Source organism: Stegostoma tigrinum, chromosome 4, assembly GCF_030684315.1.
Source record: "Stegostoma tigrinum isolate sSteTig4 chromosome 4, sSteTig4.hap1, whole genome shotgun sequence".
NCBI lineage: Eukaryota > Metazoa > Chordata > Chondrichthyes > Orectolobiformes > Stegostomatidae > Stegostoma > Stegostoma tigrinum.
Window position 1 is genome coordinate 74,946,334 of NC_081357.1, and position 288,358 is coordinate 75,234,691.

The 288,358-nt window shown below is 42.0% G+C and overlaps 1 protein-coding gene across 2 annotated transcripts; it reads left to right on the top strand.

Annotated features, from left to right (window-relative positions):
* The first annotated feature begins 53,262 nt into the window (after nucleotides 1-53,262).
* LOC125452632 (chloride intracellular channel protein 5-like) lies at nucleotides 53,263-208,707 on the top strand. Of its 2 annotated transcripts, none has more exons than XM_059645427.1 (6): nucleotides 53,263-54,009; nucleotides 152,900-153,009; nucleotides 159,454-159,579; nucleotides 168,683-168,789; nucleotides 199,757-199,938; nucleotides 201,053-208,707. In XM_059645427.1, the coding sequence occupies exons 1-6, from the start codon at nucleotides 53,635-53,637 to the stop codon at nucleotides 201,218-201,220; spliced, it is 1,068 nt and encodes a 355-aa protein (XP_059501410.1). In that variant the 5' UTR covers nucleotides 53,263-53,634; the 3' UTR covers nucleotides 201,221-208,707. The 2 variants fall into 2 exon arrangements, with proteins under 2 accessions (XP_059501410.1, XP_059501411.1); XM_059645428.1 differs by lacking the exon at nucleotides 53,263-54,009 and adding an exon at nucleotides 130,461-130,823.
* Nucleotides 208,708-288,358: the final 79,651 nt, after the last annotated feature.

Below are 288,358 nucleotides of genomic sequence, written 5' to 3' on the forward strand. Positions count from 1 at the left end.
CCCTCTTGGCCCTGCACTTGCACTATTTCCTTTCTGAATGATTCCCAATGCTCTGCTGTAGATTTTCCCACAAGTAGCTGCTCCTGTTCCACTTTGACCAGATCCTGATTTATCACAAAAAATTGGCCTGCCCCCAGTTAACAACCTTTATTTCTGACCCATCTTTCTACTTTTCCATAACTACCTTAAATTTTATGGAGAGATGGTCACATTTTTTGAGTTATTTCCCACTGACACTTTGCTTGCCCACCACCACCTTCCATGTCAGTCTACATGTTGGCTTAAAAACTCTTGGATACATTTTAAGAATTTCACCCGCTTCAAGGCTTTCACACTTTGTCAATCCTACTTAACTTTGGAAAAGGTGAAATCCCTTATTATTATTTGTCCAAGATTTACCTACCTTTTTGTCTTTCTATCTCTCATCAACTGTTTGAAGGTCTATGATACACTACCAACAATCTGATTGCCTGCTTGTTGTTTTTATTTTTTCTCCAGATGGCCTCATTTAAGGAACCTTCTGAGATATCATCCCTCCTTACTGCAGTAATTGGCTCCTTGATCAATATTATGACACCACCTCCTCTTTTACACCCTCCCTGTCTCGCCTGAAGATTCTATACCCCAGACTATTGAGATGCCAGTCCTGCCCCTCCATGAACTATATCTCTGTGATAGCAATGATGTCCTATCCCCATGTATTAATCTATACCCTCAACTCATCTGTCCTACTTGCAAGTAAAATAAATGTTACTCAGTCTTTCCATGCAGGTTGTTTGTCCCTCAACTTGACTATACACGCTTTGGTTTCCAGATTGACTTTGCTTTTCGTGTATACTTGTCAAAGCATTACTCCCTAATATACCTCCACTTGACATCTCATTTCTTTGCCAAAATAGTTTAAACCCCTACCCACAGCATGAGCAAACAACATCTCCCCATTCTCTCAAGGATATTGAACCTGTTCCCATTCAGGTGCACTTCACACCTTCCCCAGAAATGGTCCTCGTGATCAACGAATCTAAAACTTTCCATACTGCCTAACTCTTCAGTCACACATTTATCTGTTCTATCCACCACATGCTATACTCAGTAGCATCTGACATCAGGATTAATCCAGACATTACAATCTTTGAAGTCCTGCTCAAAGATTTTCAAGATTACAACAGGAGTAGAGTGACACCTTACAAGCTAGTACTGTAAGGCACATTTGAGCAGGCAGGAAACTGAAACACCCTAAGAATAAGCATCAGCCAAAATGATTGGAGTGGACCATGCATACCCTAAGGCCTGTATCAACCTTGACAGCAGACTGGAGAACATAAACAAATTCCTACAGATAGGATAAGAGAAAGACCTACAATGGAAGATTTCTGTTTATTGCACCAGAATGAAGTGTAAACATATTTGTGATGTTGGGGGTATAAAGATTGATGATTTTCTATATTTATTAGATAGGTATGGGGTAGATTTTCAGACAAAATTCTGTTAAGCTTGTCTAAGATCGATGTTGTTTGAATTAACATTAAGTTAACCTCCATATCTGATCCTCCTGTAGTCCTGTAGTTTATGAGAATAACCACACAGTACCTACATGAATCATGATTTCTGACGTTCCATCATCCCCCTTCAGAATGCCCTCCAACCATGCAGTGATATCCTAGCCCTAGTCATAAGGAGATAACATACCATCTTGGAGTCATGGCTGTGGCTGCAGGAACACATATTGAGTCTCCTACCAGCTTTGCTCTTCATCTCTTTCTCCCCCTCCCTTATGGAAATAGGCTTTGGCTATTCTTCCCAGAGGAACCGTTGCCATCAGTATTTTCCAAATCAGGAAAGCTGTTCTTGAGTGAGATGCACTCTCGGATTTCCATGTCTGCCTCCCTTCTTCTTACTGGTGGCTGCACATTCTTTCTTTGACTACATTTCCTTAAACTGTGAGGTGACCACATCCAAAAATGTGCTATCTATGTAACCCTTAGTCTCCTCCTGGATGTGCTATTGTGCCTTCAGCTGATGCTCAAGCTCCAAAACCTGGCACTCATGCTGATCAAATTGGTGGCATTTCCTGCAGATGTAGACATCCAGACTTGCAGGAGTTTCTAAGGCATACTGGCTCTATTATCTGATGACAATCTCTTGCCTTTCCCCCACATCCCTGCACACCATTACTATCTGCAAAGAAATCCAATGCCTTTGTAAATGCCTCAAGAGTTTTTAAATTACCCCTTGCTTTTTTTACACATTTCTTTAATTCCATGCTCAGTCTTGCTTCTTTCCCAAGCAGAAACAATTTCACCCTATCTAGCCTGTTCAGCCTGCTCATGATTTTGTGTACCTCAATCGGATCCGCTTTCTTCTCTTCAGGCAGTATAGTCCAAACTTCTTCAGTATATTTCCATAGCTGAAGTATGCTGCAGTGTCATAGATTCATTGAGTCATTCAGCACAGACAAGGCCATTTGGCCCATTAGGTCTGCACTGACATATCTACCACTAAACGCGTGCTAATCCCAATTTCCTAAATTTGTCTCATATCCTTGCATGTTATGCTATATCAAGTGTTCATCCAATTTTTTATATTAAAGGTTGTAAAGTTTCAGCTTCACTATGTTCCCAGGCAGTGCATTCCAGAATCCCACCATCCTGTCAAATCGGCTCTGAATCTCCTGCCCCTTACCGTAAAACTATGCCCCCTTGTTATTGATCCCTCAACAAAAGGGAACTGCTGCTCTCAATTCACCCTGTCCATACCCCTCATAATCTTTTACATCTCAATCCAGTCCACCTCGGCCTTCTCTACGCTAAAGAAAACAATCCAATCTTACCTAGTATCTTCTTATAGCTCAATTGTTCCATCCCGGATAACATCTTGGTGAACTTCCTCTGTACCCTCTCCAGTGCTATCAAGTTTCTTCCTGTAGTGAAGTCACCAGAACTACATGCAGTAATCCAGGTATGGCCTAACAAACACCCTGTACAACTCCAACATTAACCCCTTGATCTATGCCATGACTGATGAAAGCAACTTTGGCAGATAGGGCTAGGGAGAATCCAAAGAGAGTCCACAAATACATGAAGGGCAAAAGAGTAATAAGGGAGAGAATAGGGCTTCTTAGAGGTCAACATTAATGTGTGGAACCACAAGAGATGGGGTGAAATACTAAACAAGTATTTTGCTCAGTATTTATTGTGGAAAATGATATGGAAGCTAGAGAACTTGGAGAAGAAAGCAGTGATATCTTGAAGAGTGTCCATATTACAAAAGAGGAGAGGCTGGTCATCTTAAAATGTATAAAGGTAGACAAATCCCTGGGGCCGAATCAGGTAAATTCCAAAACTTTGTGGAAGCTAGGGAAGATTGCTGGGCCCCTTGCCGAAATATTTGTGACAACAATAGCCATGGATCAGGTGCCAGAAGACTGGAGGGTGGCTAACGTGGTGCCCTATTTTAAAAAGGTGGTAAGGAAAGGCCAGGGAATTATAGACCGGTGAGCCTAATGTCTGTGGTGTGTCAATTGTTGGAAGGGCTTCTGACGGAAAGGATTTACATGTATTTTGAAAAGCAAGGACTGATTAGGGATAGTCAGCATAGCTTTTTCTGTAGGAAATCATGTCTCAGTAACTTGATTGAGGTCTTTTGAAAAAGTGACAAAAAAGATTGATGAAGGCAGAGCAGTAGACATTGTCCAAATGGACTTTAGCAAGGTGTTTGACAAAGTTCCACATGGTAGACTGATTAACAAGGTTAGATCACATGGAATCCAAGGAGAGCTAGCCATTTGGATACAAATTTAGCTCAAAGGTAGAAGACAGAGGGTGATGGTGGAGGGTTGCTTTACAGACTGGCACCAAAGGTGTGACACAAGGATTGATGCTGAGTCCACTGCTTTTCATCATTTGTATAAATGATTTGGATGTGAACATAGGAGGCATGATTAGTGAGTTTGCAGATGACACTAAAATTGAAGGTGTTGTGGACAGTGGAGAAGATTACCTCAGAGTACAACAGGATCTTGATCAGATGGGCCAATGGGCTGAGGAATAGCAAATGGAGTTTAACGTAGATAAATGTGTGATGCTGTATTTTGGCAAAGCGAATCAGGGTAGGACTTCGACACTTAATGGTAAGGTTCTGAGGAGTGTTGCTGAACAGAGAGACCTTGGTGTGCAGGTTCATAGTTCTTTGAAAGTGGAATCACAGGTAGATAGGATAGTGAATAAGGAGTTTAATATTTTTGCCTTTATTGGTCTGTACATTGAATACAGGAGTTGGGATGTCATATTGTGGCTGTACAGGACATTAGTTCGGTCACTTTTAGAGTGTGATTCTGGTCTCCCTCCAATAGGAAGGATGTTGTGAAAGTAGAAAATGTTCAGAAAGGATTTATGAGGATGTTGCCAGTGTTGGAGCTGTAGGGAAAGGATGAATAGGTTGGGGCTATTTTCCCTGGAGTGTCAGACGCTGACAGATGATCTTATAGAGGTTTATAAAATCATGAGGGACATGGAATGGGTAAATAGGCAAGGTCTTTTCCCTGGGGTGGGGGAGTCCAGAAACAGTGGGCAATGGTTTAAGATGAGAGGGGAAAGAATTAAAAGGGACCTGAGGGACAACTTTTTTCACGCAGAGGGTGGTAAGTGCATGGAATGAGTTGCCAGAGGAGGTGGTGGAGGCTGGTATGATCACAACATGTAAAAAGCATCTAGATGGATATATGAATAGAGAGGGTTTAGATGGATTTGGTCCAAATGCTGGCAAATGAGACTGGATTTAGATAGGATATCTGGTCAGAATGGACGAGTCGGACTCAAGGGCCCGTTTCTGTGTTGTATATTTCTGAATGTATGAATCTATAACACCAAAATTAATGGTGTAGTGGATAGCGAAGAAGGTTCTGTCAGAGTACAACGGGACCTTGATCAGATGGATCAATGGGCTGAGGAGTGGCAGGTGGTGTATAATGCAGATAAATGTGAAGTGCTGCAGTTTGGTAAGGCAACTCAGAGCAGGAAGTGTCATGGGAAGTGTTGCCGAACAAAGAGACCTTGGGGGACAGGTGCATACTTCTTTGAAGATGGAGTCACAGATAGGCAGGTTAGTGCCTTTATTGGTCAGTGCAATAAGTATAGGAGTTGGGAGATCATGTTGTGGCTGCACAGGACATTTGTTAGGCCATTTTTGGAATACTGCGCTCTATTCTGGTCTCCCTGCCGTAGGAAAGATGTTGTTAAATTTGAAAGGGTACAGAAAGGATTTGTAAGAATGTGGCTGGGTTTGGAGGGCTTAAGCTGCAGGGAAAGCGCTGAATAGACTGGAGCTATTTTCCATGCAGCATTGGAGGCTGTGGAGGTGGAGGGCATGGATAGGGTGAAAAGCCAAAGTGTTCTTCCCAGGGTAAGGGAGTCAAAACTAAAGGGCAGAGGTTTAAGGTGAGAGCAGAAAGATATCAAAGGAACCTAAGGAGCAAATTTTTCATGCAAAGGGTAGCATGTGTATGTATTGAGCTGACACAATTCCCTATGCACAAAGCTATGTTGACTGCTGCTGGAGCCATGACTGCCGTGGCAATGAGGAATGGACTGGATCCACTGCTCAATAACCTCTCTTCACCAGCGCAGCTGCAGAAAGAAGAAAAAATGAATTTGATTCAAAAGTTAAATGAAGAAGAAAAAAGAAAGAAAGATGCAAAAGGGTCCAGATGGGCTCGGAGCCCAAACACCTTCTACCCTGCTGCCTCTGCCATTTTAAGATTACTTCACATATATTTTGTTTTTACATTTATTTTACATTCTTCCCAACTCTCTTCCCCTTCATCTTCTTCAGAGACAAGGTCGATCCTATAGTTGGTGTTAATCCTGTATGATAACCAAATGAGATGGTGTAGATTTACCACAGGGAGTAATGCAATGTCAGATGATCTTGCTCTCTATTGCAGCCTCTTGGTAAGATGAAACTATTTGGAAGATCTTTCTTAAATGAAGTTAATGTTTTCCTTGCCTGAGTAGACTGTAAATATTCTTTAGCAGAAAAAATATTCTAGGTCTTATTCATGGGAGAATGCAATGATGAAGCTGAAAAAAGCTCAGTTGCCTGTGATAAGACTAGAAGAACCTTGTAGATTTGGGAGAATTATTGATCAGGAATAGTTGTGTCTATGTAAGGTAACAGAAGTTCTCACATGCCACTAAGCAATACGTTGCCAACTTTGCTTGTTTGCCATTCCCCTCCCTCAGTACATCCTTTGTGACCTCATGAAGTAATGCATCTCCATTCCTGCTCAGATCCTGCTGATGGCTTTTATGCATGATACATAGATCGTCAGTGGGTAGATGTGTGTGGAGATGTAGAATACTGTTCCAATGAAAGAGATACCAGTCACTGCTTCAATGCTAATTCTCATATTCTTATATTCTAGTCGTCTTGAAATAAATGCTAACACTGCAATTGCCTTCCTTACTGCCAACTGATCATGCATGTTAACCTTAAGGTAATCCATAACTAGGACTCTTATGCCCCTTTATTCTCAGATTTCTGAAGCCTTTCCCCATGTAGAAAATAGTCTATGCCTCTGTTCTACCTACCAACGTGCATAGCCTCACACTTTCTCACACTATTTTTCATTTGCCATTTCTTTGCCCACTCTCTTGCCCATCCAAGTCTCTCTGTATCCTCTCTGCTTCGTCAATAGTACCTATCGCTCCACCTATCTTAGTGTCATCTGCCAGATTAGCAACAATACCCTCAGTTACTTTGTCCAGTGTGTTAATATATAACGTGATGGTCCCAACATAGCCCCCGTGGAGCTCCACTAGTCACCGACTGCCATCCTGAAAACATCCCTTTTATTGCCACGCTCTGACTTCAGCCAATCAGCCAATCATCTATCCATGCCAATACCTTGGGGTCATATCTTATTTAACAGCCTCCAATATGACACTTTGTCAAATGCTTTCTGGAAATCCAAACAGATCTTGCCCACCAACTCTCTGTCTAATTTACTTGTTACCTCCTCAAAAAATTCTAATGGATTTGTTAGGTATGACCTCCCTTGAAACTGTGCTGACTCAACTCTATTTTACTGTGCACCTCTGCAATCTCATCCTTAAGAAGGCCACTTTATTCTTACTAATGACCGAAGTCAGGCTATTTTGCCTTCCTCCTTTCCTAAGCAGCGGTGTTAAATCAGACATTTTCCAGTCCTCTGGGACTCTCCCCTATTTCAGTAATTCCTGAAGGATCACCATCATTGCCTCTACAATCTCTTAAGCTATCTCCTTCAGAACTCTAGAGTGTAGCCCATCTGGTCTGGGTGATCTAGGTTGGATCTTTCAACTTACCCAGCAACTCCTCCTTAGTGACGGCTGCCACACTGACCTCTGCCCTGACTCTCTTGAAGTTCTGGTGTGCTGCTGGTGTCTTCCACTGTGAAAACTGATGAAAAATACCAATTCAGATTCTCCACTGTTTGATCCAATGAACTCGGCACCATGATGATAATTGGTTGAGGGGGGAATGAAGGAGCAGATCTGTAGATATCTGTGCTGTGCCTCTAATTGTTCGTGATAAAGATAAACAATACAAATGAAAAGGTGGGTGGATAATAAGTAAGTTTGTAGATGACACAAGGATTGACCAGGACATGATAGAAGTGTATAAGATTATGAAGTTGAGGTTGGATAGAAAGCAACTGTTTCCCTAATTGCAGGGTCAATAAGGGGGTATAGTTTTAAGGTGAAAGACGGAGGTTTAGAGGGGATTTGAGGAAGATGTTTAAAACTGGAGGGTGGCGGGAATTTGGAATGCACTACTTTAGAGGGTAACTGAGGCAGAAGGATCTCTTCTGCAATGTATGACTCTACGATGTCCCACAAGAACATAGAACATAGAACAATACATCACAGAACAGGCCCTTCAGCCCTCGATGTTGCGCTGACCTGTGAACTAATCCAAGCCCATCCCCCTACACTATCCCATCATTATCCATATGCTTATCCAAGGACTGTTTACATGCCCCTAACGTGGCTGAGTTAACTACATTGGCAGGCAGGGCATTCCACGCCCTTGCCACTCTCTGAGTAAAGAACCTGCCTCTGACATCTGTCTTAAGTCTATCACCCCTCAATTTGCAGCTATGCCACCTCATACAAGCCAACGTCATCATCCTAGGAAAAAGACTCTCACTGTCAACCCTGTCTAATCTTCTGATCATCTTGTATGTCCCTATTAAATCCCCTCTTAGCTTTCTTCTCTCCAATGAGAACAGAACCAAGTCACTCAGCCTTTCCTCATAAGACCTTCGCTCCAGACCAGGCAACATCCTGGTAAATCTCCTTTGCACCTTTTCCAATGCTTCCACATTCTTCCTGTAATGGGGCGACCAGAACTGTACGCAATATTCCAAGTGAGGCTGCACTTGCATTTTGTACTGTTGCAGCATGACATCATGGCTCCAGAGCCCAATCCCTCTACCAGTAAAACCTAACACACTGTATGCCTTCTTAACAGCACTATCAACCTGGGTGGCAACTTTCAGGGATCTATGCCCATGGACACCAAGATCCCTCTGCACATCCATACTATCAAGAATCTTTCCATTGGCCCAATATTCTTACTTCCTATTATTCTTCCCAAAGTGAATCACCTCACATTTATCCACATTGAACTCCATTTGCCACCTTTCAGCCCAATTCTGCAGTTTATCCAAGTCTCCCTGCAACCTGCAACATTTTTCCACACTGTCCATCACTCCACCGACTTTAGTGTTATCTGCAAATTTACTAACCCATCCACCTATGCCTGCATCCAAGTCATTTATGAAAATGACAAGCATCAGTGGTCCCAAAACAGATCCTTGTAGCACACCACTAGTAACCAGACTCCAGGCTGAATATTTTCCGTCAACCACCACTTGTTGCCTTCTTACAGAAAGCCAGTTTCTAATCCAAACTGCTAAATCTCCCTCAATCCCAAGCCTCTGCATTTTCTCCAATAGTCTACCATGTGGAACCTTATCAAAGGCTTTGCTGAAGTCCATGTACACCATGTCAACTGTCCTAACCTCATCCACATGCTTGGTTACCTTCTCAAAAAAACTCAATGTGGTTTGTGAGACACGATCTGCCCTTGATGAATCCATGTTGACAACCTCCAATCAAATTGTTGCTGGCTGGATCATTATAAATACTATCTCTTATAATCCTTTCCAAAACTTTTCCTACAACAGACATAAGGCTCACTGGTCTCTAATTACCTGGGTCATCTCTACTGTCCTTCTTGAACAAGGGCACAACATTTGCAATTCTCCAGTCCTTTGGTACTGAACCTGTAGACAATGACGACTCAAAGATCAAGGCCAAAAGCTCCGCCATCTCCTCCTTAGTGTCCCAGAGAATCCTCAGAAAAATCCCATCCGGCCCAGGGGATTTATCTACCTTCACACCTTCTAGAATTGATAACACCTCCTCCTTACTAACCTCAATCTTCTCAAGTCTAATAGCCCTTATCTCAGTCTTCTCCTCGACAATATTCTCCTTTTCCTGAGTGAAAACAAATGAGAAATATTCATTTAACACCTCTCCGATATCCACAGGGTCCACACACAACTTCCCACTTCTGTCTTTAACTGGCCCTATTCTTACCCTAGTTATCCTTTTATTCCTCATGTACCGATAGAAAGCGTTAGCGTTCTCCTTTATTCTACCTGCTAATGACTGCTCATGTTCCCTCCTTGCTCTTCTTAACTCTCTCTTTAAATCCATCCTAGCTAACCTGTAACTCTCCATCGCCTCATCTGAACCATCTCGTCTCAACCTCACATAAGCCTCCCTCTTCCACTTAACAAGAGATGCAATTTCTTTAGTAAACTGCAGTTCCTTTACCTTATCACTTCCTCCCTGCCTGACAGGGATAAACCTGTCAAGGACACGCAATATCTGTTCCTTAAACCAGCTCCACATTTCAATTGTCCCAATCCCCTGCATTTTGCTATCCCATTCTATGCCTCCTAAGTCTTGCCTATTTGCATAATAATTGTCCTTCCCCCATCTATAACTCTTGCCCTGTGGCATATTCCTATTATTTTCCGTCACTAAACTAAATGTAACCAAATTATGGTCACTCTCTCCAAAGTGCTCACCTACCATTAAATCAAACACCTGGCCTGGTTCATTACCAAGTACCAGATCCAGTGTGGCCTCCCCTCTTGTCAGCCCTTCGACATACTGTGTCAGGAGACCGTCCTGCACACATTGGACAAAAACTGATCTATCCAACTTACTAGAGTTATAGCATTTCCAGTTAGGGAAGTTAAAGTCTCCCAGAATGACCACCCTGTTCCTATCACTCCTGCCCAGAATAGTTTTGCCAATCCTCTCCTCCACATCCCTGAAACTTTGCAGAGGCCTACAAAAAACTCCCAGCAGTGTGACCTCTCCTCTCCTGTTTCTGACCTCAGCCCATACCACCTCAATAGACGAGTCCTTGTCAAAAGTTCTTTCAGCCACCGTTATACTGTCCTTGACTAACAAAGCCATGCCTCCCCCTCCTTTACCACCTTCCCTGATCTTTATGAAAGATCTAAACCCTGGAACCCGCAACATCCATTCCTGAACTTGCTGTATCCATGTCTCTGAAGTGGCCACAACATCAAAGTCCCAGGTACCTATCCATGCTGCAAGCTCACCTACCTTATTCCGGATACTCCTGGCGTTGAAGTAGACACACTTCAAACCAGCTTGCTGTCTGCGAGCACACTCCCATGACGGTGAAATCTTATCCATGTCCTCCCTACTCTCATCCTCCTTTGGAACTACACCACAGGCTCCCATCCATCTGCTGAGCTAGTTTAAATCCACACGAATAGGACTAGCAAATCTCCCACCCAGGATACTAGTACCCTTCTGGTTCAAGTGAAGACCATCCTGTTTGTAGAGGTCCCACCTTCTCCAGAATGAGCCCCAATTATCCATATACCTGAAATCCTCTCTCCTGCACCATCCCCGCAGCCACGTGTTCAGCTGATATCTCTCCCTGTTCTTCGCCTCGCTATCAAGTGACACGGGTAACAAACCAGAGATAACAACTCTGTTTGTTCTAGCTCTCAGCTTCCACCCTAGCTCCCTGAAATACTGCCTTACGTCACTATCCCATTTTGTACCTATGTCATTGGTACCTACGTGGACTACGACTTGTGGCTGGTCACCCCCTCCCTTCAGGATCCCAAAGACACGATCCGAGACATCAAGGACCTTGGCACCTGGGAGACAACACACCAACCGTGAGTCTCTTTTGTTCCCAACAAGCCTTCTATCTGACCCTCTAACTATTGAGTCCCCAATGACTAACACTCTCCTCCTTTCCCCCCTTCCCTTCCGTGCAAGAGGGACAGACTCTGTGCCAGAGATCTGCACCCCAGTGCATGCGCCTGGTAAGTCGTTCCCCCCAACAGTATTCAAAACAGTATACTTGTTTTTCAGGGGAACAACCACAGGGGATCCCTGCACTAACTTTTTTTCCCCCTTCTAACAGTTACCCAGCTTTCTTTGTGCCTAGGAGTAACTACTTCCCTGTAAGTCTTATTTCAGCAAGGCGTTCGATAAGGTTCCCCACAATAGGCTATTGTACAAAATGCGGAGGAATGGAATTGTGGGAGATATAGCAGTTTGGATCGGAAATTGGCTTGCTGAAAGAAGACAGAGGGTGGTAGTTGATGGGAAATGTTCATCCTGGAGACCAGTTACTAGTCGTGTACTGCAAGGGTCGCTGTTGGGTCCACTGCTGTTTGTCATTTTTATAAATGACCTGGATGAGGGCGTAGAAGGATGGGTTAGTAAATTTGCAGACGACACTAAGGTCGGTGGAGTTGTGGATAGTGACGAAGGATGCTGTAGGTTGCAGAGAGACATAGATAAGCTGCAGAGCTGGGCTGAGAGGTGGCAAATGGATTTTAACGCAGACAAGTGTGAGGTGATGCACTTTGGTAGGAGTAACCAGAAGGCAAAGTACTGGGCTAATGGTAAGATTCTTAGTAGTGTAGATGAGCAGAGAGAGCTCGGTGTGCATGTACACAGATCCTTGAAAGTTGCCACCCAGGTTGACAGGGCTGTTAAAAAGGCATACAGTGTTTTAGCTTTTATTAATAGAGGGATTGAGTTCCGGAACCAAGAGGTTATGGTGAAGCTGTACAAAACTCTGGTGCGGCCGCACTTGGAGTATTGAGTACAGTTCTGGTCACCGCATTATAAGAAGGATGTGGAAGCTTTGGAAAGGGTGCAGAGGAGATTTACTAGGATGTTGCCTGGTATGGAGGGAAGCTCTTACGAGGAAAGGCTGAGGGACATGAGGCTGTTTTCATTAGAGAGAAGAAGGCTGAGAGGTGACTTAATTGAAACATATAAAATAATCAGAGGGTTAGATAGGGTAGATAGGGAGAGCCTTTTTCCTAGGATGGTGATGGCGAACACGAGGGGGCATAGCTTTAAATTGAGGGGTGAAATATAATGGACAGATGTCAGAGGTAGTTTCTTTACTCAGAGAGTAGTAAGGGAATGGAACGCTTTGCCTGCAATGGTAGTAGATTCGCCAACTTTAGGTACATTTAAGTCGTCATTGGATAAGCATATGGACGTACATGGAATAGTGTAGGTTAGATGGGCTTGAGATTGGTATGACAGGTCGGCACAACATTGAGGGCCGAAGGGCCTGTACTGTGCTGTAATGTTCTATGTTCTATGTTCTTATATATTTCAGACTCTGCCTCCTGAATGATCCGAAGTTCATCCAGCTCCCGCTCCAGTTCCCTAACGCGGTCTTGGAGGAGCAAGAGTTGGGTGCACTTCCTGCAGATGTACTTGGATGGGACACTAATGGCACCTCTCACCTCAAACATCATGCAGGAGGAATATTCCCCTCCCTGCACAGCCATCCCTGCTGGTCCCCTTATCAGAAAGTAAAAAGAAAGAAGAGACGCTTACCTGATTTGTCCCTGGTGTGTAAGGTTAGAGGAGGTGGATGGGTGGGAGGCCCTACAAGGGTAGGGTCTCGGGTTTAGAAAACACTCAGTTATATAGCTGAGGGGAAAAAAAAGTCCCTCCCTTCCCAGAAACCTCTGCCACACCAATTACACAATGCTACTGTAATTCCCATAGGCTATGGCTCAACACTCCCATGGTCTGCAGAAAGATGCATATTGAAAGCACCATCAGTATGGCCCACCAGTCTTTCTAAGAGAGAATTTTATGTTTCAATGGCAGCTGCCCGAGCTTCTAGCAAAGGTGCAAAAGCTGGTGACATAAATCAAGAATTTACCGGATGGCCAATGAATTCTGTCAGATCCCCACTGGATGAATAGGATCAACGTGCCACCCCGACAATCCCCCCTCCCTCCATATGTATTGAATGAGCAAGTCGAAACAAAGCCTTAATGTTTCTTCACCAATAAATCCCTGAGATGAAGTGTTTGTGATTTGCTGAGTGCAGGCTGATGTTAGGAAAGAATTAAATTCTTTATATTATAATATAGCCTGTATATATTGTTCCTGCATGGTATGTTTCTGTTAGCAAACTGAAAATATGAGTTTAATTTCCAGTAAATGTTGTGGAAAGGTCAGTGGTTTTTTTACTGACTTGAAGCACCATTGGATAACCCCTGAAAATGTGGGCAGTATTGCTGTGTGTGATTAACCCACATCTGTCACTGGAATGCGCACCAGCTTCATGTTGCTTGATTTCAGCGTCCAGCTGTTGACCAGGTAGACAGATCTCAAGCAGAAAATATTCTGAATGGCTAGCACCAGTTATAGCTAACCTGCATTACTAAAATGAGTAGATGCATTGTGGCTGGAGCTGTACTGTGAATCTGATCTGTTAATCACAAAAGAATAATACAACATAGAGGAACAGGGGCACAGTATTTGAATAAACACAAAGTTGCTGGGAAAGCTCCGTGGCTCTGGCAGCATTTGTGAAGGAGAAAACAGAGTTAACGTTTCAGGTTGGTGACCCTTCCTCAGAACTGATGGTGGCTGGGAAGGCGTCAGTTTATATGCAGAAAATGGGGAGACAGGTGGGGTAGGGAGTAAACGATAGGATAGAGCCCAAAGAGAGAGAAAGACAGTTCGACAGACAAAGTAGTTGCTAATGATCAGGCTGCGAGGGTGAATAGTTGTTAATGGGGGCTGTTAGTGACTAACAACAGAGGGTGTGTAATGGCAGGCAATGTGGTAACAAGTCTTGGTGTGTGGGTTGGGGGACTGCAACATGGGAGAGTTTAGGCTCTAAAATTATTGAACTCAATATTGAGTCCGGAGGGCTGAAGGGTCCCCAAGCGGAAAATGAGGTGTTGTTCCTCTAGCTTGCGTTGGGCTTTGCTGGAACACTGCAGCAAGCCAGAGACAGAGATATTGGCCATGGAGCAGGGTGGTGTGTTAAAGTGGCAGGCAAACGGTAAGCTCAGGATTTTTTTTGCAAGGAGAATGTGGATGTTCTGCAAAGCGGTCAAAAAGCCTACGCTTCATTTCCCCAGTGCTGAGGAGACCACATTGTGAGCAGGGAATGAAGTAGAGTAGATTCTTGGAAGTGCAGATGAAGTGTTGCTTCACCTGGAAGGAACGTTTTGGCCTTTGGATACTGGGGAGGAAGGAGATAAATGGGCAGGTGTTGCACCTTTGCCGGTTACAGGGGAAGGTGCCGTAGGGCTGTGGGGAGGTGGTAGGGGTGAAGGAAGTGTGGACCAGGGTGTCCTGGAGGGAACGGTCCGTGTGGAAGGTGGTCAAGGGAGGGGACGGGGATATGTGTCTGGTGGTAGCATCTCGTTGGAGGTGGCAGAAATGGCATCTGATGATCTTCTGGATGTGGGTGCTGATGGGATGGTAGGTGAGGACAAGGGGAACCCTATCACTGTTCCAGGAAGCAAGAGGAGGGGTGAGGGCAGAAGGGCAAGAGATGGGTTGGACCTGGTTGAGGGCTCTGTTGACAAATGAGCTGGGAAATCCTTGGTTGAGGAAGAAGGTGGACATTTTGGAGGCTCCCTTTCTGAATTTGGCCTCATCTGAACATGTGCATGGATTTGTGAGGGTTAGATCATGCCTCACAAACCTTATTGAATTCTTTAAAGAGGTGACCAAACATGTGGATGAAGGTGGAGCTGTGGATGTGGTATACAAGGATTTAAGTAAGGCATTTGATAAGGTTCCCCATGGTAGGCTCATGCAGAAGATAAGGAGGCATGGGGTAGGGGGAAATATGGTGGATTGGATTCAGTATTGGCTGGCCCTTAGAAAACAAAGGGTGGTAGTGGACCGAAAATATTCAACATGGTGCTCAGTTACGAGTGGTATACCACAAGGATCTGTCTGGGTCCTTTTCTATTTATAATTTTTGTAAATTCTTTGGATGAACGAGTGGAAGGGTGGATTAGTAAGTTCGCGGACGACACGAAGGTGAGTCAAATTGTGGATAGTGCAGAGGGCTGTTCTAGGTTACAAAGAGACATTGATAGGATGCAGAGCTGGGCTGAGAAGTGTCAGATGGAATTTAACCGTGAAAAGTGTGAGGTGATTCATTTTGGAGGGACAAACTTGAAAGCAGAATACAGTGTTAATGCAAAGATTCTTGGCAGTGTGAAGGAGCAGAGGGATCTTGGGGTTTGTGTCCACAGTTCTCTGAAAGCTACACCCTGGTGTGTTAGCTGTCATTAATAGAGGGATTGAGTTCAAAAGCCATGAAGTTGTGCTGCAGTTATACAAAAGCCTGGTTCAGCCGCATCTGGTGCATTGCGTCCAGTTCTGGTCACCTTGTTAGAGGAAAGATGCAGAAACATTGGAAAAGGTACAAAGGAGATTTACCAGAATGTTGCCTGGAAGGGAGGGCAAGTCTTATGAGGAGGCACGATAGGGCAATGGTTAGCACTGCAGCCTCACAGTACCAGGGACCTGGGTTCAATTCCAGCCTCAGGCAACTATCTGTGCAGAGTTTGCACATTCTCCCCGTGTCTGTTTGGGTTTTCTCTAGGTGCGCTGGTTTCCTCCCACAGTCCAAAGATGTGCAGGCTAGGTGGATCAGCTGGGCTAAATTGCCCATAGCGTTCAGATGGTTGTGGGTTATAGGGGGATGGGTCTGGGTGGGATGCTTCAAGAGGCAGTGTGGACTTGTTGGGCCAAAAGGCTTGTTTCCACACTGTCGGGAATCTAATCTAGACAAGGGGAATATTTCTCTTAAAAAAAAGGTTGGGAGAGCAAGGACTTTTCTCTTTAGAATGATGAAGGATGAGAGGTGACTTGATAGAGGTATACAAAATGATCAGAAGTATAGACAGAGTGGACAGCCAGAGACTTTTTCCTCGGGTGGAGGTAGCTATTGTGAGGGGGCATAGTTTTAAAGTGAATGGAGACAGATATAGGGGAGATGTCAGAGATAAGCTATGGAACATAGAACATAGAAAAGTACAGCACAGTGCAGGCCCTTTGGCCCACGATGTTGTGCCGTGGAATAATCCTAATCCAAAAATAAAAATAAAATAACCTAACCTACATTCCCCTCAATTCACTACTGCCCATGTGCATGTTAGCAGTCGCTTAAATGTCACTAATGACTCCGCTTCCACGACTACTACTTTGGTTAGACCGCACTTGGAATACTGCGTCCAGTTCTGGGCGCCCTATTATAGGAAAGATGTGGATGCTTTGGAGAGGGTTCAGAGGAGGTTTACCAGGATGCTGCCTGGACTGGAGGGCTTATCTTATGAAGAGAGGTTGACTGAGCTCGGTCTCTTTTCATTGGAGAAAAGGAGGAGGAGAGGGGACCTAATTGAGGTATACAAGATAATGAGAGGCATAGATAGAGTCGATAGCCAGAGACTATTTCCCAGGGCAGAAATGGCTAGCACGAGGGGTCATAGTTTTAAGCTGGTTGGTGGAAAGTATAGAGGGGATGTCAGAGGCAGGTTCTTTACGCAGAGAGTTGTGAGAGCATGGAATGCGTTGCCAGCAGCAGTTGTGGAAGCAAGGTCATTGGGGTCATTTAAGAGACTGCTGGACATGCATATGGTCACAGAAATTTGAGGGTGCATCCATGAGGATCAATGGTCGGCACAACATTGTGGGCTGAAGGGCCTGTTCTGTGCTGTACTGTTCTATGTTCTATGTTCTATGTTCTACTACTGGTAAACTATTCCATGCGCTCACAACTCTCTGAGTGAAGAACCTCCCTCTGACGTCTCCTCTATACCTTCCTCCTAACACCTTAAAACTATGACCTCTCGTGGCAGTCAGTCCTGCCCTGGGGAAAAGTCTCTGGCTATCGACTCTATCCATGCCTCTCATTACCTTATACAACTTGATCAGGTCACCTGTCTTCCTCCTTCTCTCCAGAGAGAAAAATCCGAGCTCAGTCAACCTCTCCTCGTAAGACAAGCCCTCCAGTCCAGGCAGCATCCTGGTAAACCTCCATTGCACCCTCTCCAAAGCCTCCACATCTTTCCTATAATAGGGCGACCAGAACTGGACACAATATTCCATGTGCGGTCTCACCAGTGTTTTGTAGAGCTGCAGCATAACCTTGCGGCTCTTAAACTCGATCCCCCTGTTAATGAAAGCCAAAACACCATATGCTTTCTTAACAACCTTATTTCCACCTGGGTGGCAACTTTGAGGGAGCTATGCACTTGAACACCAAGATCCCGCTGTTCCTCCACACTGCCTTTAATCCTGTCTTTAATCATATATTCGGCATATAAGTTCAACCTTCCAAAATGCATCACTTTGCATTTATCCAGGTTGAGCTCCATCTGCCATTTCTCAGTCCAGCTCTGCATTCTGTCAATGTCTCGCTGAAGCCTGCAATAGCCCTCGATACTATCACCGACATCTCCAATCTTTGTGTCATCAGCAAACATACTAGCCCACCCCTCAACCTCCTCATCCAAGTCATTTATAAAAACTACAAAGAGCAGAGGCCCAAGAACAGAGCCCTGCGGGACACCACTCAGCACTGACCTCCAGCCAGAATACTTACCATCTACAACCACTCTCTGCCTCCTGCCAGCCAACCAATTCTGAATCCAGACAGCCAAATTACCCTGCATCCCATACCTCCTGACTTTATGAATGAGGCTGCGGTGGGGAACCTTATCAAATGCCTTGCTGAGGTTCATGTACACCACATCCACTGTTCGACCCTTGTCAACCTGTCTCGTGACTTTGTAAGATTTGTAAGGAATGACCTGCCCCTCACAAAGCCATGCTGACTCCCTTTAATCACGCTACTTTTCCAAATTGTCATAAATCTTATCCCTCAGAATTCTTTCCAAAACCTTGCTGACCACAGACATAAGACTGACTGGTCTATAATTTCCAGGGATTTCCCTATTCCTTTTCTTGAAAAGAGGAACAACATTTCCCTCCCTCCAATCTTCAGGTACGACTCCCATGGAGAGTGAGGAAGCAAAGATCTTTGCCAGTGGCTTAGCAACCTCCTTTCTCACTTCCCAGAGCAACCTAGGATAAATCTGGTCTGGCCCTGGGGACTTATCAATCTTAATGTTTGCCAAAATTTCCAGCACATCAACTTCCTCAATCTTGATCTGTTCAAGACTGTTTTCCTGCTCCTCAAAGTTCTCATTCGCAACAAGGACCATTTACTTCGTGAAAACCGAAGCAAAAAACTCATTTAGGGCTTCCCCTATCTGCTCAGACTCCACGCACAAGTTACCTACGCTATCCCTGATCGGCCCTACCTTCTCCCTGATCATTCTCTTATTCCTCACATATGGGTAAAATGCCTTCAGGCACTCCCTAATCCTTCCTGCCAAGCCTTTCTCGTGCCCCCTCCTGGCTCTCCTCAGTCCACTTTTGAGCTCCTTCCGAGAAAGCCTGTAATCCTCTAAAGCTGTGCTAGACCATTGCTTCCTCCACCTTACGTACGCTGCCTTTTTCTTTTTGACAATAAGCACCTCTGTACCAATCATCCAAGGCTCCTTAATCTTACCCCTTCTTACCTGTCTCAGAGGAGCAAATTTATACATCACTCGCAACAACTGCTCCTTAAACAGCCTCCACATGTCTGCTGTGCTCTTTCTGTCTAACAATTGCTCCCAATCTGTACTTCCCAACTCCTGCCTGATAGCGTCATAGTTTCCTTTACCCCAGTTAAATATCTTCCCCTGGTAACTGCTCCTTTCCCTTTCCATGGCTATGGTAAATGTGAGGCTGTTGTGGTCACTGTCGCCAAAGTGTTCTTCCACCACGAGATCTGATACCTGTCCGGGCTCATTGCCGAGCACCAAATCCAAAATGCCCTCTCCCCTCATCGGCCTGTCCACATACTGAGTAAGGAAACCCTCCTGAACACACCTGACAAAAACCATCTGAACTAAGGAGGTTCCAATCTATATAGGGAAAGTTGAAGTCGCCCATAACAACAACCCTGCTACGTTTGCACTTTTCAACAATCTGCTGGCCTATGAGTTCTTCGATCTCCCTACTGCTATTTGGGGGTCTGTAGAAAACCCCCAGTGAGGTGACTGCTCCCTTGCTGTTCCTGACTTCCACCTATACTGACTCAGTCGATAAATCTTCCTCGGCAACCTCAGCCCATACCACCTCAGTAGACGAGTCTTCATCAAAAGCTTTTTCAGCCACCATTATACTGTCCTTGACCAACAAAGCCACACCTCCCCCTCTTTTGCCACCTTCCCTGACCTTAATGAAAGATCTAAACCCTGGAACCTGCAACATCCATTCCTCACCCTGTTCTATCCATGTCTCCGAGATGGCCACAACATCGAAGTCCCAGGTACCTATCCAAGCTGCAAGCTCACCTACCTTATTCCGGATACTCCTGTCATTAAAGTAGACACACTTCAATCCAGCTTGCTTCACTCAGAGAGTGGTAGGGGCGTGGAATGCATTGCTGGAGAGGGAAGTGAAGTCGGCCTCATTAAGGGCATTTAAGCAGCTCTTAGATAGGCATATGGATGATAGTATAAGGTAGGGGCGGAGGTTAGATAGACCTTAGGATTAGAGTAAAAGTTCGGCACAACATCATGGGCCGAAGGTACTGTGCTTTACTGCTCTATGTTCTATGTTCTATGCAATGGAGACAGAGGAACTGAGAGAATGGAATGGAGTCTTTACAGGAAGTGAGGTGTGAGGATGTATAATCCAGGTAGCAAAGGGAGTCAGTGGGATTGTAGTGGATATTAGTGGCCAGTCTATCCCCAGAAATGGAAACAGAAATGACAAGGAAAGGAAGGGAGGAGCCAGAGATAGACCAGGTGAAAGTAAGGGCAGGATGGAAATTGGAGGTAAAATTGATGAAGTTTTCCAATTCCAGACAAGAGAGGGAAGTAGCACCTATCATATCAATGATATATCAGAGAAGGAGTTGTGGTTCGGGCCCAGAATAGGACTGGAACAAGGGATGTTCCACGTACCCCAAAAAAGACAGGCATAACTAGGTACCATACTGGTACCCATGGCAACACCTCTTACCTGAAGAAAACGAGAGAAGTTGAAAGAGAAGTTGTTGAGAGTGAGGACAAGCTCAGCCAAGCAGGGGGAGGGTGATAGTGGGTGGGGATGGTTCAGGTTTTTCTTCCAGGAAGAAGCGGAGAACCCTAAGACCCTACTGGTGGGGAATGGACATGTAAAGGGATTGCATGTCCATGATGAAGAGGAGGTGGCTGGAGCCGGTAAACTGGAAGTTTTGAAAGCAGAGTAAGGCATCAGATGAATCATGGATGTATGTGGGTAGGGATTGGACCAGAGGGGAGAAGACTGAGACAAGGTAGGAAGAGATGAGTTCTGTGGGGCATGAGCAGGCTGAAACAATCGGTGTGCCCGGACAGTCCTGTTTGTGGATTTTTGGCAGGAGGTAGAAACAAGCTGTGTGGGATTAGTGAACTATTAGCTTGGAAGCAGAGGTGGGAGAGATCACTGGATAAAATGAGATCAGTTACCGGAGTAGATACAATGGCCTGATGTGTCATGATGGGGGTCATGGTCCGGGGAAGGTAGGTGGAGATATCTGAGAGTTAGCGCTCAGCCTCTGCAAGGTAGTGATCAGTATGCCAGACTACAACAGCACCACCCTTGTCGGCAGGCTTAATAACAAAGTCAGGGCTAGATCTGAGTGCATGGAGTGCAGTCAGTTCGGAGGGAGATAGGTTGGATTTGGTGAGAGGGGTAGCGAAATTTCGGTGACTAAAGTCACGTCGATACTTCTCAATGAAAAGATGGAGCTCAGGTAAAAGGCCGGAGGGAGGTATCCAGGTGGAGGGAGAGTGTTGGAGTTGGGCATAGGGGTCTGTGGGATGGGAAGAGGACTCTTGTCCAAAGAAATGAGCACGGAGGCGAAGACGGTGGAAGAACTGTTCAGCGTCATGTCGTGCCCGAAATTCATTAAGGTGCAGTCGCAGAGGAATAAAGTTGAGGTCTTTGCTGAGAACGGGGCATTCAGCATCAGAGAGTGGAAGGTTAGGAGGGATGGTGAATACCCGACAGGGAGGGGTTTTGGGGAAGGGTTAGAGTCAGAGGAAAGGTGAGGAGAGGAAGGTTCCAGAGGGCCATGGGTATCTTTGAGTTGTTGCATCTTGTGGGCCTTGATGCCTGAAAGGAAAAGAAAAAGTTTCTTGTTAGCATGACGAATGACGAATGAGCCGGAGGATGAAATGGAACTGCAGAGTGGTGCAGCCCTGAGCCAGTGTGTTGCAACGCTGTTGGAGAAAAGTGTTGAAAGTGTGCATGTGACACCACATGGCACTGAGTGTGGATCTCAGGATGTGGTGTGAGCAGCTGGCCGTGGAATGTTGAACATCATGGAGATAGCTGATCCTGCAAGGATTCAAAACATGAGGGATGAAGCTTCAGTTGGAATCCACATGGGGTGAGACTGAGCAGGAGGCAGTCACTGAGGAATGTGATGTGGCTGTGAAAGCGAGTTTTAGCAAATATCTGGTCAAACACTAGGAGTGACAGTGAAATTAAAGTCAGTGGGCGAGAAGAGAGATAACAAAGTGTAGAGCTGAATGAACACAGCAGGCCAAGCAGCATCAGAGGAGCAGGAAGGCTGACGTTTCGGGCCTAGACCCTTCTTCAGAGAAGAGAGATTGGATTTGAATGTTGCTCTGGATGTCTTTGGAAAAGATGGAAAGGAGGAAAGATATTGTGTATTTTCAGGAGGGTCTCCAGATACAATAACAATAAAATTCTTCCTAGGGTAAGACAATCAAAAGTATTCCACAGTTGAAGGAAGAAGTTGCAACTCCTGCTCTTAAATCCTCTTGTAATAATTATTAGTATTACCACTAGTCTTCCTAATAGCCTGCTTTATCTGCATGTTAGTCTACAGTGACTTAGTGAAGAGATCGATTTGTACATCTATAATTTCTAACCTTTGTACATCTGTTCTTCCTATTGAAGTGGATAACCTCTCACTTTTTCACATATATTCCATTTTCCATGTTCTTGCTCTTTCAATAAGTCTGTCCAAATCCTTCTGAAGCGACTTTGCATCTTTATTACAGCACACATCCCTATCTAGCTTTGTATCATCTGCAAACTTGGAAATGTTACATTTGGTTCCCACGTTCAAATCATCAGTATGTATTATTGGACCCCAAGCACTGATCCTTGCATTGCCCACTAGCCTCAGTCTGCCACACAGGAATAACCATTTTTTCCTAATTTTTTTGTCCTATCCATTTGACATCCCCAATCCTGGCAAGTATATTACCTCTCATCCTCTGTCCTGTAATTTTTCTAACTAAATTCCTGTGGGGAACTTTATCAAAAGCGTTCTGAAAATCCAAGTGTTCCACATCAACTAACTCCCCTTTAGTAATACTGTTTGAGAAATCTCAAAATCCCCAACAGGTTCATCGGGCATGATTTCACATCACAAATATGCTTCACTGAACCTCACAACTACTTGCTGCTGGAATTCTCATGCTCACATCTCTATAACTCATCTAACCTTTCTCTTAAACTCAGAGACTGAGATTATGATTAACACATTACAGTAAAACCAACACCTTTATTAAGAATTTTAAGTAAAATGGTTTCAATTAAATCATAGTTACCTCTAAGGATAAATTTGAGATGACAGTAAGTTGCTTAGGAGTGATCTATGACCAAACTCGTCCTCCTTGTCCACTGAGACTCTTCCCATGGATTATGTGTAAAGCTTAAGAATATATCATTCAATAACCCTGAGCTAATGAATCTAAGATGATTGAACCTTGCTTAGGATCACTCCTAATTGACTGATTTAGTTCTGTTTGTTAACCAAGACTCTTCCACTTAATACGTATTTCCTGTTATTCTGGATGCTGTCCACTGAGTGCCCCTGTGTCGGACCATTACATAGCTTTACCCAGACATATTTAAAAGAGCTCATACACAATCTTCTTCTGAATGTACATGGGTAACCCAGAGGGGAAAAAAAATTAAAACAAAAACAGCAATCCTCGAAAATGAATGTACTGGTCAAACTAAAGCACCACTGTGACAAAGAGCCTCCAATGATGAGAGGCAGCGGCGGCAGAATTTTCAAGATGGCAGCCCCAGCCAGGCGACACCTTGGAGGAGGGTGACTGGAGCAGGACTCTCGGTGAGATAGTGATGACAGCAAAGCTGGGGACTCCCAATTGCAGTAGGCCCAGAGTGGGGACTCCTGGCACTGGGAAGGCAGCGGCTGAAGGAGCATTAGCGTGGTATGCCTTGGCCCCAGAGTCCTGGCATCAACAAGGTGGCATTGGGGCAGAGGCTTTCTGGTTGCAGGGCAAATGCGGGTTCAACATGGGACTCAGCATCGGTGAGGTGGGACCAACAGCAAAGAGATGGCACCTAAAGAGTGGCAACTCCTATGTTAGTGGGTCTGGCAAAAGCGGTGGTGAGGCAGTGGAGAAGGGATGGCAGTTCAGGTGTCATTGGTGAGCTGGCTCAGGACTCTCTTTGAGTTATATCTTTTATCCTTTTTATTCTTAAACTATGCAAAATGGGTTTGGATTGTGGGACTGTTGAAGTTTTCAATGTATTTTGCTGTATTATTCACTGCAAAATGAAAATGAAAATAAATAAATCATTCACTTTGGATATACAAAATGAGTGTCATTTGTAAGATTAACTGGAGTTTCCTTCTGGATAGATGAGTGTGTGATTAGCTGCTGGTCGACTAATGTGTTCCCAGTTTGCAGCCTCTACATATTTCCTGCTCATGGAATTTAACTAATAAGCATTCAGCTACAAGCTTTCGTAGTTTTTGTGGGTTTTAACTTCACCAAGGGAACAATGAGCGCAACACACAAGATAAATCCAGCAGAATATGTTGTTTGATAATTCAGGCAAAATAAAGCCTTGATAAAGACATGTAGGAAATCTTTTTGTTGAAACTAAAATTCATTAAATTAGAAGAGGTGAGGTAATCCTTTGACAACATAAGAGTCTGAAGAAGAGGAAAGACTATAAAAGTGGAATACTAGAACAGTTTCTTCAGAAATGTAAAAGGCTTGATCAGCTGATTGCCTCGAGCTCAAAACCTGTGACACAGTGACGTCCATGGTACATAGTACTGCATATGTATTAAACATATCTATAATCAATGTTAGTGATGGTTGTAATGGTGTACACGTAATTACTGCTATCAATAGTTTTCTTTGTATGCTTTGTTCCATAAAAACGCACCATTTATCTTGAGATCACAAATTGTGGAGCTGGAGGAACACAGCAGGCCAGGCAGCATCAGAGGAATAGGAAATGGGTCTTTCTGAAGAAGGGTCCTGACCCAAAACATCAGCTTTTCTGTTCCTCTGATGTTAACTGGCCTGTTGTGTTCCTCCAGCTCCACACTTTGTTATTCTGACTCCAGCAAGTGCAGTCCTTGCTATCTCACTATGCATTTTGAACTCTATTGTCTTGTGGAATAATTACAAATTTGTAATGAAGAATATTCGTTCTCTAACAGTAAATCCAGATGAAGAGGACAAATTTGTTGATATTATTCATAAAATAGAAATTTTAGAATCTGCACTATCTGATTTTTGGCACAGCTTTGTTATCTTATTCTACCACAGCATTATCAATCTGGACAAAAGATTACAAAAATTTACTTCATCGAGAAACAGGGATAATAATTTGATAAAACTGAAATACTGTGAATGCTGAATTTGAAATTATAAACAGAAAATACTGGAAAAACTCAGCAGATCTAGCAACAACTATGCAAGGACAAACAGTGTCAACGTTTTAAATCTGATATAACTTCTTCGAAGTTTAAGCACATTTAATGGCTGACAGCCCCTTTGATGAGTATTCTAACACAAAAAAAATCTGATAATTCATGATTATTTATAACCTCTCAGGTCTTGATATGTATACAACATTGTGTAATAAATTTGGTGGGTTGTGTCGACATGATTTGGAAAATGGGATGGTTTCTGATTTGGAAACCATAGTCCAAAGATGTGCAGGTTATGTGGATTGACCATGCTAAGTTGTGTGTAGTGTACAGGGATGTGCAGACTAGCTAGATTAACCATGGGAAACGCAAGGTCACAGGATGGGTCTGGGTGGGTTGCTCTTCAGAGGGTTGGTGTGGACTAGATGAGATGAATAGCCTTCTTCCACACTGAAGAGGTTCAATGATCCAGGTAAACAACTAAAAATTGTTGGCATATAAGTCTACTGTTTAAACTGTAACTTCCTGGAAAGATCCCTGTGTACAAATATACAGATTGATGGGCACAAATAAACTTGATACGGTATATAGAGGATAAAAATTGAGAAAGCGGTTCAATGACCCCTGACAACAATGTTTGTTGGGAAGATACTTTCAGCTTGCCAGGATTTGCTGTTTCTCAATTCCTCTTCTTCGGGTACTTTAACTTGATTGTAGAGCCCCAGGGTGACTGGTTTACAACTTATGAAGTCTCTCACTTATTTATTAAAAGCAACTTTTACAATAATTGGTGAGGGAAAACAAATAGGCTTTCTTTGAACTTTAAGTGCTTTTCTCCTCCGGCAAAGAAAGGATGCCATCTGTCATTTCAGGAAGCATAGGCTTCTGGATATTTCATTCACCCGCACAACTTCAGCTGCATGGCAACCGCTCACAAAGTTATTGACAGGCAGAAGGCTTTTGACATTGACAACTGGTCTTCACTTGATAGACCAATCAGCTACTTGTTAGCAGCCAAATCTCCCTTCATAATCACTATCTGGCTCAGCTCATCGCATACCCTCCTGCCACTGTTTGAATAAACAGCTGTATAAACAGCACTTACAATGAGTATTGGTAGTTTCCGTTTAAAAAGTGGCAGCAATCTTTTACACAATCTTTAGCCTTCAAAACATTCCTTTTCTCATTTCAGTTCATAGTTAAAACTACAGAAAAATAACATAAAAGTGGTCTTTACAACTTCAAATTCATTCTTCTCTGCTGCAGAATGGCTAATGAAAGTGGCCAATGAACAGATCTTAGATATGCAATCATGCTCAACATCAATGCAAGGGATATCTTAAACAGTTTAGGAGGATAAGAAAACGTTTTAATTTGGCTCCTTAGAGAAATTAACTGTTTTAATGAAATATTCAGGATAGGGATAAAAATTAGTGGTTCTAGTTTAATTACCCACCACCAACTTCTTCCCACCTTGCCCTCAGCAATGAAAACATATCCAATTGAAATTAATGTTAGTCTGTAACCTCAAATGAGATAGATTTTAGATGATTAAAAGAATTTAGTCAGCATTGCTAGTTATAGACTAAGTTCTACAATGAAATGTTTTCCACAGTAATAGCTTACAGTCAAGAAAAAGATTCCAATATAGAATATATCTACTAGTATCTTATAGCAAAAGCAAATTGTTTAAGTTAAACCAATATCAACAATGTTGTAAATAATTATCATTTTATTAATGAATTTGGGCATGCCTGAAGATAATAGAGAGCAAATGATGCTCATTGGCACAGATATTAAGGGGTTAGTTTTCAGACAGGCAGACACTGAGGGCTGTGGTGTTTTATCACCTCTTCAACATCCCATTTCAGTTAACGACCTCCCCCTGAATCCCCACTTCAGCTTTTTCCTCATCTTTGGTGGTTTGCATTGCGCTGAATTGGCTGAACACGAAAATTATTCAATTGGAAATATGAGCGTTTTACTGATGGTAAGAGATGAAAAAATTAGCAAGATGATTTGATGATGGGAAAAAACAATTCCATTGTACAAAAGCACTTCCAGATATAATAAAAAAAAGGGCTAGCTTCCAAGCTTTTGCAATGCAGTGGTAGTGTCTCTATCTAGGGCCAGGAGACCTGGGTTCAAATCCCACCAGCTCCAGAGATACGTAATGATATCTCTGAACAGATTGATTAGGAAATATTTAAATAAAGGTGTTAGTTTTCTTTGTCCTTGCCGGACTTTGCACGTAATTTGAAATATGGGTGATTTAGTGGTTGTGGATTATGCATGAAAGGAAACACGGGAAATTTTGTATCAGAGATAATGGGAACTGCAGATGCTGGAGAATCCAAGATAATAAAGTGTGAAGCTGGATGAACACAGCAGGCCAAGCAGCATCTCAGGAGCACAAAACTGACGTTTCGGGCATAGATCCTTCATCAGAGAGGGGGATGGGGTAAGGGTTCTGGAATAAATAGGGAGAGAGGGGGAGGCGGACCGAAGATGGAGAGAACTGAAGATAGGTGGAGAGGAGAGCATAAGTGGGGAGGTAGCCAGGGGATAGGTCAGTCCAGGGAAGACGGACAGGTCAAGGAGGTGGGATGAGGTTAGTAGGTAGGAAATGGAAGTGCGGCTTGGGGTGGGAGGAAGGGATGGGTGAGAGGAAGAACAGGTTAGGGAGGCAGAGATAGGCTGGGCTGGTTTTGGGATGCAGTGGGTGGAGGGGAAGAGCTGGGCTGGTTGTGTGATGCAGTGGGGGGAGGGGACGAACTGGGCTGGTTTTGGGATGTGGTGGGGGAAGGCGAGATTTTGAAGCTGGTGAAGTCCACATTGATATCATTGGGCTGCAGGGTTCTCAAGCGGAATATGAATTGCAGTTCCTGCAACCTTCGGGTGGCCTCATTGTGGCACTGCAGGAGGCCCATGATGGACATTTCATCTAAAGAATGGGAGGGGGAGTTGAAATGATTCGCGACTGGGAGGTGCAGTTGTTTATTGCGAACTGAACGGAGGTGTTCTGCAGAGCGGTCCCCAAGCCTCCGCTTGGTTTCCCCAATGTAGAGGAAGCCACACCGGGTACAATGGCTACCAGTATACCACATTGGCAGATGTGCAGGTGAACCTCTGCTTAATATGGAAAGTCATCTTGGGGCCTGGTTTAGGGGTGAGGGAAGAGGTGTAGGGACAAGTGTAGCACTTCCTGTGGTTGCAGGGGAAGGTGCCTGGTGTGGTGGGGTTGGAGGGCAGTGTGGAGCGAACAAGGGAGTCACAGAGAGAGTAGTCTCTCCAGAAAGCTGACAAGGGTGGGGATGGAAAAATGTCTTGGGTGATGGGGTCGGATTATAGATGGCGGAAGTGTCGGAGGATCATGCATTGTATCCGGAGGTTGGTGGGGTGGTGTGTGAGAATGAGGGGGATCCTCTTTGGGTGGTTGTGGCGGGGGTGGAGTGTGAGGGATGTGTTGCAGGAAATGCGGGACACATGGTCAAGGGCGTTCTCGATCAGTGTGGGGGGAAAGTTGTGGTCCTTGAAGAACTTGGACATCTGGGATGTGCGGGAGTGGAATGCCTCATCCTGGGAGCAGATGCGGCGGAGGCGGAGGATTTGGGAATAGGGGATGGAATTTTTGCAGGAGGGTGGGTGGGCGGGGGTGTATTCTAGGTAGCTGTGGGAGTCGGTGGGCTTGAAATGGGCATCAGTTACAAGCTGGTTGCCTGAGATGGAGACTGAGAGGTCCAGGAAGGCGAGGGATGTGTTGGAGATGGCCCAGGTGAACTGAAGGTTGGGGTGGAAGGTGTTGGTGAAGTGGATGAACAGTTCGAGCTCCTCTGGGGAGCAAGAGGAGGTGCCGATACAGTCATCAATGTAACGAAGGAAGGGGTGGGGTTTGGGACGTGTGTAGCTGCGGAAGAGGGACTGTTCCACGTAACCTTTTGTGGTGGGGGAAAGGCCATTTAGTTGTGTGTAATAACACTTCTAGACATACAGAAAAAGGATTAGTTTTCAAGTGGTGTTGTGTTGCAGTGGTAGAGTCCCTACTTGCAGACAGTTCCACCTGCTCCAGAGGTGTGTAATAACATTTTTGAACAGACAGATCCACGAAAATAAGGTAATAAAGTGTGAAGCTGGATGAACACAGCAGGCCAAGCAACATCTCAGGAGCACAAAAGCTGACATTTCGGGCCTAGACCCTTCACGAAAATTAGGGTTAGCTTTCACCAGTGAGTGGAATTGGTAATTGAAAGAGGTCAGAGTAGGCTGGAGTTTGCATTGAACTAAAAAATATAAAGACATAGTTGTGGAAGATAGACTGACTCCTGCTTCCTACTTCAGTAAATGTATCATCAGCAATGTGACAGGTTCAAGGCTATTCACATCTTCTATTGGCAGTGTCATTTGACAACTTGCTCTTGCTAAAATTTCAAACTGTTTAGATTCTGCTTTAATATTTAACACATTAATTTCTGGACTAATTTGACGATATTCTTTACATAAACACATTGATACCATGGACAGATGTTAATCGAAGTACTGAAGAGTATAATATTGGTAATTCTAATTCAGGATGAGTGCCCAAACCTGAAATTAATATTATTCAACATAGTTAGCGGTAAAAAAAAGTGTGTTTTTATTCAGTGAAATTAATAGCTATATCGAACCACTTGGAGGTAGGAACAGGTTGAAGGCTTTATTGTGTAAAACATCATACTATGTCACGTAAAATAAATATTTGCATGATAGAATGTGATGGCACCCACAATTCTGCAGCTATGTACATTAATAATTTCCTTGACTAAGGAAGGTTGAAAATGTATTGGAAGCATTGGGGTGGGTTGTCGAAAGGTTGGAAAGGCTAGGTTTGTTTTAGCTGGAGTTTAGAAAATAAGAGGTGGCTTAATTATAAAATCCTGAAAGGTTTTGACAGAGCGCATGTAAAGGATGTTTTACCTTGTGGAAGATTCAAGAATGAGAAGTCACTGTTTCAACTTAAGGGTTAACCTATTTGAGACAGATGTGGAGACTTTTTCTTCTCACAGTGGGTAATAAGTCTTTGGAATGCTTTTCCTCAAAAGACAGTGGATGCAGAGTCTTTTGACTATTTTTAAGGCAGAGATAGATGAAGTATTGATAAGCAATGTGGTGAAAGGTTTTTAGTGGTAGGTAAGAATTTGGAGTAAGCTCATCAAGCTGTCATCTTATTGAATGGGGAAGAGTAGCAGACTTGAGGAGCCAAATAGCCTAATTTATATGTACTTACGTACATGACGCAAATAAAATAATGTCTGACAATGGCTATATGTATTATATATGTGTGTATATGTTTATGTTGACTGTAATGGGGATTTGGGGCATGTGGAAAAGTAAGTGACAATGAAACACTTAACTTCTTTACATTAAATTTAGCCTTTGTTTTGTTGGAAGGCTGAAAATATCACTTGTTTCCAATGAAATATCCAGATGAAATGTAAATTTTAATTGCCTTTAAACCTTGTTAAAGCTGAAAATTGCTACGTTTATAATGGGATGAATTATTCCTTCAATAATATTTGAATCTGTACTTGAGGAAAATGTTCTTCCCTCACGGGCGGCACGGTGGGTCAGTGGTTAGCACTGCAGCCTCACAGCGCCAGGGACCCGGGTTCGATTCCCACCTCGGGTGACTGTCTGTGTGGAGTTTGCACATTCTCCCCCTGTCTGTGTGGGTTTCCTCTGGGTGCTCCAGTTTCCTCCCACAGTCCAAAGATGTGCAGGTTAGATGGATTGGCTATGCTAAATTGCCCGTAGTGTTCAGGGGTGTGTGGGTTATTGGGGGATGGGTCTGGGTGGGATGCTTCAAGGGGTGGTGTGGACTTGTTGGGCCGAATGGCCTGTTTCCACACTGTAGGGAATCTAATCTAATCTTATTTGTGGGATGAGGTTGTTACTGGCTAGGCAGCATTTATTGTCCATCCTTAATTGCCCAGAGGACAGTTAAGAGTCAACCACATTGCTGTGGGTCTGGAGTCACATTTAGGCCAGACCAGGTAAGGATGGCAGTTTCCTTCCCTAAAGGACATTAGTGAATCAAATGGGTTCTTTTCCCTGACAATTGACACTGGATTCATGGTCATCATTAGATTCTTAACTTCAGATAGTTATTGAATTCAAGTTTCACCATCTGCTGTGGTGGGATTTGAACTTGGTTTCCCAGAGCATTATTTGGGTCTCTGGATTGACAGTCCAGTGATGATACCACTAGGCCATTACTTCCCCCTGTATTAAGAGGGATGATAATGTTTAGGCAGCTGACTCCCTTGAGTTTGAATTCTGTGATGTGATGATCTCTCTGGTAATTGTTTGACTCTAACCAACCCTGTGTTTGTAGAATTATTGTTAGTAATGACTATTACTTTACATAACTCACTGTTGATGGTAATATTTATCATTTTATATTTAATTCCTGTGAAAGTCACAATTGTCTTTGAACCCTCTGTGGAATTAAATGTAAAGACACCATTTTCCTAATTGAGAGACGGTTAGCTGATAAATTAAACCACTGAGGGTCTCCATATCTCTGCGGACAGGAGATGTCAAGAAGCAGAGTCCTTCTTGGTAACCTCAGCTAGTGCTGGAATAGAACCCATGCTGTTGGCTTCCCTAACCAGCTGTCCAGCCAAATGAGCTAACTGATGCCCAATATATAAGATGGCCTAAATGTATAAGCAAAACGTCCATTCCCTAACAGGTGAAAACAAGTCAGACAGAATGTTTCCATCAGGCTACTTCCGCATAAATGCCAGTGTCAGACTAGACCTGACTCAAAGAATAACAACTCACCTGTCTTCTGGCTTGCATTGCTGAATTGGGAAAGTGAGCTAGTGTATAACCCAAAGGTTTGTCAAGCTGTAGTAAAGCTGCAAATAAGTAAGGCAGAGAGGGCACAGAAATGGAACAGAGTCTCTGAACACTGTAGCACATACTTTCACTGCATTGATCATTTGAATGATACCTTAATCAATAGGACTACTTACAGCATGATAAAAGCTTCCAAGCATCTCTCCCCCAAAGGAAATAAAAGGACATAAATACTGGGATGCAAATAAAGAGAGTTACACAAACAGTCAATGCATTGATTAAGAACATGTCTATCTTCCAGTTAACTGCAAGCAACACACCCCCGGGATAGCATTCGTAATATATGAACAGTAGTTTTGTGTAGTTGATAGTTTGTTGGTCAGTGCATTGAGTATAGGAGTTGGGAGGTTATGTTGCTGCTGACAGGATATTGGTTAGGCCACTACTGGAATACTGCATTAAATTCTAGTCTCCCTGCTATAGGAAGGATGTTGTGAAACTTGAAAGTGTTTGGAAAAGATTTTCAAGGACGTTGCCACGGTTGGAGGGTTTGAGCTATCAGGAGAGGCTGCATTGACTTGGGCTATACTCCCTGGAGTGTCGGAAGCTGAGGGGAGACCTTACAGAGATTTATAAAATCGTGAGGGGCATGGATAGGGTAAAAAGTCAAGATCTTTTCCCTGGGATGGGGGAGTCCAAAGCGTGAGAGGGGAAAGATTTAAAAGGGACCTAAGGGGTGATTTTTTCATACAAGGTGATGCATGTATGAAATGAGCTGCCAGAGGAAGTGGTGGAGGGTGGTAAAATTACAACATTTAAAAGGCATCTCGATGGATATATGAATAGGAAGGGTTTGGAGGGATATCGGCTAAATGCTGGCAAAGGGATTACATTCATTTAGATTATCTAGTCGGCATGTGTGAGTTGGACCAAAGGGTCTATTTCCATGCTGTGTCTATCTCTGATTCTAGTTTGCACTTCTTTTAAGCATCTCACTTGCTTTTCATTAGAGTTCAACATTTTGTCCAAAATCTGAAATGTTAAGAAATTCAGCATTTCTGGCAGCATCTCAAGAAAGGTAAACATTTTGTTTATAGGCTAAATGGGGATTAGGAACAATCAGTAGCAAAACAATAATCATGGGCCAAATAAAAGGTAAGGAAATCAGCTAGTAAAATTAATGATCCCAAGAATATACTGCATTAAATCATTGATATTACAAAAGAGCATATCCTCTGATTCAAAACTAGCAAGACCATTGAAGACCTGCTATAATACAATAACAACAACTGACACTAATGAATGCGTGCAGTCATATGTATCAGTAGCAAGACTGAGTTAAGTTCTTAGGGCAGTCACCAATAACCTTCCAACTGTGTAAGGTCGTGAATGTAGAGCCAGTGAAGGGTTTTGGGTTTAGGATAACTTCATATAGTATATTTATGTTGAAGGCTAAAGACATATATCCATGAGAAGCAGATTCCACCATTTGTCTCATGTAAAGTGGTTCTTTGGCATCGTTGTGAGTAGCTGTTTTTGCCATTGTTAGTTGTTGTCAAGCCGCTGTAGTGACTGATCGTCATGGTAGTATGTTGTTCAAAGGCAATGACACCTCTATCATTAACTAGTGTCTTGGCAAAACAGGAACAGGGGAAGACCATTCCGACTCTTGAGCCTGTTCTGTCATTCATGGCTAATCTGTGGCCTATACCTGCTTTTGGCCCATATACCTTACTACCTTTGATTAATAAAAATTTAGCTATCTCAGATTTAAAATTGTTCTAACATCCATTTTCATTTATGCATGAGCTTTCCAAATACCTACTCCCCCTTTGTGGGTACAAGTACTTTTTAACATCTCTCCCAAATAGTCTGGCCCTAATTAAGCCTTCTAGTTCTGGAAGCCAACCAGTGGAAATCATTTATCTTTATCTATCCTAAATTTTCCTGTTAAATATCTTGAAGTTTCAATCAGATCACCCCTTAACCTACTAAATTCCAGAGAAAATAGGCCAACTTTGTGTAATGTCTCCTCATAACTTAACCACTGAAGTCCATGTATCCTTCTGGTAAATCTACGTTGTACTCCTCCCAGGGTCAATGTATCCTTCCTAGGGTGTGATGACCAGATCTGCTCACAGTATCCCAAGTGGGATCAAACAAGGGTTTTGTATAACAGCAGGATAATTTCTGCATCATTGTACTCCAGTCTTCTAGATATAAAAGCCAGCTTTCCATTAGTTTTCTTGATTACTTCTGCACCTGTTTGTGGCAATTTAAAGAACAATGCACCCAAACCTCAAGTCTGTTTGGACATCCATTGTATTTAACTTCTTAGCATGTAGAAAGAATCCTGGTTTATCTTTTCACAGCCCAAAACGGATACCTCACATTTGCTTACATTTAACTTCATCTGCCACAGTTTTACCCATTCACCTAATGTATCAATATCCCTGACGCTACTATCTACATCGTCTAAATGTCATCTAGACAGATGACTTTCAATGCTATTGTCTGAATTGTTAGTAAATAATGAATAATTGATGCCCTAACACAGATCCTTCTGGGATACAAGGTAATGGGAGCTGCAGATGCTGGAGAATCCAAGATAACAAAGTGTGAAGCTGGATAAACACAGCAGGCCAAGCAGCATCTTAGGAGCACAAAAGCTGACTTTTCGGGCCCAGACCCTTCATCAGAGCTCTCTGATGAAGGGTCTAGGCCCGAAGCATCAGCTTTTGTGCTCCTAAGATGCTGTTTGGCCTGCTGTGTTCATCCAGCTTCACACTTTGTTACCCTTGTGGGAGATCCCTGGTCACATCCTGCCAACTTTGAGTACCTACCAATATCCCTACTTTCTATCATCTGCCACTCAGTTAATTTCCCAGCTATGTCATTAATTTGCTCTCAATTCTGTGGGCTTCTATCTTAATTAACAGTCGCTTATTTGGGACTTTATTGAATGCTTTATGGAAGTCTATTTCACAACATCTGTAGATATTCCCTTGTTCACCACCTTAGACACTGTGCAAAAAAATTTAATGAGAATTTTCGGGAACAATTTATCTGTCATGAATCCCCCTTGGCCATCGTACCATGAGATGTCAAAGGTAGTCAAACTCGATTCACTTCAGAACTTAATCTCACAAGCATGTTTGGACAAAATCTGTCATGATATCCGCTGCTAAGTGATGTTGTTGGAAATCAATCTGAGCATTAGTAAACAGTTTAGTGGTGAGTAATTGCTGCTTGACAACACTGTTGAGAGCTCCTACCATTGCTTTATTGAGCTTGGCTGAATACGACAATGAGAGGAAACATTAAACAAAGATCTACATGTGGAATACTATAAACCATCAACCAAAGATCATGCAAGCAAATGTTTTAATTAATCAAACACTTTGTTATCTTATGTCTAGTTAGAACAACACATTAGAGATGGCATCAAATAAAAGTGATGTTCAGTGCACAATGGAAATATGTGCCTTCTGTCCACATTTTGTGGTCTTACGTAAAATAATATTTCCTTCTTTTCACCTGTGAATATGTGTTTATGACAGCACCATTCAAGTTCATCTTCTGCCTGTTATGTTAGTGATGACTGAAAGCACATGTGGCAGCATGATAGCTCTTTAGACCTAAAAGTGCAACACTATTTTTCAGGGTTATGCACCATAAGGCTGAAACGTTATCCATAAATAGATTAACATGCATAACATATAAATCCTGTTTTGACTATTCTTTTTTCCAATAAGTAACACGGCAAAAAATGAGGTATCAGGTCAGATAATGTCACTGAAAGTACATCTAGTTGACCATGTGGCATTCTGTTCAAGAACTTTCAGGCCAAACATCGCCAATAGCATTTTCTTTGATGAATTTAGCACTTTGCTAAAGGCCTGATATTACAGACACCATCTGTTCGGTTCTGTTCCTTAGTCACGACAACTTGCAATTAGAAAGTAATTGTTGTAAAATGTCCCAAGATGCTTCACAGGAAGGCTACCAAATAAGATTTAATATGGAGCCCTATAGGGAGATATTAGGCCAAATGACACAAGATTAGGCAAAGACATAAGTTTAACAAGAATAAAAAAACAGGCAAAGAGGTGGAATGGTTTTGAGAGAAAATTTCAGAGTTTATGAATTTGGCAGCTGAATGCACAGTGAATTCTGTTTGAACCATTAAAATCAATGATGTATATAGAACCATAACTGAAGCATCTCACAGCCAATTGTAGCGATGGATTTTTACTCAAGTGTGGGGTGTCCATTAATGCATCGCTGGCTGGATGGCATTTATTGCTATCTAGCAGTTATTATATCCTTAGTTGCCCTTAAGAAGGTAATGATGAGCTGCTGCTTTCAAACACTGCAGTACATTTGCTTTAGGTAGGCTAAACTGCTGTTGGGGAAAGACTAGCAGGATTTGGGAAAAACGCACTGAAGGAACAGCAATATATTTCCAAGTCAGCTTAACGAGTCGTTTTGAAGGGAACATGCAAGTTCTTGGCACTTGTTTGGTTTGAGTTTTAATTGCTGCTTGTCACCCAAGCCTAGATATTGTCCACTTCTTGCTATATGTTTACAAGGACTGCTTCAGCAAATAAGGAGTCCACATTGTCCTGAACATTGTTCATTCATCAGCAAATACTTCCAATTCTGACTGTGGTGCAGAGGAGACCATTGCTGTAACAACTGAAGTTGGCTGAGCCCAGGGCACTACGCTGAGGAAATTGGGGCCTTTTGTAGTGTAGTGGGTAGTGCCCCTGCCTCTGGATTAAGAGGCCTAAGGGCAAGTCCCACCTGCTCCAGAGGTGTGTAGTAACATGTTGGAACACGTTAATTGGGAAATATCTATCCTGAGGAATTCCTGCAGAGATGCCATTGGAGCTGAGATGACTGACCTCTAACAAACAGAACCATCTTCCTTAGTGTGAGATATCACTCAAACTGGTGGAGTGCATTTTTCCCCTGATTCTCATTTATCCCGCTTTGCTAGGGCTCCTTGATGCCACACTTGGTCAAATGCAACCTTGACGTCAAGGGCATCCACTGTTACCTCACCTTTGGAATTTAGCTATTTTGTCCATATTTGATACAAGCCTATAATATGGTCAAAAACTGAATGGCCATGGCAGAGCTGAAACCAAGTATCAGTGAATAGCTTATTACTAAAAACATGAAAATAGATAAGTCCCCTGGGCCGGATGGGATTTATCGTAGGATTCTCTGGGAAGCTTGTGAGGAGATTGCGGAGCCTTTGACTTTGATCCTTATGTTGTCATTGTCTACAGGAATAGTGCCAGAAGACTGGAGGATAGCAAATGTTGTCTCTTTGTTCAAGAAGGGGATTAGAGACAACCCTGGTAATTATAGACCAATGAGCCTTACTTCAGTTGTGGGTAAAATGTTGGAAAGGATTATAAGAGATAGGATTTATAATCATGTAGAAAGGAATAATTTGATTAGGGATAGTCAACACGGTTTTGTGAAGGGTAGGCCGTGCCTCACAAACCTTATTGAGTTCTTTGAGAAGGTGACCAAACAGATGGATGAGGGTAAAGCGGTTGATGTGGTGTATATGGATTTCAGTAAAACATTTGATAAGGTTCCCCATGGTAGGTTATTGCAGAAAATACAGAGGCATGGGATTGAGGGTGATTTAGAGGTTTGGATCAGAAATTGGCTAGCTGTAAGAAGACAGAGGGTGGTGGTTGATGGGAAATGTTCATCCTGGAGTTCATTTACTAGTGGTGCACCACAAGGATCTATTTTGGGGCCACTACTGTTTGTCATTTTTATAAATGATCTGGATGAGGGTGTAGAAGGACGGGTTAGTAAATTTGTGGATAACACTAAAGTTGGTGGAGTTGTGAATAGTGTGGAAGGATGTTGCAGGTTACAGAGGGACATAGGTAAGCTGCAGAGCTGGGCTGAGAGGTGGCAAATGGAGTTTAATGTGGAAAAGTTTGAGGTGATTCACTTTGGAAGGAGTAACAGGAATACAGAGTACTGGGCTAATGGCAAGATTCTTGGTAGTGTGGATGAGCAGAGAGATCTCGGTGTCCATGTGCATGGGTCCCTGAAAGTTGCCACCCAGATCGATAGGGTTGTTAGGAAGGCGTATGGTGTGTTAGGTTTTATTGGTTGAGGGATTGAGTTTCAGAGCCATGAGATCATGTTGCAGCTGTGCAAAACTCGGGTGTGGTCACACTTGGAGTATTGCGTACAGTTCTGGTTGCTGCATTATAGGAAGGATGTGGAAGCATTGGAAAGGGTGCAGAGGCAATTTACCAGAATGTTGCCTGGTATGGAGGGAAGGTCTCATGAGGAAAGGCTGAGGGACTTGAGGCTGTTTTCGTTAGAGACAAGAAATTTAACATGCGACTTAATAGAGACATACAAGATGATCAGAGGATTCGACAATGTGGACAGTGAAAGCCTTTTTCCTTGGATGGTGATGGCTAGCATGAGGGAACATAGCTTTAAATTGAGGAGTGATAGATATAGGACAGGTGTCGGAGGTAGGTTCTTTAGTCAGAGAGGAGTAAGGGCATGGAATGCCCTGCCTGCAACAGTAGTAGACTCGCCAACTTTAAGAGCATTTAAATGGTCATTGGATAAAAATATGGATGATAATGGAGTAGTCTAGGTTAGATGGGCTTCAGATTGGTTTCACAGGTTGGCACATCGTGGGCCGAAGGGCATGTACTGTGCTGTAATTTTCTATGTTCTATGTTGATGACAACTTGCATCATTTTACTGATGATTTAGAATTTAGGGAGACTAACGGGGCAATAATTGGCCAGGACATACCTGGGCACTGTTCCTCATTGTCGGTTAGATGCCAGTATTGTAACTGGACTAAAATAGCTTGACTGGGAGCACAGCATGTTCTGGAGCACATGCCTTTAGTATTACCACTGTTGACATAGTCCACAGCCATTATCATATACCGTGCTTCCAGCCTTCCCTTGATATCACGTGGAGTGAATCAAATGGGCTGAAGATTGGTTTATGTGATGCTGGGGATATCTGGAGAAGGTCAAATAGGTCATCCACTTTCTGGGTGAAATAGTGGTTATCAGCAGGTGAATTCCTTCACCAGGTTTAACTTGATGCCATGGAGTTTAGGTTAATGTTGAGGACTCCCAGGCAACTCTCTCCTGACTTTATTCCACTGTGCTGCCAGCAATTCCAATTTTGGAACTAGCCCCCAGAGTTGACATGCCTGTGTTTGCTGTTGTTGTTTCTGGCAGCATAATTGATGCCAGGAGGTCCGTTTCATTCCATTTTTGAGGCTTTTTAGTGATTGATGAAACTGAATGGCTTGCTAGGTCACACTAATGTGAGGCTCAAATCATATGACAGGTAAGAATAGCAGCTTTCATTCATGATAGGGGCACTAGTGAACCAGATGGATTTTTATGAGAATTGACTGTGATTTAATTTTAATTCTGAATTAAAACTATTTTAATTCCACATTTTTATTGAATTCATATTTCCCCCTTCTTTCCTGGGTCACAGGATTATTGGTTCAGTGACAATACCATTACTTCTCCATTTTTGGGTCTGAAGAAGATTACAGAGATAGTGTTCATTAATGATTATGCTGGTGCTGATCTAAATCGTGATTGCTTCCAGTTTTTCTTTCTTGCATGTACATTTTAGAGATTAGGGTGGAGCTAAGTATTCTGAGTCTTCTTCCCAAAGCCTCCTCAATTCATTTCACTATTGATCTAATTCGCCTTTTGTGTATGTGATATATAGTTTTCAATCATTACTTTGACATTGATAATTAACTTAATACACCATCACAAAGATTTTAAATTGTTATAATTCACTCAAAGTTTACATTGACTCTTCATCTGACAACAAAATATTGTTTGCATATTCCCTTCCTCCTCATTACTCTAAACTCTTCCAGCTGCTCCATTATTCTCTGAGATACCTGCACTTTTCATACTTTGGTTGTTTTAGAATTGATCAGTATGCCTAATTCCTAAACTTCAAAATTCACCCCTGAAGCTTTCTGACTCTCATTTCCTTTCAAGTTTATCTTAAAACATGCCTTACTGAATGAGCTTTCAGTCACTGCCTAATTGACATAATGATAATTCTCCCGTGATATTTTTTACAAAATAAAATTACTATATCAATACATGTTGTTACACCCTACCATACATGAATCTGGTATGATTGGTTCAAAGCTGTTCAATAAACAGGGCTAAAAAACATTCACAATTTTGTAAATTTTCGAGGTTTACACGTTGTATAACAAACAGATCTTTCTGGCACATAAAAGTGATCCTTTTGTGTTAAAATGCTTTTTATTTAATTTGTAAACCAGAAATTAAATTTGCCCGTTCTGTAACTTACATATTCATTAGAAAAACCACACAAGTTTAGAGAACATATCAGTGCTAAGATTACACTTTCATTCTTTCATGGAATGTGAATATTGCAAATAATACTAGCATTTGTTGCTCATCCCTAATTGCCCTTGAGAAGATAATGGCAAATCACCCTTTTGAACTGCCAAAGTCCATCTGGCAAGGCTCAGTCCTGTTCGCAAGAGATATGATGAAGAACAATAATTTCATATAAAATCCTCCAGGTGGCATCCAAGCAATGACTTTAGAACACCCTTTATCAATGTTTTACTCTAGCCAAGCTCGCCATTGCTTGTGCACCTACAATTACATCACTCATTATAGCTCTGTCTGAATTTCTGAAATAATTACACATATCACTGTATCCCAGGATATTCTTGAGATCCTTAGAGTGTAAGACTAGGAAATTAATTGGGTCACAAATTTATGAATGAGCAGATCAGATGATCAAACATTTCATATTATTCTTATATACTTTTTCTCATTCCACCGTTGTAGGAAACCACATGTATCAATGTACTAAAATAAAACCAAGAAGTGTGGATGCTAAGTTTCTCCAGCAATTTGTGTTTTTGTTTGCATCAATTATCCCCCATAAGTGTACTCCTCTAGGTTTCATTTGTGCCATTCAAGCCCTGTTATGAACAATATTGCCCTTAAACTTGCCTAACTTGGGGATTATCTTGCCACTATTTATGAGACAAGCATAACAATTTCCAAAATTGCATTGACAGTTGTATAATCATGGGCTCTTGACCCACAAAGAGAACCCAGTTATTTTCAAACAGTAAAGACACTGGGTGATCACTGGATAATTGTTCAGTAAGTATCTGAATCTTCCTAAGGGGCTTGTCATATCACTCATCTGAACTGATTTTGTAGCATATCTTATCATAAATATGAGTGTATTCCCAATATCTTTCAGATCACAGACATTATATCACATATATGGTACAAAATTATACAACAAACGTAATTATTTCTTTTATTCGTTTTTCAATGAGTTTCTCAACGTGCAGTAGTGTACAATTATTGAAAGGGATTCCAGCCAAATAACCCTGAACATTGAATATGGTGATAAATGTGTCATAGAACTATTTGTTTGTTTGTCATATGAAAGGAAATTTGGTGAATTTCCTACCAGAATGTAGCTATGCTTCTGAACAAGAAATGTCAGTCAGAGTATTGCACTGCAATAAAAGAGGAATCTTCTGTGGAAGGAGAAGTTTTCTTGTTGGTTGAAGTTGATTTAATTCATTGTTTCACACAACTTGATTAGGTGACCAATGTACCTTCTTATGCTAGGCCAACATATGGATTCATATACTAATCTCACTTATATGCATATTGACGCAGAAATTGCAGAATTACAACTTGTCTGCTTTTGAATATTACATTCTTGGGGAGTCCTAGTTTATCTTTGAATAACCAGAGCAAAATAGCAAATAGCTCAGGAGCATGGTGGATCCATTCAGTCCACACACTGACAATAAAATTTTTGAGCTATTGCAGCTGGTCATCAGTCAAAGTAGTTGACTTAATTTGCTCAGTTTGCCCATGATTAAAATGTACAGGATTAATGTTGCATTCTGAAATTTCGGTGCTGTAACTGTTGATTTTTTTACCTGGTGGATCATATTGATATTTAAGATAAACAATGCCAACAAGGGATGTTAGACCTATTGTAAGCAATTAGTCGATGGGAATCTCTGATACACTTTACGTAAAGAGAGAAAAGCTACAAACTGGGATGTTTCATAAACTGTCAATGTTTTACACACAAATTATTGGGACACCGGACATTTCATGAAAAACTTGAGGCTGTTTCACGTACGTTGGGGTGTCTGGTCATTGTAGACAAGAGATAATTCTTGAGGAGGATAACTGTTTTTGTTCAAAAGTCATCTGCTACAATTTTTTTGAAAATGAATGTGTGCAGCTACAATACCAGCATGAGCAGAAGTAGTGTATCCCAAGTCTATCTGTCTTCTCAGTCCTTCACTTTAATCAAAAACCACAAGTGTTGTTCAACAGAGCCATGTTCATTATGGAGCAGTATTAGCATACTTGTACAAGTTTCAGCTGATTAGTTCTGATTTATAAAAATTGCTTTTTCTGAAATAAGTCTGTCAGAGATTTTTTAATATTCACTTTTATGTTCTTTTCTGCTGCTCCCCCAGGCAGTGAATAGGTGTTAAGCAGCTGTAATCACACTCAATATGATCTTTATATCACCTACTGTGGAGGCTGCACTGCGGTGATCTTTTAAAATTTCCCAGGGAACAAAAACAAGCTTTGAAATAGGAAATTCTTTTGTTTGCATGAAGAAATCCCTCTCCTGGTTTCTTTCCAACAGTTTGACTTCTGTGGAAAATGGATCAGTTGAGCTCAGCTGTGAACAAATATTTAAACTATCCTGTACACAATAGCATGCAGAGATAAAATGGGTAAAAGTTGAACCATTTATAAATATAAGCAATATATAAATTTAAGGAATATGTTTTCTCTTATTTAAATCGCAGTCTCTTTTATAAACTTAATCTTTCAGCAATTGAAAAGAGCTGGGTCAAAATCCTGGAACTCCTCTCTAACAGCATTGTGGATGTATCTACACTGGTTCAAGAACAAATCTTACCACCTCCTTTTCAAGGACAACAAGGGATGGACAATAAATGCCGACTTAGCCCACAATACCACATCACCTGAATGAATTTTTAAAAATCAAAGAAACTTAAGATGTTGCTGATGTTGTTATCATAATTTAAAGATATGCAAATAACTGAGATTTGCATTTATTCAAAAATAGTTTCTGAATGGCAACAGTGTGAGTAGTTTGTGGTAAAATGTTTTCATCTGGCTGTTCATGAATTTACATTGTGTGTTGTTGTGTCCAGAGGATCCACTGTTCCTGGTAAAAGGGCAATTGTTTCAGTTGCTTCACTTGAAGTTTTTAATAGGTTAAACAACGAAGCTCCAGAAAATGATGAATATATTTAGCCACTGTTAAGACTAATCAAGGTCAACAAAAGAAAAAGTATTTGAGCTTTTCTTCAGAGGAATACAGCTTGGATATAACAAGTCAACAGCATCATCTTGTAATTAAGTCACTTTTTTTGAGTAAGAAAGTAAAATCCTTATTGACTGTGACCATGGTGCCTTAACCTTCTTTATTCTCCTTGAATTTCTTTGTTTTAGTTAATCAGATCATCCTAAAATCAAAGGCAAGCCTTTTGCAACTAGGAATGGGAGCTTCATAGATTTTGAAGCATTTAAAATATTAAACACATTGGATGAAAAAATGAAAATCAGATACATTGTACAAGCACTAAAAATGAAAGTTCACCTCTTGACTATTGCTTTCAAAATGAATGTGTGTCACAAACAACACATAACTAAAGTGACCATATAATTTTAAATTGGGTGCTTTTAAAGGAGCAAAGTGCAAGTACTGTAGGTCGTGCTTTATCATAATATCCAGTAAAAGAAGTACCGCAAACAGAAAGAATAAAATAAAAAAAATTATGATAAGGCAGTGCAGGTCAATTAGCTACTTTGAAAGACAGATTAATGTTTCATGTCAGATTAAAATGTTCACAAAATTGAGAGTACGTTATCCTTTGGATAAGGTTGCCAATTAATCAAAAATATTTTACCTTTGGCCAGTAAGAACTGTGTGGGGATGTTTATTTTTATATTTTGCTGACTTATTTTAATTATAAAAACCGCATTCTTTTAAGCAAACTGATTGACATGTATTAGACTGCGGGATATAATGCATTATACACAAATTGAACTAACTTGTTTATTCCAGACCAACTAAATTGCAAGTGTTATTGTCTGTATCAGTATTGTTTTCAAGGGATAAATATTGAACAGACAACTCAGGGAACTCCCCTTTTTGTTTTCAAATAATGTTGTGGGATCTTTTCTATACACATGAGAGGGCAGATGGTTCCTCAGATTAACATCTCATCCAACAGACAGCAGCATTAAATGTGAGCCTGTAAATACTACTAAGGCCACCTGCTTCACAGAAATAGACGGGCTGAATTTTATGTAGGCAGTAGGGAGAATACCATTTGGTCTGAAAAAGTGGGTGGGGGTGGTGTTTGTCCTTGTTCTAATGAACAGGGGTACTTAGGCTCTGCATTTTGTTGCTGAAAGCCCATTAGGTAGCTGTCACCATAGCTGTAGTCCCTATTAATGACAGCAGTCCACTCCCAAGAGTTGTTGGCACAGTTAGAGGCTTGGCAACTCAGCAATGCCAGAGGCACAATGCTGGGTTGCAACTACAGGATTGTGACACATTGATGGCCAGGTGACCTCAACATCAGGTAAATTGGGTCTGACAGCACCGAGGTCAATCAGGGTTGTGTTTTGAGGAAGAGGCACCGGACCCAAAATGTTAACTCTGATTTGTTCTTCACAGATGCTGCCAGACCTGCTGAGCTTTACTCGCAACTTCTGTTTTTGTTCCTGATTTACAGCATCCGCAGTTCTTTCAGTTTTCACTTAGAGAGGGTTGTGTGTTGGTTCACTGAGGGCAGGTCACACTTACTGTGGGCATTGGTTTTGTCACTAGTTTGGTTCCTATGCATGATAGAATGCTAAAGAAGGGCTTATCCTCTGCAGCCAGTTGACAGGCTGCCAGGTTTTACTCGATGGTCTCCTTTTTTTGGTGGAGGGCCCTTGAATCACCAGTAAAATGCCAGTGTTGGCAAATGCTATGGCACTGGGAAGATAAAAGGCATGCCATGTCCCACTCTCCTGTGCCATTTTACCAAGCTTCCCTCCACTAAGCCTGTTCTCAAAGGAATGCTAAAATTCAACACAGGAATGCTAAAGCTGGCAACTAAATAGGAGTTTTTGTTTTTGCGTGACTGCAGTACAAATGACATTATTAATTGGAGTGGGGGTTGTGGATGAAGCTCAGCAAAGTTTCAAGGTAATTTAGTTTCTGCTTACTTGTGGCGATTTACAAAAATGTAAATCTCCATTAGAAAATTCATCGTACTGGGCTGAGCTCTTTTAAAATGCCAACAGAGAAGCATGGTTCAGGTACTGGTCAGAAGGACAGTGTGGTAAATAATTTAAGAAAGATTGCCATTCACTGCAATTAAAGGAGCCATCTGCATCAACTTAAAATATTACTTTTTCTACAATTTAAACTTGTCACTTGCAACACTGTAAATTCAAAGTAGTTATCTCTAAAAGTACTACACCAAGGATATGAGCGGGTTTGTTTCTGACAGATATCAAACCATCTTTCACATCTTTGCAACCATTCAAGTGTGCTTGGTGACATGATGTTATTTTTTGTGTTGTTTTAATGCTCCCATACCCTTTTTTCACATGGATGAGTGATGACTTAAACTCCCTGTCATTCAGTCTAGACTTTGATCCTTTCCTGATCTCTTCAAATAATTCAGAGTTAGTAAACTGCTTGCAATATCTGTCTTGAAGTGAGCATTCATGCACTAGGGAATTACAAAATTGTAGTGTATCTATCTGTGCTACTACTTGATGCAGTGGCTTGTTATGTGTGCTCCATTAGTGCTTTGGATCCAAGATGGTCCAGGGTATTCTATAAAGAAAACATGTGCACAGCATATTGCTAAAAGCAGCATAGAAGGCAATTGCCATACTTAAAATGTTATATATGCATTGCAAAACATGGAAATCATCCATAAAATAATCAACTACGTATGAAATGGTTTTTGGAATGATTTTAATGGTTTAAATGAGGAAATTAAACATAGAAGCTCCAAGTTTGCTGATGATACATGGCTAGGTGGCATGATGAGCTGTGAGGAGGATGTAGAGAGGCTTCAAGTGTGACTTGGTCAAATTGAGGGAGTGGGAAAATGCATGACAGATGAAGCATAAGACAAAGTTGTCACAGTTCTGCTGGATTATAGGGCTGCCCTCTTAGTAAAGAGAGATGACCGGTACCGGTTTGATCTGATGGTCACCACATCTCAGGTGAGGGGAAAGGTTGAAAGAAGAGTCATTCATGGTAACCTCAGTCAGTTGTGGAAATTGGGCCCACACTGTTGGCATCACAAGCCAGCTTTCAAATCAACTGAAAATACACAATGTGGATAAATAGGAGGTTATTCATGTTAGTTGCAAAAGCTGGTGGCAGATTATTATCTGAAAAGCAACAGATTGGAAACAGTGGGGGGCAATGGGACCTGGGTGTCATTGTACACCAGTTGCTAAAAGTAAGCATACAGGTGCAGCAGCCAGTGAAGAAGGCAAATGGTATGTTAGAGTAGTTGCAAGAGAATTTAAGTACAAGAGCAGGGATGCCTTGCTGAAATTATACAGAGAATTGGGGGAACCACACCTGGAGTATTATGTGCAGTTTTGGTCTCCTTATCTATGGAAGGATATTCTGGATTTGGAGGGATTTACCAGACTCGTTCATGTGATGGCAAGACTGATTAACAGAAAGGCTGGATCAAATAGGACGTGTATTTATTAGAGTTCAGCAGACTTTGGTTGGGGGTTGTGGGGACATGGGAAATCTCATAGAAACTCATAAAAATAAAACTCTAGCAGGACCATACTGGGTAAATGCAGGAAGGATGTTCCTGATGACCAGGGAGTCCAGAATCAAAACGGGAGTGGGTGTTTCACTGTATAAAGACATAGAACAGGTCATTCAGGACTAAATTGTGGAGAAATTTCTTAATCAGCCAGTAGTGGACCTATGGAATTCTCTATCGTGGAATATAGTTGAGGCCAAAACATTGAATTTGTTCGAGGAGTTAGACACAGTCCTTGGGACTAAAGAGGCCAAAGGATATGGAGAGAACAGGGTGCTGAGTTGGATGATCAGTCATGATTGTATTGAATGGTGGAGTAGGTGTGAACAGCTGAATCACCTTCTCCTCCTATTTTCTATGTTTAAATCTCATTGGTCAGCATTTTCTACCAGTATCAATTTGCAGGAGAGGACATTTGTCAGAATCACTGCTTCATATGCCAATTTGAGTATCACCATCTTCAGGGAATTATCGTAACTTGATCAAAACCTACCCACTTGCACAGAGTTAAAACTGGCCCTGCTGTCCAAATGTTCCACAACAAATTGTCTCACAAACCTTTCTGTACCCTGACCATTTAATCTTAGGTCAAGAGGTTTTTTTTTTAAACTTTGTAAGATGCATTCCTGACCTCTATCCAAGTTCTATTGATGGTGGTGATGACTTGATACTACTGTATTTACCTCGACTTGATTCTAATTTCTATATACCTCAGCTGATTATCTCTTTTTCCATGACCTCTTCAATAACACTGGTCAACTCAGTTATTAGTGTTAGTATGATTTTTTTTAGAGATTTTCAGCTATGCTTTTGATGTTTCTAATTAAGAATATTAGGTTGGAAGTCAGTCTGTTTATTGTAATGGCTTAGATATTGAAATGCTACTAAATTATACAAACTGTGGTTTAATTATGATCTGTTAATTCAAATTCATGAGTAGTGAGAGATGTGGAACATCATTATATAATTTTCTAGTTCACACTGAATAAGCAGTTATTTATCTGAAAGCTGTAACAGACAACGTCTGCAGCTTTGTCTTACACGACATGATTTGAGGCATTATGAGTTTAAAGCCTGACAAAAATCTCTTCAAAACGTAGAAAACAGCTCAGGTAAAAATGATGTGTTGTTATGTCATCTGCAAGGTAGATAATAAATATTTAATTGCCACATAATCCTCACAGTAATAATGAAGATGTTGCAGCCACAGGGCTGGGATATATGACAGCCTGAATCTTCTGAGGGCGACAATCACAATTGGGTTGCTGCTCTTCCATCTGCTTTCTTGCCCTGCATCCGTGGTCTACATTTCTGAGGCTAGGTTCCAGTGCTGGAGGCTTCAGAAATGTGCAGTGTAATTGCAAACCAGCTGAAATATTGTAGTGTAGGATCAGCAAGGGCAGCTAAGCTATGCTCCCTTTTTACAGCACTAACAGCCATATTCTTGTAAGGGAAGAGTTCAATTGTCCTTAAGCCTCATTAAAATGCCACAAAGAAATATGTGTGTTAGGTAAGTGAGTGGGGGATTAAAGAGGGACAGGCTTTCAGAGTATGAAAGGGTGAGGGTGGCAGATAGGTGTGGCAGGCAGGATGATATATGAGTGAGTCATTATGATGGAAAGGGCTGGGTGAGAGGTGGTCTGCACATGGGTCAGGTTAGTGGGGAACGACTGTAGTTAGATGAGGGCCTAAGCTGGCAGGTGTGGAGAAGGTGGCCAGTGGGTGAGGAGGTAGAATGGCAGATAGGTGAATGAGGGTGTGGGTTTAAACTTACAGATTCATGCAGCAGAGAAACAGGCCCTTCAGTCCACCATGTCTATGGCCACCACCAAACACCAAACTGCACTGATCCCAAGTTCTGAGGAAGGGTCACCGGACCTGAAACGTTAACTCTGATTTTCTCTTCAGAGATGCTGCCAGACCTTCTGAGCTTTTCCAGCAACTTTTGTTTTTGTTCCTGATTTACAGCATCCGCAGTTCTTTTGGTTTTTATTTTTTGCTGATCCCATTTATGTGTACTTGGTCCATGGTCTACTATGGCCTGGCATTTTAACTACTCATACAAACGCTACCACTACCCGCTCAAGCAGCATGTTACAAATCTCAACCAGTCTCAAGATGAAAAAGTTGTTTCTCCTCTAAACCACTTGTTCCTCACCTTAAACTTATTCCCTCTGGTCTTAAATACATCTGCCATGGGGAAGAGATCCTCACACATTATTCTGTCTATATCTCTCATAATTTTGCATTCCTCAATCAGTCCCCCACAACATTCTCTGTTCCGAGGAAAACAAACCCAGCCTAACCAGTATCCCCGCATAACTGAGATTTTTCACCCTAGGCAATATCCTGGTGAATGCCCTCTGCACTGTTCTTAATGCAATCATGTTCTTCCAATAGTGTGCTGACCAGATCTGCAGTATTCCATCTAAGGCCTAACCAACGTTTTATAAAATTGGATCAAAGACATCCTTGCTCCTATATTCTACACTCTGGTGAATGAAGGCAGGTTTCTGTATGCCCTCTTCACTACCCTGTATATGTTGCTGAACCCGTGTGAATCTATGAACTTGTATATCAAGCTCCTTTGTTACTCAGTACTCTCAAGGAATCTACCAATCACTGTATATGTCCTTCCCTTACTAAACTTCCCAAAATGCATCACCTCACACTTATCAGGATTAAATTCCGTCCACCATGTTCTGCCCAATTTGCCAGCTGAGCAGCATCAGACTGAAACCTGAGACTATCCTCCTTAGTATTAACAACACCACCACCTTTCATGTCAACTTCAAACTTACTAATTCTTCTTTCTTTATTCACATCAAGGCATTAATATAATTAGCAAATGCAAGGGTCCCAGGATCGGTCCCTGTGGTACACCACTGGTCACAGGTTTCCAATTACAGAAGCAACCCTCCACCAATACCCTCTGCCTCCTATTTGTAAGTCAATTTTGGATCCAGTTTGCCAACTTGCCTTGGATTGCATGGGTTCTTACCTTTGGACAAGCGTTCCATGTGTGACCTAATTGAAGGCCTTACTAAAGGCCATGTAAACTACATTAACTGCATTACCCTCATTAATATCTTTGGTCAACTTTTCAAAAAAACTCAACTGAGTTAGTCAGACAGGATCACCCTATTACAAATCCATGCTGATTATCCTTGGTCATCCCTGCCTTTCAAGTATTGGTTAATCCTGTCCCTCAGAATTTTTTTCCATTATTTCCCTGCCATTGATATCAGTCTAACTAGCCTATCCCTGGTATCCTTCTTGAACAAAGGAGCCACATTAGCTTTCCTTCAGTCATCTGGCACTACACCTGTGGCCAGTGAAGTGTTAAATATATCCTAAAGGCCCCAGCAATCTCCTCCCTTGCCTCCCATAGCAATCTGAGATACATCTCATCAGGCTCTAGAAGTTTAGGCACCTGTATGCCTGCTAAAACATGTAACACTTCCTCCTTATAAATCTTAATCTATTCTCGAACCTTACCATCCAAACTGAAATCTCTGACTACAATGTCTTTCTCACCCTATCGCTGGTAATTCTCTTATTCATTATACACTTATAAAAAGCCTTGAAGATTTTCTTGATCCATTCTGGCAAAGATATTTTGTGGTTCTTTTGACCTCCTGATTTTCTTTTTTAAATGACCTCCTGCAAATTTATACTTCCAAAAGGGTCTCCCCTGTTCTTCATGCACTTTACATAACTGGTGCTTTCCTCCTTTTCTCTACTAAACTCTTGATATCCCTTGACATTTGGAGTTCTCTGGACCTGATGCCCTTGCCTTTCACTCCCACCTGCAAGTCATTGCTTCCAATCTGTTTGCCAGATGCTGCCTAATGATAATAAAATGGGTTTTCCCCCAGTTTAGACACTTAACTTCTGCACTATCCCTTCCCCTTTCCATAAACACATGGAAACCTCGAAATTTATAGTCACTATCCCCAAAATGCTCACCCATTGAAACTTAAACCACTTGACTGGCTGCATTCCCTAGGATTCAGTCTAGCACTGTCCTTCTCTAGTAGCTCTAGCTGTGTGCTGGCACAAAGAAAGCTCTCCTGGATGCACTTTCAAATTTCCATCCCATCTGATCTTTTCACAGTAAGGCAATCCTAGTTAATGTGAGGCAAGTTGAATTCCCCCATAACTATAACTCGGTTTCTCTCACATCTTTCTGTGATTTGCTTTCATATCTGCTCCTCTGTCTCACATCGACTGTTGGGAGGCTTATGGTATAATTCCAACAAGGTATTGACCCTTTTTTATGCGTAAGCTCTATCCAGATATCCTCATTTGAAGACCCTTCTACAATGTCCTCCCTCATTCCTGCAGTGATTGTTTCCTTTCTTAATTATGCAATGCCCCCAACCACCTTACTTACCACCTGACCTTATCATGCCAGAAACTTCCATACTCTGGAATGCTGAGCTACTAGTCCTGTCCTACATTCAACCACATCTCAGCGATTATAACATATCATATTTCCATGTGTTGGTCAATGCTCTTAGTTCATCTGCCATACCAGTCAAGCTCATTGCACTTAAAATAGCTTCAATTTAGCTTTCTGGACCTCCTATGTATCTTATCCCGTCCATGCCTTTTCTGCCTACTTTTCTGTCCTAGCATTCCTTCTATAATTGATTCAACCTTGCTCCTGACATATCTAGTCTGTGCCCCATTCCCTCCCAAAATAGTTTGAAATCCCTCAACATCACAACCAACCCTCCCAACAAGATTACCATACCCATTCTGGTGAGATGCAGCTTGTACAGGTCCCACCCACCCAGAAACTGTCCCAATGATCCAAAAATCTAAAGGCCTCCCTCCGACACAAGTCCTTTAGCCATGCATTCATCTGACCTATCTTGCTATTCCTATACTCTGTCGTGCTTGACACTGGAAGTAATTCGGAGATTACAACTTCAGTACTCTTCCTCTTTAATCTATTACCAAATTTTCTAAACTCGTCTTGCAGGATCTCATTTCTTTTTTGCCCATGTTGTTTGTGCTGATATGTACCAACAACGATTGCCGGCTGTTCACCAATCCCCTTCAACAATGCCCTGCAACTGCTCTGAGGCATCCCCAATCTTCTGACACCAGGGAGGCAACCATTCAAGGGTCTTTTACCGTACTATTGTTGCCCATACAATTGAGACCCCTACCACTTAAGCTCTACCACTGTTTTTCCTCGCCTGTTGGGCAGCACAGCCAACCATGGTTCCACAAACTTGGCTGATGCTGCTTTCCCCTGAGAGGCCATTCCACCCCACACTCAACAGTATCCTGCATGGTTTGAGGGGGTTGTTTGAGAAGGGGATTTTTGAGGTGGTGATCACAGCAGATTCCTGCGCTGCCTGCCCACACTTACCAGTACATGTAGGTTGATAAGAATGATGCATCGACTTCAGAGGTGAAATTTGAGCAGAGATTATTTAAATTAGGCCCGTTTTTTCTAGAATTTAGAGGGAAAGTGATCCAATCAAAGTTTTGAAGATATTAACAGGAGAAGACAGGGTAGATAAACTACTACCAGTGTTTGGGGATTCTAGAACCTCAAGGCATAGTTTAAGAACTGGGGTCAGATCATTCAAGAGAGATATTAGGAAGCTCTTCTACACACAACGTGGTAAAGGTATGTAACTCTCCCACAAGTGGCAGTGGATGCGGCATCAGTTGTTAAATTTAAATCTGACAAAGGCAGGTATATGAAGTTAGGCCACAAATCTGCTATAATCTCAGTGAATGGCAGAACAGGCTCGAGGGGTTGAATTCAGCTTTGTACAATGTTTAAAATAGTATCATACAGGAAAGGCGGCCATTCATGCCCATAATGGTTCTCAACAAAAGAAATGAAGCTTATCCCATTCGCCTTTATTGTATTTCTTTTACGTCCGTCTCTTTTCTCCTTATTTTCCACATTTCTTCCTTTAGGAACGTTTCGAATTCGGCCCAGTCCTCATCTGTGTATCAACCCCGATATTTCTCACACGCCCCCTTTTACCTGCTTTCTTTTTATTGCTATTCCATAATTTGTCGTTCTCTTCCTTTTACCCAACACCTCTGGAAGCGCCTTATTACGTTGTTTCACCTTTTAAAATAACTTTGTAACAAGCAGGTAACAAAAGCTTTGTCAAACATCTGTGATTTAGATATGAACACCTTTTAAAAGCCATGTGCATCGGCGGTGAAAACAATTTTTTTTAAAACAAGGGGGTTGCAGGAAAGTTAGCAACGCATTCATTCGTCAGTTATAAGTCACCAGAATAGTTAATGATCCACCCTGGAACATATTTCGCTTATAAATTTCGTTCTGTTTCAGACAAGTTATTTCAACGTGTCGCACCGTTAGACGGTATCTCTTTTTGTTCGATTTTGTGCCGGAATATCGAGCGGACCACTAACTTTTCTGACTTTGTTTTTAGAAAAAGGGCTGCGTATCCAATAACAACCGCGGCGCTCCTTATCTATTCGCACTTGAACCTTTGCAAATATCTAAGTGGGATCTTTCAGGTCATTCGCTGGCCCCGCGGATCTCTGGCGCGGCACAGGTTTCACGTTTACCCTGAGCGACGCCACTCTCCTCCTTCGAAGGAGCCACGCAGATTTTTCGCGCCAATCCAAAATTGTAAAGAGGGTGGGAGAATAAAAAGCCCATGGAGAACGACCTGGAAGAAAACGTCTACGAAACCCCCGACATGGAGCTGGAGCTGACTGACGACCATTCCCTGCAGGGGGATGAAGAGGTGCAGTACGACGAGGTGGCCCGCTCCTCCTCGTCCTGTTCGGCTGTCTCCAGCCCGGAGAGCGCGGGGGAGCTCAGCGATCAGCAGCAGGAGCCCTCCGGTGACAGTGAGCCTCCCGACTGCAGCGTTTACCAAGAGGTCTTCGACGCACCGGAGGAGCTAGAGGAGCTGGAAGAGGTGCAGAGCGACGGCCAGAGCTCCGAGACTTACAGCACGCACCTGAACGGCAGCCCGAGCCGAAGCAGTGACCATGGCCAGCCTTTCGAGATTTCTCTGTACGTTAAGGTAAGGAACCTGCAGCGTTGGTAAAAGTGCTCGACCCCTACCGTACCCTGTCAATAAACTTACAACTCCCAGACACATAGAAGCGTTTGTTTTGAAGTTGCTTTTCCTTTTCGCAACGATTCCTAGGTGAGTAAAGTAGCTGGAATTACAGATCGTTTTCTCTGAACGTTCTCGAGAAACGTAAGATAAAATTTCCGAAATGTTCTGATATTTTACATTTCAAAAAGTAATTTTATACATATTCTAAACAAATACAAGTACGAAACAGTTCAGTACAAACTTTGCAGAAAATGCAGTGGAACTCTAACATTCTTCATGAGAGGTACAATCTAGTTGCAACAATTACATTTTGTACGAGGAGTTCCTTTTGTATGAAGCGTATAGTTCACCTGTTTTTGTTTGTTTCCTTTACATTTTCAGGCGTTGTTTACTACAGGGTTTAGCTGACGCCAAGAATGCATTTCAGTCGCTCTAATGTACACTTCTTTTCAGCATAAAATTATCAAGTCTCAAAAGCATCACTCTTGTGTTTTATCTGTTGGCAAAAATGTGATCATAAACAAAATAAATGGTAATAGGGCAATCCCCATCGATTTTTTAAAAATTGAATCTGTTTATGTTATGGGCCATTTACGTTAGATCACAACACTTTTCAGATTAAAATTAACCTTAGTGATATTCCCTTTTCAAAATATTAATGCACAGTAAATTGTAAACTTTTGTCAAGTTGCCGTCATGTTACAACAACCCAGTTGTCTCTATCTAGATCTGCAGGTAATTGCAGTTACGCCACGCAGAGAAGGGTTGGACTTGTGGTTGAATGGATTGCTTGCTGATGTAGTGCATTTGGTACTGAATTGTTTTAGGAACGACAGAAAGGTGACAGTCAGCAGTTAAAATGATAAGAATGAAATGATATTATAGGTCACTCTAATTCAAATTTGTACATGCTAATCAGGCTATGCTATCGCTACATATGTTGAAATATCTTTAAATTTTTGGCAAAGATCTGTAGCACGGGTTGTGGATGAGGTTATTGAAATATCTTTGCATTGTAAACATAAGCTTTATCTCACTGTGAGAATGTGAAGCTGTGTGCGACTATGTAAAATGAGAAGTTCTATTCAACTATGCACCACCTTTAAGTGCATCCACCCCTCATAAGGGTTGAGTGCAAATTGCCAGAAGAACGATGTATTGAATGTTCAGGAAGTTAATCACCTTCTAAGACTATCAGTTTCTTTTAATATACATTACTTTTGCTGACACGGCAATTGATTTAAATTGAAACTTGTTTTTACTCCTTTTTAAAAAGGAAAGTGTCAATACCTGCCAATCCTACAGTGGTGAGCTCAGATGCGATTACACCAATGATATCACTGACTCAGTTTGAGACAAATAATAACTAAATACTTGCAGCATGGGTTAGTACCTGGATGTTGTGGCCATTTCGGAGACATGGATAGACCAGGGACAGGAATTGTTGTTGCAGGTTCCAGGATTTAGATGTTTCAGTAAGAACAGAGAAGATGGTAAAAGGGGCGGAGGTGTGGCATTGTTGGTCAAGGGCAGTATTACAGTTGCAGAAAGGATGTTTTGGGACTCGTCAACTGAGGTAGTATGGGCTGAGGTTAGAAACAGGAAAGGAGAGGCCACCTTGTTGGGAGTTTTCTATAGGCCTCCGAATAGTTCCAGAGATGTAGAGGAAAGGATAGCAAAGATGATTCTCGATAGGAGTGAGAGAGACAGGGTAGTTGTCATGGGGGACTTCAACTTTCCAAATATTGACTGGGAACACTATAGTTTGAGTACTATAGATGGGTCAGTTTTTGTCCAGTGTGTGCAGGAGGGCTTCCTGACACAGTGTGTAGATAGGCCAACAAGGGGTGAAGCCACATTAGATTTGGTACTGTGTAATGAGCCTGGCCAGGTGTTAGATTTGGAAGTAGGTGAGCACTTTGGTGATAGTGATCGCAATTCTGTTATGTTTACTTTAGTGATGGAAAGGGATAGGTGTATACCACTGGGCAAGAGTTATAGCTAGGGGAAAGGCAATTACGACGAGATTAGGCAAGATTTAGGGAGCATAGGATGGGGAAGGAAACTGCAGGGGATGGGCACATTAGAAATGTGGAGCTTATTCAAGGAAAAGCTCCTGTGTGTCCTAGATAAGTATGTACCTGTCAGGCAGGGAGGAAGCTGTAGAGTGCGGGAGCTGTGGTTTACGAAGGAGGTAGAATCTCTGGTCAAGAGGAAGAAGAAGGCTTATGTTTTGATGAGATGTGAAGGCTCAGTTAGGGCATTTGAGGGCTATGAGGTAGCCAGGAAAGACCTAAAGAGAGAGCTCAGAAGAGCCAGGAGGAGACATGAGAAGTTGTTGGCAGATAGGATCAGGGTAAACCCTAAGGCTTTCTATAGGTATGTAAGGAATAAAAGAATGACGAAAGTAAGATTAGGCCCAATCAAGGATAGCAGTGGTAAGTTGTGTGTGGAGTTAGATGAGATAGGGGAAGCGCTAAATGAATATTTTTCAACAGTATTCACTCTAGAAAATGACAATGTTGTCGAGGAGAATACTGTGATGCAGGCTACTAGACTACGTGGGATTGAGGTTCACAAGGAAGAGGTATTAGAAATCCTTCAGAGGGTGAAGATAGATAAGTCGGATGGGATTTATCCTCAGATCCTCTGGGAAGCCAGGAAGGAGATTGCTGAGCCTTTGGCATTGATCTTTAACTCGTTATTGTCTACAGGAATAGTACCAGATGACTAGAGGATAGCACATGTGGTTCCCCTGTTCAAGAAGGGGAGTAGAGACAACCCTGGTAATTATAAACTAGTGAGCCTTACCTCAGTTGTTGGTAAAGTGTTGGAAAAGGTTATAAGGGATAGGATTTATAATCATCTAGAAAAGAATAAATTGATTAGGATAGCACGGTTTTGTGAAGGGAAGGTCGTGTCTCTCAAACCTTATTGAGTTCTTTGCGAAGGTGACCAAACAGGTAGATGAGAGTAAACCGGTTGATGTGGTGTATATGGATTTCAGCAAGGCGTTCAATAAGGTTCCCCACAGTAGGCTATTGTACAAAATGCGGAGGAATGGAATTGTGGGAGATATAGCAGTTTGGATCGGAAATTGGCTTGCTGAAAGAAGACAGAGGGTGGTAGTTGATGGGAAATGTTCATCCTGGAGACCAGTTACTAGTGGTGTACCGCAAGGGTCGATGTTGGGTCCACTGCTGTTTGTCATTTTTATAAATGGCCTGGATGAGGGCGTAGAAGGATGGGTTAGTAAATTTGCAGACGACACTAAGGTCGGTGGAGTTGTGGATAGTGACGAAGGATGCTGTAGGTTGCAGAGAGACATAGATAAGCTGCAGAGCTGGGCTGAGAGGTGGCAAATGGAGTTTAATGCAAACAAGTGTGAGGTGATGCACTTTGGTAGGAGTAACCGGAAGGCAAAGTACAGGGCTAATGGTAAGATTCTTAGTAGTGTAGATGAGCAGAGAGATCTCGGTGCCCATGTACACAGTTCCTTGAAAGTTGCCACCCAGGTTGACAGGGCTGTTAAGGAGGCATACAGTGTTTTAGCTTTTATTAATAGAAGGATCGAGTTCCGGAACCAAGAGATTATGGTGAAGCTGTACAAAACTCTGGTGCGGCCGCACTTGGAGTATTGCGTACAGTTCTGGTCACCGCATTATAAGAAGGATGTGGAAGCTTTGGAAAGGGTGCAGAGGAGATTTACTCGGATGTTGCCTGGTATGGAGGGAAGGTCTTACGAGGAAAGGCTGAGGGACTTGAGGCTGTTTTCATTAGAGAGAAGGAGGTTGAGTGGTTACTCAGTTGAAACATATAAAATAATCAGAGGGCTAGATAGGGTGGATAGGAAGAGCCTTTTTCCTAGGATGGTGACGGCGAGAACGAGGAGGCGTAGCTTTAAATTGAGGTATGAAAGATATAGGACAGATGTCAGAGGTAGTTTCTTTATTCAGAGAGTAGTAAAGGAATGGAACGCTTTGCCTGCAATGGTAGTAGATTCGCCAACTTTAGATAAATTTAAGTTGTCATTGGATAAGCATATGGACGTACATGGAAAAGTGTAGGTTAGATGGGCTTGAGATCGGTATGACAGGTCGGCACAACATTGAGGGCCGAAGGGCCTGTACTGTGCTGTAATGTTCTATATGTTCTATAAATGTTAAACAAACTCAGAAATTGCTGGAAAAACTCAGCAGGTCTGAAAAAAGCAGAGTTAATATTTCTGATCCAAGTGACCCAATTTCAGAACTGATGGTAGCTAGGAGAAAGTGGCTTTTATGCAGAAAATAGAGTGGGAAGAGAGGTTAAGGAGTAGACGATAAAGAGAGAGAAGAATAGTTGGGCAGACAAAGCAACAGATAATGGTCAGCCTAAGAGAACGAATGGGGACTGTTAATGGCTAACAATAGGTAGTGTATGATAGCAGACCATGTGATAACAAGGCCTTGTGCGTGGGAGTTTGGGTAAGGGCATGGGAGAAGGTACCCCAAGCCCTCAAATTGTTGAACGCCAATATTGAATCCAGAAGGCTGTAAAATTCTGAAGTGGAAAATGAGGTGCTTTTCTTCCAGCTTGCACTCAGCTTCACTGGAGCACTTCAGCAATCTTGAGACCGAGGTTTGCTAGGGAGCAGGGTGATGTGTGGAAATGGCAGGCAACAGGAAGCTCAGGGTCTTTATTTGCGGACAAAATGTAGGTGTTTTGCGAAGTGGTCACCCAGTCTATGCTTTGGTTCCCCAATGTAGAAGAGACCACTTTGTGAGCAATGAATGCAGTAGACTAAATTGACTGAAGTGCGGGTAAAGTGCGGCTTCACCAGGAAGGTTTTGGGCCCTTGGATACTGAGGAGGGTGAAAGCAAACGGACAGGTATTACACATTCTTTGGTTGCAAAGGAAGGTATCGTGGGGCTGTCTGTGGTATTGGGATTGAAGGAAGAGTGAACCAGGGTGTGCCAGAGGGAACGTCCTTGCAGAAGGCTGACAAGGGAGGGAATATGAGTCTAATTATGGCATCCAGCTGGATTGATACCCAACCTTTCAGATTCATATTATGGAAACAGACCAGAAAAGATTGATGATGAGACTCACACATATTGACTTTGCAGAAACTGACAGGTAAAGGTTGATTAATAACCACACGCAGAATCACATACCAAACCGACAGCAACTGAATGATAACTACACTCTCATATCCACAGAGCAGAAACTCGCAATTTCACACAGCATGAAGTGATAGATACAAATTTATAACTGCACTGACATATCCACAGATTTAAAAAATACTGACAGGCCCAGTTTGATAGTCGTACTCAAACATTCACAAAGTAGATTCGCACAGGTACATATTGATAAGTTAACTTGCAAATTGACAGAGAAGAAACTTTCAGATACAAGTTGCTGTACATGCGCATTTCCATATCGAAAAAATTGACAGGGAAAGATAGCAAGAATTGCAGATGCTGGAGCCAGCCTTCCCAGATTCACATGAAAAGGAGAATATTGTAGAGGAGAAGACTGAGTTACGGGCTACTAGAATTGAAAGGATTGAGGTTAGTAAGGAGGAGGTGTTATCAATTCTAGATGTGAAGGTAGATAAATCCCCTGGGCTGGATGGAATTTTTTCGAGGATTGTCTGGGAAGCTAGGGAGGAGGTGGCGGAGCCCTTGGCCTTGATCTTTGAGTCCTCATTGTCTATAGCTTTAGTACCAGAGGACTGGTGGATTGCAAATGTTGTGGCCTTGTTCAAGAAAGGCAGTAGAGTGACCCAGGTAATTATAAACCTGTGAACCTTGCGTCTGTTGTAGGAAAAGTTTTGGAAAGGATTATAAGAGATAGTATTTATAATCATCTAGCAACCAACAATTTGATTGGAGATAGTCAACATGGATTCGTCAAGGACAGGTCGTGTCTCACAAACCACATTGAGTTTTTTGAGAAGGTGACCAAGCATGTGGCTGAAGGTAGGGCAGTTGATGTGGTGTACATGGACTTCATCAAAGCCTTTTGATAAGGTTCCACATGGTAGGCGTTTGAAGAAAATACAGAGGCTTGGGATTGACGGAGATTTATCAGTTTGGATTAGAAACTGGCTTTATGTAAGAAGGCAACAAGTGGTGGCTGATGGAAAATATTCACCCTGGAGTCCGGTTACTGGTGGTGTGCCTCATGGATCTGTTTTGAGACCACTGCTGTTTGTCATTTTCATAAATGACTTGGACGCAGGCATAGGTGGATGGTTAGTAAGTTTGCAGATGACACTAAAGTTGGTGGACTGCTGGACAGTGTGGAAGAATGTTGCAGGTTGCAGGGAAACGTGGATAAACTGCAGAATTGGGCTGAAAGGTGGTAAATGGAGTTCAATGTGGATAAATGTGAGGTGGTTCACTTTGGGAAGAATAATAGGAAGGCAGAATACTGGGTCAATGGAAAGATTCTTGATAGTGTGGATGTACAGAGGGATCTTGGTGTCCATGTACATAGATCCCTGAAAGTTGCCACCCAGGTTGATAGTGCTGTTAAAAAGGCATACAGTGTGTTAGGTTTTATTGGTAGAGAGATTGAGTTCCGGAGCCGTGATGTCATGCTGCAAATGTACAAAACGCTAGTGCAGCCTCATTTGGAATATTGTGTGCAGTTCTGGTCGCCCCATTACAAGAAGGATGTGGAAGCATTAGAAAAGGTGCAGAGGAAATTTACCAGGATGTTGCCTGGTCTGGAGCGAAGGTCTTATGAGGAAAGGCTGAGGGACTTGGGTCTGTTCTCATTGGAGAGAAGAAGGCTAAGAGGGGATTTAATAGAGACATTCAAGATGATCAGAGGATTAGATAGGATGGACAGTGAGAGTCTTTTTCCGAGGATGATGACATCAGCTTGTACGAGAGGCATAGCTACAAATTGAGGGGTGATAGGTATAAGACAGATGTCAGAGGCAGGTCCTTTACTCAGACAGTGGTAATTCCTTGGATTAGCATATGGATGATGATGAGATAGCGTAGGGGGATGGGCTTAGATTAGCTCACAGGTCGGCGCAACTTCGAGGGCCGAAGAGCCTGTTCTGCGCTGTATTGTTCTATGTTCTATATTCTATGTTCTATAAAGGGGCCTCCGAAATGTCCACCTTCTTCTTAGAATATCTATAGTATGGAAGCAGGACATTTGGCCCGTTGAGCCCACCCTGACTCTCCAAAGACCATTTCACCCGGACACCCCTCCAACCTATCCCCGTAACCCTGTATTTCCCGTGGCTAATCCACCTAACCTGCACATGTTTGGACCGTAGGAGGAAACCTACGTAGACACAAGGAGAATGTGCAAACTCCACACAGTTACCCGAGGCTAAAGTCAGAAGTCACAGAACACCAGGTTAAAGTCCAACAGGTTTATTTGAAAACACAAGCTTTCAGAGCCTCAGTACTCCTTCAGATGTTAGTGAGAGAGGTGGTATCAGACGCAGAATTTATAAGTAAAAGATCAAGTTCACACCATTGATGAGGAAGTACTAATCAAATTTAAGATGCTATTAGTGTGACAGTGTCGAGCTGGAGGAACACAGCAAGTCAGGCAGTATCAGATGAGTAGGAAAGTCGATGTTTCGGGTTGGGCCACGACAGGGTTGACGGAGTCCTCAGCTGGGTCCAACCCATCTCCTACATTTTGGCCCTCACCTCCCTCTTCCCTCTGTCAACAGCGATGGGATCCCCCTTCATCCTCACCTACCATCCCACCAGCATCCACATCCAAACAATCATTAGCCACTAGTTCCCTGCCACCTTCAACAGGATGCCACCACCCGACACATTACTCAACCTTCCTTAAAAACCATTACCTCTGGGACACATTGGTCCACTCCTCCTCATTTCCCAATAGCTCCTTACCTCCCCATGGCACATTCCTGTGCACTTGCAGAAGGTGTAATGGCTGTCCATTTGCCTCCCCTCTCCTCACTATCCAAGGCCCCAGATACAGCTTCCAAGTGAAGCAGCTCTTTACCTATGTTTCACTCAATCTAGTCTGTTGTATTTGCTGCTCACAATGTGGTCTTCTTTATATTGGGGAGATGAAGCGCTAACTTGGCAACCACTTTGCAGAACACCTTCATTCTGCCTGCAAAAATGGCCCTGTACTTCTGGTTGCCTGCCATTTCAACAGATCGCCATGTTCCTTGCCAACACCTGTGCTTTTTACATGTACTTCTGAATGCCTTTTTCCATTAAAGGAGCAATATAAAAGGAAGTTGTTGCAGTAAACACCATCTGTTGGATTGGCTCTTTGCGAGCAGAAGTCAATTATCACATTTTAAATCTGTGAACATAAGTTGGTTCTTTTGGCATTAGGGTCATGTGTTTTCCTCCCTTTCATCTTTTCCGAAGGCTGTCACTGAATATGCAATATGCACACAAGACATTTGTACTTTGCTGAAATTACCAATAATCCACATGGGAGCCTTACCAGTGAGCCAATTATTTGAACATAATTTTATTTTTCTCGCCCTTAATCTGAGGGTGCACTTTTCAACATACGCTATTGGAAAGGTAGCAAAAGTAGGAATTAGGGCATGTTTGGTTTCCCTTCCTAGTCTGGAACATTAGATTCCCTTGTTAATTCTTAACTGTATTATGATTCTTATGATTCTGTATTATGATTCTTAACTGTATTATGATGGTGGAAATCAGTACCCAAATCAATGTATTCCACAGCTCTCAACATAACCATTGAGCAATTGTTGCAAAAAGTCTGAATTTCGCATTTCAGATGTTTTAGTTTGTACATTGAAATGTTTTTAAATTGTCTGGTAAATGGAAATCCCTGGTGAAAAGCTGAATAACAGACCGGAAATAATGACAATTCAAAGCGTGACCTGCATTTAGTTTATAATGTAAGAGCTAGAATTGGAAAACGATAATAAATTGATGGCCACTGTGTATTGGCGGAGGCAAGACATCTACGGTAGTTTTGATAAGAAATTTGAATTATTCATACAGTTTCCAAGAAATGGAAAGTTTGGGAATTAGACATAGTTTGTGGAAATCAGTACCCAAATCAATGTATTCCACAGCTCTCAGGGAGTTCTGTTCAGTGTTCCCGATGTTCAACGATGCATGAGATTTCTTGGAGCTCTTCCATCAGCATTTGCTGGACAACCTTCCAACCCACCTTCAGTGCCTCATGATGGTAAACACACTCAAGCATGATCCTTGATGTTTTCTTGCTTAATTATTCCAAAATTAGACATTTGGTGTCTGAGCTCTTTGCTACTTGTCCACACGCTGGCAGGTTTTCTATCTGCTTGCCTCAAAGCTATTTCCAGGCTTCACCTCAACTCCGTTTGATGAGAAATCACACAGACAAACCAACCAAAAAAAAATTCCTGCCATTTGTCTCACAGCAATGTGATATCCCTAAGATATCTCCACTATAAATATACCAAATGTCTAATTTCAATGTACAAACTAAAACAGCTGAAATGTGAAATTCAGACTTTTTGCAACAATTGCTCAATGGTTATGTTGATCTACAGTGGTAATTGAATCTCTGGCTTTCTGCTCTGCATGATTCAGTTGTTGCCGTCACGCTCAGAGTTCTCTGAATGCTACTATTTATGGGACCTCGAATAATTTCCCCATGGTATTTGTTTATATACTCCTGCTTTGCATAAATAAGTGTTTCAGTGGCTTAAGAAGAACAAACTGTTGACTTTGGAGGTGATAGTTTAAGGTAATTTGGTTGAGAAGTAGGAGCTGAAATTTATCCAGCTAACATGGAGATTGTGACTAACCTGGCTCTGCTTTTGTTCCACCAGAATGGGTTGCTGGGAATCAGAGTTTCAGCCGGATAGCTAACAGTAATAATTCAACTGTCCCAGTGTTAGAGAAAAATATTACAATGAACATAAAAATAAAAAATAAAGAACTGCTGGAAATCTGAAACAGAAATTGCTGGAGAACCTCAGCAGGTCTAGCAGCATCAGTAGAGAGAAAAACAGTTAATATTTTGAGTCCAATAAACCTTTGTCAGATGAGTTTTTGCAACACTTTCTATTTTTATTTCTGGATAATGAAGAAGCAGAATGCAACCAAGGCAAAGCTGGGTGGTGGCAGCATACCGGTGGATGCTTTACTGTGTGTTTGAATATGGTGTTGCCAAGGAGAAGCAGGCAGATGAGGAAGCCTTTGAGGGATTCTAGTGATGGTGGAGGTTGCTGGGGGAGAAGTCACTGCTACAGATGCCGTGTTTAGGATTGAATAATTAATTCCGGAATACATCAAGAACAGTCCATGGAGTTGAATTAAGGAGTATATGTGTTAGCAGTGGATCATGTGTAGTTGAAGGCTACAGAGAGGCAGAGGATTAGTAATTAACCATTATTACACTCAGAACTTTGTGTTCTGTAGTCTATTGGAGATGTTTAAAAATGGAGGTGCAGGTGAAATGGGCACATTATTGTGCTCTGGAATCTTTGAATGATAGTAGAGATTTTAGATAGATTGTAGTGTAAGATAGTGATTGAGGAAGATCTTTTTGGGAATGGGTAGAGTATTGATTTTGGACAAGTTCTGTAGAAGCGTCAGGTAGAACCATCGTCTGTTATTAATGCTCCATTGAAGTTATTTTGCCCAAAATGCTGAATATAAATTTCCAACAACAATGTTTTATAGCTGCATTTTATTACCTGGAGGCACAAATATTGACAGTGGGAATAGTTGCTTCCCCAGATCTCTTTCAGCCTGTAGATTATGCGTTTTCATAATAGCTCTATCAATGAAATTAGTATAATTTCGAAATAAACATTGTAGAGCACCACCTGGCTGGACTCTGGACTATGAGTCAATGTTTTTAAAATGAATATATTGAAAATAATGAGGGACAAATGCATTTTTCCCCAAAGTTGGGAGTCTGCACTAGAAGTGCAATTTAATTTTAAAAATCCCCTTGAATGTCATGTGTAAATTGGTGCCAAATCGGGAGGTGGTGACATTGTGGTGATCTTGCTTGACGAGTAATTTAAGCCAATATTCTTGTGACAGGATTTCAGATCCCACCATGGCAGATGCTGACATTCAATAAAACCTGGAACTAAAAGCTCGTTTAAATATAAGCCATTGTTGATTAATATAAGGTTCACGAATGCCATTTTGGGAAGGAAATCTGCCATTCCTACCTGTTCCATCTGATGAGTCACTCCAGGCCCAGAGCATTGTGGTTGACTCTCAACTGCTCTCTGAAACAGCCTAGCCACCACTCAGATGTATCAAACAATGATAAAATTGAAAGAAACCCATGGATCACAAAGTACAACCTGGTCACTGGAAATGTATATGATAAACTCAGCCCTGTTAATCCTGCAAATGATGCATTACTAACATCTGGGATTTATGCAAAAATTGGGAAAGCTATCCTGCCTGATGTGGTCATAAGTCATAATTGTAGAATCACAACTTATAGTGCCCCAGACACTACCAATACCATCACCGTCCAGGATAAGTCCTGACAGATTCACCAGAGGCAGCTAAGTGGTTTACACTTAACAGAGCTGCTCTAGCAGTCCTCAACATTGTTTCTGGATCCCATGAAAGCTCATAGCATCAGGTCAAGCATGGCCAAAGAACCCTCCTGGAATTAGCACTTACCACTGCCCACACCCCGTTACACACCATATACACACAGCTGATGAATTTGCATTCTTCCATGTTGAAGACCACTTGAAAGGAGCACTGAAGGGCACAGAATATACTGTAGGTGTGGAACTTCAGTATTCATTGTGAAGGGTGGCTTGGCAGCATTGTTACTAGCAGCTGGCCAGATTCGAGAGGATATAATTGCTAGACAGAGTCTGCAGTAGGTGTTGAGGGTACAAGGGAAAAACCTACCCAACCTCATCCTCCCTAATCTACCAGTTGTCGATGAATCAGTCCATGATTATATTAGTAAGAATAATTACTGCACAGTTATTGTGGACATCAACACCTGTGTTCATAGAATAGAATCCCTACAATATGGAAGCAGGCCATTCAGCCCATTGAGTCAACACTGACCCTTTGAAGAGCACCCCATCCTGACCATCTCCCCCGACCCTATCGCTGATACCCTACATTTCCCATGGTTAACCCACCTAGCCTGCATATCCCTAGACACGATGAGCAATTTAGCTTGACCAATTCACCTAAACTGCACGCCTTTTAGACTGTAGGAAGAAACCAGATCGCCTAGAGGAAACCCACACAGACACTGGGAGAATGTGTGGAGTTTGAATATTCAATCGTCTGAGGCTGGAAATGAGCCCAGATCCCTCATGCTGTGAGGCAGCAGTGCTAACCACTGAGCCTGAGAATCCCTTGCATTGTGTTGTATGGCACAGTGAGTGGCAGTATCACTGTGCTAAATGAGAGAGACTTTGAACAGATTGAGCAGATCAAAACCGAGCATTCATGAGGCTTTGTGCCCATCAGCAGCAGCAGAAGTGTATTTAACCACAATCTGTAATCTCATGAGGAAGCATTTCCCCAGTCTACCATTAACATCAAGCCGGAGATTGATTCTTGTTGAATAAAGAATGTGGTTGGGCTTGCCAGGAGTGGTACTGTATGAGTAGTTTAAAATGGTATGTCAGTTTACTGAAGCTACAACATGTGGCTTACTTTCATGCCAGGCAATGGAAGCATCATGCAATAGCCTGAGCTAAGTGATCGCTCAACCAACAGATCAGATCAATGTGCCAGAGAAAGAGAAGGTGCCAAAATATCCTCATCTTCAACATTGTGGGGAGACAGCACATCACTATGGAAGATAAGGTTGAAGTATTTGCATCCATCTTCACTTAGAAATACCAAGTAGACAATCCATCTTGCCACGTTCTGTGGTCCACTTCCTCACAGACGTGGACATCAACCAGTTCAATTCACTTCACACAATATCAAAAAATGGTTGAAGGCACTGGTATTCCAGCTCCATGCTACTGTTGTATCCGGCATTTTGGTAAAAACATTCCTCTCTGGCCGGCGGCAATACGAAGGTAAACTCGGAGTCGGAAGGCTGGCTAAAAGACACTACCTCCAGGAGATTTACCAACACCACAAACAGAAAAACTGCACCCCATTCACCAATAATAAAAGGGTATTGACAGTGCTATCAAGTGGCAAGTTTGCAAACAAATAATCTGTTCACTGATACTCAACTTAGATTCTGCCAGGACCATTCAACTCTTCCTTTCATTATAGTGTGGGTGCACACATGCACAAGCCCGGCCCCCACGACCTTGTCTTATTTGCGTCTTGTTCACTTGGTTCTTCGTAGAGAGGAACTCAGTCTCTCTCTCTTTCAGTCCTTTAATTTATACGCAGTTTACAACTTTTTTTCTTTTTCATTACTATTGACAATCCCTTTACCTTTTGCACTGGAGCTTTCCAGCGTCTGTTTCCTACACTACTTCTGCTTCCATAGCATTGTCATAATTCATTTCCCAATATCAATATCCTGCGAGGTTACCACCGACCAGAAACAGAACAAGAACAGTCATATAAATACTCTGGCTACAAGTGCAGGTCCCAGGCTCAGAACTCTGTGGTGAATAACTTGCCTCTTGTCTCACCAATGCCTGCCCAGCAGTTAGAAGACATTAAATAGGAGTATGGTGAAAAACTTCCCACTTGGTTTTGTGCATTTCATACAACATTTGAACCTCAATATTACTCAGGACAAAGCTGCCTGCTTGATTGACACCAAATCCACCTCTTCACCACTCACTCCCTTCATCACAGTACACACTGCTACCATTATGCAGTCTACAAGATGCACTGCAGTTATTTGCAAGTCACCTTTGACTGCAGTTTCCACCTCTCAACCTTCTAGCACCAGGAAGGATAAGGGTGTTAGATGTATGGGAATACCTGTACTTCAAGAGTCCTTCCAACCCGATACTATCCTGACTGTAAATTTTATCATCATCCCTTTTATTGTTACTAGATCAAAGTCCTGGAACTCCCATTCTAACAGTAATACGGGCATCCTGTACCCCGGGGACCTCAGCATTTCAAATGGCAGTTCAGTGCCACCTTTCTTAAGGCAGTTATGGATGGGTAATAAATGCTGGTCATCCACCAATACACACATTTCCTCGCAATATTTTTAACAAAGAGATGGACTGAGTGGCAGAGTTGTTGAGTTCCCTGTATGGATAAATTGTTATGGGACTTGGAACCATTCAAAATAGCTTTCAAACTTGTCACCTGCACAGTTATTTGGGGATCAGTGATGATTGGAAACAAAATCTGGAAAGCCACAGCAGGTTTGACAGTATCTTTAGAAAGCTTCCACAGTTCTTTGGTGTAATGTTTAATGACAATTGGAAATATGCCCGAGTTCATCTAAGTTAGCGGGTCGAAAGCTGAATATTCCACTGTGGGTGGGTGAATTATAACATTAGGCCACCTCAACAAGGCATTTTTGAAAATTACTGTCTATTTTTGGTCCACAAAGTAGACCACAAGAGGAGGATTATTCTGTGCAATGCTAGAACCCTCCTCTGACTCTCTCTGATCATGATGGATGATATATTGCATAAGTCTACAGGTGTTCAGGACAGTCTTATATTTAATACTTTGGGTGACATCCTTCTATCTGTTAGTTTGAAAGAAATGTTTACTGAATTTTGCTTTGTTCCACTGTGATTTCCGCTGCCACCTTTTCTCTCGGGCACCAGAGGACTGTTAATGCAGAGATATGCTACCTTTGTGACAGGAGACTGGACTAGAAAGGAAGGGAGAAAACCAAGTGGAAATTTAACATCAGAACAGAAAAATAGTGGCTCGCATTATATTATGCCATCAATTTTTTTTCTCCGAATTAGACCCATGTGTATTTTAGATTTCCTTGCTCTGAGCTGTAAACTCTGTGTGGCAAGACACAATTAGCTCCAAACAGGCAAAGTTCATTAGCTGTACTTCGTACAGTGCCTAAAGCTGCCTTCAGAACTAACAGTTAAATAGCCTGCAGGAGGTCAGAATTTGAGAAAAATGGATATCAAAGTTCATCTCTAGATTGCAAGCTCAGGACATTCTTTATTCACATATTGCCCAAAGAACTCAGATTGACATGAATTTTAATTCTGCTTGAAACTTGTGCTGATGTAATGAAGACAGGTGGCACTTTGAACATGTTCTTCCTGTTAGAGCGTGCATTTTATAACCTGTGAATTGCCTGTTTACCTTGAAATGTGACTAGTGCAGCTCAAATGGTGCATTTATTGTGGCCTATAACAAGTGTACCCACCCATCAAAACATTGTTATTGTTCATTTTAATTGTTAAAGGACTTAATGTATGTTTACCCCGTGAACAATATATTGTTTTGGTGTTCTCATTCAATTAAGTTATTTTGCAAATTATATCTGATTATTGTAAATGCTACATGGAATAGGACCCCGGTTTAGGATGAAATCTGACTGCTGATATGCTCAGGGACCTTCTATTATGCTGCCATATAACAAACACACTGTTTGCTTGTTTGCTTCAGTAAAATATCAGAGTTGTACACAAAATGTCTCTAATCTCACTGTGTAGTCTCATGGAATTGCCAAGATATTTCATCAGATAAATGGTGCAATATTCCAGTTAATTAAATACGACATTGAACAAAATCTGGGATTGTCATCTGCCAAGTCATGCCAAGATTGGTCTGTGGTGAAGACAGGAAGTAAAATACATGTGTTTCTAAGGGTCTTGACCGGAAACATCAACTTTCCTGCTACACTGATACTGCCTGGCCTGCTGTGTTCCTCCAGCTCCACACTGTTGTCTGCATTTCTAAATAGTGTTTTACCGTCTCATGCAAACATATTGTCCGATACATTTCAAATGTGATTGATTAGTTTGAAATGCATTCTGTTTTTATACAGAGAGTAACTGCATTTTAAACAAAAAATGAATTGTAAAAACCTAGATAACAAAGTGTGGAGCCTGATGAACACAGCAGGTCAAGCAGCATCTTAGGAGCCCAAAAGCTGACGTTTTGGGCCTAGACCCTTCATCAGAAAAGGGGGATGGGGCGAGGGTTCTGAAATAAATAGGGGCAGGGAGGAGGCGGATCAAAGATGAATAGAGGAGAAGATAGGTGGAGAGGAGAGTATAGGTGGGGAGGTAGGAAGGGGATAGGTCAGTCCAGGGAGGATGGACAGGTCAAGGGGGCGGGATGAGGTTAGTAGGTAGGAAATGGAGGTGCGGCTTGAGGTGGGAGTAGGGGATAGGTGAGAGGAAGAACAGGTTAGGGAGGTGGGGACGAGATGGGCTGGTTTTGGGATGCCGTGGTGGGAGGGAAGATTTTGAAGTTTATTAATTGTTCCCCAACCCCGCATGGCCCGTTTCTATCTCCTTCCCAAAACCCACAAACCCGCCTGCCCTGGCCGACCTATTGTCTCCGTCTGATCCTGCCCCACTGAACTCATCTCCACCTATCTGGACTCCATTTTTTTCTCCCCCTTGGTCCAGGAACTCCCTACCTACATCTGTGACAGCATCTACGCCCTCCACCTCCTCCAGAACTTCCAATTCCCAGGTCCCCAACACCTTATTTCCCATGGATGTCCAGCCCCTATACACCTGCATTCCCTATGCAGACGGCCTAAAGGCCCTCCACTTCTTCCTGTCCCGCAGACCCAACCAGTACCCCTCCACCGACACCCTCATCCATCTAGCCAAACTCGTCCTAACCCTCAACAACTTCTGTTTCGATTCCTCCTACTTCCTACAGACAAAGTGGGTGGCCATGGGTACCTGCATGGGCCCACGCTACGCCTGTCTGTTTGTAGGTTACATGGAACAGTCCCTCTTCCATACCTACACTGGCCCTAAACCCCACCTCTTCCTGCGTTACATTGATGACTGTAGCGACGCCACCTCATGCTCCCAAGAGGATCTCGAACATCATCCACTCACCAACACCTTCCACCCCAACCTCAAGTTTACCTGGACTATCTCCAGCACATCCCTCACCTTCCTGGACCTCTCTGTCTCCATCTCAGGCAACCACTTAGAAACCAATATCCATTTCAAGCCCACTGACTCCCACAGCTACCTAGAATACACCTCCTCCCACCCACTTTCCTGCAAAAATTCCATCCCCTATTCCCAGTCCCTCCGCCTCCACCGCATCTGCTCCTAGGATGAGGCATTCCACTCCCGTACATCTTAGATGTCCTCGTTCTTCAAGGACCACAACATCCCCCCCCCGGCAGTGGTTGAGAACGCCCTTGACCGTGTCTCCTGCATTTCCCGCAACTCATCCCTCACACCCCCTCCCCGCAATAACCACCAAAAGAGAATCCCACTTGTCCTCACATACCATCCCACCAACCTCTGGATACAACGCATCATCCTCCGACACTTCTGCCATCTACAATCCGACCCCACCACCAAAGGCATTTTTCCATCCCCACCCTTGTCTGCCTTCCAGAAAGACCACTCTCTCCAGGACTCCCTTGTCCGCTCCACACTCCCCTCCAACCCCACCACACCCAGCACTTGCCCCTGCACCCACAGGAAGTGCTACACTTGCCCCCACACCTCCTCCCTTACCCACAACCCAGGCCTCAAGGTGACTTTCCACATCAAGCAGATGTTCACTTACACATCTGCCAATGTGGTATGCTGCATCCGCTGTACCCGGTGTGGCCTCCTCTACATTGGGGAAACCAAGCGGAGACTTGGGGACTGTTTTGGCGAACATCTGCACTCGGTTCGCGTTAAACAACTGCACCTCCTAGTTGCGAACCATTTCAACTCCCCCTCGCATTCCTTAGACGACTTGTCCATCTTAGGCCTCCTGCAGTGCCATAATGATGCCACCCGAAGGTTGCAGGAACAGCAACTCATATTCCGTTTGGGAACCCTGCAGCCCAATGCTATCAATGTGGATTTCACAAGTTTCAAAATCTCCCCTCCCCCCACTGCATCCCAGAGCCAGCCCAGTTCGTCCCCACCTCCCTAACCTATTCTTCGATCCGCCTCTCCCTATTTATTTCAATACCCTCTCCCCATCCCCCTTTTCTGATGAAGGGCCTAGACCTGAAACATCAGCTTTTGTGCTCCTAGGATGCTGCTTGGCCTGCTATGTTCATCCAACTCCACACTTTGTCATCTTGGATTCTCCAGCATCTGCAGTTCCCATTATCTCTGTTGTAAAAGCCTATCTGGAAAGCACACGTTAATGATTTATTTTTACTGAGATTATTTTGTGTATCCCTTAGCAGTGTAGTGTTCACTTTAATTATGTAGAGAATTATATAGAGATGCTTACTGTGGTTGCACGTGGAGAGGTTGGTGATAAGATGTCAGGATTATTCCCACAAGTTGGATGATGTATTATGTAGATATAGTGGGCCAAACTCCTCCAGGTGGATGTTGTTTTATAGGTTGTAAATTGTGTAATACTATAAGAACCAATTTGTGATCTGGCTTTTGCAAAACTTCTTGATTTATATTTTAAAGAAAAATGAAAACCTGAAGTTGTTTGATACACCATAATCAAGGCTAATTAGTCAATCAGAAATATTCACTTTGATGATATGTATGCTGTGTTGTGGAATAGCCTCCATAAAATTCCCTCTTGCCCTATCCCTCCATGTTCCATTAGAACCCATTTCCTTGATCAACCATCTCAATATTTTCTTAGATGATGAAATGTGAGGCTGGATGAACACAGCAGGCCAAGCAGCATCTCAGGAGCACAAAAGCTGACGTTTCGGGCCTAGACCCTTCATCAGAGAGGGGGATGGGGGGAGGGAACTGGAATAAATAGGGAGAGAGGGGGAGGCGGGCCGAAGATGGAGAGCAAAGAAGATAGGTGGAGAGGGTGTAGGTGGGGAGGTAGGGAGGGGATAGGTCAGTCCAGGAAAGACGGACAGGTCAAGGAGGTGGGATGAGGTTAGTAGGTAGCTGGGGGTGCGGCTGGGGGTGGGAGGAAGGGATGGGTGAGAGGAAGAACCGGTTAGGGAGGCAGAGACAGGTTGGACTGGTTTTGGGATGCAGTGGGTGGGGGGGAAGAGCTGGGCTGGTTGTGTGGTGCAGTGGGGGGAGGGGGTGAACTGGGCTGGTTTAGGGATGCAGTGGGGGAAGGGGAGATTTTGAAACTGGTGAAGTCCACATTGATACCATATGGCTGCAGGGTTCCCAGGCGGAATATGAGTTGCTGTTCCTGCAACCTTCGGGTGGCATCATTGTGGCAGTGCAGGAGGCCCATGATGGACATGTCATCAAGAGAATGGGAGGGGGAGTGGAAATGGTGTGCGACTGGGAGGTGCAGTTGTTTGTTGCGAACTGAGCGGAGGTGTTCTGCAAAGCGGTCCCCAAGCCTCCGCTTGGTTTCCCCAATGTAGAGAAAGCCGCACCGGGTACAGTGGATGCAGTATACCACATTGGCAGATGTGCAGGTGAACCTCTGCTTAATGTGGAATGTCATCTTGGGGCCTGGGATGGGGGTGAGGGAGGAGGTGTGGGGACAAGTGTAGCATTTCCTGCGGTTGCAGGGGAAGGTGCCGGGTGTGGTGGGGTTGGAGGGCAGTGTGGAGCGAACAAGGGAGTCACGGAGAGAGTGGTCTCTCCGGAAAGCAGACAGGGGTGGGTCACACCCGGCACCTTCCCCTGCAACCGCAGGAAATGCTACACTTGTCCCCACACCTCCTCCCTCACCCCCATCCCAGGCCCCAAGATGACATTCCACATTAAGCAGAGGTTCACCTGCACATCTGCCAATGTGGTATACTGCATCCACTGTACCCGGTGCGGCTTTCTCTACATTGGGGAAACCAAGCGGAGGCTTGGGGACCGCTTTGCAGAACACCTCCGCTCAGTTCGCAACAAACAACTGCACCTCCCAGTCGCACACCATTTCCACTCCCCCTCCCATTCTCTTGATGACATGTCCATCATGGGCCTCCTGCACTGCCACAATGATGCCACCCGAAGGTTGCAGGAACAGCAACTCATATTCCGCCTGGGAACCCTGCAGCCATATGGTATCAATGTGGACTTCACCAGTTTCAAAATCTCCCCTTCCCCCACTGCATCCCTAAACCAGCCCAGTTCACCCCCTCCCCCCACTGCACCACACAACCAGCCCAGCTCTTCCCCCCCACCCACTGCATCCCAAAACCAGTCCAACCTGTCTCTGCCTCCCTAACCGGTTCTTCCTCTCACCCATCCCTTCCTCCCACCCCCAGCCGCACCCCCAGCTACCTACTAACCTCATCCCACCTCCTTGACCTGTCCGTCTTCCCTGGACTGACCTATCCCCTCCCTACCTCCCCACCTACACCCTCTCCACCTATCTTCTTTGCTCTCCATCTTCGGCCCGCCTCCCCCTCTCTCCCTATTTATTCCAGTTCCCTCCCCCCATCCCCCTCTCTGATGAAGGGTCTAGGCCCGAAACGTCAGCTTTTGTGCTCCTGAGATGCTGCTTGGCCTGCTGTGTTCATCCAGCCTCACATTTCATCATCTTGGAATCTCCAGCATCTGCAGTTCCCATTATCTCAATATTTTCTTATTTTGGCACAAACTGATTTCTGATTTGATGAAGTTTCACTGAAACAGTTCTTCATATCTTGGCGGTCAAGGACTAATACCCATTTGAAACGTGTTATTATGCGTTTGTGTAAAGCTCCACTTTTAAATATTATGAAGTAAACCATGAAATGTGCACACAACAAAAGCATTATGTTTTGGGAATAAAATCTGAATAATCTTATTGAAGTCTGGGCCTAACTTTTCCAATTAAATCCTTTGATTTAAACATGTTAATAAGAACAGCTCATATTCATGTGTCTTTTTAACATATTGAAATATCCTAAGAAGCTTCACAGAATATTTTTTTGTAAGTATTGCACCAAGACTAATATGATATACTGGGTCAGCTGGTTGGGTTTTGTGGAGTATCTTAAAGGAGGACAGTAACTCTGAGAAAGCAAGTCAAGAAGGTGTAAGGAGGGAACCGTGGATAAACTGTTATAGGATAAAGAATTATAGGAATTGTTAAGGGCTAGTGGGCCAGTACAAAAATATAATTTAAAAAGCTGATGGAAAATCAACTTTCCAGCCCATTGAGTGAAAGATATGTTATAGTGTTGTTTTCTCTGCACTCATCCTGCAATGTTTTATTATTGTACTGCATTTTAGAAAATTAAGGAGAGGACTAAATCACGAGAGAGAGAGAGAAAATTTATTTCACCTGGTGAGTTGGTCCAAAACAAATGAATGATAATAAATTAGAGCTAGGCTGTTCAGAGGTGTTGTCAGAAATGGGCTGGACCAATTCAGTTGTGAAGAGAAACTAGATGGGCTGGGATAGTTTTCCTAAGAGCAAAGAAGGTTGACTGAAGATCAGACTAAGGTGTATAAACTTTGGAGCAGGATGGATAGGCAGAACTTTCTGTCCTAACAAAGGAGTCAGGAACCAGGGGATTACAAGGTGTAGAGCTGGATGAACAAAGCAGGCCAAGCAACGTCAGAGGAGCACGGAAGATGATCTGAAACATGAGCTTTCCTGCTCCTCCTCCGCTGCTTGGCTTGCTGTGTTCATCCAGTTCTACACCTTGTTATCTCAGTTTCTCCAGCATTGGCAGTTCCCACTATCCCAGCAACCAGGGGATACACTTTTGGGAGGTAGAGCAGGAAGTTTAGAGAAGATTTGTGGAAATTTTTTTAACCCAAAGGACTGTAGATATCTGGAATTAAATGCCTGAAAGGGTGGTAGAAGCTTGAAACCTCAAAACATTTGAGAATTATTTAGATGAACAGTTGAAATAGCACAGCATATAAGGCTACAGGTCAAATGCTGGAAAATGGGATGAGAAGAGATGGATAACAAAGTGTGGGGCTGGATGAACACAGCAGGCCAAGCAGCATCTTAGGAGCACAAAAGCTGGTGTTTCCTCTCCCCATCCCCCTTTTCTAATGAAGGGTCTCGGCCCGAAACGTCAGCTTTTGTGCTCCTAAGATGCTACTTGGTCTGCTGTGTTCATCCAGCCCCACACTTTGTTATCTTGGATTCTCCAGCATCTGCAGTTCCCATTATCTCTGAGAATAGATGAATGTTTGATGGATGATGCAGAGTGTTTGGTGGAAGACACTCCTTCCGTGCTGTAAAAACTCTATGATACATAATATGCTGAGTTACATTTTCGTACAAACTGTGGAGGGCTTTCTTTGAAATTGAGATATTTAGGCAGCAGTCCTGTATTGTGAAGTTACTTGGTGCAACATGGTGGGACACTTACTGGGTAGCTTTGAGATTACCACTGCCTAAAAATGTTGTGACCTCTTGAGTGAAGTTTTTGGGAAACTGTTGCATTGCAGTTTGTTAGATAACATAGTTTCAAGTCAAAAGCACAGTTACACTTCTTGTTCTACATCATGTTGATTATCCAAATTTCAAAATGTAATTATAGCTGGCTTCAACTAGCTTTAAGAATCATAAGAAAGCATGACTGAAATTCTGAAATCTTCTAGGTATGGAATGTTCTGTGATCAACATTGAGATGGCATACAATCTAGTTGTACTAATGATGTAGTACAGGAGCACATTGAGAATATAAGGCACAAACTTGCCTCACCTTTGTATTGGGGTGGAGAAGGGATAATTTTTCTTTCTTTTGGGTGTGGGGATCACATTTTTTTCATGTTTGGAGAGTTCACATGAAGCTGCAGTTCTTCCTTTATGAGGAAATCATGAATTTATTGCACAAGGAAAATATAAATGAACGAACAAAACAATAACCAAGCTGTGTATTTACTGCAATTAGGAAGATGTTAAACAAGTGTTAATGCTGTTTCTGATTTAAACAAAACCCAATTGGTGAAAAATGATAAAACTTATTTCTGAACTTAAGTCTTGATCTTCTCAACTAAAATTCTGGTGTCTTCTGAAATTGATTGAAAATAAAACAAGAGGTCCCCAATTTACAACTGTCTGAGTGAGAAACACTCTTACTTAGGAATGCAGTCTCATACAAGTGTGCGGTTTTAAAGATCTGACATATGATTGTTTCCTGTTTTTACCAATGACTCCTTTTATATTGTCGTGAATTGTGCTCTTGTGAGCGAATCAACTTACAAATGGTCTCCAGAACAGAACCCTTTCACAACTGGGTCAGCCTGTAAGGGCTTAATGTGTTTTCACCACCCATTGAAAACCTAAAAGTAGAAACATTTGATTCCTTTAACACACCTCCAAGGGTTCTCCTAAGACCTGAAATGAAGTCGTGTCTTCTTGGACTTGGTACATTTAACACTGTTCCAAAAAGACTTTGACCCTTTTCTTTAAAAAAATTCCTCCACACTAACCCGTATCTGTATGCCTTGCTTTTGAAAGCGATCCAAAGTCTAAAAACAATGATACATTGCACCGTTAGAATGTGCCACAGCAGAGCTAACGAATAAAACATTGCTTCTTAGTCAAAAAGGTTTTTTAAAAAATGCCAGAAAGCAGCAAAGGACAAGGCCAAGAGTCCTGGTCACCTCAAAAGGAGGCGGTGACTGGAGCCCAGCTAAGGTTTAACTAACACTGACCTGACTTGCCTCTGGCCTGGCACATGCCAAGCTGGTATAGGCAAAATTCGTATAAGCGGTGGTCAGAGTGAATTGCTTTCCTGTTTTGATTTTCTTCTTCCTCCGAACCTGTTTTGAGTTGAGGTGAGTGTGACAGCCCTTGACAGCAAGACTGCAGTCAACTGAGTGTGGTATCATATAGTCCTAGCAAAACTGGAACCAATGGGTATCGGGAGCAGACTCACTGCTGGTTGGAGTCAGACCTGGCAAATATGAAGATGGTCATGATTGTTGGAGGTCAATCGTCTCAGCTCAGTTCCAGGACACCTTTGCAGGATTTACTCAGGGTGGAGTCCGAGGAGCAACCATGGTCAGCTGCTTCATCAATGACATACCCTCCATGATCAGGTCAGAAGTCAGGATATCTGCCAATGACTGCACAATATTCAGAACCACTGTCAACTCCTCAGATACTGAATCAGCCCATGTTCAAATGCAACAAGAGATCTGGACAATATCCGGGCTTGGGCTGACAAGTGGCAAGTAACATATATGCCACTCAAATGCCAGGCTATGACCGTAACCAATAAGAGACAATCTAATCACCACCCCTTGACATTCAATGGTGTTACCATCACTAACTCCTCCAAGATCAACATCCTGGGGGTTATCATTGACCAGAAACTCCACTGGACTCACCATGTGAACACAGTTACACATGAACACACAAGAGCAGGTTAGAGGTAAAATTGGATGAAATTACGGTTGTGCTCCTTGAAAGGGGTGCTCTCAGGCCAGTAAATCATAATATCAATAATGCTGTCTCCTCAATCAAAACTAAGTCTCATCCAATCTGCTATCTGGTTGGTGCTGTAACTTGCTGGTCTAAGAAATTATCCTGAAAACATTAAGTGAATGCCTAGTGTGGAAATATCAAAGATGATAATAGAGAGAAAGAGAGAGAGCGCGAGAGACTCATACAGCCCAGAAACAAATCCTTCAGTCCAACTTGTCCATGACAACCAGATATCCTAAATTATTCTAATTCCATTTGCCAGCATTTGGCCCATACACCTCCAAACCCTTCCTATTCATATACTCATCTCGATTCCTTTTAAATGTTGTAATTGCGCCCGCCTCCACCACTTGCTCTGGCAGCTCATTCCTTACATGCACCGCCCGCTGCATGAAAATGCTGCCCCTCTGGTCCTTTTTAAATCTTTCGCCTCTCATCTTAAATCTGTGCCCTCTAGTTTTGGACTCCCCACCCTGGGAAAAAGACTTTGGCTATTTACCCTATCCAAGCCCCTTATTATAGAACATAGAACATAGAACAGTACAGCACAGAACAGGCCCTTCAGCCCACAATGTTGTGCCGACCATTGATCCTCATGTATGCACCCTCAAATTTCTGTGACCGTATGCATGCCCAGTAGTCTCTTAAATGACCTTGCTTCCACAACTGCTGCTGGCAACGCATTCCATGCTCTCACATCTCTCTGTGTAAAGAACCCGCCTCTGACATCCCCTCTATACTTTCCTCCAACCAGCTTAAAACTATGACCCCTCGTGCTAGCCATTTCTGCCCTGGGAAATAGTCTCTGGCTATCAACTCTATCTATGCCTCTCATTATCTTGTATACCTCAATTAGGTCCCCTCTCCTCCTCCTTTTCTCCAATGAAAAGAGACTGAGCTCAGTCAACCTCTCTTCATAAGATAAGCCCTCCAGTCCAGGCAGCATCCTGGTAAACCTCCTCTGAACCCTCTCCAAAGCATCCACATCTTTCCTATAATAGGGCGACCAGAACTGGACGCAGTATTCCAAGTGCGGTCTAACCAAAGTTTTATAGAGCTGCAACAAGATCTCATGACTCTTAAACTCAATCCCCCTGCTAATGAAAGCCAAAACACCATGTGCTTTCTTAACAACCCTGTCCACTTGGGTGGCCATTTTAAGGGATCTATGTATCTGCACACCAAGATCCCTCTGTTCCTCCACACTGCCAAGAATCCTATCCTTAATCCTGTACTCAGCTTTCAAATTCGACCTTCCAAAATGCATCACCTCGCATTTATCCAGGTTGAACTCCATCTGCCACCTCTCAGCCCATCTCTGCATCCTGTCAATGTCCCGCTGCAGCCTACAACAGCCCTCTACACCGTCAACGACACCTCCGACCTTTGTGTCATCTGCCAACTTGCTGACCCATCCTTCAATCCCCTCGTCCAAGTCATTAATAAAAACTACAAACAGTAGAGGCCCAAGGACAGAGCCCTGTGGAACCCCAGTCACCACTGACTTCCAGGCAGAATATTTTCCTTCTACTACCACTCGCTGTCTTCTGTTCGCCAGCCAATTCTGTATCCAGGCAGCTAAGTTCCCCTGTATCCCATTCCTCCTGACCTTCTGAATGAGCCTACCATGGGGAACCTTATCAAATGCCTTACTGAAGTCCATATACACCACATCCACAGCTCGACCCTCATCAACTTTTCTAGTCACATCCTCAAAGAACTCGATAAGGCTTGTGAGGCATGACCTGCCCCTCACAAAGCCGTGTTGACTGCATTTGATCAAGCCATGCTCTTCCAGATGGTCATAAATCCTATCCCTCAGAATCCTTTCTAACACCTTGCAGATGACAGACGTGAGACTTACTGGTCTGTAATTGCCGGGGATTTCCCTATTTCCTTCCTTGAAGTTACATTTGCGCCTCTCCAGTCCTCAGGTACGACTCCAGTGGAGAGCGAGGATGCAAAGATCTTCGCAAGTGGCGAAGCAACTGCATTTCTCGCTTCCCAAAGCAGCCGAGGACAAATCTGGTCCTGGCCTGGCGACTTGTCAATCTTAATGTTTGACAAAATTTTCAGCACATCAGCTTCCTCTGTCTCTATCCACTCCAGCATGCACACCTGCTCTTCAAAGGTTTCATTCACTACAAAGTTCGTTTCTTTCATAAAGACAGAAGCAAAAAACTCATTTAGGCCTTCCCCTACCTCCTCAGACTCCACACACAAGTTCCCTATGCTATCCCTGATCGGCCCTACTCTTTCTTTGACCATTCTCTTATTCCTCACATGTGTAAAATGCCTTTGTGTTTTCCCTGATTCGTTCTGCCAAGCCTTTCTCGTGCCCCCTCCTGGCTCTCCTCAGACCATTTTTGAGCTCCTTCCTTGCCTGCGTGTAATCCTCTCTAGCTGAACTTGACCCTAGCTTCCTCCACCTTATGTAAGCTACCCTCTTCCTTTTTACAAGAAGCTCCACCGCTCTCGTCATCCAAGGTTCCTTTATCTTACCCCTTCTTGCCTGTCTCAGCGGGACATATTTACTCATCACTCGCAACAACTGTTCCTTAAACAGTCTCCACATGTCTATAGCTCCCTTACCATGGAACAATTGCTCCCAGTCCATGCTTCCTAACTCATGTCTAATCGCGTCATAGTTTCCTCTTCCCCAATTAAATATCCTCCCATTTTGCCTAATCCTCTCCTTCTCCATAGCTATGTAGAATGTGAGGCAGTTATGGTCACTATCACCAAAATGCTCTCCCACCACAAGAATTGATACCTGCCCCGGCTCGTTTCCGAGCACCAAGTCTAGAATGGCCTCTCCCCTCGTCGGCCTGTCAACGTACTGCCCTAGGAAACCCTCCTGAACACACCTTGCAAAAACAGCTCCATTCAAATCTTCTGCTCGAACGAGGTTCCAATCAATATTAGGAAAGTTAGTCACCCATTACAACAACCCTACTGCATCCACACTTTTCCAAAATCTGTCGACCTATGCTTCCTTCAATCTCCCTGCTGCTATTGGGGGGCCTGTAGTAAACCCCTAACAAGGTGACTACTCCCTTGCTGTTCCAAATTTCCACCCATACTGACTCAGTAGGCAGATCTTCCTTTGACAATGGAAGCTTCTGTAGCTCTGATACCCTTTCTGATTAGTAGTGCTACACCCCCTCCTCTTTTTCCCCCCTCCCTATTCTTTTTAAATGTTCTAAACCCTGGAACATCCAGCAACCATTCCTGCCCATGAGAAACCCATGTCTCTGTTATGGCCACAACATCATAGCACCAGGTACTGATCCATGCTCTAAGTTCATCACTTTTATTCCTGATACTCCTTGCATTAAAGCAAACACACTTTAACCGATCCCTTGGTTCCTTCCCAGGAAAACCCTTCCCACTAGCTGGTCTACCTCTTGCTACTGCCTCACCTGCATCAACTCTCACCTCCGGTATACAGCTCAGGTTTCCACCCCCCTGCCATACTAGTTTAAACCCTCTCAAACTACTCGAGCAAACCTTCCACTCAGGACATTGGTCCCCTTCCAGTTCAGATGCAAGTTGTCCTTCTTGTACAGGTCCCACCTTCCCCAGAAGGCATCCCAATTATCTACATATCTGAAGCCCTCCCTCCTACACCAGCTGCGTAGCCACGTGTTAAGCTGTGCCCACTCCCTGTTCCTCACCTCGCTATCTCGTGGCACCGGTAGTAAACCAGAGAACACTTCTCTGTTCGTCCTGCTCTGCAGCTTCCATCCTAACTCCCTGAAATCACTTTTTATATCCTCAATCCTATTTCTGCCTATATCATTAGTGCCAATATGTAACACGATTTCTGGCTGTTCGCCCTCCCCTTTTAGAACCTTATACACCCGATCGGAGACGTCCCGGACCCTGGCACCAGGGAGGCAACATACCTTCTGGGAATCCCGATCCTGACCACAAAATCTCCTGTCAATTCCCCTAACTATGGAGTCCCCTACCACGAGTACTTTCCTATTCTGCCCCCTTCCCTTCTTTGCCACATTGTCAGGCTCAGTGCCAGAGAACTGACTACTATGGCTTTCCTCTGGTAGGTCATCCCCCCAGCAGTATCCAAAACGGTATACTTATTGCTGAGGGGAATGCCCACAGGGGATCTCTGCACTGTCTGTCTGTCCCCTTTCCTCCCCCTAACTGTAACCCATCTATCCTTGTCCTGAGCCTTAGGAGTGACCAACTCCCGGTAACTCCTCTCAATTACCCCCTCTGCCTCCCGAATGATCCGTAGTTCATCCAGCACCAGCTCCATTTCCCTAACACGGTTTTCAAGGAGCTGTAGTTGGGTGCACTTCCCGCAGATGTAGCCAGCGGAGACGTGTGCCACATCTCCCAACTGCCACATTCTGCAGGAGGAGCAAGCAACTGTCCTAGCATCCATATCCCATATATATGGTCACTGCTTTCCTCCCCGACTGCCCCTCTGGTCCTCGTCACTTCCTCTGCTGCTCCCGCTCCTTCTCTGAAAGAGGAAAAACACCGCTGCCCGCTACCGGTAAGTAATTTTAAAAATAAACTGCTTTACCTTAGCTGCAGTCTTCCGGGTCCGTCTTACCTCCGCTGCTGCTCGCACTCAAAAATTATTATCTTATAAACTTGTATAAGCTCGCCCTTCAGTCTGCCCATGCTCCAGAGAAAATAGCCCAAGGCTATTCATCCTCTCTTATAACTCAAATCCACTAATCCTGGTAACAATTTTGTAAATTTTTTTGCAACCTCTCAAGTTTAACAACATCCTTCCTGTAGCAGGGCGACCAGAATTGTATGCAGTATTCCAAAGTGGTCGCACCAATGTTCTGTACAACTGCATCAAGATATCCCAACTTCCATACTCAGTGTTATATTCAATTAAAGCAAGCATGCCAAACACCTTTTTCACCACCCTGTCTACCTGCAACTTCACTTTCAAGGAACTATGCACCAGCAGCCCTAGGTCTCTTTCTTCGGTAATGCACCACAGGGCCCTGCCATTAAGCATGTATATCCTGCTCTAGTCTGCCTTACCAAAATGAAACAACCTTGTTTATCTAAATTAAGCTCCATTTGCCACTCTTCTGGCCATTGGCCCATCTGATCAAGGCCCCGTTGTACTCTGAGGTAACCCTCTTCACTGTTTGCTACACCACCTATTTTGGTGTCAGCTGCCAATTTACTTATCATATCTCATATTCACATCCAAATCATTTGCATAAATGATGAAAAGCAATGGACCCTGCACTGATCATTGTGGTACATCACTGGTCACAGACCAGCAGTCCAAAAAACAACCCTCCACTACCACCCTCTGAATCCTACCTTCAAGCCAAATTTGTGTCAATAGGCTAGCTTCTTCTCGATCCCATGTGGTCTAACCTTAGTAAGGAGTCTACAATGCGGAAGATTGTTGAAAGCTTTGCTGAAGTCCCTGTAGACAATGTCTGCTGTTGTGTCTTCATCGGCCTTCTTTGTCACTTCTTCAAAAAAATTCAGTCAACTTAGTGAGACACGATTTTACACTCGCAAAGCTATGCTGAGTATCCCTAATCAGTACTTGCCTTTCTAAATCTATTTAAATTCTGTCCTTCAGAATTCCACCCCCCCCCCCCCCCCCATAACCTGACTACTACTGATCGTAGGGAGGCATGAGGTGATGGGAAGAAGGGAGCTATTGAAGTTTACCATAACCTCCACTCAGACTGTGACTGGCAACTGTTGATTTACCACTGCATTTCTCACAGTCCATTAGCTAATATATTGAGGGTGAGAGGGGGTACTAAATAAAATGCCTCCCAAAATGAAAGTAATAAGAAAGGGGAAGAGAGAGAGAGAGAGAGAGAGAGAGAGAGAGAGAGGCTGAAGGTGGAAAGTATCGAGAACAATGGAGAACCATAACAGTTAAGGAAAAGTTCATGTTTGCTAGTAACGTAGTGTGAACTTCATATAAGTGTCACAAGAAGTACGTGTAATATTATGTCAAATTGTGTTGATTACACTTCTGACGTGAATCGTATCCTCTGACTCACTGTGGGCAATACCTTTAAAATCTGTTTGCAGTTTTTATAGAACAGCAGAAGGTTCAGTGACTGTAAATGTTGACATGATCACGTTGCATCTTACAAAGTGGATTTAAACATAAGATTGTTTAGATTTATTAGTTGCTATGGTACATAAAATGCATCTATCAATCTTGCAAGTATTTATAGACAGATGAAACAATAAGGGAATTTTCTTCTCCTTTACATGCTAGGCTGCGCCAGTCTTGGTACTTGTAATCTGTTTTGGCTCCAGAGAAGTCAGAAATATGTTCGGACTGTAGTAATAAAAAATGTGTTTGGTACATTCTTAGTTTTTGTTGTTTTATTCATGATATTGATACAATGTCAGAATCAGAAATGTATTGTAAAGGTAAATCAAATGGGCTGAAGTAAATATTGATATTCATTATTTTACTGACCAAACCGAGTAAAGTCTACTGTGATTTAAGATCATAGAATCTTTACAGTGTGGAAACAGCCCTTCAGCCCAACAAGTCCGCACTGACCGTCTGAGCATTCCCCCTGCCAAATCTACGCATCCATAAACACTGTGGGCAATTTAGCATGGCCAATCCACCCAGCCTGCACATCTTCAGACTGTGGGAGGAAACTGGAGCTCCTGGAGGAAAACCACGCAGAGAATGTGCAAACTCCACACAGACAGCTGCCTGAGGGTGGAGTTGAACCTAGTCCCTGGAGCTGTGAGGCAGCCGTGCTAACCACTGAGCCACCATGCCATACTTAACAGATGGAAATGCCAGAAATCTTCTGTAAAATTTAACTAAAGCTTCATTGGCAAAAATAAACTGTACTGCAACATAAATTGGTGCATTTTCCATAACTTTGAGGGCAAAACAGATGTACAGTGAAATTTTTTTATTCTGAAATCATTTTTAGCCACCCATCAATTCTTTTGTAAACAAAATTAAATGGTATGTTGTTCACACCTTGGTGCAGTCTATTTCCATGTCTGACACCCAAGATAGATCAATGATGCAGAAGCTGTGTGGTGGAAAAATAGAACACAAAAACAAGCAGTGAGAAAGGAAAACCATGATCACTGGCATTAAGTTGAGAAATGCTGTCTCCCCTTGAATAGCACCAAACCATGTGAAGAGAAAAATTTACTTTGAAGCATACAGGAAACAGTCTGGTTCTTGCCCCAGTGATCCATTATGGTTGAACTTTTGTTTTAGTGTTTTAGGACACTGGACAGCAATTTCAGGCCTGTTTATTAATGTTGCTGAAATATTATTGTTTATCAGCAGCAGTGTGAATGCCCTTAATGATTAAAGGTCCATCAAAAGAACGATGCAAAACACAAGTCAAAAAAAGAAAGTATCTTCAAATTTACAATTTTTCATCTTACAGCTTTTGTGTACTTCCTGTTGCCAGTTTGGATGTCCTGAATTTAACCTACATAGGTGAGATGGAAATTCATGCAGAGTTGGTAAATCTGATCAAACAAGTGTGCTTTCATTATTTTATTATTAGTTTTCTTTATCTGATTATGGGACGGTGTAGAATTTGTGTATTTATTACTGAGTTGTAACCGTCCATGTAGGTATAAATGGTAAGTTGTGATGTGGCACAGTAGGGCTCCCATTCATGCTGAGGTGGCAGAATGTTCCAATATTGACTCAGCTCTACTACAATTGTAAAATTTTAATCTCCCACACTTGACAAAGTCAATAACAATATGATAAGAAGGCCACAGTAAGGCCACCTTTTTCCCATATGCAGTTATCAGCTGCTATGAAGATGGCTTTATTTAATTCTTTCATGGAATATGGATGTCACTGGCTAGGCAAGCATTCATTGCCTATCGCTAACTGTCCTGGATAACCTGTTGGTGAGCTGTTGTCTTGATCTGCACCAGTCATTGCAATCCCGTTGGAAAGGAATATTCAGGATTCTGACTCTGAAACGTGAAAGACTGGCGGTATAGTTTCAATTCAGGATAGTTTTTGGCTTGAGAGTTGTTTGATGTCTTGGTGCTCCCATGCATCTGCTGCACTTGCCTCTCTACTTTGTGGAGGTCACTGTTTTGGAAGGTGCTGTCAAAGCAGACATGGTGTTTTACAGCAGTGCATTTTGTAGACTGTACACGCTGCTGCTACAGTGCGTCAGTGGTGAAGGGAGTAAGTGTTGAAGACAATGCATGAGTGTCACTCAAATAGGTCTCTTTATCCAGGATGGTGTAAAATTTCTTGGATATTGTTGAAGCTATGCTCATCCAGGCAAGCATGGAGTATTCCATCACATTGAATCCTGACTTGTGCCTTGAGATGGACAGCCTTTGAGGAATCTGGAGGATTTTACTAAGTTACTTAATTCCATGTTCCTAGCTTCTGACCTACTAATGCACCCATATATTTTTGTGGCTGGTCTTATTCAGCTTCTAGCCAAGGTAACTGGCAGGATGTTGTCTGTGAGTAACTCGTTGGTAACCATGCTATTGAATGTCAAGGCACTGTTAAGCTGAGATCCTGGGTGAGCATTCCCAATTTGTTCCAGTTCCAGATGGAACACCTGAAATCATTCAGTTCCTGCTGAAAGCTGAACTGGCTCCCCTTTTTAGTCACCTGTTCCCCTCTTGTTCATTGGAAGAAGGTGAATTTAAAATCCCTTCCTTTCTCTCCCTCTCAAGAGAACTTGCGTTTCAAAATAATCGGTAAATAAACACAAGAAGAATACAGTGGTAGACATATTGAAAGACCTTGGACTGCATTCCCATGTGTCCCTGAAGGCAGTGGGATGGATAAAAAAGGTGGTAAAGAAGGCATAAGGGGTGCTTTCCTTCATTTGGAGAGCTACCGAATAGAAATTCGGGGAACACAGCAGGCCCAGCAGCATCTGAGGAGCACAAAAGCTGATGTTTCGGGCCTAGATGGCGGAAGTGTCGGAGGATGATGCGTTGTATCCGGAGGTTGGTGGTGTGGTGTGTGACACCCCGACACCCTCATCCGCCTAGCCGAACTCGTCCTCACCCTCAACAACTTCTCTTTCGATTCCTCCCACTTCCTACAGACTAAGGGGGTGGCCATGGGCACCCACATGGGCCCCAGCTATGCCTGCCTCTTTGTAGGTTACGTGGAACAGTCCCTCTTCCGCACCTACACAGGCCCCAAACCCCACCTCTTCCTCCGTTACATTGATGACTGTATCGGCACCGCCTCTTGCTCCCCAGAGGAGCTCGAACAGTTCATCCACTTCACCAACACCTTCCACCCCAACCTTCAGTTCACCTGGGCCATCTCCAGCACATCCCTCACCTTCCTGGACCTCTCAGTCTCCATCTCAGGCAACCAGCTTGTAACTGATGTCCATTTCAAGCCCACCGACTCTCACAGCTACCTAGAATACACCTCCTCCCACCCACCCTCCTGCAAAAATTCCATCCCCTATTCCCAATTCCTCCGCCTCCGCCGCATCTGCTCCCACGATGAGGCATTCCACTCCCGCACATCCCAGATGTCCAAGTTCTGCAAGGATCGCAACTTTCCCCCCACAGTGGTCGAGAACGCCCTTGACTGCGTCTCCCGCATTTCCCGCAACACATCCCTCACACCCTGCCCCCGCCACAACCGCCCAAAGAGGATCTCCCTCATTCTCACACACCACCCCACCAACCTCCGGATACAACGCATCATCCTTCGACACTTCCGCCATCTACAATCCGACCACACCACCCAAGACATTTTTCCATCCCCACCCCCCTGTCTGCTTTCCGGAGAGACCACTCTCTCCGTGACTCCCTTGTTCGCTCCACACTGCCCTCCAACCCCACCACACCCGGCACCTTCCCCTGCAACCGCAGGAAATGCTACACTTGCCCCCACACCTCTTCCCTCACCCCTACCCCAGGCCCCAAGATGACTTTCCACATTAAGCAGAGGTTCACCTGCACATCTGCCAATGTGGTATACTGCATCCACTGTACCGGGTGTGGCATCCTCTACATTGGGGAAACCAAGCGGAAGCTTGGGGACCGCTTTGCAGAACACCTCCGCTCGGTTCGCAATAAACAACTGCACCCCCCAGTCGCAAACCATTTCCACTCCCCCTCCCATTCTTTAGATGACATGTCCATCATGGGCCTCCTGCACTGCCACAATGATGCCACCCGAAGGTTGCAGCAACAGCAACTCATATTCCGCTTGGAAACCCTGCAGCCCAATGGTATCAATGTGGACTTCACCAGCTTCAAAATCTCCCCTTCCCCAACTGCATCCCTAAACCAGCCCAGTTCGTCCCCTCCCCTCACTGCACCACACAACCAGCCCTGCTCTTCTCCCCCAACCCACTGCATCCCAAAACCAGTCCAACCTGTCTGCCTCCCTAACCTGTTCTTCCTCTCCCATCCCTTCCTCCCACCCAAAGCCGCACCTCCATCTCCTACCTACTAACCTCATCCCACCTCCTTGACCTGTCCGCCTTCCCTGGACTGACCTATCCCCTCCCTACCTCCCCACCTATACTCTCCTCTCCACCTATCTTCTTTACTCTCCATCTTCGGTCCGCCTCCCCCCTCTCCCTATTTATTCCAGAACCCTCACCCCATCCCCCTCTCTGATGAAGGGTCTAGGCCTGAAACGTCAGCTTTTGTGCTCCTGAGATGCTGCTTGGCCTGCTGTGTTCATCCAGCCTCACATTTCGTTATCTTGGATTCTCCAGCATCTGCAGTTCCCATTATCACAGAAATTCGGAAGTTGTGTTGGGACGATGTAAGATACAAATTCGGCCACGGTTGATTTCTTGTGTACATTTGGTTACCATATAGCAGGAGAGACATAATTTCCGTAGAGAGAGTACAGAGGAGATTTAAACAAATACTACCATAGCTTGAAAATTGCACTATGAGGAAAAGATTGCGTGGGTTTGGGTTGCTTTTCTTGGGACTGAGTAGGCTGTAGGCTGACTTGTTTGCGATATATATAATGAAGAGCTGGGATAGACCAGCCCAGAAAGACCACTTTTTCCCTTGTGGCCATGGGTCACCAGACCCAAAACATTAATTCTGTTTTTTCCTTCACAGATGCTGCCAGACCTGCTGAGCTTTTCCAGCAACTCTGATTTTGTTCGTAACTTACATTTCCACAGATTAACAGTAGGCACAGTGGAAGGGACGTGAGGAAAAACTTTTTGACCCAGGTGGGTATTTAGATTTTCTTGTCTAGTTTGCTAGTTGAGACAGAAACCCTTAAACACATTTAAATGGAACTTAGATCTGTATCTGAAGTGCTGTAAATTACAAGTCTACATACAGGCATTGGTAAGTGGGATTAGAATGGGTGGCTAGTTTATTCAGCTGGCATTTGTATGAAGTGCTAAATGGCCTTCCTGTGCTGTAAGTTTCCTGTGGTCCTACAGTAACACGGATTAACATGTTCAAGCAGTCAAGTCTGGGAATGAGTCCAGAGTTGCTTAGATATCAGTGAGTAGAAAGTTTCAGAAGCAGAGGCCTGTGAGCTGTCAGAGGGAAGATATTCTACAAGGTTGTCAGAAATATGAGCTTAGAGAACTAGTGTGGAATACTAAGTAAAGGAGTATCAGAGATAATGGGAACTGCAGATGCTGGAGAATTCCAAGATAATAAAATGTGAGGCTGGATGAACACAGCAGGCCAAGCAGCATCTCAGGAGCACAAAAGCTGACGTTTCGGGCCTAGACCCTTCATCGGAGAGGGAGCTGGAATAAATAGGGAGAGAGGGGGAGGCGGACCGAAGATGGAGAGTAAAGAAGATAGGTGGAGAGAGTATAGGTGGGGAGGTAGGGAGAGGACAGGTCAGTCCAGGGAAGACGGACAGGTCAAGGAGGTGGGATGAGGTTAGTAGGTAGCTGGGGATGCGGCTTGGGGTGGGAGGAAGGGATGGGTGAGAGGAAGAACCGGTTAGGGAGGCAGAGACAGGTTGGACTGGTTTTGGGATGCAGTGGGTGGGGGGGGAAGAGCTGGGCTGGTTGTGTGGTGCAGTGGGGGGAGGGGACGAGCTAGGCTGGTTTAGGGATGCAGTAGGGGAAGGGGAGATTTTAGACCTGGTGAAGTCCACATTGATACCATATGGCTGCAGGGTTCCCAGGGGGAATATGAGTTGCTGTTGCTGCAACCTTCGGGTGGCATCATTGTGGCAGTGCAGGAGGCCCATGATGGACATGTCATCTAGAGAATGGGAGGGGGAGTGGAAATGGTTTGCGACTGGGAGGTGCAGTTGTTTGTTGCGAACTGAGCGGAGGTGTTCTGCAAAGCGGTCTCCAAGCCTAAGCTTGGTTTCCCCAATGTAGAGGAAGCCGCACCGGGTACAATGGATGCAGTATACCACATTGGCAGATGTGCAGGTGAACCTCTGCTTAATGTGGAATGTCATCTTGGGGCCTGGGATAGGGGTGAGGGAGGTGGTGTGGGGACAAGTGTAGCATTTCCTGCGGTTGCAGGGGAAGGTGCCAGGTGTGGTGGGGTTGGAGGGCAGTGTGGAGCGAACAAGGGAGTCACGGAGAGAGTGGTCTCTCCGGAAAGCAGACAGGGGAGGGGATGGAAAAATGTCTTGGGTGTGGGGTCGGATTGTAAATGGCGGAAGTGTCGGAGGATGATGCCCATCAAACCCGCAGACAAGGGTGGCGCAGTGGTAGTATGGCGCACTGACCTCTACATCGAGGCCAGACGCCAACTCTCCGACACCACCTCCTACCGCCTCCTCAATCATGACCCCACAGCCGAGCACCAAACCATCATCTCCAACACCATTCACGACCTCATCACCTCAGGGGACCTCCCACCCACAGCCTCCAACCTCATTGTTCCCCAACCCCGCACGGCCCGTTTCCATCTCCTTCCCAAAATCCACAAACCTGCCTGCCCTGGTCGACCCATCGTCTCAGCCTGCTCCTGCCCCACTGAACTCATCTCCACCTATCTGGACTCCATTTTCTCCCCTTTGGTCCAGGAACTCCCCACCTACGTCCGTGACACCACCCACGCCCTTCACCTCCTCCAGGACTTCCAATTCCCTGGCCCCCAACACCTCATATTCACCATGGACGTCCAGTCCCTGTACACCTGCATTCCGCATGGAAATGGCCTCAAGGCACTCCGCTTCTTCCTGTCCCGCAGGCCCAACCAGTCCCCCTCCACCGACACTCTCATCCGCCTAGCTGAACTCGTCCTCACACTCAACAACTTCTCTTTTGACTCCTCCCACTTCCTACAGACTAAGGGGGTGGCCATGGGCACCCGCATGGGCCCCAGCTATGCCTGCCTCTTTGTAGGTTACGTGGAACAGTCCCTCTTCCGCACCTACACAGGCCCCAAACCCCACCTCTTCCTCCGGTACATTGATGACTGTATCGGCGCCGCCTCTTGCTCCCCAGAGGAGCTCAAACAGTTTATCCACTTCACCAACACCTTCCACCCCAACCTTCAGTTCACCTGGGCCATCTCCAGCACATCCCTCACCTTCCTGGACCTCTCAGTCTCCATCTCAGGCAACCAGTTTGTAACTGATGTCCATTTCAAGCCCACCGACTCCCACAGCTACCTAGAATACACCTCCTCCCACCCACCCTCCTGCAAAAATTCCATCCCCTATTCCCAATTCCTCCGCCTCCGCCGCATCTGCTCCCACGATAAGACATTCCACTCCCGCACATCCCAGATGTCCAAGTTCTTCAAGGACCGCAACTTTCCCCCCACAGTGATCGAGAACGCCCTTGACCGCGTCTCCCGTATTTCCCGCAACACATCCCTCACACCCCGCCCCCGCCACAACCGCCCTAAGAGGATCTCCCTCATTCTCACACACCACCCTACCAACATCCGGATACAACGCATCATCCTCTGACACTTCCGCCATTTATAATCCGACCCCACACCCAAGACATTTTTCCATCCCCTCCCCTGTCTGCTTTCCGGAGAGACCACTCTCTCCGTGACTCCCTTGTTCGCTCCACACTGCCCTCCAACCCCACCACACCCGGCACCTTCCCCTGCAACCGCAGGAAATGCTACACTTGTCCCCACACCTCCTCCCTCACCCCTATCCCAGGCCCCAAGATGACATTCCACATTAAGCAGAGGTTCACCTGCACATCTGCCAATGTGGTATACTGCATCCATTGTACCCGGTGCGGCTTCCTCTACATTGGGGAAACCAAGCGGAGGCTTGGAGACCGCTTTGCAGAACACCTCCGCTCAGTTCGCAACAAACAACTGCACCTCCCAGTCGCAAACCATTTCCACTCCCCCTCCCATTCTCTAGATGACATGTCCATCATGGGCCTCCTGCACTGCCACAATGATGCCACCCGAAGGTTGCAGCAACAGCAACACATATTCCGCCTGGGAACCCTGCAGCCATATGGTATCAATGTGGACTTCACCAGTTCTAAAATCTCCCCTTCCCCTACCGCATCCCTAAACCAGCCTAGCTCGTCCCCTCCCCCCACTGCACCACACAACCAGCCCAGCTCTTCCCCCCCACCCACTGCATCCCAAAACCAGTCCAACCTGTCTCTGCCTCCCTAACCGGTTCTTCCTCTCACCCATCCCTTCCTCCCACACCAAGCCGCACCCCCAGCTACCTACTAACCTCATCCCACCTCCTTGACCTGTCCGCCTTCCCTGGACTGACCTATCCCCTCCCTACCTCCCCACCTATACTCTCTCCACCTATCTTCTTTACTCTCCATCTTCGGTCCGCCTCCCCCTCTCTCCCTATTTATTCCAGCTCCCTCTCCCCATCCCCCTCTCTGATGAAGGGTCTAGGCCCGAAACGTCAGCTTTTGTGCTCCTGAGATGCTGCTTGGCCTGCTGTGTTCATCCAGCCTCACATTTTATTATCTTGGAATACTAAGTAAAACTGAGTTAGTTTAATTTGTCTTAAGGATCTCAGGGAGGCCCCTGGTTGAACATTAACTGGAAAAAATAGAATCTAGTAAATGCACACAAATTTTCCAAAAGGAAACTGATTACAGAAGCTTTAGTGTGGACATAAGGGTAACTTCTGAGGTTTGAGTGACTGTAAGGATTTTTCTGTGCTAAAAGGCTAAAATCTTTTGATTTATACTTTTTTAGTGGGAACTCTCCAACAGGTTCTTGTTTGTTTGTTTATTCATTTGTTTTACACACATTTGTGTTATTTTATTGAAAGTACATTGGCAGAATCGTGTGACTAACCTCCATGGATACCAGGAGGAAGATAAAACTTACAACTAATCGAGCCCAGGCTCTGCCCTCCTTGTCCAGTATTGTTTAGCTGAGTTCATAAAATCTGACACTTTTATGTGGCATGAATCATATCTGTGTGACACTAATTCTTTAAATTTTATTGTACTCCTCTCCTGTAGTTTTCCCTCCAGTAGTGCTTCAACAACACATTTTTCTGCCTAATGAAACAGGAGGTGATCTGATTTCAGGTGTCTGCCAGTGTCGATATTAGAGCTTTATAAATGTCAAATCTCTGACTCCATTTTTTTTTCTTCCCGATGTGCATGGAATAGGGATGAGGTTCATGGTCACTGTACATCATCTAATGTAGTGCTTTGCAGAACATGTATTAATGAACACTGAAGGTGCAGCTCATTTTGCTGTGATAGATTTGATCATCAGATGTTTGGAACAAATATGGGTGAATTAATCCACTGTAATTTGAAAATGGAGTACATGGGATATTGATCACAGAGGTAATTATGTATTTTTCTATACACTGAGTGTCAAATGATTAATCAAGAAGCACAGTGCAAAGATAATCTTAACAGTCTAAATTTACTGGTTTCATGCTGATCATTAGAAGTAATTTTCTGCATATATTTATCCTACATTGGGCCCAGGAAGATCTGAATACATCTGCAAAGTCAAACACTTCTATAGACTGGCATGGTTAAAGGTGCTTATAAATGCAAATTCTTATCAATTAAACACAGTTATTAGAAAGATAAAATTCCTACTTACACCTTGAATAACTCTTTCTTCTGTAACTTTCAACCTTGGCGCTGTTCTGTACCATGGACCTTATCTATCTCCACTGCTGTTATGCAAGAAAAGAAAAAGCAGTTGTAACCTTGTGATGAATTAGAGCTGTAAACCGTGCAAGATGTGGTAAAATGTGCATTTGTAATTAGAATCTGAGCCATCAGCTTTATTAATACTGTTATAGAATTGATTGATCCAAGAGTTTTCTTAAGAATTAAGTGAGCAACAACATTGAATCCTTTTTGTGCATGGGCAGAGTAACACACACTTACTCAACATCGACTAGTAGATCTTTTTTGTTAATTATAGATTGTGTGTTTAGGCTGATCACTCTTCCATCAGGTAAACTAGTTAAATATTTCATTTTTGTCGAAAAGAAATTTAAGTGGAACTTGATGCTATTTCTGTCCTTTTTGTAAAGTTGTGCTGTTCTTGGCAGCTTAGTAAATGAAGCTTTTTTTAGAACCACTCAATTGTCAAATCAGGCATGTGCAATTACTAATGGCCACCTGTTTAGTGACTACATTGAGAAATAAAAGAACATTTGTTGCTGTTGCTACGGAAAGCTGAAATATGTCAGATCACTGATTAATTCAAGTAGCTTTTAAAAGCTTTATGGTTTTCCACCGATTAACAGAGCTGCAGAAAAATTTGTTGTATTTTGGGGAAGTACATGTAAACCATGATGTTCTTTAGTACAACTGCTAAGTTGGCAATTGTTGGCTTTGAGCCAAGTGTACTGCACTCAGCCACACAGTAATTCCAGCTAATCTTCTGTATCAACCTAATAGAAATAGCTTTGATAGCTTTCCAGCACAGTTGCTCTGTGCTCAGGAACCAAACTTGGGGGAAGGGAGGAATCAAGAATTACTATCTGCCACTGATCCCTGTAAAATAGAAGTATAAATGGATTGACTTTTTACCAAGAAGATGACAGCATCCAAGTACTTTACAAAATCTACAATTGTAGAAAACTTCACCAATTATTCCTTTAAAATTGAATACTCCACCTGTCAGACCTAATGCAGCCATTTTTCATTACTGTTCTGGTGTAATTGGTGACTAACATTACAGCGTTGGTAAGACAGTAATTTCATTATGTTCAACAATTGAAATTGACATGAAGGTACCATGTGAAGTAAAATCACTGTATCATTATTATCTTCTCTGGTTTAGCAAAGAGGTCAGTCCCAAAATTAGCTATGCCTTGAATCAGTTTGTTCCAGTATAGCTACAGTGCCGCTCCCTGACAATATAGACATTGCCCAAGTAATGCCACCTTCATAATTTAAGAAGTTCCAGAATGTCTTTTGAGTGGCCTCTAAAACACTCGTCAAGTCCTTATACCACCAGGTTTCCTCCTGTTTTATTGGATATCTCCTAAAACAATGAAGACAGTTCAGGACCACTCCACAATGGGTAGGCTTTTTCAGATGCCAGGACTCCTGCTTTGCCTTTTGAAGATTGGGCAGAGAATGCATTCACAAATTGTAGCAGCTGGCGACACGTTCACCAAAACTGGCACCCATGCTCTGAGTAAAATTGGACAGAGGCCATGGGTGACAGGAATCACACACACGCGCACACACACACGCAAGCCTGCTGATGGGGAAATCTGTAAAATTGTGCTCAATGTGTCTGGGAACTTTTTATCTCCATCAGCTTGCTTCAGTTTCAGTAACTAGCAATGGTCGTTTGCATTCCATGCTATTGACATTTACTGCCTGTGTTAGCACATATTAGAAAAGATTTTTTCTTGTCCAGAGGAACAGGAATTCGATTGAGTTCACACAATGAGAGATCAATACAGATTTTGCATTGATATAATTATACAGTCATAGGGTGATAGAGTCATAAAGCACAGAAACAAGCCCTTTGGTCCAACTCATCCATGCTGACCGGATTTCACAAACTAAACTAATCCCATTTGCCTGCATTTGGCCCGTATCCCTCTAAACTTTTCACTTTCAGGTGCCCGTCCAAATGTCTTTCAAATGTTTTTGTAACTGTACCTGAATTTACCACTTCCTCTGGCAGTTCATTCCACATACACACCGCCCTGGGTGAAAAAGATGCCCCTCAGGTCCCTTTTTAAATCTTTACCCTCTCACCATAAACCTATATCCTGTAGTTTTGAATTGCTCTACTCTAGGGAAAACTTGCTATTCGCCTTATCCATGCCCATCATGATTTTATAAACCTCTATAAGGCCACCCCTCAACCTCCAATGCTCCAGTGAACAAAGTCCCAGTCTACCCAGACACTCTCTTTATTACTCAAACCTGCCAGTCCTAGTAACATTTTTGTAAATTTTTTGCGTCCTTTCCAATTTAATAATATTTTCTCCATAACAACCAAAATTACATGCAGTACTCCAATAGTGGTTTCCCTAACGCCCTCTACAGCCGCAATGTGACATCCCAACCCCTATACTTAGTGCTCTGACCAATGAAGGTAAGTGTGCCAAACACCACCTTCACCTTCACCATCCTGCCTATCTGGGACACCCCTTTTCGAGGAACTGCATACCTGCACCCCTCAATCTCTCTGTTTGACAACACTCCCTGGGGCCCTATCAATAATGGGTGTAAGTCCTGCCCTGGCTTATCTTACCAAAATGCAACACCTAGGATTTATTTAAATAAAAGTCTATCTGCCATTCCTTGACCATTTGGCCCAGCTGGTTGAGATCCTGTTGTACACTTGGTTAACTTTCTTCACTGTTCACTACACCAGCAATTTTGGTGTCATTTGCAAGCTTACTAATCATGCTTCCTGTTTTCTCATCCAAATAATTTATACAAAATGGCTATCAACAAACAGACCCAGCGGTGATCCCTGCAGAACACTGCTAGTCACTGCCAGGCCTCCAGTATGAAAAACATCCCTGTACTACCAACTACTGTCAAGCCAATTTTGTATCCAATTGGCTAGCTTGCCCTCAATCTCAAGTGATCTAACTTTACTAATCAGCCTAACATGTGGAACCTTGTCAAAGACCTTACTAACGTCCATGTGGACAACATCTACCATTGTGCCCTTATCTGTCTTTTTGGTCATGTCTACAAAAAAATGGAATCAAATTTGTGAGACACGATTTACCATGTACAAAGCCATACTGACTATCCCTAATCAGTCCTGGCCTCTCCCAAATACCTGTAAATCCCTGTCTCTCAGAATCCCCTCCAATAATTAGTCTAAAATCAAAACACTGTAGATACTGGAAACCTGAAATAAAAACCGAAAATGCTTGAAATACTGAACAGATTTGGCAACACTTCTTGGAGAGAGGAAAATCAATTAATATTTTATGCTGATGACTATTTGTCAGAATTAAGCAAGATTAGAAATGTCACAGATTTTGAGCACAAGAAAGGGAGAAGGGTGTGAAAAACAGCAAAAAGGGGATTTGTGGTATGGAAGAGGGCAGGAGAGACTAAATAACTAAAGCTTTCATCGTGCACAGAAATGGGATGATAATAGGTCAAATGAAGAATTGTTCCAAATGAGTTGTTAAACGCAAGACAACATCTCTCTGAATACAAAACAATTCCATTCAGAAAGAAATAAGGAAAAGAAAACCAACAAAAGAAAAGGAACGAGATTATGAATTAAGATTGTTGCATCCAGAAATCTATAATGTGTTCATTTGAAAGAAGAGGTGGTGTACTTGAAGCTTGTAGTGCACTGAATTGAAACACTAACAAGCCAAGGACCAAGAGTTTGGAGTGGAATTAAGGCAGAAAACTTAAAATAATTGCCTGGAAGATCAGCGTCACTTTGTGGAATGTACACAGATATTCTACAAAGTGAAGAAAATCACTTTATGTGCAGACAGTATTGTATACGAACGTGAAATAAGTACAAGTAATTTGCTGCTTGTAAATCAATAGTATCCTTATTGACATAATTGGCATTCCACTTTGCTTTGAATTTATTCCTTAGCTTCAGATTTCATTTGAAGTTCCATAATCAAAATCAAAGTTTCAGTACCTTTAAGCCAGTATTCTATTTAACTCATTTCCTGAATTACTTACTTATTTTAGATGAACTCCACTATGGTATTTCTGAAATAGTGTTGCGAAGCAGAATTAAGCCTTAAACCGTTAAGGTGTCTGCAGTTTCCCACACCATCTGTAACATCATGTTACCATACTAACAGAGGAACATTTCTGCAGAGGTCACTAGGACTGGCAGAAAATGTCACTCTGATTTGAACTTGTTAAATTAGTGCCATTTTTAATCTTGTTGGGATATGTTTTTGATCTTTTTTAAAAAAAACTAATGCTTGTTCCACATTAGCCAATTTTTAAAAGTGTAAAAATTTATTTTGACAATAGATAAATGATCAAGCGTAAATGTAAAGAACTGTGGATTAAAGATCTGAAATAAAAACAGAAACTGCTGGAGAATCTTGGATCTGGAAACATTTGTGAAAAGAAAGCAGAGTTGATTGTTGAGACCAGTGACACTTTTCTAGAACTGGCAGTAGCTTGGAAAAGGAGATATTTATGCTGATGACAGGTGATTTGGGTGGCCTGGGTAAAGGAGTGAGCAGATGGGTGAAAATGGAACCCAGAGAAAGAGAGAGAGAAAGATAGGCAAAATGATGGTTGATAGTAGGCATGGGGAGGAAAAACTGATGATGAGTAGGTGAAAATAGGCTGCTTTCAGCACAGCCAACCTATGTCATGACAGGGCCTACAGTGTAGGAGTGGTAAAGGATATGGAAGGTGGTGTTCAGGCTCTCAAATTTATTGAACTCTATATGAGTCCTGAAGGTTGCAGGTTCCCCAAGTGGAAAATGAGGTGTTCTTCCAGCTTGCACTGATCCTCACTGGAGCACTGCAGCAAGCCTGAGACAGAGGTGTTAGCCAGGAAACATGTGGTGTATTGAACTGTCACGAAACTGGACGCTCAGGGTCACTTCTACACAATTCATCTGTTTGGCTTAATGACACAACAGTGCTTTAATTTTGTGAATTTTATGGTTTCTAACATCTAACAGTTGCAACTGTGCTCTGTTCATGTGCTGGTGTAACTGTAATGTTTCCCCGTTTCCTTGGTTTGTAGAATGACTCACATTTCCCTTTTATGGAAACTACCTTTTGATCATTTCACTGTAATGTTTGACATAAACACATCAGCTATGTTCTCTGATATTGTTATTTGAAGAACAATAGTATTGCGTGTCTGTACAAGCCTGACCCTCATTCTTCCTTCCAGAATACCATTTTATAGTACAAGTACACCTATGAATGAGATTTTGAGAATATAAATACAGCTTGGTTTTACTCACATGCTTCTTCAGAGATTAACTAGAATGAAAATCTAGCAAATTTTGACATCTTTGGAAAGTAAATCTTGTCTAATACACACGACTGGTGGCACAGAACACAATTCCTCAATAAAAAGCCAAAGCAATGCCAAAACTCGTGCATTTTGTTCATAACTTGCAAGTTCCTTCTCAACTAAATTGAAACCGTATTACAATTTTAAAATGAATTAACAAGATGGCATTTGATGTAATTGTTAATAACTGAAGGTACAGTAAGTTATGACATTGTTGCTTTATTTTTAATGAAGTTTTGTTTTAATTGATCCATTTCCTCCATGTGTTACTGCCTGCATCTCACTCTCTTTCTCTGTCTTACACTGTCTTTCCTACGTTTTCAACATTCCCTACATACAATATGCAGCCGAGGGGTTGGGAAGTTGATGGGCAGTCAGGTACCTTCAGCTGAAAGAATACATTCCCTAGGTGGTCAGTTTTGTACATTTGATCACTGTTTCAATAAAAGGGGTGTTATTGCTTTGTCCCCGGGAAAGGTCTCCAATTCATTAGAGTTTTAAATGGTGTACCCAAAATTGTTAAGCGCCCCAGTGAGGAAGGATGAGATCCTTCTTTGTCTACCTTCTCATTTGGTTGAGTGTAAAGTGGTTAATTTAAAATGGATCCCTTGTGACTACATTCCTCCCAGACTAAATGAATTTATTTTAACAGAAGCCAATTGACTAGGCTTTCATGAATATTTTTGCTCCAGAACACAAGAAATAATAGAAAAAAATCAATGCACTGACACAGACTCATAAGGAGTGAATCCAAAAAAGATGCAAGTTTTAAGAAGAAAATATATGGATCAGTCACTCAGTCATTTGCAAACAATAGATATTAGAATGTTGTAGCTGTTACATTGGATGGTGCCAGTAGTGTTGACCTTGTAGCTGAGCTGTCAATTTTAAGATACTTGGCTTTGCAGGTTGATTAAAATTCTCTAGTTCCAGTTCTTTTTGATGATGCACCAAAATTGAGAGAGCATCTTTGCTTTTCTTCACCTGCAATTTGGTCATGATTAACAGCCATCTCAAAATGTGGTCTTCACAGCGTATGAGTCCACATACTAATATGTAAGGCCACTAACACACAAGCGTTGTCAGTTCTTAACACTGTTTTCTCCCTGTAAATTTATGAAAGGGTAAATACAAGCCTGTCTATAGGAAGTGGCTTTCTGCCGAAACTGAGTGCATAGTCAGCCTGTCTTTTTGCGGTATTCCCCAACTGTATTTTGAGTCTGCAACTCATGGGTCCCTAAGGACTCTGTCAATCACTGAATTTGCATCTGCTATCATTTTATGGTTGTAATAGCCATCTTTTTAAAAAAAACACTTGTTGGATTTTAAAGTTCTGATTGTAATTATGACAGATGGACGTCAATGAGAGCTGAAGGGGTTTTTTCTCCTGGGATTACATTTGTTTCCAGCTTATTTTTGGGTTTGGGGGCAGTAGATTCTGAAGCTCACCAGGACCTTCTGTGCTTCAGCCTCCATGTGTCATTAAAGCCACACGAATATCTCTTCACCTTCTGCAATCCAGGACTTGGCTTGTCACCTCCACCAATCCGGGACATGTCGGAGACCAAAATCTTGGCAGCTCTAGCCATACCTCCCTAGGGGTTTTGCCAACAGCCATCAAGTGAGGGAAATGATGCATTAATTCCCAGGATGGCCACAAGATGCCATCTCAAGTCACCAAAGCAGCCTAAATTGATGTGGCTTACAGCAGTCAGCACCCCTGGCAACCAGTGACTAGGCGCAGTTCCACAAAAGGATGAAGATTTGATATCACTGTCTAGTCAATGCTTTATGACAGGACTCTCACACAAGATTGGAGGTCAGACCTATTCATTTGTATGACTTGCACCACAGGGCTACTACGTCCCTCCCATCTGCCATGGTTCAGTTAAAACATAAATGGAGCATCAGCACTCAGCTCTTACACCACCAGCTCATTGATCTTTCATTATAACTAGGAAAATATATGCAGTAGAGAGCATTTCACAGAAGGGCTTGCATGGAACCCAAACATCACCAAGAAATGTAGCTTCTGGATGAAGACCTGACAAGAATATCAACATAGCCTTCATGTAAAGCCTTACTGGTCCCAAGCAAATCTAGCTATTTGACCACACGGACCCAACTTTCATTCAGAACTCTAAATTTTAACTTTGTCCAGACCACATTCTTCTTCTAAGTATTGGAGTTGAACAGTTTTTGACCCTGGAGATTAACATTTATCTATCAATGCAGGGAGGTTGGATATGTCCAAGCATTGAGTGTGAGTTTCTCTATGGAGTTTATACCAGCTGCAAACAAAGAATCAAAATGTTATTGAAATTTTGGCTAAGGGTAGTGCATCGTATCATGAGCAAATCTTAGTTTATCTCTGCGGCGTCTAAACACAGTTAACCGCCAGCCAGAAAATGAAGATCCACAACCCTTGGACCCAACTCTGCCAGCTCTACAGAGGCATCTCTGAGAAGGAGCAGCCTGGACCCTAAGAGAATGTAGTGTCAAGGCATTACACCCCCACTGTTCGCCAACGAACAGGGCAGAAACATTTGGTTTGGGAACACATGCTGGTGAGAACAGTACTGGAACAGATCTGTAGCTGGAAGAGGAAGAAATTACTTTAACGACTGGAGGAGTGCTGGAGAATAGGACATGCTGAGCATAGTACAGATGATGAGCTTCTGGACCCTAATAAACAAATGGAAATGCAGAGACAATCAGTGGAAGATCTGGCAGACGTGCCAGAGATCATATGAATACTGGAGCAAAGGTAAGAGGGGTCTGCTCAATTCTGTCCTACATGGCTCCAGCATGTGAGCACATGACTGCCTCACAGGACAGGATTGCAGCTGCTTCGAGAGCCATGCCCAGCAAAACCATCTGTGTATCTGCCAAACCTACCAAGAGCCTTGCTGCATTGCTCAAACCATGGATGTTTTCATTCGTAGACTCAACAAAAGGGAGCCCTATCCCCTCAAGCAATGAGTGAAATCCTATAACACGTTGACAGGAATAAAGATTGACAGGCAGACACCCAGAGGTGTCCCTCTTCAACCCTTCCTCTCGGTCAGGGACTGAAATGGCTCCATCTGCACTACATGCTGATGCCGCCTTGCATCCAGTGATGGCTTTAAATTCTGTAGCTGGGGATCTCTGCTGTCTATGGCCAGTGTGAACTAGACACAGTGAATTGCTTTATTGTCAAAGGATCAATAAGTGCACAAATGAACTTGTGAGCTCCCAATTGGGAGATGCGACACGTGGTGTCAGATGAGGTTGGAAAGGAGCAAGTGGTAAAGACGTTCAATGCTGCTGTGATCTACAACATCACAGGCAAAGAATCTTCAAGCTGAATGGCTGTAGAGGTGAAAGATTCGGTGACAACATCCCAAATCGTGCAAAGATGATCATGCAAATCCTTTTATTGTCATTCACGCAGCTGGACATAGCATTATGTCCTGTATACCCTTTCTCTGGAGACTGATTGATGCCCCGAAGACCTGGGTTAACCCCTTCATTTGCTGCTTGGTTGTAGACAGCTGAAGTTCTCTAAGGCTTATTTCTCTGATTCTGTTCTCATTGTTCTTCCCATTTTTTTTTTTTTTGCCTCCTTCTTCACCATCTTTAATCTAGCAATGCTAAGATTGCTGCTGGGTTCAGTGGTTCCAGCATCTGGCCTGGTGTTACTGAAAGAACAGGAATGAGATAGAGTTTGTATTTGGCATCTTGTCATATTCAGTGACATGAGCATTTATCAGGCTGCAAAATGTGAGGCTGGATGAACACAGCAGGCCAAGCAGCATCTCAGGAGCACAAAAGCTGACATTTCGGGCCTAGACCCTTCATCAGAGAGGGGGATGGGGTGAGGGTTCTGGAATAAATAGGGAGAGAGTGGGAGGCGGACCGAAGATGGAGAGAAAAGAAGATAGGTGGAGAGAGTATAGGTGGGGAGGTAGAAGAGGGGATAGGTCAGTCCAGGGAAGACGGACAGGTCAAGGAGGTGGGATGAGGTTAGTAGGTAGATGGGGGTGCGGCTTGGGGTGGGAGGAAGGGATGGGTGAGAGGAAGAACAGGTTAGGGAGGCGGAGACAGGTTGGACTGGATTTGGGATGCAGTGGGTGGAGGGGAAGAGCTGGGCTGGTTGTGTGGTGCAGTGGGGGGAGGGGACGAACTGGGCTGGTTTAGGGATGCAGTTGGGGAAGGGGAGATTTTGAAACTGGTGAAGTCCACATTGATACCATTAGGCTGCAGGGTTCCCAGGCGGAATATGAGTTGCTGTTCCTGCAGCCTTCGGGTGGCATCATTGTGGCACTGCAGGAGGCCCATGATGGACATGTCATCTAAAGAATGGGAGGGGGAGTGGAAATGGTTTGCGACTGGGAGGTGCAGTTGTTTGTTGCGGACTGAGCGGAGGTGTTCTGCAAAGCGGTCTCCAAGCCTCCGCTTGGTTTCCCCAATGTAGAGGAAGCCACACCCGGTACAATGGATGCAGTATACCACATTGGCAGATGTGCAGGTGAACCTCTGCTTAATGTGGAATGTCATCTTGGGGCCTGGGATAGGGGTGAGGGGGGAGGTGTCGGGGCAAGTGTAGTATTTCCTGCGGTTGCAGGGGAAGGTGGCGGGTGTGGTGGGGTTGGAGGGCAGTGTGGAGCGAACAAGGGAATCACGGAGAGAGTGGTCTCTCCGGAAAGCAGACAGGGGTGGGGATGGAAAAATGTCTTGGGTGGTGGGGTCGGATTGTAGATGGCGGAAGTGTCGGAGGATGATGCGTCGTATCCGGAGGCTGGTGGGGTGGTGTGTGAGAACGAGGGGGATCCTCTTGGGGCGGTTGTGGCGGGGGCGGGGTGTGAGGGACGTGTTGCGGGAAATACGGGAGATGCGGTCGAGGGCGTTCTCGATCACTGTGGGGGGGAAAGTTGCGGTCCTTGAAGAACTTGGACATCTGGGATGTGTGGGAGTGGAATGTCTTGTCGTGGGAGCAGATGCGGCGGAGGCGGAGGAATCGGGAATAGGGGATGGAATTTTTGCAGGAGGGTGGGTGGGAGGAGGTGTATTCTAGGTAGCTGTTGGAGTCGGTGGGCTTGAAATGGACATCAGTTACAAGCTGGTTGCCTGAGATGGAGACTGAGAGATCCAGGAAGGTGAGGGATGTGCTGGGGATGGCCCAGGTGAACTGAAGGTTGGAGTGGAAGGTGTTGGTGAAGTGGATGAACTGTTCGAGCTCCTCTGGGGAGCAAGTGACGGCGCCGATACAGTCATCAATGTACCGGAGGAAGAGGTGGGGTTTGGGGCCTGTGTAGGTGCGGAAGAGGGACTGTTCCACGTAACCTACAAAGAAGCAGGCATAGCTGGGGCCCATGCGGGTGCCCATGGCCACCCCCTTAGTCTGTAGGAAGTGGGAGGAGTCAAAAGAAAAGTTGTTGAGGGTGAGGACGAGTTCGGCTAGGCGGATGAGGGTGTCGGTGGAGGGGGACTGGTCGGGCCTGCGGGACAGGAAGAAGCGGAGGGCCTTGAGGCTGTCTGCATGCGGAATGCAGGTGTATAGGGACTGGACGTCCATGGTGAAGATGAGGTGTTGGGGGCCAGGGAATATTAAGTCCTGGAGGAGGTGGAGGGCGTGGGTGGTGCCACGGACGTAGGTGGGGATTTCCTGGACCAAAGGAGAGAAAATGGAGTCCAGATATGTGGAGATGAGTTCGGTGGAGCAGGATCAGGCTGAGACGATGGGTCGACCAGGGCAGGCAGGTTTGTGGATTTTGGGAAGGAGATAGAAACGGGCCGTGCGGGGTTGGGGAACAATGAGGTTGGAGGCTGTGGGTGGGAGGTCCCCTGAGGTGATGAGGTCATGAATGGTGTTGGAGATGATGGTTTGGTGCTCGGGTGTGGGGTCATGATCGAGGGGGCGGTAGGAGGTGGTGTCGGAGAGTTGGCGTCTGGCCTCGGCGATGTAGAGGTCAGTGCGTCATACTACCACTGCGCCACCCTTGTCTGCGGGTTTGATGGTGAGGTTGGGGTTGGAGCGGAGGAGCGGAGGGCTGCCCGTTCTGCGGGGGAGAGGTTGGAGTGGGTGAGAGGGGTGGAGAGGTTGAGGCGGTTAATGTCTCTACGGCAGTTAGAGATGAAGAGGTCGAGGGAGGGTAGGAGGCCTGGGGGTGGTGTCCAGGAGGAGGACTTGTGTTGGAAGCGGGTGAAGGGGTCAGTTGAGGGAGGGTTAGGCTCCCAGTTGAAGAAGTAGGCATGGAGTCCATTTCAAGCCCACAGACTCCCACAGCTACCTAGAATACACCTCCTCCCACCCACCCTCCTGCAAAAATTCCATCCCCTATTCCCAATTCCTCCGCCTCCGCCGCATCTGCTCCCACGACAAGACATTCCACTCCCGCACACCCCAGATGTCCAAGTTCTTCAAGGACTGCAACTTTTCCCCCCACAGTGATCGAGAACGCCCTCGACCGCGTCTCCCGTATTTCCTGCAACACGTCCCTCACACCCCGCCCCCGCCACAACCGCCCCAAGAGGATCCCCCTCGTTCTCACACACCACCCCACCAACCTCCGGATACAACGCATCATCCTCCGACACTTCCGCCATCTACAATCCGACCCCACCACCCAAGATATTTTTCCATCCCCACCCCTGTCTGCTTTCCGGAGAGACCACTCTCTCTGTGACTCCCTTGTTCGCTCCACACTGCCCTCCAACCCCACCACACCCGGCACCTTCACCTGCAACCGCAGGAAATGCTACACTTGCCCCCACCCCTCCCCCCTCACCCCTATCCCTGGCCCCAAGATGACATTCCACATTAAGCAGAGGTTCACCTGCACATCTGCCAATGTGGTATACTGCATCCACTGTACTGGCTCCCTCTACATTGGGGAAACCAAGCAGAGGCTTGGAGACTGCTTTGCAGAACACCTCCGCTCAGTCCGCAACAAACTACTGCACCTCCCAGTCGCAAACCATTTCCACTCCCCCTCCCATTCTTTAGATGACGTACATCATGGGCCTCCTGCAGTGCCACAATGATGCCACCCGAAGGCTGCAGGAACAGCAACTCATATTCCGCCTGGGAACCCTGCAGCCTAATGGTATCAATGTGGACTTCACCAGTTTCAAAATCTCCCCTTCCCCAACTGCGTCCCTAAACCAGCCCAGTTTGTCCCCTCCCCCCACTGCACCACGCAACCAGCCCAGCTCTTCCCCTCCACCCACTGCATCCCAAAACCAGTCCCACCTGTCTCCGCCTCCCTAACCTGTTCTTCCTCTCACCCATCCCTTCCTCCCACCCCAAGCCGCACCCCCAGCTACCTACTAACCTCATCCCACCTCCTTGACCTGTCCGTCTTCCCTGGACTGACCTATCCCCTCCCTACCTCCCCACCTATACTCTCTCCACCTATCTTCTTTTCTCTCCATCTTCGGTCCGCCTCCCCCTCTCTCCCTATTTATTCCAGAACCCTCACCCTATCCCCCTCTCTGATGAAGGGTCTAGGCCTGAAACGTCAGCTTTTGTGCTCCTGAGATGCTGCTTGGCCTGCTGTGTTCATCCAGCCTCACACTTTGTTATCTTGGATTCTCCAGCATCTGCAGTTCCCATTATCTCTGATACTATTTATCAGGCTGCTCTTGCTTTGGGTGAAAACCTGTCCTGCTCCCTAATGGACTGGTACAATCTCCATAACCCTTGACTGACTCTCTTCTTTCCTGATGCTTGTTCTCTTCACATTGTGCTATTTGGCACACACGTGTATCTAAAAACAGAAAGAACTGTGGATGCTGTAAATCAGGAACAAAAACAAGATTGCTGGAAAAGATCAGCAAGCCTGGCAGCATCTGTGAAGAAAACAACAGCGTTCATGTTTTGGAGATAATGGGAACTGCAGATGCTGGAGAATCCAAGATAATAAAATGTGAGGCTGGATGAACACAGCAGGCCAAGCAGCATCTCGGGAGCACAAAAGCTGACGTTTCGGGCATAGACCCTTCATCAGGATCTAGGCCCGAAACGTCAGCTTTTGTGCTCCTGAGATGCTGCTTGGCCTGCTGTGTTCATCCAGCTTCACACTTTGTTATCTAGTGTTCATGTTTCGGGTCTGGTGACTCTTCCTCAGAACTGAGTGTACCTGTTTGTCTTTCATTACCCCCATGATACTGCCCTTGCTGCCTAATCCTTAGAATGAATGCAATAGTTTCATCTTAATGTCAACTTTCATATGTAGGAGCCTGGGTTCAGCTTGGGTGATTGAGCGGTGACACCCTCACGAACTACTCACCCATCTAACTATAACTACTAGAATTGCTGGTGATTCTTAGCTGCTCTTATTGTGAAAGGGTACTGATTAGACTGGAGGTGGTAAGGTAGCTGTTTGTAAAGTTTTCACCTTTTTTAATTTCCATTAACATACATCAATAACTTACATTCAATACACAGAGCTCATAGAATTGATTCTGCTAGTTTTTGTTTTGATGACTCTTTTTGGATACATGCTCTTTTTCCTAACCATGTGTAAACAAATCTGGGGCTCCTTCATTTTGTACTTTGCATTCTGAGAATCACTCTTTTGGGATTCGGTCTTTGCAAGGTGGTTGTAGTATGTTTTTTTAAGCTTTGACTTATTTTTCTATTTACCCTTTTACCCTACCCACAACCACACCCCCCAGAACATATTTCTTCCCCATTATTGTTGATGGCTTTAACATTTTCCTCTTTCTTTTCCTCCTGCCCTCCTCCTTCAATCTTCCCCTCTTAATTTTGGCTATTTTACTAATTCCCTCAACATTCCTGCTTATTTCCCCTGATCCTACTTGGAGATCCTGATGCCCAGCCTTCTCACTCCACCACTCATTTTCACTGCTTTTCTCTCTCCCCAGTGCACTGATTAACCCTGTTCTGATATCTTCTCCACCCTCAGTATTTAACTCCCACACTTAGTTGACCCTGACTCTACTATTTTGACTCTACCCTCTCAATATCAATATGTTCCCTCTATTCCCCAAAACTTATTCCTCTGCCATGATAACCATGGCATTTAAGTTAATTTCCCTTCCTTTGCATTGTACTCAGTCCACTTTCCTATGAGCTTCTCTAAATTTATTCTCCCGCTTCTCCCCCTTCTCATTTAATAAACTAGGCCATTTATACTGTGTTTAATTTGATCTCTTTCTCCCTGCCATTGAGTTATATAGCCTTCCATCTAATAAAGTTTTCCTGCCTATCCTTCTCGAAGTTCTGGGTAGAACATCTATTGGTTCTGCATCTAGTGCATGCTGTGCAAACACTCACCTCCAGAAGGCAGCAGTGAGTAGAAGATTGAGGTGCTGTGATGCAGTTTTTCTGTCGTTGGGCTGACAGCAGTTTAACAAGCCAAAGAGTGCTTTGCTCATAATCTATTCTTGCTAGACAATTAATTTCATACAGTTAAAATTCAATCTTGTGTTTTTTTTTTCTTTATTTTCTGTGCAGGTTGTATGTGATCTTGTACTGAATGATTTTTGTTCCTCTTTAAAATATCTGTCTTTCACAACATCCTTCAAGACAGTAGGTGTTTTTTTTAATGCAGTTATTGCTTTCTGTGTGGTGTTTTAACAGTCAGTGTAGATTTTCTGAATCAAAATATAGCTTATTCTAAGCAAATAGAACCATGGGTGGAATATGTTGCACAGATTGGAACTGTCTGTAGCATTAATAAAGATTTTCCTGATTTGAGAGATTCACAATCTTTTATCCTTTTTATTTTGGGAAGAAACATTTTGTCTCTTTAATATTAACAAAAACCATGAGTGCAAACAGTTTATACTCACATTTTTGTTAACGCCATGGTTGGAGGAGCAATATTAACTTTAGTTTCTCGGTAGTAAGACATCTTCCTTGGAAAATTCAATGTATTTGAAGCTACCTGGTTAAATAAATGACTAACTGAATAAAAATAAACATATCTGCATCCACTTTACATTTCGTTAAAATACATATATCTTAATGTTGGAGAAAATGGGCTTTTAACATTTGTCTTAGTTATTTCACTGTTCTCCCTCTAATCAGACAGGTTGTAGTTTGGATATGAGCTAAGGCTAAAACGAGCAGGTACAAACTAACAAACTGGCACATCATTTAATGCGTGAATAAATAACTAATACTTTTTAAACCATTTTTATTGTGTATTGTATAAAACATATAAAACACTACCAATCAACTGAAAATCATTACTTAAACTCATTGTAATTATCATAAACATTAATGCTTATTCGTGTGTGTTATTGAACTTTACCTGCAAGGAATGTCACCTTGGCTCTGAGATTGCACTGTCACCCAGTCAACGACTTGTGGATTCATGCTCTATTTCAAGACTGGAGTACAAAAATTAGGCTTACGATCCAGAGTGGTGCTGAAGTAAATGGTATTTTTCAGAAGAGATGTTAAGCCAAAGCCCAGAATGCCTTTTTCAAGTAACTGAAAGAATTCATTATTATATTTGAAGGGCAGCGCAATCTATGGTGTTCTGGTTAACCTTTCCTCTTGGGCTTTGTGGTCTGCAGTCTGCTGCATTATTTGCCCACAAGACTATTGCGGCAAACTTCAAAAATAGTGGTGTGGAAGGCTTGACAATCCAGAAGTGAATTTTGGTGAATGTCAATGCAGAATTTTTAATCGTCTTCTGATAATTGTGAAACAATAGAGTAAATTAGAACTACATTTCATAGCCTTGGACATTTTGATTTCCAATATATACTATACAGAGAACTTTGAGAGCGTAACTGTAATCTCAGCCTTAGCTCCTGTGATGTTCAAGTTATTTATATTCAATATTTTGATTAACCCCATTTTGGTTACATAGTTACCTTCGAAATGTATCTTTCTTCTGTGTGTACACTTCTGGTTTCAATTCTTCTGATTTATATTTAATAATTGGAACATACTGTTCACCTAAAACCAGTCTCATCTGTAGTGTGATTAATCCAGAATAGGAAGGTGTGTGGATCAGAAACAAAATCCCTCCCTGAAGGAAGGAACGGAAAAGGGTATGTCAGTGAATAAAATGTCACTTGTGGAATTGACTGTAGATGAAACTCTTTAGAACAGTCAGAAACAAGTCAATAGTACAAACCTAATGAGAGAGCGAAAATAAAATACTGCATTAGATATATGACTGTCAAAGAAAGCAGAAAATTTTATAACCGTTCCTGGCAGCTGAAAGCACAAGATCCTAAACTCTGGAATTCTTTGGAAGGAACTGTAAGACTGAGTAGCGGGGTAGAGTGCTTTATTTCTTCTTCCAAGACAAGTGGCAGCATTGGCACAGTAGGTAGTGTTCAGGCAGTCTGCTCCAGGCTGGCGGCATTCTTCTTGTCTGTTCAGAGCAAGGTGGACTATTTCACTGGTACTCCATCCACCACATTCAACATTCACTACCTTCGCCATCGACATGCAGTGGTAGCAATGTGTACCATCTATGAAGCACTGCAGAAACTCACCAAGACTCCTTTGACAACATCTTCCAAACCTTGGACTTCTGCCACCTAGAAACACAAGGACAGTTGATGCGTTGGGTCACTGCCACCCACAAGTTCCCTCAGAGCCACACACTGTCCTGCCTTGGAACTAAATCATTGATCCTTCATGGTCACTGGTTCAAACCAGAACTCTGGGTGTTCCTTTATCAAGAAGATTACAGTAGCTCAAGGAGGTGACTCACCAACACCATCACCAACACCAACACCATCATGGGGCAATTTAAAGATGAGCAATAAATGCCAGTCACACCCACATCCAATGAATGAATAATAAAAGACAGATGTGTCATAACACAACCAACAAACTTCCCTTTGCATGACACCTGTTATATAATGCACCATTCTACAGCATTTTTCAGAATTTTAAGGAAAAAAATAATGGTAGGACAATTCAGGAAGAAGTTGACAAAAGTTTTACAACTTTAATGCCATATATATAGTAATGAAATAGACTGCATTTATTCTTGATTCTTTTATCACCGTGACAACTGAGTGCCTTATGAGGCTGAAAAATCTCCATTCTTTTGATTCATTCTCCATTCTCATTCTTTTGTTCCATCTTTCCACCATTAGTAGCCCTGCCTACAACTGCAAGGCTATACATTCTGCAACGCCATCCTCAGAACTCTTCCGTTTAAGATGCTGCTATAAACAGCTTGGAGCTGGAAAAAGTTGGACACAGACAGTGAGAGAGAAGTGTTGTATTCCTTTCCAGTTCAGGAGCGGACTCTCTCTTTTATGGAGTCAAAACTCACCATGAGTATAAAGAAAAGCAATTTATCTTTCCTGCAATAATATGCTTTTTATCCTTTTTAACTGATAAGACAAAGTGAATTGGAAACTTTGTGTGCCTCACCAACCTGTGGAAGTAAGTGGAGAAGGATGACTGACACAATGCACTATCCAGCAGAAGAGTTATAATGATGATCTTGCCAACAATACCTGTGAACAAAGACTAGGACTAGGGGGCAAGGTGTGAGAATTAGGATCAGAAGTTCAGGAGGGATGTTAGGAAGCATTTCTATACACAAAGAGTGATAGGTTGCTGGAAATCTCTTCCATAAATGGCCGTGGACCCTAGCTTAGTTGTTAATTTTTTATCCGAGTTAGACAAAGCTAAAGAATATGGGCCAAAGGTGGATACATGGAGTTAGGCTGCACATCAACCATCATCTCATTGAATAGTGGAATAGGTTTGAGGGACTGAATGGCTTATTCTGATTCCTACTGCTGAACCGTCTTTCCCCTTTGTCAATAATCTATTTAATCCTGTGGATGTGTAAGGGGAAATTTATTAGGAGATTTGAGTTATAATTAGTTGTGTTATTTGTCGACAATTTAAAGCTATTTACCTGCAGTTAGGCTCTAGTTAGTTGTAATGCACAGTAATTCTAATTCAGTGCAGAAATCCTGTCCGTGCTTTCTATCAATTAGGCCTGAAAATTGAATAAGTTTGGAAACTTTATATACTTGATGATTTTGGGAGTAGCAGAATTTGAATTCCGGTTCTACCCCAGTGGGCTGTAACATATGTAAAGGCAGGTTGTTGCTTTCTGCTTTTAGGAGCTCCTTAAATCCTACATCAGATCCAATTTTTCCTTCCATGACTCGGTGCCAAAGTTTGTTTTAATAGGTTCCTTCAAAATGACTGGGTCATGTTACTACATTAAAGGCACCGTATAAGTACAAGCTGTTGTCTTAAAGTGCTATTTACGCATAAACTACTTCAGTGTGGGTTTTTTTTAATCCATTCACGGGTTATAGGCATCGTTGGTTAGACCAACATTTATTGTCCATCCTTAATTGCCCAGCGGACAGTAAAATTCAACCACATTGCTGTGGGTCTGGAGTCCAATGTGGGCTAGACCAGTAAAGAAGGCAGTGTCCTTCCCTAAAGGACTTTAGTGTTTTTTGCCGACGATCAACAATGGTTTAATTAAACTTCAAATTCCAGTTGTTTATTAAATTCAAATTCCACTATGTGCCATGGCAGGATTTGAACCTGCGTCCCTAAAAATTACCAGAGTGACTAGATTAATAGCCTAGTAGTTTTATCCTTAGACTATCACATCCCCATAAGTTGAAGTCACATGTAAGCCACCTGGGTAAAGATGGTTTTCTTCACCAATGCTTCATTGAAGGGAACAAGGAAAGGCTGTGAAATAGATTAGACTATATAGTTCTGACTGAAATAGAAGTATTGGCCAAATGGCAGCTCCTTGTGCAGTTATATCTGTGATTTCTAGTAATTTATAGTTGCCATTAGTGTTACTTTAGTGGTATCCGAATGCTTGGTGATTCAATTATTTGTACAAATGTTTGTGTATTGCAGTTAATTTCCATCAAGTAAGTGTTAAATTTGCCTTAATTTGCATCAAATATCAGGAAAGGATTCTAATGTATGATGGTGCTTACGGAAAGTTTCATTGTCTCACTCGGGCTTGTTATTGTTGAGCACTTCTGCTGAGTAACACAGCAGTACTATTTGAGCATGACAGTCCCCAGTTAAATATTAAACAGATTAAAAGTTGACCTTGAGTGCACTTCAGTGTCATTGAATTATACAGCATGGAAACAGATCCTTCGGTCGAACTCCCATTTGTGTACATTTGGCCCGTATCCCACTAACCGCTTCTTTTCATGTATCCATTCAGAAGCCATTTTATATGTTGTAATCATACCAGCCTCCACCACCACCTCTGGCAGCCTGTTCCATAGATTGCAGCACCCTCGGTGTGAAAAGGTTGCCCCTCGGGTCTCTTTTAAACCCCCCCCCCCCCCCCCCCCCCCCCATCCACCTTGAACCTATGCCCACTAGTTTCCACCCTTACTCTGGGGGTAAAAAGACTTCAGCTATTCACCCTTCCCATACTCCTTGGTTTTAAAGCACTTATAACGTAACTTGTTAGCCTCCGACGCTCGAGGGGGATAAAAACCACAAACTATTCAGCCTCTCCCTATAGCTCGAACTCTCCAACTCTGGCAGCATCCTTGTACATCTTTTCAAAATGGTTTCAAGTTTAACAACCTCTTTCCCATAGCAGGGAGACTAGAATGTGTTTTACATATGGAATAATTTTACCTTATATGTAAGATTTTGGCTGTAGTGTGATTTTGTTTTTAAATAATTTTTTGTAGATCTTCCAACTATTTTCACCTCCCAATTTAAGATGTTCTTCTGGCACAATTGAATTGAATTTGGAAACTGCTTCGCTTTGATTATTTTAAATTGAAACTCAGTAATTCTTGATTTTGAACAGCCCATTATGTTGACCAATCCACAAGATGTACTAGATCAAATGTAATTAAAATAATGAAAGCACATTATAATAATTGAACTTTAATCAATTCAAGCTTAAAAATAATTATTCAAAGGGTGATTTTTAAAACAAAGTGCATCGCAGGGTTAAAAAAAAGCACCACAAAAATGCATTAATGCAGACAGGTTGAATGAGATAAAGGACTATGTTTGGATTGATAGCCTTCACGAAATGGAATTTGAACTGGGGCGTGCGGACTGTTAGCTCATAGCAACTTCTTTGCTCCATGATTGGTTCAACCTTGCTCTTTGACTGCAACTAAAAATAGAATTGGTATATAAATAAAGCAGAAGAATCAGTATGTTCCTTCACTCTGCTGCTGATAGTTTGGTAAAATGATCAGTTCACTTGCACAGCAGCACAGACTCTGACATAATAAAAAGCATTCATGTTCAAATTTCAAATGATTCAGGATTTCAATATTTTTACTGGTCATCTAGAGTGCATGGGTATATGACTTACAACAGCAAAACCCCATCAAACTGTTAAACCTGTCCCTCAGAATTACACGTATAACGCTAAGGGAGTGACTTCTTGGGTGATTGTCTGTGTGTTTACAGTTCATAAACTTTTTCAGCATTGGAAAGTCAAGAATTACTCTGAACAGTATACGTTTATTTAATTGTTGCAAGGAACTCTTGTTGTATTTTAAAGAGGAATACACATTTGGTACAAGTCTCATCTTTGTAATGAGGACTCTTTGCATTGTGTGACAGTACTGTCTTGTTAAGTGGCATAGAATTAGCACAGATCTATTGACATGATACTCAACATTTGTGAGATCCTGTGGGCCTCAACAGAATTGTATTCAATATTAAGCTGAAACTGGGCTCAGAATATGCCTCAGAATCTGCCATCACTGTCAAATCAGGTTCACTGAGGACTTGAAGGCAGCATGCTAGGAAAAGCACCAGGCAAACCTAAAATTGAATTTCTGACCTGGCAAAGATGCATGAAACTAAATATATACTAAACAGCAGGAGCAGTATACTTTTTTACAAATCTAATCAAACCCACAGTGAGTAGGTCATATGAAACCTTGACAAGCCTGTCACATCCAGTTGTGAATGATAATAGACAAATACAAAACAAACAGAAGGAGGAGGCTGCAAAAGTATCCCTATCTTTAATGATGGCTGAATCAGTTGTCAAAAACTGACAACTGTGAAGCTCAGGAAGAGGCTAAAATTGGATCATCCACGTGGCAGGTCCGGCTGAAGATGGATGCAAATGCATCAACTTTGCCTCTTGCTTGATGCGCTGGGCCACTCCATCATTGATAATGGAGTTCTTTGTCGAGTATTCTTCAGTTACTTGTTTAATTGTGCACACCATTTCGTGACTAGATGTGGCAGGACGAGAGCTTTGATCTAATCTGTTGATTTTAAAATGCTTAGCTCTGTTGTTCATTCTGTGCTGCTTGTGCTATTTAGCATGCAGTATTCCTGTGTTGTCATTTCACCAGGTAGACACTTCCCATTTATTAGCATGCCTGTTATTGATCCTGGCATGCCTTCTGCACTCATCATTGAATCACTGAATTGTTACTTTGTCCAGAACTGTTATGATTTTGTAAATTTCTGACAATTCTCCTTTTAGTTTTCATTTCTGTGAGGAAATCGGTCCCAATTTGTCCAACTTTTCCTCATCTGAGCTTTATTACCACGGAACCATTTTCATAAACAGCTTCTTCATTGTCTTGAATGTGTTCTCATTCAGTAGTGTGGCAGCAGAGCTGTACAGAAACTCCAGCTGATGTCTAACCCGTTCAGCGCAAATAAATTCAGCATAACTTCCCTGTCCTTACAAATAAATGCTGGCCTGGCCAGCAAAGCCCACATCCTGTGAATACTTTAAAGTGCTTTACGTTCTGGCTTAAAAATTGCCTTCAACTAGTGCTCTCTCTCTCTCTCTCTCTCTCTCTCTCTCTCTCTCTCTCTCTCTTTCTCTCTCTCTTCCAAATACATCAGTATTCGAAAATGTACATGCGGTTCTTGATTAACGTTTAGAACAAATGTACCAAGTCCTTCCTGTATTGCAAAAAATCATGGCCATTTACTAGATATCTCAAGGCACAACCTAGCTAACCCCTCATTAGTTTCAGAGCCTGCTCGGTATACCAGAACTTGAATTTTGAGTAATACGTATTATTAATTGTTGACTGGATTGAGAATTAATTCTCCTTCATAGAAAATATTACCACATTGATAATTTCACTCTCTGAACACAGATAAACGCAATACCAGAAACAATTACATCAAGTCAATAACTATAATATTGTGTTGTAAAAACTCCACTGTCTTAAATTTGATTTGATTCAGCACTGAGTCATTTTAGAAGCATCAACTGGAAAGAATACTACTTGTGTCTGCATTCCTGTCATGTATGAAGGAATGCTGTTACCCAAGAAATTTTAGACATTTCTGGAATTGTCTGCAATGGTAGTAGATCAGACTTTATCTTTATATATTTCAGGAATCATCTCATTAACGAATTTGATCGCGAAAGAGATCACAGGATTGAATTAATCTCAGCTGGAAGTGTAATTTAATCCCTGCCCCGTTTAAAAGAAGAGGCCATTAAACTGGTTACATTAGTTTCAAAATACAAGCAGCGAAAGCTTGATTGGATCTGTACTCTTTCAAATTAGGAATCTAAAAGTGCTGAAACATTAAATATTATTTAATAGGACTAAAAGGACAGTAGTCTCTGTCCCACACTTTGAAAAATGAGAGGCTTTTATTAAATACAGTAACTGCATTATTTATCATTAGATTAATATTCTAGTTGGTTGTGTATCTTTTTTGAATGGGGTTAATGAGACTCTGTACTGCATAAGCAAACCTAATTATACATATTACAATTAAGAATAATTTATCATTATTACAATCATTTTATTAAGAGTAGGGAAAAGTGTAGCTTGATACCGAATTACCCAAGCAGTGTTTTTTCACCTTCTGCAAAGAATTATGATAAACTTAGTTCAGAAGGTCTCTTAAGCTAGAGGGAGTGGTGGTGGAGAAAAGGTTTTATGCTTTATCTTACCACAATGGTTACAAATTTAATCAAAGGTTCTATCTGGAGAAGTATAAGTTTGTTGCATCAAAAACTTATAGACTAAAATGAAAACAATAGGATATGCTGCAACAAGACTTCGAAAGTCCATTGTTGTAATTCTGGATCATCAAAATACCTATCTCTTCCATTGGGGCAGCATATCAAAGATGTATTGTAAGTTACAACGATCAGATGGGTTCAAGTTTCATTGATATTCATTCTGAAGATTGGAATGAACATAACGATATACAAAATCTGCAAAAACTCTTTTGGATATTTTTTCTACTGGAGCTTAATATTTCCATTTAATGCCTGTCTAAAGGGACCTTGCCTTTATTTAATTTGTATTTTTAAATATTGAGGACTAAATGTGAAAGAGTTGTAATTTTTAAAACATTGTGTTTGAATGGGTTGCTGCAGTTTTGGTAGTAAGTAACCCGACACCCGTTACAGGCATCATGTAAGCGACTGTTTGAATAAGGAATAATTGCAGAGTTGTAGATGACTTGGTGCTGAGGGGATATATTAATGCAGCTTCTACTGGCCAAGAAGTTGATTGTTCTATAGACAAGTGACCAGTTATAAATGACATTGACCTTTTCTTTGCCTACCAACAACTGTGTGAATCTCAGATAAACTGAACAGCTTACAGCTGGGAACAAGTTACAGAGACAGAGTTATTTAGCTAGTCACTATTATCTGCCGTCAAAACTCACTGTAAGCCTGAAGAAACTAATTTCTTTTTCCTTCAACAGTTGTAAGCTGTGACTTGTGACTGATAAGTTGGAGACATTTTAGGGTGGTTTATCCACGTTGTGCTGGCTAGCAAAAGAGTCCTAAAATTCATCTGAATAACATTACCTGGGAACAAAGAAAGCCGAAAACTGTCTTGATCTGGAGATGAAGCAGGACAGTGAGGTGGTGGACCTCCTCCACTGTCACAATGATGCCACCCAGAAGCTGGAGGAGCAGCACCTCAAATTCAGCCTTGGGAGTCTACAACCCAGTGCTCTCAATGTGGGATTTAACCAGTTTCAAAATCTCCACACCCCCTAGCCTCGTCCCATGACCAACCCTCCCTGTCATCCCTGCCTCCTTGACCTGTCCTCCTTCTCTCCCACCTATCTGTTCCACCCACCTCACTAACAAATCCCCCACCACTGCCTACCTGCACTCGCCTATCACCATCCCACCTACCTTCCCCAGCCCCAATCCTCCTCTATTTATTTCAGAGCTCCCTTCCTCCTCCCCATTTCTGAAGAAGGGTCCCAACTCAAAACATCAGTTTTCCTGCTCCTCTAATGCTGCCTAGACTGCTGTTTTCCTCCTGCTCCACACTGTTATCTCTGACTCCAGCATCAGTAGTTTTTACTATCTCTCAGAACTGTCTTTCTAGATTTTGTTCCGGCTGCCATAACCTATTTATCCTGTCTGTGTGTATGTGCAAGGGGAAATTTTTAAGGGGATGAGAGATTTAAGTAGTATTATGTGGTGATGGCTTATAAGTGTTTGCCAGTAGGTAGAGTCTAATTACTTGTAATACATAGTGATTTTTATTCAGCATAGAAACCTGGTCTGTACCTTCTTTCATTCCAGGTCTAAAAATCAGATAAATTGGAGAACTCTGCATGCTTTTTAAAATGTTGATGACTCTGGGAATGCTGGACTTGATTTCCATCACGCTACCCAAGGCGACCTGACACTGTATTTAAATTGCAAGCTACTACCAGCCCTATGATGCCAGTTCCTCCATGTCACAGAAGTAGAATGAAATATCACTATGATCTATATTCTCAGGCATGTTGGAGATCAACTGATTTTTTTTTAATATTTGAAGGTTATCATTTTCAAGGTTATTACCACCTTTGTTTGGCGTTCCTGTCAGATGGTTTCTCAGGGTGTCAGTGATGCAGTACTCTTTTTTTTACAGTTTGAGAAATGTTAGTAGAAGCTATTTTTGAGGTGTAGACCATTTGGCATCTAGTAGATCTAAAGCTGAATCTGACTGAATTTGTTTCTCTTATGAGTGAGGAACACCTCCTGATCTGTTGAGTATAGAGGTATCCTAAAATAGCCAAGAAGGGCTGTGTCACAAGGCACCTGCTTGTGTAATACTGGTTAATTTATTGTAGAAGTGGCAGAGTATTAAATGTACAACATCATTAAAACTTTGAATTATGCAATGTATTGCACAGTTAAGGTAGAACCATCTGTATTGCAGGTTGTAGGTTGATCATGTAGAGCACAGCACATCCTAAATTTAATTTTAATGAAAGAAGTTTCCATGCGATGACTGAAAAAATATTGTGTAATAGGAGCTGAAGTAAGAAATCCATCCCATCAAGTCTGCCCCGCTATTCATTGAGATCATGGCTGAACTGAAGACTCTCAAACCCATTTTTCTACCTCTTCCCAATAACCCCGATTCCCTTACTGATTAAAAATATGTTTATCTCAGTCTTGAATATAGTTAATGACCCACGCTCAACAGTCCTTTACAGTAAAAAATTCCACACATTCAGTACTCTCTGAGAGAAGAAATTCCTCATCATCTGTTTCTTAAATGTGAAACTCCTTATACTGAGATTATGGTCACTGGTCTTAGACTTTCCCACTAGGGTAAATATCCTTCCCGTATTAAACCTGCCAAATCCTCTGTGAGGCTTGTATCTTTCAATAAGGTCTCCCCTCATTCTTCTATGTTGCAACAAGTACAAGCCCAACCTACTCAACATCTCCTCCATGAGTTGATTCCTCTATGCCTGGTATCAGTCTAATGAACCATCTCTGGCATGCCTTCAGTGCTGGTCTATCTTTGTATGAATAAGGGACCCAAAATTGTTCACAGTATTCCAGCTGTAGTATAACTGGTGCCCTGTATTGTTTTCGCAATCCCTCCCTATTGTCATATTCCATTCCCTTTGAAATCCCCTTGCCTTGTCTGAGAGGCTTCAGGTTCTGACAACATTTGTGCATGAGAGGACGCACTGTAGAGAAGATGAGCAAGATGACCACAGGAACATGCTACAGTAGGTCATTCAGTTGGGGTGTTTGGGGGAGTGTAAAGAAACTTTAAAAGCAGCACATTAAGGGTAAAGAACTCTGATGAAGAGTTGAAACATTAGAGTGCTCTGCCTTTCCATGACTGCTGTCTGACGTACTGTGATCCTCAAACATTTACTGCTTTCATTCAAGGTTATAGGTAAGGTTCTCTGTAGTCAGCAGCATGAGTCCCAAATACTGTGTTACCTGACTAGAGATAGACAGGATGGTGAAGGTGGTGTTAAGTACGCTTGCCTTCATTGGTCAGAGTTGGGAAGTCATGTTTCAGCTGTACAAGACATTGGTAAGGCTACATTTGGAGTACTGCATACAAATCTGGAACCCTGCTATTGGGAGGATGTTATTAAGTAGAAAGTGTGCAAGAAATGATTTACAAGGAAGCTACTGGGACTGGAAGGTTTTAGTTATAAGGAGAGGCAGAATAGTTTGGGACTGCTTTTTTCCCAGGAATGTAGGAGGCTGAGGGGTGACCTTACAGAGATTTATAAAGTCATGAGCAGCACAGATAGAGTGAATAGCTAAGGGTTTTTCTCCAGGATAGGTGAGCCCAAAACTAGAGGGCATAGGTTTAAGGTGAGAGGGGTAAGATTTAACAGGACCCTGTGGGGCAGCGTTTTTGAACAGAGTGTGGAATATGCATGGAATGAGCTGCAAAAGGAAGTGGTAGAGACAGGTACAGTTATAGCATTTAAAAGACATTTGGACAGGTACATAGATAGGAAAGCTTTAGACGAATATGGGCCAAACATGTGCAAATGGGACTAAGATAATGAAATGTGAGGCTGGATGAACACAGCAGGCCCAGCAGCATCTCAGGAGCACAAAAGCTGATGTTTCGGGCCTAGACCCTTCATCAAAGAGGGGGATGGGGTGAGGGCTCTGGAATAAATAGGGAGAGAGGGGGAGGCGGACCGAAGATGGAGAGAAAAGAAGATAGGTGGAGAGGAGAGTATAGGTGGGGAGGTAGGGAGGGGATAGGTCAGTCCAGGGAAGACGGACAGGTCAAGGAGGTGGGATGAGGTTGGTAGGTAGGAGATGGAGGTGTGGCTTGGGGTGGGAGGAAGGGATGGGAGAGGAAGAACAGGTTAGGGAGGTGGAGACAGGTTGGACTGGTTTTGGGATGCAGTGGGTGGAGGGGAAGAGCTGGGCTGGTTGTGTGGTGCAGGTGGGGGGAGGGGCCGAACTGGGCTGGTTTTGGGATGCGGTGGGGGAAGGGGAGATTTTGAAGCTGGTGAAGTCCACATTGATACCATTGGTCTGCAGAGTTCCCAAGTGGAATATGAGTTGCTGTTGCTGCAACCTTCGGGTGGCATCATTGTGGCACTGCAGGAGGCCCATGATGGACATGTCATCTAAAGAATGGGAGGGGGAGTGGAAATGGTTTGCGACTGGGAGGTGCAGTTGTTTATTGCGAACCGAGCGGAGGTGTTCTGCAAAGCGGTCCCCAAGCCTCCGCTTGGTTTCCCCAATGTAGAGGAAGCCACACCGGGTACAGTGGATGCAGTATACCACATTGGCAGATGTGCAGGTGAACCTCTGCTTAATGTGGAAAGTCATCTTGGGGCCTGGGATAGGGGTGAGGGAGGAGGTGTGGGGGCAAGTGTAGCATTTCCTGCGGTTGCAGGGGAAGGTGCCGGGTGTGGTGGGGTTGGAGGGCAGTGTGGAGCGAACAAGGGAGTCACGGAGAGAGTAGTCTCTCCGGAAAGCAGACAAGGGTGGGGATAGAAAAATGTCTTGGGTGGTGGGGTCGGATTGTAGATGGCGGAAGTGTCGGAGGATGATGCGTTGTATCCGGAGGTTGGTGGGGTGGTGTGTGAGAATGAGGGGGGTCCTTTTTGGGCGGTTGTGGCGGGGGCGGGGAGTGAGACATGTGTTGCGGGAAATACGGGAGACGTGGTCAAGGGCGTTCTCGACCACTGTGGGGGGAAAGTTGCGGTCCTTGAAGAACTTGGACCTCTGGGATGTGCGGGAGTGGAATGCCTCATCGTGGGAGCAGATGCGGCGAAGGCGGAGGAATTGGGAATAGGGGATGGAATTTTTGCAGGAGGGTGGGTGGGAGGAGGTGTATTCTAGGTAGCTGAGGGAGTTGGTGGGCTTGAAATGGACATCAGTTACAAGCTGGTTGCCTGAGATGGAGACTGAGAGATCCAGGAAGGTGAGGGATGTGCTGGGGATGGCCCAGGTGAACTGAAGGTTGGGGTGGAAGGTGTTGGTGAAGTGGATGAACTGTTCGAGCTCCTCTGGGGAGCAAGAGACGGCGCCGATACAGTCATCAATGTAACGGAGGAAGAGGTGGGGTTTGGGGCCTGTGTAGGTGCGGAAGAGGGACTGTTCCACGTAACCTACAAAGAGGCAGGCATAGCTGGGGCCCATGCGGGTGCCCATGGCCACCCCCTTAGTCTGTAGGAAGTAGGAGGAATCGAAAGAGAAGTTGTTGAGTGTGAGGACGAGTTCGGCTAGGCGGATGAGGGTGTCGGTGGAGGGGGACTGGTCGGGCCTGCGGGACAGGAAGAAGTGGAGGGCCTTGAGGCCATCTGCATGCGGAATGCAGGTGTATAGGGACTGGACGTCCATGGTGAAGATGAGGTGTTGGGGTCCAGGGAATTGGAAGTCCTGGAGGAGGTGGAGGGCGTGGGTGGTGTCACGGACGTAGGTAGGGAGTTCCTGGACCAAAGGGGAGAAAATGGAGTCCAGATAGGTGGAGATGAGTTCGGTGGGGCAGGAGCAGGCTGAGACGATGGGTCGACCAGGGCAGGGAGGTTTGTGGATTTTGGGAAGGAGATAGAAACGGGCCGTGCGGGGTTGGGGCACAATGAGGTTGGAGGCCGTGGGTGGGAGGTCCCCTGAGGTGATGAGGTCATGAATGGTGTTGGAGATGATGGTTTGGTACTCGGGTGTGGGGTCATGATCGAGGGGGCGGTAGGAGGTTGTGTCGGAGAGTTGGCGTCTGGCCTTGGCGATATAGAGGTCAGTGCGTCATACTACCACTGCGCCACCCTTGTCTGCGGGCTTGATGGGGACCGCTTTGCAGAACACCTCCGCTCGGTTCTCAATAAACAACTGCACCTCCCAGTCGCAAACCATTTCCATTCCCCCTCCCATTCTTTAGATGACATGTCCATCATGGGCCTCCTGCAGTCCCACAATGATGCCACCCGAAGGTTGCAGGAACAGCAACTCCTATTCCGCTTGGGAGCCCTGCAGCCCAATGGTATCAATGTGGACTTCACCAGCTTCAAAATCTCCCCTTCCCCCACCGCATCCCAAAACCAGCCCAGTTCGGCCCCTCCCCCCACCTGCACCACACAACCAGCCCAGCTCTTCCCCTCCACCCACTGCATCCCAAAACCAGTCCAACCTGTCTCTGCCTCCCTAACCTGTTCTTCCTCTCACCCATCCCTTCCTCCCACCCCAAGCCGCACCTCCATCTCCTACTTACTAACCTCATCCCACCTCCTTGACCTGTCCGTCTTCCCTGGACTGACCTATCCCTCCCTACCTCCCCGCCTATACTCTCCTCTCTACCTATCATCTTTTCTCTCCATCTTCAGTCCGCCTCCCCCTCTCTCCCTATTTATTCCAGAACCCTCACCCCATCCCCCTCTTTGATGAAGGGTCTCGGCCCGAAACATCAGCTTTTGTGCTCCTGAGATGCTGCTGGGCCTGCTGTGTTCATCCAGCCTCACATTTCATTATCTTGGATTCTCCAGCATCTGCAGTTCCCATGTTCACTGATGCAAATGGGACTAGTTCAGTTTAGAAAGCCTGGCCGATACGAATGAGTTGGACTGAAGAGCCTGTTTCCATGCTTTATGACTCTGACCCGATTGTTTAAGACCATTAGTACCTGAAAGGTTGAGGAAATCTCAACTGACATCACAATGTGCTCTGCCCATGCGATTATAAAGCAGCGGACAGAATTCTTTATCTCCTACGAGTTCTTTAGGTGCTCAGTAGAAAGTGCCTTAAGCTTCAAAATTGTCCTTGGTGTGTTCCAAAGGTTGCTGATATACTAATTTAGATTAAGCTGAGCCTGATTCATGCATCTCTGTTTATAATGTAACCATTGGCAAGTAATATACAATAAACCTATTTATTGTTCATCAGAATTGAAACTGCCTTCTGCTGAGGAGTTCATGTATGTATCTTTCCCAACATATGAGTGGTTTAGATTGCTGCCAAAAAGAAGATTGGTGACAAAATCTCCCTGAGACAGCTTAAATGGTTCTGGAGAAATCCTCCAACAACAATCTCTGGATTACTACCTGAGGCACGAACTGACTGATTATTGGGTGAATAAGATTAAAATGTCAAGTGCATGCAGAAAATTGCATGGCAGAAACAGCTTGTGACTAATGGGGAATCAGCTGGCACTGATGCTGGGATGGAGCGAGCTGTACCATTAGTACGGCCTTCACCTGAACTACATTAGGGCCAGTTTGAATGAATTCTACAGCTAGAGTGGTAGAAAGGAGTTTAAACTGATTAACTGGGGGAAGTTTTCATGTAAAAGGGCATTGGGAAGTTAATGACAAAAGGAAAGGCAACAGTGCAGGCTCCAATTCAGGCAACAGTTAGTATCATAGAAGTGGTAAAATATGAATTATCCATTTCCAACTTCAATCATCTGATTTCAATGTCTGAGACTTTCATGAAGTGAAAAGTGGTTTTTAAAACGAAAGAACGTAGACCCAAAATGGCCAAAGTGATCAGCTGACTACACGCTGAGTCAGTCAGGGACAAGCAGAATATGTAAAATCATCTGAACTGAAATTTATAGTTTTATCAATAGACTAGCCATCTAGTTAGGCATCACAGAACTCATGTTGCCTGTTTCAATGTATATTTGTCCAATATATGCACCTTAATTACATAATTGCCTATAACTGTTCAGCTTGAGCTGCATGGCAGAGCAGTAGAAGGGCCAAAATAAACTTTACTGTTACCAATGCTGTTCCCCCCAACAACCCCCGTCTCTCTTTTCGTCCGCCCCCCCCCCCCCCCCACCCCGCCTGCCCCCACCACCCCGCTCACATTTGCCTCCCTGCCACCACCCACCCCCGCACCATCTGTCTGCCTCCCTCCCCCACCTGTCTCTTTCCCCACACCCATCTGTCTTCCCCTCTCCCTGTCTCCCTCCCCATGTTTGCTCTCTGCCTCTCGCTCTGTGTCCCTCCCATCCTCTCTCCCTCCCTCCCCCACACCTCTGCCTCCCCTCTATCTCTGTTGCGGCCTCCCTCTCATCCCGTCTCTCTGTTCTCTCCCCCCTCTCTCTCTCACTCAACCTCTCAGTCTCTTTCTCTCATGCTCTGTTTCCACCTTCCCACTCTTCTCCTCCCTCCTCCCTCCTTCCATTTCAACATCTCAAAACTTATCGTTGTTGATTAAAACACATTGGATAAAAATCCATTCAGTAAGACAACAGTCTCTTGGATCTCTATTCAGAGATAGAAAGAACTACACATGCTGGAGTCAGAAATAACATAGTGTGGAGTGGGAAGAACGCAGCAGGCCAGGCAGCATCAGAGGAGCAGGAAAGTTAGCATTTTGGTTTGGGACCCTTCTTCAGAAATGGGGAGGGGGAAGGGAGCTCAGAAATAAAGAGAGGAGGGGTGGGGCTAGGGGAGGTAGGTGGGACAGTGATAGGTGAACGCAGATAGAGTGTTGGGGATTGGCCAGTGACATGCAAGGGCAGCTAGGTGGGAGAGAATGTGGACAAGTTGTGTCAGCTCAAGGAGGTGGGGATGAGAGGGAGAGTTCGACATGGGATTAGATTCCCTACAGTGTGGAAACAGGCCCTTCGGCCCAACAAGTCCACACTGCCCCTTGGAGCATCCCACTCAGACCCATTCCCCTATAACCCACACATCCCTGAACACTATGGGCAATTTATCATGGCCAATCAACCTAGCCTGCACATCTTTGGACTATGGGAGGAAACCGGAGCACCCGGAGGAAACCCACGCAGACACGGGGAGAATGTGCAAACTCCGCACAGACAGTTACCTGAGGCTGGAATCCAACCCGGGTCTCTGTCGCTGTGAGGCTACAGTGCTAACCACTGAGCCACCGTGCTGCCCCAAATGATGAGGCTGGGGCTGGGGAGATTTTAAAACTGGTGAATTCTATGTTTAGGCCATCGGGCTGTAGTCTCCTGAGATGGAATATGAGATGTTGCTCCTCCAGTTTCCGGGTGGCATCATTGTGACGCTGGAGGAGGCCCAGGATGGACATGTCACCCAGGGAGTGGGAGGGGGAGTTAAAATGGTTGGCCACCGGAAGGTGGTGTTGTTTGTTGCATACAGAGCACAGATGCTCTACAAAACAGTCACCAAGGCTCCAAGACAATAAAATGTGAGGCTGGATGAACACAGCAGGCCAAGCAGCATCTCAGGAGCACAAAAGCTGACGTCTCGGGCCTAGACCCTTCATCAGAGAGCCAAGGCTCCACTTGGTCTCACCGATGTAGGGGAGGCCACATCAGGAGCAACAGATACAGCAGAACAAGTTGACGAATGTGTAGTTGAACCCCTGTCTAATTTGGAAGATTTGTTTGGTGCCTTGAATAGAAAAGAGGTGTAGGGGCAGGTGTAGCCCTTCCTGGCAGATGCAAAACTGAGGCAATCACCATTCATTCTAGCAGGAGGGTAGAATTACAGTATGACCAGTTAAGTTAGTCAGCTTCTATTACATATGTAGTTATAACAAAAGATACACAGACATAAGCATAAGTTGATCAAATATTCTGTTGATCAAGAGGTCCACATAATTAATATAAAAAGGAAAAAGTGCCAGGTGTAGTGGGGAACGTGGAACGGACGAGGGAGTTGCGGAGAGCGCGGTCCTTACCGAAGGCAGATAGAAGTGGGTAGGGAAATATCTCTGAGATAATGGGAACTGCAGATGCTGGAGATTCCAAGATAATAAAATGTGAGGCTGGATGAACACAGCAGGCCAAGCAGCATCTCAGGAGCACAAAAGCTGACGTTTCGGGCCTAGACCCTTCATCAGAGGATGAAGGGTCTAGGCCCGAAACGTCAGCTTTTGTGCTCCTGAGATGCTGCTTGGCCTGCTGTGTTCATCCAGCCTCACATTTTATTATCAGGGAAATATCTCTCTTTGGTTGTAGGGTTGGATTGTAGGTGATGGAAGTGGCGGAGAAATTATGTTGGATGCAGAGGTTGTTGGGGTGGTATTCGAGGGCAGGGGAATTCATCTTTCTTTTTATGGGAGTATCTCTATTAACACCTTAGTATGCAGTCTATTCTTAGAATTTTCAAAATAATAATCAACTTAGAATAAATCTTGAACCAAAAGCCTAATGTAGTGATGTGATTGAGCGTAACTTTTCTATGATATAAAGTTGGATTTATATGTATAATTTTTAATGTTAATTGCTATAAGATGGGTATTCTAGTGTTGACTTAGTAACTGGAGTGTTTTTCTAATTATTTAGCAAGTACAGCAAACTTTGTCCTAACTGACACCCATGAGACCAAATGCGTGCTGGTTGATCAAATATTCCGTTGATCAAGAGGTCCACATAATTAATATAAAAATACCTCCAAGTTATAGAAGTGTACTGCAGTGGGTGTACACCCCACTCTTATACCTTTTATTTACAGCATAAATCGCTTAAATAAAAATCTTACTGGCAGAGAGCCTTCTCTCTCTCTCTCTCTCTCTCTCTCTCATGCCCTCAACTGACTGCTAAGGTATTGTGGTTGATGGCAGTATTTGAGGAGTAATTAACTTGAAATTGAAGCAACTGTTGATATTTTGCCTGGCCTTTGATTCAATGAAAGTAAACTTGTTATTGAAGTAATAAAACAGTAAATTGTAATATTTGAGATATATAATTTTTGCCAAGTTATCAAGAGTGCTGGTTAAAACAAACTCTGCTGTGTTTCTGTAACCATGGCATCTTGTTTAAAAACAGTTTTTGAAATTGAGCTGTAGAGTGATTGATTAATTTTTGCTTCACTAATAGACTGTTGTGACCCAGATTGGCGTATAATGTGGTCTCAAAGATTTGTTCTGGAATTTTTTTAAGCCTAGTGGAGGTGCTCTTGCAGAGAGCGAAAGAAACATCTAGTTTCACATTCAAATTTGGGTAGTTTTTTAGACCTCAGAAGATCTTGGAATAGGATGGCTATATAGAGCAGTGCTCCTGAGAAGGGAGTAATGGATTCATTAAATTAGATTAGCTTGGAGTGAGAAATTAGTGTTAGTCCCAGATCAGAAATGGCTGCCAAAGCTGAGTGCAGTGAAGCTCAGATTCTTTTTGGAGAAATCATTGTTCTAGTTTAAAAACTGAACGCTTAAGTGACGTAAAACTACCAAGGTGTTACATATAAGGATACTGGTTTAAATATTTATGAGTGGTGTTACTCTACTCGGGGTGTTTTGGATAATACATCAAATCAGCTTTGTTCCTTTTCAATTCATAAAGGAGTGTTTTGGGATCAATGGGATGATATTTTTACTGTGTTTTAGAAGCTTATCATCATTCTTTTGGTATTCCCTTTTGTAATTTTGTTAACACACAATTTACAGAACTGAGTGTTTATGGTTCACTGAGAGACATTTGGATAAAACCAACGCAAATACATTTATGATCTTTCAAGACAGATTCTGTTTGAAATCTGACATGTCCAGCTAGTATTATGACAGGGTTCCGAGCCAGGAATGGTGTTCAGGCACCTCAGTTGCTAAGCCAACCTGACCATCAATAAACAACTGGTATGGCTGTACTGATCTTTCAACAATTACAGGTGGAAAACCGTGAGCACGTATTCCTGGAAATTTCCAATATTTTAATTGGTGGGCAAGGTCTTTCCAGTGATGTGACCTCTTAAAACTGACTAAATGTTTAAGATGCCTCTGTGCTGCCTTGATAAAACTGTTGATTTTAAAAGATAACATGATTAGTGTGAAGAAAGGGAGCACCAAGCTATAGTCCTTCAAGATGCTCAGATCCAGTCTTTGTTTCACCGAGTTGTAAGCTCCAGTTACTGTTGAGTGTCACCACAGAGTGGTGGCCAGAAATCTTCCTCTGTGGTGTGGGGGAAATCTAAGACGAAAGTCATTTCAACCATGCTGCATTATCTGAGGCAGCAGTTGATTTAAATAACAGTAGTACCTGCTTGTAGATTACCTTTAAAGAAAATCTTTGGGGATAAATGTCTTTTGAGAGTGTGTACAATTCAATGGATAAAAGAAGCATTGGGAGATGGAAATTATTTTGGACCCGTTTACAAGCTGAGACTCCGTGCTGCAGCACACACCCAAGCAGCTTCCTGATGAATTTATTGACATATGTTAGGTTCCACTTAATGGATTTCAGGACAGGTAGTGAACTTAAAGACTAATTTCTACAACAGTGTATTTAGGGAGAAGACTTCCTGCATGTGATGTTCACTCTAAGTTATACATTCTTCCCATCTCCCCTCCCTGATGATTAAATATAAATGTGGTGTACTGTTTTCGACAAGCACCCACATCAAAGCTGCACGTTCAGCTTCACTCAATGAATGAATGAGGTGATGAATGTCTGTCAGCATTGAATAATCTCTGCATTTTTCAGTGCGCAAGCATGAATTGGATGTTAATCAGTGAGGTGAAAGGAACTGCCTGCTTAATTGGTAGGAAGAAAATAAATAGAGGTTAGTGGTTGCTGAGAGGTTGGCTCCTCCCTCTGTGTAACCCAGCGCCTCTCCTACTGCCAAAGACTATTTTTGGCCGCCTTCCTATCTCACTTAGAACATACACAATTAATAGAAGTCGGCAGAGAGAAGCTCTGCACTGTAAAGAGAAATGGAAGAAGCGGTACCTGTTGCTTTCTCTAAAGATCATTAGGTGTGTACAGCAGCTTGGGAATTGTAGCACATCCGTCTTCGATGAAAGTTTTATTTGGATGGCAGGAGTATATTGGTGATATTAGGTTTCATCAAACGATATTCATATCTTGATGGAACTGTCCTGTTGGAGGCATGAGTGAATGGAACCTTGTGGATTATTGAAGCTCTGAACTGAAGAACAACGGGCGATCAGAGAATCTAAACCCAAATTGACATGGCTGACTTGGGTCCTGCCAACGGGTTGGATAAGGATCCTGAAATCGAACTGTTTGTTAAGGTATGATGCTGCCTAAGTAAGTTTCTTCGACATAAGGCAGAAGGGATTTTATTTAGAGTTACAAGTTTGTCCAAAGAATGAGCTTGGAGACCCTATGCAATGATATTTCTAAATGTTGTACTGTCATATTTGTAGTTTTAAACACATTGAAGCTTGCAATAAGCTTTTTATGATCACCTGTTTTTGTAATATTTGTACAACAGGTGTGTTTATTGAAACATTAGTTTGAGCTGCTCACGAGTGACTACTGGAAAAAATGGTGATGTCATAATACTCATCACAAACAATAATTCCACTTCACAATCAGTTATAAAATTTTAAACATGACAGAACATAATGCCATCTCTCCCAATAGAAGGAATATCCATCAAGCTTCAATCAAGTTACGTAAGTTAGTCCTGTTTATCCTCTTAGCTCAAAACAAAACTGGGATATTTTCAGTGGCTAATTAAACGTATAATTAAATACATTGTTAATCAGTTCCTCTTATTTGATCAGTTGAAATGTAGCACTGCTAAATATGAAACAACAGCACACAGCGTAAAGATCCAACATTTAATCCCCATTGTTAACTGTTAACCGATTTTCATCAAAGTAAGGGAAATGGATCTTAGTGTTGAACAATGTTTTTCTCAATGTTAATTCACTTTGGAGTGGCGACAGTAAAATCGGATAGTAGCTGAATGATATCACTTGAATGGTAGAGTTCAAAAGATCCTGACACTGCCTGACACTGTACCCATACAACTTGTACTTATTTTAATCAACCCTTTTGGATATGTTATAACACAACTCAGGAACGGGAGTCGAACCAGGACCTTCTGGCTGTGAGATAGTTTCATTGCCCCTGCGTTACAAAACCCTAGACACACGTTGTACATAAGAAAAACTATATTTTCTAATCAACCTGTTTAGAGATATTATTGCACACCAATGGAACAAGTGAGACTTGCACCTGGCCCTCCCGCTTAAAGGTAGGGATACTATCACTACACAGGAAGAGTTGTACATCAACTGTGCCTCACTCCAGTCACAGGAATGCCATTTAAGCTGTTCAGGGGTTTGGACCCATGTGACTGACTAATTATTTCAATGAAGAGATGATATGTATAAAATGAAGCTGCAAAACCTTACAGTCATGTCAAACAGTGAATAATAATTAAAAAAAATTAATCTGGTATCTTTATACAAAATCATCTCATTATCGGTGGTTAGGATTGAAATGCAAATCTAGGACTGATGCCAGGAGGCCTTTCTTCAAGCAAAGAATTAGCAGCAGAAAGGAGTCTCTGGGTAGAATTGTAGAGGTGCAACTAATTGTTAGAATCAATTAACAAAGTTAGTAGCAGGCATAAAGGAACTGTAATCCCATGGAATTAGCACCTTCCGAGTAAGGGGGAAAAATCCCAGAAAATGGAAAAATATTTCATTTCAATGAGGGAAGAAAACAGTCTCTTCATTAGTGCCTACACTGTGCTGTAATGTTCTATGTTCTGCCTGAGCTGTATTCCTTTAGATAAATAGAACTACATGTTCAAAGCTGTAACCTCAGATTGCCTATGAAATAAGAATATAGCTCTTCATCTTGGCAATAGGATGCATAATTCTTTGAGCAGCAGAATTTGATTGGACTTGGAAATCTGCTTCCTATCTATGGTAGCTTAAATTTTCCATCCAAGTTTGAATGAAGGGTCAGGAAAATTTTCAGGAAGCATTCTGCACATCAGGGATGGCACAGTGGCTCGGTGGTTAGCACTGCTGCCTCACAGCGGCAGGGACCTGGGCTCGATTCTAGTGTTGGGTGACTGTGTGGAGTTTGCACATTCTCCCTGTGTCTGCATGGGTTTCCTCTGGGTGCTCCAGTTTCCTCTCATAGCCCAAAGATGTGCAGGTTAGGTATTTTTGCCATGCTAAATTGCCCATAGAGTTCAGGGATGTGCAGGCAGGGCCAATTAGCCATGGGCAATGCAGGATTAACAGGGATGGGGTAGGCGGGTACAATGTTCTTCAGAGAGTCGGATTGTAACCATTTATAGAACACCTGTAGTGTAGAAGGGGCCTATTTTGCTCATGAAGCCTGCACTGACCCTCCATAGAGCATCCCATCCAGACTCAGCCGCTATCATATCCTGGAACCCTACATTTCCCCTTTAGAAAGAAAAGTTGTTGTTGAATAAATATTAACTTTTTTATTTATTAAACTAAAAACCAAAGAACTGCTGATGCTGGAAATAGGACACAAAATCGGAAATTGCTGGAAAAATTCAGATGTGACAGCATCTGTAGAAAGGATAGCAGATAATTATTTGTAGTTCAAAAATATTCTTTATTCATAAAAATGTCTTTTATATACATTGTTACTTAAGCAGGTCAGCTGTGTATAGTAGCGTATGAAGAAATAAAGCTAACATTGGACTTTGACTCTCTCCAGCGAATGAACCCAAGGCATTTCTTTCTTGTATAAGACATATGTAAACATACGCTTGAAGCACCGGGACTGCCCAATAATGGAATAGACCCCAATTTTACTTCAGAAAGACCTTAGACGGTGGTTCTTCCCAATGAAGCTTGGTTAAAGTTGCCTCAGGCTTAAATGCAGCCCTCAGCATGTAGTCATGGACCTTGGAATGTGCCAGTCTATAACACTTGGTTGAGGTCAACTCCTTACTCTGGAAGACCAACAAATTTTGGGCAGACCAAAGAGTGTCTTTCACTGAGTTGTTGTTCCTCAATGCGCAGTCGATGTTTGTCTTAGTGTTTGTCCCAGGGAACAGACCTTCGAGCACAGAGTTCTACGTCATAGAGCTGTTTGGGACGAACCTAAATGGTTAGCACTGCTGCCTCACAGTGCCAGGGACCCAGGTTCGATTCCACGCTTGGGTGACTGTCTGCGTGGAGTTTGCACATTCTCCCCGTATTTGCATGGGTTTCCTCCAGGTGCTCTGGCTTCCTCCCACGGTCCAAAGATGTGCATGTTAGGTGGATTGGCCATGTTAAATTGCCTCTGTGTACAGGGATGCATAATTCTGTCAGCAGCAGAATTTGAATGGGCCTGAAAATCTGCTTCCTATCTATGTACCATCCAAGTTTGAATGAAGGGTCAGGAAAATTTTCAGGAAGCATTCTGCACACCAGGGATGGCACAGTGGTTCGGTGGTTAGCACTGCTGCCTCACAGTGGCAGGTTAGATGGATTAGCCATGCTAAATAAGTGTTCAGGGATGTGTAGATTAGGTGGGTTATAGGGGAATGGGCCTGGACGGGATGCTCTGAGGGTCAGTGTGGACTTGTTGGGCTGAAGGGCCTATTTCCACACTGTAGAGATTCTATGATGATGAACCTTGACAAAAACACTCCATCTTTCTCCAGATTTCCTTTGCAAATGAACATACTAGAAGGAAATGTGTGACAGTCTATTGCCCTTCTCACCACTGGCCAAGCAATGCCTTGGTGCTTGTTGGAAAGTTCTTGTGATGAGACATTCTCTCAAATCAGTCTGACGGTCTGCTCAGGGAACAATCCTTGCAGTGCTAGTGACCCAGGTTCGATTCCAGTCTCAGGGGACTGCCTGTGTGGAGTTTGCATGTTCTCTCCATGTTTGTGTGGGTTTCGCCAAATGCCCCAGTTTCCAAGACAGACAGAAGATGTGCAGGTTCAATGGATTGGCCATACACTATGGACAATTTCAGTATGTTAAGAATGTCAGTCATTCTTCATTAAGAATGACTACTCAATTCTTTGGCTGAGAGCATTGAATTGCACTAGAGCAGCAAATGGCTGATTAAATGGACAGGGGGCTAGCATGTTAATTTCAATTGAATGAACAGAATGTGAGGTGACTTCTACCTCTGGAAGAATAAATAACAGGCGAACTGTTTGTTCAGGCAGGTTAATTGGACGGAAGCTCTCTGTGCTTAGTCATAAATAGACCAGTCAAATGTCGTGCTCTACATGTGCTGCTGTGCATCAACAACACTGTTTGATTTATTTCAACTGTACATTCCATTTGCCCTCATTAACCGCTCTAGTAATATCCAGGCATTGTATGATCATGGATGATCTGTTTAAATTCAGAAAATCAAAGCTTTAGTTTCATCCAGTTGGATTATGGAGTTAGTTCACCTGATAACAGAAAGCACATCATAGTTAACTTGAACAGCACTCAAAATAAAAATTGTATTCAGAGTCTGTGTTGAGCCATGTTTGGAATATCTACATGAGTTCAAGGTCTGGCTGCAATACCAATGGAGACCATTCACCCTGGCAACTTCAGTACCAGTCATGGGCCTACACCATGCCCAAAGCACTTAGCATACCATAAAAATAAAGGGAACTTGAACAACTATACAATATGTACACTAAATAGACTCTCGATGTCAGTTTAAATAAAAAGGCCTTCTCATAACATCATTGCGACAACTAACCACCAGTTCAAATCACAAAAAGGAACATGCCCAGAAAGGAAACATAGGGTGTCTGTTTGAATAAAAACATGTCAAAACTCTGTTGCGTGGTGGCACTTGCTTTTTAACCTTAATTGCCAATGCTGGTAAACTAGCTTTTGGCTCCGGATCACATGACTGTAGTATTCTCAGTAGATTATTAAATGTGCCTTTTATATGTGTACCTTGCCTCTAAGGACTACAGATGCTGTGTAAGTATAATATTGTGACTCTCCCTGGCAGTTAGTCTGCAAGTTGAATTCTGTGATATCAGGTCATGTGATGTAACATACACTTAACACCTTGTAATATGTTTTACTGTAATAAATAAGCTATCCTGCAGAGTTGGTCAGTATTTGACGAGAAATTGTTATTAGATCATTATCATTAATATGACAGTACTCTGCGCCAAACATTTATTTGTGCTGTGCGCGGTCAGCTGATATGCCTGCAATAGCAGTATGGTATTTTATGGTCACTTTATTGAAAATTGCAGTTCCAGAGGACTGGAGACTTGCTAATGTTGTCCCCTTGTTTAAGAAGGGCAGCAAGGATAATCAAGCTAATTACTGACCGGTGAGGCTGACGTCAGTGGTAGGGAAGCTACTGGAGAAGATACTGAGGGATAGGATCTATTCCCATTTGGAAGAAAATGGGCTTATCAGTGATAGGCAACATGGTTTTGTGCAGGGAAGGTCATGTCTTACCAACTTAATAGAATTCTTTGAGGATGTGACAAAGTTGATTGATGAGGGAAAGGCTGTAGATGTCATATACATGGACTTCAGTAAAGCGTTAATTAAGGTTCCCCATGGCAGGCTGATGGAGAAAGTGAAGTCACATGGGGTCCAGGGTGTGCTAGCTAAATGGATAAAAAACTGGCTAGGCAACAGGAGACAGAGGGTAGTAGTAGAAGGGAGTTTCTCAAATTGGAGACCTGTGACCAGTGGTGTTCCACAGGGATCTGTGCTGGGACCACTGTTGTTTGTGATTATATGTAAATGATCTGGAGGAAGGTGTAGGTGGTCTGATCAGCAAGTTTGCTGATGACACTAAGATTGGTGGAGTAGCTAATAGTGAAGGGGACTGTCAGAGATTACAGCAGAATATAGATAGACTGGAGAGTTGGGCAGATAAATGGCAGATGGAGTTCAATCCGGGCAAATGCGAGGTGATGCATTTTGGAAGATCAAATTCAAGGGTGAACTATACAGTAAATGGAAATGTCCTAGGGAAAATTGATGAACAGAGATCTGGGTGTTCAGGTCCATTGTTCCCTGAAGGTGGCAACGCAGGTCAATAGGGTGGTCAAGAAGGCATATGGCATGCTTTCCTTCATTGGGCGGGGTATTGAATACAAGAGTTGGCAGGTCATGTTGCACTTGTATAGGACTTGGTTCGGCCACATTTGGAGTACTGTGTACAGTTCTGGTCGCCACATTACCAAAAGGATGTGGATGCTTTGGAGAGGGTGCAGAGGAGGTTCACCAGGATGTTGCCTGGTATGGAGGGTGCTAGCTATGAAGAGAGGTTGAGTAGATTAAGATTATTTTCATTAGAAAGACGGAGATTGAGGGGGAACCTGATTGAGGTCTACAAAATCTTGAGGGGTATAGACAGGGTGGGTAGCAAAAAGCTTTTCCCCAGAGTCAGGGACTCAATTACTAGGGGTCATGAGTTCAAAGTGAGAGGAGGAAAGTTTAAGGGAGCTATGCATGGAAAGTTCTTCACACAGAGGGTGATGGGTGCCTGGAACGCGATGCCAGTGGAGGTGGTAGACGCAGAGATGTTAGCGTCTTTTAAGATATATTTGGACAGGTACATGGATGGGCAGGGAGCGAATGGACACAGACCGTTAGAAAATAGATGACAGGTTAGACAGAGGATCTTGATGGGCGCCGGCTTGAAGGACATTTTAATGTCCTAACTGAAAGACAGCATTGCCCAGTACTGCACTAGAATGTCAGCCTTGATTTATTGACCCCAGAGTGGGACTTGAACCTGGAACCTTGTGGTTTAAAAGAATGAGTGTTACCGACTGAGCACAGTTGAGGCTCCAGTTACAGTGCTGGAAGATCCATCCTGCTGCTTCACACATTTTTGTCCAACCTTGATTAATGCAGGGATCTCCAGGACCTGTTTATCTGGTTTTTGTTCTTCTAATGACACATTGGTTGGTTGGCCTACATGACATCAGAATAATACTATTTCCTTGTATTTGAGTGAACACAGGGGACACAGGCACACCCCTCTTTTTGGTACTGAATGGTGTTTGGGTGGCAGCCCACAATGTTACCTCTCTGGGAATCTGAAGCAAATCTGCCAGTAAAAACAAATGGACATCTCACAAATGAACAAAATCTGCAGTGAGATTACAGAGCAATAATATAATTTGGTCAACTGAATGGAGTGTTGAAGCAGTATAAATCTCTCTATTCAGCAAACACTTAAACTGTAGAAGGAATTAACCATTTTTACCAGCTTCTGTTGTTCAAACTGCAGTTGTTGCTGACTTGCCCTGATGCAACCAATGCTATAGTAGAATGACTATAAGTGGCAGTATTTATTCAGTGACACCAGCTGAAAATACACGTTTATAGACATTAAGTGAAGAGAGGATTAAAATGGTGTATGTTTCTCACCCAGCTAAATAAATATTGGCTTATAATCATGACTAAATGCTGGTGATGGGTAACTAGTCTTGACACTGCAAGGACCTGTGGTGTCCATGGAATTGTATCTGATCTGGTAACAGATATCTACAGAGGAATGGGATCAACGTTTACAAATTGCAGTCACATTAGGCCAAATTTTGGCCCCTCAGAGGGTGCACATTTGTATGTAGCTAGGAGTTTAAAATCTGCAGAATGAGTGGGAACATAGCTCCAGTCTGTTGATATCTGTGTTTAATTGGGTGGTGGTGGGGGTGGGAGTGGGAGAGGAGAGAACGTGTGGTGGTAAGAAGCGAAACACATTACATATTAAAACCAGTGGAAGTGGTGGCATAGTGATATTGTCACTGGGCTCGTAATCAAGAATCTCAGGTATACCGCTGTGGGTACATGGATTTGAATCTCACCATGATAAATGGTGACATTTGAATCAATGATTCTGGAATTAAAACCTAGCCTAATGGCAACCATGTAATCATTGTTATTGTTGTTAAAAACCCAACTGGCATCCTGATGTCCTTTTAAGGAAGGAAATCTGGCATCATTACCTGCTTTGACCAACCTGTTATTCCCACAGTAATGTGGTTGACACTGCACTGCTCTCTGAAATGGCCCAGCAAGCCTCACAGTTCAAAAGCAGCTACGGATAGGTTACAAGTGCTGGCCCAGCCAGTGACACCCACATCCTCTGACGAAATAAAATCACACAACTGGGGCAAAATATCAACATAGTCTTCATGCTGCTTTAATAGTTTCATTAGAGAATCCAGCTTTTAGGTGCTGTAGATGTATGCCTGTGTTTATAATTTACACCCGTCTTCTTCCACTCTATTCTTGTGAATCTGTTTAAATACCCTATTTGTTTAACCTGAATGTGTTTATCTAGATTTCCCCTTAGATGCATCTACACTATTACATCACCTCAGCTACTCATTGTGGCAGAGAATTCCACCTTCTAACCAGCCTCTGTCTCAAATTTAGTGCATGTCCACATATTTGCTGGATTTCCTCAAATCCACACTGGATGAGAATGTACCTGCAACTGAGGGGCAGACTTAAAGCTAAGGGGTGATATTCCATGCATACAATATTAAACCTGCAGCTTTGTTAAAATTGGACCAGTAAATTGAAGAACTCAGCAGATATCCCAAGGTAGTTTGCTAGCTAAGAGGAGTCGAACATCATCAGCATGATTTTGTTGGATAAGATCGAAGGAAGAAGGCAATCAGACTGAGGTAGTGGCAGTGGTTGGGAGAGGATGGTTAACATTGGTGGAACAATGTCTTGATTGGTTTCTGTGGGAGGGAGTAATGGTGACAATCAGGGAGATTCTGGTCACAATTGATGTCTGGATAGGGAGAAGCACTTGTCATCCTCCCAGCTCCATATTCAAATGAACACTTTATAAATTATAAATCTTTAAAAGTATTTATAAATCATAAAGTCAAAGGAGTCTTTGACGATGTTGGCTGCCTTCCTGAGACAGCAGGAAGTATAGATGGAGTTAGTGGATGAAAGGTTGGTTTGAGTGATGGACTGGACTATGTCTACAACTCCATAGTTTCTTATAATCCTGAGCAGAGCAGTTGCATAAATCATAAACCCTATAGAGTGGGAGCAGACCATCCAGCCTATCATGTCCGCACAGATCCTCCAAAGTGCATCCCACCCAGACCCATCCTATACCTGTAACGTCATATTTGCCCAACTAACCTGTGCATCCCTGGACACTATGGGCAATTAAGCATGGCCAATCCACCTAACCTGCATATCTTTGGACTGGAGCGCCCGGAGAAAACCCATGCAGACACAGAAAATATGTAAACTGTTAACAGACAGCCAGCCAAGGCCGGAATTGAATCTGGGTCCTTGGCACTGTGAAGCAGCAGTACTAACCACTATGCCACGGTATCACTCGCTTCCATTGCTTGTTACAGTCCTTTTTAAGCTCTGCCAGTTGGGCCACAGGTTGGTTTTAGTTTTTCTGAATGCAGCCATCGACACGGTAACCCAATATTTCAGAGGATCCTTCAAATAGTCATTAGGTAATTTACATATTTAACTACAAGAAGACAGTACTTGCATGTATCTAGCGCCTTTCATGTTGTTAGGATGCCCTCAGATGCTCTAAGCCAATGAAATACATTGACAGGGATCAGACTTCAAAAATAAGGGTTAAAGTATCTGTTATAAGGCATCTTGACAATTTTATTTTTCTCTTTGACCACTCCAAAATGACAGGGACTTGTGGCTTAATAAGCGTGTGATTCCTGCCTGCCATGTCAGTGGCTTAGGAACCCATTTCTACATGAAAAGTAAGCATTGCATCATTGAAAATATTAATCTCATTCTGGTTAAGCCATTTTTGATTTGATTTATTATTGTCACATGTACCAAGGTACAGTTAAAAAGTTTGGTTTTGTGCGTAGTACAGGCAGATCATATTATACAAAGGATAATAGAATGGAGTGAGGAATACAGCCTCATGGCTGCAGAGAAGGTGCACACAGAGAGAGATCAGCATTTGAGAGGTCCATTCAGAAGCCCGACAGCAAGGAAGAAGCTATTCTTGAATGTGTTAGTACGTGTGTTTAACCTTCTGTATCTTCTCCTTGAGGTTGAAAGAGATTGTAACCAGTATGGAGGAGCCTTTGACAATGTCGGCTGCCTTCCTGAGACAGCAAGAAGTATAGATGGAGTCAGTGGATGAAAGGTTAGGTTGAGTGATAATCTGGACTATGTCTACAACTCCGCAGTTTCTTACATTCCTGGGCAGAGCAGTTGCTGTATGCATCTGGATAGAATGCTTTCTAATGTGTTTCTATAAAAATTGATCAGAGTCTTTATGAACATGCCAAATTCCTTTAGCCTCCTGAGGAAGTAAAGGCATTGGTGTGCTTTCTTGACTGTCATGCCAATGTGGGTGAACGACGACAGATTATTGGTGATTGTCATTCCTGGGAACTTGACACTCTCGACCATCTCCAACTCAGCACCATTTGATGTAGACAGAGGTGTGCCCTCCACCTTGCTTACTGAAGTCAATGACCAGTTCTTTTGTTTTGCTGACATTGAGGGAAAGATTGTTATCTTTACACTATACCACCAAGTACTTTCTCTGTCTTTTCTCTATTCTGCCTTGTCATTGTTTGAGACCCAGCCTACATGGGTGGTTTCATCAAAAATTGTAGATGGAGTTAGGATGGTATTTGGCCAATCATGAATGTATAGGGAGTACAGTAAGGGCCGAGTCGGTATCCAGAGCTTGAATATTAATTTGTTTGGAATTATGGTTTCACTTTATTTCTTTTCATTTCATTTCACTTTTCTCCAATGACTCCGGGCATTAGCTTGATAATGTTTTCCACTTTGGTGCTCAGCGAGGAAATATAACCATACTTCATGTTTGTTGAGTTCACAAAGCAAGTCCCTTTACCAATAAATATGTTGTCAAACAGTCAGCATGATCTAGACATGTCTAGACATGTTTGATTGTTAGAAACCTCAGCAAAGATTGAACTATGGAAACATTAAACAAATACCTGTTTTGCATTGCAATCTAGTTAGTATGAGAAACTTTGTAACTAATGTGAATATTGAATTAACATTCCTTTGGCACTCATCTGGACAATGCCACATGATGGTAGGGATAGCATTAGTTCTGCTCCCATTTATACACATGAATTACTCCAACAAATAACTTGATCATAGGCATATTCATTGAATGTCAGTGTGTTCATGGTAGAATGTTAGTTTAATTTTGGAGGACTTGTGAGAATAGACTTGTTCTTCTGGTGACTATCAATATGACAGGTATTGACAGTAGGAAATGAAGCAAGTTCATTATTAGTACTTACAAAATAAAACTCCACAGTAGCATTTCTCAACTTTAATCCCCAAACAGCACTTCATTGACTTTAAAATGTTTCATTTCTATCCTGTGACCACAAGAAATGTAATAACAGATTAGTATCTATTTTGCGCAGTAGTTTCATGCCTCTTGCATGGAGATTGAATGCCTGACTTGTTTCTTGAGGAGACATTTTTCTATAAAAATACTGTCATGTGATGAGGAAGATTTGCAAATCAAGTTGCAGGCCAAATTAGTCTCATCTGCCTTAAATGCTTTTGCATTATGCTGTTTTTCTTTTTGATTTCAGTAGAATCAATATTACAACAGAATTTCTACACCACATTGAGCTTTGCCAGTTATTTGCTATTTCCTAGATCTTTGTTCGATGGGAGTACGTTGTGTTGAATTACTGCGCTGTTTTCTGTGTTTTTCACTTGATGAAAGGCTCGTGTCAAACCCAACAGAGCAACAACTATCTAATATCAGTAGTCACTTGACACATTTCGTTTGGCTATTGTTGTGTTAGAGATCATGCTGCGTTATTCGTCTTTGAAGTATTGTTAATATTTTTCTGAATGAATGTTGCTTTGATGAGAGTAGCTGGGTCTCACAACTTCAGCAACTCTGGCTTGGGTAGGAACAGTGAAAAGATTTTTAGTGTGTTCTACATTCCTCACTATCCTGCAAATAAATTTTTTTGCTGAGGTTAACACGACAAAATTCGCAGTTGTTATTATGATCATAAATAGAAGCCTAACACAGTAAAACAAATGCTGAAATGCACAAAAATTCAAAGCAGGATGTTGTTAATCTAGAAGGCTGTGAACAGTACTACTTCAACAGCAGTAATAAATTTAATTTGCCTGCTTTTAACCCAGCAAATTAGCATTTTGAAGTACTGATGCAAAGAAACATTTCTATGTCCTATTTAGTTGTGATGTCAAAACAAATTGGAGGTACCAAATTAGTGCATTTAAATTTTTGGGTTTCAGAATTTTGCGTGCAAAACAGGGTAATTGCAATATCTTGTCTTCACTACAGTAACCAATCTGATACATTTATTGACATAACCATTTGAACATAGATTCTCTACAGTGTGGAAGAAGGCCTTCAGCCCGTCAAGCCTACACTGACCCTCCAAAGAGTATCCCGCCCAGTCCTAGACTCCTATGTATTCCTCTCAACCCTGCATTTACCATGGCTAATCCACTTAGCCTGCAGATCTTTGGACTGATCAAAGAAACAGAAGCACCCACCAGAAACCAAAGCAGACATGGGGACAACGTGTGGAGTTTGCACAGCCACCCAAGGATGGAATCGAAACAAAGTCTCTGGAGCTGTGACACAGTAGTACTGACCACTTAGCCATTGTGATGCCAAAAGCTCATGCTCCCGTTCATCAGCTGAGCCAGAGTTTGTCAGGCAACCAACACTTGCAACAGGGACTCAGATTTTCTGTTTGGTATCAGCATTTGCACCATTGCAGGTTTATAATGACATTTACTCGTATTGTGTTACACTTGGTGATTTCCCACATGAAGTGTTGCAGACACTTCAACTATTTGAATTTAAGCCTTGTTGAGAATATTGGGAGGTGCTATCTTTCAATATTGTGTGCATTTAGTTACACAAGCAGAAGCTTCTTGTATGAGTGTGGCTCTTGTACATCTTCCTTTCTTTATCATAAGCTAAATCGCAGAAGTGATCATTTTAATTAATGTTTAATAGAATGCACACAAAAACCTTGTATTAAATAAATTGAACACCATTTTATATGCAAATATTTAATTTGCTTGGGTGGCATCGAGGAGAAAAAACATTAAATTTTAAGATCTGACAATGTCAGCTCAAAAGTGAGAGTGAAAGAAATCTTGCTCCATTCCTACTATCATGATAGCAATGACAATCTTCCATCAATCATAGAGTCAGAGTTATACAACGTGGAAACAGCGGCTTCAGTTCAACTAGTCCGTGCCGACCATATTCCCAAACTAAACCAGTCCCGCCTCCTTGAGTTTGGCGCTTTTCCCTCCAAACCTTTCCTATTCACGTACTTATCCAAATGTCTCTTAAATGTTGTAATGCTATCTGTATCTAATACTTCCTCTGGCAGTTCATTCCACACACAAACCGCTCTGTGTTTCAAGAACAAAAATTACCCCTCATGTCCTTTTTAAATCTTTCTCCTTTCTCCTTAAAAATATGGATCCTAGTTTTGAATTTCCCCACCTTCCCCACCTGTGCCCCTTTGATAAGCAGAATTCCTAATGATGGCTGGATCAGGTGTAAGAGAGTGGAATGTTGTAAATTCAGAGGGCTATATTGGAGTGAGTGACGTATGAGTCACAATTATTATCATCAAAGAGGTGGAGCTGTTTTCTTTCCTGTTTGTTAGTTCTAATGCCTGATTTATTAAAGTATTGAGCGCTGTGTAGAAACAGACATAGAAATAGGAATGGGAGTAGGTCAATGGCCCTTTCAGTCTGCTCTGCCATTAGCTATGATTGTGGTAGTTTGATTATTCTTCCCTACCAGTGGAAAAGACCTTTGCAATTCACCTTATCCATGCCCCTCATGATTTTGTAAACCTCAAATTCCTGTGCTCCAGTGGAAAAATGTCCTTGCCTATCCAACCTATTTTTAAACTCAAACTCCCTCCATTCTCAGCGCCATCCTATTACATTTATTCTGAACCATCTCCAGTTTAATGTTTTTCCTATTCAGGGTGACCAGAACTGCACGCAGTACTCCAGAAGAGGCTTCACCAATTATTATGCAACCTCAGCTTGACGTCCCAACTCCTAATATTCTGAACAATGAAGGCAAGGGTGCTAAATGCCTTATCTAACCTGTGTCTACCTGTGACGCAAATTTACAAGCATTATATACCTGAACCCCATGGTTCCATGTTCTACAACACTACTTAGGAGTCTGCCATTAATTACAAGATCTACCCTTTGCTTTGCCAAAATTTACCTTGCATTTGTCCAAATGAATCTCCATCTGCCGCTCTTCAGCCCGTTGACTGAATTGATCAAGATCTCTTTGTAATCTTAGATAACCTTCTTCACTGACAACTAATTCCCCAATTTCGGTGTCATCCACAAACTTACTAACCATGCGTCATTCAAATCACTTATATAAATGACAGACAAAAGTGGATCCAGTACTGATCCCTGTGGAACACCACTGGTCACGGGCCTCCAGGCCAAAAAACAACTCTGCACCATCACCCTCTGTCTCCTACAATGATTGTATCCATTTGGCAAGCTCAATCTGAATCCCATGTGATCTAACCTCAGTAATTAGTAAGGCCAGGTGAATTAGGACAGGCGAGTCAAATAATTGGAACTCGGCAAGGTAGAGATCCTTGGTAATACTGTGCCCCTTTGATAAGCAGAATTCGTAATGATGGCTGGATCAGGTGTAAGGGAGTGGAACATTGTAAATTCAGAGGGCTATATTGGAGTGAGTGACGTATGAGTCGCAATTATTATCATCAAAGAGGTGGAGCTGTTTTCTTTCCTGTTTGTTAGTTCTAATGCCTGATTTATTAAAGTATTGAATGCTGTGTAGAAACAGAGATACAGAAATAGGAATGGGAGTAGGCCAATCGGCCCTTTCAGTCTGCTCTGCCATTAGCTATGATTGTGGTAGTTTGATTATTCTTCCTTACCGGTGGAAATCTTTTTCATTATAGGATTCAATATAATAACTTCCTGATGAACTATTCAACATATATTAAAAAAAGGACAAATTTAATTACTGAAATAGTCAGTTGCATAGTTGTACTCCTCATTTTTCGTGGTGATATCAGTACCTTCCCTTTCTCCATGTGACAAGACTTTCAGTTCTGAAATAGTGTCAGCACCTGAACTGTGAATATGTCAACTTTCACTACTGACTGTTTCACTCTTTTCTTTTATTCTAAGCCTCTAAAATCTAGTAATTTCTTTTTAATTCCACTATCATCTGTTGTTTACCGGAGGTGCATAGATTGAGACCTTTTCTCTTTTTGCTATTTGTCAAGAGGGAGTTTGATCTAATGGAGACAATGGAATTTCCATAAATATTTCAACTGCAATAATGAGTTTAAATTTCAGCCTTAGCTTTCACCACCTGTCTCACATTTATAACATGTAAAGGAGCTTCAATGCTCTTGGATCGAAAACAGAGTGGAAATTTGGCTCCAATTCACTTTATGTTGCAAACATCGTTGCTACTTTACAGCAATGAGTTGGAATGCAGATTTACTTTTAAGAAATACAGTAACTAAGCGAAACATATTTCAAAATATCTTGTTCATTATCAACTTTGTGATAGGCAGTAGTATGACTGACTATCACCATTGAAAACAGAGACCTGTAGGGTTGGGAAGAGGTGTTTGGATCAAAGCTGGATAGTGCTCTGGACTAGTAGATTGCCTTTCATACTTGAGTTCTTAAGGTTAAATTCAGTGTAAATTGATGCGGTGGAAGTCTTCTGCATCCAGTAGCTAAATATGTCTGTTATGAGGCTGTGTCTCAGTCTTGGCAATATTGAACTTTCTCTTCCAGGAACAGAGATTGTGGACCCACAACACTTGAATGTACAATCTTGTTGGCATGTTAAAACTACACTGAGGAAGTCTTGCAGAGAACAGTCATTGTTCCGATGTTTTGTTAAATTTAAAACTTAGCTGATCTCTCAGGTGGAAGTAAAAGGGGTGGCATGGTAGCGCAGTGGTTAGCACTGCAGCCTCACAGCACCAGGGTCCCAGGTTCGATTCCAGCCTCGGCCGACTGTCTGTGTGGAGTTTGCACATTCTCCCGGTGGTCTGCATGGGTTTTCTCCAGGTGCTCTGGTTTCCTCCCACAGTCCAAAGATGTGCAGGCTCGGTAGATTGGCCATGCTAAATTGCCCGTAGTGTTCAGAGGTGTGTGGGTTATGGGGGGTGGATCTGGGGTGGGATGCCCCAAGGGGCGGTGTGGACTTGTTGGGCCGAAGGGCCTGTTTCCACACTGTAGGGAATCTAATCTTAAAAAAAATCTTGCAGCATCATTTAGAGCAGAGTAGAAGAGTTCTCCTGGTGTATTGACTAATATTTATCCCTCAGCCCAATCCTGTTGGCAAGAAGACCACATCATTGTCATTGGGCAGACCACAGCAGCTCACCAGCTGTAGCCTGCTAAATATCATATGGTCCTGAGGCCAGACATCCATGAGGAATGTAGCTTGGCAAGGGTGATCATGGAACAGTGGTTCAGCTCCAAGACCCACGAAATGAAATTTACTTGTGCCATTTTGATATCTCCCCCATTGTGCATCCGTGAAACTAGGTGGAAAAAGCTCAGCCCACACTCTATCCAGTTATTCATTGTCATTGCAGTCGCAGCCCAAGTATGTTAACACATTATACTAAGAATGGGAGCTCAGTGATTGCACTATTGGACCAGAAATCTAGAGACTGGACAATAAATTGGAAATGAGTTCAGTTTCCACCAGGACAGCTGAAGAATTTAGGTTCTGATAAATAAATCAGGAATAAAAATGCTACTATCAGTAAATGGTTATTGTGGCATTTGTGGATAGAGGCATGCTGCTACCATTCCACGTATCTTTGGCTAAGCCGAAGAGTCTAGTTGGTTTACAGTGGTACAGGAACAACTGCTAGTAAGTCTTAACAAGCATCTGAGTTCTGAGCAAGGGTCACTGGACCTGAAATATTAACTGATTATTTTTTCTTCACAGATGCTGCTAGACCTACTTAGCTTTTCTAGCAAATTCTGTTTTTGTTCCTGATTTACAGCATCTGCAGTTCTTTTGGTTTTTAGTTAACAAGACTCCACTTAACAAGCTTCTGTTGGGTTAACAGGTGCAGTATATCACTTGATAGCAGTTCTGTACAAGTTACATTAGCTAACTAAATAGTATGACTCCTGATCATCTTTGTAAAAGTTGTTGCATCTGTCCCTTTTCAAGACCTAGAACTATCTTCACATTTCCCCACCTATAACTGTATAACGTAATCAGATTGAGTGGAACCTAATACAGCCTAATGAAACATTAATTCTTTCAGAACCATTATCCTGTAATCAGTGATCATGAAGCTGTCACAATATTCTAATAACATACCTGATTCACGACTTGTCCATCATGGAAGGAAATCCATTTCCCTCTGGCCTGGCCTATATGGGGCTTCCAATGTACCTGACTGTTGTGTTCTCTCAGAATGATCCAGCAAGTCACTCATTTGTATCAAAATAGTTGTGAAAATGTTATTTAGAATAAATCTGATGGACCACCTAGTATTAGCCACTGCCACAACCAGGCCATTTGTCACTATAAATTCTATCTCAATAATGGCTTAGGACTTGTACCAAAATCAGAAAAAAGAACTGTACCACACATTAGTGAAGCAATAGCATAGCATCCTACTTTAATCTAAAAGATGTCTCATCACTACAGACTCATCTGATGTCATATCTGCATTCTGGTACTCACAGGTTCCTTGAATTCATATTTAATAGTGTGAAGTGAAGACCAGACGTTTCTTCATAATAAGCAACAACAACATATAGGAGCTTTAAAAATCTCTCAGCCCTTCACAGGGGCATTATAAAATGAAGAATGACACCAAGTCACTTAAGAGGCATTGGGTCAGATGGCCAAGTCAAATAAATAGTTTTCAGGAGTTTTTCAGAACGGTGTGTTGCAGACGTGGAAATGTGTAGGGAAGGTATTCAAGAATTTGGATCCTAGGCAACAAAAGCACAGCTACAAGTGGTGAAGTGGTTAAGATTGGAAAAAGCAAGAGTCAAAATTAGAGTAGCAAGGAAATGTCAGAGCTGGGGGTTGGAGGAGATTATGGAAGTAGGGAAGCATGACGCTTTGGAGGGATTTAAAACTAAGATTAGGATGTTAAAATCAATGTATTGTCCAGCAAGGAACTAATATAGGTCAGTGAGCCCAGGAGTGATGGGGAGGATTGGAATAGGGGTGGGTGGCATTGGGGGAGGGGGTGGTGGTGGATGTAAATGGAGACGTGGGCAATAGAATTTTGGATGGCTTCAAATTTATGGAGGGTAAAATATTGGAGAGCAGCCAGCAGTGCATTGTAGTAGTCATTTCTAGAGGCAACAAAGGCCTGAATGAATATCTTAGTATTAGATGAGCAGAGATGAATGGAGGAGTCTGTTGATGATATTAGGTAGACATTGACAATATTAATGATGGCATGAACGTAAGTTCAAAAATTGTTATGGGGTTAAATATAACACCTAGGTTGGAAACAGAATGACTTAATCACAGCCTGGTGTCAGATGAAGGCACAAAGCCAAAAACCATAGGCCTTTGGAATGGGAACTGCAGTAAGGGTGAGTTTTTATCTTTTTACCCTTTCGTGTGAAATGTTTTGTAAGCCTAACGTCTTTGAGATTGCACTTTCTGCTGTGACAATTTAAAGTTATGATGCACATGATTAAGGGAGGTGTGATATGACAGCCCTGTGCAGGATGGAAAATTTTTGAATTCTAGATTGATAATTGATGCTAAGGGTAAACCCAGAACTACTCATTAGTATTTTTTCTAATCTATTGGTGTTCAATGTTACTGTATTAAGACATGAGAACCAATGTTACATAGCATTGCTATTGCTATGACTATTACAGTGATCATTAAAACAAATAATGTGGGAAGTTCAGGAGCAATGTACAAGTGAAAACAAAATGCTGCGTGGGTGAGAAGAATAAATGTAAATTCTAACAGCTGCGTTCCAATCATTCAAAATACTTCTCATTACAGCATCATGCAATTTTAATTATATTGGGATCATATTTTTGCCCTCAATATTTGTTGAGATTGCATTTGATTTCTTTGTGTTAGAATGCCTACCAAATCAGTAAATCAGGCCTGTAAAATATTTGCAGGACTTTTGTTTTCAGCCTCCAATGAAATGCATTCTGTAGGGAGCTAAGGTATCAGCTGTTCTTCAACAAATAGTGAATGGTGTTCCAACAAAGACCCAGCTGTTCTTTATTGACAGAGAATGCAGAGACAGATGGAACCTGTAGATAATATAAAAGCACGGTAGTTATTTTGTTATCACGAGAAACTTCTGCCCCGCAATTCATTTGGAATCAGAATAAAGATGTTACCTTTACATCTAAACCAAAAGGAACTGCATTAGGTTTTGAGAAAATAATGTAACAATAGTGACACTGATAGCATCACATTCTTTGGATGAAGTGTACATCGTACTGTAGGTTGCAGGTCTTATGTGTGCTGATGTTTACATTAGGAGTTTCAAAGCCTACAGATGAAAATATTGGGACCAATAACAAAACTGTTTGAGGAGCGTTCAGATAAATTTACCTTTCTGACTTAGAAGGCAAGATTTTGAGCATGTCCAAATGAAGCTCAGATACTAAGAGTTTCTTGGTCAGTTAGGAAGAAATCTCCTTCTGTACTTTTGATGCGCTAAGTATATGATTACCAGAAGCAGAAGAATAGGCCATTTAAAAATTGGATTCCAGTGTTAATTATTTTAAAAACAAGTTATTATGAGTAACAGAGGGACAAGGTTCCAAACATAAAAACAAGTTGGGGCAGTATGGTGGCTCAGTGATTAGCACTACTACTGCACGGTGCTGGGGACCTGGGTTCAGTCCCACCCTCGGGTGGCAGTGGATTTTGCTCATTCTCCCCACGTATGCGTGGGTTTCTACTGGGTGCTCCAGTTTTCTCCTATAGTCCAAAGATGTGCGGCATAGGTGGACTGGCCATACTAAGATGCCTGTAGTGTCCAGGGGTCTGTAAATTAGGTGGATTAGCCATAGGAAATGCAGGGTAACGGGAAAGGGTATGGAGATGGGTTTGGGTGGGATGCTGTTTGGAGAAGTGGTGTGGACTTGTTTCCACATAGAGATTCTATGATTGTTAAGTAGCCAGTCCACTAATATCTAGAGAAGCTTCAATTCTGGCAATACAGTGAAACTGGGCATTGGATTGAAATTCTGTAGAAAGTTATCTTTGTGTTCATCTATTTGCATAAAATATAGTAATGAACTCGTGGACCTTTCTAAAGTGGGTTAACAACTTGACTGAGCTAATTCATATAGAATTTAATACTAGTGTGTTAACCAGTGAGCTAAGAACAGTGACCATGGAATTTCCATTCCATTTGAGAATATAAGAATAAACATGTGCAAGCTGATTCATTTGGGACCACAAGCCCTTCCCTTTTTACTTTGAGGTTGTTTGAATGATTGTCAGAGCAATCTAAATTTCTATTGCCCTGGTCTGACTGACGTCTGGGGCAATTTTATTTTAAAAATTTGAAGCCTAGATTTCCAATCCATTATATATGAATCATTAGAAAATAGTTTTAGCAATCGCAAATAGAAATGTGCTGAATGCATAGAGTTTTCCGATGTGAGCTTATCATTGTCATCATCTTCATCTCCAGATGCATATAAAGTTATACATGGGGAATCCTTGTGATAGGAGGTGAAATTTTCAGATAAGTGAATCACAAAGCAGCGGGACTTTAAAATAGGTGGGATGTTGCAACAATTGTTTGAAAACTTGATTGTTTAGCTCAAAATATATTTCAGCCAATTAGCAGCTTTTACAGAGACCAGGCGGAGGAACTGATTAGAGAGTAGTAGGAACTCAAGGTCAGTGTCAGTTTGCTAGCAATTGATGCCATTTCCCAGCTCCAACTTTCCGGGTTGAGTGCAGAAATATAATGAGGTAGTTTACAAGATCTGCTACTTCTGAGCTACATCACAGCATCATCGCTATAAGTTGTTATTCCAAGGAGATGGTGCTGGGCTTTAGGCCACAGCTCACTGGTACTGTCATTCAATATTTCTGTTCCATGCTGCTGATAGTTTCAAGTGTCCTTGTTTCTGGCTGTTACTGACTCAACCTCCGTACAAACAATGTTCCACTGTCCTTGCCAGCTCAGTACACCAGTGTCTGCATATTGGCTACAATCTCAAAGTTTGTTGTGACCGTATCAGCATGTTGGTTATTCATTTATCTGCCAAATTGCTTTAATGAATGTCAGTCGTGCCTTCGGTGTCAAGTGAGTGAGTGCGATAAAGATCTAATAGAGGTCTTTTGGATGTTCACATATCTTAGTGGGTCTTCTTTATTCACTTGTTTTTGGAATAGGCATATTTACCTTTATTATTAATAATCATCATCATTAATCGTTGAAATCCACAGATGTGAAAGCACCAGTAAACACAGGACACTTCATGTTACACTGTTAGACTGTGCCATTGTGCTATTCTTCTAAACACCTCCAGTAGTGAGAATTAAAAGCAAGGGAAAGCCATTGGTATGCTGGAGGCAAAAGTAAATCCTGTTGTATGTGTGTTTGAAGTTGGATGTGGAACAGTTTGTGGTAACTAGAACTTATCATTGAACCATGTACATTATAGAGAGAGCCAGAAGACTTTGGAGCAAGTACTCATACATAATGTCATTTGACCTGATGACTAGGGATGCCATCAACATTAATAGCTACTACTTTTAATTTAGAAAAAGAACTTGAATTCATATAGCGCCTTCTACAAACTCAAGACATCTCTAGTCAATTAAGTGTTTTTTGTTGTATGGTTACTGTTGTAAGTAGGAGGTGGAACAACCAATTTCACTCAGGAAGAACACACAAATAGCAATACATTAATGACCAGGTAACATGTCTTATTAAATCTCGTTGGCAGATACGTTTAGGCCAGGATACCAGGTAGAACTTCCCTGCCCTTCTTTCAGTAATGTCACAGTATCTTTCACAAGAAAAAGGGCATTATTACTAATCAGTTTCAATTTCTCATTGGAAAGACACAGGGAAAGCATAAATGCTAATGGAAAATTGCTTTTGCTAGAAGAAAGAAAATGGTTTAGAAATGGCTGGAGTGTACTTATCTTAAAACTTGGATCTTACCTGGTCTTTCCCTCATACTTCACAGAACCCTGCCAAAACCCGGCATCCACTTAGTGTAGTTGTAATTACAAAAAGAGCCTGCACTCTCAAATGTGACTATGTTGAAATTAATGCGGAAATTGAACGTTTCCTCTTTGCAGACAATGTATCAATTGCTGTTTGATTCTCCTGCAGGCTGGCATTGATGGAGAGAGTATCGGAAATTGCCCCTTTTCTCAGCGTCTCTTCATGATTTTGTGGCTAAAAGGTGTTGTGTTCAATGTAACAACAGTTGACCTAAAGAGGTAAGGTTCATTTGTAATAAATTCTTTTGCAGAACACATGCCACTTTAAAAATCACATGCATTTAAAAAAGACAAAAAACATTTTATAAAGAGATTATTGAAGGATTTTGCTTTTGTAAAGCTATCTTCTTTAGCTCTTGGGTTGTTTCTTCATATCTCATTCTCTCTGGTATTTGGCATTCACTTTTGCAGTCTGTTACCCGGTCCCTCCAGCTTCACTACCACTTTGATCTTGCTGTTAGTGACAGGGCTATCAGCTGCCTGAGTCCTGCACTTGGGAATTTTTGAGTACTACTTCCCTTTCCTTGTTTAAAATTGTCCTGGGCATCTCTTTTCAGTTAAGCATTTGTGCACCTTTCTTAAGCTGTCATAGATTGCAGTTAGTACAAACACTCGTCTGGGGTGGTGTTGACAGACTTGTTATTATGGCTTTCAAATACTTTATTTCTCACGTGGTTGAAGTGCAGATACCCGGGTTGAGTTTCTTTTTCATCCGTGGGAAAGAGGTGCTGAGGCTGTTTTAAGGCTGACTCGATAAAATGATGCAAACATTGGAGGAAAGCCACTCCATTCCAGTGATTAAACACAAGAGTGTTATTGGGTCTGTATGATTCTGTATCTCATTTGAATCTTTTGAGTCTAGAATAGGGTGCAGTCATGTCATTCCCATGAACATTAGATTGTCTTTTGGTTATGCATCTATGACATGCCATATTGTTTTCGTCTAAAAAGATGCCATTCAAATTAAGTTGATGTTGGACCCAAATAACATTATTTCTTATCCACCTGTGTATTTGTCAGGCTGTAAAAATATCACTCAAATATGAAGTCAGGCCACTAGACCAGAAAATGAAATATTTGTCTATTCATATTCATTGATACTACTAATGATACTCTATAGACATTAATTTTCACTGATAGTAATGTACTTGGACCAGAAGAATCTTCACTTTCTTTATATCAGCAGGATCCACCAAACTCAATTACCAACCGGTGAGGATGAGGGTGTTTTGTCAACTTAGAAGCAAAGAATTCCTACAGGGTGGAAGCAGGCCATTGAGTCCATGCCGACCCTCTGAAGAACATCCCCCTCAACCTAGTCCCTGTCATCCTACATTTCACATGGCTAATTCCTCAAAACTGAATACTCCTCGCCACTATGGGCAATTTAGCATGGCCAATCCACCCAGACTCCACCTCTTTGGTTTGTGAGACGAAACCTGACCACCTGGAGGAAACCTATGCAGATGAGGGGTGAACATGCAAATTCCATATGGATATTTGCCCAAGGGCGGAGTCAAACTCAGGTCCCTGCGCTAACCTCTGAACCACCATGCCACCCCTGAACTTCTTGAACTTCTGTTTACTTAATTGGATTTAAAATATCATGAAATTCAGTATTATTACTAAAATAATTAGTGTCATCGTTCAAAATCCTCCTACACAGGAATAGTGATTTGAAATCAGTAGCTAATCAGAAAGTCATCTGTTTGAATTTCTCGGCTATTTGTCACTCAGACTGTCTTGACTCAGTTGACTAAACTCATCAGTTCTGTGCTGGTCAGAAATCACATGACACCAGGTTATAATCCAACAGGTTTATTTGAGATCACAAACTTTTGGAGTCTCACTCCTTCTTCAGGTGTTCGTGAGGAAGGTAGTATCAGACACAGAATTTGTAAGTAGTAGATCAAAGGTGCACACCATTGATGAGGATGTATAAAACAAACCTAAGATGATGTTAAATCTTTAATCAGTTAGAAGGTTTTAATTGATTTTATATATGTAGATCCCTGAATTCCTTTCAAGTCACTGTCCTGAGAGAACTAAGGTTGTGTCAGTGTAAAAAAGAGGTGACATTTTAGGTGACACAATGCATGTAAGGTTTGAGCCTTTTTAGAATGTGTTTGGAGTCAGATTCTCTCTCTATCACACAGATCCAGACACTCTCATTCACTGCCACACATTTTTACACGCACGCGCACGCACGCACGTGCGCGATCTCACATGTGAGAATTTGTATTTTCAGATAAATTTAATTTTGTTCAAAAAGCCCACAATTTATAGACAGTCAGTCAATATGGTGTTTTATAAATTCCTACTTTAGAAATAAAATCAGTCAGACTCCAAACCAAAACACACACAGATTCTAAACAAGGTCATACTTGTAACATAACGTAGTGTGGAGCTGGCTGAACACAGCAGGCCAGGCAGCATCAGCGGAGCAGGAAAGCAAATGTTTTGAGTTGGGACTCTGCTTCAAAAATTGGGGGCTCTGAAATAATTAGAGAAGTGCTGGTTGGGCTGGGCAAGGTACGTGAGATGGTGATAACAGACAGGTAGTGGTGGGGATTGGTCAGTGAGGTGGGAAGAGCAGATAGGTGGGAGAGAAGATGGACAGGTCAAGGAAGCGGTGATGAGAGGGAGGGTTGGCCTTGGGATGAGGTTGGGGGTGGGGAGATTTTGAAGCTAGTAAAGTCCACATTGAGACCATTGGGTTGTAGGCATCCAAGGCGGAATATGAGGTGCTGCTCCTCCAGTTTCTAGGTGGCGTTGTTGTGACACCGGAGGAGGCCCAGGATGAACATGTCGTCCAGGGAGTGGGAGGGGGAGTTGAAGTAGTTTGTGACTGAGAGGTGTTGTCGTTTGTTGCCACCAAGCATAGGTGCTCCACAAAGCAGTCCCCAAGCCCCCACTTGGTTTGCCCGATGTAGAGGAGGCCACATCAGGCACAGCAGATACAATAGACCACATTAGCAGATGTGCAGGTGAACATCTGTTTAATGTGGGAGGTTTTTCTTCAGGCCTGGGTTACAGGTGAAGTGGGAGGTGTAGGGGCAGGTGTGGCACTCCCTGCAGTTGCAGGGAACGGTGCCTGGTGGTGCTAGTTGGAAATGTGGCCCGGATAAGGGAGTTGCAGAGAGAGCGGTCCCTCTTGAAGGCAGATAAGGGTGGGGAGGAAAATATATCTTTGGTAGTGGGGCCAGATTGTATGTGGCAGAAGTGGCGGAGAATGATGCGTTGAATCCAGAGATTAATGGGGTGGTACGTGAGGACAAGGGGAATTCTGTCTTTGTTTTTATTGCAGGGAGGGAGTGTGAGCGCTGAGGTGTGGGAAACACAAGTGATGCAGTTGAGGGCATTTTCGACCACTGAAGAGGGAAGCTGTGGTCCCAACGTGCATTTTCTGACCTAAAATGTCACCACTTTGTTACACTGATAAGCTCTCTCAGGACCATGACTTGAAAGGAATTCCAGGGTTTACATATACATATTACTCAATTAAAACTTCTAACTGATTTAAAAATTTAACAGCATCTTAGGTTTGTTTAGTACATCCTCGTCAGTGGTGTGCGCCATTGATCTTTTACTTATAAATTCTGTATCTGATACTATCTGTCTCACTAACACATGATGAAGGAGTGAGACTCCCAGAGCTTGTGTTTTCAAATAAACCTGTTGGACTGTAACCCGATGTCATGTGATTTCTGACCTTTGTCCACCCTAGCACAACACCGACACCTCCGCATCAGTTCTGTGCTGGATAGCCCTTTGGGATTCTGCAAAATAATGAGGCATTTAAGCTCAAAGAGTAGTGGACTCTTGCTGCTAACACCTCACCTTCTGTCAGATGGTCATGGGCATTAATGATAATTGTGTAGAATTCAGCAACAAGATGATTTAATCTATCCAGAGCTGCACAGAGGAATTAAAAAAATCAGGAGGCTAAAGTATCAATTCCTCAAGTAAGTTGAAGGATTCTTTACAATTAGAATTAAAATTAATGCTGTATTTTCTTAAGGTTTTTAAAATGAACTTTTTTTTGTATTAAGTTCATTAAACAAGCCAAATGTTTTGTCTAGACTTCTGAAAATTAGGCTGACAATTCTTGCCTGCAAGACTAAAAATCACAGGTAACCCATGGGGCCAATAACAGTGACAAACCTAAAATTAATATCAGCAGAGAAAATGTATTGGAAAAGCTGAAGTGACTAAGAGAAGACAGATATCAGGAACTGATGACCTTCATCCTCTGGTTCTAATTTGTTCCAGGGAGAGTTCTGGTTTTCCAAAATTTTATAGATTGGAGAGTGCTCCCAGTAGACTGAAAGCTATCAAAATGTAGCACAGCTATTCAAGAAAGGAACAAGTAAACAGACCTACAGGCCAGTACATGAATCATCAGGAAAATTCTGAAATCTATTATTCAGGAAGTTTTAACAATCAGCTTAGGATATATTAATTTGATCTGATAGAGTTATTATTGAAGTATGAAAGGGAAATTGTCAAATTTATTCAGTTTTTTGAGGATGTAGTTACTGTGATAGATAAAGAGAAATCAGATGATATAGCATACACTGTTTCCAAAAGGCATCTGATAAGTTACCACAGAAAAGTTTAATGCACAAAGGAAGGGCTCATGGAGTTGGGGAAAATATCGGTGTGAGTAGTGGACTTGTTAATGGACAGAAAATAGGGACAGAGATAAGCTGGGCATTTGCACGTTGCCGCTATTCATAGTAAAATGTCACAGGGATCAATGTTAGGTCGTTATTTATAATCTGTTAATGTGTTAGGTGAAGAAATCAAGAGTAATAAATATATAGGAACAGGAATAGGCTATTCGGCCCTTTGAGCCTTCTCCATCATTCAGTATGATGATTGTTTATCAAGTACTTCAGTACCTTTCACTCAGTCCATCCCTTTTACACTATTGGTAATCAGAAATATATCAGCCTCAACCTTACACTTGCTCAAAGACTGACTGTCCACACCCTAATGGTGGAGAATTCCATAGATTCTCAACCCTCTAAGTTGTAAAAAAATTCCCTCATCTCAGACCTAAAGTGGCATGCCCCTTCATGTTAAATTGTGCCCATTGGTTCTATACCCTGTCCCCAACCAGGCTAAACACCCTACCTGCACCTACCCTATATTTTGCAGATTTCAATGAAATCACCTCTCCTCCTTTTGAGACTCTAGGGAGCACAGACCCAGTGCTCATAGGAAAGTCCTGTTATTTTGGGAACAAATCTGATTAATCTTTATTGCATTCCCTCTGGCATCAAAACCTTTCCTGAGGCAAGGAGTCCAAAACACCAGATATGGTCTAACCAAACTCCTTTTACAATTGAAGCAAGACTTCATTACTCCTGTACTCAAGTCCTCTTGCAATAAAGGATAACGTTCCAGTAGCTGCCTTAATAACTTGCTGCACCTATGTCCGCCTTCAATTACTCATGAACAAGGACACCTAGGTCCATTTGTGCATCTACATTTTCTAACCTCTCACTATTTAAGAAGTACTTTACACTTCTGTTTATCCCAACAGATTAGATAACCTCACACTTATCCATATTTCACCTGTCATGTTCTCATCCAATCATAAGGCCTGTCCAAATCGTCCTGATGCATTTTACATCTTTCTCGTAATACATTCCCTCTTTACTCTGTATCACCCACAAATCTGAAAATTTGCAAATTTAGTCCCCAACTCCAAATCATTAAAATATATTCTGAACAGCTAGGACCTAAATACTGATCTTTGTAGTACCCAGTAATCATAGCCTGCCAGGGCAAGAATAACTCATTTATTCCAACTATTTTCTGTCTATTAGCTAATCATTAATCCATAACAGTACATTATCTTCCATCCCTTCTGACAATCTTAAGTATACAATAGTCATCAACTATGCTTTACCAATTTTGTTAGTAATATTTAATTTTTGGAAGATGATCACTAATGATTTGACTATATCTGTAGCAACCTCATTCACACTCTGGAATCTAGACTTTCAGGAACCAGAATCTACATGTAATGAATCCACGTTTGTTGTAATCAAATGTTACTGCTATTTCTGGCAGTTTGGCCTTTGTAAAAAAAATGTATTTGTTTTTGAAAGCTATATGAAAAGGTTAACTGTGGGAAGGTTGCGAAGAGAGAGACAAGATAAGTGAATGATCACTCAGATGGCAATTGGAAAATGTGGGGAAATTTGAAGTTATTCAGCCTATATAAAAGAATTGTAGATGTTGATATTCAGTGAGGTTTGGATATACTTAGACAGAAGTTGTTTCTCCTGGCGGGGGACCACAGGTCATGGGAGCACATCCTCAGTATAAATGGGTTGATCATTTAAGACTGAGATTAGGAAAGATTTTTGAGTCAAAGTTGTGGATGCTCCATCATTGTATTATTTATAACTGACATTTTGTGTCTCAAGGAATCATCAAAGAATACAGGAAGCAGGCAAGAAAGTGGATTTGAGGCAGATGATCAACAGTTCTGATTTCCGATATTATTTGTTCCATTTCATTTTCCAATAATTGTCTCAATTTTGTTTGTAAATTGGTTAACTGTTTCAAATCTCAGCAGTTTCTGATAGAGCTGAGAGTTCTGCAGTATATTTGCAATTAATGATAAGTTTTATTCCTTATTTATAGAAAACCAGCTGACCTGCATAATTTAGCTCCTGGTACTCACCCTCCATTCCTGACCTTTAACGGAGATGTCAAGACAGATGTCAACAAAATTGAAGAATTTTTGGAGGAAACACTGTGCCCACCAACGTAAGTATATATATAACAGGACACTTTCATTTTTATACAGTGAACCCTGGTTCTGGAAATCCTCTGTATTTCAGAGCTCAACAATCTCTCAGCATTGAGATAATACACTTTTATTTTATTCTTTGGAACAAAATAGAGAATTTTACGTTTTCCTACATTATACTTTGTTTGCCAGACCTTTGCTGAGTTACTCAAGTTACCTATTTCTCTCTTTGTATCTACTTCATGTCCGCGTCACAATTTGAGGCACCAGCACTGATCACTATGGTACACCAATATTTGCTTCCTATTAGCCAGTCACTGTGTTATCTACATGAATGAACTCCTGTTTCTCTCAATAGCCTTTGATGAGGCCCCTTATCAAAAGCATAAAATAAGTAGTATATTTATTGTTCTCCTTTATCCACTTCATATATTAATTCTTCAAAGAACTCCAGTAGATAGGTTAAATGTCAGGCAGGACCCAGAATAGATCCCCCTCATTTACCCTAAATTTATAACTACATTTCCACTCTGCAATAATCTTTTAACTTTCAGATTTGGGAAAATTCTTAAATGTAATTTTTAAACAAGCGAAAGGGGGAGTGAAACAAGTGTAAAAGAACAACAGGGATTAAGTAATTGGTTGGAAGACAGGACTGATTGAATGATTAAAGTTAGCTGCTATTTTGAAATCTGCTGCTTAGTATATTGCAGAAGTACTAACATCAAAGGAATAAATGTAAAAGCAAAATTCTATGAATGTTGGAAAAATAAATTTAAAATAGATCATGTGGTCAATAATTAACAAGTCAAGCAGTGACTGAAAGAGAAACAATTAATATTTCGGGTCTGATGAAAGGTCGCTAATCTGAAACATTGGCTGGGGTTTTTTGGATGGTGGAATTTCCCTTCCTGCCACCCAAGCAGTCAATCAGTGATACCTCACTATCAATACTGGCTGACCACAGGCATTTGTTGCCTGGGGATGGGACTTGTGCCCTTCACTCAGGAGCCAGTCCTGAATTTGAGAGCTGTGGGCCAATCCGATTGATTGCTGTCAAGTCTCAGCAGTGCCTGATACCGCAGTGGACAGAACTGGGACTACAAGTCAAAGGGAATGGAAGTTACTGTGCAGTTGCTGGAGAGAGGAGGAGGTATTCACAGGTCCACACCATAAGGATACTTAAAGTTCCCCATTGGGACAGGAAAAGTAAACCAGGCTAAATCTAAATCCTCACACCATAACACTGCAGAGAGGTTGAAAACATCAGTAAAATCTGGTTTTCCAGAGTCATTTGGTAGTAGGGAACCTGAGTATTGTGGTAAACGGGCACAATTTATTGGAGGTTCTGGCCTTGCACTCATTAGGAAAAATGATATAAAGGAGAATAATGGATTTTATATTGTATAAAAAGATTATATGCTGATTGGTTGGCACATTGTCTTTGAGTAGAGATATTACAATGGAAGAGACACTAATTAGATGATTGATAGCTAGTTGCCGAGCTTTGTTTATATTTAAACCTCTCCGCTTTACCCTTACTCCATGATGTGGATGTGGAGCAGTGCTCTGAAAGTTTCTGATTTCAAATAAACCTGTTGGATTATAACCTGGTATGGTGTGATTTCTGACTAATTCTGATTGGCCAAGGCACTGCCCTGAACAATAAACCAGAAAATGGCTACAACTTATTCAATTGAAAAGGCATTGGTGGTTTAAATTTTTATTGGTTTTCTTTGTTCATGTTACATTCATTAGGGCAATGAAAAATGTCTTTTCTCAACAATATTCAAATCTGATAATATTGCAAAGTTGCTTCAAATACAAGTGGTTGTTTAGTAGTAATAGAACATTAAAATTTCTAATGAGAAGTCTCCTATTAGTGCCATTTCCTCTATTAGATGAGATAACAATCACCACTGTGGAGAGATTTCACAGACCAGCCTACTCATGACCTTCCTTCCTCTTCCCCCTGTCCCCAACCAGCATGCCTCCTCAACCTCTCTCATTGGAATTTGCCTGATGGCCTTGGGAAAATCCCAGAGTTGCCTAGGTTTCAGAACATTCTTGGCTGCTGTTCCTCCAAGGCTAGTAAATATTTTCTATTTGACTTGTTCAGAGATATGCAGGTGGGACTTGAACATAGACCTCCTGCCTTAGAGATCAGGACACTCTCAGTGCACCATAAGGGCCCCACTCCCAAATAAATGCCTGCAATACTTTCAATGGCTGCACCTTCTAGTACTGCAGAGCAGTTAGCCTCCAACTAGCCAGCTGTTTGAGATGGGAATACTGCCCTCCGCTAGGACAATGTCTCTCCTGATGATAGTTAAAGGCCTTTTAACTATAAAATTAAACTGAGGTAGCCCTGCCTCCTGACCCCTCTCTGTTACATATATTGAACGTGTCTCTCGTTGGTTGATTATCAACAGGATTTTTAGTAGTAACACAGGAATGGGCAGCAGCAGTTACTTGACTGCCCAGTAGAAAAAAAAGTGCAGCAGGTCTAAGTAAATGTTTCATAAACAAATCTTGTATTTCCCTTATAACAAAGTGTGGAGCTGGATGAACACAGCAGGACAAGCAGCATCTTAGGAGCACAAAAGCTGACGTTTCGGGCTTCGACCCTTCATCAGAAAAGGCCCGAAACGTCAGCTTTTGTGCTGCTAAGATGCTGCTTGGCCTTCTGTGTTCATCCAGCTCCATATTTTGTTATCTTGGCTTCTCCAGCATCTGTAGTTCCCATTATCTCTTGTATTTCCCTTGTACATTGAGCATGAGTTTTCTTCGGATAATTTGAGAAGTGTATATCTATACAATATTTTTAATCTAATTTGCAGGATATGGAAATAGTAATATGTTTATATTAAAAATAGCTTTTCTAAGGTCTTGCTTGAAGAAAGATTCTTCACTCAGCAGCAATTTGAAAAGGAAATGACTGATATGTTGTGAAAGCAATGTATGAGCACAGTAATGGGAAAACAGAGATTGTCAAATTAATATGTAGAAGTAATCTCTACACCCTCTCCTTTACACACACAGTCTACAAATTATTTTTGGAGATTACCACTGTTACCAGCAGCATGGTGGCCCAGTGGCTAGCACTGCTGCCTCACAGTTCCAGGGACTGGGTTCAATTCCTTGACTGTGTGGAGTTTGCATTTTCTCCCTGTGCCTGTGTGGGTTTCCTGCAGGCACTCCGATTTCCTCCCACAGTTCCAAGATGTGCAGGTGAGGTGGATTGGCCATGCTATCTATGAGGCTATAAGGATAGGGTAGGGCAGTGGATCTGAGTGGGATGCTCTTCAGAAGGTTGGTGGACTCAGTGAGCTGAATTGCCTGTTTCCACTCTGCAGGGATTCTATGAATAATGGTGTAATTATATATGCATGAATAATGTAGTAGAGACTTTAAGGTCTCTGTGACATCGACAGATTGTGTCTACATGTTGCAGCAGTCAAGTACAATGTCTGGAATGCCCCTTTTGTGAATACAGAGCTAGATTTGAAAGAAAACAATATACAACCTGAGACAGCTGTCCCATTCTTCATCTTGTGCTAGTGGAAAATTGATGACAAAAAGAATAACATTTTGTTAGACAGAACATTTCCCTCTGTTTTTCTTTTGATTAACTGATTACAAATAGAACAGAACATGTCACCTGTAAAATGGATTAGAATAGTTTCAGGTAAATATTTTGTACCATGAGTGAAGTTTCATAGTTGAGATAGTGTCATAAAACTTCAACCAGGGCCATATGTAATCACTAAAATAGTTATATAGATGTAAAATTTTCCCAATCTTGCACCCGAGCTTTAGCACAACATTGGTGAGAATGCTAAAACTATGAAAAGATGTTTCTTTAGGGTTTCCTCTTAAGTTCTGGGAAACTCTGCCCAACATACTTTCTTTTAAAGAACTTTGAGAGTGAATAAGATTTCTGAGTTCAATTTTATTAATTTACTGATCTTATTTTTTGATAATATATTTATCAATGTCCCTGTTGAATGATTTCTATTTTTCGACCTTTTTCTTCATCCAACATTTTCTTTTCCTCACCTGACTTCTACTTATGCATTTATTATATGGAATAGGGATGAGGGAGTGTCTCCATTTTCCCTTTTCCTACTCTGGAAATGCAAACCTATTCTAGTGCCATTTTGTACTTGGCAGAAAACCATCTTTGTAGATCAATGAATCACTGGGAGAGAAACAAATCCAAGTTATCAGAGTGCATTTGTTTTCCCTTTTTCACTAGTCTTTCTCATCTGATCCTAGGTCTCAAAATCATGATTAAGTGTCTGTTGGAAAAGGTGAACCATTTAGAGTCAGTTTGTGTCTTTCGTGTTTCTGGCCTCCCACCAAGGAGTTACTAAATCATCTTCAACAGCAAAAACAGAAATTGTTGGTAAAGCCCAGCAGTTCTGGCAGGGTCTGTGGAGAGAAATCAGATTAACGTTTTGGGTTGAATGATTCTTAGAACATAGAACATAGAACAGTACAGCACAGTACAGGCCCTTCAACCCACGATGTTGTGCCAAACTTTTACCCTAATCTTAATGTCTATCTAACCTCCACCCCGACCTTATATTGTCATCCACATGCCTATCTTATAGCCATTTAAATGCCCCTAATGAGGTCGACTCCATTACTGTCTCCGGCAATGTATTCTTCACCCCTACCACTCTCGGAGTAAAGAACCTACCTCTGACATCTCCCCTATATCTGCCTCCAGTCACTTTAAAACTGTGACCCCTCATAATAGCTACCTCTACCCCAGGAAAAAGTCACTGGCTGTCCACTGTACCTATACCTCTGATCATTTTGTACACCTCTATCAAGTCACCTCTCATCCTTCATCATTCTAAAGAGAAAAATCCCAGCTCTCTCAATCTTTCCTCGTAAGACCTTCCCTCCATTCTAGTCAACATCCTGGTAAATTGCCTCTGTACCTTTTCCAATGCTTCCACATCTCTCCTGTAATGTGGCGACCAGAACGGGACACAGTGCTACAGATGTGGCTGAACCAGACTTTTGTACAACTGGAGCATAACTTCATGGCTCTTGAACTCAATTCCTCTATTAATGAAAGCTAACACACCATACGCCTTCTCAACAACTCTATCCACCTGGGTGGCAGCTTTCAGGGAACTCTGGACATGAACACCAAGATGCCTCTGCTCCTCCACGCTGCCAAGAATCTTTCTGTTAACCCTGTATTCTGCTTTCAAGTTTGTCCTTCCAAAATAAATCACCTCACACTTTTCAGGTTAAACTCCACCTGCCACTTCTCAGCCCAGCTCTGCATTCTATCAATGTCCCTTTGTAACCGAGAACAGCCCTTTGCACTATCCACAACTCGACCCACCTTCGTATCATCCGTGAACTTACTAATCCACCCTTCCACTCCTACGTCCAAATCATTTACAAACATCACAAATAGGAGAGGACCCAGAACAGATCCTTGTGGTACACCACTCATAACTTAGCACCATGTTGAATATTTTCCATCCACTAGCACCCCTTGTCTTCTAAGGGTCAGCCAATTCTGAATCCAATCTGCCACCTTTTCCCCCTACCCCATGCCTCCTTACCTTCTGCATAAGCCGACCATGGAGAACCTCTTCAAACGCCTTACTTAAATCCATGTATACCACATCCACTGCTCTACCTTCATCCACTTGTTTGGTCACATCTTCGAAGAACTCAGTAAGATTTATGAGGCATGATCTGCCCCTCTCAAGTCCATACTGACTATCACGAATCAAACTGTGCCTATCCAAGTGATCATTAATCCTCTCTGTCAGAGCCAATTCCAATAATTTGCCCACCACTAACATGAGACTAACTGGCCTGTAATTTGCACGGTTATCCCGATTCACTTTTTTGAATAAGGGAATGACTTTTGCCTCTCCCCAGTCTTCCGGCTGTATACCTGTAGACAGTGAGGATGAAAAGATCATCGCCAAAGGCCCTGCAATCTCTTCCGTCGCTTCCCTTAGAACCCTTGGATAAATCCCATCAGGCCTGGGGGACTTATCTATCTTCAAGTTCCTAAAAATTCCTCGTGCATCTTCATTACTAACATCACCCGCCTCTAGCCTACCAGTCCGTTTCACACTGTCCTCCTCTACAACCAGGTCCCCCTCAGTAGTGAATACCAAAGAAAAGTATTCATTAAGGACCTCTCCTATCTGTTTAGGCTCTGTGCACAAATTTCCTTTACAATCCTTGATCAGCCCTACCCTTTCTCTGGTCATTCTCTTATTCCTCACGTACGTGTAAAAAGCCTTGGAGTTTTCCTTGATCCTATCTGCCAAGATTTTCTCATGGCCCTTTATAGTTCTCTTAAACCCTGTCTTCAACTCCTTCCTAGATAACTTGCATCCCTCTTGAGCCTTTTCCAGTCCTTGTTTCCTAAATCTCATATAAGCATCCTTCTTCCTCTTAACTGGTTGTTCGACCTCTCTTGAGAACCAAGGCTCACTCACTCAACTGCATCTTCCCTGCCTGCTAGGGACAAACATATCGAACATACATAGTAGGCATTCTTTAAACAATCTCCACATTTCCATAGTGCTCTCCCCTGACAGCATCTGTTCCCATTTTATGTTACCCAGTTCTTGCCTAAAAGAATTATAATTACCGTTCCCCCAATTATAAACCTTACCCGGCTGTATGTACCTATCTTTTTCCATGACTATTGTAAAAGTAACAAAAGTTATGATCGCTACTGCCAAAATGCTCTACTACCAACAGTCTAACACTTGACCTGGTTCATTACCAAGCACCAAATCCAAAGTGGCCTCTCCTCATGTTGGTCTATCTTCATACTGTGCCAGGAATCCTTCCTGAATGCACTGGACAAAATAAGCTATTACTGTAAAAAGTTTCCAATCAATATTTGTAAAGTTGAAGTCACCCATGACTACAACCCTGTGACTTCTTGCACCTTTCCAGTATCTGTCTCCCAATCCATTCCTCCACTTCTCTGCACCTGTTAGGGGGTCTGTTTTAAAAAAAAACCCAACAAAGTGACTGCTCCTTTCTTGTTCCTGACTTCACCCCAAACTGATTGTGTAGACATATCATTCTTGAACTGCCTCTCGGTAGCTGCTGTATTAGACCTGACTGGCAATGCCACTTCGCTGCCTCTTTTACCACCTTCTCTTTCTTTTAAAGCATCTAAATTCTGGATGCAGAATCTTGCTCAGAATTCTCTAAATTTTACTAAATTACTTAATTTTACTAAATTATTTTAATGATTGATGGCTCAGTCACTGTTAGTATTCCATGCTGTGGTCTGATCCGTCCTCTTTCACACCAGGTATACTTATAAATGAGGAATCAACTTGATGAAGCTGCAACACGGGACTACTTACTGCTTGTGATGATGAGTGGTCACAAAACATGCAAACCTCACCAAAAAATACCAGAGTAGCTAGTATGAGAGGTTGAAAGGAGCGCGTGCTGGTGCAGTGTTAGGTTTTCTACTGAGAAATTCCATAGAATTCAAAGTTAGGAGCTTTGCTTTGTATCAGACAAAGTACAGGGATTGGGGTGGAGTGGTCTGGTGATGTTGACACTGGTTAATTTTCTTCACTAATGTTGGTCATTTTAGAGCAGTGAAGATTTAAAAGCTGCAGTAATACTTAAATGTGCACCTTATGAATGCTGATCTAATTTGAAAATGTGAATAGAATCATCCTGCTTATGAACAAATTGTACCTTAGTGATGTTAGAAAAAGCGAGGGTATTCTGAACTTTTCAGTGATATTCGATTGTTGCCACAAAGTGGCAACCATATAGCCTCATGAAAAGAAAAATAGATCATTGGGTGTTACGTAGAACATAGAACATTACAGCACAGTACAGGCCCTTCGGCCCTCGATGTTGTGCCGACCTGTCATACCGATCTCAAGCCCATCTAACCTACACTATTCCATGTATGTCCATATGCTTATCCAATGACGACTTAAATGTTCCTAAAGTTGGCGAATCTACTACCGTTGCAGGCAAAGCATTCCATTCCCTTACTACTCTCTGAGTAAAGAAACTACTCTGATATCTGTCCTATATCTTTTGCCCCTCAATTTAAAGCTATGCCCCCTCATGCTCGCCGTCACCATCCTAGGAAAAAGGCTCTCCCTATCCACCCTATCTAACCCTCTGATTATTTTATATGTTTCAATTAAGTCACCTCTCAACCTTCTTCTCTCTAATGAAAACAGCCTCAAGTCCCTCAGCCTTTCCTCGTAAGAGCTTCCCTCCATACCAGTCAACATCCTAGTAAATCTCCTCTGCACCCTTTCCAAAGCTTCCACATCCTTCTTATAATGCGGTGACCAGAACTATACACAATACTCCAAGTGTGGCCGCACCAGAGTTTTGTACAGCCTCACCATAACCTCTTGGTTCCGGAACTCGATCCCCCTATTAATAAAAGCTAAAACACTGTATGCCTCCTTAACAGCCCTGTCAACCTGGGTGGCAACTTTCAAGGATCTATGTACATGGACACCGAGATTTCTCTGCTCATCTACACTACTAAGAATCTTACCATTAGCCCTGTACTTTGCCTTCTGGTTACTCCTACCAAAGTGCATCACCTCACACTTGTCTGCATTAAACTCCATTTGCCACCTCTCAGCCAGCTCTGCAGCTTATCTATGTCTCTCTGCAACCTACAGCATCCTTCGTCACTATCCACAACTCCACCGACCTTAGTGTCGTCTGCAAATTTACTAACCCATCCTTCTGCGCCCTCATCCAGGTCATTTATAAAAATGACAAACAGCAGTGGTCCCAACACCGACCCTTGCAGTACACGACTAGTAACTGGTCTCCAGGATGAACATTTCCCATCAACTACCACCCTCTGTCTTCTTTCAGCAAGCCAATTTCCGATCCAAACTGCTATATCTCCCACAATTCCATTCCTCCGCATTTTGTACAATAGCCTTTTGTGGGGAACCTTATCAAAATCCATATACACCACATCAACCGGTTTACTCTCGTGGATGCTACAGCTACATGACAATTTCATGAATGTGGTGTTTGTTGAATGTGAGAATGCTGACTAAAAATAGACAAAGATTGATTAGTATGTTCCTTTTTCAGGTACCCCAAGCTTGCAGCAAAGCACCATGAATCGAATACTGCTGGAATTGACATATTTGCAAAATTTTCAGCATATATTAAAAACACAAGGATAAATGCTAATGAAGGTGAGGGCTAAAGCTCATATTTATTAGAGTGGAGATTGTTCATCTTCAGCATCAGCAAACTGTTACATGGACTCTTAGATATGTTTTCGCCAAGAATAAAAAACTTGGTGTGTATTTCTACCAAGCTGAAGAAAAACAATGAGACAGTCTTCATTATCCAGTTTTCTAAAATACAGTCTGAATTTTTGAGGTCACCAAGGATTTGTATGGCAAAAAAAATGCTACTTGGTTACACCTCTGAAACAGGTCATTCCATAATTCCGTGTTTATGATGGACAGAAAATCCACCTTAATCTGAGGATAACGACTGACAAGGAAGTTCTGGAATCCATCAGGCACAAAAATGCACGATAATATAACAGTTAGGGCAAACCCTCTGAAATCCTCTTATACATGTTGTGTTATAGTATAGTATAGTATTGATACACTTTCTCAAGTGTTGCGAAGAGTTTAGACAGGAAACTCTTGTAAGCAATGATGTGAAGGCTTGGATTCTCTCGAACCCCCAAACATGGAGAGGATTCACAATTTTATAAATTCTGTACATTATTGTATAATGAAGAATGTGAGTTTTATTCAGAGGAGCTGGAGTATTGCATTTTAAAGTTGGATAAACTTTATCAAAACAATGCTAAAATTATGTTAAACTGTGATGTCTGTGTGTCCAAGATAATAAAATGTGAGGCTGGATGAACACAGCAGGCCCAGCAGCATCTCAGGAGTACAAAAGCTGACGTTTCGGGCCTAGACCCTTCATCAGAGAGGGGGATGGGGTGAAGGTTCTGGAATAAATAGGGAGGGGGGGTGGCGGACCGAAGATGGAGAGAAAAGAAGATAGGTGGAGAGGAGAGTATAGGTGGGGAGGTAGGGAGGGGATAGGTCAGTCCAGGGAAGACGGACAGGTCAAGGAGGTGGGATGAGGTTAGTAGGTAGGAGATGGAGGTGTGGCTTGGGGTGGGAGGAAGGGATGGGTGAGAGGAAGAACAGGTTAGGGAGGCAGAGACAGGTTGGACTGGTTTTGGGATGCAGTGGGTGGATGGGGAAGAGCTCGGCTGGTTGTGTGGTGCAGTGGGGGGAGGGGACGAACTAGGCTGGTTTTGGGATGCGGTGGGGGAAGGGGAGATTTTGAAGCTGGTGAAGTCCACATTGATACCATTGGGCTGCAGGGTTCCCAAGCGGAATATGAGTTGCTGTTGCTGCAACCTTCGGGTGGCATCATTGTGGCACTGCAGGAGGCCCATGATGGACATGTCATCTCGAGAATGGGAGGGGGAGTGGAAATGGTTTGCGACTGGGAGGTGCAGTTGTTTATTGCGAACCGAGTGGAGGTGTTCTGTTTCCCCAATGTAGAGGAAGCCACACCGGGTACAATGGATACAGTATACCACATTGGCAGATGTGCAGGTGAACCTCTGCTTAATATGGAAAGTCATCACTACTTGCCCCCACACCTCCTCCCTCACCCCTATCCCAGGCCCCAAGATGACTTTCCACATTAAGCAGAGGTTCACCTGCACATCTGCCAATGTGGTATACTGTATCCACTGTACCCGGTGTGGCTTCCTCTACATTGGGGATACCAAGCGGAGGCTTGGGACCGCTTTGCAGAACACCTCCGCTCGGTTCGCAATAAACAACTGCACCTCCCAGTCGCAAACCATTTCCACTCCCCCTCCCCTTCTTTAGATGACATGACCATCATGGGCCTCCTGCAGTGCCACAATGATACCACCCGAAGGTTGCAGCAACAGCAACTCATATTCCGCTTGGGAACCCTGCAGCCCAATGGTATCAATGTGGACTTCACCAGCTTCAAAATCTCCCCTTCCCCCACCGCATCCCAAAACCAGCCCAGTTCGTCCCCTCCCCCCACTGCATCACACAACCAGCCCAGCTCTTCCCCTCCACCCACTGCATCCCAAAACCAGTCCAGCCTATCTCTGCCTCCCTAACCTGTTCTTCCTCTCACCCATCCCTTCCTCCCACCTCAAGTCGCACCTCCATCTCCTACCTACTAACCTCATCCCACCTCCTTGACCTGTCCGTCTTCCCTGGACTGACCTATCCACTCCCTACCTCCCCACCTATACTCTCTCCACCTATCTTCTTTTCTCTCCATCTTCGGTCCGCCTCCCCCTCTCTCCCTATTTATTCCAGAGCCCTCACCCCATCCCCCTCTCTGATGAAGGGTCTAGGCCCGTAACGGCAGCTTTTGTGCTCCTGAGATGCTGCTGGGCCTGCTGTGTTCATCCAGCCTCACATTTTATTATCTTGGATTCTCCAGCGTCTGCAGTTCCCATTATCACATGTCTGTGTGTCCTCTTTGTATTGTTTTCTTTGTTAGAATTAAGATCATAATTCATTAAGGTGTTAATTTTTCATGTCCTTGCATAAATTTTCTGAGCTTTCGCCTCTAACATTTTTTTTAACAACTTGTTAATTAAATGATAGAGCGTCAGTTCGTAATTGTAGCCTTGTGTGCAGTAACAACTCAAACTCCCTGAGCTGTACTCGAAGCAATTAAACAGCTCTGCTCGGAAGGAAGTCAGTATAACTTACAATAACAAAACGTGCATTAGCACAGGCTTCTCGCATCTGTTCCTAAGCAACTCTGGCTTACATTTCAAAGCTGCCAAAGTATTCTTGGGGGCATTCGGAGGCAGTTACCCATGAGTGTTGTACTAAAATCTAAAATTAATACATCCTGTTTTTCTCGAGTTGATTTTAGCTGAGTACCTGACGTGTAGAAATTCATTAGTTATTTAAGTGTCTCCGAGCTAGCCAATCACTGTCATTAGTGAAGCAGTTGATGGTGTTTAGGTCTAGGACACTCTCCTGAGAAACTTCTGAAGTTGACATGATTAGCCTCTGACAGCCAAGACCATATTCAGCCAAAAGTAATGTTTCCCTCAATATTATTTTTAAAAATTTATTCATAGATTTTGGGTATCATTGGCAAAGCCAACAGTTAATATCCACTGTATCAAATCACTGCTGCCCTGGATATATTAGATGGGAATTGAGAGCCAATCACATTGATGTAGATTTGAAATCAAATCTAGTTTATAATTTGACAGGACAGAAGATTTCCTCTTAAGGACATTAGTGAACCAGATGAATGTTTAAGGCAGTCTGATGATTTCATGACACTAGTAGTGATATTAATTGTTTTAAAGTTCCAGATTTATTTAATTAACTTAATTTAAATTGCCAGCAGTCATCGTGGGATTTGAATGTTTGTCTCCAAATCATTAGTCCAGCAATCCAGGTTACAACTTCAGTAGCATAACCGTGAGGTTGCTGAACCTAATTGAACCTCAAAATAAAAATCAAAAGAACTGCAGATGCTGTAAATCAGGAACAAAAGCAGAGGTTGCTGGAAAAGCTCAGCAGGTCCGGCAGCATCTGTGAAGGAAAAAACAGAATTAACGTTTCGGGTCTGGTGATCCTTTCTCAGAACAGTTCTGAGGAAGGGTCAGCAGATGCCAAAGGTTAACTCTGACTTTTTTCTTCACAGATACTGCCAGACCTGCTGAGCTTTTACAGCAACTTTGTTTTTATTCCTAATCGAACCTCAGTTTTACTAGACCTCCCAGGTTCCACACTGTGCCAATTGCTGACTTGATGTCAGGTGTATTCAGTCTCACTTCACCTCTGAAAGGGTGTATTATGGTCTGGAGCTGATTGGCCCTGGGAGGAGCTTTAACCTTCTCTGATTCTCAGTTTTTTTTTGTGAGTACACAATGCTGAATAGTGCTTCAGAGAAGCCCTTCTATGTCTTTGATTATTGAGAGTAAGCTGATGGAGATATGAGATCAGATTGGACTTGTATTGCTTAGTGTAGACAGGATACATCAGGGCAGTCTTAAAGTTTGTAAGGTAAAAGCCATTCTTTGTTTTGGCTAGATGGCTAGTTCTGGAGCACTAGACAACACTACTGCCAGGAAGTTATCAGGGTTCATAGCTTTTGCAGAATCAGTGCATTTGGTTGTTTCTTGTTACAAGATGAAGTAGTGGTGTAGTGTAAATGTCACAGGATTAGCAATTCAAAAAGAGAAAATCTGGGCTTAGAAGCTAGTCTAATGGTGACCATGTAACATGTTTGATTATTATTTTAAAAAGTAACCATCTGGTTCACTAATGTCCTTCCTCTAGGGAAGGAAGTCTGCCAGCCTCATCTACTAGTCTACTGTGACTCCAGATCCATAGTACTGATGTTGATACTTAATTGCCTTCTGGAAGTTAGGGAGGGGCTGTAAGTGATTGCTTAACCAATGATGCCCACGCCTCATGAATGATTTTTCTTAAAAAATCACATGGATCGAATTGAATTGGCTGAAGACTGGCATCTGAGATGGTGAATTATCCACTGGATATTACTGGCTGAAGATGGATGCAAATTAGCACCACAATTGAAAATTGATCTGTTTTTGAAACTTTTCCTTTGGGTAGTAGTTGAATTTTCCATCACCATTCTCAATTTGGATATATCAAGACTGTAGAGCATTGATATGATTCATTAGTAGCGGGATAACTTAGCTCTGCCTGTAGCATGCAACTTACAGTGTTTGCTGTAAATTCTGCTGTTGCAGTCAAACTGGAAGTCAGTGCTGTTAATGTCACTGTTGTACCCAGACAGAAGCCAGCATTCATTCCAAACATTGACACATCACTATGCTGCTAATGTCATCATAGTACACTAATGATGTACTATGCTTTGTCCACTTTGCTAGCCATCCAGTTTGCTACCTCACTGGTCAAACCACTTGTTACTTTTTTTATCATCCCTTTCTGGACCTTTCATTACCTTCCTCCTTGAACCTCTGTCCCTTACTACAGCAGAGCACAGTAAACAGCCAGGGAGCAGGACACTGAGTGAGAAGAGAAAGTGAGGGATCTGGAGCCTGATGGCTAGTAAGAGAGTGAGTGGAGAGTTAAGACTGTAAGACCATAAGAAAATGGAAACAGAAGTAGATCATTTGACCCCTCGAGCCCCTCTGTCTTTCAGTACGATCATGTCTGATCTGACATTGTCACATCCACTTTGCTGCTTTTTCCCCATGACCCTTCATTCCTCTGCTGATCAAGAATCTATCTTTCTATCTCAGGCTTAAATACAGACGAGAAGTCTGCCCCCTTACCTCTGTGCGGCATGCAGTTCCAAAGATTCTTAACACTGAGAGAAGAAGTTACCCCTTATCTCAGTCTTAAATTGGTGCCCCTTTATTCTGACACACTGCTGTCTCTTTGGAGTCTATCTACTGATTCCCCCTCTATCCATTTAGGTTGTGACTTCCTCGGGGAAAAACTCTAGTAAATTAGTCAAGCATGATTTCCCTTCCAAGAAGCCTTACTGACTCTGCTTGATGAGATTATGATTTTCCAAATTTGCTGCTATTACTTCCTTAATAATTGTCCCCAATACTTTTCCAAAAATAGATGTTAGGCTAATCAAACTTTAGTCATACACTTTTTGCTTCCCTCCCTTTTGGAATAGGAGTACCACAATGGCAGTTTTCCAAGCCCTCAGTACTTCTGCAAAATCTAACAATTTTTGGAAAATTACAACCACTGCATCCACCATCTCTGTGGCTACTTCTTTTGGAATCCTCAGATACGAGCCATAAGGCAGGGGACTTATCCACCTTTAGCCCCATTACTTTGTATAATATTACTTCTCTAGTGATGGCAATAGTGCTTAATTCCTACCCTGTATTCTTTAATATTAGTGGGATGTTTGAAGTAGCATCTAACATAAAGACTAGTGCAAAATTTTTGTTTAACTCCTCTGCCATTTCCTTGTTCCCCGTAACTATCTGCCTAGATTTATTTTAAGGGAGTCTATGTTCCGTTAAATTAATCATAATCCCAGGATCCTTTTAAATGGTATTTCTGAGATTAATATTCTCTTTAAAAGACCTCAGACATAATAAGGTTGTAATAATGGGGGGATCTCAGTTTCCCAAACATTGCCTGGGGCTCCCATAGTGTTAAAGGTTTGGATGGTGAAGAATTTGTCAAATGTGTTCTAGAAAATTTCCTTTATCAATATATGGATGCTCCTACTAGAGAAGGAGCAAAACTTGACCACCTTTTGGGCAATAAGGTAGGGCAGGTGATTGACGTAAAAGTGGGGGATCACTTTGGGTCTAGTGATCGTAATTCTAGTAGTTTCAAAATGGTTGTGGAAAAGGATAAACCTTCCGTAAAAGTTAGTTTTTAATTGGAGTATGAGACAAGAACTTTCAAAGGTTGATTGGAGTAGACTGTTTGGAGGTAAAAGGATGCCTGACAAGTGGGAGGCATTCAAGAGTGTTATGATGAGGATTCGGAGGCATTTTGTTCCTGTTAGAGTGAAGGATAAGTGTGGTAAGATTAAGGAACAATGGATGAATAAAGACATTAGGTTCTAGTCAAGAAAATAAGAATCTTATTTTAGATATAGACAACTTGGTTTAATTGAATCTGTTAATCAATATGAAGAGTGTAGTGGCATTCTTAAGAGAGAAATTGGGAAGGCAAAGAAAGGATATGAGATAACATTGGCAGATAAAGTTAAGGATAATCCAAAGAGATTCTACAATTACATTAAGAACAAGAGGGTTATTAACGAGAAGGTAGGGCCTGTTAAAGATCAAGGAGATCATCTTTGTGTCGAGCCCCAGGGGGTGGGAGAGATACTAAATGAATGTTTCACATCATTGTTTACTGTGGAGAAAGAAATAGGGTTTAAGGAATGCAGAGGAATAAATTTTGATGTTTTAAAAACAGTTCACATTTACAAAAGAGGATGTTTGGGATGTCTTCGAGAATATAAATCTCTGGGACCTGTTCTAATGTATCCCAGAACGTTGTGGGCACTAAAGGAGGACATTACAAGACCCCTTGCATAAATATTTTCATCATCTATAACTGCAGGTGAGGTGCCTGATGACTAGAGGGTGGCAAATGTTGTACCTTTTTGTTTAAGAAAGGCTTTAAGGTGAAACCAGGGACCTATAGACCTGTGAGTTCAGTTGGAGGTAAATCGTTGAAGATGATTATAAAAGATAGGATTTATGGACATTTAGTGAGGCAAGAAATGATAAGGGATGGTCAGCATGGTTTTGAGTGAGGGAAATCGTATCCCTCAAACTTGCTGAGATATTTTTTGAGGAAGTTACCAAAGAGATTGATGATGGTAGAGCGGTAGATATTGTTTATTTGGATTTTAGTAAAGCCTTTGACAAGGTTCTGCAATGTAGACTAATTAGTAAATTAGGTCACATGGTATTCAAGGTGAGCCTGCCAATTGGATACATAATTAGCTTAATGGCAGGAGACAGTAACGGTGGAGGGTTGCTTTTCGGACTTGACGCCTATAACCAGTGGTGTTCCACAAGGATTGGTTCCGGGTCGTCTTTTGTTTGTCATTTATACAAATGATTTGGATGAGGCTGTAGAAGGCGTGGTTAGTAAGTTTGCAGGTGACACCAAACTTGGTGGTGTGGTAGACAGTGAAGAAAATTTTTTAATATTACAGAGGAATCTTTGATCAAATGGGTCAATGGGTTGAAAAATGGCAGGTGGAGTTCAATCTGGATAAATGTGAGGTATTGTGTTTTTGGCACAGCCAACAAGCGTAGGGCTTATACAATTAATAATAGGGCCTTGGGTAGAATTGTAGAAAAGAGGGACATAGGAATTCAGGTACATAATTCATTTGAAGTTTGCATCACCGGTAGACAGGGTGGTTAAAAAGGTGTTTGGCGCTCTTTCTGTCATTGCTCAGTCCTTTGAGTACAGGAGTTGGGAAGTCATGTTGAGGTTGCACAGGACATTGGTGAGGTCTCTTTTGGAATACTGTGTCACCCAGATATAGGAAGGATATTATTAAGCTGGAGAGGGGTAAGAAGAGATTTACCAGGATGTTGCTGAGTTTGGAAGGTTTGAATTATAAAGAAAGGCTGGATAGGCAGGGCCTTTTTTTCACTGGTGCATAGGAGGTTGAGAGGTGACCCGATAGAAATTTATAAAATAATGAGAAGTATAAATGGGATGGGTGATTTCAAATCTAGGGGACACGTTTTGAAGGTGAGAGGAGAGAAATTTTAAAAATATATGAGAGGCAAATTTTGTTACACGGAGGGTGGTTTGGGTGTGGAATGAACTTCCTGATGAAGTGGTGGATGTGGTTCCAGTTACAATGTTTAAAAGACAGTTAGATAAGTAACCGAAAAGAAAAGGTTTGGAGGGATATAGGCCAGGAGCAGGGAGGTGGAACTGGTTTAGTTTGGGATTGTGTTCAACATGGTCCACTTGGACCAAAGTGTCTGTTTCTGTGCTGTATGAATCTATAACTGCATTTTGTAATCATTGTATTAGCTTAGCAGTGTAAGATCACCCAATATTTTAAGGCTGTGCACATTGGATAAACTTTTGAAAAATAAAGCATTTTGTGCGTACTTGCACTTGATTGATTGTTATAGATGGTCCCTATTCTTTGATCCAGGCAGCTATTTGCAGTGTAAGATAATGAAATGTGAGGCTGGATGAACACAGCAGGCCAAGCAGCATCTCAGGAGCACAAAAGCTGACGTTTCGGGCCTAGACCCTTCTTCAGAGAGGGGAATGGGGAGAGGGAACTGGAATAAATAGGGAGAGACGGGGAGGCGGACCGAAGATGGAGAGTAAAGAAGATAGGTGGAGAGAGTGTAGGTGGGGAGGTAGGGAGGGGATAGGTCAGTCCAGGGAAGACGGACAGGTCAAGGAGGTGGGATGAGGTTAGTAGATAGATGGGGGTGCGGCTTGGGGTGGGAGGAAGGGATGGGTGAGAGGAAGAACCGGTTAGGGAGGCAGAGACAGGTTGGACTGGTTTTGGGATGCAGTGGGTGGGGGGGAAGAGCTGGGCTGGTTGTGTGGTGCAGTGGGGGGAGGGGACGAACTGGGCTGGTTTAGGGATGCAGTTGGGGAAGGGGAGATTTTGAAACTGGTGAAGTCCACATTGATACCGTTAGGCTGCAGGGTTCCCAGGCGGAATATGAGTTGCTGTTCCTGCAACCTTCGGGTGGCATCATTGTGGCACTGCAAGAGGCCCATGATGGACATGTCATCTAAAGAATGGGAGGGGGAGTGGAAATGGTTTGCGACTGGGAGGTGCAGTTGTTTGTTGCGAACTGAGCGGAGGTGTTCTGTAAAGCGGTCTCCAAGCCTCCGCTTGGTTTCCCCAATGTAGAGGAAGCCACACCGGGTACAATGGATGCAGTATACCACATTGGCAGATGTGCAGGTGAACCTCTGCTTAATGTGGAATGTCATCTTGGGGCCTGGGATAGGGGTGAGGGAGGAGGTGTGGGGGCAAGTGTAGCATTTCCTGCGGTTGCAGGGGAAGGTGCCGGGTCTCTGATGAAGGGTCTAGGCCCGAAACGTCAGCTTTTGTGCTCCTGAGATGCTGCTTGGCCTGCTGTGTTCATCCAGCCTCACATTTTATTATCTTGATCCCTTGGTATGGTGGTAACGTTGGAGTAGGGGATATCTCAGGTTGTTAGTTTAAAGATGGTAGTCGAACACAATTTAGCTACTGCTAATGACCAACATCACCTGCTGGATGCCAGCTAAGCTGCTAAAGCTGGTCTGAATCTATACCATTTACTACAGTGCTGTAGCTGAGGATTGATCTTATGTAAATGAAAATCGTGTAAGAACATTCAGAACGAAGGGTCTCAATTTAGGGATTTGGGCTAGACATTATAGACATAGATGAGAAATTTCTTCCCACGGAGTGGTGAGCCTGTGGAATTGTCTGCCACAGGAAACTGTTGAGGCTAAAACATGAAAGACTTCTAAGAAAGATCAAAAGCATTCTTGAGACCAAAGGGATCTAGGTATATAGGATAAACCCAAAACAGGGCACTAAGTTGTATCATCAGCCACAATTACATTGAATATATATTTGTATTTCTAGATCAGAGCAAGGGTAGACCATGCAGCTTCCTGAGCCTGCTCTGCTATTTAGTATGTTAGCGATTACTTGAAACATAATCTGTCAAGTTAGTTTTGAATATATGTAAAAATGGAACAGTCAGATCCTCTGTGATTGAGAAATCCAAAGATTCACAACCTTCTGTGTGAAGAAAGCTCTCCTCTAATCAGCCTGATCCTGAGACTATGTCCTGATGTTGTAGCCTGCAAGATGTGGGAAAAATATATATGTATAATTTATATATACGTTGAGGTTATTGACATGCTTGCCAAACCGGTGTGTTTGGTTGCAATTGTTTTGTCACACTGCTGGCTAACATTGTCAGTGCACCTCTGGTGAAAGCTTTGCTGTTTTATCCTGCTTGTTATTTATATACCTCAGTTTGATGGGTGTTTGGTACCAGAAACTTGACTGCACTCACCACATAAACACTGGCTACAAGAGCAGGCCAGAAGCTGGGAATACTGTGGTAAGTAACTCACCTCCTGACTCCTCAAAGCCTGTCTGCCATCTACAAGGCACAAGTCAGGAGTGTGATGGAATACTCCCCACTTGCCTGGATGAGTGCAGCCTCAACAACGCTCAAGAAGCTTGACACCATCCAGGACAAAGCAGCCTGCTTGATTGACAGTATATCTACAAGCATTCACTCCCTCTACCACCAACGCTCAGTAGCAGCAGTGTGTACTATTTACAAGATGCACTGCAATAAATCACCAAAGATCCCCAGACAGTACCTTCCAAACCCACGACCACTTTCATCTAGAAGGACACGTACATCAGACGTATGGGAGCACTGCCACCTCCAAGTCACTCACCATCCTGAGTTGGAAATATATCACCGTTCCGTTACTGTCGCTGGGTCAAAATCCTGGAATTTGCTCCCTAATAGCATTGTGGGTCAACCCACAGCAGGAGGACTACAGTGGTTCAAGAAGGCAGCTCACCATCTTCTCAAGGGCAACTAGAGATGGGCAAGAAATGCTGGCCAGCCAGCGATGCCTCATCCCACAAATGAATAGAAAAAAAACACTTCTGGTTTTGGTTTTCCGTGTCTAATTCAATGCCTTTGTTGATAAGATTTCCAGTTAAAATACCAGGCCTCCAGGAATTCCCTGGCAAGTCTCTTCTTGGCTTGTGCGATTATGGATATGTTGTCCCAGTCAAATTTGTGTCCCTTTTTGTCCAACAATTATGTTAACTGCTCACATCAAGAATGAAGAAACATAAGATTGCTGAGCTGTGTTTCAGACAGTGGGGTGAAAGTCAACATAGACAGCGGTACAAAATGTGGAAAAGTAGATTGGCTACCCTGTGATAGTTATTTCCACCTTGGGTGTGGGCTATATATGAAAAGCTGTGTTACACGAGTAATTGATTTATTTCCTGATTGAGGTAACAAGTTGACTCAATTGCTAAGATCTTGAGTGGGGTAGAGATGATGTTTAATGAATAATAGATGAGTCTCTGTGATGAGCTGTGTTTATCATTAATCATGTGTTAGTATCCTGCTGGGAATATGGAACTTGTGCATGCTGCTTTGTAGTTTCCACATAAAGTATGGATTTTTAATAATAGGTTATTTTATTGTAACCTAGAAGTGAAGAACCGATTCTAAAACAAGATAACAGGCCATTCTAGAGTATCTGGTGTTTTTCTCATAGGAATTTGAAGATACGTACAGAAACATTGACCAACTGTGAGGCAAGTTTGAATAACCACAAAGCAAAAATGCTCAGATGCATGCTTGAATATACTGACCTAAAGACTTCTCCGAAGTAAGGTGTATTCTGAAGTGGCGGCACATCCTCACAGCCAAACACTCCTTGTCTTTTCCGAAGACCCACAATGTCAATAGAGGCAATGGGACAGGAGCTGTGGAAATGTATTTCCACAAACACAGAACATTTGAAGTAGTCACAACTCCTCCATGTTAGTATTTTCTTAAGTACATTGGGCCATGTTGCTGAGGAGTTTTTTCAGTCAGTCTGAGCAGCCTTCAGTGTTTATTTTAATCCTGACGAACTTGTTATTGTAAATACCCAGTCCAGCCAGGGTACACAGCAGCCAAGAGCCTTGGCATACTCCATTTGAGGATTGATATAGACGGATTATATGGCCAATTTATGCAATGATGCAGTGTTAAGAGATGAGCTTTAACCTATCAACAGCATGGTCCCTGAATTACTGAATACCCTTTTTCACCCCACCTTTACTCCTACTCACCCCACCTCACTCCTATTCATTATAAATCGCTCTTCTTCTATCTACCTCACTCACACTCCATCACTTGAAGTGCCTGCAACCCACACTTGTTAAATCTAGCTAGTTCAACTTCACTCTATCTCATTCTGACACATTCCAATTCACTCTGCTTCACTCCCGCTCCAAGATCTGTACCGCACTCTAACACACTCAATTCATTCCAGTGCACTCTGACATATTCCAAATCTCTACAGCCCTCCAACTCACTATAATGTACTGTTCTTCAGTACACCTCACTGTATGTCACACTACGTCATTCAAACTTGCTCCATCTCAATCAAACTCACTTTATCCAACTCATTCTATCTCCCCTCCAATAATGTAAAGCAAAGAATGAAACAAAGAACTGTGGTTGATGGAGATCTGTAAAACACTGTAGGATCTTATCAAGATTCAGAGATAGTAGGGACTGCCAGAGAATCTGAGATAACAAGGTGTAGAGCTGGTAAGCTCCTCTGATGCTGCTTGGCCTGCTGTGTTCACCCAGCTCTACACCTTGTTATCTCAGGATCTAAACAAGACCTGAAATTAGAATAGGTGGTTCTGACAAACAAGAAGCCCACTAAAAATGTGAAAAAGGAGGAGCCACCATTTTGAAATACCAGTGTCACAGTATCAAAAGGCAGTTCAAACCACAAAATTGTCCAGCAGAAGATTTTCAGTGCCTTCACTATGACAGATTCAGTCATTTTCTGCAGTTCTACATTATATGATTACCTCTTTAATTTAAAAAAAATCATCTTCCAGGAAGGAGATTCCAGCAAATTGAACAAGAAGACATAGAAGTTATATACTTTTTGGTTAAGTAGATATTGTTGCACACTACAGCAGATGACGATGATTTGAACCAGGACTATTTTCTTAATCTTGAAAGTCAGGAATTTTGTTGCTAAATGTTTTCCTGATTCAGCAACAATTCTGTGCTGCCTGATAATTCAGAATGACTTCATTTGATATATCTTTGACCATGCAAAATCAGGATTCTGGGTCAGAATGACCACAATGTTGAATTGTTATTTTTAGCAATTTATAATTTTAACTTGATCGATCAAGTGAGAAATTAAATCACATTCTGTTTAATTGTGGCCAGTTATAAAATAGTCTTCTTGTAGTGAAGAAAACAAAACATGTTTTGCAGTTTGATTGCTGGTTTGTCGTTCAAGTTAATTTAAATTTAGGTTATCACATATGAAAATGCATTCAGGCAAGAACGTTTTTGCTGAAAGATTTTAACATGGTAGCTTAAATTATGTAATAGGCCATGTATATTAGTTTGTGTGGCTATTTTAGAAGCTTTGATTTGTTTTATCAACAGATGTTGTAGAGTCACATGATTCTTGTTAAGGATGTTGATGGATTTGGCACAACATTCCGGTGTATAAATTGGGACAATGGAAAATTGGATGATTTAACCACTAGGTGATACTAAATACTCTAAGGCAGACACATTTAACTGTCTATTGCTACCGCATTAACTTAGCTTACCTAACATTGATCTTTACTAAGAGGGACATTCTGTTACAGAAGGTGCACTCTTATCAAATGACAGTGTGAAAAAATGTATGAGGAGACCATAGGAAATGATGCACAGATCAGTTGTGAACTGGCATTACAATGTAGAAAGCCACTGCTTTTATGAAAATAATTTGTTGTTCTTTTTATGATAAGCTTAAATTCCATAAAATTTGTTAAAATATTCATATCCGAAATAGATCGTGTAACTATTCAAGAGAAGCAAACTTTGAATTGGTTTTCATAAACTTAGTATATAAACTGTAAGTTGACTTGGTTCATAGAGGTGCACTTCAACTTTAATTCTAAGTCTTACAAAATACTGTCAGTTAAAGATTATTTTAATGCAACACTTGCCTACAATGGAAAAGTTATTAAGGAACCTATTTACACTTACAGAATTGCAACAAATCCTGAACAAAAACAAATTACTGGAAAAGCTCAGCAAGTCTGCAGCATCAGTGGAGAGAAAACAGTTAACATTTTGGGTCCTGTGACCCTTCCTCAGAACTGATGGTAGCTTGGGAAAAGTTGTTTTTTACCAACTTATTGAGTTGGAAAGCAAGTGACCAACTACTAGAGTGCTATCAGACATTCCTGCCCAGGTGAAATAGATCCCTGACAAGATGATTTTGTTCCTTACTTTGACCCATCCAGAAATGTGAGTTTCTGTCGACAGAAGATTTAAATGGTATTTTGTGAAGATCTCCCACAGCCTTCTCAGCCTACTGAAGTTTCATGCCCAGAAGACACTCTTCCTTCAGAGGTTCCTAACCAGGGACACACCCAATGGATGACCCTGAAAACCTGTTAAATGTCGTGAGCTTTAAATTGAGGGGTGAAAGATATAGGACAGATGTCAGAGGTAGTTTCTTTACTCAGAGAGTAGTAAGGGAATGGAATGCTTTGCCTCCAACGGTAGTAGATTCACCAACTTTAAGTACATTTAAGTCGTCATAGGACAAGCATATGGACGTACATGGAATAGTGTAGGTTAGGTGGGCTTCAGATTGGTATGACAGGTCGGCACAACATTGAGGGCCGAAGGGCCTGTACTGTGCTGTAATGTTCTATGTTCTGTGTTCTTTAATCTTTAATGTGGTACATCAAGGTCTCTCTTTGAATCTACCAGATCAAAGTGAGCAGAATTCTTCACCCTGTCCTTTGGCGATGCTGTTTATGTGGCTGACATTGTTCACACAGAAGCGCAGTACTTTGGGAGTTGTTGAAGATATGATGACATTTCCAGCCGCAGGATCATACAGCACGGAAATAGACCCTTCAGTCCAACCAGACCATGCCAAACATAATTCCAAACTAAACCAGTCCCATCTGCCTGTTCCTGGCCCATATCCCTCCAAACCTTTCCTAATCATGTTCTAATCCAAATGTCTTTTAAATATTGTAGTTGTACCCTCTGTGTAAAATGTTTGCCCATCATGTCTTTTTCCGAATCTCCCTCCTCTCGCCCGAAAAATATGCCCCTCGTCTTGAAATCCCCCATCCTAGGGAAAATACAACTACCGTTAACTTTATCTCTACCCATCATTATTTTATAAACTTCTTTCAGATGATCACAATCTTTCAAACAATAACAAGTAGTGAGTCTGATGAGATAATCCAAGATTACAGAGAACAGAAAATATTGCATATGCGGGAAAACCCTTCAGCAATACTGAAGTACAATAATGAAGCACTTTCCTTTAAAGGCCCCAAATTTCCTCTGTTTTTGTCTAATGTCTCAGAGCTATTGTCAGAGGTAACAGTGGTCAATGTTGAAAATCCTCTTGTATTGTCTTTTCATCCAGAATGTTTTGCAGAAGTGACTTTTGTGGTCTTGACAGTCCCAACAGTGAATCTTCCAGCACAAGGAGCAGTCTCTGACTACTTTGTTAATCATTTGCTATCCCTGTCTTTCTTTTGAGGAGTGCAATCGATGATCTACAGTTTTCCCAGTGATTCACTGCTCACTTCCTCCTAAGCTTGAGAACAGAGTTCAAGAGCCAGAAATTAATATTACACTCCTATTGCCATTAAGTGATGATGTCTCTTTGCTCTTCTTCAATGGTGCAACTTCACTGTTCAGCAGTGTTTCATTCTCAAATTATTTCTTCTATAGGAGACACTGTGAAAGAAATGAAAACTAATTGGTAGAATTCAAGTAGAAATTGTACCGTCTCGATGACCTGTTTTCATCCTGTTACAGCAGCTCACTGACACATAGTCCTTTTGGTGCTATGAGATTTGTGGTGACGTTACTAATCGTACTCCTTACGTTTCAGCTGCTGAAAGTATAGTTCCAGGCCAGCCTGCAGTGTATCACTCTCCTGTGTCTTTGTAAATGGCCAGATCAAGGAGAACTGAGACCCTCACGATGCTTGAAACTGTGAAGAATGAAATTTACGGAGAGATGATGGGTGGATATCAGAGATAATGGGAACTGCAGATGCTGGAGATTCCAAGATAATAAAATGTGAGGCTGGATGAACACAGCAGGCCAAGCAGCATCTCAGGAGCACAAAAGCTGACGTTTCGGGCCTAGACCCTTCATCAGAGAGGGGGATGGGGGGAGGGAACTGGAATAAATAGGGAGAGAGGGGGAGGCGGACCGAAGATGGAGAGTAAAGAAGATAGGTGGAGAGAGTGTAGGTGGGGAGGTAGGGAGGGGATAGGTCAGTCCAGGGAAGACAGACAGGTCAAGGAGGTGGGATGAGGTTAGTAGGTAGCTGGGGGTGCGGCTTGGGGTGGGAGGAAGGGATGGGTGAGGGGAAGAACCGGTTAGGGAGGCAGAGACAGGTTGGACTGGTTTTGGGATGCAGTGGGTGGGGGGGGGAAGAGCTGGGCTGGTTGTGTGGTGCAGTGGGGGGAGGGGATGAACTGGGCTGGTTTAGGGATGCAGTAGGGGAAGGGGAGATTTTGAAACTGGTGAAGTCCACATTGATCCCATATGGCTGCAGGGTTCCCAGGCGGAATATGAGTTGCTGTTCCTGCAACCTTCGGGTGGCATCATTGTGGCAGTGCAGGAGGCCCATGATGGACATGTCATCAAGAGAATGGGAGGGGGAGTGGAAATGGTTTGCGACTGGGAGGTGCAGTTGTTTGTTGCGAACTGAGCGGAGGTGTTCTGCAAAGCGGTCCCCAAGCCTCCACTTGGTTTCCCCAATGTAGAGGAAGCCGCACCGGGTACAGTGGATGCAGTATACCACATTGGCAGATGTGCAGGTGAACCTCTGCTTAATGTGGAATGTCATCTTGGGGCCTGGGATGGGGGTGAGGGAGGAGGTGTGGGGACAAGTGTAGCATTTCCTGCGGTTGCAGGGGAAGGTGCCGGGTGTGGTGGGGTTGGAGGGCAGTGTGGAGCGAACAAGGGAGTCACGGAGAGAGTGGTCTCTCCGGAAAGCAGACAGGGGAGGGGATGGAAAAATGTCTTGGGTGGTGGGGTCTGATTGTAAATGGCGGAAGTGTCGGAGGATAATGCGTTGTATCCGGAGGTTGGTAGGGTGGTGTGTGAGAACGAGGGGGATCCTCTTGGGGCGGATGTGGCGGGGGCGGGGTGTGAGGGATGTGTCGCCGGAAATGCGGGAGACGCGGTCAAGGGCGTTGTCGATCACCGTGGGGGGAAAGTTGCAGTCCTTAAAGAACTTGGACATCTGGGATGTGCGGGAGTGGACTGTCCACTCCCGCACATCCCAGATGTCCAAGTTCTTTAAGGACCGCAACTTTCCCCCCACGGTGATCGACAACGCCCTTGACCGCGTCTCCCGCATTTCCCGCGACACATCCCTCACACCCCGCCCCCGCCACAACCGCCCCAAGAGGATCCCCCTCGTTCTCACACACCACCCTACCAACCTCCGGATACAACGCATTATCCTCCGACACTTCCGCCATTTACAATCCGACTCCACCACCCAAGACATTTTTCCATCCCCTCCCCTGTCTGCTTTCCGGAGAGACCACTCTCTCCGTGACTCCCTTGTTCGCTCCACACTGCCCTCCAACCCCACCACACCCGGCACCTTCCCCTGCAACCGCAGGAAATGCTACACTTGTCCCCACACCTCCTCCCTCACCCCCATCCCAGGCCCCAAGATGACATTCCACATTGGCAGATGTGCAGGTGAACCTCTGCTTAATGTGGTATACTGCATCCACTGTACCCGGTGCGGCTTCCTCTACATTTGGGAAACCAAGCGGAGGCTTGGGGACCGCTTTGCAGAACACCTCCGCTCAGTTCGCAACAAACAACTGCACCTCCCAGTCGCAAACCATTTCCACTCCCCCTCCCATTCTCTTGATGACATGTCCATCATAGGCCTCCTGCACTGCCACAATGATGCCACCCGAAGGTTGCAGGAACAGCAACTCATATTCCGCCTGGGAACCCTGCAGCCATATGGTATCAATGTGGACTTCACCAGTTTTAAAATCTCCCCTTCCCCTACTGCATCCCTAAACCAGCCCAGTTCATCCCCTCCCCCCACTGCACCACACAACCAGCCCAGCTCTTCCCCCCCACCCACTGCATCCCAAAACCAGTCCAACCTGTCTCTGCCTCCCTAACCGGTTCTTCCTCTCACCCATCACTTCCTCCCACCCCAAGCCGCACCCCCAGCTACCTACTAACCTCATCCCACCTCCTTGACCTGTCCGTCTTCCCTGGACTGACCTATCCCCTCCCTACCTCCCCACCTATACTCTCTCCACCTATCTTCTTTACACTCCATCTTCGGTCCGCCTCCCCCTCTCTCCCTATTTAATCCAGTTCCCTTCCCCCATCCCCCTCTCTGATGAAGGGCCTAGGCCCGAAACGTCAGCTTTTGTGCTCCTGAGATGCTGCTTGGCCTGCTGTGTTCATCCAGCCTTACATTTTATTATCTTATGATGGGTGGATATAGTCAGTTAAAAGGAATACTTTTAGTTAGGTGTCTCAGTCAGTGATGTTAAGAAAATATTCTTGTTAATAATATTGGAAACTGATAAAGAGCTTGGGAGGGATTTCATGAAACAGTAAATGAGCCTCTGAACTCTGCTAGGAGACAGAACTTGTAGATCTCTAAGCCTTCTGCTCTGTAGCCTTACGTACAGTATGTAAACAAATATTGTTTCAAAGCAACTTAGAAGTCTGGCTCTTATGAAGCACTGAAGAGCCCTTATTAAAGCAATTGTTCTGAAGGAATTGTAAGAACAATAAATCAGCCATAAATTGAACCTAAAATTATCTCCAAGACACTAGGATTTATTTTAGGCCATACAAGGGTTCTGGTGGGACTTCTGTGGTGTTCCACCAAAGGACACCACAGAATTGAATAGACTGAGGAGCACCTGCAACTGATAATTGACATCCATGTAATGCTAGTAATCATAGTACTGTGACCATCTGATGCCTGAATATTTTGGGTTGAAGTCTTGGAATGAGCATTTGTCTAATTGCAATTTAACCAATTTTTAATACCTCCTTGTTTTTGTCATATTCATCGCGTGTGAAGGTTACAATAGTGATTTAAAATGAGCTGGAATCAAGTGCAAATAAAAGTGAATATTCCGTCATAGATTCTGAACTAACAAGATAAGCCTGCTGGTAAAGAGTGGGGGGAACATAACTAAATTGAAACAAAGACAATTTATCTCATTGAATTGAGGAGGAGGGTAATGGAAGTTAACCTAATTGTGCTGCCCAGCAAGAGATGGTGGATCACAATTCTGTTTTCAATACACTGGAATTTGAAGATGTCGAGAAGAGTTTATGACATTTTGCTGTAAAGATTTGTTTTTCTCTCTGTTAATGGTGATGTTGTCTGCCTGTCTGTCTGTTAGATGAGATTCCTTCTAAATTAGTAAGTTGTTTAAAATTGAAGTTTGTGCTTTGAAATCTTGGGAAGTAGCCCTTCAATTAGCTTTAGTACTCTCTTCCTGTTCACATTACATTGCTATATTCTATTTTCATAAATTAACATGAATTCGAGTAGACCGGCAATTATAACTTCAATGATTTAACAAACTAATAGTAATCCTACAGTGCCCCCTCATGCTGTTGGTGGAGCTTGCAATACTAGTGTACCAGCTTTCTGTTAATAAATTATTCTTGTTAAATTAGAATGAATCTTGATTCTTTCCTGTTTCATTACTCTGTTGCAATAGTGATTATATACACACACAGCTTCAACAGCAAAGTGTATTGACATAGCTGAATTTCATATGGTTCATTGTTAATACATAGGATTGAAGAATGTGAAAATATAATTCTTTGAAAACAATACAGTTTTGTGACGCCCAGTAACTCATCATTTGTAGTAAATTGATTAGGTTTGCTTAATTGACCTAAAAACACAAACATGGTTATGTAAGAGATAGCAAGAACTGCAAATACTGGAGTCAGAGACAGCACAGTTTGGAGCAGGAGGAACACAACAGGCCAGGCAGTATCAGAGGAGCAGAAAAGTTGATGTTTCAGTTCAGGACCCTTCTTCAGAAATAGGGAGAGGGAGGGGAGCGGGGAAATAACTAGGGAGAGGAGGGGTGGGGTTGGGGAAGGTAGGTAGGATAGTGATAGGTGAGTGCAGGTAGGGAGTGATGGGGATCAGTAGTGGGACGGGTGGGGCAGATAGGTGGAAGAGAGGATGGACGGTTTGTGTCAGGTCAAGGAGTGGGAGGGAGGATGGGTGGGGCTGGGGAAAGATAGTTGGGGTGATAATAAGTGGATGGAGGTGGGGGTAGTGGAGATTGGTTAGTGGGAAGGGTGAGGTGGATAGGTGGGGAAGAAGGCGGAGCAGTTGTGTCAGGTCAAGGAGGTAGGGATGAGTTCTGGGAGTTGGGAGATTTTAAAACTGATGAATTCTATGTTTAGGCCATCAGGCTGTAGGCTCCTGACGCAGATAATGAGGTGCTGCTCCTCCAGTTTGCGGGTGGAGTCATTGTGGCACTGGAGGAGGCCCAGGATGGACATGTCACCCAGGGAGTGGGAAGGAGAGTTAAAATGGTTGGCGACCAGACGGTGTTGTCATTTGTCGCGTACAGAGCAAAGGTTCTCTATGTAAGTTATTTTATCCTTTGGTTACCCCTTGGTCTACTGACAACTGATTCTTAAGAAACTAATACATCAAACCTCCCATTGAAATCAAACTGAATAATCCAACATAAAGCATGATTGGTCGTTAAAATCAAATTGCAGTCTTTCATATGTATAAAATTCCGCTAGGGAGAAAATGCAACACTTAATGCCATTTTAATACCACATTTCCATGTTTTATACTGCCAGTTTCTTATTTCTGCAAAATCAGAGGATAAAAGTAAACCTTTACACGTTCTGTGCTTGACTGCGTCTGAGTACCAATAAAAATATTAAATTTCACTACAGAATTGATCACATCATTTATCAGCACCATGATCTGTAAAACCAGTAGAAATTTTTTTTAATGTGAATGTAAAAAGCAACAAGTTTCTTTTGCATGTTTTGCAGCTGAATTGCACTGAATGTTGAGACAATGTAGTGAAAGATAAGACCATAAGACATAGGAGTGGAAGTAAGGCCATTCGGCCCATCGAGTCCAGTCCACCATTTAAATCATGGCTGATGAGCATTTCAACTCCACTTCCCTGCACTCTCCCCGTAGCCCTTGATTCCTTGTGACATCAAGAATTTATCAATCTCTGCCTTGAAGGCATTTAACGTCCCGGCCTCCACTGCACTCCATGGCAATAAATTCCACAGGCCCATAACTCTCTGGCTGAAGAAATGTCTCCTCATTTCCATTTTAAATTTATCCCCTCAAATTATAAGGCTGTTCCCACGGGTCCTAGTCTGCCTACCTAACGGAAACAACTTCCCAGCATCCACCCTTTCTAAGCCATACATTATCTTATAAGTTTCTATTAGATCTCCCCTCAACCTTCTAAACTCCAATGAATACAATCCCAGGATCCTTAGCCGTTCATCATACGTTAAACCTACCATTCCAGGGATCATCCGTGTGAATCTCCGCTGGACACGCTCCAGCGCCAGTATGTCCTTCCTGAGGTGTGGGGCCCAAAATTGGACACAGTATTCTAAATGAGGCCTAACTAGATCTTTAGTCTCAGGAGCACATCACTGTTTTTATATTCTAACCCTCTTCAGATAAACGACAACATTACATTCACTTTCTTAATCATGGACTCTACCTGCAAGTTAACTTTTAGAGAATCCTGGACCAACACTCCCAGATCCCTTTGTACTTCTGCTTTACAAATTTTCTCACCGTTTAGAAAATAGTCCATTGCCTGTATTCTTTTTCCCAAAGTGCAAAACCTCACATTTGCTCACGTTGAATTTCATGAGCCATTTCCTGGACCACTCTCCTAAACTGTCTAAATCGTTCTGCAGCCTCCCCACCTCCTCAGTACTACCTGCCTGTCCACCTATCTTCGTAGCATTGGCAAACTTCACCAGAATGACCCCAGTCCCTTCATCCAGATCATTAATATATAAAGTGAACAGCTGCGGTCCCAACACCGAACCCTGCGGGACACCACTCATCATCAGTTGCCATTCCAAAAAAGAGCCTTTTATCCCAACTCTCTGCCTTCTGTCAGACAGCCAATCCTCAATCCAAGCCAATAGCTCACCTCAGACCATGGGTCCTCACCTTGTCAGCAGCCTCCCATGAGGCACCTTATCCAAGGCCTTTTGCAAGTCTGGATAGATAACATCTACTGGGTTTCCCTGGCCTAACCTACTTGTTACCTCTTCAAAGAATTCTAACAGGTTTGTCAGGCACGAGCTCCCCTTACTAAATCCATGCTGACTCGTTCTAGTCTGACCCTGCACTTACAGGAATTTAGAAATCTCATCCTTAACAATGGATTCTAGAATTTTACCAACAACTGAGGTTAGCCTAATCGGCCTATAATTTTCCATTTTTTGCCTTGATCCGTTCTTAAACAAGGGGGTTCGACAGCAATTTTCCAATCATCTGGGACTGTCCCAGACTCCAGTGACTTTTGAAAGATCACAAGCAAAGCCTCCGCTATTTCCTCAGCCACCTCCCTCGGAGTTCTAGGATGTAGCCCATTGGGGTTCTGAGCTAGGTTCTGTGCCCATGAGGATGACTTCAACTGGGATCTTGGGTTCATGTCGCACTACAGGTGATGCTTGCACACGCGTACACACTGGAAGATCCTTTTTTCCAGTGGTTTCAGACCCATTGCGCAATCCTTAACTACCACCAGTTGACTCCAAATGAAGTATTTATTTAACATAGCACAGCTAAAGCTACTTTCATGTACTGAAATTATGTAGTATTAACTAGCATTCAGAGATGTTACAGGAGCATTCCTGGATAAAATGTAAATTCACTAAGTACCATTTGTGATACCTTTTGGATGTATTTTTGTCTCTGTCTTTCACTTGCCACCAATAGAACTAAGATGGGAAGTCTGATGAATTCTTTATGCTGACAGATTTTGCCTCTTACTTTAGGTTGTAAGGAAAAGTAGTGAACCAAAAAAAACCTTAGTTATCCAAACATAACTGTTTCTGGTTTAACTGTGAAAATTCAAATTCAAGCCATGTGCCACAGCGAAAAACCAGAATGACCTCCTCACAAGACAGATGCTGGATACATCCAATAGGTTACCCTTCATTATCCAATACTACCTGGGAGTGGAGAAACTACGCCATGTTCTTTGCAGCCTTCAAAACACTATCGATGACTATGAGCACCTCGCCAAGATCTTCCTTCTGCCTCCTTTCCTCACCTTCAAACAACTGCCAGTCCTTAAACAGACCACTGTTCACAGCAAACTATCCAGCCTTCAGGACAACGCCAACTTCAACACCATACAGCCCCCTCATGGCAGCCTCTGCAAGACATGTCAGATCATTGAAATGGATACTATCATCACATGGACGAACACCGCCAATCTCGTGCACAGCAGATACTTGTGGCTCAGCCACTGTTGTTTATCTCATATGCTGCAGGCAAGGATACCCAAAGCATGGTATATTGGCGAAACCATGCATATGCTATGACAACAGAAGAATGGACACTACGCAACAATCGCCATACATGGAAGTTCCTTCCCAGTGGAGAAACACTTCAACAGTCGAGGATATTTGACCTTGGATCTTCGGGTAAGCGCCCTCCAAGGCGGACTTCGCGATACTCAACAGCACAGTGTCACCGAGCAAAGGCAGATAGCTAGGTTCTGTGCCCTTGCGGATGACTTCAACTGGGATCTTGGGTTCATGTCGCTCTACAGGTGACGCATGCACACACATGAACACGCACACATGCACACACTCTCAAACAAAGACATGAATCTATGGGGTGAATTTGTATTTGCAGATACATTCTATTTTGTTCTAAAAGCACACAATTTATAGACAGTCAGTCAATGTGGCATTCTATAAATTCCTACTTTAGAAATAAAACTAGTTTGTCTCCAAATCAAAGCACAAACAGATAATAAACGAGGTCTCACACCTAGCATGCATTGTCTGACCTAAAATGTCACCACTTCGTTACACTGATAAAATGTTTAGCTCTCTCAGGACCATGACTTGAAAGGATTTCGGGGATTTACATATACATATCAATCAATTAAAACTTTCTAATTGATTAAAGATTTAGCAGCATCTTAGGTTTGATTAGTACATCCTCATCAATGGTATGAGCCTTTGATCTTTTACTTATAAATTCTGTGCCTGATACTACCTCTCTCATTAATACCTGAAGAAAGACTGAGGCTCCGAAAGCTTGCGTTTACAAATAAACTTGTCGGACTATAACCTGGTGTTGTGTGATTTCTGACCTTGTCCACCATGGTCCAACACCATTACAAATTATTGGTGCTGAGAGGAGACAAATGGTGGCTGCGGCTGAAGTTGCAACATTGAATCTAGGTGGATTTCACTTTGGTGGCTCATATATTTATTTTAAAATGTATTCTGATGGGTGGTTTATTTCTGATGGGGCTTTCAATATTTGGGAAATTAAGCAGTCATATTCACTTTGCCACGTGGTAGTTTTGAGTGTAACATTTTATACAATGTGATTCGGGATAGATGTAAGGAGATCAGTTTGATCATTTACGGTTTTTATGTTGACCTTAGTACTCCAACTCTGTTGTACCTAATCCCTGTAAAATAATTTGGTTTATTAGTGTTTATGTTATTGGAGTAATAATCTAGGCCTGAATGAAAGTTTCGATCCTTTAACTCCAAATAAACCCTGACAGCTGGGGAATTAAAATTGATTTAATCAAATCTGGAATCAAGAACTAATATATCTGATTGTGGCAGTGGAGCTATTGAATTGTTGTAATAACTTATTAACCTATCAGTGCTCTTTAGAGAAGGGAATCTCCTATCGGTAGTTGATCGAGCCTGTGTTTGACTTGTACGAGAATGGTCCTGATATTTCCATGATCAGACAGTTGTTAGAGCTGTGTACTTGTGCAGATAACATGGAATTTCCCCAATCAGAAAATAGCAACCAATGGGCCAATTCCCTCATCTAGAGTCAAATGAACAAATGTAAAAATACAGCACAGGAACAGGCCCTTCGGCACTCCAAGCCTGTGCTGACCACCGTATCCTAATTAATCCAGAAACAAACCTGCCGTTTTTCAATCCGTATCCCTTTGTTCTCTCCTTATTCTTGTACCCATCTAGGTACCTCTTAAGTGTCTTCAATGTGCCCACTTCCACCACATCTTCTGATAGTGCATTCCAGGCTGCAATTACTGTGGGTGAAAAGCTTCCCTTGCACATCTCCCTTAAACGTTCCCCCTCTAACATCGAACCTGTGCCCCCTTGTAACTGAAACTTAGACCCCAGGAAAAGGCCTCTGACTACCCACCCTATCTATGCCTCTCACAATTTTGTAGACCTGGAGCAGGTCTCCTCTCAGCTGCCATCTTTCCAGTGAAAGCAATCCTAGTCTTTTTAACCTTTCTTCATATTTAATGTCCTGGAGACTAGGCAACATCCTGGTGAACCTACTCTGTACTGTCTCCAAAGCTTCCATACCCTTCTAGTAGTGCGGTGACCAAAACTGCACACAGTACTCCAAAAGCGACCTAACAAGGGTTTCATATAGCTTCAATGATAATGGGAACTGCAGATGCCGGAGAATCCAAGATAATAAAATGTGAGGCTGGATGAACACAGCAGGCCCAGCAGCATCTCAGGAGCATAAAAGCTGACGTTTCGGGCCTAGACCCTTCATCAGAGAAGGGGATGGGGTGAGGGCTCTGGAATAAATAGGGAGAGAGGGGGAGGCAGACCGAAGATGGAGAGAAAAGAAGATAAGTGGAGAGGAGAGTATAGGTGGGGAGGTAGGGAGGGGATAGGTCAGTCCAGGGAAGACGGACAGGTCAAGGAGGTGGGATGAGGTTAGTAGGTAGGAGATGGAGGTGCGGCTTGGGGTGGGAGGAAGGGATGGGTGAGAGGTAGAACAGGTTAGGGAGGCAGAGACAGGTTGGACTGGTTTTGGGATGCAGGAACAGCAACTCCTATTCCGCTTGGGACCCCTGCAGCCCAATGGTATCAATGTGGACTTCACCAGCTTCAAAATCTCCCCTTCCCCCACCGCATCCCAAAACCAGCCCAGTTCGGCCCCTCCCCCCACTGCACCACACAACCAGCCCAGCTCTTCCCCTCCACCCACTGCATCCCAAAACCAGTCCAACCTGTCTCTGCCTCCCTAACCTGTTCTTCCTCTCACCCATCCCTTCCTCCCACCCCAAGCCACACCTCCGTCTCCTACCTACTAACCTCATCCCACCTCCTTGACCTGTCCGTCTTCCCTGGACTGACCTATCCCCTCCCTACCTCCCCACCTATACTCTCCTCTCCACCAATCTTCTTTTCTCTCCATCTTCAGTCCGCCTCCCCCTCTCTCCCTATTTACGCCAGAACCCTCACCCCATCCCCCTCTCTGATGAAGGGCCTAGGCCTGAAACGTCAGCTTTTATGCTCCTGAGATGCTGCTGGGCCTGCTGTGTTCATCCAGCCTCACATTTTATTATTTTATATAGCTTCAACATGTTTTGCCAACTCTTGTACTCCATGACCAGGGCAATGAAGGCAAGCTGGCCGTATGCCTTCTTAATGACCTTGGCTACCTGTGTTGCCACTTTCGGGGAACTGTAGACCTGCATGTCCAGATCCGTCTGAATGTTTGTCTTCCTATGGGCTCTGCCATTTACAATATAATTAACACATAAATTTGATCCTCCAAAATGCATCATCTTGCATTTGTTTAAATTAAGCTCCATCTGCCATTTCTGTGCTCAATTTGCCAATCTATCTACATCCTGTTGCATACTTTCACAGTCATTGGCACTATTAGCAACTCCACCAAGCTTTATGTCATCATCAAACTTTCTTATCAGACCACCCATATTTTTCTCCAGATCATTTACATATACTGTAATCAACAAAGGACCTAAGACTGACCCCTGTGAAACACTATTAGTTACCAGTCTCCCTTCCGAAAAACCTCCTTCCACTGCTACCCTCTGTCTTCTATGACCAAGCCTGTTTTCTGTCCACCTAGCCAGGCCACCCTGAATCCCTTGTGATTTTAGTTTTTGTACCAAACTGCCATTGTGGACTTTAACAAATGCTTTACTAAAGTCCATATCAACTACATCCACAGCCCTTCCCACAGCAATTATCCTCACTACCTCTTCAAAAAACTCAGTCAGCTTGGTGAGCGATGACCTTCCCCAGACAGAACCATGCTGCTTGTTACTAACTAGCCCATTTTCCTCCAAATTTGCATGTATCGTGTCCCTCAGCACCTTTTCCAATAGCTTCCCCACCACAGATGTCAAGCTCAACGGCCTATAGTTTTCTGGATTATCCCTGCATAGTTTTTTAAACAAGGGAATAACATTCACTAGTCTCCAGTCTCTGGAACTTCACTTGTGGTCAATGAGAATGTGAAGGTATCTGCCAATGCCCCAACTATTTCATAGAACATAGAACATAGAACAGTACAGCACAGAACAGGCCCTTCAGCCCACGATGTTGTGCCGACCATTGATCCTCATGTATGCACCCTCAAATTTCTGTGACCATATGCATGTCCAGCAGTCTCTTAAATGACCCCAATGACCTTGCTTCCACAACTGCTGCTGGCAACGCATTCCATGCTCTCACAACTCTCTGTGTAAAGAACCTGCCTCTGACATCCCCTCTATACTTTCCTCCAACCAGCTTAAAACTATGACCCCTCGTGTTAGCCATTTCTGCCCTGGGAAATAGTTTCTGGCTATCAACTCTATCTATGCCTCTCATTATCTTGCATACCTCAATTAGGTCCCCTCTCCTCCTCCTTTTCTCCAATGAAAATAGTCCGAGCTCAGTCAACCTCTCTTCATAAGATAAGGCCTCCAGTTCAGGCAGCATCCTGGTAAACCTCCTCTGAACCCTCTCCAAAGCATCCACATCTTTCCTATAATAGGGTGACCAGAACTGGACGCAGTATTCCAAGTGCGGTCTAACCAAAGTTTTATAGAGCTGCAACAAGATCTCACGACTCTTAAACTCAATCCCCCTGCTAATGAAAGCCAAAACACCATATGCTTTCTTAACAACCCTGTCCACTTGGGTGGCCATTTTAAGGGATCTATGTATCTGCACACCAAGATCCCTCTGTTCCTCCACACTGCCAAGAATCCTATCCTTAATCCTGTACTCAGCTTTCAAATTCGACCTTCCAAAATGCATCACCTCGCATTTATCCAGGTTGAACTCCATCTGCCACCTCTCAGCCCATCTCTGCATCCTGTCAATGTCCCGCTGCAGCCTACAACAGCCCTCTATACTGTCAACGACACCTCCAACCTTTGTGTCGTCTGCAAACTTGCTGACCCATCCTTCAATCCCCTCATCCAAGTCATTAATAAAAACTACAAACAGTAGAGGCCCAAGGACAGAGCCCTGTGGAACATCACTCACCACTGACTTCCAGGCAGAATATTTTCCTTCTACTACCACTCGCTGCCTTCTGTTGGCCAGCCAATTCTGTATCCAGGCAGCTAAGTTCCCCTGTATCCCATTCCTCCTGACCTTCTGAATGAGCCTACCATGGGGAACCTTATCAAATGCCTTACTGAAGTCCATTTCCTCTGTTGCTTTTCTGACAAACCTGGGGTAGATCCCATCTGGTCCTGGGGACTTGTTTATAATGCAATTTAGGATTCCCAAAACTTCCTCTTTCAATATGTTGACATTCTGTAACGTATTCACACACTCATCCCTGACCTCAACGTGTCATGTCCTTCTCCTTGGTGAAAACCGATACAAAGTACCCGTTCAGGATCTCCCCCAGTTCGTGTGGCTGTATGTATAACTTCCCTCCTTCGTCCTGGAGTGGGCCTACTCTTTCCCTTGTTACCCTCTTTCTCCTAACATATGCATAAAAAGCCTTGGGACTGTCTTTGACCCTATTTGCCAAAGACATTTCATGGCCCCTTTTTGCCTTCCTAATTGTGCATTTAAGTTCCTTCCTAATTTCTCTATACTCCTCCAGTGCTGCTTCATATTGTTTCTGCCTAGACTTGTCATATGCTTCCCTTTTTCTTTTGACTAACCTTACAATTTCCCCATTCATCCAGGTTCCTGAATCCTGCCATTCTTAACCTTTAGTGCATGTCCTGCACTAAAGTCAGTTGATCTTTAAAAGCTTTCCAGAGGTAGATTTGACCTCAAATAACTGTTTACAAACTATGTTCTCTAGTTCCTGTCAATGTTGGGGGTAATTGGCTCTTGCCTAATTAAGCACCCTCGCCTGAGGGCCACTTGTGTCTTTTTCTATGATGACTCAAAATCTTATGGAGTTATGGTCACTGAGCCCAAAATGCTTTCCTGCTGAGACATCAATCACCTGTCCTGCCTCAAGTCTAATATGGCCTCCTGTCTGGTTGGACTGTCAGCATACTGCCTCAAAAAGCCCTCCTGGACACAACTAACAAATTGCTGTCCATCCGAGGCCATAGCTGTAAGGAATTCCCAGTCAATAAGAGGAAAGTTGAAGTCATCCACTACAACTATCCTGCTCTTTTCACACTTCTTCAGTATTTGACTACATGCTGCTCTTCTGTCTCCCTTGGACTGTTGGGACTCCCAACATTGTGATTTCACCCTTCCTATTCCTGAGCTAAGCCCCCTGAGAAACCCCTCTAAATTTGGAAACTTCAGAGGTTTCCAACTTAGTTAAGCATCATCATGACTGTAGAAAAGTTGAAACATAAAAAAACTTCCTCTGACTCCTGGGTAATAATTAACCTGATCCCCTGACTCACCAATGACTCCTTCCTATTGCTGACCCTGTCAAACATCCCACCTACCCAAAGCACTCATTCAATCACTTGGAACCTATGCTTAACTGCAGACTAACCTCCTCCCCCAGCCTACCTTTCATACTTTTGCTTCATTTGATTTTAAGAATCACGGCTACAGTTTCCAAGTTAAGTGGAAATTAAAATTGTTCTGGTGAAATATCCACTGCTAATATGAACCCATTTTGTGGTACCAGAGTACGTCAACTTCCACCCCTACATTCTGAAAATTCAGATCCCTGAGAAGTGTTACCACGGTTCTAAATAAAGCAATTTAGTGCAATGCAATCTTCAGCATTTTCATAGCAGCTGTTAGTAACTGACTGTGTAACTGGGCATTACAGTCAAAGTTCACAGCACCCTGACTGTGTCAAAAAGGGAGTGTGGTTTCTACAAACATTTGCTTTGTTGCTGGATTTGTGAATTTCTATATGGTGCATGCCAGGACTCCTGTGTTTAGGAATCTGTCTTGTGCAGAAGTAATCTACTGATTGGTCTGGATATTCCAATGTATTTGACATGGAGCGGCCCTCTGGTGTGGCATAGGAAGGCACTCCATTATATTCATGAAGGTGGCTCATGACTACCATCTACGAGGCAATTAGGGATAGGCAAAGCTCATACCATTATGCATAAATGTGGTTGAAATTCTTTACCTAGCTGAACATGAAGTCATTGGAAAACACACAGTTTTCAAACAAAGCTTGCTAGGCAGTGAATAATTTTGTTTCCTCCAGAGCATCAACCCTAGGCAAAAGTACTTGGCCTAATCCAGCAATGAGGCCTGATGAAAGCATGCTCCCATTCACTGTGGTGCGGTGAAGGGCAAGCTGGATAACATAAGCTAGTGTCCCAAAAGTAGAATTTGAGAACATTCACTTCCTCTGTCATTTTCAGGCCTGGCAAGAAGTCTGATCAAAGCTCTGAAGGAACTGGATGGATACCTGAACACTCCATTACCTGAAGAGATTGATGCTGACTGTGTGGATGATGTCAACGTATCCCAACGCAAATTTCTTGATGGTGATGAGCTGACATTAGCTGATTGCAATCTTTTGCCCAAGCTTCACATTGTAAAGGTAACCAATACTTAAGTATAAAGAAAACCTCTATATGTCACCTTTGTTTTGAAGGTTTGTAGGGAATTTTCTTTTTTTTTCCCCTGCTCTAAATTGTTCTGTGTTTTGATCAGATTTTCCACATTTCACATCCAAACAGTTTGGAAAATTGGTGGTTGCCTATCATGAGTCATAAGACCTCTCTGCATCTTTTTCGATCTGTTGTTTCCTGTAGGTTTCTGTTGCTGAAATTCTAAACAAAAACATCGGTGCTGGAATTCTGGGATTATATGACAGTAGTAACTGATAACTAAGTACTACCCAAGTGCTGAAGATTGCATAGCCCTAAATTGCTTTATTTAGAACTGTGGTAACACTTCTCAGGGATCTGAATTCTCAGAATGTAGGGGTGCGACCTCAAAATGGGTTCATATTGGCAGTGGATATTTCACCAGAACAATTTTAATTTCCAGTTAACTTCAGAGAATATAGCCACGATTCTTAAGATCAAATGAAGTAAAAGCATCAATCAGACTAAGAAAGGAGTGTCCACAAAAGCATTAAACAATTGTTCTGTGAGCTTCAGTGAAAATATGTTTAGGTATGGTGAAAATTCATCATCTGACTTGTTATGATCTTAAAGAAATTGCCAAGTTTACCCGTCATACATGACAGTAAGGGATATTCAACTCTATTCTAATATATACGTGACCCTGTACAATTCTTCAGCAAAGGGCATCCACAGAACACCAGTCTCTCTCTGGACGAGGACTCAAGCAACTTCCATTGCTAGGGATAGGAAGACTGCAAATACGGAAATTTCTACTCTTAATTAAGCAATTAACTAAAACTGGAGAGCCCATAAAGTAGGAAATGCAGAAAACCACTCCTGCACAGTAATGTATATTGAGGGCGAGTTTTTTTTAGTAAGGTCCCATAAAACTTTCCCTGTGTTTGCTCATATAAAAAGTTCTTTGGAGCAGAGTAGTCTGGAACTTCAACTAATTAGAGAACAAAGGGAATCCCTGGCTTGAAAACCAAGAACAAACAAAATTGTTATAGCCATAGTGATTTTCATTAAGGTAGAAATAAAGAGAAATATTTTGACTAATGCATGACATCTGTTGCTTTTCAGGTTGTAGCAATGAAGTATCGAAACTTCGAGATCCCAGCAGAAATGACGGGAGTCTGGCGATACCTGAATAATGCCTATGCACGAGATGAGTTCACCAATACCTGTGCGGCAGACACTGAAATTGAATCTGCTTACGCAGATGTAGCGAGACGGCTTTCACGATCTTAGATCGATAACACGGTCATTCAGTATCATTGCTAACGATACAAAATGGTCTCACATCACAAGACTGCGTTTGATTGCCTTGGTTTTTAAACCTAATCCCGTTCACAGACACCATAATATTTCAGCTGTCTGTTTTAGTTTCAAGTAACATGAGAAATTTATAATCGAGCACTGATCATAAGTGTGATGTTCGGCCACCCGCCACACCCGCTGTCCCAAATTAATGAATGTTCATTGTTCATTTTTGATAGAAGCTGTTTGAAGTTTATTGCCTTATCTTAAAATCGCAGCGAGTCTTTACGTTTACGTTTCAAGGAATCAAATTAACATGACACGGTCTGAGATACAAGAAGTGCTGCAAATTATAAAAATATCCAGAGCCATGACGATTCCATTTATTTTTCCAAAGCTTGAGTTGACTGTTGAATTTGGAGCTCAAATTGAAACTTTACGATAATGAATTAAGTTTAGGCTGATAAGCAGCTAAATTAGGACAGGCTACCCGAGTTAACTCACACCTCAAAAGCTTTAATCTCGGGCAAGCAGAAATAAAATTTTAGTGATGACAGATTGGATCCTTTTTATAAATTTCTTTAACATGATCAATCAGAATGTTCGTTTTTTTATGGTACTTTAACTGTATCTGAGAGCCAGGTCAGTCCTAAACGAATCAGATATGACAGCTTCTTTTAAGGCATACAAGCCAAACTATTCAGTTATGCTTTTGAATGATGTTCCTGTTTCATTTCAAGGCATTTTAATGTTTTATTTCATCTCTGCATTGTTGGAGGAATTATTGAGGGGTTGTTTTCTTGTATGAAGGCTTCCTGTTTGTTTTTACTTTTCAATCTCATTTCTGAGTTTGGACCACTTGGATTAAATTAACTGTTGAGGCCTAATATTGCTTTGAAATGTAAAGTAAATAACAGAAAATAAATCTCTCTTATAGCTCTTCTAGTATTTTAAGGAAAGTCCCAAAGCCCCTTACATAAGACCTAAGAAGAAGATGTGGGATTAACAAAGGAATAGCCTGCCTTATGCCAGAAAGCAATTGAGATTTTTATTTTATAAGGCTGATAAATATAAATTGAATATTTTGCAGATAAGATTAGTCCAACAATTGGAAATCAAACAATTTTTGTAACTTATAGTTTCTAAGCGTGTGTATACTGGTAGTGCATTTGTTGTTGTGTTAAAAGAATTTTATTTGTCTGCTATTTTACTGGAAGAACAGGAAATAAGATGGCTATAGCCCCCAACAGACATGAATTTAAATCTTGTTTCTATAGATTAATTGGGTGCTATTGTGAATCCTTTTAGAACTGAAACAGATTCATAGAAAACAAACGATCAGATACCTGAACACAAATTTCAAGTGTGGGGAGTTAGTCTCATCTCCATTTTCCAGAATAAAGATGACTTATCAGAAATGATTTTGAAACGTGGAAATTTATTAGTTAAGGACAAAAACAAAATTGTTATCTTTTTGTTAATTGAAAATCAGTGTTTGTATTAATGGCAAAGACTAACGATGCTTAATTGTATAACATCAGCACAATAGTGCATAAATTGCGTCCTCTGGTTGAACAGTGATTTGCTGTAGCTGAGCATCCAACAGTGTGTGGCATTTGTTTGACTTGCCCCAACTCATTTAAGATTTTTTTAGTTTCTTGTATTACCATTTTTTTGAAAGTTAGAGCTGATTACAGTGCAGTAAGGGAAACTGAGATCTGTGACCTGACAGAACAAAATATGCAACTGCACATCTCCTTAACCAATGATATTGAAGCATTATGAAATTAACAGCTCAAAGACTGACAGGGAAATGCAAGTGATAATAGGTGAAATCAGTGTCAAATCAGGCGCAGAAAGAGTAATAATGAGGGAAATAATGAATGGATAGAGTGAGTAAAATGTAGATTTTTTTAGAGAAGAAAGACATCCCGTAAAAATCACGTATTGGTTCCTGAATGATATTTGTAGTAATTTATGATAGATAGCTTAAGGATCACATTCTGGCCTATTGCATGATTGCTTTAGCAGACAAGATTAAAGCAAACTACTGGTTTAATTGATCAACTAGATGTAATCCAGCGTTTTATCCATTTTGTACCTTCTTGCAAATTCTGCCAGATTTCAGCCGAAATGATAAAACTATATAGATGTATGAAAATCTTCAGTAAAAAACAAGGAGTTGCTTTTTATTTTAATGCAACTCGCCACAGAAATTTGTATTCCATTTTACTTTGAAACAGTTTCTTGTTGCATCCGGAGAGGCATCTGATCAGTGTGGGACCATTTTACTGATTTGGCTCAATTAAAACTTCCATCCGTTTTTCAAATGTTCACATGTTTGCAACACAGCTGAATGGTTTGATTTAGAAAGCTATTGAGTTTGTTTCATTTAAAAGAAGCTTTTGTTACTGTTTCGCTTCACATTACGCAAATAGTGTTGATTCCATTGATTATGGATCTCAATTCATTGATCACTTAATGTTAAGCCTCATACATGTGTCTGGAAATATCTATCTTCAGTTGTTGGTGTCCTTACAGATTTACACAATTTATTTCTGTATTACTCGTCATTTCAGACACTGGTGTTTTCTCCTTTTGTAGTAACCAGTATTCTTCTGGGAATATGCTAAAGAATAGTTAATGAAGAATGTGGGTAAGCCAGAAAATAATGTACCTCCAATACCCTTGAACTACTGTTTGCCACTCCTTCCCTGCATGGTATACCCAATTTAAGTGAACAAGAAAGCATTGAAGAAGTTAGGTGAGCTTGGAAGACTACACTGTTGATTTGCTTGAAGGCCAAGACTTTGCTTTTCTTAGTCCTGGCTCATGAGAGAAACTGTGGTAAATTATCTGATGTAACTACAAATTGCTCCTATGCCTAGCAAATATTTACCTCTAGGCTCTGACAAATGCATCTGTGGTGGTAGTATATAACTTTTTCACCTCTGTGAATCATGGACAATAGCTGTCAGCAATACAGTAAGATTGTCCATCAAACATAAATAGATCTGTACCCACAATCCGGTGGAGAAAGTGATGAGTTTCAGTGTCTATCGCTATTCAAGCCTGTGAATAGTGCAAGCTACACAGTCAGCAACCATGACTAGAAAGAAATCAGTCTCCTTAACTACCTGCTGTCCTGCCCCCTACATGAGTGAACTGTTAACTGTGATGATCTTATATTGTTTCTGAAAAATGTTCTCCTTCTCCTGTTTATGTATTTATATACCACACACTACTCCTGGTGCTAGGAACTCTTTCTACCACTCCATAAGCAGTTAATTGGAATAGAAAAGGCCATTGAGATCCAATTAATTAACCACCCTGCCTACAATAACATTATATGCCGTATTACAGCTCTTAGCAATTTTCTTAAATGTATTACCACACTTCATCTTCACTGCCACTGTTTGCACATTGGCAATGAAAGACAAATGCCTTTAATTTTTAACTTCCTCCATTCCTGTATAGGGGTGGCAGATATTAAGGTGTGTCATCTTCACATTATAATGGTCCCTTGGTGGAACCATAGCTGTAGTCTGTATTGTGGCAGGCTCTGCTACAGCTACAGCAAAAACATCTAATAGTTCCCACCAGCAGAATTTCCCTGGCTTGTTGTACTCTTCACATTTACTGAAGTAGGAGTCATGTCTTGCACTGTTGAATGATGACAATTACCTGTCCATTTTTGCTCTTTCCTAGAGTAATACAGCATGGAAACAGGCTGTTTGGCCCAAACTGATCCATGCTGACCATGGTACCCACTCAGCTAGTTCCAATTGCCCGCATTTCTACCATATCTCTCTAAACCCTTCCCATCCATGTACCCTATCCAAATGTTTTTTAAATGTCGCTATTGCACCTGTCACATCCACGTTCTGTGGCAGCCCATTTCATATACACACCACTCTCTGCGCGAAGAAGTTACTGCACAAGTCCTTCTTAAATCTTTCCCCTCTCATCATAAACCTATGCCCTCTAGTTTTCAATTTCTCATCCCTGGGAAAAAGACAGTATGCATTCATCCTGTCTGTGCATGTCATGATGTTATATGCCTCAATAAAGTCACCACTCATTCTCCTACATTCCATGGAATAAAGATCTATCCTGGCCAACCTCTCCCTATAACCGAGGCCTATTAGTCCTGGCAACAGCCTCGTAAATCTTCTTCGTAGATTTGTTTGACTATGTTGTTCCTGTAACAGGGTGACCAAAACTGTACACAGTATTCCAAGTGTGGCCTCACCAATGACTTAGACAACTGTAACATAACGCCCCAACTCCAATACTCAGTGCCTCGACCAATGAAGGCCAGCATGCTAAATGTCTTCTTCACCACTCTGTTCGCCTGTGATGCCACTTATGATGAATTATGTACTTGTACTCTTTGGTCCCTCTGTTCCACAACACTCCTCAGGACCTCGCCATTTACTGTATAAGTCCTACCTGGGTTTGACTTCCCAAAGTGCAACACCTCACATTTATCTGTATTGAATTACATTTGCCAATCCTCAGCCCACTTCCTCTTCTGATCAAGATCCCTGTGTAATATGTGATAACCTTCCTTGCTATCAACGATACTTTCTAATTTTGTTTCATCTGCAAATTTACTAATCATGCTTTGTACATTCGCCTCCAGATCATATATGTAAATATCAAATAACAAAGTTCCCAGCACCGACCCCTGTGGCACACCTGCAGTCTGAGAAACAACCTTCAACCATTATCCCGTGCCTCCTACAATCGGGCCAATGTTGAATCCAATTAGCTAGCTTTCCCTAGATCCTACATTCATAACTAGCTTGCCATGCGGCATCTCGTCAAAGGCCTTGCTAAAGTCCATATAGACAGCAACCATCATGTATCCTCTTGGTTGCCTCTTCAAAAAACTTCACAAGTTTTGTCAGGCATGAATTCCTGCACACAAATCCATGCTGACTATCCCTAATCAGACCTTGTCTATCCAAATGTTGGTTGATCCTGTCCCTCAGTATCCTCTGCAATAACTTGCCTACCACTGATGTCAGGCTCATTGGTCTGTCATTCCCTGGCTTGTCTTTGCTACCTTTCTTAAACAATGGGACAATATTAGCCTCCCTCCAGTCTTCCGGAACTTCACCAATGGCGAAAGACGAAGGAAAAATGGCTGCAAGGGCCTCAGCAATTTCTTCCCTAAGTCTTCCCCACAATGTCTGAGAATAGACTTGATCAGGTCCAAGTGATTCATCCACCTCAATGCACATTAAGGCTGCAAACACCTCCCCTCTGGTAATCTGTATGCAGTCCAAAACATCCCCACTTAATTCCCTTATTTCCTTAGCATCCATGATTCTCTCCTCCATAAACACTGAGGAGAAATATTTGTTAAAAATCTCCCCCATCTCCTGTGGCTCCATACATAGATGGCCATGATAATCTTTAAGGGGATCTACTGTCTCCCTAGCCACCTTGTTTAATTTTAATACAGCTAGTAAAACATCTTAGGATTACCTTTAATCTTATCTGCCAGATCAATCTTACACCCTCATTTTGCTCTTCTGATTTCCCCCTTAAGTGTGCTCCTACACTTTTTATAAACATCTAGGGATTCACTTGAGCCCAATAGCTAAAACCCAACGTATGCCTTCTTTCTCCTGATCAGAGCCTCAATGTCCCCTGTCAGCCAGGGATCCCTAAACCTACCAGCTTTTCCCTTCACTCTAACAGGGACATACTGTCCTTCAATCTGGAGTCTTGGTATTTTGTTCACATCCTGCACATGGAAGGATAACTTTGTCTTTTTTATATAGTTTTTAAACCTTTCAGGGCCATAACTGATCCATAAGATAAATAAGAAATTTGTTTTACATTCTTATGTGAATACTTTTGCAGTAATTTTGTTTTGCTGCATTGCTGTTTCAAAAATCCTCTGTGGAGCCTAAAATTTTACTCTCAGTTTATTTCATAGGCACAATTTCATAGGCACAATTTTCAGATGATACGAAGCCACTAGAATTTGAGAAATCCGTTCAGAAAAAACAGAATTAATAACGTCATTAAAAAAGGAAATAAATGTATATCTGATATTAATAAAGGCAAAGTTTGCAAAGTCGCCATTTTCCCACTCTACCATAGGACTCCTCTTTCATTAGGAGCGAAGAGTGGTGGTGGTTTAATCTGAGGGTCACCATGCCTCAGAGGAAGGGAAAAGTTGAGGAGGAGAACCCTTCCGCTGGTGTAGGAATTGAACCTATGTGTGACCAAGCAAATCAACTCCATATCTGATATTGATGACATCGTAACCCAGCACTGGAACTGATTGCACACTGCATCAACTATCTTTCATTTGGCTCAGTTTGCCTTCCTTATGTTCAACAGTATCACTTTTTGCTGTGCATGTTCTCTGAAGGGCAACCACTTGGTACACCACTTGTCACACTACAAAGAAAACCAGCTGCACTGTTGATGGAAAAGTACGATTTATTTGACCATTGTCTTGTATGCTCTTCAATGTGGGTTCAGCAGGTGAAGCCAAAGTTGAGAATCTGTGGTTGATATATTTTCCATTACAGTTTTTGAAAAGTAAGATTTAAGGGGCTTTTAAAATTCAAAAACTTCTGAAAAGGTGGGATTAAATGCATATTGAAAGATGATTTTCTATGATTGCAGAATCAATAATGAGGGCTCACTTATTTGAAACTGCTCCCTAAAGTGTGAACAGAAAGATGAGCAGAGATCTTTCATGTGGGGTTGTTTAGAGGGTGCATTCTTTTCCACAGAAAGTCGTTTAACCAGAAATCATTCTATCCAGTAGAATGATTGGGATAATATGGGGATTAGTCTGAGATTGTTGGAGCCAATAACCCATACACAAACACATAATGGGTATGATGTCCTGCCCTAGTACAGGAAGATTCTCTGGTTCTGGAAAGCGTTCATTTGCCAATGGTTTGTGACCGTTGCAGCTCCATGTAATACAATAATTTACAAGCTACTGTAATTCTTTACAGAATTGTAACTGAAAATGCAAACAATCGAGTAGTTATAGGATTATCGTTAGATCAGGCCTTTCTAATTTTGTTACTTGTGTTAATGACTGTATGTTCAATTGCACTAGCGAAGTTCTTTTGGAAAGTACTTTCCATGTCATGCATCATTTGGTGTAAATTGAGTCATTTTCACAACTCTTCTTTTAGATTCTTTTAAATGTAATAAAAGCCTTTGTTTTTATTCATAACTAGGCCAAATAATTAGTAAATGGCTTTCATAATTTTAATTGATTTGATGACTCCCTCATTTTACTGTTGTAAATTTAAGCCATGTCTTGTACATGTGTGTATGGCGATACAGCATGCCTGTTTGAAAATCTTAGTCATAATGAACAATGGTGACACTGCAGAATGAGATAGCTGCTGAAAAATGATTTAATATTTTGCGCTGATTATTTGCACTGGTTAGATAATTATTCCTCGGTCTTGACTGGCAGCTGCTAAGGAAATAAAAATTGTATATTTTCACAGCATAAATTGAATCCTGTTGTCTTTTATGTAAGTAATATAAACTGGGACCAATGCTAAACGAGTCGGTATTTTACACTGTTTGATAATTGAGGACCCTTTCACTGAAAAAAAAATTGGCTGCTGCTAAATCCTGCATACTCTCAGTGTAAAATTAGTGAGTTGTTTTACCTCTCTTCAATGTTGTGATTACCCTGGAAAATGATGTGTATTTTTTTTGTATTTATGTCACTTATGGTTAGAAAATGCTAGACAGCTGGATATATTTTTCAATGAGTTGGAGGTCACTCCTGAGGCATATGTTTCTCGCGAGTTCTAATTATAGGAAGAGGGTTGGCCAAGATTCAAGTAGAAAGCACAGCTGAAGGGTGTTTTATTTTTGCTGCTGTTTGAAGCTAACAGCCTCTGTTCTGCTGCTCACTTATAGTATGGTAGCTGGATTAGGGATTAACAATTCCAATTCTGAACAAAAAGATAAAATAAGAATGATAATAAGAATTAAATTATCTTGGGCTGAGGCAAAACAGTTAAATACAAAATCATAATTATTTGGTTCTTTTTTACAAAATGAAAAATACTGATAATATTGATGCCCTGCTGCACAAGCACTGACTTAAAATAAAAGCCTTCTGACTTCTTTCAAAATGCTAATTGCACAAATTATCATCTACTCTTCAATACAGGAACTGAACTGAGTCCTTTCTGACAGGAGTTCTTTGATGTAAAATTAGACGTAGGCAAACCTCATTTGCTCCTGTCTTTGAAGCAGCAGCTGTGGAAATAGGTTTTATTCTGAGCACTTCGTAACTGTCTGAATCTAGAATTCAACCCTTAAATTGCAGCAAGAGAAAGTTTGCTTGAACACATATGCTCCCAAAATAAAATGAGAGCTAAAATTGACTCATAGTTGCACTAGTACTGACTGCTTAGAGAATGAGAATTTTTTTTCAAAATAATGTATTTTTTGGAACTTTTCTCTTTTGTAATTCTTCACATGTCATTGTCAAGATAATTTGGTTTGTTAATCTATCCATCTCCCTAATTTACTGCCTTCTATTTATCACACTGAAGCAGTAAACTGCTGGTCCCAGGATAGCATTAATCCTAAACATTTCTATTCAGTGATAGTTAGTCAGATTCTTCAGTCACACTCTAACCTAAACAGTAAGAGAATCTGGTTAGGTGTGCATATTATCAGAATGGCAATAAGATGGTTGTTCATCATACATTCTAGATGATTCCTCTGCTCAGTACTTTGGACTGATGGGAAGGACTAGATCATGGAATCCCTACAGTATGGAAACAGGCCCTTTGGCCTAACAAGCCCACACCAACCATCAGAGCATCCCACTCAGACCCATCAACCAATACCCCACCTAATCTAGGCATCCCAGAACACTGCAGGCAATTTAACATGGCCAAATACACCTAGCACGCAGGAGAAAACTGGAGCACATGGGACAAATGTGCAAACACCGCACAGACAGTCACCCAAGGGTGGAATTGAACCCAGGTCCCTGGCCTTCTGAGGCAGCAGTGCTAACCACTGAGCCACCACGCTGTCCAATATAAGTGGCAGTAGTGGGTTTCAAGTCTACGCCTCCTAGGAGACTGGAACCTGAGTCCAGCGTGAAACATTTATGTCATGCTGTTTAACATAGAAAAGCATCTGAAGTTATTTTTACGACAAATAATTGTTTTAAAAGTCAAAATATTGTACATTGTACTTCAAAAGCTTGAATAATTATCACTGTCTTTCAATTCAACTTCCAAATTTAGTATCAGGCACAAATGTAAAAATCTTGCTATCTGGGGTTAAAAGGCATCGGCTGACCACAGAGAACTCTTACTTTCCTCTCCTTAATGTTCTTCGCTTGATTTTATGCTTTCCAAGCCTCAAGAACAGCTGCAACCTAGTTATAGTTACATAAAGGCGGTTAATCGAAAGAGCATTACCAATGTATTGATGAAGAAGAACCATCACTTGACATTTGTAGTCATCAGAGTAAATACAGATATTCCACAAGCAGCAAAGGTTACTATAAAGTCAGGATCGGCATGATTGTGTGAGTGGCAGCCAGGCCAGAGGAAAAGGATGTGACCAACCACAGGTCGTTTAGAATTTTGCTGCAGTGGTTTCTGGTAAAGATTTTGATCGATGGATACAGAAGATGCTGGGTGCATTTAATGTTAGTCTCCATTCACTGTCAAGGAGTATGGAGGATTCTGGCTCCAACATGGGACAGGGCATTGTGAAGAATTTGGAACTCATCCATTCCAGGGAGGAAGTTAAGGTTAACTCGGTGACAGCATTTTTAGACTCAGCCATATCCAATGGCCAACATCTCACTTTCCATTGAAGCAAAGGTAGAAACCAGCCAAGATCTCAGTGCTGCAGTAGAAACTCAGGCTGAGATTTCTTACATTCATTTGTGGGATGTGGCATCACTGGCTGGCCAGCACTTCTTGCCCATCTCTAGTTGCCCTTGAGGTGGTGGTGGTGGTGAGCTGCCTTCTTGTACCGCTGCAGGCCATCTGCTGTGAGTTGATCCAAAATGCTATTAGGGAGAGAATTACAGGATTTTGACCCAGCAACAGTGAAGGAACGGTGATATATTTCCAAGTTGGGACAGTGAGGGGCTTGGAGGAGAACATGGAGGTGGTGGTGTGTACATATATGTGTGTGTGTGTGTGTGTGTGAGAGAGAGAAAGAGAGAGAGAGAGGGAGACAGAAAGTGACAACAGAGATAGTCAGAAGCTTGGCCTTTTAACCAGAACCTACGTAAAGTCAATCTGCAAGGCCTCCTGCTGTCTTCCCCACTTAAAGTCAGCATCCTTTCACCAGTAATGCTGCAGTTCTCAGTGTAGCACTGCACAGGAGCACTGGGATAGATAAAGGCATCAGCAAGACAGGCGATTAAAGAAATGCTCAAGAGAGAATAATTCATACGTGTTTATTTAATTGGATTTGTTTATTGCAAGACAATTACCAAGGGAATGCCTTGATTGTCCATGGGAGAGGAATGGAAAGGTAACAGAACCTTGTGGTAATGAGTGGATTTTCCAAAGAAAATTGAGTCTGAATAGATGCTTCCAGCCAGCTTATCCAGAGTGAAGGGGCCCTTAATGTCTTCTCCCTGCTTCCTTCCCTTTGACCTTCTCAAGATGGTCTCCAGAAGCTTGTGACAACTGCTGCATCCTGAAAATAGTGATGTCATGGAAGATACTGTAGATCAGAAAAATTCCAGAGAGTACTTTCGAGCTCAACCCAAGACATTCAGACATGAATCCACTGCTGGAGTGTCCTGATGACCTGTTCCACAATGATTTTTCTAATTTATTCTTTCCCTAGATATGAGTGCTGCAATTTTTGGCCATGTCTAATTGACTTTGAGAACGTTGTGTTGATGTACCATCTTTCACAGCTGCAGGTATGATGAGGTGTAGGTGCACTCAGTGTCATTAGAGAGATGCTCTTGATCCAGTGACTGTGAGGAGTAGATATATATTTCGAAGTTAGAATGGTGTGTGGCTTGGAAAGGAGGTGTTCCTATGCATCTGTACCACTCATCCTTCTGGGGTTAGAAATGTTTGGAAGGTGCCAGCAGTGGAGACTGGTTGAATTGCTGCAGCATATCTTATAGATGGTATATCATGCCACTGTGCATCAGTGGGAAGGAACCAAATGTTGAAGATGATAGAATGGTGCCAAATGAGCAGGCTGCATTTGTCCTGGATGGTGTTATGCTTCTTAAGTATTGTTGGAGCTTCACTCATTCAGGCAGGTGGGGAGCACTACATCATACTGATATGAACCTTGTGTACAGTGGGCAGGCAGTAGGATGACAGAAAGTGAATTACTCAACACAGAATCATTATTCTCTAACTGGTTTTTTGTGACCACAACATGTATATGGCTGGTTCAGATCAGTTTCTAGTCAGTGCTAACGACCACCAATGCGTTAATGGCAAAAAACAGTGGCAGAGAAAATCATTAGGCATGAGTGGAAAGGGTATCTTATGTCTCAAGCGGCCACATCTGGTTGTTCTTGGAGGTAAAGTTGCAGGATGAATCCATTGTGGTTATAATAGGTTATCAATTATTGCACACCAAGAACTTATTAATGTGGTGGTAACAATCCTGGTAGTTCTTTTAATTCTTCACATTGACAAGTTGATACTGCAGACTAGCTAATGGCTAGCTAACTGCCCTAAGAAATCCACTTACCTACTTCCTCCCGCCTAGGGAGGAAATGTTAATATTTTGTCTTCTCACATCGGACTTCTGTTACCTTTCGGATACAGTGATGAATGAGTTGCAGTGAGATATTCACAATGTCACCTGTTCCTGCCTAAAATGATCTGGTTGCAAAGAAGTTGAATATGACCTTGACTGCCATCAGCAGAACCATCCATACCTTGGTATCCTGTCAAAACAGGCGGTAAAGTGCTCTGTTAAATCTGAGGAGCATTAAGCATTGCTCCTGGGGAAGGTACAGATGGGGAGGCACTGTGTTATATCTCACAGTCAGTATGTCAGTTTACCTTTGAGTGACATGCTCATGATGTCATCATTGCAATATAGCATGTGATCTGAAGGTATAATGTCTCAATCTCCATTTTACTCCAGGATCACTCAGATATGACATGCTATTGAGGGCAGTGCTGGCTGACATTTCTTTCCCAGGCTTGTTGCAATGTTCCAGCAAAGCTCAGCACAAGTTGGAAGAATAGCACCTTATTTACCCCTTGAGAATGCTACAGCCTTCTGGATTCAGTATTGAGTTTTATTTAGGGCTTAAGGCACCTTCTTTCATGTTCTTACTCCAACCCCCAAACACCAGACTTTGTTATCACATGATCTGCTATTACATGCTACCCAATATTAGCCACTTCTAGTCCCCATTTATTCTCCTAGGCTGACCATTATCAACTCCTTTGTCTGTCAACTGTTCTTCTCTCTCTTTGGGCTCTATCTCCATCTATTGCTTATTCCTTACTTCCACCCCCCAACACCCCACACCACCCACCTTATCTTTTGCTAGGCAGGCTATGATGCCCATGTCCCACAAATTATTTTTTTGAAAAAGGCCAACATATTTTCAACAGCAACAAAAACAGAAATTGCTGGGAAAGCTCAGCAAATCTGGCAGCATCTGTGGACAGAAATCAGAGTTAACATAATGGGTCCAGTGATGATTCTTTAGTGCTGATAGCAGCTCAGAGTGGTGAGTGGTGCTGAACATTGGAAATTATTGGTAAACATCCCCATTTCTATCCTTATGATGGAGGGAGATCATTGATAAAGCAGCTGAAGAAAGTTGGACTTAGGACATGACCTTGAATAACTCCTGCAGATATGTCCTGGAGCTGAGATCACTGAACTTCAATAGCCACTACCATCTTACTATGTGCCAGGTAAGAATCCAACCAGCAGAGAGTTTGCCCCCTGATAGCCATTGATTCCAAAGCTTGATGCCACACTCAGTCGAATGCAGCCTTGACATTGAGGGCTGTCACCCACAGCTCACTTCTTTCAGCTCTTTTGTCCCTGTTTGAACCAGCGCTGCAATGAGTTCAAGAGCTGAGTGGTCCTGGTGGAACCCAAACTGGGCATCAACTGTGCAGGTTATTGCTGAGCAGGTGCTGTTAATGTCACCTTCCATCACTTTACTGGTGGCCAAGAGTAGGCAGGTGGAGCAGTTTTGATCAAGTTGGTTTTGTCCTTTTGTTTGTCTACAGGACATACCTGGGAAATTTTCATATTGTTGGATAGATGTCAGTGTTGTAACTGTACTGGAAGAGCTTGGCTGGGTGAGTGGCAAATTCTGGAGCAGCAGTCTTCTAGAAGCCTTGTTGCAATTCCATGACTAAATGTTAATCCAGGCACTTATGTGCTTGTGAATGTAATGTTTGCATATAATAGTTAGATGTAGTAATTATTTGGTGGATTCTTTAAGGCTACAATATCTTGCCCAGTTTGTTAAGTTGTAGGTGATAACATGAGCAATATCATACAAGTTAAATACCCTAGTGAACACAGCCTCGCATCCGAAGCGCTCATAGAAAAATCCTTTGGTGGGTTGTGCTGTTGGTAGAAAACGTCCTCCCCATGTAGAGCTTCCAATGTCAGAATCAGAATATCTCCGATCCGTTCCTCTTGGTACAGACCTCGAAACATTGTAAATAAATCCTCTAAACCTGTTGTAGATTTGGTTTGGACATGTGACTAAATCCCAGGTGGTCCTTTGTGAATGCAGCAGCTTTTGACAACAACAGCAAAAACAGTCCAAATTACTTCCATAAATTCTTGAAGAGTGGGAAGAAGACATAGTCACTTGATCTGTAAGGTGTATGGCTGCCTGTGTAGATCATACTGGTGGGCTGGGGGAAGCATGTTGAAGTCTCTCCATGACCACAGTCCTGTACTCACTGGACCTGTACAGACGAAGTTTCAAAGCTCTGTATCAAATGAACTGCAACAATTGATTCCTGTTATGATTGCAGTAATCTATCCTGACATGTGCGTGCACTTGTACCTTTTCCCAACATGGGATGCCGTGTAGGCTAAACAGAAAATAGCTGGTGCTGTATTTACTGACCTTAGGATTCTGTAGCACTGGCACCCGCAAAAATACAGAGCCCAGTTTCACGGTTTCATGTGTTGTGCTCTTTGCGCCAGTTCAACTGTAACACTGATGATGAAAAGTATGTTAAACTTGCAGTTTTAAGTTTGACAAACCTGTTTCAAGTTATTTGGTCCTGGCTATCTGAATTTTATGTTTATTATGCCAAGATTGTTTTTGTTTCAAAGCTTCTCCTGTGCCTCTGCAACTAGCAAATGAAACTCTAGTGCCCTCTACAGCAGAAAAAGATCTAGCATGGCCAGGCAGACAAAGTTGAAACAAAAATCTAATTTTAGAATTGTCAGGTGCTTACCACTCATTTTCAAATGCTAATATCCTAAATGGTGCAGTGTTTCTTCTGCACATCTACAGAAACAATGTCTTCACTTTATACTTTATACAAATCTCATAAACATGGTATTAACTGCTAACAACTCATGACTATCAAAATTTCCAAATAAAACTGACTTAAATCATTCCAGTACTCCCCATTTATGGTAAACAACTTGGTTAATGGCCTGTAATTTGTGACAGCAGAACATTTAGAGGCATCTGCTACCAGTTAGACAAGCCCTTATTCATCTAAGATTTTTAAATTTTTTTATAGTGTAGTTTACTAAAAGTACCAACTGATTAATGAAAAGTCTCAGAGAAGGAAGCTGAGTTCTTGGAATCTGTCTGGGGCAGTAAAGTAACTGAGCATCTTCTTAACCAATCTGACTGAAATGCAAGAATTATGTGTAAGAGAGAGTGAATACAATGTCAAATCACTTAGGTAAGAAACAAAGGTAAGTGGGGAAAAAAAGATGAAGAGAGGGATAAATGTTTTAAATTGCAAAAATGTTACATTTTTTAAATCGTCAACTTCTCTACCAGAATGCTTGCTTGGCTACGATTAGCCCATCGTACTGTTAAGAGGATACCTAGAGTGTCTAAGCAAGAAATAAAACTTTGTGGCAAGATCAGTTCATAACTACCAATCAACTACAGACTCGAGCTATTTAATGCATATCAGTGGAGTGTATTCAGCAAGGTGCCGCCTGCATGGGTCTACTGACAGAGTGCTGCAACCAAAAGGGCAATTTCTGAATTCTGAATCACCTCACGGCCCATTCCCAAAGCTGTTACACCATTGGCTCATAAATAATCATGAACGCCATTAGCCTCACTGTTAAATTTACAGAAAAATTGGATCATTGTCTTCATTTTCCTTCATCTAGAACAAAATTTATTTTTAATGGGAACATCTACTAGTTGCATGTTTGGGCAAACTTTCCTTTTACAAATGTGTGAAAACATTTCCTACTATGAAATACAAAGGACTATTTTTTGCAAAGAATTCACTGATGGAAAATAAAAATGACATGCTTATTAAAAATATTACATCTAGCAGGCACTGCTCACAGCCATGGTCTTTATCAAAACTTCAAATGTCAGTCCACAATCTTCAGTCAAATATTGGAAGATTTTAGTGGGGGAAAAGTTATGATTAGTTTGAATCTATTCATGTTGAAAACACAATAAGCTCAAACCACAGGGGCGTAATGGTAGTTTCGCTGGGCTAGTAATCAGAAGCCCAGGATAGTCTGGAGATGTAAGCTATGAATTCCCAACATGGCATCTGGCAGAACTTAAAATTCATTTATTAAATCTGTAAATATAAAGCTAGTCTCTGTAACAATCATTGTTGATGGAAAAAAATCTGGCTTCATTAATGTCCTTTAGAGAAAGAAATCTGCCACTCTTACCTGGTCTGACCTAAATATGACTCCAGATCCATAACAATGTGGTTGACTTTTAACTGCTATCCAGAATGGGCTAACAAGTCACACAATTCAAGGGCAATAGAGTGTAGTTAACAATATTGGCCTGTTCCTGTTATAAATTCCATTGCAGTAAGGATTGTCTTTATAATCCTTTCACTCTAGTAAGGACTTTCTCTTGCCAGTGAAGCACTGCAGCATCTTCATTTTGTGTCTCACAGCTCAGTAGCTGACACTTCAGAGAAATTTCAATTTTTAAATAAACTCCTCTGCTCTGATTGCTGTATTATTATAAGTTTTGTTACTTGGGTATAAACAATATCAAAACATTATATAAAAATTAGAACCAAGCAGATAATATTGCCATGTGGTCTGGGTTTTAACTGCTCTGATAACAATCATCCTTGCCTTTTGATCTTTCTTTATTTTATTCAGTTACCTGCTTACAATGCTGCAGAAAAGCAATTCATAAGAATAACATTTCTGACATAATGGAAACATTAAAATGTTGCTTGCTTCAAATTATTCAAATGGCTAAACAGATTAACAATGCTGTTTGTGAAATGCTCTCAGTTCCTGCAGTAAAATCTCCTTTTGAGAGATGTGTGAGATGAGACCAGACTTTTGGTGCTTGCCTGTGGGGTCAGTTCGACTTTCTTGCATGCTTTTTACCCATTAAAATTGTTTGGGATTAAGGATTTAAAACAGCAGTGAGCAAAGGAGATGAGATGGTCTGCAATTAGATGTCCAAAATTAGGTAATGATTATTTCTAAATATTCGTGATTGATTCATGCACACTATCAACCATTAGAATTTAATGCTCAGAGGCCATTATGTTGAGATGATGGTAAATATTAAACCTAGGTAAATGCCTGCTATCTCCTGATGGTGGAGCTGTGCAACTGTGTAATGCTAATGAGAGGATTGTTAGGTACATGTGATATAATGTGATAATTTCTTTGCAGTTGTGGGTTATCAGGAATGATAATCATGTGGAGATAGGGTTTAAAGTCTATGCAGACAAGCCTCTGAAGTGTGCTGTCAGACTTTCTAAAAGGAAGGAACTATGATAGCTTGGGCTAGAGATGTCTGCTGCATGATCACATTTAAAGTATTAATAAATGCTGTTTAAAGAAATATCTTGAGATCTGGCCAGAGCTTCTCTGAATAGACAAACACAGACAATGGGCTGAATGGCCTCTTTCTTCATTTAGGAAATTCTGTAGAATGATCACATCCTGCTACTGATGCAAATAAAGGACAGAATTTTATGGTCTTTGAAAAATATCAGACATCACGAGTTTTTTCCAGTTCTGATGTTACATGGGTCCAAGGCACACCATGATTGGAATTTTTCAGGAAACAGCCAATAAACAAGTCCAATTAAACACTGCAAATTAGTTACTGAGGCAGGAGGGCCAATAAGAGCAGCACACTTGTACATATTGTGTACAGACCCCTTTGCTGAGTCCATTAGGAAGGATGCAGGCCCGAGAGTGGTGACTATTTCAGACAGCAGAAATCTGCAGGTCAAAGCCTCCCTGTACGTGGATTATGTTGCTGTTTTTTTTGCTCAGATCTGCTGTCAGTGCGCAAGCTCTTGACCATCTGCAACCAGTTCAAAGTGGGCCTCAGGAGTTAAGGTAAATTGAGGCAAGAATGAGGCCATATTCTTTGGAAACTGGGCTGACCAATCCTCTATCCCCTTCATTGTCAGGTCAGATTATCGGAAGGTGCTGGGAATATGGTTCAGAGGGCCCGGGGCATGTGCCAGAACTTGGGAGGAGTATATCACCAACGTGAGACAGAAACTGGCAGATGGGAACACTGCTCTCTCTCTATTTTGGGCAAAAACTTAGTCATCAGGTCTGAGGAAATCTAGGTGTTTTTTGTGGCACTGGTCTGGCCTATCCCCTGAGCTTGCACCATTGCAGTCATTCAATGCATTTTCCACTCATCTGGAGATCAAAGATTGACTGGGTCCAAAGGGACACCATGTAAAAAGCTTGAGATAATGGGCTGGGGAAAAAACACACTCAAAGCCACCTTCATCCTGATGGCCACCTCTATGTGTGGCTGCATCAAGGTGTGCAAACCTTTGGTTTGCAAGCAGCAAGTGTCAGTAAGTACTGAGGTTCTACTTGTCCCTGGAGTTGTGAAACATGGGTCTGGTCTTGTTGTCATAGAACACTCCAAATTGTTGAACTGTTCCGTATCAGCTGCCCCTCATGGGAAAGTTTGTAAAGGAACACACCTTTGACAACAAATCCATCAGGAAATAGCTAGCATGTAGCATCTTTGAGACCCTATGGGAAAAGGAGAGGGTGGATCCTGTCCTAACTGTCAATGTCATTTGGCAGAATGCCTCATCACCAGAACTTTACAATAAGCACCAACATGTCACTTGGCTGGTGGTGAGAAGGGCACTACCTGTGGGATCCTTTGTGTATGCCCAAACTCTCTATGCCTCCTTAAGCTGTCCTTGAAGCACTGTGAATGGTAGAGACCGCCAGATATCTCCTTCTAGAATGTGATAACAAGGTGTAGAGCTAGATGAACACATCATGCCAGGCAGCATCAGGGGACCAGGAAAGCTGACGTTTAAGAAGGTTATTTTGTCCTAGGAGCTTTGGAAGTGAGCTTATAAAAGCAGAGGCTTCAAACTAGCTACTGCCTCAGCCTAAATAAACAACGTAGGAGGATTTTAGGTTTTTCATAAATGTTAGAATAATGGCAGCAACTTGAAAGGGAGTGGCCAGTTTTCACTGACCAGGCTTTCTGGGTTTCTTTTTAGCTTTAGCAATGAGAAGCTGTTTGGCATCCTAGAAGAGTTGAAAGCTTAAGTGAATGATTGTTAGCTGCTACTTTCTCTGAAATCTCTCAATGTTGTTTCCTCCTGGATTGGAGAACTGCATGTAAGAATCTGTGTCTGGATTTACCTGTTTGCAATGGAGTGCATTTATGGGATGTTATTAGGTTAGAACAGTTAGTAATGCCTACTGTATCTATTATTTGGTTAAGTCTTCCAATAGTTAAGTTATTCTAAATTCCTCTCTTTTGTATGTATTTTAATTATAGTGTTTTAATAAATTGTGTTTTGCTTAAAATAGAATAGTTTGACAAGTCACATCAGACCAGGAACATGCAATCTGTCTACCTTTAAAATAAGAAAAAGTTAGGATCTAGGCTACCTTCTTAAAATATTTTGAGGAGGTCTGGTTTGGCCCATAACAATGTGCTAAGGAATGCATTAAAATTTGGGGCAGCAGCTGTCGAGTGCGATAGGGAAAGACTAACATCTAAGGTTGTTCTGCTGAAATACAATGGGGTTTCTGTTAGAAGACCCTTTCAGTGCCTCAAATGTACGCAAACTTAGCTCTGTCTAAGTGAAAAAAATGCCTTGGGTTTTTTACATTTGCAGGGAATGCCAAATTTCCAATATTTATTGTTATTGATGTGCAGAGACTGTACAGAAATATGATAGAATCCCTACAGTGTGGAAACAGGCCATTCAGCCGAACGAGTCCATACCAAACTCTCTGAAGAGCATCTCACCCAAACTCATACCCCCTACCCTATCCCTGTGCTTCCCATGGCTAATCCATCTAGCCTACACATCCCTGGACACTTTGGGAAATTTAGCATGGCCAATACACTTAACCTGTGCATCTTTTGACTGTGGGAGGAAACTGGAGGAAACCCACGCAGACGCGGGGAGAATGTGCAAACTCCACACAGTTACCTGAGGCTACAATTGAACCTGGATCCCTGGTGCTGTGAGGTGGCAGTGCTAACCACTGAGACACTGTGATTCAGTAACTGTGTATGTATATAAAGATTTTTTTATGAATGAAGTATGTTTTTGTAATTACTAAAAAGCACACTTGTGTCATGCTTTCAGAGTGAGTGAGAATTTCTCTACAGGTTTGCTTGTGGCCATGGCTGTGGTCGTCTCTTTCTGGCAGGTGGGGGTTTGGGGAAAATGTCTGATGGCCTCATTGACTACCACTGAGAGGCCACCACCAGGTAGCTGTGGATTCCGGCATTAGCAAAGGCTGCATCTACCATCATTAAGTAGATTATGGAAATCACCTCTATGTGGACCTAATTGGTAACTGCCTGAATTGGCTGCCTGCCTCCATGCAGTAGGTTACAGTTCTCATGGTAACCTGCAAAATCAAATTGAGGGAAGATTGCATCAGAGAGCCAACCTTACGTACAGTTTTTAAACTCTCTTCCAGCTTCAAAGCCACATCCTCTGGCCTCCTGAAAATGCTTGAAGTTTCCACATTTATTTAGAATTTGAATGATTTCCACTGCTTATGGGTATGATTTTGCAAACACAGGCACGGGTATATAAAAATTCACAAGTTCATTCTGTTTCAAAATTTTGTGTCAGCTGTGAGTCAGTTGATAGCACTCTTGTCTTGAGTGAAAGCTTCATGGCTTCGAGTTCCAGTCCAAGTTCAACGTCCAAGTCATGACGAACACTCCACTACAATACTGTCTGGAGTGCCTTTTGAATGAGATATTAAACTGAGACCCTATCAGATAGTTGTAAAAGATGGCGTCATTTTGAAGAGACCCTGATGTCCCAACCAATATTTATTTATTGATTAACATCACAAAAACTGAATCTAATTATTGTCATATTGCTTTCCATGGGAGCCTGCTGTCCACAAACTGGCTGCTCAGTTACTACCATTACTACAGTGAAAGCTCTTCAAAAGTACTCAATTGGCTCTACAGCCTTTTGGAAAGTCTAGTGGTTATGAAACATTCTGAATAAATACATAAGTTTCTCTCACAAGCTTCTTATTTTGTTTAACGTTCCGGTAAAGGGGAAAAATTCTACATACCTTTCAAAATAAACTGAGCAGCGTGCGTTTACTGAGATAATGGGAACTGCAGATGCTGGAGAATCCAAGATAACAAAGTGTGGGGCTGGATGAACACAGCAGGCCAAGCAGCATCTCAGGAGCACAAAAGCTGACGTTTTGAGCCTAGACCCTTCATCAGAGAGGGGGATGGGGTGAGGGTTCTGGAATAAATAGGGAGAGAGGGGGAGGTGGACCGAAGATGGAGAGAAAACGTTCTACAGAGTGAGTCTTCAAATGGATTAATAGCCATTCACTACTGAAATTCTCATTTTGCATTCAAACTTTGGATAGAAAATCTGGTTTGTTCTTCTTGATACTGAGGATCTCACTTTTCAGATCTCACTATGTTTTTGCAACTGACTCATAACAAGTGGGAAGATCCAACACAATTTCCAAAGAGGTGCTTGGTAACATACAACTTGAAAATTGCTGGAAGAAAAAACTGTCCCAAAACTTCTCATCAGAATGATATCAAGAATATCAAGTTTCAAATTATCACAACAATTTTGGTTCAATTCTGATCGACCAAGGTATTCTCCATGGGGAACTGTAGCTTCCCAAATTTCAGGATATTACAAAAAAAAGGGCCCAAGGCTTGAACATACGCCATTCCATTTGCAGAAAATGTATCCTTATATATGCATATACATCACTTAAAGCAAAAATAAATGAACAATGGCACATATAATTTTAACACTAGGTACATAAGTCACACATCCCAGTGATTGACTAATTACATCGAACAGTGTATTCATTTGGATGTTCGTAATAGTCAGAGTACAAACTATGTTCAACCAGCCAGTGCTTGCAAAGTCAAGAATTAAAAATATATTAGTAGATGTGATTCTGTAATTGGGTATTTGCTACACAATCCTAAGTACGCTGGTTAAATCTGATTTAAGACAATCAGTTGAGCTCAAAATGTAGCTCGATTACACGTGCTAGAAGTGTGGGCTTGGGTAGTCATCCTTTTGCAATTCTGTCATGATTCAATGCAAAGTCTATGTATCTTAAACTCCCACATGTCTTTGCAACACAGCCCATATTGTCTGCTTGAGTCCTTGTACCATGTAAGTAAATATTTATTTGTGTGGCAAAAAACTAAGGCTGTCTACCTTCGAAAGTATAGTATATTGTCACTGAAAGGCCAGGGGTGGGGAATCAACTTGTAGTCCAAAGGTATACAAAGGTATGACTTTTGGGACCAGAAAAATTGGGTCTTTTTATCTGCCAAGTCAATTTATACGCTAAAATATATGGTAATTACAGATTCTACTCTCACTATTTGTTCTACTTGCAGCCAAAGTATACAAATCTTTCCTTAATTGCTTTAGGTAAGCTCCACAAAGCTTGAATTATCATAACAGGTGCTGGTAAGCCTCCAACAGCTACCTAAAAATACATGTGGACACTCCTAGCTGAGGAGGCCAATTCATTATCTTAAGCTTGAGCTGTATTTAACAATATCATTGATAAGACCCTAAAATGCAATTGCACAGGTTTGTACCCAAGGTCTTCTAAGGAATTTCAGATCTTCACCCATCATTGAAATAACTAGTAGCTTTGAGTTCCAGTCCAAGCTCACACACAACAATCAAGACGAACACTCCATTACAATACTGTCTAAAGTGCCTTTTGAATGAGATATTAAACTGAGACCCTGTCAGATAGATGTAAAAGATGGCATCATTTTGAAGAGACCCTGATGTCCCGACCAATATTTATTTTTTGATTAACATCACAAAAACTGAATCTAATTTTTGTCTTATTGCTTTCCATGGGAGCCTGCTGTCCACAAACTGGCTGCTCTGTTACTAGCATTACTACAGTGAAAGCTCTTCAAAGATACTTAATTGGCTCCACAGCATTTTGGAAAGTCTAGTGGTTATGAAACATTCAGAATAAATATATAAGTTTCTCTCACAAAACCTTACCTTGTCTAACATTCCGGTAAAGGGTAAAAATCCTACATACGTTTTAAAATAAACTGGGCAGCATGAGTTTACAGAATGACTTCAAAATTTTTTAGTCATGAACTATATCAGCAAGCTGATCCAAATAAATCTCTGTACAGAAATATTGTGCAAAATTCTACCAAAAAATGGCTAAGCTTCACATTTGAGTTTTCAGTGACCTTTGGCATATTATCTCCTGTAATTCTCTGCAGCTCACCTTTATATGTATGCACCACATTGCGATGATTCTGGAATTTGCACCATTGGCACTATATTTGAAATCTAGCAGTACACCAAGTCAAACACTGGAAGCCATGAATATCCCTTTGGAGTGTGTACTGGGAAGGAAAGAAAACAAAAGCATCTCCAGGCACATAGGTAGCATGAGAAATAATGTTGGAGAAACAAGGCACATTTATGAATATAGTACTGTTTATCATTAGTCTGATTGAATGTCCCTGTCACTGTAGCTACAAGAATCAAACTATACAGTGTGTCTTTCCTTATAGCCATAACATGTTAGAACCCTGACTAAGGGAGTGCTATTCTATCTTCAACACTCAACAAGGCACAACATCTCATCATTATTCAACGTGGGGGCATCTCATGATGTAAAAACATCAAACAGTTGAAAAACTTAATTGTTATTCAACAACAGGGAAGTGAAGAAAAAAATTAAATAGAACTGCATTTGCTTTTGGAAACAAATAGGTGCTGTCACCTGTTGAGCAACAATAAATTTGATCAACGAATGATCACATCATCCAATTCCCATCTATTGGGACTGAGAATCAATTCAATCTTGTTGGTCTTGTTGCACCCAATGCTACACCACTCTATCTTGACGAAGATGATGTTCCTCATGCTCAATGTCCTCATGTTCCTCTTCAGAAGACTGCCGCCACTGTCCCAGTTTTTCAGCATCCATCACTCCACCCCCACCCCCACTCCAGTTACGCACATGATAACATGCAAGGATTACATGGATAATGCTGACTGGACTGTTCTGGAAAGGTCACCCCCGAGACCAACCTAAATTTTAGAACTTCATCGTCAGGTGGTCTGCTCCATGATGGCACTGGTGGAAGAATGAGCTGCATCTATGCTCAATCTTAGTGAGGGCATTGAATAACAGAATCATCAGTCATGGTCGCTGAGGGTATCACTGTTCTCCCAGTAACCATCACTATAGGGCATTCGATAAAGAAATGAAGAATGTGAAATTTCTGAAGGATATAGACATCTTGACAGTTTCCAGGATACCTGGATCAGACTTCTAAGGTATAGTACTGTTGAGATCATCATGTGGAAACAAAATGAAGAAGTGTGATCGATTACAGTCTTGATATATTTGTGGGCTAAAGATTGAGAGATTGCACTTAGGTCCTCAGTGGATATTTGGAAGCAGCTAATTGCATACAGGTTTAGTTCTGCTGTCACCTGGATGGCCACCCACACTTCAGGTTGCAATGCTGCTCATGGAGATGACACAGTTCTGTGATAGTGACCAGAGACACCTTCAGTCTAGAGTGTCCAAGCATCTTGCTCATCTGAAGGAAAAGACACTTAGGACAATAGATTCTAGACCTCCTGTACCTCCTGCAAATCCTGAAGGCACTTCAAGCTGCATCTTTTTCACATGGAGGCTCCTTGATATTTGCTGGAGATTGCTGCTGGTCCTGGACTTGCTGACCCATCTCTTCCTCCTCCATTCTCTGAATCTTTGCACTGCAATGCAGTAATGATAACCATGGCTCTGGCTGGATCCAATGGTTACGGCTCTGATAAATATCAGGAACAGAACAGATTTTACATAAAGTCAGCAGTTAGCGATGGCATTATTCTCAAGTGAGTTTAACAGTGCCTGACGGTCCACAATACAATGAGTTGTGGTGGATCCCACAAGAAGGATGACAGCATGCTTCCTTGTGGACCTTTGACATAATGGACCTTATTCTGATGTGTGCAGCACAAGCCATGTTGCGAAATACAGTGAGAGATCGTAAATGCGGTGAGACTACTGAAATGCTGAATACCTCCCCCACCTCACAAAGAAGAAAAGCATTATTACGTATAACAGTATGTTCATGAATACTTAAGTATTCTTAAGTTCAAAGTGATGGGAAATCAGCTTTGTCTCCCTGTGCTGCTTATGAGGTTGTGAATTGTATTTGTGAATGTGGCCCTCAGAAGTTTATAAGATCACCTGCGATTATTCTGCTTCAAAGAGATGATTGTGTTCAATCTGCAATGACCAAAGACATTGACAAGATTCTTTTGTGACCAGGATTTGTATCCAAACAGTTGGGCAGTTCATATGCAGGATGCAATGATAACAGAAGTCTTTAACTTATATTGTATAAGTGCCTAATTAATACAATTGTCCACTACATCACTCACAAATATAGAGTGCATCCTCAGACAGCAAAAAAATATATACTCCACTCATACCAAGTGTCAGGGCAGCCATTTTTCATTTTCTTGTGTGTTTGGTATTTGAATCGGAACCAAAGGCATTGTGGATCTCACTTTGCCAAATGAATCACATGCTCAGTCTGCTAAGCCAGCGGATCATCCCAAATCATCATGTTCCCTTCTTCTTTCCACTCCCTGTTATCCCATCAGCTCTGAGCTTCCTTACATTCCCATCCATCCCCTTCATTTACATCGTCATCTCTCAACGTTATCTCCTTAACTCTGTGCCTACAGCTAAGTCATGCCAATTATAGTAAGTTACTGACACCCCACCCCCATCAAAATCAGGGTGGTAGTAACCATCGATGGTAACACCTCACATCCCTCTCAATTAGAGTAATACACTATAACTTCCCACTCTTATATGTTTATATACCAGCCCCCACCTTTCCCAATTATTGTCTCTTGTGCATCACAGCATGCTGCTTTCAATCCTTACAATTGACCTCTCCAATTTCCCACTACTGCAGACACCATTGATACCCTGCCTGAATTTCAGGAAACAGAATGCCAACACAGACCATTGTCCATCTACCTGACCGATTTGGAAGAACAGCCCCAACTAATGATTGACTAGATCCTTGTTTGGGTTGTAAGAAAGCTCCCGACTAACCTATTTTGGCTTTCTGGACTAGTTGCACTGAACTTGCAGGACTAATTGTGCTCTACCAACAAACTGTAATGATATATATTCCCTGATCCTGACTGCCCCGAGTGACTGATTGATTGTGTCCAAGTCCCTGAACTGACAGCGGACAATGCCCTTGACTTTCTGTGCCAGGATGCCCCCGCTGACAACAGTCTTCTCTGGCTTGACTGAGAATTGTTCCTTTTAGACTTTGAGACATGGCTGTTTGCTTGAAGCAAGTGCAGTAAGTTTGCTGTAGAAGCTGCTAGTGCATTTAGTAGATGTAACATTGATGTAGCACAATGCTATAGAGTAACACATCCACTCCTTTGATTGATCACTGCTGTCAATCATAATAAGCTGCTTAGTTTTGTGTCTGCACTAAACTGTGAGCTGAGACAGAACTACTGTGAGCCTGTAAGTTCTGAGCGAGGCAACAAATGTAAAACTCCTATTTTAATGTAACACTCATGTTTAAGAAAAGAGGGAGGCTGAAAATGAGAAATTATATACTAGTTAGCCTGATCTTGGTGATCAGTAAGATGTAGAGTCCATTATTATGAATAAAATTGCAAAGTATTTGGAAGTGCATGGTAAAACAGTGATGAGTCAGTATGGCTTTATCAAGGGGCAGGCATGCCTGGCAAATTCTTAGAGTTTTTTGAGAATATAATGACAAAGTTAGACAAAGGAGAGCCAGTGGACATGATCATTTGGATTTCCAAAAGGCCTTTGACAAGGTGCCAAACCGAAGGCTGCTAAACAAAATATGGGCTCTTGGTGTTAGGGCAATATACTGGCATGGATAGAGGATTGGCTGACTGGCAAAAGGCAGAGTGGAAGGATAAAAGGGTCTTTATCAGGATGGCAGCAGTGATTAGTGGAGTTCTGTGGGGATCAGTGTTGAGACCACAACTATTCATGTTATACATTAATGATATGGATACAGAACTGAGGGCAAAGTTGCTAAGTTTGCAGGTGACACAAAGGTAGTTGGAGGCACAGGCAATGTTGAGGAGGTAGGGATGCTTAGTAGGACTTGGACAGGCTAAGAGAGTGGGCAGAAAGATGGAAAATGGACTACAACGTGGGAAAGTGTCAGGTTATGCACTTTGATTGGAAGAATAGAGACATAGATGATTTTCTAAATGGGGAAAGGCTATAGAAATCTCAATCATAAAGGAACTTGGGAATCCTGGTTCAGGATTTTCTTACGATTAACATGTGGGTTCAGTTAGCAGTGAGAAATACAATGCAACTTTAACATTCATTTCAAGAGGACCAGAATATAAGAGGAGGGATGTATCGCTGAGGCTGTGTCAGACCACATTTGGAATATGGTACATGTTTTTGGTCCCATATCTACAGATTATATTCCCTACAGTGTGGAAACAGGCCCTTTGGCCCAACAAGTCCTTACCGCCACTTGGAGCATCCCACCAAGACCCATCCCCCCTATAAGCCACACACCCCTGAACACTACGGGCAATTTAGCATGGCCAATCCACATAGTTTGTACATCTTTGGACTGTGGGAGGAAACTGGAGCACATGGAAGAAACCCACACAGACACAAGGAGAATGTGCAAACTCTACACAGACAGTCACCCGAGGCTGGAATCAAACCTGGGTTCCTGGTGCTGTGAGGATGCAGTGCTAACCACTGAGCCACCATGCCACCTATAATGGAAACATGTGCTGGACTAGGAGGGGGTCCAGAGGAAGTTTGCAAGAATGATCCTGGGGATGAATGATCTGTCATATGAAGATTGGCTAAAGCCTCTGGGCCTGTACTTGATGAAGTTTAGAAGGATGAATGGGGTCCCATCGAAATTTATAGAATGCTGAGATGCTGGATGCAGTGGACATGGACAAGATGTTTGCCCTAGTAAGCAAGACCAGGACCAAAGGGCACAGCCTCAGAAAGATCCTTTAGAACTGAGATGAGAAGGAATTTCTTTACCGAGAGCATGGTGAATCTATGGAACTTATTGTCACTGAAAGCTGTGGAGGCCAAGTCATTGAGTGTGTTTAAGACAGAGATAGAAAGGTTCTTGATTAGTAAGGGGATCAAGGGTTACCCGGAGAAGGCAGGGGAATGGGGTTGAGAAATATATTAACCATGATCAAAAGGTGGATGAGGCTCGATGGCCCAAATTCCGCTCCGACATTTTATGGTCGTTATGTTAAAGCATACAAAGGCAAGGCCATACAGACATGCTGTGAACATTCAAGTAAACTGAATTCAGCAAACACTAAGAATGACAAGCAAAGAGCCCTGAGGCGCCCCCTGTTCTGATGCATTCGACAGTTACCTGTCATTATTTACAAAGCTGTTTGACAGCAGCATTACAATGCAAGGTATTGATAAGCTTCAAAGTGCAGAACTGAAGTGGAGAGCTGTATCCTAAGTGAATTGGACAAGTGCCAGAACGATGCGGTGAGACTGGAATGTGTCTAAAGCTAACTCCACAGATAGGGGATGCTGATGGTCGCTACCCTTGGAGGGTACCAGTTTGGAAGCTGGAAGACCAAATGGCAAGCTGGAGCCAACAAGTGCCTATTCAGGCTTTCATGTGAGGAACTGTTATCGCCTTGCGGTTGAATAGCATGCTGTGTACAAGTGAGGTGAGGTTAGGTGCTAAAAAGATGTAAATGCATAGAAATGGGTTGATAGCCATTCACTACTGAAATTCTCATTTTGCAAACAAACTTTGGGTAGAAAATCTGTTTTTTTCTTCTTGATATTTAAGATCTCACTTTTCAGATCTCACTATATTTTTGCATATGACTCATAACTGATGGGAAGATCCAACACTGTTTCCAAAGAGGTGCTTAGTAACAATAGAACTTGAATATTGCTGGAAGAAAAAACTGTCCTGAAATTTCTTGTCAGAATGATATCAAGTTTCAAATTGTCACAGCAATTTTGCTTCAATTCTGATTGACCAAGGTATTGTCCATGGGGAAGTACAGCTTCCCAAATTTCAGGATATTACAAAAAAAAGGGCTTGAACATATTCCTTTCCATTTGCAGAAAATGGATCCCTGCATATGCATATACATCACTTAAAGCAAAAATAGATGAACAATGGTACATATAATTTTAATGGTAGGTACATAAGCCTCACATCCCAAAGATTGACTAATTATATCTAACAGTGTATTCTTTTTGTTATTCATAATAGTCAGAGTACAGACTATGTTCAACCAGCCTGTGTTTGCAAAGCCAAGAATTAAAAATATATTAGTAGATATGATTCTGCAGTTGGGTATTTGTTACACAATGCTAAGTATGCTGGTTAATCTGATTTAAGATAATCAGTTGAGCTCATAATGTAGCTCGATTACACGTGCTAGAAGCGTGGACTTGGGTAGTCATCCTTTTGCAATTCTGTCATGATCCAATGCAAAGTCTATGTATCTTAAACTCCCACATGTCTTTGCAACACAGCTCCTATTGCCTGCTTGAGTCCTTATACCATGTAAGTAAATATTTATTTGTGTGGCAAAAAACTAAGGCTGTCTACCTTCGAAAGTATAGTATATTGTGACTGAAAGGGTAGGATGGGGGGAATCAACTTATAGAACAAAGGTATGACTTTTAGGGCCAGAAAAATTGGGTCTTTTTATCTGCCAAGTCAATTTATACACCAAAATATATGGTAATTACAGATTCTACTCTCACTATTTGTTCTACTTGCAGCCAAAGTATACAAGTCTTTCCTTAATTGCTTTAGGTAAGCTCCACGAAACTTGACTTATCATAACAGGTTCTGGTAAGCCTCCTACAGCTGCCTAAAAATACATGTGGACACTACTAGCTGAGGAGGCCAATTCATTATCCTAAGCTTGAGTTGTATTTAACAATATCACTCAAAAGACCCTAAAATGCATTTGCTCAGGCTTGTGCCCAAGGTCCTCTAAGGAATTTCAGGTCTTCACCCATCATATAATTAACTATAGCTTGTTATATTGATGAAATACAGTAAACAATCTGATATGTAGAAGTGCTTCCATTTTGCAGACAAACAACAGCCGCAGTAATGGCTGCTGCTCATCATTTAAATCATCTCTGGCTTCATCAAACCTCCTTCCCACGTTTGTCACTGCTTGTCCTGTGATAAATACAGATCCGGACCAATGAGGTACTTTATATTTCAAAGTTGCAGTGCCTGTATTTCCGTGTCAGCGTTAGAACTTGGAAGTCATCGAGCCATTGGGACTCAGGTCCAGAGATTGAGGTCTCCTCCCATGGTCCCTTTATTTTTCTATAGACACATTTGGTTTGCATTTGTCAAAAAGAAATCCTTAGCCAGCTGACTCAGCATTTCTCATCTCCATATATCTAAAATTGCTTAAGTTTAATGTTGCCATGTGTAGTCCATCCTGTTTATCTATTTGCAACCGTTATGACTTATATGTATTTACCAGAGACCAGATAATAGTAGATTGCTAATTCCATCAGAGATATAAACAAATGAGCACTTGTGTAAAATAACAAACGACTTACATATGTTAAGCAGTAAATGTAAGACAGTTAATATATTTGCAGGTCCTACTTTCTTGTTTTTGTACCCCTAGTGAAAATTGTGCATAATGTGCACTGTTAATACCAAAATTCCTTTAGCATCAGAATTTGGCAGTGTCACCCATGCAACTTTCATGACCATATTCTTATTTATTCTGAAGGTAATGATAACCTGGTGTTGGAACTTCATTCAGTAGTTTGTTGACTTATTCCTGAATTCTTAACCATTTACCCTCCTGGCTTCTCATGACTGGATTAAATACTTCTGCGACTTCTCAGATGATCATTTTTCACACTGTTGCATAGCCAAGTCACCAAAGAGATATGTCTAGATTGTCATAGCTGAAGAGGAAATTACAATATGTTTTTCAGAAAAAGAAAAACTTACGATGGTTGAAAGTTGTCCCTACTCTTGGAAATACTCATTAATTGGGTAAAACTTTGGCCAAGATTTTCCATTTTGAAGCATCAAGCCTATTGGCTGAGATCATATCTACAATATCCAGTGCAAGTTATCTTACATACTCAAATATTTCTCATTAATTATCTTTGCAAGCCAGTCAATGCTCAAGTTAGTCAGTGAATCACATGTGGTAGGTCAACAGATTTCAATATCAGCAGGATCTTTCAGGGTCAAAGGTTTTGGCACCATATTTAAAGGGCAGCTTTACACCACTCCAGTCTCTACATGTCAAGAACTTCACAGGAATCTGTGAGCACCACCTTCAGAAGCCGAAAAAGACTTGTAAAGAAGTTGAAGTTGTTTGCTTGGTTTAAAAATGAAGTCTTGCAGATATTGCTGGACAGAATCACTGAGAAAAGGTCTATCCTTTTCCCAAGGGATGACACGGAAAGTCATTCTACCAGACCTAACCAATCTGACAGCAAAATGCAGCAGTGGTCAATGCCACTGGACCCCACAAAATGGATAGATAGCAAACAGTGCCTTCAGAAAATTAATGGTCTTCTGCACTCTGCAAGGGTAAATGGCACTATCTTCCCTCTGCTCCTGTACACTCACAGGGGGTCATTCACACTTTCTCTAACACCAAACATGCATTTCACAAACAGAGAATGCAAGCCTCATCATCACATGCATGATGCAAAGTCCAAAGCACACACCAACCTGATCCTCTAAGTCCTAACCTTTCTTGCCCATTGGATTACAAATTGCCAAATCACGTGTCAATTTACAGCAAGTGTGGAGCCAAATGGAGGGAACAGATCCACGTTTCATAGCCACAGTAGCCATATAATCACAAAATTGATCTGGTGCAGAAGGAGACCGTTTAACCTATTATATCTGAGCATGCTAAGTTAGGGCCAACAACTGTCTTTTACTTTGAACCCTGCACATTGTTCCTATTTAAATAATCATCCAATGCCCTCTTGATTTGTTTCAATTGAAGTTTCTCCACTGCCCTTTCGAGTAATGTTTTTTTAGATCTTAACTACTCACTGTGAGTAAAAGTATTTTCTCACCTTACATTTGCTTCTTTTGCAAAACACTTTAAATCTGTGTAAAAAATACCCAGAAGAACTGTGGATATCAGAAATCAGAAACAAAAACAGAAACCAGTAGAAAAACTCTGCCAGCATCTGATCTCCTCTCATCCCTTTTTCCAAAGTACTAACTTATAGAGTCATACAGCACGGAAACAGACCCTTTGGTCCAAGTCATCCATGCCAATCCCGTTTCCCAACCTAAGCTAGGTCCATTTGCCTGCGTTCGGCCCATATCCCACTCCTTGATGTGACTTAGATGTTTTTGGTGCAAGGACCATTTTAGTGCAATTAATCAATTATATCACCCCACCTCAGTTCTTTACCTGCCCTACTTGTCATGATCCCTGTTTCACTTCTATTCATCAATGTTTCTATTATTATCCCAGGCCCCATGATTATCATGGTGCAGATGTTTTTATTGATGCTGTACACTCCCAATCTTGAGACTTGAGTAGCCATGTTTTGTCTTCACCTTCTCTTTAAGAATGTCAATTTCCTACCCCTATCCTAAAGGATCCCATGTTATTTTCTTCAATTATCTCTATGACAGTTATCATCCACCCAGCTAGCAAACAAAACAAAACCAGGCCCTTGCCTGAGCTGTTTGCAGACCTGATGACACCATGGATTGACCCAAAAGTCCCCATTTCATTTATAAGCCAATGTCTTCCCAAGTGACCACAGCTCATCCCTGGAACGAATTTGCAATGTGACCCCTACTGACAGACCATTAAGGTCTGTATTGATTCTGCTTGACCTCCAGTTCTGACTGGGGCCCAATTCTCAGACAGCAATGATCATCCCGCTGGACTGGAAGTAGCCCAACGTTGAACAATGTGCTAGTACCCCTGAGCTACTGAAGTGACTGACACCTTGCCGTGCTCACATTTCCTTTCCATCGCTATGCTCTTTTTGTACATACAATGCTAACATGTGTATTATTTGACGTTGACACAAAATCACGTACAGTGACATTTGACACTTGCCGCCCCTTCACAGCTTCACTCTTTCCTACAGTCACATGCTTCTGACTTGACATCTGCAGTGAAGTCATCCTCGTAGCTACCCACTTTCCTTCTGCACTGAAATGTCATTTCCATACAAGACCCTGACTCTCTACATTGAAGTGTCACCTGCAAAGCGAACTCTGGTATATTGCCGTTCTCCAGTTAGCTGGTACAAAGGAAAAAGATCACATCTTGTCTCAGTCAGGTTGAAGGCGTCTAGTGCGTTGTAGGAGATTGTAAGGAAAATGAAAAGGTTTGGTAGAGGCAGCCAACACTGTAATTACCTTGCTCAGAGGCTGAAAGCAAAAGTCAACATGAATATGTTTGGCTTTTGCATGCATGGTTTATTGCAGAGATAGTGTGGATAAAGGCCATAAAGTATTCAGTCGGCAATGGTCATTTTAAATGGTGGAGTAGGCTCAGTGGGCTGAGTGGCCTACATGAGTTCCTATATTCCTATGAAGTTGACTTTCTGAATTATCAAGTATCTCAATTGGTTGAAGTTAATTATTTATTAATAAATTTGTTAAAAATATTTCAAATTAATATTACAATGTTTGCAAGAAAGTTCAACTTATCCCCAGACTGCATATTCCACACTACACTGTTATAATTGACATAATATTTACAAAATATAGACAATGTCATCCATATAGCTAAAGGTGAAAATATACCATATGGGAAATTACTGGAAATGCAACAGATATAATGATCTATATATACACTACATTTAAGTCGCAGTTGCTTAAATACATATTTAATATTCTTGAATTACAGTATGCATTCTTTATAAAGCAGAGACCCTGAGGGGTTCTACAGATCCTAGCCCCTCAATGTACTATGGTTGATACAGCAATATTTCCCCATTGTACCTCATTGGTAGCTGCTCCAAGATTTAGCACATCTCTCAGCTTGAATACCTACTTCTTAGAATGTATCAATCTACAATATTTGGTCAAGGACAACCCTTTGAACTAGCAGACTGGCAAGTTTCAAAACTCAAGAAAGAGCATATTTCACTAAGTAGATGTTCCTTCAAAAGCACATCCCACAAGAAAGTGAACAACAGTTTACTGTGTTTGGTTCATTCGCTGACCTGGTTTGTTTGTTCACAGATGTTTCATTACCCTGCCGGGTAACATCACTAGTGCAGCCTAGGATGAAGCGCTGTTGTGTTTTCCCGCCTGGTATTTAGACTCTGAGGTCCATTGGAATTGATTGTCTCATATCTGGTTTTTCTTTACATTGGTGTATATATACGGTCTAGTTCTACATGTTTATTAAAAGCCTTCTTGGTGGAGAACCAGTTCTCTAGAAATACCTGTGTTTGTCTCTGTTTGGTGTACCCTATAATTCACCATTGCAAAGATAAAGCGGAAATGAGGTAATCAACTCCAATGGACCCCAGAGTTTAAATTTCAGGTGGGAAAACACAACAGCGCTTCATTGGAGGCTACACTGATCATGTTACCCAGCAGGGTAATGAAACGTCTACGAACTAACTAACTAACTTGGCAGACAAACCAACTACAGCATCCACAACCTGAGCCTGCAAATCTACTCTAAAACCTTGAACAACAGTCTCTTTCACACTACAGCTACCTCCAGAGTAACATGCGGAGGGCTAAGGCTCTGGGTGTGTATGGATGACCTGACAGGAAGAGCCTTCCTAACCATCAACCAAGCTGCTTATTGCTCCCTGTTTGTAACTTCTAGCAATGAAGCATTCTGCCAAATTACTGATAGTCTGCCCAGGAACTATCCATAGGACTGACCATCTCATTTTCCCTGAGGTCCTCAAAGACAACATGTATTGGCTACTGGCTGGCGATTTTGTGGTTAATTGTGATTTCCCATGCAAACTTATCCACAAAGAACAGGTGGCAGGGAATGCCCTAACTATTTGGAGCGTTCCATGACAAGATGGCCAGACATATCAACAGATATCAAGATGTAGTGACACATGGTGGGTGTTTGCATACTGAAGGTCTGCACACATTTTGATGCAATAAAAAAATGGCATCAAGATGTTTGGATATGTTTTTTCACCATTTATCTACCCTTTGTCGATCAGGTCCCTGCAAACGTGATCCAACCCCAATCTCCAGAATAAAGCAAAAGTTAACTAATGTGATCACCACATCTGTGGGGAAAGGCATGGCCCTGGACTGCATCTCACACTTGATGACTAGGTTCTTAACTGCAACGGAGAGAAGGGAAAGTTAATGAATTCTAGGGAAGGAAATTATTCCGACCTGGTCTGGCCTACATGCGACTCCAGATCCGCAGTAATGTGATTGACTCTTAAGTGACCTCTAGTGCCCCAGAAAGGCATTCAATTCAATGCAAATGAGATGGCCAATAAAGCCTGGGCAGTGATGCCCACATAGATTTCGTAGAATCCCTGAAGTCTGGAAACAGACCCTTCGACCCAACAAGTCCACACCAACCTTCGGAGCATCCCACCCAGACTCATCCTCCTTATCTACACATACCTGAACACTATGGGTAATTTAGCATGGCCAATTCCACATCTCAAGTAAGAATAAAGGAAAAAAATTCGTGTGAGCTATGTAGTTGATTTGCTGGAATTTCTTTTATAGAGCTACTCACACCTGCTGGAGAGAAAGTGATCTTGCCCGAGAGAGTACCTCATTGTGAAAGTTTCCCTCAATGGTGAGGAACTGAGATTTTGTTGTGAAGATGCACAAAGGTCAAGACTTATGCCCACTTTTGTGTTAAACAATGATGATATTTCTAGCTGATAACCATGTGCAAGCGTGCTTCTAGTTTGCTTTTCTACCCAATTTAGAAGGATTTTTCTGGGGATTCAAAGATGATTGATATACCGACATCGACAGTATTGATTTCTGCAAGGGTTGGAAGTAGGCTTGTAAGTGTTGCATTGTTCAGTAGGACTTCCTGGAGAGGGTACGGTAGGAAGTCCTCACTGCTTTGCTAGCCTCACTCTAACTTCCACTCTCCTCTTTCGTGGCTGTTGAACGTAGTGGCAGCATATGGGCTCATTAAACTGTTTTCAGAACTGCTTCAGAGGTCAGCATTGACTGATTGGGGTCTTTTTAGAGCTCCTGGATTTTGTTCAGTAGTTTTGGCTCAATTGTATTGAAATCAGTACATGTAGGTTGCTTTAAATGCAATCATATGCAGTAGAATTTACTCTTCAGAATCCATTCTGATCATTTTAAATGCGTTAAATTAAGGGGAGTTCATTATTTTTTCATTCACCATTGATCGCGTGTAACTGTTGGAAACTTAGTGTTAGGTTTCCATCCAAATAATGAATAAAGCTTGTAAAAAAATAAGTAATTTATTCTCTTCACACTGAAGAAAGCTAATTGTGACATGGACATCAATAACCTATCAGAGAGAACAGCAAATGAAAACAGACGGGGCTTCTCTGTTTATCCCAGTATTCACATTTTTATTTTGCTAATACAAAGTAACAAATACACATTCAGGTTTTTTTTAAATGATTTGACACTATCAGCTCAAAATCATATTGAAAATTCAAGAATGGGGAGTCAGCACAAAGTACAATTTTCAGTTCACTATAATTAGGATTCCTGTTATGCATTTCCTTCATATGGAGCACTAAATCATAACATTTACTCCATAATTTTTATCAGAGTTCAAATCAAGCAATTATTTTATAATCATAGAATTCTACTTCCTTTAATTACTTCTAAAATATATTATGAACTTTTCAGTAAAATAAGGCCGATCTAATTCTTTCAGTAAATGATAGTAATTTTATCATATTACAACTTGCCTTTCCTAAGTTGAAAAAAAAAGTATAATCCACTCCCCATGTTTTCAGTGAAGCAATGGAAAAGCAAAGAATATGTTAAAGCATGGAACCAGAAGAGATTATTCTATTCCTACAGTTTTTTTTAAAGATTATGTCTAATTTACACTATTAATAAATTCAAGCAGCATTTGTAATATAGATTTTTCTTTTCATCCCACTGTAAACAACAGAGTAAAATAAATGCTTGTTTAATATTACTTTCCAAACCAGCAGGATCGACCAACCTGAAGTAGGGCAGATGATGCAGATGAATTCTATCACCTTCATAGTTCCCTTCCAGATCACATGCCATCCAGACTTGGAAATATACTGATACTGTCACTGTCACTATGCTACAATCCTGGACTCTCTCCCTAACAACACTGTGGGTGGATCTACACCACAAGGGTTGCAAACTATCATTTGTCACAAAAATCAGATTTCCTCAGGTGATTGGAAATACACCAATTTGAGGCTTTAAACCCAATTCAAATAATTTGTTCATTGTTTAAAGTGTACATGCTCCTCACTCTCTAAAGGGGTAAGGTCAAGTACCTATGAACTTTCTTCTCTCAGTTAAATCTAGTGGCTGAATTCTGAGAGTAAAACTTTAAGTTCTAGGCCCTAAAATCACTAAGTCTGATTCTTAAGCTCACTCCATGTTTGATTATCTTTGGTGAGGGCTGTTCCTCACTGATACAGAATTTACAACAAATAGTTAAAAATTGTACTGAAATCCTTTTCCTGATTGGCCTTTTCATAAGTTACTGTCTTTCAACGTGTAATGTCATTTCCATTTTTTCTCCATTCATGGAATCTGAGTGCCATTAGCAAGGCCAGCAATTTTCACACCACCCTTATTGTCATTAAAGTAGTAGTAAGATGCCTCCTTTAATCACTGCAACCCTTGTGGTGTGGATCCACCCACAGTGCTCTTTAGGGAGGGAGCCCAGGATGGTGGCATAGTGACAGTGGCAGTACATTTCCAAGTCTGGATGGTGTGTGGCCTGAAAGGGAACTTTGAAGTTGATAGAATTCCTGTGCATCACCTGCCCTGTTTGTGGTTGGTAGATCCTGCTGGTAGGGAAAGTGATGTTAAATAAGCATTTGTTTTACTCTGTCGTCTTGTGTTTCCAGTTCAAATTCCAAATGTTTGATAACAGTGGCTATGGGAATGATATTAACCTTAAATATCCAGCAGAAGTTAGGTGTGTAAGAATCAGCCAGGGCACTTACTGAGCCTAAGACACTTCAGAGCTAACCCGCAGCAGTTTTCATCTGCTTAATTGAACAGCAGCAAGACACTCAAACTTCAATGCATTTTAACATGATTGTTGCATCCTGTTGATGTCAGAACATCAGCATTCTGAAAAACAGGGTGCAGACTGTAAACTTTCACAAGCTGGAAAAAGACCAAAGTCCCTCTGCTAATAATGAGAATGAAGAGAAGTTATGTGGATCTTTTTCAAAAAATGAGTGAAAGAATAAAAAGTATTAACTGAATGAATCCAAAACATGAAATCCTAAAGATGCTGGATATAAATGTAAGAAATAAAATGAGTGGATCCAATTTGATTTTTACTATTATCCAAGTTTTTGTACACCAAAGTTAGATGTTTAGATGAGGACAATTTTATTTCAATGACTAAAGGCAAATTTGTTCTATTCAGAAGTATAAACTTGCAGCTCTTTTCAATAAATAAATATTATACTTAGCTGATGAATGGAAGCACCAAGAGAAATCCAAACTCTACAGCCACTTAGCAAAAAAAATTGCTTTACATATGAATCATGACATTTTCATGTCCACCCTTTGCAAATTCATTTACCTATGCAAAATCTATGGTACATCTTTACAGGAAATCACTTTCTAGTGGAGAAACTGTATTATTCATGAGTAGTAGGCAATGCTGACCATTTGCAGAGGTCAACGTTGGTGAAAAACCATCACTTGAGGTTTCCAAAACTCTTACTGTGTTCATTCAATTTTACAAATGCAGTAGGCACCAGATGAAATGCAAGATGATCTTGAAATATAGTTGCAGTCAGACTGATTCAGTTTATGATAGCCAGAGGAATTTGAGTCATGTTGCATTAAGTTGGGGCAATATGGCTCAGAGCATGACATAACCAGGAATGAGTCAAAGCTCTCAGTGAGGGAGAAATAGGACTAGTATTCGGACTTAACTCTGGATAGTCAGTTTGTTTTAGGCTTGTCACCGCTTCTGGAAAAATAGGAAATGGAGGAAATTGTATCAGTGATAATGGGAACTGTAGATGCTGGAGAATCCAAGATAATAAAGTGTGGAGCTGGATGAACACAGCAGGCCAAGCAGCATCTCAGGAGCACAAAAGCTGACGTTTCGGGCCTAGACCCTTCATCAGAGAGGGGGATGGGGAGAGGGAACTGGAATAATTTACTCCAGTTCCCTCTCCCCATCCCCCTCTCTGATGAAGGGTCTAGGCCCGAAACGTCAGCTTTTGTGCTCCTGAGATGCTGCTTGGCCTGCTGTGTTCATCCAGCTCCACACTTTATTATCTAGGAAATAGAGGAAAACCTGCTTTTCTTCGATTTTACCAGAAGGAACAAAATTTCTTTGGCATACCTGGTGGCTTTCTGCACAGCTTCTCCAGTTCACCCACTGAAACTTCATCGGCTCATATACTTCCAGAAAATAGCTTATGCATAAAAATTCAGCACCATAATTGTGATACTTGGAAATGAAACCAAATAGGGCACTCAGATAGAAATGGATAGTACCTTCATTTCTAGCTATTCCTCATCAGTGTGTATGAGTTCTGACCCGTGTTTGGCCATAGAAAGAAATAGTGTTGATGTGCGTTTGAAGTTGGCAACTTGAATCCAGGAAAGTTACTAAAGAATGAAGAATGTAAGAAAACTCCCAGTCCTCCTGATTGTCTGCCTACTCACCTTATCTGCTGGAAATTTTGGGGCTTGCGGAAATAAACTCCATTGCTATCTGACAAAACTGAGTGAGTAGTGAATGTTCATAATATCAGAACCTGGCTATATTTCTAGGGGAAAAGAGTGATGGGGGAGTATGATGAGATTTTTTTAAAAATGGATGAGCTTGGACCAAATATCCTGTAAAAATATGATTACCTTTTGCTCATAAACAGATTGAATGCCAATTCTTTGTGGTGGATCACCTTTGCAATTTTTGGTCCTTTTTGGAACGGAATCTCCACATGCTGATGCAAATAGTCACCTTGCTCTGAACAACGAATATCTCATGGCACAGTACTGAGTGGTTATCAGTCCCTGGTGATCCAGCTGCACACACCTTGAAAGGGCTACATATCCAGTGCAAGCAATCCCACAGCAGTGACCTGAGATTCATAGTAAGAAAAATGGCAAGAGAGTAGGTGCTCACTGTTCTATTGGTTAAAACTGACATTAATTTGTGTCTTCTGTGCATGCAGAGATAAAGATAGAAATCTGAGATATAGAAACAGGTACAGGCCATTTAGTTCTTTGAGCCTAGTTCTGTCACTCAATGAGTTTATTGCTGAACTGTTACCGACATCCATACAGCACTATTTGTCCCATCTCTCAAGAATTTTATTTAGAAAAATTTATTTATCACAAATGTTAAAAAAAAAATCCAGCATCAGTCACCATTACAGAATATAGTACCAGCCTTTTTCACCCAATGTATGGAGACATGTTTCCTAATTTCACTAATGGAAGATCTGGATGTAATTTGTAGAATATGTCTAATGTTCCTAGACAGGATGTTTCTACAGGGTTAATTATGATCATCAACAGGATATTTCATCTTCACTGAGGAATAAACAAAGAACTGCAGATTTGGGGTACATTTTACCTAAATACTATTACTGTCACAGAAGAAATCACTGAAAATGTTAGGCCTTGTTCAATCTGAATAATAAAAATATTTTATAAAATGATAATTATTATTGAACAAGCTCTCTGGCTGTGCAAAATTAATTTTGCAAGTTTGAAGTTCATACCCTCTGAAGAACATTTTAAAATGGCATATTTGTAGATATATATGCACTTTAAAAATTGTAAGTTGCTCATAATGTTCTCCTGCAATCCCACATGCATATCCTAATCCTTATATTGATTCCTATGCACAGAATTAAGTATAAATTATATTACTTGATTTTTATTTCCTGCTTTGCTGTCCATGGGAATACTTCAATCTCATTGGTTGATCAGCCTATATGCTGTCTGCCCTATTGTTGAATTGTTTCAAAGCCCATGTAGAAACCTCCAAATCCAACATTTCACCAGTAAACTGAATGCCGGTTCCTCAGGCCTGACCCCCGCCTCCCCCGAACCCCCACACAACTGCCAAACCTTGTAGAAACCTTTTACAAAAGTCAATGCCAAGGATTTTTCCTTCAACAATGACCAGAAAATCAGGCCACTAACTTTCAGAAAGCAGCAGTGATAAATTTAATTAATCTAATCTGCATAATCATTAAGTATAATTTTAGGAGAATTATACAGTACCCAGTTGACAGATTGGCCAGTGGGAGTGAGGGGTGTTGATAATCCTTTGGGTGACTATCTCACCTGCATAGTCCACACATTACCAGTTTCACCAAGATTTTACTAATGGAAGGTAAGGCCCAGAATGGACCTTCTATACTAATCTCAGTTGAGGCTCTTATGTAATAATGGGAACTGCAGATGCTGGAGAATCCAAGATAACAAAGTGTGGAGCTGGATGAACACAGCAGGCCAAGCAGCATCTCAGGAGCACAAAAGCTGATGTTTCGGGCCTAGACCCATCATCAGAGAGGGGGATGGGGAGAGGGAACTGGAATAATTAGGGAGAGGGGGAGGTGGACTGAAGATGGACAGAAAACAAGATAGGTACGAGAGGAGAGCCCAAGATATGCCTGCCTCTTTGTAAGTTACGTGGGACAGTCCCCCTTCCGCACCTACACAGGCCCCAAACACCACCTCTTCCTCCGTTACATTGATGTCTGTATCGACGCCGCCTCTTGCTCCCCAGAGGAGCTCAAAGAGTTCATCCACTTTACCAACACCTTCCACCCCAACCTCAAGTTCACCTGGGCCATCTCCAACACATCCCTCGCCTTTCTGGACCTCTCAGTCTCCATCTCAGGTAACCAGTTAGAAACTGATGTCCATTTCAAGCCCACTGACTCCCACAGCTACCTAGAATACAACTCCTCCCACCCACCCTCCTGCAAAAATTCCATCCCCTATTCCCAATTCCTCCACTGCATCTGCTCCCGGGATGAGCCATTCCACTCCCGCACATCCCAGATGTCCACGTTCTTCAAGGACCGCAACTTCCCCCCCCCCCCGCAGTGGTCGAGAACGCCCTTGACCGCGTTTCCCGCAACACATCCCTCACACCCTGCCCCCGCCACAACCACCCCCACAGGATCCCCCTCGCTCTCACATACCACCCCACCAACCTCCGGATACAACGTATCATCATCCGACACTTCCGCCATCTACAATCCGACCCCACCCCAAGCTATTTTTCCATCCCCACCCTTATCTGCCTTCCGGAGTGACCACGCTGTCCGCGATTCCCTTGTCCGCTCCACACTCCCCTCCAAACCCACCGCACCCGGAACCTTCCCCTGCAACCGCAGGAAGTGCTACACTTGCCCCCACTCACCCCTATCCCAGGCCCCAAGATGACCTTCCGTATCAAGCAGATGTTCACCTGCACATGTGCCAATGTGATATATTGTATCCATTGCACCCGGTGTGGCTTCCTGTACATTGGGGAAACCAAGCGGAGGCTTGGGGACCGCTTTGCAGAACACCTCCACTCGGTCCGCAATAAACAACTGCACCTCCCAGTCGTGAACCATTTCAACTCCCCCTCCCATTCCTCAGACGACATGTCCATCATGGGCCTCCTGCAGGGCCACAATGATGCCACCCAAAGGTTGCAAGAACAGCAACTCATATTCCGCTTGGGAACCCTGCAGCCCAATGGTATCAATGTGGACTTCACAAGCTTCAAAATCTCCACTTCCCCCACTGCATCATGAAACCAGTCCAGCTCGTCCCCTCCCCCCACTGCATTCCAAAACCAGCCCAGCCTGTCTCTGCTTCCCTAACATGTTCTTCCTGTCACCCATCCCTTCCTCCCACCTCAAGCCGGACCTCCATTTCCTACCTACCACCTCATCCCGCCTCCTTGACCTGTCCATCTTCCCTAGACCGATCAATCCCCTCCCTACCTCCTCACCTATACTCTCCTCTCTACCTATCTTGTTTTCTGTCCATCTTCGGTCCGCCTCCCCCTCTCTCCCTATTTATTCCAGCTCCCTCTCCCCATCCCCCTCTCTGATGAAGGGTCTAGGCCCGAAACGTCAGCTTTTGTGTTCCTGAGATGCTTCTTGGCCTGCTGTGTTCATCCAGCTCCACACTTTGCTATCTGAGGCTCTTATGTACCTGTTAATGGCCATTTAAAGACAAATTCTTAGACAGTTGCAAATTTCTGCTTATTGAGAGGAGGTCAAAAATGGGTGGGAGTCAGGCAATAAAGACTGCGCAGGCTTTAACAGGAAACGTAAGTGTTGATCTTTCACAGTTGTCCGTAAATAATTAGAGAACACCCCCCCTACCAGGTGTTCATCCACTCCAACCTTTGCACCCTATCCATCCACCCTCTTTATCCAATCTCTGCTTGAGCTTCCTGACTGTGAAGCAGTCATGTGGATTGGAGTCAGTTTGACCTTTTAAGTAATAGGTGAGAAATCCCCCCCCCAACACATTAAATTCTGCCCAATTAATTTATTCAATAAAGAATATGTACATGTAATATCCTTTAAGTGTTGATGATAGCTTTCCCAAATATGTATTTCAGCAAAGTGAATTCGTAAGATACTCTGTTCTTAGGCAAATGCTATTTCCTTAGAGAACTTGTGTTACAAATAAAGATTCGGATCATCTCTTAATAGCTTTGACATATCTGTATTTGAGTATGCTCAAAACCTTTCCGTAAAGCCATCCCTTATCTTAAATTTTCTGCCTTCGTGTAAAGAAATTGGTTGCAGCAAATGCTACAGTAATTTCACACTATTCAATGAACAGGAATGTGAACTCTGATAGATTGTGCTGATGTGCAAATGTACTGAGTACTGTGAAGATTTATCACGTTAATGACGTTGCTCCTGCAAGCAAACCAACAGAATAGTTACTTGAAAGAATAAACACTATTCCAACACAAAAGATTGCGTAGACAGATTGCTACGAGTGGATGTGTTTTAAAAATACTGAGCCCAAATTCAGAAAATAAAATACAATTTCACGGTGCACACTTTACAAGTGGAGAATAAATGCTGTAATTTCATTTTATGAACAGTGATTAGATTATTGATGGAAGCCTTGCTTGCCAAGAATGTGTCATGGAAATTTAGGCAAATAACATTGTACTATTGTATAATTTTAAAGTTAATAATTGGAAGTGTTTGCCAGCATGTACCCAAAATTTTGAGAAGTGCTGCTACCAATGAATCATTTAAACAAATGTGTTTTCTATGAGACTCAGATGGGTCCTTCTGTTCGGTATCAGTTCCCCAGCTCTGGGTGATGATTGTCAGACGTCCTCCTTCTCCAAGACTGCTACAGCACAGGAAAACACATGGGAGATGCTGGTCAGGCAGTTCTGTATATTTTTACCTGATCAGTCAAGATTTTTCTCAGGATCATTACATATGGACCTTATTGTGTGAATTTCAGCCATGCTGATGAACAGTTGAAATTAATATTTATGCTTAAATCTTGATCTTTGCTGAGACTTTCAAAAGGAAGGCAATGCAAACGTTTACCTTAAAACTATGTGCAATCTTTGTGCAGGATATTTTAGTTTTGATCATCATTGCACATTGATGAAATTAATAATTTGAATTCAAATAAACCAATAAATTAATGTCTAGGTTTCTGTGCAGCCATTCTGACACAATTATAAATTCCTGCTTTTCGAAATAATGCAGCAATAAGATAACCTTGGACAGTCTGTGCTGCTATTCATTACATGGGAAAGGTAACAAATAAGATGTCCCAGCTGCAGTATTTTTGAGACTTGTTTAACTGATCGAGTTACTGTAAATTGATTTATGTTGCAAATGTCCATTCTGGTGCTCTGAAATTGTTAGAATAAACATTACATTGGAATGTGGCTTAGGCCACAAACTGCAAAATAGATTAAATGGATAAACCAGGTAACTGATCATAGTTACTTTCTGGTTTATCCCTCCTTAGAAGATAGAAAATAACGAAGAGTTGTGCCAGCTTTACTGGACTTTAATGTGAACTGGATAATCCACGAAGTGCAACAATTTTATGTGTCAGTTCGGTAATCATCCTCCCTCTTATGGCATTAGATACATTGTTCAAACTATTTTTCAAAATTTGCCCCTGCCATAGAAATAATTTGTCTACATGAGCAGGTCAGACCCGGAGAATTCTGTAGTGAGTAACTCAACTCCTGATTCATGATGTTCGTACACAGATTAGGTCAGGAGTGTAATGGAGTGTTCTCCACTTGCCTGAATGAGTGTGGCTCTAAATGCAATCAAGAACCTTAACATTGCCCACAAAAAAGCAGCCTATTGGATTGACACCTCATCCACATTTGAACCCTCCCCCACTGATGCACAATAGAAATATTGTGTGCTACATACAAGATGCAGTCATTTACCCCCTTCAATAGCAAATGTATGACTGCTACGACTTAAAAGGGCAAGGACAGCAAATGCCTGGGAACATCATTGCTGCCTAGTTTCCCCACAAGCCACACACCATTCAGATTTGGAACAATGTTGCCATTCCTTTGCTGTTCTTCGGTCAAAATCCTGGATCTCCTTCTAAACAGCATTGTGGGTCTACTTACACCAAATGAGCTGCAGTGGTTCAAGAAAGCAGCTCACCCTCAACTTTAAGGGCAGGTAAGATGGACAACAAATGCTGACGCAGCCGGTGACAGTCACATCCAATAAAAGAACAAAACAATATTTTAATGTGCAATAATCTGTCCAGTTTTTAAATTTATTCATAAAATCCCAACAGTACGGAAACAGGCCCTTTGGCCAACCAAGTCCACACTGACACTTGGAGCATCTCACCCAGACCCATTCCCCCTATAACTTACACATCCCTGAACACTATGGGCAATTTTAGCACAGCCAATCCACCTAGCCTGCATATGTTTGGACCATGTGAGGAAACTAGAGCACCTGGAGGAAACCCACACAGACTCAGGGAGAAAGTGCAAACTCCACACAGACAGTCACCCGAGGGTGGAATCAAACCTGGGTCCATGGTGCTGTAAGGCAGCAATGCTAACCACTGAGCCACCATGCCGCCCTAGGATTCAGGAGTTCCAAAAAAGAAAAGAATTTTTCTGTTCAAGAGATCATATTGAACTCAAAACATTAACCCCATTTCTCTCTCCACAGATTCTGCCAGACCTGTCGAGTTCCTCCAGCATTGTTTTTAGTTCAGAAATACCAGTTGTTCAGAAAACTCAGAGCATGAGTTCAGTACTGCACATTGCGGGCAGAAGCATGGAAAATAGAGGTGTTTGAATACAGATGTTGGTCTTTGACTTTTAACCCTTACAGAACCCTCATGGACTATCTCCTTTTGATTTACAGGATACTTCTGCACTGAACCTCAAGGTGCAGCACCAGCTAACACCACAATGCTGCAGCAAGGATATTTAGCACTCAGGGACACACCCAGCTCAGGGACTGTTCACTCAATCTATCTTGGCACTCACTCACTTTGAACCTACCTGATGCTCACAGCACCCTGCCTTGCCTTTTTGTGCTTTGCTCCTCTGCAAGAGAGATCAGGCATACAGTACTGCTGTTTTACAGTGCTATTTAGTGCAGACAGAAAGCCAAGAAGTTAATCATTTTTGTCAGCAGTCTTCAGTCAAGTCAAGGCAGAAGGCCTTTACTCGGAGTCCTGGCCCAGTAGATAAAGGGCAGCCTCTAATTCCAGTTAATGGGCTTGGATATAGCCAATCAGCGGCTCAGGGCAGTGACAGTCGCTGTCCGTCTCAAAGCAGGACAAGGAGCTGAATCCTGACATCAGTACCCGCCCTGACTCTTTCCACCTTATTGCGGATGGTTTTCCACCTGGAATGAGAGAAACATTTTAATGGGAGATGAAAGTGGATAACTCATGTATCATTTTGGTGCAGGCAGATAGGTATCCTGATTCAATAACTAAGTAGCACAGAGGGCATGCAGGTTTAATGGTGTCAGTTTGGTATGGGCTACAGTGAGTGAGGAAGATGTTGCAGGCATTGGTGAGAATGGTAGGGCATAGGTCTTGGTGGGAGACAGTAGCAGAGAAGTAGTGAGTGTGATGTATCAGAGAGAAGATGGTAGCACTTGTTTTAGTGGAGTGGAGAAGACCAATGACTGTCTTCTGACGTTGCTATGCATTCTTCCATGGTAGCCGACCCAGGTGGCAACCTCAGATCAGGCCGAAAGGTCTGGTGCTGTTGCCTTCACTGCTGGTCCTGGGAGAAGAGGAAATTCTGCCTCTGCGTTACCCTGTTGCAACAGCCACCTCCAGATCCCTAGCCTGCAAAGTGGGGCACCAGTTGTCTCTTCACTGCCATGTCTGGACAACTATCAGGAGATGAGCAGGGCTGGTCCAAATTAAGTGCTTCTCTGGGTGCACAACAGCCTTTTAAAGATGGCACTGGTTCCAGGGATGCTAGTCCATCCTGGCAATGGCATGTGCTCTGTTTACAATGAGTGGTAGAATGGAACTAGAATTTGTTGAGAGGTGTGTCATTGGGGCAGGGTAGCTAGTTATTAAGTTGAATTTAGTAAGATAGTGTGGGAGATTTCACTAGGCCTCATGGACAGAAGCCTTCCAAAAATGTGATGAAACTGACCCAACCAAAAAAAATTACATTCAGCCCATTGTTCTAGAAAACTGCCCTAAATAATATTCTGGACACTAATTTTCACAGGACTACTTTGGATTTATGACACAAAAACAGGTCATTTGCCCAATGAGTCAAAACCAAAATATGCACTTCACACAAATTCCACTCAATCTTTTCTGGTCTAAATCTTCCCTGTAAATATATATATATTCCCTTGTTGGTCAAATGCTTGTTTAATTTTCCCCTGAATACAACTATGCTATTCTGTCCTCTGTGGTAGTGAGTTTCTCATGTTTACTACTCTTTGGGTAAAATAGTTTCTTCTGAAGTCTTGCTGTCTATGTAATATATTCAGATTGCCTTCACTGCTTGAGCTGTTCTGCTACTCCAAGTTCGAATGAAAATTCAAATCTCACATCATCAATAGAGTTTTTTGCTCCTTGTATTGACATATAGGCTATCACATCACTGTTATCAGGGGCTATCTAGAGATATCTGGTCCCAGAGTATTACATTTGTGGCTGTTCCTGAACTCTATCTACACTCTTTTCACTGCCTGATAATGTTTACTGAAGTCTCTGCTTTCTGTTGTGGTAATTGTAACTTCTGAAATATTGCTATTTGTTTCCCAATTACCCTACGCTTGCTAATGACCCTATAGCCTGGCATACTGATCCTCCAATCACACTCAGAATATCTGTTTTTCTGTGACAGCACTTAAAAGATTTATGTTGAATTTGTGCTACCAGTTCACAATTTATTTCTTACACTGTCTGAACCTGATCCAGGAATATTTCTTTAGAGGGCAATGATTTATAAGGAAACAAAAAGTGTGGAGCTGGATGAACACAGCAGGCTAAGCAGCATCTTCGTAGCATGAAAGCTCGGAGTCTTGGCCTGAAACGTCAGCTTGTGCTCTGAAGATGCTGCTTGGCCCGTTGTGTTCATCCAGCTCCACACTTTGTTATCTCGGATTCTCCATCATCTGCAGTTCCCATTATCTCTGATTTTTAAAGGAAAAATGGGTTTAGGTTGATGTTTGTTGAAAGTTACAAACATAGTACTCAAAACATGTCAGTATCTCTCTTTCTCATGCTGTTCTGATTCTTCCTTGGTTGCATCTGGCCCATTTTCTCCTTCCTCACACAGCCAGTGAACTCCCGAAAAGATAATGAATGAAGTTGTCTAGGTCAGGGAGAATGGCTGGACGTTTTGCGTTAGGAAAGATTAATTCCCAGACAAAAATAGCTGCTCCATTTCACATTACACAGAAGCAAACAAAAAAAAACCAAAGGCTCTTAAGAAATCCAAAAGGTAAAAGAAATCATGATGTAGAGGTGCCGGTGTTGCACTGGAATGGACAAGGTCAGAAATCACATGACATCAGGTCATAGTCCTTCAGGTTTATTTGAAAACACAAGCTTTCGTACCTTCTTTCCGTCTTCAACGAATGAACAGTATTTTCAGTTAAAGAGGATACAGGAGCAATGATTACAATGCTAACATGTGTGCCTACAAGCTTACCATCTATTCAGATTTGCTTTGAGATATCAGAATATCAAAAGCACAAAGAGTTTCCAACACAATTGAAACCTCTTTCCCATGTTCAGAAATCGCACAAGAATTAAGGTCTTGCATCCCTCTGTGCCACAGTTACGCCTGCAATATCATCTTCAGCCTTCTTTTGGCTAGAAAATCAAATTACAAACACAGATCTTAAGGAAACTAATTGATGTGTTGTTAATATACAAAAGAACAAACATAATAAATGCAGATTAGTCACATAACAGTTTCTGGCAAATAACAACTCAGAACTCGTTAATCCCATGTTTGTACAAGATAGCTGCAAACTCTCTCTGCCAGGCTTTCTCCACCAGTTAAATTCTTTCCTGAACACTGGTCCAGATCTGGCATCTAAGGTGCTTAACGTGAGTTACTATGGAAATTAAAAGCTAAATGCCAAAGCACTTTAGAAGAACTGTAAATCAAGACCACCTGCAATAAAAAATAACATTTATTGTGAAAAAACATCTGGGTCTTTAGAAGCAGAATTGTTGAATATCACCTTATTTATTGCTGTATTCAATGACTCCTTTTAACCTCAGTGACCATGGTGATCTTGCGGTAGTATTATTAGCGTTAGGGTGATTCAAAAGTCTCAACTCATTAAGTTAGCTTTGCAATATGGAAGGTAAACTGTCATTTTGTTTTTACTAGCTAAGTGCTTGACATACACCATACTCAAGAGGCTTCAAACCAAACTGTGGAATATTTTGGAAATTGTGAGATTTGAGAAATCCACCAAAATAACATTTCTGTTTTCTGATGTGGAATATGCATTCACTGAGGAAAGGGACACACCCCAGCCACCACATCTAGAGGGATCAGCACAGATGCAGAATATGAATGTGGGCTGTCATTTTTCTACTGAAAATAAACATTTCAATCCATATGTCAGCAGTTCACAAAAATCAGAAGCTCATTTTGTTTCATTGTTGAACGGACTTGGAGACAGAAGGGCTATTTCTCTCTTCATTAGGGAGGGATGGGGGTAGGGCTGTGTCAGTGCGGAGGGGGTGGCTTGTTTTTCATGTGTGTTTTGTCATTTCTTGCGCAATGGGGAGACAGACTGTTTATTTATATCCTATGTCTTGTTTGGGTGGTCAAGGGTGGAGCAAAGTTTCCTGGCCACTTTTCCATGCTGGAGTATAGTTTTATTATGTGGATTTCTAAATAGATTAAATTATCCCGCACATTTAACTGTAAAATCATAATTATAAATATCAAAAAATAGTGACAAGGGAGATAAGCTTTTTCAAAACCATCTGCGCGTACAGCAGTTCAAGAAGTAACTTAAGTTTCTTTAAAAAATGAAAGATTCAGTAACCTCATAAAATGTGTGTTTGAGGTTTCTCTCACCTACATTTTCTACAACTGGATTATACAGCTATTCAGTACGATCAATTGGCGTTCAACTTCTTTGCACAGATGGGTGAATAATAAGGCTGTATATTTTCTGTGTGTTACTGGAAAGTTTCATTTAGCAAAGCAGCAAAGAGAAGCCAAAACTACAAACCTGACTGGCCATGACAGTGGTGTGACAATTAGGGTTTCAGTCAAAACTCAGATTACAGCTGAGTCACAATGGATGCCAAATTGCAAAAATGAATTCACTGGGAGTGTAGTGTTGGGCCAGAATGTTCCAATGATGCACAGTTAAAGATGTATGAATTCAGTTGTTGTGGTCAATTTTCTTTGGCCAAGAGGTGCAAATAATGGGTTAGAATTGGTTGTATGTATTTCTGGGTCAATACATCTTTGGGCTAAATGTTGCAATTCTATCTGCTAAAAAAAAGTATAAAAATAGAGAGGTACATCCCTGAAGTCTTTGCACTTGGAAAGAATTAGCTTTTGTCCCAGAACACTCAGAGGAGTATTTGTCAGGAATAAGGGGTACAGTAAAACATTTGCTAAGAAGTTAGTATTTGTATGGGACATTAACAGTCAACAGTATTTTAAAACGGGCTGAGGGGTTACCTTGAGAATCCAATATAAAATTTAGTTAGTTAGTGACTAAAATAACAGTCACAGGGCCGAGAATTGTCATAAGAATACAACAAAATTAGAGACCAGTGAATTCAGTACAGACAGAAATGACATGGCTAATGTAATTGTCTTACATGATAGTGAATAGAAAATGTACAACTATTTAACTGCAGAGGAATCATTTGCTCAGTTAAAGTCTAACTTGGGACAATCAGAAGGAAAGTATAGTCTCAGTCATTTTGGGAAAGTTACAGACTTTGTTAGAAAACATTTTTACACGAGAGAGAGGGGGAGTGAGAACACTCAGCAGGCCATGTAACATCAGCCAGTAAGGTGGGCTGGCAATTTCACCAGTTAAGCCAGACTGAGAAATAGTGTGTTGCAAAAGAAGCTGCTAAAGTTGAAGTCTTGATACTGCGAAAAATGTATATGCTTATTAGAGTTGAATTGTCGAAAAGGCAGAGTGCTAGGAACCAAGAAGTGAAGAATCCAGAAGTCTCTGAATTCACAGGAAAGACTGACTAACGCATGTTAAGCTTACGTGTTGTAACTTGCCTCAACTAATGAAATATTAAGTGAAATAACTACAGAGGCCAGTGTCCCATCACCAAGCCAACCCCTTATTTACACATAGAAAGTCCTTGACATGTATATATAGTTCTTAACACCTATTTATAGTTCTTAACACAGCTATTATTCTAGCTTCAAAAAGGTGAACCAACTTGTCAAGTTTCACAGTTCGTATGACCGATGCTGCCCCTTCCACAAACTATAGTCGTTTGATCATTCTTTCGATTTCTAGCCTTCTGGTTCCTGCCTCTACTTTTGCCTAAACAGCACTGAGTGGGCCTTGCAAAATTTTGTTTTTCCTTTATTCATTAAAGGAATGTAGACATTGACTGGGTGGCATTTATTGCTCATCCCCAATTGCCCACAGGGCAGTTCAGAGTAAACCACATTGCTGTGCGTCTGGAGTCACATGTAGGCCAGACCAGGTAAGGATGGCAGTTTCCTTCCCTAAAAGGACATTATTGAACCAGATGGGTTTTTCCAACAATTGGCAATGGATTTATGGTCATCATTAGATTCTTAATTCCAGATATTTTTATTGAATTCAAATTTCAACATCTGCTGTGGCAGGATTTGAACTCAGGTCCCCGGAATGTTATTCAGGTCTCTGTATTAACATTCCACTGATAATACCACTATCCCATTGCCACCCCTATAATTGTGGAACTGCTTCCAGGTCAACATGCAAGATGGACTTTGGTCCTTTGATAGTCTCTACACCCTCACCAAAAACTTTCTAGCATTCAATTAGGACTTCATACAGGCAGCCATTTTCAAATTGAGAAGTGTTGAGCCAATCTAGGTGAATCAGATTGATATGACAGGTCGGCACAACATCGAGGGCTGAAGGGCCTGTACTGTGCTGTAATGTTCTATCTCAACCAAGCCTTTCACTCCAATCAACAGTAGCTGAACCAATTGCTTCTGATAAGAGATTGGAACTGAAACTATACCCTTGATCTGGTAAGTTTCCCCCGATAAAAGTTCAGTCCAGCCAAGGTCTTGCGCAAACTTAAGGGTTGAAGCCCAGAGAGAATTTTGTTAAAGACCAGGACTGCAATCTCTGAAATGTCAATCTTTATGAGAACTGTGTGACCATTTAAAACAGACATTTATTTGGATTAGTTCAGATTTGGATCCTGCCAAGTAATTTATCTGTTCCAAGCCAGATGTAGGTGGACTTTCCAGAGTGTGCAGTCTCCCGGGTGTTGACCTGTGGGTTATCTTCCTCCATTTAGGCCTAATGGGGGTCTTTTGCTGTCTCAAGTCCGCATACCAGAAGCAACTACAATGGTTTGCCGGCCTGAATCCTGAAGAAAATTTTAACTGTTTGGCCGAGGCTTGGGGTTTGGCTGTGGGCTGGCTTACAGTCCCTCTGTTCAGGATATGCCCCGACAGAGGCAATGCAATTGCATTCACTCGAGTGGCGTCTCCCAAGGTCAGTCGGCCTGGTGAGGTTGTCCACTTCCATTGGCATACCCTGTAACTCACGAGCTCCACTTGCTGCGTTTTGTAATGACAAAATCAGTTGTAGTGCCTGTTTGAAGACTGGTTGGGATTCAGCTAAGAGGCGCTTTTGCATGTATATGTAATGAATTCTACATACCAAACAGTCTCTCAGCATCTCATTAAGGGTTAAACCAAAGCCAAGTGTCTCTGCCAGTCATCTTAACCTAGTCAAAAATCCGAATACGGATCCCATAGTACTTGGATTGCTGATAGTATCTCAGAATTAAAGGAAACTTGGAGTCATAACAATCCCTAACTAAATCCGTCAACTCTTAAAAGTTTTAGTGTCTGGTGCCTCAGTAAAAGTTAGGCTCCTAATAACTGAAAAAGCTGCAGGTCCACAAGCTGTCAGGAGAGTTACTCATTGCTCCTTATCTGCCCCAATGTTATTTGCCCTGAAAAAAATAATGCATTCTCTCCACACGGGGTCCAGTCTTAGGTGGTAGAATCAAACGAGTCAAGCTTCCTGAATTAAGGCATATGTTATAAATGCTTACTCCAACTCAAAGATTACTGTTGCGAGTGAATTTCTTCAGGACCATGCTTTCCCCTTGTTGCCACTAAAATAATTCCATGGAAGCGGGTATACAATCACCAAGTCCCCTGTTATTTACATGTAGAGAGAGCCCTTGACACTGATACACATTCCTCAGAGCCAGTTCTCAGAGTGAACAGAACCTCTGTCATTCCTGTTTATATCTGTCTGTACGGTCTCCCTGATTGGACCAGATTAACAGTACCAATCAGGAAAATCATATTCTGTGATGTCCACCTAGCTGGCCTTGTTACAATTACTACATTAAGTATCAATCTTTGTTGTCTGATAAACCTTGTTAGTTTGTGTCCTAAGTTAATTGCTTGTTTTTAACAGCACTGTCATTCCTTGACAGTCCCTTTTTTACTCCAGAGTTTAGTAGAGCTCAAATCCCTACAGTTTGTGGTTGTTGTAGAAAAACAAGAAAAATGGGGACAATCTTTTTTCGAAGGCAAGTCAAAAAACAAAGAAAACTGAACAGTAGAGCACAGGAACAAGCCCTTCAGGCCACCAAGACTGTGCCTATACTTGATGCCTTTCTAAGCTAAAATGATTTTCTCTCCACAATCCATATCTCTCTATTCCTTACCAATTCATGTGTCTATCAAGATGCCTCCTAAGTATTGCTACTGTATCTACTTCTACCACTTTCTCTTACCAAACTCTGAAGAAAAATGCCTCTCACATCTCCTTTAAACTTTTCCCCTTTTACCTTAAATCTACGTCCCCTAGCAATTGACATTTCTACCGTGGGGAAAAGACTCTGACTATCCATTCTATTCATGTCTCCCATAATTTTGTAAGCTTGTATCAGGTCACCCCTCATCTTCCAATGTGCAGGTGAAAACAATATTAGTTTGTCCAATTTCTCTTCATAGCTAATATCCTCCAAACCAGGCAACACCCTGGTAAACCTTTTCTGTACCTTCTCCAAAATCTCCATATCCTGTTGGTATCATGGTGACGATAACTAAGCCATATTCCAAATATGGCCTAACTAAAGGTCTCCAAAGTTGCAAAACTTTGACACAAGAAGGTAAGCATGCTATATATACCTTCTTGACCACCTTATCCATTTGTATTGCCACTTTCAGGGAACTGTGGACCTGTATGCTTAGATCCCTCTGTATGTTAATACTTCAAAAAGGTTCTGCCATTTACTGTGTACTTCCCCCTGCATTCAGCCTTCCAAAATGAATCACCTCATTTATCTGGATTAAATGCCACCTGCCATTTCTCCGTCCATGTCTCCAGCCTATCTATATCCTGTCGTATCCTCTGGCAATCCTCTTCACTATCTGCAGCTCCCCCAATCATTGTGTCATCCATAAATTTACTAATCAGACTACCTATATTCTCTTTCATATCATTTATACATATATTACAAACATTGAAAGCTAAATTTCACTTAGCTGTATGAATCTACTTGGGTACTAGGATCTACAGTGGATATCTTAAAAAATGTAGAAGAATTCACAGACAGAGTCCAGGATTTAACAATGAAATGTTTCAGTGAGGGGACTACTGTATCCTTCGAGGAAGATATAAAGTTCATTCAGAAATCGGTGGACCAGACAAAGCTAGAGCAGATACCGCACCACAGTTGATTGCATACACAACTCTTTCGTGTGCAGGAAGATACATTACACAGAAGACGGATGGAAGAGGAGAATGGAAAGTTTAAAAAGCAAATACAGAATTTAGAAAGTGTTGAAGAGCAATCAGTAATGATGTTGGACTTCAGGAATTTATGGAAAGTCTACAGGGAGCTAGATCATAGCCCATACAGAGATTGAGTTGATGAGAATGCAAATGAGAAGATAGCAAACGTCAATTTCAGTATTGACAGCTAGGTTCCTGTGTTCAGTTAATGAGGCAGGTGATTAGTAAGATGCTACACGTGAAGAGGTCCTCTCAATCAATGGCTTCAGGTCCAGTAGTGATTGCACAGATGCAGCTTGGGATCAGTCCAAGTAGGGAGAGTAAATTATGAAACAACAAAACTCTGGGGGGGGGGGGAGAAGAAATCAGGCAGTAGGGAGGGAGGTGCTAGAATGGAAAATGTTGTCATGACATATTGCAAAAGGAGAAAAGCATTAAATTAAGATAGCTTGCCGGGGCAGCTGCAACTAAGAAGGTCAGGTGGGGTTTAATGAGAAATGCAGCTAGTTTACCAGAGGGAGAAAGCCCATTGGAGGGTTGAAATACAAAGCTGTTAAATTATCAGGTAACTAGGGCTGAAATCTTGTCCAAGTGAATGGAGTGAGAAAGTTTCAGGAAATAAAACTCAATGATAGAGTGAAGGATGGATCAGGCAGCTTAGGTGGCAGTAAGTACCTTGATATTCTGCAGCAACAGATTTCCTATTCACTCATTGTAAAAAAATAAATAAATTATACGGGTGGGAAAAAGTTAAGGAGATTACTTTTTTAAACCATGTTTAGAGGAAAAATAGATGAATAGCTGTTTATTGAGTGTTATTTCTTTGTGGGAAATTTTCCATAAAAGCCAGAAAGAAATAAGACTTTCTTCCAAATAAAACTGAGTTGGTATACAGTGCATTATTTGTGATTTATTACAGTGTAAATCAATGTCCAATGGCTATGAAGGTCTTAGCCCAGTGACTGAGTTTTAGCTGTGTGCTAAATGTTTTAGTATGTTTACTTTACATGTGCACCTATTCATTAAGTTACAGCTTAGTGCCAGAGCTGAATGAGCAGTGCTAAGTAATAATAACATTCTTCCTAATACACTGTCATCTTTAGTTGTACAAAGTAAAAAGGAAATTGCAGATACAGATCTCTCTCTATTGTGGAATGCCTGCACTTTCATCCTCAGCTGCTTCATCTTCTATCAGTTACTAAATCTAATTTTCTGCTGTAAAGTATTAACTTTAATGTCACTTTGATTTTTGGACTAAGTCCAAATAATTACAGTGCAAGAACATTGTCAATTGACATTTGAAGCCTTGTAGTTCTATAATATTCTGATAAGATTGTTTCTTGTACTACGCAAAAGGCAATGATGGCATTGGAGAGGAGGGATATAAGCCTTTTCTTGAAAAATTACCAGTGGGCTATTAAACTGAAGTATATTTTTCAAAATGCATCTAATTTACATCTATGGTTAAGAATGGAATTAAATGTTGAAATTATAATTACTGTGCTGCAGGGATAATGAAAGAATAATGAAAGAATAATAAAAGAAATTTAACCCACTTCATACAAGCCCGCTCTGCAGTCCTTACATACTGTGGTTGGGTTGAACTGAGTAATAGTAGAACTTCCGCCTTCCAGCCAGGAGCTGGAGCTACTGGCCGTCTCTCCTAGTACTACCAAAGTTCAGTAGTGAATACTGCCATTAACTCCAGCAAGAGGCAAGAGGCAGATTATGGTTGGCCTGGGAGGTATAACCTGAGGATATTAGCGTGGAGGAGGATCCCAGAGCCCAGGGAAAAGGGAGAAACAGTTAGGGGCTGGGCTCTGATAGGCAGCATATCTGGGGATACTGGTTTTGGGTTGAAGCCTCCAAGCACAGTCTGAGTGAGAGGCTCCCCTTAGAAAATAGGAGCAGAAGTAGCCATTTGGCTCTCAGAGGCTGCTCAGCCATTCAATAGGATTATGGTTGATCATCCAACTCGGTACCCTGTTCCTACTGTGCCTGAGATCTTCCTTATTCTTTTAAAACACTAGTGCATATAAACCTAACTGATGCAGTCTCTCTTCATTCCTGTCATTCCAGGAATCAATCTAGTAAACTCTTGTTGCACACCTTCCACAGCCAGCACATCCTTCCCCAGATAAGGAGGTGAAAATACACACAATTCTTCAGATCTGATCATCGAGGCCCATAAAATTGCAGCAAATCTAAGTTGGGACCTTATCAAAAGCCTTCTGAAGATCTGAGTTAACCTTCTACGGGCTCCCTTTTAACAACTCTGCTAGATATATCTTCAAAAAGTTCCAATAGATTTGGTGAGCATGATTTCCCTTTGGTAAATCCATGCTGATGCTATCCAATCCTATGCCGCCTCCTTATTTCTAACTTTTATTCATGTAGCCTTTTTGAAAAACCATTCCTACTCACAGCCAACAATCTATGCCATACCCATTATGATGGTGGCAACATGTTAATCAGATTCAATGAGTTTGCTAATAAACCTAATTGCAAGAAAGAGGCATTTCTGACAGTGAATAAAAGTGCTGTGTTTGGAGGATGTGCTGGCCTATCATAACAGTGTGCATTAGTTGTGAGGATGTGTTGTGAGGCTTGAAGCAGATCCAAGTCTATGAAAATGTTAGTGTCAAATAAGAGACCTGACTGATTGAAATTGGTGATAGGGTGTGGTTTATTGAGCTGTGTGTTAGACTAGAGGTGGGCTTGGTAGGACGTAGTTGTGTTTTATGTCTCAATGAATGTATGCAAAGATAGATACACTAGCTTGCATTTGTGTACCAGGAGGCCATTCAATGTTTTAAAAAACCTTTTCCCTCATGTTTACGGGTATTTACCTACAGTTTAGACTCTCTTCCCAAGTGGCTACACCCCGGCTTAATCTCCCAGAGTACAGATGACAAACACACATGATCAAACACCAATAATTAAACATCACATCTACTACCCGCCTTGTAAAACTAAAAGACCTTATAGAGTCATACAGCATGTTAACAGTCCCTTCGGTCCAACTTGTCTGCATTGACTAGACATCCCAATCTGACTTAGTTCTATTTGCTAGCATTTGGCCCATTTCTCTCCAGACCCTTCCTAATCCTTATTCCCATCCAGATGCCTTTTAAATGTTGTAACTGTACCTGCATCCACCACTTCCTTGGTAGCTCATTCCATACACATACTACCCTTTTGCATGAAAAAGTTACCCCTCAGGTCCTTTTTAAATCTTTTCCATCTCACTTCAAAAATATTTCTTCTGGTTCTGGACTCCCACACCCAAAGAAAGAGACCTTGACCACTCACTCCTATCCACAGCACTCATGATTTTATTAACCTCTGTAATATCACCCCTCAGCATCCAATGTTCCAAGGAAGAAAAGCTCCAGCTTATTCAGCCTCTCCCTATAAATCAAACCCTCCAGCCATGGCAACGTCCTATTCAATCTTTTTATCACCCTCTCTAGGTTAACAACATCCTTCCTGTAGAATGTTGTTTAGATTAAACCAACCTAGGCAACATATGTTTACTTGAAATCACTTGTAAGCGTTCACTTTGCCCACGTTCACAAAGTAAAAAATGGTCTTTGACATAGTGCCATCATAAGATATCTGCCTGAGATCTTTGAACTTGAGGCTATGGTTCTGTGTGATCATCTCAATGAAGTAGATGATCAACATCACAGTCACTCATTGGAAAATGAAAGGTATCTTCTTAATTACCAAATGTACAAGCTTCTTAGTTTCTAAAGAATTTCTCTGTAAAGTGATGTATTGCTGTAGACCCCACTCCCCCATCCACCTACACATCCCAGCCAGCTCACCTAATTACCCACCTATGCACCTCACCCATTCTCTCGTCAATTCACTAATATTTGTTGCAAGATAGGCCTTTAGATACTCTGTAGAATACAACAAAGTGCACTGTAAATTGGGTCAGGCAACATATCCTCTTAAATTAACTCCACCCATCCTTTGTGTATTTCTTTGATACAAAAATTGAAAGATCCACAAGAAATGGGCTGTAGCATCAAGATAGATGTATCGTTTTCCACAATGGCAGCATGCCCAGCATTGCAATTACTTAGATGATGCAGGCTGTGATTTAAGGGTATGACAAAACATGACAGCAGAAAATGAAGTTATGCAATGAGGAAGTGTGCATATAGGTAAGGCCATCATACAATTTCATGGATATCTTTCACAAGATGAAATACACCTCACTGTGCCACTTTGAGGATAACTCTTAGTTCCATGTACATTGCAATGTTTATCAAACAATGCAGTCTAACTGAGGACTGATGCTAACACTTTCACATTAGATAGGTTGAAAGTGCACGAATGAATTTTATGTTGTCGTGTCACTTCAGCTTCAGTTGCTGGCATTCTGTACCATGTAATCATGGGTGCTGTGGATTTACATTCGTTGAGCATTAATTTGTGATTCAGTGAGCTCCCCTTTATTTGGCCACATACTTAAGCATATTTGACTGTGATTAAGCATGTGTCAGTGAGATTGCAGAGTTCTGTTTGTCTGTAATCTCAGAAACCAAGCCGATTGGGCAAGTTGTGTCTGCAACTTCAAGTCTGAACAGGCATTTCTGTATAACCTCTTCAAGTCTAACATGGCGACTTGGACTGTTTAAGTCATCATTGACCATAAGGAAATGTTTCCTGATTTGTGGAATTCAAGTCTTTTCACTTAAATAGTAATACTTTGTTTATTTACTTAATTTGTTAGTTGTATCAATTTTACATACAGAAACCAACTGCTACATGTTATTTATGTGCATTGTCCAAAATCATTTTGGATAACACTTACTGACATCAAATATAGACATGTCTTCTGCTGGTTGCTCAAATACTAATAGGCCATCCGCTCCAAGACAATGTATGAGTAATACCTTGATGTGGCTCACTGCAACATCCTGCTTCCATTGCTGCAGTGAACAAGTAGGTTTTGAACTCCAAAATTCACTGATTGTATGACATGTACAAGCTGATGAGTCAATTTGTTCACTGATGCCATCCGTTTCTCATAGTCATTGGAATTGAAACAATCAGCACATATTGCAAAGGGCAACTATCTCAAATTTTGCAACACTTGTTGAACTGATCCGCCAACTCTTGAAACCCTGACCACTCAACAATCCCCAATACTACCTCAATAAATTCGAATATCCATCTAGCCACCCTGACCTGACAGAACCAACCAACTTACCCCCAACCCAAAAATCACTGACCTCACACACCTATCCAACTTCACACCACAGCCAGCTCACCTAATTACCCACCCCACACCTCACCCATTCTCTCATCATATCACTAACATTTATTGAAAGATAGACCTTTAGATACCCCGTAGAATATAGTAATCAGTACTGTAAAAGAGTGGGTGGGGTGGCATATCCATTCTTGCCTTAACTCTATCCATCCTCTCTATTTTTTTTCATCACCCAGCCTGAAAGATCCAAAAGAAATGGACAGTAGCATCAGGATGGATGCAGCATTGTCCACAATGGCAAGATGCCCAGCATTACCACTACTCAGAAGATTCAGGCAGTGATTTAAAAATTTGACAAAACATGACAACAGAAAATAAAGTCATGCAATGAGGAAGTGCTCACATAGATGCCGCCTTTACTAACTTCTATAGATGTACTTCATCTTTCATTACTTGTGAAAATTTTAAACTGTGCAACCAAAATGAACGTACAGCACATCCTATGATCAACTGACGGTGAAATCATAAAATTGTTGTGAAATAATCTTTCACAGGGTTCATTCTTTTTCTTAAAATACAATGTTATTAGGGGGTTAATATCAGCATTCATTTTATGATTCAGAGAGTTTACTTTCTTATTGTATAAGAGCATTCAGCAAAACATATTTTCAAAAAATAACTTTGGAGAAATTATCTTTGCAGAAAGTTTAAGTGCTTCTTGAAAGGCTAAGAGGTAATTTCGAGTATTCATTTGCAAGGAAGCAACTTTGTAATTTGCAGTTAAAGGATCATTGGTCATTGAAATAATTGTCAAGAGGTTATAATATTGTTGTCAAATGTGTTACAAAATGTTGAATAGGATTTTGACAGACCTCTTTTCTGATTGCATTCAAATTTACCCTCATGGTCAGCACCATAAAAACTCTTAAGGTTAAATTTAAGATCTGCTCAGTTTTCTATTAATGTCAATGGGAAACATGCCTCTGAGGCGCCAGTGAGCTGGTGGAATAATGACATGGCCAGCATGTCGTGGCCATGTTTGGAATGCATTCCAGACATTAAGAATTTGCTCCTGGAACCACCAGAGCTAGATTATTGATTTTTGAACATTGCTGAATATTACATTCTTTACGAAAAAGAACAGTTACAGCTTTACTTTAAATTACAGCCAGTTGCCAAGTTCCTGTCTTCATCACTGACAGTTCACTTATTCCACATCCCGAGTCAATATTATCACAGTCATTTTTTCAAACCTGTCTGCGTAAATCATCACTGTGTTGAATTTCACAGCGAGTAAACTCCTGAACAACACACTCCCAGTAGGCAATAGGTATTCTCATCGGCAGAGAAAGAAATACCCAATAATTCTGGCCAAATGGCAGCTGAAATTTATCACAGCCCACTTAGTGCATTTTGCAAACTCAGAGGGAGCATAGGCATGTACAAGATGAATAAGTCATCCCCACACAAGGATTACTTTAAAAGGCAATATCACTATACAGATATAGTTTGCATTCAAGCATTTCTTTCATTTGCTAGAAATACAATTCTAACCCTTTGAGCACTGAATTATTGAAATGAGTATATATTCAGTATAAAATTAGAGCTTAAATTAGTTGACACACTATAAAAGCGCCATTTTCTTGACCTTTGTCCAGAGAACATTGAGGTGTCTGGGTATAAAAGTCAAGAAAACATTGCCCTCAAGTTTCATGGGAGTGAAACGTGGTCCATTGGTTCATTCCAGGTGTTTGGGGGGAGTTCCCAGATTCAAGCCTTATTTTCTGTCTGCATGATTTGCTTGCCATTCCAGCACAGAAAAAACAAAAGGGCAGGCTAAAGCAGCTTCCAAAGCCTAGCAACTTACTGTGTCTGTAGGGCCCCTGGACAGACTCCAAAACATGAAGAAGAATGTTAGCAGCAGGTCCATCTTCCCTACCCCCAAAGTCCTAAAGTCCAAACAGGAACTTTGTTCTGTCAGTCTCCGTCAGCAGAGTGACCATTTCATATTGCTCTGAACAGATCTGCAGCTGTAAATTTCTTAAGCTTGCAGTCACCCTGCCCCAAATGAGCTCTGTGTTGTAGCAAATACAGCCTATTTTGGGCAGGTCAGGAGCCACACATTTTGGATGGTGTTAAAGCAAGAAATGAACCATATTGACTCAAAATACAAAAATCATAAGTACGGCTGTCACTTCCTCTTAGCTCCAATTATCTTTTAAAGTTGAGTGGGCTTAATTAGTTCTCTATTACTGGAAGGGGTTTGAGAGCTGCATGCTTCACCTCAAGGGCTGAATAATTTTGACCTTGCACACAGCTCAGCCTGTTGCAATTGCTCGCCATTTCATGACCCATATTATTTTACCCTCCTTGGTGCTACAAAATGTGAATTACCATGTTAGTGGAGGAAAAAGCCTCCTGCTTTGAAACTAACCGAACCAGGCAATACAATATCATACCAAGCTCCACAAATCAAGAAATACATTTCTTCTGTAAGTAACCACACCACTTAATAAACCAGTATTGTGCTATTCAAAGCTTTCATAGTAAATGAGCAACCTGCACTTCAGGTTATTGAGCATGCTGCTACTGACCACGCAGCTGGTGTGCTGAACATTACACAAATATTTCCACTTGCTTCAGTGGAAAATGTATATTTTTGGTGCTGGACTTCATATAACGTTCAGTTCCATTTAGTTTACATTGTGTTTCTTACAAAATTAAGAGGAGCCAGGAAGGAAATGATGTTCAGATGTTGAATTAATAATATTATATGAATTTGACATTATATGATTTTTTTCTAATTGATAAATAAAAATCGAAAGCCATTTCTTCCCTATCTCAACCCCTTGCTATTCTTAAAATGCAGGAGCTCCAATCGTTGCAAATTTTCATCATTGGAATTCTCTGTGGCAGACAATTGGAGAGAAAAAGCACAAAAGGCAGAATCTTCCCAGGCCTTGAACAACACAGCTATTACAAAATGTTTGGGAGAAGCTTGAGCAGTTACCTGGTGATGCCAGTCTGCTAGTCCCGCCTCCAGATCTCAACCTTGGATACCTAGCACCAACATCTCCTTGCATATTCAATGAGTTGCACCCACATGCACCCCATTGCTATAGATGTTGCTATCTGACATGTGGCAACCTCTCCACATCATCGTGGCACATGTCCGATCCTTTTACAGTGCACTTCAGTAATGTTCCGGTATTATTCATTGCAATACCGCTGCAGTAATACTTTGCAGACAAGGACAGGTACCAAGTTCATAGGCCGAAACAGGCTGCATTTCAGGGTTTCTTGCTTGCTCACCTAGTGTTTATTGACTTTGATCTACCTAGATGCTTGCAGTATCCCTGCCTTGCCTTACCTTGTGGTTTCAGTGCATTGCCCCTCAGCTACAATTTATAGGGCCACAGTATCCCTTCCATGTCTTTGCAATTAGTGTGGACGTAAAGTCAGATACCTCATGATGCTTGTTAGCAGTCATCAGTCATTGGAGAGGCATGTTGCTATACAGCATAGTTGTACATCAGTCTCACTACTGGACTCCATGATTAGCACCGCTGCCTTACAGCACCAGGAGATCAGAATTCAATTTCAGCCTTGGGTGACTGTGTGGAGTTTGTAAACACTCCCTGCATTTGTGTGGGTTTCCTCCAGTTTCGTCCCAAAGTCCAAAGATGTGAAAGTTAAGGGCAGTGACCATGCTAAATTACCCACTGTGTCCAGGTTTGTTACAGGGATATGTGGGGAGGTGAATCTGAGTGGGATGCTCTTCAGTGGTTCAGCGTTGACTTGATGGGCCAAAAGGCCTGCTTCCACACTATAGGGACTCTATGCACTATGTGCCGGCTGTGTATGTGGCAAATACACTGCAGATGCAGCAAGTGAGAAGTCGTATCTTAAAGTCTAAGGGGAGCTGTCCTTGGTTAAGTCGAGGGAGATAACCTTGAAGTCAAGGGCAGTGTCATGTCAGGGGCAAATGTTACAAACTGTGCAGAGCCGCTCTGAACTGCCAGCACTCGATCTGGCATACAAGGGCCTTTTAAAAATGGTATCAAAGCTAGGGATTCTGGGATATCCTGGCAGTGGTGATTACTTCTGGCTACAGAAACTGGGAGAATCAGATGACCATTGAATGAGAGAAGCTGTTAGGTAGTTAATGAGGTGAGATTGGTATGATCACAGGCAAAATCTCAGGAGACATTGTGGAGAGAAATCCTCCATGAAATTCAATGGCAAGAACACTTAGCGAAATACAGGATGCTTCATCCCATTGTATCTCTCACTTTACCTGTAAGAATAGGACTACACATGTGACAATGAATCTCTTTAAGTTAGTGTCAAGTCATATGAAGAAGTGAGATAGATATAAAAATAAGACAAACCTCCGATTCTGGTAACCAATATGTAAATTCAAAAGTGAGTTATTATTTATTCCATCATGGGATGTTGGCATCATTGGCTAGGCCAGCATTTATTGCTCATCATTAATTGCCCAAAGAGGTTAAATGACAGGGAATATTAAAAGAAATATCAAGGACTTCTATTTATGTACACACATCAAACCTTTGAAAAAGTGCATTTCAAAATTCCAATGGGGAGGTGCTATCAATGACTAAGAGATAACAAATAAGTGTTAATGTACTGTCACATTTGGACAATCAGAAGCTTTTTCCCAGGGTGGAAGATTCTGTTACTAGGGGGCATAGGTTTAAGGTGCGAGGGGCAAGGTTTAGAGATGATATGAGGCAAGTTTTTTTTTAAAAACAGAGGTTGGTGGGTGCCAGGAACTCACTGCTGGGGGGGGGGGGGGGGGGGGGGGGGAGCGGGGAAGTAGTGGTAGCAGATATGATAGTGACTTTTAAAGGATGTCTTGACAAATACATGACTAGGATGAGAATAGAGGGAAACGGTCCCTGGAAGGATAGGGGGTTTTATTTGTGACAGGTAGCATGTCAGTGCAGGCTTAGATGGACGAAGGGCCTGTTTCTGTGTTCTTTGTACAAAGAAAAACTCTGATTTATTTTTTTCAATGGCCAAGGTCTATTTCCCCAGCTTGAAAGCTAAAATTACCTAAGGGTGAATATTCAAACTGTGGGAATTTCAGAGTAAACAGGCCCTCTTCTTTCACAATGTGAGATCTTTCAATCAGACACTGCATACGTTTGAATGAAGGATCTCCCCAGAAGCTCACAAGCATCTGTGCATCCATTTCCTTCTCGTGCTGACTGTACTTTATGCACTTCCCAAACCCATCATTTGGCTGATGTAGTTGCTGGAACTTCAGTTAAAGCTAATAACAATTCCATATTTGAAAGGGATACTGCAGTGCTAAATTGGAAGTAATAAGTGTTGAATGTTCATTTTAGTATTTTTCTGCAGATCTTACTGAGGAAGCATATATGTAGGGATCCCTGCCTATATGAATTCAAATGAAAAAACTATTAATAAAAAGAGAATCACAACCCAAAAAATTTTAATAGATTAGCCATGGAATCTAATTCAGTCTAAATCTCTATCTGGCCTAGTATGAACTGTTTATAAATATAAAATATTGTTTTCAGAAAATTATGCTCAAAATATAAAAAACACTTGAATTCAAAACATACAGAATAAAGCTGTAATAATTTCATATCAAAATTTACCCAAAAAATCTCTAATCACATCAAGAAACTTATATTTGATACTTAATTTCTAACAGTTTCACTATTTTTTGTAATAACTTTGGTTATTATCATTAGATTCTATAAAGCATATTTTTAATGTTCAACAAATATTTTCATTTGCATCAAGAATTTTGCTGTTATATTTGAGTTGTACCATTCTGCACATACCAAATCATAACTAATTTGTGATGGTTTTACTTTGCAATGCATTAAATCCTCTCTGATCCAAAAATTCATTGTTCAGAAAAGCCAGTTGTCTGGAAATTCTTCGATCAGGCTCTTGATGTCATCAGCACTATTTTAGCACAGTACTTTGGGAATGGGAAGGATGTGTTATTTTGTTAAGCAAAGCAATTTTTATTCTTGCTTTATAATATTTTGTTTCAGGAAAATATTTATATCTACATGTTTTCTGATTCACATACTTGTGGTTAGACTTCCAAAATTGCTCTATAGTACAGAAAATTCTGTAAGTCAGAAATGATTTTCTCCCTAATATTCCAGATGAGAAAGATTACAGTGTATTATCAGTGATTCATTTTTCCCACTATCTGGATTTTTTGGAAGCAAGTTGTATTTTGTGGGCAACTTTCAATCGAAATTATCCAAATGTTTCTGCAAAGTAAGGCAAACCCTTTTACAGAGGCAGATAAATCCCAATATGCAAAATGAGTAAAAGAAAGTCAGTAAGTGGTGACAAAGTACTTTAGCCCATGAGAACTTGGAAAAACAACACTTCTCAAACTGTTCAGCAAGTTGCACCAACCCAATGGCTGAGTTACCTGACCTTTCATCCTCTCAGCTGGAAATAACACATGACATATACAAAAACTTTTTTAAAAAATTACATTGAGAACTTAATCATACATTAATCTGGATATTTATTGCTTTTACTTATATTACAACTGCATGTTGATAGGGCTAAAATGATTTCTGAACTGACAGACTCTAGAGCATCATAAAATCCCTACAGTGTAGGAGCAGGCCATTCAGCACAACAAATCCTCACTGACCCACCAAAGAATAGCCCACCCTCAACCTCTCCCTGTAAATCTGCACCTCCCATAGCTAACCCACACATGCCTGGACACTATAGGCAATTTAGCATGGCTAATTCACCTAACCTGCATATCATTGGACTGTGTGAGGGAACCAGAATACAGGGAGAGAATTTGCAAATGCCACAGAGTCACCCAAAGCTGGAATTAAACCTGGGTCCCTGGTACTGTGAGGCAGTAGTACTAACCACAGAGCCACCACGCCACCCACTATTGTGTATAGAATTCATGTGTTCTGTTTATTGTTCGTAATCAGTTTATTTGTACATAAATGAGCTCCCTTACCCTCAGGGCATGGATCCCAAATAAAAATATTTCAGCAGCAAGCTGTTGTATTTAAAATCAAGGTTATTTATACTCGCATACTTCTGCTGGTAGAAGCACATTTCAGTCGCTCTTCTCTCATACACAAACAGTGACTATAGATGAATATACGATACCGGTATTTCAATGGTTAATCCACTTAGCCTACATATCCCTATACACTAAAGGGCAACTTAGGACAGCAAATCTACCTAACCCATGCATCTTTCGATGGTGGGACAAAACCAGAGCCCTCTGTGGAAATTCACATGGGCCCAGGGAAAACATGCAAAACAGACAGTTACCCAAGGCCGGAATCAAACCCGGATCCCGGGTGCAGTGAGGCAGCAGCACTAACGACTGAGTCTCTGTGCCACCCTCGGATTCGCCTTTGAATTAGTTTCATGAAAAGATATTGATTGATCAATCTGCAAGGATACTTTTGTTACTTCTTGAGATGCAGGAGTGGTATAAAACCACAAAAGAAGTCAGGGTATCCCTAGGACACAGCCAATTTTAAGAGCCATTTTCATAGACTTTAAAAGTATAGAAATTGACTGAAAGTTCATAACATACTGGAAAATGACACCTGCTGCTGGACATCAATATTGAATTACTGCCAACATGATACCTTGTCTTAACATCAATATTGTATTCTGAAAAGAATATTATCCCTTGCCACTGAAACTATTACTAACAGGTTTCTTCACACACTGAAGTGAGATGCATGTGTCCTGGCATGTTTATTTCAATAAAATTGGAAAGTGTTTCTGTTGCAATGTGGTTTGGAAGATATTTTTATTGAGAAGAAGAGTATTTTATAGCGGTAGCTGTGGCTTAGTTAGTAGCATTCTAGCCCCTGGTTTCCAAGGTTGTGGGTTCAGGTTACACTCCAGTACTTGAGCAAAAAAAACCAAGGCTGATGTTGCAATGGAGTATTGAGTGTGTCACTTTGATAGACGATGGATTACTGCATTAATCTGAGACCTGATTTCCTTACTTGGATGCGCAAAAACCTTCATGTCACTAGTTTGAAGAAGGATAAAGAATTCTCCGAGTGTCCTGAGCAATATTTATCCCTTAATGAACATCGGAACAGATTACCTGGTTATTATCTCAATGCAGTTTGAGAGAGTTTGCTGTACATAAAATTGCCTGCTGCATTTCTTACATTACTAGTTATTACACTTTAAAAGCATTTATGAGTTTAAAACACTTTGAAACATTCAGTAGTCATGAAAAGCATTATAGAAATGCAAGTCTTTTATTTTCTGTATGATATAATTCTACTCATGCTGGATTGTCTTGTATCACATTGAGACACATTAAAACAGCTACAGGGTGTGCAAATTACTCAGATTCTACCAGCTTTACGCAGTTCCAACTTTTTCTATAGGGAACAGAACCAAATATCAAATATTAACTAAATATTTGGAGTTACAGGTAGAACCTCAGTTTTCTCATTTTAATGACTAGTTTATCTAGAGAGGCCAAAGTTTCTCAATACTTAGAGCAGATAAATATCTAGTTGGCACCTGAACCTACTGCTTCATGCCCATAAGATGTCTACACAGGACTCAGGAGGAGACAATTGTATAGAACAACAATGGGCACAGCTCTGTCACTTCCATTTAGACTGCACACCCTGGATCTTTACATATAGCGTTCAACAATATGAATGGATGCCTCTGTCAATGTAATCTGAAAGGATTTTTACGCCTCTATAATGATATTGATGTCTGAAACATCAAAATTATGTATATACACCCCCTGCCAATTGAGAAGATTCATATTTGAAAAAAGTGAACTTTTCAAGCCAAAGGATAATTTAAGAAAGAAAAAAAAAAAGAGTTGAATTCCAAAAGGGGGGATTTTGAATTCTTGAATGCAATCTCTACAGGCTGCTAAACAGTATTCCTTATTAATGCATCTTACTGAATGGTCAACGGATTAACTATTTTGTTGGGATTTAATTCACATTATTCATCGAGATAGCAAAAATAGAAAAGAAAAGCAACACAAAGATAATACTTTAAAAAAATCTCAGGACCATGAAAATAGTTTATTGTTTATGCTCTATTTACTGATAATGTGTCTAGTTATGAAGTTTGTTTGGTACGTCCGCCCCTAACAGTCATTAGAGACAAGTAACCATCATCACATATCTGAAGATTGACTTGCATCTTCACAAATGAAGTGCTGTTCTATAAGTAATGAGCTCTGCTCTGCTATTCAGATCAGTTCATGTCTAAAAGGTGTGACATGACAGCTAGCCATTCTTAGACGAACACCATATGTGGAGTAGCTATAAAATCACCTGGTATTCATCAAACATCTGTTTTAAATTCCAATTCCCTGAAGGCACCAGTGTTGCTACATTGGCCTTGTTTTAGTAGCTGTTTGTCAAATTCAGTTTGGAGAACACTTCATCACAAACTTGATTAGAAGAGCCAAAAAAAAAACAAACATTCTGATACCAGATTTTTGAAGTCAAAGTAAGTGCAAATATTTTTGTGTTTCCCCCTCTTCCTACTGCTTGCAGGATTTCAGTTGTAATCTAAGTTATTTAATTGACAATGCAGAAAGTATGATGATTAAATTTCATCATTAAGTGTTCTTTGGACATATTACTTAGCATAATTTATGCAATATAACTGCATTGTTTTCTTGAATGATGAGGGAGACATCATGTGTCCATGAGGATGGGAAATCAGAAGTGTAGCAGCTCACTAACTGTAAAGGGAGATGTCAACTTCAAAAAGAAAATGCTTTCAGACAGTTTGCCTGAAGAAGGAGTTCTCAGGATTGCTTGCTTTCGTAAGTGAAGGGAATTTTTTTTTAAAATTAGAGGAAGTAACCTTGCCAGTTTTGTATTCAGAAAGAAATCTTCCAAATATGCCCAGTCTACTAAAAGTGTGACAGGAGTTAATCACACATTAAGTGAAGAAAAAAAAGTTCTTGAGACTGAAGAATAACTTCTAGACAGGATGCACTGATGGATACCTAGGAGGACTAAAAAAAGGGGGGCTTCCGTACAATGCAGGTACTCAACCTGCTGCACACAGTCATTTATTAACTTTGCTAAGTGTTAATATCTGGTTAATCACATTGTTAAGTTTACTACTGTCTTCATTTCAGAGGAACAGGTGGTGGTTATTAATTGTTTAAGTACAAATAGGGAGCAGCTGTTCTGCTGGGCATGGTATAGAGAAGTAAGATTGAGGAAGTTGTTGGCTTGGTTTCTGTGAACATTAGATACCTGAAGTTCCATATCTTTCTTTCAGTCACACAATTCTGACATGTTTTCTCACAAACTCCTTCAAGCATTGGTCTTGTAAGTCAGTAGTTAGTATTCCTGCCCCCCAAACCAAAACCTTCAGGATCAATTCGCACTTGCTGGCCACAGTAGCAAATTTTTTAAAGGTGGTTCAGCAGGTTAATAAACTCCCTACTAATGTTTGCAACACTAGTCTACTATTTCCCAAAGGGGAAAAAAAGTATGTTTGTTATATGAAAACAATAAACTTATTGTATTTTCTCTGCAATAACTTACTTGCTGTCAAATAAAATGTGACATAACCTGTTCCACATTACCTCTTAATCATCTTCAAAAGGATGGGATGCTTGCAGGGATAAGGAGAGAAATCATAGGCACTGATGCTTCTCATGGATCTTATACCCATCCCAATCCAACTCTCTCTACCCTACTAGATAACAAGGTTTAGAGTTAGATGAACACAGCAGGCCAAGCAGCATCTTAGGAGCAGGAAAACTGAGGTTTCAGGCCTAGACCCTTCATCAGAAATGGAGGGGGAGGGGGAGGGAGGTTCTGAAATAAATTGGAAGCTGGGGGGAGGCAGATCAAAGGTGGAGAGGAGACAGACAAGTCAAAGAGGTGGGCATGGAGCCAGTAAAGGTCACCTATCCCTTCCTCCCACCTCAAGCCACACCTCCATTTCCTACCTACTAACCTCATCCCACACCCTTGGTCTGTCCATCCTCCCTGGACTGACCTATCTCCTCCCTGCCTCCCCACCTACACTACCTTTACTGGCTCCATCCTCACCTCTTTGACTTCTGTTTCCTCTCCACCTATCTTTTCCTCTACCCATCTTCAAACCACCTCCCTCTCCCTATTTATTTTAGGGACCCCTTCCCCCCAGTTCCTGATGAAGAGGTCTAGGCCTGAAACATCAGCTTTCCTGCTCGGCCTGCTGTGTTCATCCAGCTCGACACCTTGTTATCTCAGATTCTCCAGCATCTGCAGTTCCTATTATCCCTCTCCACCCTCCTGATGTGCACAACTGGCAACTATTATCTTGTATTTTATATTGGGAATAAAGGAGGATCACATATTCTGTGCTTCTACAGTATTTACAAAGCCCACCAAAAGCATATGCTTCAATATGTGTCACGTTGCAACCATAACTTTGTCAGGAAATTACACATAACCCGGTTGTTCATTTTATGCAACTAGCTCATTCCACCCTGGTCTACAGCAGCATCCAAAAGACTTGAACCTCAAACACACAGACATTGAACCCCTGTAAAAATGAAGATACCTTGAAGTAACAGTAGCATATTCTATTGTTACACGTCTTCTTTAATGTAAATTTAGAATGGCCGAACCTTCCTCTAGATTACTATCAATTTACCTGATTCACCTATAATAGTGCAGTTTCTATCCACACAATACATTAAAAATGGAAAAATTACACTGCCTTAAGTGATAATTATTTTCTAATTTTAAATTGAAACTAACTACACAAAAAACCTAGCATGGAGCATGTAATGAATCATAATAGAACTTACAAAGAAAAATGTATCTATCAAAATGATCTTTGGTGGCGTCAAAAGACGTTTCACAGTACATGCAGGAAGGAAATCTGTGACTACATGGAATGGAGGAAATATTTTCCATCCTATCATAACTGAAAAACCTTCGTTTGATAGATATCAGTAGAGGTTGCAAATAGAAGCGAATACTGATAACAAGAATGAACAGTACAACACATTTGCACTCACTAATGAATCTTTAACAGACAGTGTTCAGACAGTAAAATCAAGTGCAGAACGTAACGTTATTGTAGATTTTAATTTGATGTCAGATTAGGTGACAAATTCAAGAAGAATGTTTTAATTCTTTCTGTCAAAGAAAAAAATATCAGCACTAGCGATAGATAAAGACATATGAAAGCAGCAATCCACCAGTACCATAACTGAGGATGAGATAATGCCTGGTGCAGCAGTATAACATCTGTAGAGGGCAAATGAAGATGTCCAACCTGTCAAATATGATGATAAAAAGAGTTTGCATACTTCGACAGATATATTTTAGAAAAGACAGAATAAAGTCTTGCTTGCACAGAATGAAGTTGAGCTGCATATGACTCCATGGAAGCCAAAACAATGCCTATAGATTCAGCACACAGTCAAAAAGAAATTATGCAGCTCAGAAAGGGTAAAGCAGCCATTTTCTATCATTAAAAATTATGAGATCAAATCTCCCCCCGATTCTGTTGTCAGACAATGATCTAATCTAAGAAGAGATCCTCCACAGAAGAAATTAGGGATCCTCCAGAAAAGGTAATGGGGAAACTGCCTAGCTTACCAGGAACAAAAGTTTTCTTTAATGACATCCAAGAGACAAAAGGTCTTTCAGTGAAGAGACAGTTTAAAGACCGCTCAAGATCATGATCAGAATCAAGGTCAATACTCTTCAACAAAAGACCAACCAATCTTCTAAGTCCAAAGAGATCATTTTCTGGAAGTAATATGAAAATGTACAGACTGACTGAATTTGTGAAATCAGGGATTTCAGGGGAAAATGGTACAGTAGTAAATGTGACTTCACGCATGAATATACAAATGTTAATTATAGGATAAAATTATGGGGTAGATGTTGTATGAGATAATGTACTGAATATGATCGTGACATATTATCTAGAGTAGGAGTAAGGCAGAGCATCTTAGGATCTAAGTCCAGAGACCTACATCCACATGTCTCTTCATGGTTTTGTAAATGTTTTTTTTTCCCCCCCTGACAGATGTAACCCATACTGAATACGTACAATCCATAAACTATGTCTTGTTAAATAAGATCCTCTCGTTGTTAAGACCCACTGGTGGTTTTTCCTCTATCACAGTATGTAAGTAAGACCTGAGACCCAGCCATAGCAAAGGGAATGGTAGCAGCATCTTTTCCCCACAAACATCGCAGTTTATCAAGGACTTACTCAGTGATATTGTGACAGGTCTTTCCAATACAAGTAAAATACTGATGGTGATAGGATGGAAGCCTTAATTGGCTCACTTATTCAAGGCTTTCCAACCTTCAGTGAAAGTTCAGACAGGTTGAGAGCAGGATGGTAGGTGGTGTAAATGTACCTCCTTGGTTTTATGTGCCACTGTATTTCAAACCTGCAGGCGATGAGCATAAACTCCCTTTCTCTCTCCCTAATTCCCTCTATCCTATCATCTTTAACTACTTGTTTCTATCTAGAATCATAGAGTCATACTGCATAGAAACAGGCCCTTTGCTCCAACAGTTTATGCACACCAGCAAGTACCAAACTACACAAATCCCATTTATCTGCACTTGGTCCATAGCCTACTATGCCCTGGGATTTTAAGTACTCAACTACGTACTTAAATGAGAATATGCTTTCACCACTCTCACAGGCAGCATTCTTCATAATCTGCTACTTTTCAGGTGAAAAAAGATTTTCCTCAGATCTCCTTAAAGCACTTGTTCCTGACCTTAAATGAATGCCCTCTAAACTTAGACATGTCCGCCATAAAAGGAAGAGATTATCACAATCTATTGTGATATTATATCGCATTTCAAATTTTGTACATCTCAGATTCTCTCTAAGCTTCCTCTGCTCCAAGGTAAACAGACCCAGCTTATCCAGTCTCATCTCATAACAGAGTTTTCATCCCAGGCAACTTCATAGTAGATCTCCTCTGCACCCTCTCTAGTGCAATCATATCCTTCCAATAGTATGGTGACCAGAACTGCACACAACATACCAGCTGTGGCCTGATTAATGTTTATAAAGTTGGAAAAAGAATTCTTTGCTCCTGCATTCAATGCCCTGACTAATATCTACCTGTTTACCTGTACTGATGCCTTCAGGGATCTATGAACTTGCAATCCAAGATCCCTTTGTTCCTTATTATTCCCCAGGGATTGTATATATCCTTCCCTTACTAGGCTTCCCAAAATGTGTCACCTCACACTTATCAGGATTAAATTCCAACTGCCAATTATCTGTCCAATTTACCAGTTGAGCAACATCAGACTGTAGCCTTAGCCAGTCCTCCCCACTATTAACAGCATAACAAATTTTCATTCAAACTGCAAATTTACTAATTATGCCTTTTATATTCACATCCATGTCATTAACATACAGAACAAACAGCAACAGTCCCAGTACCAGTCCATGTGGTACACCATTGATCACAGGCTTCCAATTACACAAACAACACTCCCTTTGCCCCATTTGTAATCCTAATTTGGATCCAGTTTACTAACTTGCCTTGAATCCCATGGGCTCTTATTTTTTAGTAAAGCCTTCCATGTGGGGCCATGTCAAATGCCTTACTGAAGTCTGTAAAAACTACATCAAATGCATTACCCTCATCAATATATTTAGTCACCTATTCAAAAACTCAGTTGAATTAACCAGGCAGGATCATCCTCTAACAATCCATGCTGATAATCCCCGGTCATCCTTACCTTTCCAAGTAAGGAGTAATCCTGTCTTCAGAATTTTTTCCAATAATTTCCCGACCACTGACGTCAGACTAACTGGTTTGTAATTACATGGCCTAACCCTGCTGCTCTTCTTAAACAAAGGAACACCATTAGTTATTCTCCAGTCATTTGGCACTTCGGCTGTGGCCAGCGAAGTATTAAATATCTCTATCAAGGCTCCAGCAACCTCCTCTCAAAGCAGCCTGGAATTCGTATCACCAAGCCCTGCAGATTTATGCAGCCATATGGTCATTAACACATCTAGTACCCCCTCCTTATTAATCTAAATCTGGGAACCTCACCATCCAACCTGACATCCCTGACTTCAATATATCTTTCTCCTATGAATACAGACGAGAAGCATGAATTTAAGATCTCACCCATATCCATTGATTGTGTGCACAGGTTATCCCTTCGCTCTCTTAAAGAGTTCCATTCTTTTGCTGGTAATCCTTTTACTCTTAATATACTTTTAAAAAACTGAGGGCTTTTCTTGATCCCATCTGCCAAAGATATCTGGCAGACCCTCTTTGCCCTCCTATTTCCTTTCTAAGTAATCTCCTATACATTTGAAGGGTACCTCTGTTCAATGCATTGTACCTGACATATGTTTCCTTGTTTTTTTTTCAAAACTCTCCATATTCCTTGACATCCAGGGTTCCCTGGACTTGCTGACCTTGCCCTTAATTTTAGAGGAACACACTGGCTGTGAACTCAATATACTGTTAAAAGACTCCCACTTGCCAAATGTAAGCTCATCTGCAGGTAGCTGCTACCAGGCTATGGAGATAGTAGGAACTGCTGATGCTGGAGAATCTGAGATAACACGGTGTGAAGCTGGATGAACATAGTAGGCCAAGCAGCATCAAAGGAGCAGTAAAGCTTGAAGTTTCGGGTCAGGACCCTTCTTCAGAAATGGGGGAGGGGAAGGGGTTTCTGAAATAAATAGGGAGACAGGGGGAAGTGAATAGAAGATGGATAAAGGAGAAGATGGGGTAAGAGGAGACAGACAGGTCAAAGAGGCAGGGTTAGAGCCAGTGAAGGTGAATGTAGGTGGGGAATTGGGGCGATAGGTCAGTCCAGGGAGGACGGATAGATCGGGGGGGGTGCGGGATGAGTTTAGTGGGGAGGGGGTGGGGATGGGGTTGGGGCTTCAGGTGGGAGGAATGGTTAGGGAGGCGGGGACTAGCTGGGCTGGTTTTGGCATGTGGTTGGGGGAGGGGAGATTTTGAAGCTTGTGAAATCCTCATTGCTACCCTTGGGCTGCAGAGTTCCCAAGTGAAATATGAGATGCTGTTTCTGTATCTTTCGGGTGGCGTATTGTGGCAATGCAGGAGGTCCAGGATGGATATGTCGTCCGAGGAATGGGGGTGGGACATTGAAATGGTTCGCAACCATTTCTCAGGCTATGTTTGCCAAATTCTATCTAATGGCATTGAAATTGGCCTTACCTTAAATTAGACTTCTATCCTTATCCCTTTCCATAAAGACTTTGAAGTTTACACAGTTAAGGCCATTATCCATAAATTGTTCACCCACTAAAACTACAACCATTTGAACATCATTCCTTAGGATGAGATGGAGCACTATGTACTGGCACTAAAAAGATCTTCTGTATGCACTTTAAACATTCCACCCTGTCTGATCCTTTCACGCTAAGCTGGTCCCAGTTGAGGTTCGTAAAGTCGAAGTCATCTACAAGTATAACCTTGTTTCTCTCACATCTTTCTGCAATTTGCTTATCTGCTTCTCTGTCTCCATCTGACTTTTGAGAGGCCTTTGTATTAGTCCCAGCAAGGTAATTGCCCCTTTGTGATTCTAAACTCTACCCAGATGGCCTAATTTGAAGACCCATCTATGGCATTCTCCCTCAATATTGCAATGATGGTTTCTTTTATCAATAATGCAATGCCCCAAACTCTTACTTCCACCCCCAACAACCCCTCGCTAATCACACATGAAATTTCTATACTCTAGAATGTTGAGATGTCAGTCCTATCCTTCCTTCAATCATGATTCAGTGATTGCAATAATATCATATTCCCATGTGCAGCTCAATGCTCTAAATTCATCTGCCTTACCAGTTAAGATCATAGCATTAAAATAGAACAAAAATAGCTTTCTGGACCACCCCACCCCCATGTGCCTTATCCTGCCGATGTGTTCTCCCCCTACTGGAGTTTCCTAGCATTCCTTCAATATCTGATTAGGCCTTGCTCCTGACATATCTACTCTTGTCCTATCTCCCTGCCAAATTAGTTTAAACCTCCCCAACAACAGGAGCATACCTTCTATCAAAGATATCGGATCCATTCAGGTTCACTTACAACCCGTCCAACTTTTGAGGTCCCACCTACTCCAGAAGCTGTCCCAACGATCCAAAAATCCAAAGCCATCTCTTTCACCTGACAAAGAGACTAGACTCTGAAAGTTTGTGAATTCAAATAAATCTGTTGGACTATAACCTGGTGTTGTGTGACTTCTGATAATCTATTTAGGCATGTGGTCATCTGATCGATCTTCCTGTTGCTATACTCAATAGCGTGGTACTGGAAGTAATCCAGAGATTAGAGCCTTAGTACTCTTTTTTAAAAAATCTTTCTAGCTCTCTAAACTCCTGCTTCAGGATCTCATTTTTTTTTAAAACCCATGTTATTGGTACCTATATGCATCACAACTGCTAGCTGTTCACCCTTCAGAATACCTTGCAACTGCTCTCAGACATCCTGACCCTGGCCCCTGGGGAGCAACATACCATTTGAGAGTCTCATTTACAGCCACTGAACTGTGTGTCAGTTCCCCATGCAACTGAGTCAAATATCACTAAACTCTCCTAGTCCTTTACCTCCATTACTGTGCTGCACATCCAACTGTAGAACCGCAAACTTGACTGTTGATACTTGCCTTTGAGAGGCCATGTCCCACTGCAGTATCCAACATGGTACATCTCTGAGAAGGGATGACCACAGGGAACTCCTGTACTTCCTGCCTATGCTGATTTGTCTCCCCGGTGGTCATCCAAAACTTTTCTGTCTGTGTGGCCCTTACTTACCAAGGTATCCATGATGTCCTCAGCCTCATGGATGCTCCACAGTGAGTCCATCCACAGCTGCAGCCACTGCACATGGTCAAACAGGTTAGGTGGATTGGCCGTGCTAAATTGCCAATTGTGTTCCAGGATGCATAGGTGAATACACACCCTGCACACATAGTCACCAAGGACATTGTAAGTGTCACTGTTTTCCCACATACTGCATTCCATGGGTCCAAGTTCTCCTGCTATTATGCACCTTAACAGCTACAAACAACAAACTAGGAACAAATTACTCAACCTTACCCACTACAGATAGCACTCCCATAATGTGATAGTTGCTTTCTTGCATGACCTTGCGCTTTAGAAAAATCAACATTGAAAGCCATGTTGTAGGGAAATTGCTATAGAAAATTGCTATACTTGTACAGCTGAAAGTTTGCATTATCCAAACAGTGTCCACTATTCATCAATCACATTACAGCCAATTTGCATTAACACAACAAGCATTATAGCAGACCTACCAGTACTCACCAAATCAGATTTTTCTTTTTTTTTTCCCTCTCTCACTCTCTATTCCTAACACACTACAACAAAAATAGGACTTTAAACTCCATCTCCCTCCTGGTGCTACTCACTTTATCCATAAAACTAGCTTCCAAGCAACTAATCCTCTTGCCCTAAGTCATTTTTTTTCATCCCTGATGTCACCTCTGGAGCTTTATCTCCTGATTCAGTGAAGATTTCACCCACCTGCTACCAATGAGGTCAATCCACTCCCCTCCTGCTGCTCTGAGTGAACTTATTTAACCTGACTCACCATCACCTGCTGTCAATGGACCAGCATTTTGCTTCATAATGTTCTATTTGTAAATGGTTGTTAAGATTGGCAAACGTGCACTGCATTTCCATAAATTCTTGTAGAATCAGACATCCGAAGGTCAGCCTCTCTGATTTTTCATTGCTTAGGTAAGTTTGTACTCCCCGGAGTAACCCCAATTCCTTCTAAAATACTTCTTCATTCTTTGATTTCCACTACTTTCTGTTCTAATGCATTGGTCTTATTCGCTAAAGGTCATACTGATTATAATCTTTTGTACTGTTGCTGCTGTTTCAGAGAATTTGGTTGGTGACCAGAATCTAGGCTAACTTTTTAGTCCAGGATTGTAGTGTCAGAGCTGTTTTGTTGTCTACATTTTTGGATGTTGCTGAAAGATAAGGAGGACAATTGGTATTTTAAAAGAACAGAGACAAAAGCCTATGTTGACATGACCTTAACTATCTTCATTTCCTGCTTTTATTCTTTGCATAATTCTTCTCTCTCTTTTGCATTTAGTTTTATGGACCTTAATCTCTGAACTAGCCATAAAAATGCTCATTCATTTTCCTATGCCTTGTGGAAAATGACTATTTTTTTGCAGCCAATCGTTTTCTGAGCATTCCTTCACTGCAACTTGTCCTCTGACCTGTCTTGTTTAAAACACCCTTTTCTGCATTGTCTCTGCATCTGCTTATGTATTTCTTCTTGTATTTCCAGATGTAACAAGGAAATTTCCTAAAACTCCCTGTATTCTCTTGCACACAGTCAAAATCCAGCTCCCACTGGATTTTCACACTTTCAAATTGACATGCATTCTATGGCTGAGTCCCAAGCTGTCCTCAACACAGTTCACTACTTCATAGCTCAACTGGAATTGAATATAAGAGTTGACACTGCTCCTCATAAATCTTTCTTTAGTATCAAAGACCTGTAAATCACAAGCTCTCCTTTTTGACAGTCTTTTCAAAATAAAGCTTCAGCTTACGGATGTAAATGCATGTGTTTATTTTTAAATAAATGCCAGTGTCACTTCCTCAGATTACAGACCGTGGACTGAAACTGTGACTCATAACTTCAGCAACAAACCCTGACTGTGAAATGGGCTGGATGGTTATTTGGTGAGCTAGATAGTATCTCCTTGCCTTCAGCCTTGACTCTATTTGCTCAATATAACAAATACAGTAAATGAATGGATCTGTTGTCTGTGGTGTGTAGCATTTGCATATGGATTTAACTCCAGTCAATTGTTTAAAATGTGACATAAAGAGTAGTCTGGAGAGTTTCCCTCAGTTTCAACCATAGCACATGGTAAGAAAGCACGAAATGAATACATTATACATTATAAAATTGATGTTAACGGCTGTTGAGACATGCAAAAAGAAGTTAATGGTGTTCCAAAGGAAATGCAAAGCCTTTTGCGGAGATGATCTGGAATAAATGAATCTGATAAAGTCTGTCCACTGTAAAAGATTTAGTGGCTGATTTTATGTAGTGCATCTCTGAAAATTAGTCTTAGTTGTTAACTTTATATTTATTTTAAATTACTGGAATGAAGATTCATAACTTTTACATTTGCTCAAGGATGCCAACATTGTGGATTTTTGCACAGTTTAACCTTTTTTATTCTTCATTCTTTCATGGGCTGTGAGCATCATTGAGTAAGGCCATCATTTGTGGCCAATCCTTAATTGCTCTTGAACTGAGTGCTTTGCGATGTCACCTCGAAGGGCAGTAGTGAGTTAATTGCATTCCTGTTGAACTGGAATCAAATGTAGACAGACCAGCTAAGGGTAGTAGATTTCCTTCTTGAAATGGCATGAATAGACCAGATGTTTTCTCTGACAATCGAAAATACTTTCATGGCACCAATACTGAGAGTATTTTTCATTCCCAGATCTCTTTCAGTCAAATTTAAATTCCACCATCTACTGCATTGAGGTTTGAACCCGTGCCTTGAAATCAGTAACTTAGGACTCTGCGTTATCAGCTCAGTGAAACTAACACTATAGCACTGAATTCCTCTCAGTCACAAACCGCTGTAGCAAATGTTGCATAAAACATGAATGTGGGAAAAATGACTAAATTTGACAACACCGCAAGCCAGACTTTTTATTTAATCATTTATTCATGGGATGAGACCAGTATTTATTGCCCATCCCTAAATGTGCACAGGGCAGTTAAGAGTCAGCCACATGGCTATGTGTCTAGAGAAACATGTAGGCCAGACCAGGTAAGGATGGCAGAAGTTCATTACCTAAAGGACTTTAGAGATCCAGATGGGCTTTTCCTGACAGTTAACAATGATTTCATAGTCATCATTGGACTCTTAATTCCAGATTTTTATCAAAATCAGATTCCATGATCTGATTTGAACCCACATCCCCAGAACATTACATGGGCCTCTGGATTAACAGTCTAGCAACCATACCATTTGGCTATCATCTCCCCTGATGCTGAATATGAAGATGCTGAATATGATGTGCTTTTTACCCATTCCCGTTTATTGTGATGCAGGTAACATGTCAGTTTCATGCCACCTACTCGTTTTTCACAAATTCGGCATTCAGCAAGTGTTCAGTGCTGATCATTGATGGAACACATTAGCAAAAGGTCAGTATTATAAGTACCTACTTAAAAATAGCTTGCACCATTTAAAGGGGAATATGTTATGGTTAGATTGGATACTGATAGTCCTGTGGGACATTCTACAACCTGAGCAAAGCTGAACTGTGCATTGTGGGAGAGACTGATTCCAAGGATTCCAAATGCTACACTGAAAACATTGATAAGGCAAGTGTAAATAAAGGACAATGTCCTGAAGGTACACACAAGGCAGTGGGAGCAGATAACCATGAAAGTAAGTTGCAGGAGTTAGTCTCCGAAGATCAGATGGAGAGCCACAGAAGTTGACTGACCTCAAGATCATTGTCAGTCAGTGAATTCAACTCCAAATGTTATAATAGCCTACCAACTGCATAATAACCTCTTGTACTAATCAAAATGCATTACACTGGCCACTCATCTCATGACAATTTTCACTAGTTGAGGTGCATATTTACATTTAGCTTCTCCCCCACACCTTCACACACTAAGCATTGCTGCAACCCTCCCAACCACATCTTATAGCCTGGGCTCAAATAACCTCTTCCCACCCAGACCCAACCCCTTCTCCATAACCCAGCACCTGCCAAGGCCAATCCACCTAACCTACGCATCCTTGAACACAATGGGCAATTTAGGATGGCCAATCCACCTAGCCTGCACATCTTTAGACTGTGGGAGGAAACTGGAGCAACTGGCAAAAACCCACGCAGACAGAGGGAGAATATGCAAGCTCCACACAGACAGTCGCCCGAGGGTGGCATCAAACCCAGGTCCCTGCCACTGAGGCAGCAGTGCTAACCACTAAGACTCCATGCCACACTTGGAGTAAAAGAGTATGCATGTATGGAATGAGCTGCCAGAGGAAGTGGTGGAGATTGGTACAATTATGACATTTAAAAGGCATCCGGATGTGTACAGGAATAGGAAGATTGTTGAGGGATATGGGCCAAATGCTAGCAAATGGGTCTAGATTTATGTAGGATATCTGGTCGGTATGGATGAGTTGGTCTGAAGGATGTGTTTCTGTGCTGCATATCTCTATGACTGTATGTCTCTAATTGGGTTTTTGGCTATGGGTATCATATATGAATGAGTTCTTCAGTGACACCTCCAGTGGTAGCATCTGCCTATCCTTCCTTTTGCTCCTTCTCCTCCACCTTCTCATCCTCACATTCCATTATTAGCCAGTGGCAAGACCCAGCCCCTACTGATGGTGATAAACAATGAAAAATCTTGAGCCCTGTTCTGTAAATACTGCTGCACTCCTGCAGACTAGTCCAGGTCTTTGAAGCAATGCCAATAGTCAGTTTATTTGGTACCAATGCTTTCATTGTATGTGTGCTGCATCCGTTGTTCATTGCGTTTCTGTTGAGTTTAATTGGATGCAGGTGACGAGCCTTAACTGGGAATTTACTCAGGCTTTTGCAAATATGAGCAAATTAAAGACAGAGCTTGAGTATCAGGGTTGCGTGTTTGTAATGTGTCTTTCTATGAGTAAGTGCTTCTGAGGGTGTGTCAAGGTTTGCTCCTGTTTTATCCTTCACCACAGAGTCTTGAGGGAAGTGATAAATTTGTGCATGGGTACTGCACCAACATCATGGGCGATGCCAAAAACACATGCTCCTCATTACTCAGTAGCTACACCTTGATATGTTGTGATAGCTCAAATGTAGGTGTCACAAATTAGGTATCATGATATTGCTGGGATAGTGGGCATTGAGCCACATGATTTGCTGCCTATGGTCACACACTTGCTGAATGTACAGAAAATAGTAGCCCTTTAGGTTTCAGTACAGCTTAGGACATTCTTTAGGTTCCGGCACATCTTAGGCTTGACATGTGGTACCTGCACAGCTATCTGTACATAGTCAGTGGCATCCTGTAGCTTGGAAGTGTTCTAATACTAGTGAAATGATATGCTTGATTCATCTGCTTATGTCTGGCAAGAGAGAATTAAACATTGTTAGATTTCATTGAAGAGATGACATAATTGATGCTTATACTACAGAAGATGATAAGTTGAGACATTTAAAAATCTTTTCACAGGAAGTGAGTGTTGGCTAAGCAAGCATTTATTACTCATTCCTTCTCCTTGAGAAGGTGCTGGTTAGTCACCTTCTTAAGCTGCTGCAGGCCACATGGTATAAGCACAGCCAAAATGCTGCTGGGAATGAAGGTCCAAGATTTTGACCCAGCAATTGTAAAGAATGGTAGTATATCTCCAAGTCAGAATGGTATGTGGCCTGGAGGAGAACTTGCAGATGGTGTTCCAATTAAACTTGTGCCCTCAACCTTTTCCATGGTAGAGATCATAGTTTGAAGGTGTGGTAAAAGGAGCCAAAGCAGTTGCAGCAGTTCTGGTTATAGATGGTAAACACTGCTGTCACTGAGAGTCAGTGGTGGAGGGAATGAAGGTTTTAGGGTAGTGAATAGGGTACCAGTCAATCAGGCTGCTTGTCCTGGATGGTGTCAGTGTTTAAGAGTCCCATTGGTGTTGTACTTATCGAGACAGGTCAGATCCCTTTTCTGATGAAGGGTCTAGGCCCAAAACATCAGCTTTTGTGCTCCTAAGACGCTGCTTGGCCTGCTGTGTTCACCCAGCCCCACGCTTTGTTATCTAGGTAAGATAATAGTCCTGACTTGTGTACTGTAGATGTTGGTCAGGCACTGTCTCATTTCAGAATTTCTAAACTCTGACATATTGTTTTAGACACAATGTTTTTGTAGTTGGTGCAGTCAAGTTTCTGATCAATGATAACAACAGTATGTTCAGAGTGTGGAAGCTCAGTGATGGTAATGTTATTGAATGTCATGGCAAGATAGTTAAACTCACTCTTATTTGAGGCGGTCATTTCCTGGGACTTGTTTGGGTGAATGTAACTTGGCATTTATCAACCCAAGCCTAAATATTTTTCAGGTCTTGCTGTGTTTGTACACAGTGCTTCAGTATCTGAGGACTCACTTTGCTGAACAATTTGCAGTCATTGGCAAGCATTGCACTTGTGATCTTATGATGGAGAGAAGGTCATTAACAAATAGGCTAAAGATGATTTGGAGTACGACACTACCCTGAGGAACTCTTGCAGAGATGCCCTGGAGCTGAGATGATTGATCTCCAACAATCACAAATATCTTCATTTGAGCCAGGCATGACTCCAATCAGCAAAGTGTTTCCCCCCGATTCTCAGTGATTCCAGTTTTGCTAGGGACCCTTGTTGCCACATTTGGTCAAATGCTTTCTTGATGTTAAGGGAGATCATTCTTATCTCATCTTTGAATTAAGTTCTTCTGTCCATGTTTTTTTTCAAAGGCTGAAATAAGGCCAGGAGCTGAGGTGAGGCCCTGGTGGAACTATAACCAAGTGTCACTGAACCATCATTACTAATTAAATGCCACTTGATGATAGATACTGCAGATGCTGGAGAATCCGAGATAACAAGCTATGAGCTGGATGAACACAACAGGCCAAGCAGCATGTTAGGAGCACAAAAGCTGACGTTTCGGGCCTAGACCCTTAATCAGAAAAATCTGATGAAGGATCTAGGCCCAAAACATCAGCTAAGATGCTGCTTGGCCTGCTGTGTTCACCCAGTTCTACACTTTGTTATCTCGCCACTTGATAATACTTTTGATAACACCTCCCATCATATTGCCTATGATTGAGGGCAGAATGGTGAGGTAGTAATTGATTGGGTTGGATTGGTCCTGCTTTTTGTGGTTGGAACAGTCATGGTAATTTTCCATATTGCCAGGTAGATGTAACTGTACCAGAATAGCTTAGCTAGATGTGCAGCTAGCTCACAAGCACAAGTCTTCAGTACTCTAGCTGGAATATTGTCAGGAACCATAGTCTGTGCAGTAGGGGTGCTGCTGTATGTCAGAGGGTGAATAATCCAGTGTGGCAGACTAATGTTCTGGGGATGCACATTTGAATCCCAATGTGGCAGATGGTAGAATTGGAATTCAATTAAATGCCAGCTCTAATGGATGGGGACCATATGTTGATTCTGGTGAAACACATTTTTTCACTAGCACCCTTTAAGGGAGGGAAATCTTGTGTTTGATCTGGCCTACATATGGCTCCAGACCCACATGATGTGAGTGACACTTAAGTGCCCTCTGAAATGGTCCAGGTGGCTACTGAATTCATGGGTAAATTGGGATAGGCAACAAATGCAGGCCCTAGCCCATGATGCCCACAACCTATGAAGGAATATAAACAGTATCCAGTGATTTCAATCTTTTCTTGATATCATGTGGAATGAATCACTTTGGTCAAAGACTAGATCTATGATGCTGGGAGGCTCAGGAGGAGGCTGAGTTGGATCACCCACTTAGTACTTCTGATAATAAATAGTTGCAAACAAGTCACCCTTATCTTTTTTATTGATATGCTGGTAGAGTTCGGGTAATGCCAGGAAGTGTACGTACAGGTTGCAGCTGAATATAATCACGCTGCTTGTGGGACAAGATGCATAGAATCGCTCCAGTGTGGAAGCAGGCCTTTCAGCCTATCAAGTCCATATTGACCTTCTAAAGTGCATCATGCCCAGTCCTTGTAACCTTGCATTTCCCATGGCTAATCCACCTAACTTGCACATCTTTTGACTGTGGGATAAGACCAGAGCATCCAGAGGATACCCACATAGACATGGAGGAGAATGTGCAGATTCCACACAGACAGTTGCTGAAGGGTGGAATTGAACCTAGGTCCTTGATGCTCCGAGGCAGCAGTACTAACCACTGAGCTATCAGGGATGACATTTTAAAATTTAATGGTGATTTTCAACAGAGTTAACATGTTGAGTCCAATATGACAGATATGAAAGGGGTTATAAAGTATTTTTTTTCATACTATATCCAGAATGGAAGCAGAAACAAGTGGAATAGACTGTGAGAGCACCCAGAGTTTTTCCAGCATTTTCTGTTTATATTTTAGATTTCCAACATCTGCAGTATGTTGCTTTGATTTGACTAACTGTAAGAGTTTGATTTCAAGAGTCAGTGTGACTTCTTCCTGCTGCTGAATGCATATTCAGACATGGTGTTAGATTTTTAGAGGGCACTTATTGGTGTGGAACTCCAAAATGGCAGTGCTTACATCAATTAGATTTCATTCACTGATTGAAGTTGTGATCTGCCTGTAATCCTGTGGGGACTGTGAACCGCACACGTGATGGCACCTTCATCAATATGGCCTCTATGTATTTCTCCTAATACTGCGCACAAGAGCTCCTTCCTTGTT

Bases quoted from the DNA above. Each gene is read 5' to 3' on its own strand.
- LOC125452632 (XM_059645427.1), top strand. From the start codon at position 53,635: ATGGAGAACGACCTGGAAGAAAACGTCTACGAAACCCCCGACATGGAG. The intron at 153,010-159,453 runs GTAAGGTTCATT...CCTTATTTATAG, and splicing joins ACAACAGTTGACCTAAAGAG to AAAACCAGCTGACCTGCATA. The intron at 168,790-199,756 runs GTGAGGGCTAAA...TGTCATTTTCAG, and splicing joins AAGGATAAATGCTAATGAAG to GCCTGGCAAGAAGTCTGATC.